Below are 270678 nucleotides of genomic sequence, written 5' to 3' on the forward strand. Positions count from 1 at the left end.
TTGCACTCTCCCTTTGGACTGAATGAACAAAACCCCATTTTGGTTTGATGGAGATCTCTTCAGTGGTGATTGCTTATAACCTGGTTCTCAGGAACACAAAGGCCTTTTCTCATCACTTTAATGATATGAAAGGACCCTAGAGTGTATGTATCTCACCGCTAACTTCCCTAGGTGTAATGCAGAAGATGATTAATCAGATATATTACTGTTTTAAACTGCTGCAGGTACTCCCTCATTGAGTTTCCCCATCTCTTTTCTCATGCTGTGTCCACAGACTTCAACTGTAACCCAAGATACCAGGTGATGTCAATTTTATGTTCCTACAAATATGTGTAACATGGAAAACTTTATCACTCCTTAAATATAAATATGCAGGTTTGGTGTTTGACAAGTCTTCATGTCTCTGTGGAAAATATCTCTGTTGAGAAACAGGAGCAGGACTCAGCTGATTTTGATATTTTCACAGCTTTTCCAGTCATTTTTGGCCATCAATGATCCCTTTTATGTATAAATTATGTATTGTTTAAATCCTGAAGCTGTCCCAAAATGTGGTTGAAGCTTATTAAGAAATACAATTTATTTCAATACAAGTTAGAACAGCTCATAAGAGCCATCCCAAGGCAAAGCTCAGGTTTCTGTCCTGTCTCCAGCCCTGGGAGCTACAGTCCACTCTGAAGCCCACTTCTTGTCCATGTCAATCTTCTAGCCCCTGGCCCTCTGCTCCTTGGCTTTTTCTACTTGTTGTCTGCCAGGCCTGTACACCACATGTACACCTGTGTTACCCACATGCACTGGGTGCCATTTACCCTGGGGGTTTGGCACAAGTGGACATACAAACTGGAACCAGTTCTTCTCCTGAGTGACAGAGCCAATGGTGTCATTTGTTTCTGTAGCAGATGTATCGATCTCACACTTAATATTTACCAGATTGTAGATATAATTGCCAGATTCTTACCATGTATTTACCAGATTGCTTTAGTAGAAGGATCACATAATTTCTTCTGGTGGAGTAATAAAAACATTTAATTTCACAAGGCGTTTATTTGTTTGAGGTGTTTGTAGTCTTGGAAACAGAGGTTTGTGCTTTGAGTATCCCTGTAAGACATCAGTTAACGCACAGAACATAGTGTCTGTTGGCATACTGTCCTGGTTTCGGCTGGGATAGAGTTAATTTTTCTTCCTAGTAGCTGACATAGTGCTATGTCTTGGATTTAGTATGAGAATAATGTTGATAACACCCTGATGTTTTAGTTGTTGCTAAGTACTGAACATGAGCCAGCAATGTGCCCAGGTGGCCAAGAAGGCCAACAGCATCCTGGCTTGTATCAGGAATAGTGTGGCCAGCAGGAGCAGGGAGGTGATTGTCCACCTGTACTCAGCGCTGGTGAGGCCGCACCTGGAATACTGTGTCCAGTTTTGGGCCCCTCAGTACAAGAAAGACATTGAGGTGCTGGAGCGTGTTCAGAGAAGGGCAACAAAGCTGGTGAAGGGTCTGGAGCACAGGTCTTATGAGGAGCAGCTGAGGGAACTGGGATTGTTTAGCCTGGAGAAGAGGAGGCTGAGGGGAGACCTTATCGCTCTCTACAACTACCTGAAAGGAGGTTGGAGTGAGGTGGGTGTTGGTCTCTTCTCCCAAGTAGATAATGATAGGGCAAGAGGAAATGGCCTCAAGCTGTGTCAGGGGAGGTTTAGGTTAGATATTAGGAAAAATTTCTTCACGGAAAGGGTAGTCAAGCATTGGAACAGGCTGCCCAGAGCGGTGGTGGAGTCACCATCCCTGGAGGTGTTCAAAAAACGGGTAGATGTGGCACTTCGGGACATGGTTTAGTAGGCATGGTGGTGTTCAGTTGATGATTGGAATGATGATCTTAGAGATCCTTTCCAATCTTAATGATTCCTAGTTTTTACTTTCATTATAAATGATCCAGCCACCAAGCCAGGAGGCGTGGGGTTGCTACTCTAAGCTTAATTGGTTTAGTGGTGGACTTGGTAATGTTAGGTTAATGGTTGGACTGGATGATCTTAAAGGTCTTTTCCAACCTAAACGATTCTATGATTCTATGATTCTACTGCTTATGCTAGTCAAGGACTTTTCAGCTTCCCATGCTCTGCCAGGTGCACAAGAACCTGGTAGGGGGCACAGCCAGAATAGTTGATCCAAACTGACCAAAGGGCTATTCCATACCATATGATGTCATGCTCAGTATATAAGCTGCGGGGAGCTGGCCATGGGCAGCGATCGCTGCTCGGGAACTGGCTGGGTATCGGTTGGCGTGTGGTAAGCAATTGCATTGTGCATCACTTGCTTTGTATATTATTATTATTGTTATTATTATATTGTTATTATTATTACTAATATTGTACTTGATTTTATTTCAATTATTAAACTGTTCTTATCTCAACCTAGGAGTTTTTCTCACTCTTACTGCTCCAATTCTCTCCCCCATCCCACCAGTGCAGGGGGAGTGAGCAAGTGGCTGTGTGGTGCTTAGTTGCTGGCTGGGGTTAAGCCACGACACATACAGAAGTTAACTGTATTTTCCACAGCATTTTAAATGATTGTTTAACAGGCAGGAGATAGTGATAATACTATAATATAAGGATAAAGTTAATTAACAGAATAAGAGTGCCTACCAATGGATGCAGCTGCAAATGCATCCCTCTCTCTCCACTGGATACAATGTATGGTTCCAACAGTTTGCTTGGAGAGAGGAGAAGACATTTTCCTGTTAACAGAAATCATTTACACCCTGGGTGCTTCTTCCAAGGTGCTGGAGAAAGCCAGGGTGTATTGATGACTGCCAGACCTCACTTGGCCAGGGGTGCTGAGAAGGACAAAGCTTATCTCCTGTTATTTTCCTGTGCAAGTGCCACGTTGTGCACCAAGAAATTACTTCACAGGGTTACTTAATAGGAGAAATGCAGTCACAGAGTGGGTATTTAACTCTCTTCTCTGACAGTCTGTATAGGACTACTAGACACAGTCTCTCTCTCTGTCCACTGCATTAGTACACTTGGTATCTTTAACTTGGCTTCTATGTTTGGACTAAATCTGGGCTTGTGCTTCCTACATGAAAAGTCACATTGATGTCCTGCTGTGCTTGGCTTAGTCTCAGCCCAGTGACCTCAAAGTTCATCCATGCAATTAGAACCTCCTTTTCTGCTCCCGTGGTGCATCCTCTGCGTGGCTTTATCCCAACAAATGCCCTTCCTTGACCCTCATTTCTCAGGCAGTTCCTGTATCCTGCCATGGTGCTGCCAAAACTGACCCTGCCCATCCTGCCTGGCATGTGGGCAGGGGCAGAACCTACTGGGCTACCCAGCTTCCTGCTCCCATCCTGCCACACCAAGCAAACAGGGATGGTGGGGAGCACCTGACTGTCCTAAATGATTCTCTGGGAGTACTGCCAGTGCCTCCATACTTTTTCTATTCCAAGTAAACATCTTCCCCTAATTTCTGCACACATATATAGACCATAAAATGAATGCTGAGGTATCTAAAGCTTTATTATGGTCACACTTATCCTTATTTACTGCTGCTACAGAATGGAGATTTAATGCTGTAAATCTAGTGGTGAGTTTAAGAACAGCTGTTGAGGATTCCCATTACTTCTGTAAAGTGCTATAGGGGTAATTTTCAAAGCACAGGCAGCTCACAGACAATGAAAAAGTATTGCATGGTGCTTCCCATAAAGCTTGGCTTCATTACATGTAATTTTGTCAGACCTTAAACTGCTTGGGCTGAAATTCCCCACAGCTCATGCCTGCCTCTCTGGGCTGCAGGGGAAGGTAGGGAGGAAAGGGAAAACTGGGGTGTAATGCAAAGAGGAGGGGGTTGGGATTTTGAGGGGTAGGTACAGACCTGGGGAGCAGTATAGTTTGGAGAGGAGGTGTTTGGCCAAAAGGCAGAGGTGAGCAAGCATGGCCCTGCTGTGGGCTCAGACACTGTGGGGCCGCACAAGGGGTCTGGCCATGGGGAGTGACAATGTGTGGGCAGGGGGGCCAGCAGGCACGATGCCAGTGCTTGGGCAGGGAGTAGCCCCAGGGGAGCCAGAGGCAGGGCAGGGGGCTGAGGGAGGCAGGGCCCATGGGGAGGGATGGGAGGGTGAGCTGTCTGTCTTCCCTGTGTCCAGCATGTGCATGATCCTCCATGGCTCCGAGGCACGGTGACCCTCTGGCATTGGTGCAGGACCATCTGGTGAAGGTCGGTTTTCCCCCATTTGTTTTTTTAGATTGAAAAAGGGTGTGCAAGAAACTGCACCAAAGGTACTGTGGGATGGTGAAGGGTGTCTGTTCAGGCTCAGCTGGCTCTCCAAGGACTTTCAATACACAATGGCCTGCTGATTTTTGCACTGGAGCCAAACCATATTACTCAGTGGTGGGAATCGTGCTCTGCTTAGTGCACAGGCTAAACACACACTGGCCACAGAGCTGTTAATTGACCCTGGAGCTCCTACTGAAGCTGCTTTTGAAGTACCCAAAGGTTGGGTTTGTCTTCATGGGCAGTACCTTCCATTGCCATCGAAGCAGCTTCTCAGCCATGTGACCTCTCAGTTATTCCGGGATGGTTTTCTGGGACTGTTGCACACTGAGTTTCCCAGCTGCCCAGGAGATGGCAGTCCTGCATTTGGACAATGTGTGCATGTGGTCCCCAGACAGCACCAGAGATTTCCTGAAGAGCTGTTTGAGGCTTGAAAGGAAACCCAGGTCACAGGCATTATGTTTGGCTCTGTTGGGAAGGAGAGGGCTATCTCTGCAGTGACTGATGGCCCATCCTATTCTGTAAGATACCAAAACTGGGATGGTGAGCCATCATCAATGAGGACAGTCTGTGCTCAGCAGACAGGTGTTCCTGGGTACGTATTAATGGTGCAAACCTCAGCAATGGGACAGTGTCGCTGTCAAGGAGGTATCACCAGAGATGACCTGGAGACGGAAGGTCTGTGTGCCTTCAGCTCCTCCAAGTTTGAAGGCTTTAATTACAGCCAGATGAAAGCTTCCTTATGAGGATCAAGCCCACTGTATTGGAGCCTGACCATCAGCTACCTCTTCCCAGTTGGAGCCATGGCTAGTGCCTTTAGCATTCAAGCGGAGAGTGCATGATGGGAACCTTCCTTTCTTGCCCTCACTGCCAACCTCTGCCCCTACCAGGAGCCCCATCTATCCCCCTGCTCCCCACTTCCAGCCCTCAACCACTGTCGTGCTTCTCCTCAGTCCCCATCCTCCCTCACTTTCACCAGTATCCCCAAGTCACCCTTGTCCTATCCAGGGCTCTCTGCCCTCTTTCCAGCCCAGTTCAGGGGCTGTGCCCTCTCTCCATCTCCCATCCTGCACTCATTCACCTTTCTTGCCCTTTGGTCTGTGAGAAGTGACATTCTCAGTGGGACAGTTTTGTGCTCAAAGGAGGAACAGCAAAGCTGAGCAATGGGCACAGTTGCTGGAAGGGTGCTAGGAGCCATCCTTGATGCACAGCCCTTCACAGAGGCTGCTGGAGATAACCACCAACAGCTTGGGATCTAATTCTGGGTTACTGCAACCTTGTCTTTGCCATTATGGACCAGGAGGCATGTAAAATTGGGATGGCAAATAGGATGATGGCAGATGATCTGTTTGCTAAGCAAAACGTTGAACCCATCAAGGAAATCCATTGTTGAACCCATCTCAGTTCTCTCTCAGAAAGCAACAAACAACAAACATCTCAGTCAATGCCACCTCCCTGAGCACAACCCAATGTACCTCACCTCCGAGGTGCCTGTCCTGGGCTGCAGCTTCAAAATTTTTCTTCCTTTTATTGTTCTCCTAGAAAAACAGTTATCAGTGTTAGAGTTAGTGATGTGGTGCTGCACAGAGCACCTGCAAGGAGGCTTTAGATTGCAAATACACTGCTGTCCTGGTTTCGGCTGGGATAGAGTTAATTTTCTTCCTAGCAGCTGGCATAGTGCTATGTTTTGGATTTAGTATGAGAAGAATGTTGATAACACCCTGATGTTTTAGTTGTTGCTGAGTACTGCTTATGCTAGTCAAGGACTTTTCAGCTTCCAATACTCTGCCAGGTGCACAAGAACCTGGTAGGGGGCACAGCCAGAATAGTTGATCCAAACTGACCAAAGGGCTATTCCATACCATATGATGTCATGCTCAGTATGTAAGATGCGGGGAGCTGGCCATGGGCAGCGATCGCTGCTCGGGAACTGGCTGGGTATCGGTTGGCGTGTGGTAAGCAGTTGCATTGTGCATCACTTGCTTTGTATATTATTATTATTGTTATTATTATATTGTTATTATTACTACTACTATTATACTTGATTTTATTTCAATTATTAAACTGTTCTTATCTCAACCCAGGAGTGTTTCTCACTCTTCTGATTCTCTCCCCCATCCCATCGGTGCAGGGGGAGTGAGCAAGTGGCTGTGTGGTACTTAGTTGCTGGCTGCGGTTAAACCACGACAACTGCAAATAGAGCTTCTAAATCTGGAGACAGCTGGGCCCAAAGAGAGTCAACCAAAAAGAGCATCTTCTTGAATTAGAAGGTCCCTGGCATGAGAAACCAGCTAGGGAAAGATCTGACTTTTAGAGCAAGAAAACAAACTTCTCTGGATTTTTTTAGGGTAGAAACAGAACTTTGTAGTAGAAAGTGCTGTCTCAATGCTCTGCTCAGCACTCCAAAGAAAGATGGTTGCAGTCATGTTGCAGAGCCATGACCTCCTTTGGGAAATGAAGCCTCTTCATCCCTTTTCTCTTTAAAATCACATAAGCATTTTAAAAATCCCCCTAAAGAAATTATGTTCTTTAGTAAATGCTTTGTAGTCTTTATTCTTTAAACTTTGCAAATGTTTATGGTTATATAATACTGTACTGAAGTTGTCAGTTATTTCTTGGTCACTTTTCTACTTAAGGATGGAAAATTTTATTGATTGTCAAACTTTTTCAAACCTAAGAGGTTCTTTCAAATGTTTATTTGTGAATGTAGAAGACCAGTGCCTTTACATCATAGCTGCCAAATGCCATCTCAGTATGTACAGATGCACACCCAAAAACCTCCTCATACTGGATGCTGTAGAAAACCCTTTCAGCATGAAATATTCACATTAGTTGGGGAATTAATTTGTTATCTCGTGATTCTTTTGCAAACTGAGGACGAGAAGGCAGCCTGCTCTCCTGGCTGGTCAGTTCTTCCTTTGATGCCTGTCTCAGGCTGAAGGGTCTTTAAGAAGCACTGGCACTTAAAAAAGCTGTTTTAAAGTTGAAAGACGTACATATAGGAAATAGAAGTGTTTGGACTCATTTGAAACAGCTTTCCACTCCTGTTAAACCTTGGTGGAACTAAGGGGATTTATCTGAGAAAATGAGTTGAATACAAGGATTCTCTGAGGATCTTCTCAGATTTTCCTTCTTCAGAGACAAAAGCAGAAGAAGATTTATAAAGCTGGTACATGCGTGTTTAGAGAGTGAGTTTGAGGAGCTGGTGACCCACAGGAGCAAGGAGCCAGCAAGCGGTGGGAGAGGTGACTTGTGGGTCTCGCCGGGCTGGCTGTGCCGTGGAGGGTAACATGGGCTCCCCATGGTGCTTTACCTTGGGAGCTGCAGGCAGCCGATGGCCTCATGTCTTTCAGATAAAAAGGAGCGAGCTGATTAATCTTGGAGCCAGAAGTGCCACAAAGTGGGGACTTCAGGGAGGATTTAGTTAGCAGTGGCCCAGATACATCAAACTGTCTCCTGCCTAAAGCAATATCCCATTATTGCTCCTATTTGCGCAACACAGCTTATGTTACTTATCCTATTAGATGGCTGATGCTGCTTTGACATATTCCTAGGAGACTGTGCTAAACTTTCTGTCACAGTTTTCCCCAACTGATTTCAGTCAATCACCTCCAATGGAGATGACCACCTGGTGGTGCGGTGATGTCCGTGTCCCTGCCAAGCAGGGAGGATCCTGGTGGAGTGGGCAGAGCAGCACCTGATGAGCTCGCAGGTGTCCAGCTACAGTAAAACCCTGACCCCATCATGTGCCACGGTTCACACAGGGCTACCAGGGGATGTCCTCAAACAGCACCAGCATCACTGACTCTCTTCCAGTGTGGCAGCAAGTGCTGCCTGGCTCTTGGCTCATAGCACGTTCAATGGGTGAAGATCCCATGGAGACACCTATAGATGCTCTTTCTCTTTGCTGCTAATGGCAAGGCATATCCCAGGTGTGCCAGTGTCACCCCTCCTTTTCTGGCTCCAGCCTGAAGTTAACCCAGCTAGAGTCTAGTTTCTTTCCAAAATCAGTGAGCTGTTGAACTGGACCAAAAGGCTCTGGCTTTGCTACGTACCTGTGAGCCTGGAGCATATTTTTGGGCTGGCAGTCTTGCTAAAACAGGAGGGGTTGTCGGCAGCTTTCCTTCTGAACAAGCGTGTGCTGGGGGCAGCACCATCCCTGGTACCAAAGTGCCAGTCCTCAGGTACTCTTTTGAGAGAGACAGCAGTAGATGGCCATCCCAGACACAAATATACATACTTATATATTTTCAGTCACCGTTTCACTATCGGAGCCCATAACACCATCCCTGTTACAAGATTTTGGTAGCTCCTCATGCGAGGAGCTGGCACTGCAGCACAGGCAGCCACACCGCAGAAGTGTGCAACAGGCAAACCCCACTCAACAGCTCAATCCCAACCCTCCCAAATTCCTGGCCAGGAAATATCTGTTCACAGCTCAGCATCGCCAGGGGAAAACCCTGCCTCGGGGTCAGTTACAGCTGTGGGTCATCCTGCAGGTGCTGGGGCCTCTTTTGTACCCATGTGGACAAGCAAGGAGCTGTGGCCACCTCTGCACCTGGAGGTGGCCTTTGCACCCAACCACAGCAGCTTTCCTTTGGGACCCAAGGGTCTCTTTGAGAAAGGGTCCTCTCCCCTCTCTTTGCTGATCCCCACTTGCTGTGGCCTAAAAGAAGCACTTTTTATAGGCTGGGAAGTGGGCAGGGAAGCTCCTCCAAATGTGTTGTGTTTTATGACTGGTGAATTGAGAGGGGCAAGGGGACACCGATCCCAGGGCCAAGTCACACAGCTCTCGCTGTAGCACAGATCTCACTATAGCACTCAGTGTTGGCCAAGATGAGATGATGTCAAGCTGTTGTTTAACCAGTTTTCCCTTTTGGGGGGAGTTTGGTGACCCCAGCTAATGGACACAGTGCCTCCTCCTGGCATGGTGTCTGTGCCCTTGCTGAGGCTTTGCTTCAGGTCCCCCAGAAGCCAGAGCTTCTCCCAGGCCACCCACCACCTCTCACCACTGCAGGACCACAGGGCTGGACCATGGTGCTGCTGAAACCATCCCAAGGGGCAAGGGCCAGTCTGGAGGGGACCTGCGGGCTCCTGAGATGCAGGAACCAGGACAGGGCAGTAATTGCTGCAGTCAGGGCTTGGCTGAGCCCTGCCAAGCCTGTAGCCATAGCCAAATTATTAGGAGAGGGTAGGAAGAAAAGTCACTTTTCTGCCTAACACCTGAGAAGGTATTTCATAAGACAAGTAGCCATGACCTTAAACAGTTTCCTATCTCTGGGCAGAGGGGAGAGGATGATGAAATCGAGTGTTGTAGTACTGTAAAGAAAATTATGTTCTGCTGAACTAATAAAACCTGGCATTCATGTCACTGTGGGGCTGCATATGCCATGAGTGCATATGAAAATTCACTGGCTTGAAAGTAAAAGGGTGTTAGAAGTGCCTCTTCAGAGGATGGCCCTGGGAAGATATGAAGATTTCTTCCATCCTTGGGTTTAGAATACGAAGGATTCATCTGGAGACCTGGATTTTATCAATAATGCTGGCAAACTCAAATGTCCTTGTGTTTCATCCCTGTGAACCTGGCTCCCTGCAGTGGCCTTGTGCGTGCTGTGCTGAGGGGCAATGCTCACGAACCTGGCTGAAGGGACAGCTTGGCCCCTTTGTGGGGAAAGCATGGCTGATGTGCAGGCATTGAGGACACCAGGAAGGTACCAAAGCTCAGCACAATTGTTATATATGGATATGAATAAGGGAGAAAAAGAAAGCAGGGACATCCCTGGGATCTTTCACAGTGCTGGTTTGCTGCATCCAGCTCCTGTCAGCCCTGGCATTGATCTGGCAGGAGGGACCCCGGACGCTGCTCAGCTGTGTGATGACCAGGGCTGGATCTCCAGGGTTGTGCCCTGCAGAGGTGACAGGAGGGAGCTCAACAAATGTCTCCAAACCCCTGTTGGTGGCATATTCAGGAAAAGTCCTGCTTGACACATGGGAAGTGCCTGGATGCCTTTGCCGCTCCTGGCCTGTATTTGTTCAGGTCCTGATAAGGGCTCTTATCAGAGCACATGAACATCCCTGCCGAGGACAGCCACACTCCTCCCCTGGCATGGCACAGCTACAAATCTTGTGACTCAAAGCATATCTACAGTAACTTTCTGGACTTCGAAGTGTCCCTGTGGAGTAGGCATGGGTGAGTATGAGTGTGGGGAGCACGACAGGGTGGGTTCCCCAGCCCATGGACCCCCAGAAGCAGTGCTGGTGGAGGGGGGGTGTTGAGACCTTCCCCCCTGGCAGAGCTGTCTGTTTGCTCCCATGGATGGAGGACTTACCACAGAGGCAGGAGATGACACAGGGCACAAAGCAGGGGCAGACTCAAGGTCTGTGCTGCTTCTCCCAGGGCAAGGGAGAAGGTTTGAAAGGGACATGAAAGACCCTGGGTCTGTCTTCAGCCCAGCCCAACAGCTCCCTGGGCAGTGTCAGGACAGAGGAGAGCTCAGGAGGGGTCAGGTGGGGGAAGAAGGAACCTGTGTGCTGCCCTATCCCAGAAAGCAGGGAGCATAGGAGGGTCAGACCAGCACTGGTTCATACTTGAGTGGTGCAGACCTGCTGGCTGTCCTGTAGACCTAGTCAATGGCCAGAGGGACAGGGCCTCTCTACACCTCACATCACTGCAAGTGCATTGGGAAGCGCTTCAGCAAGGCTCAGGGTCCAGGCAAAGCAAAGGCAGGTGTCCACAAACAGAGTCTACTCAGGGCTGTGCTCAGGAGCAGGGGCGAAAAAACCTATGGAGGGAAGGCCAGAGTGGGCTTTCCCCATGCAAGGGGGTCACTGGGGTCAGAAAAGATGTTGAATAAAGAAAAACATTGAAGCAACTCACTCATCTCCTAGAAGTACCCCTCTGTCCCAGCAGAGCAGGGACAGGTTCAGAGGAATGGACAGGTTAATGTCTAGCAGATAGTCGCTGTGCTTTATTTCTAGTCCAGCAGAGTCATAAATCTAAGTATAAATGTGTTAAAAATGTAAGATTGAATTTACCAGTATATGAAAAGCATAGGTTTCCAATTGCTACCAATTGTCCATCATTGTGGGGTGTCCAAAATAGAGGCACTGTTGGAAAAGTTATCCCTTTCCAGATATTTCACAATCCAACACTGCTGTAAGCCCAGAGGTGCACCTGTGATGCCATCTTTAAATGAATGCTTGTATTTTAGTCTTCAGATAACTATTATAATTAAGTTGAATAACATTATTATATTTATTTGATTGTAACTTTGGTTTTTTATTTGGATTTTCCAGAGTGTAGAAATACCACCTAGCTGTTTAGTGAGCTGGAGGGGCAGAAAATATTCCACAAGGTTTCTGTTAAAGTTTGTGCTTAAAGATAAACACTTTGGTCAAGTGTTTAGTCTTCTGATCTGCAAAGGAATCTCTTGTGATTGCTGGATTTTGCTCCCCAGATTTCCTGGGCACCTTGGGTTCTGCCAGGAAGCCTGGGGACAGCAGAGTCCAGCTACAAGATTTATGTCCGAAAGGCAACCTTGTGCCGACCTTGCAGGGTTGGGATGACTTGCAGCTCACTGCAGCTGGTTCCCCACTGTGTGTTTTACACCAGCAGTGGGATGCTCTGTTTGACTCCTACCTTGTCCCTTCCTCCCCCAGCTGTCCAGTGCGCTCCCCTCCTGCTCCTTGCCTATGTGTTGGCCCTGCCTGCCCCACATCTCACCAGGAACATCCAAAGCCTGTCCCTCTTCAATCAATCTGTCTTGAATAACACCATGTCTGCTCTGAACACATTAGTGAACGGTAGGTGCATGGAAGGTCTCCACCTCTGCCAGCAGGACATGGCTAGGGCCACCCCAGAGCGGGCTGTTGGGGTGGGTGTCTTCCAGCTCCATGCTCCCCCCAAGCTGTCAGCAGAGCCCCAGGATCCCTCAAGAGAGATACATGCCCCAGCATGAGTCACCTGCCCTTCCTCAAAGTCTGGTGGGACTTTGCAGTCACAGGTCTTTGCTTATGTGTAGGTGTGGAGAAGCCCAGAGAGTTTGCTCTGATCTCCTCCCAAAGCCAAGGCTGTCCCTCCCCACACAATCCCTGCCCCACAGGAGGACAGTAGGGACAGTCACTGGGAAAGATGCAGAAGAAAGGAAGGGTTCTCCTGCCACCAGCACCCCTAGCTATTTTGCTGATCCCATTGCTAAGAACTAGAAAAGTGGTCTTCTCCTGTGCAATACACTTGTCTGAGGGTACTTCACCAGACTACACCATCCCTTGTGTCACCTTGAGCCTTGCTCCCAGGGTACTCACAGTCCCACGAGGGTGAAACACAGTTCCTGCAGTGGTGGGAGAGGATGGCTGATGCCCACTTGGCTGAGGGAACACAAGGCAAACCCATGCCCAGTCTCTGGGGCCACAACACACCAAAAATAGTTGGAGACTTCAGAAGGCAAAGGCACCTTCCCCAGCTGGGACCAAGATTGGAGGTGTAAAGGCCCTACATTTTACTGCCTGGACTCCACTTCTTGAGTCAGAAAGTACCTCCTGATCTGAGTTCCAGCTTTCTTTGGTGATGTGTTGTCCTGCACCCCCATTTCCAAATCTCCTCCCTACTGTTGTTTTCCATGTTCCAGGTCAGCTCCAGCTAGTGAATGGCTCCAACCAGTGCTCCGGACGGGTAGAGGTTTGGTACTGCAATGAGTGGGGAACAGTGTGTGATGACAGCTGGGATGTGAGAGATGCCTCTGTGCTGTGTAGGCAGCTCGGCTGCGGAGATGCAGTGTCAGCCCCAACTAACGCTTATTTCGGGAGTGGATCTGGGACTATCTGGCTGGATGATGTTAACTGCAATGGGGAGGAAAAGCTCCTCACTGAGTGCTCGCTGCAGGCTTGGGGAGAGCACAACTGCAGGCACAGCGAGGACGCGGGTGTTGTGTGCTCAGGTGAGGATGGCATTTGCATGATCTGTGCTCTTCAGGCAATCCAGTTCTCATTAATATCTTGGTCTTGCGGAACCAGCCACAGGAGGACTACGGGATGTGCCTCTCTGTCTTGTTGCACAGGGTCTTATCTCACCCTCTCTCCTGCCCCAGGTTGGCCCAAGGACTGCAGCAAGATCCCCACTGGCAGCCCCAGTGACGTCTATGTCATCCAGCCCACAGGACTGCACCCCATCGTGGTGTACTGTGAAATGAATGCAACAGACAGGGGCTGGATGGTCATCCAGAGGAACCGGCAGAGCACAGAGATCACCTGGGCCGAGTCCTGGAGCACCTACAAGTACGGCTTTGGGAACGTGCACACTGAGTACTGGCTGGGCACTGAGTACATCCATCAGATGTCCAAGCAGAAGATCTACCAGGTCAGATTTGTCATCTGGGATGCTGCAAACAACACCAAGTTTGCAGACTACAACCTCTTCAGTGTGGAAGATGAGTCCCAGGGCTACCGGCTGAGGCTGGGAACGTACTCAGGGTTGGCAGGGGATGCCATGACCACGAACAGTGCTTCCACTATGCACAATAACATGAAGTTCTCTGCTAAAGATCTGGATCAGGACACTTCCAGCGGGAACTGTGCCTCCAGCTATGGGGTGGGTGGTGGTACTCAGCATGTTATTCTGTACAGCTGAACGTCGAGGGGGGCATAACATGGGGCAGCCTGTGCAATGGGAACTGCAAAGCTTCCGCCATCCTCATCAAACCAACTTCCTACTGCTAGTTGCATTTTCCTTTCTTTTCTGTCCCACCTGAGGCTAATTCTGGCTCTACAAAGAGATGGAAAAAGGCAAAACATGTCCTGGGGAGTCTTTGCTGAGGTTGGTCATATCCTAGCTACTGAAGAAAATAAGGCATCTTCCACTTCTCCCTCCTGTAGATTCCCTCTACTGCTCAACTGTGCCTTTACCCTTTTCAGAGTCAGATCTTTTTAATTATGTTAATAATCAGAACAGTCTCTTACAAAATCTGGATTTTCCATGTCTGTAGTGTGCTTCAGATAAAATGTGAAACAGCCAAACACCAGTGGATCTATATGGCTGTGTAAGTTAATTTACCTCCTTAATTTCAGGCAAACTACCTAATTTTCACTTGCTGAAGATCTTGCTCAAGATAGTAATGTGCACAGTCAAATTCCCACTCTGTGCCTTCTACATTTCAGGCTTAATAGTTGTTAAATCTTCAAATAAATATGTATTCAAAAAACTGTCTCAATTGTAAAAGTCTCTTTCAAATCTTTGAAGTGCTCACAGAGGTTAATGTGTTAGGTTTCCACCACTGAAGCTCAGCTTTCCTGTAGGACAGACATTGGGGACTGCAGGGCAAAAGCAATGCATAAATAAAAACTTAAATACTGCATGCAGGCTTCTGCCTTTGCAGACAATAGTTTTATGTAAGCATAGGAAATGTCAAAACATTTTCACTTTTCTCAGCAACAGTGAGTTTTAGGTTTTGTTGTCCATGCAACTCTCATCCCTAAGTGCTGTGGGGAGTCCGTCTCCTGAGCCAGGGCCACGATGACTTCCAAGAGGTGACAGCACAGAGCGAAGGCACCATCCTGCCTTTGTTATTTTGAAACTGAAGAGATTTTAAAGTGCTGTAAAATTTCCGTGTGGAAAGACCTCCCGTTTCCTGTAGTCCATCCCTCTGGCATCCGCAGGACTGCTCCTCACAGGCAGGGGATTTTGCCACTGTATCAGCCAGTGCGGTGGTTTGCAGGTGGGCACTGCTCCACTCCCATTGCTTACCACAGGGTGACTTCCACAGTCACCACCTGCAGAGAGGGGAAGCAGGATGAGTCCATTGGTGCTCTAATGTTTCCCTGGCAGGAAGATGTGACCTGGAAGCCCTCAAGCCCAAGGTGAGCTAGGGCAGCAGCCTGCCCTCAAAAACATTGGCATGACCCCTCGTCCTTGTGTCTGGACTTTCTAACAGCACACCCAAAACATTGCCTGGGCTTTCCAAGAGCTGAAGCACAGAAAAGGCTGCAGGCTTAACACAGCCAGGCTTAACAAAGAAAGGCTGCAGGCTTAGCACAGGTCATGTATAACTAACACTTCCCAGGAAAGATGATATATGTGAGGTATTTTATGTCTTTAGGGATTTTAAGACAGTGCATGAGAGGTATTGTTTGTGAAGGAGGGACTCAGATCTGAGCAAAGTGAGGGAGCACAGGAAGGGCTTAGAAGAGCTCTGGCACAAGATAAGCAGCAGGTAAGTGAACAGACAAACATTTACATTGATATGTGTCAGGACTCAACATTACAGCTCAGAAGCTGCAGAAGTCTTTAAGCAGGATCTCTCATCTCTGCCAGAGTCAAGCCTATGGACACACTGATTCCATCACTGACCATTAACTCACCAATGCAAAACAATGTTTCCCACAAAAATCATGGCTTTACATTTTTGCTGAAAGGATAAGTATGTTCCCTTCTTTGAGGGAAGAAGTACATCAGCTGGTGCCATCCCTTTCATCTTCCAGCCACTGTAGTATTAATGTGCTAAAAATGCCTACAACAGCATGTGAATTTTAGTGTCTTTGGCTCAGTGAGATGAGAGCTGCCTTCCTCATAAATGGAGAAAGATAGGCTAGCAAATAAAAATTGGTGAAAAGAAATCTTTTATTATCTTGTTATGCTTGTGTGGGATTTTTTTACAATATGGTTTTACTGGGTCTGTGTGTTTGCCTTTTACAGTGGTATTTCTCTCCCTGCCTCCTACCACCTCCTATTCAGGCCCCCTTTGCAGTGAGTCATGAGGTGCGTGACAGGCAAGAGGAGGTAGCTGGCAGCTCAGAACGAAGACTATACTCAGTGTAGGAGATAAAAACTTAAAATATTCTCAGCTGTCAAACTTGGGAATTTCCTTTTGCATTTACAGATACTCTTTTTGGCTAAGTCTCTTGCCTTAAGATAGATTTGGAGATGTGTGATTAAAGTGACCCTCTGCTAATGCCGTCCCCTCCAGGACCCGATGGGCGTGTACCCACCGTGCACTGCTGATATGGTGGAAGACAGCAAAGAGGCAGCAGCACCCACCTGCACTGTGTTCCCATCAGCACGTTCCCCTTCCACAACGGGAAGGAGGATACCACTGGGTATCCCATCCGCATGGTGAGTCTCCTTAGCTAGATGCAGAAAAGTCTCTTTTGTACCATGCCCTCTTGTTAGCCCTTAACAGCGTGACTTTTGCTTTTTCTACAAACTCTGGGGCTGCTGTGTGTCCTAAGGTCTCTTCTGCTCTCTCCAGAGAGGGTCAGACAGTTTGTCCCATAGTAACAGAGACATGGTGTGGCAAGCTAGCCCTCTCCAGCAGGGTCCTCTTTCTGGGCAAGCAAGCTAGCACACAACATCATCATGAAATGCACTTAAAATGCGAAGGCAATGTGAAAATAAGTGATTTCAGAAATGTAGTCTCATTGCTTACATTTGTCCTGGTCCCCAGAGGGTGCTCTCACCCCAGGGTTTGCCAGGCAGCTTCCACATGAAGGAATTGTTGCAGGCAAGGAGAGCCCAGAAATACTGCCTAAGGAGTCCAGCTGCAGACTGCAATTTTCTCTTCAATGTTTGTTGCTCTGTCCTATGGCTGCAAGGAGTGCTGAGCACAGGCTTTACACGTGGGAGAGTGTGAGCAAGGCCATCTGAGGAAGAAAGCACCAAGAATCTCACTGCATGGATATACAGCAGAAAATTTCTTTCTAGGCAGAGGGAATACAATTGGCTCTCTCTGAACTAGGGTTTCCCAACCTTTCCCAAACAGTTTAATTATTTGGGATGCCACCATCTCTTTTAGAGAAGAAACTGATATGCTACGTTCCCCCAAAAGTTTTTGCTACTTACCCTTAGCTATTACCTTGTGATCTGACCCACTTCCACTACACACTTGGCACTTCTTCTCTGTGCGAATGCACCCTTGGCCCTGGTTTATTCCAAGGCCACATCAGGTGATGTCTGTGTGAAGACTGGCTCTTGGCACCTGGCCAAGCAGAGAGAGGCACAGCACAGTGTGATGCACATGCTTCATGCTGTGCATCTGTCTGCATCTGCGATAGTCCTCTTGCACACAAGAACTCCATCCCCAGGGTCTCCTCATCATGGGCTTGCAGGAATACCCAGCCTCCTGCCATGGCTGAAGTGGCTGCTCAGTTTTCTTTGTGCCTGTCTGCCTGCTGGAGAACAGAGCTGTGTTTCCAGTTCCTAAATTTGCCTTTTGTGGGTTGTCTGTCTCCATTTCACAGCAACCTGGTCAAATCCTGCCCAGACTGATAAATCCAGCTCCATGGGCACCTACGTGCTTAGGGCAAGCAAAGGCTGGCCCCATTTATAGGCAGAGGAAGCAGAGAAGTGACACACTGTAGGAATGATATGGCAGCACCACCACAATTGGGACTGTCACAGCTGTGACAAGTGGCAGTCCTCCCCAGCTGGCCTGGCTTGCGGAGGAGAGAGCGCTTCCAGCAGCAGAGAGAGACAGAAACAGGGCCAGATCCCCATGGTGAGTGACGCATCTTCACATTCTAAGAGCAAAAGCCACCAGTGATTCTGACAAAGCTGTTCTCCTTTGCCTACTAGTTCTCACTAAGGCCATATTTCACTTTCACTACTTCTATGTTTCTAGTAGGAATGCTGTGCTTTATCTGGACCCTATAGCCATGTGTTTCCCAAGCAGTCCCTGGAGCCCTTTCTGGTGATGTGCAAAGATCATATGGGGTCACCTTCTCACATATGTCGTACTTGGCCACGCCAAAGGAGAGCTTGCCTTGGCACCTGGACCCTTCGGTGACTTTAGAGTGTATCATGAGATTAAGGCCTTAAATATGACCCCTGTAACACAGCACCGAGCCAACAGGCTGCAGGCTAGGTGACAAAACTGCACCACTACCCCCTGCTTCCACCTTCTCCAACCTCTGCTAATTGAGCTCTGGGATGATAATGGCTTCTGCAATAGTTGTTGACATTTTTTTGATTACAGAAACTCCTAAGAAACAGGCAACAACAGGCACATTGTATCTGTTCTGAGCCAGCAGTTTGGAGATCCAGCTTTCCCCAATTAATGTTTTCACAGCAAGACTGCAGATGACCATACCATTGTGACACTGGAACTTGCCATCACCTAGGGGTCCTCAGCCTCTGAGGTGGGTCTGCATCTCAGCAACATCTTTGTCAGGGTTTCTCTTCTGCCACCACCTGTGGCCTCAGTCAGGGGCACTGAGGAGGGCTTGAGCGTTCCTAGAAATTAAGGGATGGCCATGCCAGCTCCTAGTGAAGAGCCTCAGCTCCAGAGGGATGTGGGTACAGTGAGCCAATGACATGAGATTTCAGTCTCTTCCTCCATTCTTCAAATGCCTTGATGAAGAAAAGCCAGTGACACCATGGGAAATCTGGCAAGACCACCAGCATGGCACCATCTTCTTCACCCACCCCTGCAAAGTAAGAACCACTGCAGGCACTGCTAGCTGGACTGCATCCATGTTTCCTGTGCCAGCATCCTGCCGTCCAGTCCTTTAGCTTTATTCCAGTCCTCTCTGTTGGTAACAATTTGGTGTCTGGGATGGAGCCTGCCTACAGGAATTTCATCCACTTCCTGATGGAAAATGTGGGCCTCAGAATCGTCTTCTAGGAAATGTGGTGAGCTTGCACAAGCAGGAATGATGGGGTTTAGAAATAGAGATCCTAGGCTATCTTCTGCTACTACTATATTGGGAGGGGAGAGGGGGCAGCGGATTGTTGGCAGGGAGAGGCAGCACTACAGCAGTCAAAGCAGGAGATGCAGGAGTGCCTTGCTGCTTGTCCCAGTCATCCACCTCTCTTCAGTGAGGTAGCAAAGGGTGGGAAAAGCTCTGAAGGACCACAGCCTCCACATCACTGTTATTTGTTCATGTCCTGGGTGAGACAGAGGGCAAGTTGCATATCTCCTACAGGAAACAGGGAATGACAGAAAGATATAATCTGCTTTTTTGCAGATCTTTTTATGCATCTGCAGCCAAAGAAGGAAAAGTGCAGAGACTTTCTCTGCAGATTCTTACATAGGCCTGTGGAACAGATCTCCATGGTCAGCGCAGATGTTTATGACAAGCTGGAGATGCCTCTCACCCTGAGGGTTTGGAAAGTCTCATCCTGTGCTCACCGACCCACATCTGTGCAACAGGAGGCTGAGGGTGAGCTTGTACCCACGTCCTGAGTTCCCATGAGTGAGCTTTTTTTTGTACACACAGAGTACGTGGATAATGAATTTTAATAGTTCCAGTCCTCCATCCATTATCTAACTCCTTGTTGAGTCCATTTAGACTTCTGTTTTCACAACACCCAGAGATGAACTTGCCGGCCATTCCTTTGCCAGGTGCCCCTAGCTGTTGTGCTGTGAAAAGTGCTGAATAACCGTTCTCTAACTGCTCTCTGTTTCCACTGCATCAGTGTCTACATCCCTAGCACTTACAGCTCATTCATCTCTTTTCTAATATGGGCAGTCCTGATCTATTCAGCCTTTTCTTGCAGGGATGCCATTCCCACCTCTGATCACCCAGGTTGCTCATTTCTGTGATCTTTTCCAGTTCTTCTACATCTTTTCTGAGCCAGGCACCAAAACTGCACAGAGCTGTGAGCACCCTCTGGTTTATTCAGTGGCAAGTGATGTTTTCTGCTGAAATCCCATTCATTTCCTTGCCATTTCTAAAGCCTTTTTACTTTTTAATTGCTCCTGAACCTTCAGCTGATGTTTTCAGGGAATTGTCTACAATTACCCTCACATTGGCCTGTTGAGCGGTAGTAGCTAATTTAGAGTTGTCGTGGTTTCAGCTGGGATAGAGTTTATTTTCTTCGTAGTAGCTGACATAGTGCTGTGTTTTGGATTTAGTATGAGAATAATACTGATAACACACTGATGTTTTAGTTGTTGCTAAGTAGTGCTTATACTAGTCAAGAACTTTTTCAGCTTCCCATGCTCTGCTGGCTGCACAAGAACCTGGGAAGGAGTGCAGCCAGGATAGTTGATCCAAACTGGCCAAAGAGCTATTCCATACCATGTGATGTCATGCTCAGTATATAAACTGGGGGGGGGGTGTTGGCTGGGGGGCAGCGATCGCTGTTCAGGGACCGTCTGGGTATCAGTCAGCGGGTGATGAGCAATTGCATTGTGCATCACTTATTTTGTACATTATTATTATTATCCCTTCCTTTTCTGTCCTATTAGACTGTCTTTATCTCCACCCACAAATTTTACTTTTTTTTCCAATTCTCTCCCCCATCCCACTGGGGAGGGGGAGGAGTGAGCGAACAGCTGTGCAGTGTTTAGCTGCCTACCAGGTTAAACCACAAGAGTCCACCACTGTGTACAGTTAGGGATGTACTTCATTTTATCCTTATCAACACTGAATTTCATTTGCCATTTTATCATCCACTCACTCTGCAGCCTGAAATCCTTCTGCAGCTTTCTCCAGCCACCTTTAGATATGACTGTTCTGAACTATTTTCTCTACCAGCAAATGTCGTCACCGTGCTATTGACTGCCTTTTCTCCATCACTTATGAATATGCTGAAAAATCTAGCCCCAGTACAGATACTTGTAGCATCCAATTGGCAATCTCTCTGTATTGTGAAAATTTACCAATTAGTCTTATCTTTGCTTCCCAGCTCTGCAAGTTATTGATCTGCCATAGCTCAGTGTCTTTGAAAACTCTATGATAGATCTTTTTAAAAGCTTTTTTGGATTATGTTATATTGATTGGATCACTGTTGTCCACATACACTGCCTCTTCTTCCAACAACTGTAACAGATTTCTGAGCCACGACTTTCCTCTAGAAAGCTACAATGACCCTTCCTCAAGTTACTGTATTTATCCATGAGTTCCCACAAATTCCACATTTATTACAATTTCTACCACTTCACTACGTGCAGAAATGAGACCTCTAACTCTGGAGATCCTTAGATGAGTGACTGAGCCTTTCAAAAATGGACACTATCTGTGCTACCTCCATTCCCTTGGTAAGCAAGTAAAAGGTCACAGCCTGCTGTCAGCAGATCCAAAATGTCCTGGTGGAGTTTGGCGAAGGCTCCCGGGCGATGGTCTCTGGTCCTGGAGGTCTGGAGCTATTCATCTGATGGATGAGGTCTGTGACTTCTTTGCACTGACTTCTCAGTTTTAATTCCTGCCACCAACCCCACAAGGGCTTGGAGGTGGAAACTGCACCATTTCTCCTGTGGCACAGCAGCCTCGGCATGGCAGGCTCCCCACCATCAGGACCATGGTGAATTTGTGCAGTGCTCCTCCCTCTGCCCTCCGTGCCCTAAGCATCCCTGGTGCATCTTTTGGAGCCTTCAGATGCTCTGGAAGACTTTCCACTTCTGATAGCTGTGAACAAGGTTTTAATATTAGTTTTTGTCTTTCTCAGATTGCTTGGTAAAATTATTTTTGGCCTGCCTTTTGTGGTTTTACATTCCACTTACTGAAATTCATAATGCTTACTATTTTTCTTGTTCTTTGAAGGTGATTTCCACCTTCTGAATGGCATCCAATAGTCTCCTCTCCCCTGTTTGGTGTCCCTGCTGGCTCTTTTGACCCTCTCAGTATCTGGCTGTGGTTAAGTTGATTATATTTATTCCAGACTTTCACCATAGTGTCTGTAAATGTCCTCCCTACATTTTACCCTCTTGCCTGCTCCTTTTAACCTCCTTTTAACAAGTTTTCAGTGGATGTTTCCCACTGTTTCTACCCATACAGTTTCTCTGGTCTCCCTGAACATGACATATTCAGGCCATCAACTTTGCTGCTTGGTTGATAATAAAGCTTTCACAATATATTTCTCCTCTCTACCTTATTCTTGGTAGCAATGCTAGCAGTTTCAGTCCTAGTCCTTTTTTTCAAGATTTTTAATTTTTCGGACTTCAAAGGACCCCATCTTGAGGGACTAAGCTGGGAGCTGTGTGCTCCTCTGCATCTGTTGAATACCCTTCAGGTTTGAGTCCAGCCCATCCCCATCCATCACTGTTGCGACTGCATATGCCAGTGTCCTGGCTCTGTCTGGGTCAAATGGAGATTTCTGTGCTTGTGCAGATCCCATCAATTCCCAGTTTCTTCAGCTAGTAATAAATCTGACCTCTCTGTTCCAACACCATTCTCCCAGACACAGAGGCTATTTCTCTCTGCCTCTGTGCATGGTGTTGGGATCATTTTGAAGAATTGCTCTGGCGGCTCTGATCTCTAACCTCCCAAGTGACAGTGCATGTTTTGGGACACCTTTGGGACATCCATCCTGTGTTGCGCTCAGGACCACACTCCCTTGCCGCACTCTCTCTGAGACTGTGTTACTTCCATATGGCTGTGCCTGGCATCGCACATTTTAGAATCCAAACAGCCAGTTACAAAATCCCTCAGCACTGCAGCCTGTCTGTTCCTGTGTGGGACCCCTGCTCTGGCCATCTGTCTGTTGGGGAAGGTTCCTCTATGGGATTTGTCACCCCCTTCCCCAGGCTGGGTGCCCTTTGCCCATGAGATTCCCCTCCTCTGCAGCACAAGAGCTGCTGAAGTGGAGATAAGGGAGTTATGATGTCCCTAAAAGCCTCACTGATGTATTTCTCCACTTCGCTCAGACATATGTTGTCCCAGAGGACCGAAGTCCACCTGCAGCCAGTCAACAGATGGCAAATAATCCTGGGCAAAAACCTGGAAAGTCCTTTTTGCACAGCATGGCCCTGCACAGAGGAGTGCTCCCAGAAAGCATGCATATCTCTGATATCTCTGTTTCTCTTGTGACGTGCCTAATTTGTAGTTTCCCAGGACACCCACATGCCCATTATTGCTTTAAAATGTCCGCAGACAGTACTTTTAAAATAACTTCTCTCTTCAACATCTTGACAGGCAGCTTGGGACAGGCTGACACAGTTGTAATGAATCACAGAGAGCTATGGAGCAACGCAAATCTGTCTGAAAAACAAAGAAATAGTTCCTAAGTGACGTTTGCATCAATCAGTGTGACAACCATCCAAACCAGCTATTTGTGCATATTCTTCTTCCAGTTTTGAAAAATACCCTGGATGTCTGCTCACTCCTCCAGAGCACCAGCAGGACCCACCTGTGTGGTACGGAGGGTGCTCTGCTCCACCTGCAAGCTGGGCTAAAGTTCAGGTGTCTGTGGCCAGCTGTGTTAGCTTTATGTCACTGTTCATCCGATGTTTTCATAAGAGGTGCCTAAAAGTTCCATCTGGGTGCTCTTCAGGTGTGTGTGCTTGTGCCAGGTTGTGGAGCTGGGGAAGAAGTTGCCAGAAACTAGAGAGAAAATAAGTGAAATAAGCCTGAAATTATACCCACTTTGTGCCCCTGCAGCTCTGGTCAGTGAGGAGATGCTTGTGACGCAGGTCTGGCTGACGTGGCACATGCTAAGCCCTGGCAAGAGCTCTCAGTATTTATCAAAGATCAGCTGATTTTTGGCACAGAGCAGGGGAGGGGGCTGGAGCAGCGAGCCCTGCCTGCCTGCGTCTCTCAGGACACCTCAGAGGTGAAGGTAATCCATTTTAAGGACTGCATGACTACAAGGTGTATAAATCCCACTGCACCTGAGCTCATCGTTGTCTTCCCTTGCATTTAGCATTTGCATCCCCTCTCCTGCTGTGTCATACTTCAGAGCAGGCTTTTGCCTGGGCTGTTTCTCAGCTTGGCGCACGGCTCAGTGACTTGGTGTGCTTTGTGCTGAGCTGGGTGCCCGTTGCTATAATTTCACCTGTTTGTATCCCTTAATCTGTATTTGTTCCCTTGGAAGTGCAGGGAGATACATTAGGGCAGAGGCACTAGGTAAATACTGCTCGCTCCTCTCCCCACTGGTGCACGGGGAGCAGCAATTAACCTTGGGTAAACAGAGCCGACTGCCAATGAACCCATGGCCACCGGTGAGGGGGGGACAGGCAACCCACAGCCACTCCTCCCTGGGTTTGCAGGGGCAATAAAAGCCAGGCACGTTGCAAGGGCAGGATAGCAGCACAGAGCTGAAGCTCCCGTGGCCAGTGGCTGGTGGTAGGGTGCCGTGGCCTGGCTGATGGTGCGCCATGGGCGGGATCAGCCACCACCCCTATAAACAGGGCTAACAGGTGAGCTGCCCTGGCAAACTGAAAGCTGAACCTCAGAGTGTGGAGGAGACAGCGTGGTCTGGAGTAGAGCAAACAGTGCCAAGGAGGAGGTGTGGTGTGGGTGTCCTGTGCTGGGGAGCCCAACAGCATGTGCTCAATGCCAATGCAGTGCCTGTAGAGCTCCAGCACAACCAGGACGTGGACCACGGCACTGGGGTAGGCCAGTAAGGGCTCCCCAGCAGGCACCAGGTGATGGCAGGAGCTCAGGTGGGGCTCCCGGGATCCTTTCCGGAGCCCCCAGTTGGGCCATGCCCCGTGTCTGACTCCGACTCGGACTCCGAGGACACGGCTGTCGGTGGCACAGGACCCGGCGCCGGGGAGCAGAACCCCTCCCAGGTCATCCACAGTGGCCACTTCATGGTGTCGTCCCCGCACAGCGACTCGCTGCCCCGCCGGCGCCACCACCGCACCGAGCCTGAACCAGCTGATCCCCGGAGCATAGACCCGACCCTCACCCGGCTCTTCGAGTGCATGAGCCTGGAGTACAGGTGAGTACAAGATCCCTCTTGCTGGCATGCATCTCATAGACCTCCCCCCGCCTCAGCTCTTTGAAGATATGGGGCTGTCTGAGCACCACTGCCCCTCCGGAAACCTGCTGCTAATTGCCAACTGATAGCATCCTTGTATTCTTGTCCATTGGGTTGTGATGTGTAATCTGCTCAAAAAACGCCACCCTGGGAGGGTTCGGGGAGAAAGAGCTGGTGCTGAGTTGTTGGCCATGGAGCCAGATGAGAAGTTCCTTCTCTCTTCACATGCAGCTTAACCCTCCTCCACCTTCCCATGAGATCTGGAGTCACTGCACCCAGCTGTAGCACCCTCACAGCCAGGTTCTGCACACTCTGTAGAGGAGCAATAACTCTGTGGCAGCCAGTGCTCAGTCTTTGGCAATCCAGCCCAGAGCAGGAGTCCTGCCTTCCCGTCCTTGACTCTGCCCACATGTCCCAAGGTTATTCCAGGACATGCAGAAGCACTTAGGGCTGGATGGCGGCACAGGGCTTTGTCCAGGGCCTCCTGAAAGCTTCCCCGCTTCTCTCCTGCAAAATCAGATGGGTGACTGCATTGCTCCCCCAACCACACAAATCACCCAAACTCAGAATGCTACAGACCTGCTCATCCCACAGCTCCTTGGTGACAACAGGAGAGCCTGCATCATGTCTCTTAGCACCTTGGTCCACATTCTTAGAGGCAGCTCCCCTCTTTGAGTTCTCTCAAGCATAGCATCAGGGTGACTTGCTCTACTATCATCAGTGCAAAACTGCTTGCATAGCTTTCCCAAAATGTCCAGGTGAAAACCTGGAAAGATGATGTCCTACTGACACTGCACAAAAACAAAACCTCAATAAAACAGCCTTGAAGAGTTGCCCATTGCATTGTTCCACACAGGGTCTCATTCAGTTGCTGACCTCTCAGGTATGCCTTGAAGTCCCTGAGTGCTCAACACGATGGAAAATGTGGTCGCTGCCAGAGCAGTCCTGGTGACACTGGGCACTGGGACAGCACTCCAAGGGTACTAGTTGCCACACAGCTGTGTACATTTGGCCCATCACTACATCCAAGATTCCATGGTTTGCTTGCAGCCGGTGTGGAATGGCTCTCCTCCAGGGTGCTGGTGAAGCTGGCACTCTGCGGGAGCACAGTGAGTGTCAGCGTGGGGTGACTCAACAGAGGGTCATGCTTCCTGGTCAGGCAAGTCACTGCTGAGTGACACGCACAGGGGACATGGAGGCACTGGTGGCCTCACTCTCTTTTGCTGTTGCAGCCCCATACCAGTACATCAGCTGTACTCTGATCCTTGCAGCCTGGTGCTGGAGAAGCAGACACTGCTGCACCCCAGGGTGCTTAAGCACTTGACTCCTGAGACGCACTGCAGCCTCCATGTGCTCCTGAGCTCTGGTGCTCCCCACGCAGAGGGGAAAGGAGCAGGGTGTAAGTGCTTTGGCAGGTGGAGCAGACCACAGCAGCTGTATGCCATCCAGGGCTGGCCGTTACATTGCAGACATAGCTCCATCACTCCAGATCTCTCTGCCCCTTGGACTCTTTCAGGTCCTTGTTTCCCTCCTGCACTGAGCATGACAATGCACACACCAGCCCCAAGCCCAGCACTATGGCAAACTGTAACTGCAGTTGGACAGTAGTCCTCAGTGAAGAGGATCCACATCAGCTAAAAAGCATTAGTGCCACCACTGATGGCCACCCTGAAGTCCAGAGTACTAGAGATGTCTCCTGGCTGCCTTGGTGCAAGACTAGGTCTTGCTCAGCACCTGTGGGAGCAGTTCTTCATCTGCTGTGGAGCCAGGGTAGCTGCAGGCCATGGGACCCAGCCAGGGAAACATTGACATTGGATGTTCTCCAAACTTCATGCACAGTTCTTCTTTCTTGGAGTTCCTTCTATCCTTACACACTCTCCCCCTCCACCTCTCAGCTGTCATGCTCCGCAGCTTGCCAGCACCCTAAAAACAGGATGACAAGCATTGATCAGGGATGAGGTTCAGGTGTCTCCACAGGTGGGATTGGACTCTGGTTCTAGAGCTGGCCGCTCTGCTGTTCATGCATTTCTTTTCTGCCTTTGGAAACCTATGGCAGCTTTGCTAGTACATTTTTGGCAGAGTTGTAAGCAGTAGTTGGAGGAAGGTATCAGAGGGGGAAAATGGTGTTTAAAGATACTTGGCGCACCTCTACTTTTAGTCTTATCTGATTTGATACTTCTCTGCATCATCTTCCATTTCACACCTTCCCTCCCAGCCAGATTCCTCAGAAGGGGTGTTGGTGCATCACAGCTTCAGTTGGAGTGGCCAGCCAAATGTCCTCCAGCCGTCAGGAGTGCATCCACAGTTATGTTGTAGACTAACTCCCTAACAAAGCAGAAACCACAGAAAGGGATCAGTTGGGAGGCACTTCTGGAGTTCATAGTCCAAACCCTGTGCAGGTCAGGGCTATCACCAAAGCCAGATCAGGTTGCTCAGGGCCATCACTCTGATGGATGGGGACCAAGGATGGTAAGCCCATCACCTGTCCACCGTGTCCCAGGGCTGTACCACTCTCATAGGGAAGAGTGCCATCCAGGGCTCTAATTGGAGTTTCCCTTGTTTCAGCTTGTGTCTGTCGCCTCTTGTCCTTTCTTGGTGCATGTCTGAGAAGTGTCTGGCTCCATCTCTATAGCCTCCTTTGGGTAGTTGAAGACAGTAAGCCTTCTTCTAGATCCTCTCTTCACCTTCTCTTCTTCAGGCTGAACAAACCCATCACTCACCCTCCTCTTCTGTCATGTACATTAGTCCCCAACCATCTTAACATTCTCCTCCAGAATCACTCCACTTTGTGAACCTCCCTCTTTTATCAGGGGGACCAATCTGGATGCAATATCCAGACCTAGCCTTACCAGTGCAGAGTTGAGGGGAACTATCACTTCTTTTGACCTGCTGGCTGAGCTGTGACTGTTTCAGCTATCCATTCCTTGCTGTCCAAGGCCTGGCCCACACCATTTCAAAGGCAAGTACACTAAATTCTCTCTAAGCACTTGTTTTTCAAAGGCTGTTAGCTGAACAGCCATTTAGGTAGCTCTAATTCCTCCCCTCTCCAGCATTCCTCTGTGGCACTTCACAGATGTTTATGGCAGTCCTGTCTCAGCTTAAGCAATCACCCCAAGGATCTGATGTTTTATTCCCCCATGGGCTGGACTGTGCATCACCCCCTCGGTGGGAAAGAAACACTCTCTCCAGATCAAGGCTTGCTTCTGGCAGGACTTTGTTTCTTCAGATACCTCAAAGAGAGTCAACTCCCCCCACTGAGGTCTTTCTCCTGGTGCTGGAGCTAGGGATAAAGCAGTTCCCAGGCCCTTGGTACCCATTTTCCAGGTCACTACTCTCCTTCCAGCAGCATTCCTGCCAAAGACTTAATTATTCTCTTCTACTCCTTCTTCTCCTGCAATCTGCTGCATTTCTTGAATCCCTTCCTTAGACTGCTGTTTCTCCTGTGGGTGGACCTCCCTGCAGTACACATGGGCTTCCCAGGTTCCCCCAAAAAGCTGAGCATGTGGAGCCAAGCTCCTTTAGGAACTGTTCATGCTATGACCTTAGCACAATCTCCCCACCTGAGCCAGCTTTCTCCCCATCACTGCAGGGTCACTCCCTGGTGTCCTGTCTTGCAGAGCTGGTCTCCTGGGCTCACCCACCTTCCTGTCACCCATTGCAGAGAATCATTGGGTGACTGTCGGGGGGAACTGTCCTTCTGAAGGGAGAAAACCTGGGTGCAGATGGGAACTGCAAACTGCAGACACCCATGGTCTTATCTTGCAAACATCTATCTTGTGCTTCAGAAGAAGCATCCTGTAGCTGTTCCCAGAGTGTGATGTAGATTAACCTCCTCTTCTCCCCTGCAAATACTGAGAGGGGAGATTTAGCAGACAGGGACATCAGACTGGTAAGTGACATGGAGTATTGACTCTGCCGCTCTTGTGATTTAAAACAAGGTAGGCTTCAATTATACCCTTGCATGCCGATTTGGTACTAATTCATCCTTCTGGCAAGATGATAGCAGCCTCTGAGGCTTTCCTAGAAGTGGAATTGCTGCTATAGCTTTGCTGTACTTTCTAATTGATTCTCTAATTCACAGTGCCTTAAACACTCATGCACAGGGACAGCAAGCACCCAGGCAGAGACCCCAGTGATGCACATGCTGAGCTGCCCTCTCCCCATTTCCTTCTTTCAGGTTTAGCCTGCACTTTCCTTCGCTCTCCTGACAAATCGCTCACCTCAGTTCACTACAGTTCACCAGCATTTGCCCGCAGCCCTGTGCACTAGCTCAGACCCACTGGAAGTGGCTCGTGTTGATGTGGCCACATCCTGTGATTGCTGGGTCCACCTCCACCATTTGATGAGGCTTCAGACTCATCCAGACCTAAGACTGGGTGCTGCCTATGCCCTGGCTGGAAGGAAGCGGGGTCCTCCAGCCAGGGGAGCAGAGCTTCAGTGCTGATGGCAGCCCCAGCTCAGCAGATCTCTGCGGGGCTTTGTGGCAGGTTGGGCAGCTTCTGCTATGAATTATCCACATGATGGGCAATAGCAGGTCTAGTGAGGAGAAAGGCTCATGCTCAGGATAAACCCATCCATGCTGCAGTGTGGTTGTGCTGTCATTAGCAGCAGGGATCTGCACGCCTTTTCTCTGTCATTTCCCAAAGTCCCTATCTAACAGTACAGTACTGTACTAACAGTACAGTCTGTTAACACCTTTGTTACAACACTGCCATCGAATCACCCCTGCAGTGCCTGCCGGGGCAGAGCTCACTCCCTCCGGAGGCAGCACGGTGAGCAGCAGAGCTGGCGCAGCAGCCTTTTCATCAGCACACACAGTAAAGAAAAAAGCTCAGTCAGATAGTAGAGATTTGAAGTCAGATTTGAACACAGTTGGTTTTCGTTTGGCAGCACTTTGCAGGAAAATTGTGGTTAGATTTTTAACTTTCTTTCCAAGACTCTGGATTTTAAAACATAAAAATTCAAGAAAAAACATTACTTTGGCAGCAAAATTTGTGAGAAATCGAATGTGAGCTTTTAGGACTTCCAGGAAAGGCTGTCCTCTTTCAGCCAGTCCAGGGCCAGGCTGTGTTCTGGCACCCAGGGAGCAAGGGGCACTCTGACAGCCCCACGGTGGATCCCGCTCCAGCTACACGTGGGAAGGCTGGATCCCCTCCTGCTGACGCCCATTTCTCTTTGTGCAGCCCTGCATCTCGCCAGATCATTCCTCCCATCTCCTCTTGCTGTTGATGGAGAGCAAAATCATAGAATCATAGAATCATAGAATCGTTCAGGTTGGAAAAGACCTTTAAGATCATCCAGTCCAACCATTAACCTAACACTATCAAGTCCACCACTAAAGCAATTAAGGGTAGAGTAGTAATTTCATGCTTCCTGGCTTGGTGGCTGGCTTATTTTTTAATTAAAGTAAAAACTAGGAATCCTTAAGGTTGGAAAGGATCTCTAAGATCATCAGTCTAATCATCAACCCAACACCACCATGCCCACTAAACCATGCCCTGAAGTGCCACATCTACCCGTTTTTTGAACACTTCCAGGGATGGTGACTCCACCACCGCTCTGGGCAGCCTGTTCCAATGCTTGGCTACCCTTTCCGTGAAGAAAATTTTTCCTAATATCCAACCTAAACCTCCCCTGACACAGCTCGAGGCCATTTCCTCTCGTCCTATCGCTAACTACTTGGGAGAAGAGACCAACACCCACCTCACTCCAACCTCCTTTCAGGTAGTTGTAGAGAGCGATAAGGTCTCCCCTCAGCCTCCTCTTCTCCTGGCTAAACAATCCCAGTTCCCTCAGCTGCTCCTCATAAGACTTGCTCTCTAGGCCCTTCACCAGCTTTGTTGCCCTTCTCCGGACACGCTCCAGCAACTCAGTGTCCTTCTTGTACTGAGGGGCCCAAAATTGGACACAGTGTTTGAGGTGTGGCCTCACCAGCGCTGAGTACAGGGGGACAATCGCTTCCCTGCTCCTGCTGGCCACACTATTCCTGATACAAGCCAGGATGCTGTTGGCCTTCTTGGCCACCTGGGCACATTGCTGGCTCATGTTCAGCTGGCTGTTCACCAACACCCCCAGGTCCTTTTCCAACAGGCAGCTCTCCAGCCTCTCTTCCCCAGGCCTGTAGCGTTGCATGGGGTTGTTGTGACCGAAGTGCAGGACCCAGCACTTGGCCTTGTTAAACCTCATACAGTTGGCCTCAGCCCATTGATGCAGCCTGTCCAGATCCCTCTGCAGGGCCATCCTACCCTTGAGCAGTTCAACACTCCCACCCAGTTTGGTGTCATCTGCAAACTTACTGAGGGCACATTCAATCCCCTCATCCAGATCATTGATAAAGATATTAAACAACACTGGCCCCAAAACAGAGCCCTGGGGAACACCACTTGTGACCGGTTGCCAACTGGATTTAACTCCATTCACCACAACTGTCTGGGCTCGGCCACCCAGTTTTTCACCCAGCAAAGAGTACACCTACCTAAGCCACGTGCCATCAGCTTCCTTAGGAGAATGCTGTGGGAGACGGTGTCAAAGGGTTTACTGAAGTCCAGGTAAACGACGTCCACAGCCTTTCCTTCATCCACCAGGTGGGTCACCAGGTCATAGAAGGAGACCAGGTTGGTCAAGCAGGACCTGCCTTTCATGAACCCATGCTGGCTGGGCCCGATCCCCTGGCTGACCTGCACATGCCTGTTGAGCACACTCAAGATGAAACTCTCCATAATCTTCTCCGGCACCGAGGTCAGGCTGACAGGCCTGTCGTTCCCCATATCCTCTTTCCGGCCCTTCTTGTAGGTGGGCGTCACATTGGCAAGCCTCCAGTCATCTGGGACCTCCCCTGTTACCAGGGCTGCTGATAGATGATGGAAAGTGGCTTGGCAAGCTCCTCCACCAGCTCCCTTGGTACTCTCGGGTGGATCCCATCTGGCCCCATAGACTTGTGAGTGTCCAGGTGGCATAGCAGGTCATTAACTGCTTCCTTCTGGATTATGGGAGCTTCATTCTGCTCCCCATCCCTGTCTTCCAGCTCCGGGGGCTGAATACCTTGGGGATAACTGGTCTGGCTATTAAAGACAGAGGCAAAGAAGGCATGAAGTACCTCAGCCTTTTCCTCATCCTTGGTGGCAATGTTCCCCCCTGCATCCAGTAAAGGATGGAGATTCTCCTTGGCTCTCTTTTTGTTGTTAATGTATTTGTAGAAACATTTTTTATGATCTCTTACAACAGTGGCCAGATTCAGTTCTAGCTGGGCTTTTGCCTTTCTAATTCTCTCCCTGCATGACCTAACAAGATCCCTGTACTCTTCTTGAATTGCCTGCCCCTTCTTCTGAAGGTGGTAAACTCTCCTTTTTTCCCTGAGTCCCAGCAAAAGCTCCCTGTTCGGCCAGGCTGGTCATCTTCACCACTGGTTCATCTTATGGCACATAGGGACAGCCTGCTCCTGTGCCTTTAAGACTTCCTTCTTGAAGAATGCCCAACCTTCCTGGACCCCTTTGCCCATCAGGACTGCCTCCCAAGGGACTTTCCCAACCAGTGTCCTGAAGAGGCCAAAGTCTGCCCTCCGGAAGTCCGTGGTGGTAGCAGTTTTGCTGGCCCTCCTCCTTACTTTGCCAAGAATCAAAAACTCTGTCACATCATGGTTGCTAAGCCCAAGATGGCCTCTGACCACAACATTTCCCATGCATTCTTCTTTGTTTGTAAACAGCAGGTCAAGCGAGGCACCTCCCCTGGCAGGCTCACTTACCAGTTGTGTCAGAAAGTTATCTTCCACACACTCCAGGAACCTCCTAGACTGTTTCCTCTCTGCTGTGTTGTATTTCCAGCAGACGTCCAGCAAGTTGAAGTCCCCCACGAGAACAAGGGCTAGTGATCGTGACACTTCTGCCAGCCGCTTATAGAATGCTTCATCTACCTCTTCATCCCGGTTGGGTGGTCTATAACAGACTCCCAGCAGGACGTCTGCTTTGTTGGCCTTCCCCCTCATCCTTACCCATAAGCACTGGACCTTGTCATTACAATTGTTGAGCTCTATACAATTGAAACTCTCCCTAACATAAAGAGCCACCCCACCACCTCTCCTTCCTTGTCTATCCCTTCTGAAGAGCTTATAGCCATCCATTGCATCACTCCAGTCATGGGAGTCATCCCACCATGTTTCTGTGACGGCGACTAAGTTGTAGCTATCCTGCTGCACAAGGGCTTCCAGCTCCTCCTGTTTGTTGCCCATGCTGCGTGCATTGGTGTAGAGGCACTTGAGCTGGGCTATCGATTTCACCCCCAACGTTGCCATGCCACCCTTGGGCTCCTCTCTAGTGAGCCTGGTTATATCCCCTTCTCCCTTCAAACCTAGTTTAAAGCCCTCTCGATGAGCCCCGCCAACTCATGAGCGAGAATCCTTTTCCCCCTTGGAGACAGCTGAACTCCATCTGTTGCCAGATTTTGCTATGAAAGCAGGGGCTACAACACCTTAAACATCTGGAGTAGCTAAATGAATCATGAAGCAAACAAGGTGCGACTGACTGAAACAGAGCTGGTGCTGACCCACACTGGGTTTGGTCCCAGGCTGAGCCCTGCTCCCACCTTGCTCCATCCCACAGAGACCCTTTAGCCAGTAGTGGGGTCTGTGTCCCCATATCTCCAGCAGCGTGGGGCATTGGGACCTCCAGCCTGTTTGGGGTATCCCAAACCCTTCTCACGGCTCAGCGTGGGGTTTGCATCCATCTCCCTCGGGAGATAATTTCAGGAAAGGGTGGGGCCATTTTCAAGGTAAATCAGGGAGCAGAGATAAGCCTGATAAGCCCCAAAACTGAAAGGATTGTTAATGGGGAAAGGCAGCAGTTAGTGGCAAAGCCCAAAGGCCCCCCACCACAGGCTCCGGATGGTCCTTTAAGCTGTCTGTTGGGGTGAGTGACACTGGTGAGGAGCATGGCCGGGTAGCCTTGACCAGCAGGATCTGGCCATGCACCTGGGAAACCCATCCTTTCCATTGGCTCCTCTGCTTGGCACAACCATGCTGTTTGCTTTGTGCTGCTGGGGAAAGTTCAAAATCCTGGTGATAGCGGAATGGCCAGCGCATAGCCAAGTCCTTAACTCTCTGCAGGCTGGAGCTGCTGGGACATGGGTCCTTCCCCAGCCCCTGGGGCTGTGGGTCAGGCTGGGTCTCCCTGGGCAGACTGTTCCTGTCCGCTCTTGTGGGAGGGAGCACCTGCTCCCAGACAAGTCCCTGTATCAGGCTCTGGAGCCAGAGGGGTCTCCAGTCCTTGTCCCCCAAAGTGAGATGGGACAGCAACACTCTCCTCTCCCCTCTGCCCCAGCATGTTCCCTCCAGCCACAGAGCCATGCAGGACTGCACAGGGGCCTTGCTGCCTACACTGCTGCCTGTTTGGGTCACCTGGCTCTAACTTTAAGGACAGCACCCTGTTTGCAACAAGCCACCTGCCTGCTGGGCTGCACGGAGCTCTAAGCTGAGCTCTGAGCCGAGCCAGCACAGCTGCTGAGGAAGGGAGCCCCACTTGCCATGTTGTGCCATGCCGTGCAGCAGGAGGCAGATTTCAAGGCAGGTTAATGTCGAATCGGTAGAATCAGCCAGTCTTTGTTTGAGGGTGCTTGAAGGTTTCACAAGCTTGAATGAACAAGTATGTGGCTTCTTAAAGCATTAGCTGAGCATTGCTCTCATCCCCAGCCATCTCCATGGGGACACAGCTCAATGGCATCTTGGGGTGCACCCGAAGAGATGCTGGCAACAACAGGTGGATACAGCACCCTTACACGCAGCCCAGGCTCTACCTTTCTTCCTCCCTCCATATGCCAAAGATAAGTGGAACCCAAAGCAGCACTGAGATCTTTAAAGGACAAATTCTTGGCTGGGGAGGGACATGGGCCTCCTGGGGATGGATGTCATGCAGCCCCCAGCCTGCTCTCAAAGGGCCCCTCCATGCAGCTAGCATTTCCCCAAGGCCATGCCCTGGTGGGTGGGAGAGCTGGGGCAGCTGCCAGGCTCTCAGGGAGAGGTGAAAAGGACCGCAAAGTAAGGCAGAGAGACCCCAGCCTACCCTGCAGAGCTCCTAGGGCAGTAGGACTTTCAGGACACCTGCCAGTGGGTGCACACAAGGGGGTTATGTCCCTTGGCTGGAAGGAAACAAGACGATTAGTGAAATGAGGCTGCCCTCACTGCAGGCCCCACTAGGGACATCACCACCACCACAATGAGCTGCAGAACAAACATGGCTGCCTCCAGGAGCGGGGAAACAGGAAGGAGGGAGCCCAGCTTGGGCTGGGGGCTGGGGCGAGGGGCACAGGTTTGCCATATGGGTGCAGAGAGGAGCCCAGGGCAGTGCTGGGCTGTGGGCAGGGCTGGTCGCACTCTCGGCCGCTCTTGGGACACAGGCAAGCATCCCTTAATGTCCTTAACATCTTCCAGCTTGCTGTCCTGCCTTCCCCAGACCCACGCAGATGGCTGCCCCGGCCTGCCCTGCTGCCTGCACCTGCCCCCAGCTGCAAGTAGCATTTCCAAGCCTTGCCTGGCATTTGCTGCAATGCAGCAAGAGCCACAGCAACACGTGTCCCCAGGTGTGTCGCCTGGGTGGGAGACTTCCCTTCCCATACCCCAGGGCTGGGATGTAGCCGTCCTGGTCAGGGACAGCAGGGTCCCACCTCAGACCCGGGGTTCAAGCCTCAATGAATCAGTTCCTCCATGTGCTGTTCTTTAATCCCAGGAGCTCGAGAAGCGTCATGTGGGTCTGTGAAGGTCCCAGTTTAGGTCTGTGCTGCTGTCAGGGTGAACAGGAGCTCAGGGTGCTCCCTTGGGTGCTCCCACGGGTGCCAGGCAAGCAGCCTGCAGCAGAGCCACACAGATGTGCCTGCTGCAGACTTGCCACCAGGCTGGTGGCCCCAGGCATATCTTAAAGCATGGCCCCCTCAGGACATCCCAAACTGGGAGGGCTCTGGGATGGTGCCCCTCAGCTTCTCCTTTGCTTGGTGTTTTAGTGGGAAGCTGGTGTCTCCAAAATGGAAGAATTTCAAGGGCCTGCGGCTGCTTTGCCGGGATAAAATCCGTCTCAACAATGCTATCTGGAGAGCATGGTACATCCAGTGTGAGTATGGGACCAGACCTGGCTCCGTCTGCCAAGTGCTGGGTGATGTCAAGTGGGATGGGGCTGGCACCAGGGCAGTGATGTATGGGTGCATGGGCACCCTCCCTTGTCCAGGGATGGAGGCATGGGTAAAGCCAGCTGTGTTTTCCCCTGTGCAGATGTGGAGCGGAGGAAGAACCCTGTGTGTGGCTTCATCACCCCACTGGAGGGGTCAGAGGCTGATGAGCACCGAAAACCAGAGGTAGGGCATGGTCCCTCGCAGCTCTCTGGGCCAGGAGCAGGTCTGGGTGGCACAGGTGGGACCTGGGGACACGCAGGGGGGCAGACCTCATTGTATTTCATAGATCTGCTGGGAAATGTGTTTCTGACATGGCACAAGGAAACCAGCCCTGGCTGCGGGGTGCTGGGGTTGAGGGGCTCAGCTGTGACCCCATATCCTGCCCTCCCCCAGGCTGTTGTGCTGGAGGGCAACTACTGGAAACGCCGCATCGAGGTGGTGATGAGGGAGTACCACAAGTGGAGGATCTACTACAAGAAGCGGGTGAGTGGCTCTGCCTGTACTGCTGCCCATCCCATGGTGGTGCTGACGGTGGGATGGGATGTCAACGTGCCCAACATGGAGCTGTGGCTGACCAGCAGCAGGATGTGGCAGGCTCTTGCCAGCATGGGAGCAGGATGCTGGCTGGCTGTCCCCATGGTGCCAATGGAGGGGAGCTCGGTGAGGACCCTATCCCCAACTGCCTGTGGTGCTGTGGTGTGCTCTGGCAGCCTGACCTCAGCTGACTTGTGCCCTGCGTGGGCAGGGTTTGGCAGCACACCCACAGCACACGTGTTGCTGGTGGGTCAAGCAGGGCCACAGCTCACCCACAGTGCTTCAGCTGGGCTGGGATTTGCTGGCATGCTGCTGGCAGCCACATCTCACCCCAGCAGCACATGCTGCCAGGCAGGCCAGGTGGCTCCACATCACTCCAGGTGCCCGCCCTCAGGCATGCTGGCAGCACAACCTTGGCCGCCCACCACAAGGGGTGGATCATGGTCCAGCCTCCTCCCCAGCCACTTTTTCGGGACCAATAAGGGCCAGGGGTGCCATGGGCAGGCAGGGTGCTGGCAGCCTCACACTGCCATACACCACCAGTTCCACCACTGTGGCAGCTGCTCAGCCCAGACCCTGTAGAGTAAAGGCAGATGTGAACTCATGGCAGCCACACTGAGCCAGCCCCCCAGGGACCCCCTCCCGAGCACTGCGCCCCTCTGTCCTGCCCCTGGCTCTGCACCATGCCGTGCCCGCCCTGGCTGGGGGGTGACTCAGGCTGTTGTCTCCTTCCAGCTCCGAAAGTCCACCAGGGAGGGAGAGCTCTCCAGCCCAAAGCGGGTGAGTCCACTGGGGAAGGGTGGGGAGGGGGGGAAAGGGGAGTGCAATGCAGACCCCTGCACTGGGCAGCTTGGCAGAAGGGCAGATGAAAGCCCCAGGGCATGGAAAGCCCAATGGGATGGGATGCCAAGCACTTGGGATGCTGGATTCATCCTTCTGAAAGCACCAATGTGCCAGTTGTGAAGCTTTGGAGTGATAAATGCTGCAGGGAGCATGGGAGCTGCCAGGGAGAGCAGCTGGGGAGCCAGGCATGGACCCTACCCATGAGACATGCCCACCTGGCTCCTTTGCTCCATCTCATGCAGGATGAGGATGTCTGGAGGCCAACAGAGAAATGGTGCAACCAGCTCTTCTGCAATGTGGTGCCCATGCTGCTTGGGGATGAGGAAGAGGAGCCAGGGGGTAGGCAGCACTTCAACTTGGACACCTTCCTCTCAGACATCTCTGACACCCTCTTCACCATGACACAGACACCCAGCGCCCACCAGGCACTCCCCGAGGATGGTAGGTGCCCCAGACCGTGCTCTAGCAGGATGTGGAGGAGGAGGTCCAGGCAGGCAGCATGCACCATAGCACCTTGCTGCCTCTTGGCTTAGCCCCTGAGAGCTGCCGCCTGTGTCCTTTGTGCAGAGAGGATCCCCTGGCATTCCTCCTGCCGGGGCAGGAGGAAGGGATGCTCCTGCCCTGCCCAAACAGAGTGAGAGCTCCGTTTGGGCAGGGCAGGAGCATCCCCTCCTCCGGTGACTCCCTACAGACCAGCCCGGGCCGTCCCAGGTGGGATGGGTTTAGCTGCCCAGGGAACGCTATCCCCATGAAGGACCTTGCACCAGACCCCAGGGCAGGGCTGCCAGCCCTGGGTAAGCAGCAGGCAGGTCCTGCATTCCATGGCCACTCTTTGGTGTTCCTGCCTGGCCAGGGAGCTCCTGCAGCACCAGGCAGGTCCTGTGCCAAGGATCAGCCTTTTTTCTGGGGTTCTTGGGCACCGGATGAGGTCCCAGAGGTGCTGGTGGGCAGGGTGGTGGTGATGGGATGGCCCTGGGTCTCCACAGGGTGGGCACCCATCTCCCTGCCCGTGCATAGCTGCAGGGCAGGGTGCAGCAATGCAGGGTGATTTTGGGGTGCCACGGAGGGGTGGCAGCCAGACAGGTGTGAGGGCAGTGGTGGGAGGAGCCCTGAAGGGGGGGTCTTGGGAGTGCAGTGGCTGGGCCCCAATGTTGCAGCTCTGCCATCTTCCAGCATATGTTGGGAACGCTGACATGATACAGCCGGACTTGGCACCCCTGCAGCCCAGCCTGGATGATATGGAGATCTCAGGTAAGAGCCAGCCTGGATGTAGTACCACATCCTACACAACCCAGCATGCTCTGCACCCCATGGCAGCCCAAAAATGGGGGGGTCAGAGGGTTGGCCACGTAGCAGCAGGAGCCACTGGGGCAACCAGAAAGCACCAGACATCCACTGGCATGGAAAAAGCAGCATGCATGGGCCAGGGTGCTGTGGCACGCTGCAGGGCAGGGGCTTGGCATGCCTGCCTGCACCTGGGGCAGAGCCATGGCAGGTTGGGAAGGGCCTGGCCAGGAGCTGTGGGAGGGGATTTCTACAAACAGAGGGTCATTCTAGGAGTGCCAAACCACCTCATTTTGGCTGGAGACAGAGGAAGGACAATTGTCCCCCACAAGAAAGAGGAAACCTCTAGAGACCAGGTTCTGTGCTGCTGTGTCCCCCTCCTCACCCCACTCTCCAGCCAGCCACAGGCTGAGCAGCCCAGAGGGCTGGCTTGGAGCTGGGACCCCGTGCTGGGCTGTGCTACATCCCCTGGGGACAAGTCACTGTCCCTGCCAGGCTGGCCCAGAGACAATCCTGGCACTGGTGTCCAGCTGGGGCAAGGGGACTCCCAAGGGGAATATCAGGAAGTGGGCAATGGCAGCCTCCTCCCATGGGGCTGCCACCACCGCTGCCATGCAGGCCCTGAGCCACGCGTGTGAGTGCCATGGAGTCAGCTGGGACATGTCCTCATCCCAGCTGTGCAGCACAGTGTTCCCATGTGCCAGGGCAAGGTACTGCTGGTGCATGCTGCACCAGGGACCAGCTCTGCCCTCAAACGTGCCAGAGCCAGTAGCCTGGGCACACTTTGCAGGCTGGGAGCCAGTGTGGGTTGGAGGCTGCAGCCCTCCCAGCTGCCTCAGGCAGCACCAGCACCTCTAGACCCCTCTGTGCATCTGTGAGCACCCTGCAAGCTCCATGGCTGGTCTCCACTTCCTTCGGCGGGAGGAAACAAGGGTGCTTGCACCATACAGCTGCAGGGTGATGCAAGACCAGATGCTGGCACGGAGCAGGCTGGGGCACTCTGATGTGCTGGGGCAGGCAGTGGGATGCCCTGGGGATGGATGGGGTGGTGTCATGGTTTAGCCCCAGCCAGCAACTAAGCACCACGCAGCCACTCGCTCACTCCCCTTACCCCGATGGGATGGGGGAGAGGATTGGAGGAGTAAGAGTGAGAAACATTCCTGGGGTGAGATAAGAACAGTTTTATAATTGAAATAAAGTAAAATAGTAATGCTAATAGTAACAGTATAATAATGATAATAATAATAATGATATACAAAGCAAGTGATGCACAATGCAATTGCTCACCACCCGCCGACCAATACTCAGACAGTTCCCGAGCAGCGATCGCTGCTCCCTGGCCAACCCCCCCCCATTTTATATACTGAGCATGACGTCATGTGGTATGGAATAGCCCTTTGGTCAGTTTGGATCAACTCTTCTGGCTGTGCCCCCTCCCAGTTTCTTGAGCGCCTGGCAGAGCATGGGAAGCTGAAAAGTCCTTGACTAGCATAAGCAGTACTCAGCAACAACTAAAAACATCAGCGTGTTACCAACATTCTTCTCCTACTAAATCCAAAACACAGCACTATGCCTGCTACTAGGAAGAAAATTAACTCTATCCCAGCCGAAACCAGGACAGGTGGGAAGGCTCTTGTCACCCCTCCTCGGCTCATTCCCTCCAGAGGTCCCATCAGAATGAGCCGTGCTGGGAGGAGTGTCTGTCCCCACTGCGGGACCTTTGCCTCCTGTCCCCAGGTGCCCCATGTGGACATCAGTTGCTGGGAGGTGGGACAGCTCCAAATGGGTCAAATTGACACTTGACAAGTGTCACTTCCCCTGAGAGGTCCTGCATGGTGCTAGAAAGCTGCACCAACCCCTTTCAAGCAGCACCTCACCACAATGGTGTCACAGCAGCAGCCCCAGCACCTCTCTTTGTGGGCCCAGCTGCTGTTCATGCCACTGGCATGGCATGGCCTCGTGCTCAGCAGGAGATGGCAAGGGGCACAGCAGTGCCCATCTGAACCAACAGATTTCTATAAGCAGCCAAGTTGTCTTTTTTCTCTTGGGGAAAAGGCCCGCATTTTGCGCCAAGGTGCTGGCTGGGAATGGGATGGGTCTTACTGCAAGCCGCTACATCACAGGAAAGCATCCCTTCCTGTTTTGCCCATGCCCAGTGGCTCCACATAGGGGACTGCTGGGGCTGGGGAGGATCCCAAGCCTAGCTGAGTCAGGGACGGCACCCCAGGTGTGGCTGGTTGTCCGCCCAGGCACTGGCTGCTGAGTATGGCTGGAGAGAGGCTTGTGTGCCCTGGGGCAGGGCAGCACCCTGCGGGGTGCTCAGAGACTTGTGGGTGGGAGTTTTGTCCTGGATGTGGCATTTCCTGGGATGCTGTGTGGAGCAGCTCACCCCGATGATGAGAGGTTACAGTCCTGCAACAGCCGAGTGCTGTGTGAGCGATGTGCACACTGGTGGGACACAGGTGTGCGCTGAGCGGTGAGAGTGTGTGCAGTGGAGGTGTAGGAGCAGAGAGGTGTGCACACGCCATGTGATGGGCAGTGCCAGGGCTGTGTGACCGTGGGGCCGTGGGAGGTAGTGGGGAGAGGAGATGGAGAGTGCATGCTGGGTGTTGGGTGCCAGAGCTGTGGGTGCCAGCCAACCCAATTATGTCCCCAAGGCCACTTTTCTAGCAGGGTGTGTGATGGCTTTTCATGGCTTGGGAGCAGAGATACCCCCAGCAGCCTTGTGCAGAGCACCACAGTGCCAGCATGCAGGGTGGGCACCACAACGGTTGGTGCCGGGCTCCCACAGGGTCACAGGGCTGTCATGATGTCTGGTGGCTGTGGCAGAGCTCGGCGCCTGTCAGTCAGCATGTGCAAACCAATCCCCAAATGAGGAAGTACCTTGCATCCGCAGCGGGTGCCAGAGCTCAGTGTGGGGTGGATGGAGAAGTCCTGATGGCAGAGGCGAGGGAGCAGCCCAGCCCCATGTCCTGTTGGCACCATGCTCCAGGTAGGACCTGTGCCGGGCACTGGGGAGATGGGGGCTGGGCTGGCTGTCCCATGGGGTGGCATCATCCCGCTGCACTGCAGAGCTCTCCCAGAGCCTGGGGCCAATGCTGCAAGGTCCTTGGTTTGGGAATGAGCTCTGTAGCCCCGATCCCATTGGAGAGCAGCCCCAGGTTTGAATGGGATGCCAAAGGTGTGGTGTGCTGACCATACAGGCTCTTCTCCCTTGAGCAGCGACATGCCCTGGCCATGCTGCATGGCCTGGGAGCAGGTCAGGGTGATTCGACAGTGGAGAGGAGCATGGGCAAGAGCTGTGGGGTGGGGAAGGGGCAGGAGAAATGGAGGACAGGGTGCCCAGGGGCTGGCAGCCACCTTCCATCACTGCAGCACAGTGAGAGGCACAAGAGGAATCGAATCTGCAGAGCTGGGCACCAGAAATGCCTATAAATACCCGCAGAGCTTCAGTGCTGGTGGCAGGGTACAAGCCTGGCATGGGCACAGTGGACGGCTGGGGGCAGCGTGGAGCTGGGTGCTGCACCCTGGGGAGGCTGAGACCCTGCCTGGCAGCACCACCGAGTACCGTCCCATGGAGGGGCAGGGGTGACTCTGCCATGCTCCTGGGCATTTACCGTGTCCTTGGTAGGGGGAAGGGGCAGTCTGAGGGCTGAGTGGGGCAGCTCAGTGGCAGCACTGTCCCATCTTGCACTGGTGTTACCCTTGGCTGGCAGCACATGGCACTGCCGGAATCGTCACCATGCTCAGCTCCATGGTATCCCACTCTGATGACATTTGCTCCTCTGGTGCAGATTCAAAGGGTCTCAGGCCTTTGCGGGTCCCAGCCAGGGCACCCCGGATGCTGGAGCCTGTGCCACAGCCTGGAGGGAGCACAGAGTCCTTGCAGCCCTGCTGGTGCCCATGGCATGGCTGCACATGCAGGGAGGCAGAGCCAGCATGCGGGCTCAGCTGGGCTCTGCCAGCAGCAGCACGGGGCCTGGAGGCAGTGATGCTCATGCCAGCCAAGGGGTTGGGAGCATGGCCATCCAGAGGGGATGCGAGTGCCTGTGTCCTGGGGCAGTTGCTCAGGCACAGAGCCTGTGCCAGGGGCTGTTGGTCAGCTGCCTGCAAACCCAGCCAGCGCTCCTGCTCCATCTTATGGGGAAGCGTCCAGCAGCCCCATCTGTGCCCCACAGTCATCCTCTATGGGGAAAACCCTTCCAGTGGTGATGCCTGAGCCAGCACTGGCACAGGCAGTGGCAACACCAGCACCAGGCTGAGGCATGCATGGGGCTGATGTGCCTGGGGAGCTTGTTTCACAGGGGAGTCGGCTGCCCAGAGTGTCAGGCCAGCCCTTTGTACCACAGTGTCTGGGCCTGCGGAAGGAACAGTGTTGTGGGAAGGGGAGAGGAAGGGAGAGGGAGTCGCAGCAAGGTCATGGGGCTCGGCTCAGCTTTGGGCTTCGGGAAGGCCATGGGATGTGGTTAGCCGCAGGCTGCACGCACGGCAGTGCCAGGGCGGGGAGATGACCATTTGCTACAACCCCAAGGGACCATACCCTGCAGCTTGGGGACGCTGTGAGCCACTCTTCCGAGCCTCCCTGCTGTGGCTGCCCCTCAGTCTGGGTGTCATGGTCCCTGCCCCAGCCGGGAGCTGGTTCAGGAGGAGCAGTACAGCCACACACAGCCCTGGGAGCAGCCCTGGCACTGGAGCATGTGGCGCCCAGCTGGGTGTCGGGGACAGGGACAGGGTCCCCACCCATGGGTGGCACCCCTGGGCGGGTTTTCCTGTCCCCATTTGTGTGGCAAGGCTGGCCCCGGGTGTGTGAGCTGCCTCTTTCCTCCATACTCCAGCATTTCACAACCTGGATGTCAAATCTGCTGGGAGAGCTGGGAGCTGCCCTGGCCGCACAAGGTGAAGGAGGGACTGGCAAGTCCCTGGCAGTGCCGGTAATGGGCTACGGCTCCCCCCAGCGTGCCTCAGGGCTTGTCACCCCCCTCTCTGGGAAGGTGCCCTCATGCCTGTCACTCTGTCTCCACTTGGCCCTGCAGATATCTTCACCAGCCACCGGCCACCGCCATCGCAGATGCAACCGGGCTACCAGGAGCTGCCCTGCTTTGTGCCCATGGCTGAGCCCCTGTTCGGCGGTGGGGGGCCCCTGATGGGCACACGGGGGCTGCCCACCAGCTCTGAGGCCCCGCTCCTACCCAGCACCCTCCTCCAGGTGAGCGGGACCCCAGCCCACAGCCCATGGCTGCCGGTGCCCCAGCTACCCCCCTTGACCCTCCCGTGTCTCCCACAGCCTGGCGGTGCCTCCCAGCTTGGCCTCCACGGCACCTTCCTGGGCCCTGAGATCCCCTCGGCACCCCTGCCCCCCGAGCCCTGCGCCATGGCACCCAGCAGCCTCAGCCCCCAGCTCCGACACAAGCCCCTGCTGCAGTATGGCCTCCCTGGCAAGTGCCTTGGCCTGGAGCCGCTGGGACCCCCCTACGCCCCCCCCATCCCATCCCCCGGGGCACCACTGCTGGGCCCAGATCCCCCGTTCTCCCCTGCTTCGGCCCCCCAGTCCAAGTTCCCCTACATCGGCTCGCCTGGCCCCTCGCTCCTCACCCAACCCGCATCCCCTCTCTCGGCGCCCTGCTTCACCCCCCATGCCCCAGGGCTAGGCTATGCCACAGGCATGGTGCCTCCAGGATACCCCATCCCAGCCACCCCCCAGCTCCTTCCCCCTGTCCTGCTGGGCAACCCTAGGTTTGCCCCCTCCAAGGGGCTGCCCCAGGGAGGGGGTGGGCGGCCAAAGGCAAAGCCCAGTGGCACCAAGGCGAAGAGGCTGCCAGGACCCCCCACGCCACCCCACCTGGCTGTGCCCAACCCCTGCTTGAGCCAGCTGCTGACTGCAGGTAACCCCATGGGCTGGGGGGGTGGGGGTGGGGATGCAGGGGCAAGCCAGTGGCAGGGGGGGGATGCTATGGGGGAGACCAGAGGTGGGATCCCGCTTTCTCCCCAGGGTTGGGACACTGGGGATGCTGGGCAGGGCACGTGGCTATCCCCGTGGCAGAGCAGCACCAAACCCAGAAGTGAAGCTGTGCCCAGGGGAGCCCTCCCCAGCTCCAGCAGCCCCGGGAGGGAGATGGGGCCCAGGTGGCCCCAGGGCTTGGCCACGGGCACCACTGCAAAGTCCCTGTCTCCCCTGCCTGGTCTCCACAACCCTCCATGGGTGGGCTGAGGGGTCACCAGTGTGCTGTCTGACCCACTGCCCGTGCATGCGATGGGACAGGTCCCACAGAAGTTGTTGTGTCCAGCCCCATGCTGGGCTGAGGAGGGGCTGGGGGTCTCTGCCTGCACCAAGGCTCCCAAGGATGTCCCCACTGCAGGGAGAAAAGGCACCTCTCTCCAATGGCCTTTGACCCTTCCCTGGAGCAGACAGGCAAGGAAGGGGCTGCAACAATGCTGGTGCTGGGGGCTGGCTGTCCCGTGGGGCAGGAAAGGTCACCCAAGCCCTGACACCCTCACACAGCAGCACCCTTCTGCTCCCTGCCCTCTTGCAGCCAAGCAGGAGCCAGCCCTGGATGCCCCATGCCTGATGGGCACAGAACTCATGCCTGTGTCCCCTGTCTCCCTGGTAAGCACTCACCTACCCCCCAGGTTAGGAATTGTCCCCCCAGGTAAGGAAGTGCCTTCTCCTGGTTGTGGGGGCAGCAGTAGAGATGGGGCAGGTGGGGAGATGGGGTTCTGTGGGGTCACCCTTTGCACTATGTGGCTGGACAGGCACAGGACATGTGGACAAGGTGCCCGGGTGGCAGGAGTCACCTGAGTGTTTTCTCCCATAAAAGAAACAGGGCAGAGGTGGGAAACACCCCACTTCCAGGGCCCCTTTCCTAGCAATGCTGCCCTGGGGCAATGGGGCTGGGGCTGCCCCTGCAGATGGTGGGATGCCCGGTGGGGATGGGGCTGCATGTCCATCTCCCTGGTCCCCTCACGGGCATTCAGCTGTCAGTACCTGGGCACCACCTGACCAAAGGGGAAGGTCTGGTCCCCGGCATGCATTGGGCACTGGCCCCCCGACCTCCCACTTCCCTCTGCCTTCTCCCAGCAGCAGAGCGCTGTCCCCGATGTCCCTGCTGCCTTCCTCTCCAGAATGGCCCAGCTGAGCCCAGGACTGGCTCCTGGCTCCAGCCCTTCCCAAGCCGTGCCAGTGCCGGTGCCTCTGGCGGGCACCCAGCCAGGCCCACTGCTGGTCCCCAAGGCAGAGCAGCTGTCCCCCACATCGGCGTGTGGTGAGTCTGGGGCACCCCAAAGAGCTCCACAGGACACTGCGTTTCCTGCAGGGAGCTTGGACCAAACATTGTGGGAATGTTTCATTTTGGCTTAAATCCCAGCTATTTACATTTACCCAGCTGAGCACGGATGATTTCTTTCTGTGGGGGAGGGCACAGCCCCTTCACCTGCCTCCTTCTACAGGGGCAAAAGCAGAAACAGGAAAAGACAAAAAGGAGCAAAATGTCAGACTGTGGTTTTGAAAACCCAGAGCCTGGTTTTCAAGTGGGAAGCACCCTGCTTTCACCCGCAGAAACCAGAGCAGCGGCTGGAAACCAGGCTCTGGTGTCGTTCCCAGTTTCAGTTTGGTGCTGCAGACTGCAGCCTTGCTGCTCTTGGGACTCTCTCCTGGTGATTTTCACCCCAGAAACACTGGGAATTTAAAATGTCACATCCCAAATGTTCCCATTTCTGAGCAGTTGTAAAATGAGTGGGATTTGGGATAACACAAAGTGATAAGATGTGGTCGGATGCTGGACCAGAGCATCCCTGTCAGCTGAGCAGGATGGCTGCCCCAGGGCCAGGGTAGTGCTGCAGGCTGCTCCTCTCTGCCCATCCCAGCGCAGGACCCTGGTGTCAGCCCATCATGAGGGGTTGCTGCTGCTGCTGCCCCTCTCCCCAGAGCATCACCTTTCCTCTTCCAGGCAGCGACTGGCCCAAGCCTGGCCAGGCTTCCCCAGGACCCGCTGTGAGGCTGGGTGCTGGAATCTCCCTGCACCACCATGTGTCCCATCAGGGCAGGCCGGAGTCCAGCAAGGTATGGCAGAAGCAAGCACTGCCTTTGCTATGGGGGCACCATCTCCATATGCACCACCCTTTCCTGCTGCCCCCCAAACTCCCCCCCCACCTTGCTGTGAGCTTTGGGCCAGCCCGTCCCTGATGGGGCACATGGCTCAGGGCCATTCCCGCTGCCAGGAGGTGCCTGACAGTGCTTGCCTACAGATGGAGAGCCGCCGTATCACGCACATCTCTGCTGAGCAGAAGAGACGCTTCAACATCAAGCTGGGCTTCGACACGCTGCACAGCCTGGTGAGCACGCTGACTGCCCAGCCCAGCACCAAGGTGAGCACCCAGGGCTGTGTGGACCTGGCTGAAAAGGACCAGCCAGCTGCCTGTTGGAAAAGGACCTGGGGGTGTTGGTGAACAGCCAGCTGAACATGAGCCAGCAATGTGCCCAGGTGGCCAAGAAGGCCAACAGCATCCTGGCTTGTATCAGGAATAGTGTGGCCAGCAGGAGCAGGGAAGCGATTGTCCCCCTGTACTCAGCGCTGGTGAGGCCACACCTCAAACACTGTGTCCAATTTTGGGCCCCTCAGTACAAGAAGGACACTGAGTTGCTGGAGCGTATCCGGAGAAGGGCAACAAAGCTGGTGAAGGGCCTAGAGAGCAAGTCTTATGAGGAGCAGCTGAGGGAACTGGGATTGTTTAGCCAGGAGAAGAGGAGGCTGAGGGGAGACCTTATCGCTCTCTACAACTACCTGAAAGGAGGTTGGAGTGAGGTGGGTGTTGGTCTCTTCTCCCAAGTAGTTAGCGATAGGACGAGAGGATTTGGCCTCGAGCTGTGTCAGGGGAGGTTTAGGTTGGATATTAGGAAAAATTTTCTTCACGGAAAGGGTAGCCAAGCATTGGAACAGGCTGCCCAGAGCGGTGGTGGAGTCACCATCCCTGGAAGTGTTCAAAAAACGGGTAGATGTGGCACTTCAGGGCATGGTTTAGTGGGCATGGTGGTGTTGGGTTGATGATTAGACTGATGATCTTAGAGATCCTTTCCAACCTTAAGGATTCCTAGTTTTTACTTTAATTAAAAAATAAGCCAGCCACCAAGCCAGGAAGCATGAAATTACTACTCTACCCTTAATTGCTTTAGTGGTGGACTTGATAGTGTTAGGTTAATGGTTGGACTGGATGATCTTAAAGGTCTTTTCCAACCTGAACGATTCTATGATTCTATGATTCCATGACCAGTCCTGGGTATGCAGGGACATGGTGTGTCAACCCGGGGATGCTGTGTCCCTGATCTGCCCCCATGCATGGGGCTTCTGCCCTGCACCCCAGCCTGTGGCTCAGGAGGCTGCAAGCCCATACCAGGCACAGAGACTCACATGGTGCAGCTGTGCCAGGGTCGTCTGGAGTCTGGAGCCCGTGGCAGAAGCTGCCAAGTCTTGGCAGCAGGGAACATGGCACCTCATGCTGCCAGCCCTGCTGCATGAAGCACTGGGTGCGCCATGCCCTGCCTGCCCTGGGGGCTCCCTTCACCATCTCACCCTGTGGCCCCACAGGTCAGCAAGGCCACCACCTTGCAGAAGACAGCCGAGTACATCTGCAAGCTGCAGCAGGAGCGGGCAGCCCTGCAGGATGAGGCACAGCGGCTGCGGGAGCAGATCAAGGAGCTCAATGGCTCCATCAAGTAAGGGGAGCATGGCTGGAGGAGGCAGGAGGGAGCCACTGCCTGCATTGGGGTAGCCAGGCAGGGCAAGTGGCAGCACCAGGGAGGCAGCAGGACACAGCAGGTCTTCTGAGCACCTCCCAGGATCTGCATTGGACTCTATCCACCCTCAAACCCTGGTTGGGGGGGGGGGGAGGGGCGGGTAATGCTCAAGAGGGAGTGCTGTGTAGGACCAGAGCATGGGGCTTTGCTCCACAGCTGCCCTGGGAGGGGGACATTGCCTGGCCACCCCTGCTGAGAGCTGAGCTCCTGCCAGAGCATCTCCCCACGGGGCAGCCCCCGCAGCTCCCAGCCTCCTGAACATGGACCCACAGCGCTGCCTGTGCCCCACAGCCTGTGCCAGGAGCAGCTGCCGGCCACGGGGGTGCCCATCACGCGCCAGCGCTTTGACCAGATGCGCAGCATGTTTGATGAGTACGTCCGCTCCTCCACGCTGCAGAACTGGAAGTTCTGGATCGTATCCTTTGGGGCCAGTGCCTGCTGCTTGCTCTGACCCCTCCACCAAACACCAGGTCCTCTGGTTCACCTGCTACTCCCAGGTCTCTGGGGTCCCTCTGGCTTGAGAGGCTCTGGGGACCACAGGGAGATGTTTCCCAGCCAAGGGCACATGGTAGGAACATGCCAAGATGCTGTGGTGAGGAGGAAGCTTCTGTTACAAGGGAGGAAATAGAGTAGGAGTAAATGGTCAGTCCTTGGGGAGAAGGAAAGTCACTGGCAGAGCTGAGCTCATGCAGGGAAGAGCTCCTGGTGACATGGGAACTGGCTCTGAGAGGCAGCAGCCATCAACTAGAGATTAGGAAAGGTCCAGGCACAAAGCTGGGGACATGACTGCTTGGCTTTGGTGGCCGCATAGCACACCCTGGAAACCCAGGTGTGCCCATGCCTGGGACGCAAGTCTGGGCTCCACATGGTGGAGAGGATGGAGGGGACCAAGGGCCAGGGAAGAGGTAGTCAAAGGGCTGGGCCTGCTTCTCTGTGAGGAGGGAGGGATTAGACACACTGGGTCCATCAAGTCTGTAGAGACTGTGAGGTTTACAAAATCCCAAGGGGCAGAGGGATGGGCAGGCCTTGCTGCCCACAGTCCACTCCAGTGCAGGCAAAGCAGAGGTGGCTGCTGACAGAGTTTGGGAGCGCTGTGGAGCTCCTTCCACAGGATACTGGATATACTAAAGCCAACATGGGCTCCAGGACAATGCTCATGGTGGAGGCATCTGCTGTGGATTACTACATGCACGAAGTCACCAGTCCCCAGCAGTAGTCCCTGCAGACTGGGCGCACCAGAGGAGCACACTGGGCAGATTGGTGTCCTGCCCTGCTCCTGGGCACCTCAGAGGGCACTGCACTAGCTGGCTCCTTGAACTGCTCTGGAAGAGTTGTCTTTTGTCTAAACAACCATTTCTGGCAGCCCCAGTCATGACAGGGGTTATGCAGCTCTCCCACTGCCTACCCCAGGTGACACTCATGTCTCTGTCACCCCAGCAGTACAGGCTGGTGCCCAGCGTGGTGCTGCACGGGGGAAGGCACCCAGCAGGTCTGCTCCATCGCTGGGCAGGGAGATTTGTCCTGCTGCCTGTAGGAGGGCGCTGCCCATGCCCGGCAGGTGGGAGACCATGGCCTTGGCAAGGCTGGTCCTTAACTCCTCTGTTCCCATCAGTTCAGTATCATTATCCGGCCGCTTTTTGAGTCTTTCAACAACATGGTCTCCACAGCCAGCATGGAGACCCTCACCCAGACGTCTCTTGCCTGGCTGGACCAGCACTGCTCCCTCCCAGCACTTCGGCCAAGTAGGTGGCCCTGCTCCTGTCCATGGCACCTCGAAGAAGCTGGGCTGGCCTGCTGGCACGGACTGACAGAAAAGCAGAGGGGAAACGGATGGGGGCATCCCAGAGGGCTGTGGGGCTGGCGCTGCACCATGCTTCTGCCACATGGGAGGGAAGCACCTGCGGGATGTCCTGCAGCTGCATGCTTAGTGCTTTTCCATGCTCCTTTCACACCCATGCTCCAGCTGAGCTGGCTGCTGCTGCCCTAACCCGAGAGCCCATGTCCTGGCTTGGCAGGGCTCAGCCCTCCCCAGAACCGCACAGGGTGGGTGTCCCTTTGCCCCTTCTGTTGGGGGCTGTGGCAGGGAGCTGTCATGCAGTTCCAGGGTCCATGGCAGGGCTGGAGCAGGGATGGGAAGTGTCATCTCCCCCAAGATGGGTTAACCCGGGCCCCTTCCAACCCGCAAGGCATGGGGGGGCATCTGACATGTCCCATGTCTCCCCACAGCCGTCCTGAGCTCCCTCCGGCAGCTGAGCATTTCCACCTCCATCCTGAGCGACCCGGCCTGCATCCCCGAGCAGGCGACGCAGGCAGTGGCAGGGATGGGCCGTGGCGGCGGCTCCTCCTAGCTGCCCCTGGAGGGGCTTTCCCAGCCTTGCCAAGACCCTCGGTGCTGCCAGACGAGCACCCACCAACTGCCAGCAATGAGCTCCCGGCAGGGCTGCATGACCAGCACGGCCAGGCTGCTGGAGCACGGAGCAGCGCTGGCTGGCAGCAGCCTGGGGCCGTGGGGCTCCCTCTCCCACGGACACCGGCTAGGGGAGTCCCTGCTTGCGCAGGGGCAGGGGCTGCTGCCGGCATCCTGGTCCTGCACCCCAGGGCAGGCCAGACCCCAGAGCGGTGGGCGCAGCGTGGGGCCCTGTCCACCCTCAGCCAGGAGGCCTGGGCATAGGAAGCTCCTGGCGGGGCCCCGCCGTGCTGCCTGATAAAGGACTCGCTCTGCCCACAGGCCCCAGCGTGGTTCTTCCTGCCCGCGGTCTGCTCTGGGGCAGGGCCGGGGGAGGCAGGGCCGGACGGGGGTGGCCAGGGGCGGGCGGGGACGGGCAGGGTGAGGGCAGGCCCGGAGCGGGGCAGTACCACGCCCCTGCCGCCAGGGGCCGCCCTGCGCTGAGCTCGCAGGGGGAGCAGCGTGGAGCCGCGCGTGCCCTCCTGGCAGGCATGAGCGCGCGGAGCGCCCCTCCCCCCCCCGCACACACCGCACCTCGGCGCATGCACTCTGGGTCCACCCGTGCGGGGGCGGGGGGCGGCCGGTGCCGCCCCGTTGAGGTGGCGGTGGCGGGAAGATGGAGGCGACGGCGCTCGGCGGGTCGGTTCTGCTGGGCGCCTTCGCCCTCCTCCTCATCTTGCTGCTGCTGGCGGCTGCGCTGCGGCGCGCCGCCCCGCGGAGGCCTCCCGCCGCCCCGCCGGACTGTGAGTACCGCGGGTACGTCGGGGGGGCCGCGGCTGGCCAGGCCGGGCGGCGCTGAGCTGACCCGGCCCTCCGCTTCCCGCAGGCCCCAGGGCGAACGGCGACGCCGCCGCCAGGCCGGAGGAACACAGGAAGGCGAAGCTGCTGGCGCGGGCCCGGAGGGACAAACCGCAGCAGCACAGCTTCGCCCACCAGCTGCTGGTCGCCGCCCTGAAGGTACCGTGTGTGCCCCGGTGCCCCGCCGGGCCCGGCGCCTCCTGCCCCACCAGTGCTCCTCTCCCCCCCGCTGTGACCGCACTCTCTCCATAGGGCCACAGCGGCTCTGTCTCCTGCCTGGACTTCAGCAGCAGCGGCAAGTACCTGGCGTCATGCGCTGACGACCGCACGGTCCGACTGTGGAGCACCCGGGACTTCACGGCGCGCGAACACCGCTGTCTGCGTGCCAACGTGGGGCTGGACCATGCCGAGCTTGTCCGCCTCAGCCCCGATTCACGGTAGGGTGTGGGCCTCCCCACACCTCACCCACCCCCAGCCCAGGGACTGCTTGGGGTGTATTGGCACCAGGACGTCCTGTGGACTGGGCTGCACAGGGGCTACATCCCTCATAGGGTCTTGACAGCACCACTCGTTCATGAAAGCAGCAGGCACTTTAATGTAGTGCTCAGGGCAAATATCCCAGTGCCCAGCTTGCAGACCCCCATGGAAGGTGCTTGTTAAGGTCTTTGCCAGGAGGCCCTGTGGCTGGGTTGAGCTGCTGAGCCTCTCTAGGGAGAGAGCTCTTGCTGGCTGGGAAGGGTGGTTGAAAAGCATGCCTTGGCACTTTGTGAAGTGGCCTCTTAGAGAGAGGAATGGATCTTGTTTCTAGATGTAGAGTAATAAATTCTGTTCTTTTCCATTCAGTGTTGCGGTTGAGCTACCAGGGAGAGAACCTGGTGCCCTTGTAAAGCACACAGCTTCTTATCTGCCAGTGTATCCCTTTCCCCAGATGCCACTGAGTGACCTGTTAGCTTACCTGTTAGCTTACCTGTTGTAGCTAGGCTGAGCTGAGGTAGCCTGTTTCTTAACGGTTCAGAGTGTTTGTCCTTCCACTTAGGGCATTCATTGTTTGGCTGGCGAATGGTGAGACTATTCGTGTCTATAAAATGACTCAGAAGGATGATGGCAGCTTCACCTTCACTGCAACTTCTGGGGACTTCCCAAAGAAGCATAAGGCTCCTGTCATTAACATAGGAATTGCAGAGACAGGTACGGAAATGACAGAGCTGCTCACTTGTTGAGGCTCTCAGTACTGCCTTTGATGTCCTTGTAAAGCAAGAGCTGCTGGCTTGAAAGTGTTGGAGTTTTTGGCATTCTCAAGGCCTGTTTCTGCACCAGTACTTGATTCTCTGTAGTCTCTTAGATGTTACTTTTTAGCCTTTGTTTACTACTGAGTGAACTTAAAGATGTCATTTTCGGACAGACGATATTCCTGCAAGCACGGAATTAGCACCCTGATATGCAGTCTCTTAATTTACGTTTTCAGAGATGCTGTTGCAAAGAGGTGTGGTCTCAATATTGAGAGGATCGCTGTTCTCTGGCCCACTGGTCTGTCTTTAACCAGTCAAAAATCTCCTTAGTGAGTTCATATGGTCTATCTTGGACTGCTGGGATCTTCTATAACAGAGGCAGGGGTGGGTATGTGGTAGTGGTGAGAGCCTGATGGATTAGTGCTTCAGGTATGCGACAGCGGGCAGTTGGAAGTGGGTGGACATGAGTTCACCTCTGTAATCAGAGAGCAGAGAAAATGTTAACTGAGACCTTTGTTCAGTGTGAAAGTGAAAACTGAAACCTGCAACAAGCAGCTGAAAGGTAAACGGGCAACTCCTTGTCCAGGCTGAGATGAAAAAGGGAAGGCATTGCAAGAGTGGAAACAAGTAGGAGTCCAAAACAGCTGACACAAACAGTAATCATGGATAATAGTAGTGTGACTTGTAGTCAGCTACCTACCCATAGTCCATGACTTGAAAGTTACAGATACCTTGAATTGTGTTTTAACCATCTGGGGAAGATCGAGTCTGCTGCATTACTCCTGTGGTACCAGCTTAGTGCTAAGCTCTGCAAGTGGGATCGAGGGGTGCTGGGGCGAGATGCACGTGAGGTCTCTGCGTGCCCATTGCCAGCTGATGGCTGCTGAAGCCAAGGGTGCACTAATGTACAACCAGGAGCCGAGTCTTCTGATGCTGCTCTTTGCGCTGTCCCGTGAGATTGACACTCCTTGAATTTTGGTGCTGCTTTTGGTTTTCTTGACTGTCCAGGTGCAGGGAGAGGTTGCCCTGCGTAGGGACCCTACCAGGCCTTTGATAAGTCTGTAGCAGCATTAGGCCTGGGAACTCTACTGATCTTTGCCTTTTTCCCTCAGGAAAGTTTATCATGACAGCTTCCAGTGACACTACTATCCTGATATGGAGCCCAAAGGGTGAAGTCCTGGCCAGCATTAACACTAACCAGATGAACAATGCCTATGCTACGGTGTCGCCCTGCGGAAGGTGAGGGGCATGAGGTGTTCTAGGCTGCTCCTGCTGCAGAGTGGGAGTCCGCAGGAGTGAACAGGAACCTCACCTCTTCCCAGAGGACATCATCAGTTCAGACCATTGGCAGTTAGCTGTTATTTTAATGCAATTTTCTAAGGGTTCCACATCTTAAAAAGCAATTCTGGCCCCCGAGAGCAGCCCCTCCAGGAGCCCTGACTCTTGCCTGCGTAGCCTCAGACACTTGGTGGGTTACTGTTGTGCCTCAGCACTGCTGTTGCTGTTAACTGTCTCCTGAAGAGCTGAGGAGAACAGCATTGGCCTCAGATAGTGGAGGTGGGACAATGCAAAAGGTGTATGCAAAGCAAACAGCATTTCTAACTTGTTTTTAACCTTTAACCTTTAAAAGGTTAAAAACAAAATCTTTATTACCGAGAGATTGTCTATCAGGAAAATAGCATTCTCTGCTCTGTCTCTAACTTGTTGCTGCAGGAAGACTTGCCATGCTCCAAGCTCAGTGAGTTTGGGGATCAAAAGCACTTAGCTTTTTTTATTTTGGCCTGGGAGTTTCTCATGCCTAAGTTGTGGAGTTGCTGCTCTGGTCCGTGGTGGCCTTCCTTAGTGTTCTCTTTACCAGCCTGGTTTCAGAGAAAAGTGAAAACTTTTTCATCTGACCAAGGATTTGAACATGGGTGTCTGGATAGGTTTGCCTTCACACAGCCCTGTCTTAGCCACCCCTCCACACAGGAGGGCTGCCCCTGGCCCCTGCCTCCCTCAGGAGGCCAGAGGAGAGCTCTGTAGGGCTGGCCCCACAGCCCAGATGAAGTAGGTGGTCTGTAACAGATACCATGTGTCTTTCACCCAGGTTTGTGGCATCCTGTGGCTTTACCCCTGATGTAAAGGTGTGGGAGGTGTGTTTTAGCAAGAATGGAGGCTTCCGGGAGGTGGCCAGGGCTTTTGAGTTGAAAGGCCACGCTGCTGGTGTGCATTCCTTCTCCTTCTCTAACGACTCAAGGAGGTAAGTGTGTGTGATCCGCTGCCTGAAATAGTACACTCTGGCTCACCCTTGGGACACATGAGCTCACCGCTTCCAGTGTACGCCAGCAGCCTGTGCAGGGGGGGCTGCACCCCCATGACCTGTGGGGAATGCTGCCCTGCATGCTCTCCTGGGAGCCCAGGGCAGCAAAACCCTGAGTGGCTCATGCCACCTGTGTATTCTCCATGGATTTCCTCCTGGGGGTGACTGCTATCTGTGCTCTGGAAAGCGGATGAGGACCGTATGTGTGTACAAACTCACACATCCCAAAAGAGCTCTCTGGCCACAAAGGATTCCTGGTTCACAGGTGTGGCAGGGGAAGAGGTGCTGCCTGATTTCCTTGCACTCACCTGTGCTCTGTCTCCTGGCTGCAGGATGGCGACTGTTTCGAAGGACGGGACATGGAAGTTCTGGGACACAGATGTGGAATATAAGAAGCAACAGGATCCATACCTGCTTCTGACAGGGAAGTGCAAGGTGACAGAGCCTTGTCACATAGCCCTGTCCCCCGATGCTCATGTTGTTGCCATCTCTAGTGGCACAGACATTGTTGTGTACAACACGAGAAGAGGAGAGGAGGAGGAGCGCTTTCTCGGTGTGCATGGACAGTGCATAACAGACTTGGCTTTTGATACCAACAGCCGCTACCTGGTGTCGTGTGGGGACCGGGCCATCCGTGTCTTCCACAACACTGCCGGTCACAGGGCAGTGGTGGAGGAGATGGAGACCATGCTGAAAAAAACTGCGAACAAAGCCACCCGAGAGAGGCTGGAGCAGCAGATCTCCAGTGCCCGCAAAGCACTGGCCGCAATCTACGGCAAGAAGAGCTAATCCTCCCCCCACAGTGGCATGTTGTGGCTTTCTATGGTCGCAGGCAGTCGTGTTCTGCCTTTAGGGACTGAACAACTTGTAATAAAAGAGCACACAGACAGCGTGCCCAGGGCCTTCCTCGCATGCTTTCTGACTGTAGCGATGGAGGGCTGGATGGCACATCTGCCTGGGGAAGGTGGAGGGCAATGGAGGGGTCCCTGGGGTGACACTTGTTTCCTTCCAAGGGCTTGTCGCATCCCACCCACTGTCTCATCGATCCCATGGGAGCGATTGCTCAGACAGGGCTAGTGAGGTTTTCTGGGCTTAGAAACGGGGGGGGGGGGGGGGCTTTTTTTTTTTTCTTTTTTCCAGAGGAGCTACCCAAGCTCAATCTTTGATGCTAAATGGAGGGGGGGCGGGTGTCTGCTGCACGGGAACGGGCAGCGCTTTAATGCTGCTGCCTGCACACAGGCAGGGCACCTTTTACCCGGGTCGGGGAGTTGAGGTGATGCATAACCGCCGCAGGCACGACCCCGGGGCCTCCAGTCCCGGTGCGGATCGTGTCCAGCGCTGGGCGGGACCTACCCCAACGTAAGATGGCGGCGGCGGCATCGCCCCGCCTCGGCACCGCCTTGTTGCCCGCAGGAGGGCGGGGTGAGCCGCGCAGGCGCACTACCCTCTGTCGCTCTTCCCTCCCCGCCTCCCTCCCCCCTGCTCCCTTCCTCCGGGCGTGGCAAGCGCGGTGACGCATATGCGCAGGGCGGGGGCGGGGCGGGGCGCGCGCATGCGCGGAGAGAGGCGGCGGGTGCTGCGGAGCCGGGGCTGCCGGGGCTGCGGGCGCCATGTCGGGCCGCTCGGTGCGCGCCGAGACCCGCAGCCGCGCCAAGGATGACATCAAAAAAGTGATGGCGGCCATTGAGCGCGTCCGCAGATGGTGAGAGGCGGGGCCGCGGGGGGGGTGGGGCCTGCCCGGCGTGCAGCCAATCACCGCACCCCACGGGTGCCGGTGGAGGTGCTCCGGTGACGAGTATCCAATCAGCGTGTTCCGTGGAGCAGCGGGCGGGGATGGCGAGGTAGCAGCCAATTAGCTCGTCTTGTCGGCTCGGGTGTGTATGGGGGACCGGAAGCGCCGGTGATCGGCGGGCGGCATGACCAATCACAACGAGGGGTGCGGGGTGTGGCTGTGCTCTGGATTGGCGTTACCCTGGGCCAATCGGAGTGTTGCGGGCGGGCGGGGCTTGTTGCCAGGGTACCCCCGCGCCCGGTTTTCCCCGGCTACGTCCGCTGAGGCGAGGAGGGGGGGAGCCCGGCACTGTTAACGGCTGTGTCTGCGCAGGGAGAAGAAGTGGGTGACGGTGGGCGACACCTCTCTGCGGATATTCAAGTGGGTGCCGGTAGCGGACAGCAAGGAGGTGGGTACCGCGCGGGGCCGGGCCCTTCCCCTCGGGGCTGCCCCGGGCCCGGCCCGGCCTGCCTTGCTCCGTGGCGGGGGGCCGGAGCCGAGCCGGGAGCTGCCGCCCCCAGCCCCGGCTGAGCAGCTTGCCTCAGTTGCCCCGCAGGGGAGAGGCCCCGGGGCTCCCCGGTGTAGCCTTTCGGTCGGCTCTGGTAGCTGCCGCTTCCCCCGGCCTCTGCAGCGGGGTCGGGGCGTACCGAAGGTTGTGCTGTGGTGCAGGCTTGCTCACCCATGAGCCTGGACTGTAATGTCTCTCACTCATCTACATGTGCCGTCACCCTGCAGTAATGCAGCTGTGCTGATGGATCTGTACTGTTTTTCTCCCTTGCACCAGACCTCACATGCTCTTGGATGATGCCCTCTCGCTGCTTGTGATCCCTTTTGCCTTAATCCCCAGAGGATTTGTTTTTATTTGGTGGTACTCTGAGATAGGTGTAAATTTCTCCTTTTACTCCTGACTCTGAACCCTTCACAGCTGAAGTTTTGCCTCTCAGTTAGAAAAGTGCCCAAAAAGGACAGGGAAAAGGCCTGCATGAACACATCCCTTTGGGCTACTGGGAGAGAGAAAGGGGAGTAGCTTCTCTGGAGCAGTTTGTGCACCTCTGCATCCTCTTGCCAGTGGTAGGCTCCTCTGACCTTGTGTTTCTGCTTTTCTTTCTCTCCTCAAGAAAGAGAAATCCAAATCAAGTAGCAGCACTGCCCGAGAACCCAATGGCTTCCCAGCTGACACCTCTGCCAACTCCTCTCTCCTCCTGGAGTTCCAAGGTGAGTCTGTCTGAGCCCCCTTCAAGATGGGGAAAGACTCTAAGGCCTTACAGAAGCTGGGATGTTGCTGGCTTATGTATCCTATGTGTATTGGGAAGAGCAGCGCATGTCTTCAGTGCAGGGTTATACTGATCCACTTCTGGACTGTCCCTGCTGAAACCATTCATTTTTGCTGTCAGAAAGAATTGGCTGTTTCCAGGATCTTTCTGCGGGAAGCTTCATGGGGAACTGGAGGAGTGGGGGTTCCCATTCCCACTTTGCAGTCCCTGCTGGGAAGAGGCCAGTAGCTGCCTGCAGCTGAACCCACTACTTCCAGCAGTGACGTGCATGGATCTTAGGATGAAAGGGCAGAGGATCTCCAGGATCAAGAGATCCTGGAGTACTGCAGGCAGCCGCGAGCAGGCCAGGCTCTGTGGTAGAGCCAAGCAAGGCTCAGGCAATGGATGGACTCGCGTATGCCTGTCCCCAGCCTCTGCGCTTGGCTCTCGGTGCAGCCAAGGAAAATTGAGGAATGTGTTGGCACTTCCAGTAGATGTGGCAAGAAGTTTAGCGTGGCAGGTCTGCAGTTTGGGACAGCTTTACCTGGAAAAGGTGTGTACCAGGATTGCCTCCTCATCTGGAGGCAGGCGCTGAGCGTTGCTCCTGGTGTTAGATTGCTGCCCCTCAAACAGAAAGGCACAAAACCCTGGTACATAGGCAAGAGGTCTCCTGCCCTCAAATGCCTGGGGCCCTCGCAAGCTGCTGACATGAGATTTGGCAGCACAGAGCTTTGTATCACCCCTGTGTCTTCTGCTTATTCTTTCTGAATAGCCCAGGGTCACTCTCTGTCTGCTCAGACTCATTCCCTGGGCAGAAGCACCCCCTCTCCCCTGGGCCAGTTGTGTATCTGATGCATCCTGGCGGAGAGTCCTGTGTGCGGCAGCCCTTATGATGTGTGACAGTGAATCCCCTGTACTCTAACTGCACTCTGCCTTCTCCCTAAGACCCTGGCTCTCGGTGCTGTCCTCTGCTGCCTGTGCCCCTGGGTCAAGGTGCTCTTCTTCACTAGGTGCTGTTTCTGCAGATGAGAACAGCAACCAGAGCTCCCTGTCAGACGTCTACCAGCTCAAGGTGGACAGCAGCCCCAACTCCAGCCCCAGTCCCCAGCAGAGTGAGTCCATGAGTCCTGCCCACACGTCTGATTTCCGCACGGATGACTCGCAGCCACCCACACTGGGGCAGGAGACACTGGAAGGTGGGTGCTGGGCTGGGAAGGAGGTGGATGGCTGGGCCTGGGGAAGGCCCTGCTGGAGCCATTGTTTGTCCGGTGGGTGACTGAGGCACTGCTGGAAGTGGACAGGGAGAGTTTTGTCTTCTGCTGGAGGTCTCCTCTGCTCACTCAGCACTGACCTGAGTACTGCTGTGCTCCTGGGTTGGCAGTTTCATTAACCCTTCTGTTCTCCCCAGAGCCCTCCCTGCCTTCCTCGGAAGTTGCAGATGAGCCTCCCACTCTCACAAAGGAAGAGCCAGTCCCTCTTGAGACTCAGGTAAGGGAAGGGGGATTGAAACCACATCTAAATGCGCACAGACCCAGCTTCGCCCTTTCATCATCGTTGCTGCCTCTTGTAGCAGAAACATCTCAACAGGTGGACTTGCTCTGCAGTCCCAAAGTGCCCTCAAGGAGCTCCCCAAACCTCCTAGCTTCCCGAGCTGTCCCCTGGTTCAGTTAAGGTGTTAAAGTGTGAAAAAAGGATGTGGAGGTGGAATAAAACAACAATTCTAGCCGACTCTGGGGTTGAAGTGGATTCTCACTCCTGGTGCCATGGGGCTTCCTCACAGATGAAAGCCTGGGGTGTCCCCACAGTGTGACATGGCCTTGTCTATGTCCACGTGGCTTGGTAGGCATGCTGAGCTCCTGTTACTACTGCCCGTGACCTCTGCCTCTGGCTTTTGCAGGTAACTGAAGAGGAGGAGGACTCCGGTGCACCGCCTCTGAAGAGATTTTGTGCCGATCAGAACTCTGTGTGCCACACAGCCTCGGAGAGCTAGCCTGCCCGTCCCCGGGGAGAGCGCCTTCGCCAGCCCCTCGCAGAGCCGCCTGCCCTCTCCTGGGGGACGGGATGCTTCCCTCCAGCCTGTCCCCTCCCCAGGAATGGGTGCTCACACCACTCACGATCCAGCCTGCCCTGCCCTGCCCTGCCCTGCCCTGCCCTGCCCTGCCCTGCCCTGCCCTGCCCTGCTCTCGGGGGCAGGAGCCTCCCACCAGCGCCAGCGGAGGCAGCCTGCACTCCCCTGGGCGGATGGGGCTGCCACCAGTACCTGCAAATTTGCCTCTATTTATTGGCTCCCTCTCTCCCTGCTGACCTGTCCTATAGCATGGGGGTCTCTGGTGGGTGGTCTGCATGCGCAGGAGGAGTTGTCTGTGGGGCTCCCTGCTCTCTGTGGCCCCTGAGGCACTGGCAGACACTTTGCCTGCTTCTGGCTCCCCTGCCCACCCTCCCCTAGGTGCTGCAAATGGGAGAGCCGCCTTCCACCTGCACGAAGTGATTTGTCCGCTCCCACGTGAGTGTAGGCAGGAGGTGGAATGTGTGGCGGGGGAGGGCCCGAGTCCTGCCTTGCCACGGCAGGGATCCGCGCTGGGACGCTGTGCAATAAGCTGCTAGTTTAAGCCATTAGTGTTGGGAGAGATGAGAGCGCTCCCCCCGTGGAGGGCAGGTACGGGCCTGCCTCTGCTCTGCCGCTGGGTGCTGGCAAAGCCCCCGCAGGACAGACCCCCGTCCCGGTGGGTCCTGCCGCCTGCTCCCCTCGTGGCTGCCCCGGCCCCCTGAGAGCCGGGGGAGCCACTCTCCTGTGTCCGGGGGACCTGTGCCCCGGTCTGGGTACCCCCCGTCCACGGCATGGGGAAGGACGCAGCAGGGCGCCGGACCGCCCCAGGAAGCCCTCCCGCCCCGGGGCTCTGCGCCCCCGCCCCCCCCCTCTCCCCCCCCGCGCTCCCGCCGCCAGCCACTGGCCCGCAGCCGCGCCGCCGCCCCGCGCTCGGGCCGCCCCTCCCGGCCTCCCCCGCCGCCACTGCATGTCCCGCCGAGTCTGTGATCGAGCCTGGCGAAGCCGAAGGCGCGGCCGCGCGTGGAAGTGGAAAGTTATTTTAGCACTGAATAGAATATTTTTAAAATTAAACTATTTGAAATACAGCAGCCGGTGTCTGCGGGGCGGGGCCGGGCCGGGCCGCTGGCGGGAAGTTGGTACGGGGCGGGAGCGCCGGGACTCGCTGCCCGCCGCTTCGCCAGACCTACCCCGGTGCCCGCGTCCGCCCCCGGGAAGGTAGGGCTGCGCCCCTCACCTGCCCCGGCCGGCCCGCGGCCTCCATCCCCTCGGCCGGTGCCCAGCGCTGTCCGGGAGCGGGTGTGGGCAGGCGGAGCGCGGTCCCGGCGCCCAGCCGAGCCGGCGGCAGTGCACGGCGGTGCCGCTTGCGGGGCCTGTCGCCGGCGCGGGCAGAGGAGCCCGGGACAGCCCCGGCGCCATCTGCAAGGGCCCCGCCGAGCGGGGCACCCCCCCGGCCCCGCCGCGCCGTCCCTCGGCGGGGGCCCGCTCGGCTCTGCAGCCCGCTCCCAGCCAGGCCCCCGCCCGAGGAGGGCCGGGCAGATGGTCCCCGCCCGGGGGTCTCTGCCCGCCGCGCGGGGCCTCGCAGGGCCCCTCCGCCTGCAGCGCGGCTGTGCCGGCCAGGCGCGGGGGGAAGGAGGGCGGTCGCGTCACCGGGAGGGGCCGGTAGGAACCGTTCCTGTAAATGGTCAGCTGCTGCCTGGTCCAGATAGCTGGGACGAGTTTTGTACGTAGCTTCAAGATAACGATTAGAGCCCAATATGCGAAAGAGCACAATAAATTTGCTTAATTAACATGACGTCTGTGGGTGTCTTTGCAGTTGTCTGGCTTTGATTTGCTTGTGCATTGCAAATAATGATTTTCATTTTCCAGTTTATTAAATCTAGTGTGTAAGCCTAAGTGTATGGTTTCCTTTGTCACACTGCTGTGTATAATCGTTAAGTGTTTTTAATAATTATCATTTCAGGATCAGGATGGCCAGACAAGAAGGGCAGCTGCTGGTTAACTTGAAAACAAACTACCCCAGTGTGGTGGTAGATATTGAGAAAATAGGTTTAGGAGAGAGATCCAGAAAGAAGACCCCTTACGATCAGAAAAGGCAACAGAAGGAGCTTTCTATGGCAGTGTGTGCATTGCTGAATTCAGGAGGAATAGTGAGGATGGAGAGTGAAGACAAGTTATTGCTTTCAGGAGCATGGCATTGGTCTGGGCACAGAGCAGAGCCTCAGGGGGGTGCATCAGCTGCACTGAGACCAGCAAATAACTTCGCATGGATGCAGCAGCAGAGTCACTTGCTGCTTTTCACTAAAGCATGAAGCTGTGGAGGTCCAGAGCAGAAAAGTGCATCCACAAAGCCGCGTATCTGTAGCTTGAGCACTGGTTTGTCCCGTAGGTCTTTCACTTCCGTTGTCCCTATGACTTCAAGTGATGCTGCTGCATTTCTGAGGGAGAATGAAAGCTGCACCAAGTGCTGTGATGAGAATGGGCCAAGCGCTAAGAAAGCTCTGTTGAATTTTGATGGGGGAGCAAAGGAGACCACTCTGAATACCAAGGAGCACAACATCCAAGATGCCGCTGCCAGATTTTTAAAGAGAAACACACTGATGGTTGGGGAGGTCCTGGATTTCACAGAGACAACACATATTGAATTTAAGAACTTCTCTTGGAATGCATTAGAAAAACCCTTCCAAATTATGCCTCTGCCTTTGCAAACACTGAGGGTGGTTATTTATTTTTTGGAGTGAATGACAAGAAGGAAGTCAGGGGAAGCCATAGTAAAGGGTGAAAGAAGCTTTAGAAAAAACAGTAGCTGATACCATGGACTCAATGCCCATCCATCACTTCTGCAGCTCTCAGGTTGGCGTGCGGTTTAATACTTATATCCTGAGCATTTATGACAAAGCAGAATGCTTGCAGGGCTATGTATGCGCTGTGCCAGTTGAAGCATTTTGCTGCACTGTTTTCCATGATAACCCTGAATCCTGGATCGTGACAGGTGACACAATCGAAAAACTGAGCATCAGGAAATGGACAGAGCTCGTGACAGCTGCAGACCCAGGTAAAATCTGCATTTACATTAGTACCAACTTCATTTCTGCCTTGGTTTGTAAACTTTCAGGAGGAAAGACCAACTTATTTTGTTCTGTGTTCTCACCAAACCTAGAAAAGGGGCTTTGGCCCATGGCACAGTCACAGGGGGTGACAGTATGGTAACTGGCCTCCAACAGCAAACCATTCTGTGAAGCATTACTCTCCGAACTGGTTTAGCAGGACTTTCTGAAGCACTCCCAACTGGAATAAGACCTCTGAGGGATCCCATATGCTCCTAAATGAAGTGGAAAGATTCAAAATCACTCAGGATCTTCTATTACTCTTAATGAGAATTGCAGAAAATTTTTGAAGCTGACTTTGTCTGTTAAGATGCGTAGGAGGGAGTGATGTTCTGGTGGAAATCTGGCCCTTTTGGGTGGCTAAAAGGAGTTTATTTTGAAAAACAAAGAAGTCCTTACTGGTGCTGATCCCCATGGAGTGAAATCCCCAGTGCTTGATGCACTAGCAAGGATTATTCTCCATGCCCTGGTTTGATCTACGGTTTGATCTGTGTAGATCCAGCATCTTGGCACAAGTTGTGTGTCAGCACTAAAGTAAATCATTTTAGCTATAACAGTGGTGTCAAACTGACCTGCAACTTTTCTTCTCCTTCCCCTTATCAAGTACTAAGAACATATGTAATGAAGTCAGCAACACTAGGGTAGCTACTAAAACCTGGTCAGTAGACAACTGACATTTCAGAGATCAGCTTGAGGCTGAGAAAAGTCCTTTCAAGTCTGCAACTTAGCAAGCAATGCTCAGTATGCAGCAGGTTGCAAACCGCTCCCCCTTTCTGAGGCTCACACACATTTCAGATGTCTACTGAAAGGTCACTTTGCATACATGTTGTGGCTCTGTGGTTGTTACGAGGCTGTTTTGAAGGAGTAGGGGTGCAAAGCTTTGCTTGTTTTAAGGCATGTTGTCCTGCTTCACTGTGAAATCTTTCCCCTTCAAAATCTATGTCCTGCATTTTGTTCCACCACCTCACAACAAGACCTGTATGGCAGGTCCTAGAGAGTTTATTCTGACTGCAAATTTGAATAAGAGTTTTTCAGTCTTAAGATGAAACTAACCCTCCTTTCCTATGGGTTCCCTGTAACACAAATTTTCCTTGAGTGTATCCCCATGGCAGTGATTGCATGAGCAAGAAATACACTGGCCAAAGGGGACCTCCTGTCCCAGCAGAGCCCCAGCCGTGCCAGGCAGCTCTGGCCTTGTGTGAAACCTCTTCTGTGGCCCTGGTCTGCACTTAGAGCTGGGATGTTGGTCTCTTCAAAGGACACAGTCTCACAAAAGACAGAGAGGGTGATGTTGATAGGAGGGGAACAAAGCAGCAAGATCTTTTGGAGATGTGCATCTACTGAAGAGACTCGTGGTCAACATAGGTGGTTCCTATAGGGTGCTGGTGTGCTGAACTGGCACGTCAGGCATCTCTTACCTGTGCACTGGCGTCTCAACAGACTCATCCCATGTGGGGTCTAGATCTTGCCTTTGAACTGTAAAGCCATCTATGCTTTGAGCCCTCTCCTGCAATACATCAAGATCCTGTTGGTTTGATGCAATACTGTCATTCTTAGCTATGTAGGCAGCATTTTCTTGAGTGGGATTGCAAAGGGAGGTTTTAAAAGTTCATATGGAAGGATTTTGATGGATATAACATACTTTTTTCTTTCCCCAAGATCTTTCAAATCTGGCTGATGAATTTGAGAACGTGCTCAGTTTGTCAAATGGTCCTCCTCTTATCAAGCCAGTTTATTCAAAAGCTGGTCTCCAGTGTGTGTCTGAACTGCAAGAATGCCTCTACCCAGGTAAGCTGTTTATTCTGGATATTTTTTTGAATTTAAGATTGTATTTGACAGAACTTCAAGGAAGATAATGTGATGTAAATACAAGATTTTAGGCGCACAACTGTTAGGGTATTTAAAAGATGCAACTGCTCCAAAAATGTTGATTTCACTGATTTTTCAGGTGTTTTGATCTCTTCTCCCATTTTTGCTGCTAAGTATAATCCCTAATGCACACAACTGCTGAGAATATACCTAGTGTCCCAGGGGTTTGAGCGCTCTCTGCCCCTGTTATGCTCAAATCTTCTTATGGACAAAGGAGAGAGAGAGAGAGAGAATAATTTACTTCTAGCATAACTGAAATCTAAGTAGTCTAATCAAGGAATTATTATTAGTCAAGATCTAATTATTACAGATAAAGAAAGAAAAAGACAATAAAAATACCACTGTGAAAAAAGTAGTAATAATAATAATAATAATAATAATAGTTACCTGCACGTTTCCTAGTACCCACCCCTGTTTCTGGTGTTACGCTCAGCCTTGCACCACTGCTCAGGATCCTACTGTTGATGGCTCTGATCTGCCAGGGGTTGTTAGGGCAAGTTGTCAGCATCCCTGGTTCTTTTGTCGGGAGTACATCGTTGATATTGTTCCTACTCCTGGATCTGCTTGGGGTCACTTCTTGTACATTTGCTAACGCACTTTTACACCTTGTCCTTTCTTCACCGGTCTGCAAGTTCATTGCTCCATTGGGGTTTAGTAAATACAGCGTGTTTCACAGAAGTTAGATTAGTTAGTTGTTCTCTGTTACATTTATGTCATGATGCAAACTGGGCTCCCCAGAGAGGATCATGGAGGTTCTGTGATTCCCTTGGGCTAAATTAAGGTGAAACGACACCAAACAATCAATTAAACACTTTATTGATGGCAAAACAACAACCTGAACTTGGAAAGTGTAACGGGTATGCAACCTGAACCAGGAAAGGGCAACAATAGGCAACGTGGGTTCTAACTGAAATACTTGTAAGAGGAAAGGAAAAAGAAGAAAAGAAAAGGAGCAAAAGACAGAGAGAGAGATCACCACCCTTGGATCCCGCAATGTTGGTGGTAAACCTGGTAATCCCCTGGTGGTGGGCACACATGTGGCAGTCCTCCTGCAGTGGGTGCACTGCCCTCAGAGCGCAGGGCCTCCGGCTGCAGTGGCACCGGGCAGGGGAGGCCAGTCCAGAGCAGCAGCACCCTGGAGTCCTGCGGTGGTGAGGGCATGCCCGTGGCTCCTTGAAGTTGTGACTTTTATAGGCCAGTCCCTGCCTCTAGTCTCACCCCCCTTGAGGCTTGTTCCAGAATGTTCTCCATCTTCTGTGCAGGCATCACTGGGGGGGGAGTGGTCGTGAGGGGTCTTTCGGGTGGTCGCAAGCCCCTTCTTCAAATGAACTCCGCATGACCTTTGGCCATCAGAAGGCAGAACTGCGCATCCTCCGACATGCCTCCCGGCTCTGCACCAATCGATTTCTCACCTGTGGCTCAGTGGTGCTATGCAGACCCTAATTCATTGCTATGCAGGCCTTAACTTGTCCAGCCACAATGTTTGAGACATTAACTCTCAGTCTCTCACACCTTAAAACCAGTATTGTTCAGCTCCGGGGCTGCATTTCTTTACCTGACCATCTGAGAGCTATTTCTGGCCTTGGGATCTCCTGTGCTCTGTCTCTTACTGCCCCACACCTGAATTCAGCCCTGCATCCTGTATCCCACATCTCAAGACCTCTGCTGTCCTACCAGACCTGTATTTCTGCACTCTGCATCATCATGTTATAGGCAGAAAGATCTTGGCCTGTGCAGAAGACCTGCTTGTTGCTGCTATCTGTATAAATTGATGGTTGTTATCCACAGGCACCTGGTTATTTGAAAAAATGCTAGTATGGGTAAACCAAGTGAAAAAAAAAGCTCCAAACAGGTCAACAAAAATTCAAACAAAGCAACCAGACAAGCCTCTGACCTGAGGCCTTGCAAACTCAGTACACTCCCCATGGCTTGGTACTAGCAATGCTGTATTGCTGGTCTGTAGGGTTAGGCACCAAGTATTTGGGTGTGGGATGTCTGATCAGCTTAGACATTTATCTCACCCAGTAAATTCTGCCACCCTGCTCACTGCTACAGGGGAATTCAGGCTGGGACACAAAAGGGAAAGTAAAGCTCAGCCCTTACCATGCAGTGGTGAAGAACCTTGCCTTGGTTTTGTTTTTTAGGTGAAGACTTTGATTATTTCAGAAACACTTCAGCTATAAAAGCAGCAATGGTTGCTGGGCAACAGATACTCCCACATACCAAGCCCTGAAAGACAAGGGGCTAGAAGTAGCCAAGGGCAATGTAAATCCTATAATGTTCCTGCAGAGCAGGGCTGTGGCTTGAGGTCAAGTTCTGAGACACATGGGAGAGACATGAAATTCCAGGTTCTTGTCCAGTATCAGAACTGCTCCCATCAGTAGCAAACAGATACTTTCTTATTAAACGTAGTCCATGGATTTTTTTTTTTTCCAAATTCCGACCTATAGATGTATGTACTAATTGTTAACTTTTCAAATTATTTTTGTAATTTTGCTATCTTTTCACACGTATTTTCAAGATTACTCTCAGATGATTGATTTACTGATTGGTTAATTGTGTTTTGGTAGAGGATATACAATTGCTGTTTCTTGATGAGAACATGTTTTTTAAATGGAAGGCTGTGACACAGTCAGTGTAAATGTATGCTTGCATTTGAGATTTGTCTGTGTTATGAATGTGCATAGCTGTACTTTTAACCTGTAAATTTAAGAAAGGATTTGTGTTAATATTTTTTAAAATTACTGTTACTCATTATTTTGGAGGAGCACCAAGTTTAGCATTGGGATGAGAGGTGTCTTCATGTATTCCCCTATATTTAATAGGAATGTGTCTCTACATCAAGATGATGCTCCTAGGTGCCTTTTCCTATATGCATTGTGTTTTACCAGTCAGGAGCGTAGGAGATGCTGCAAGCGGGCTGCTCCATCTGATTCAACCACTGGTCTCTCACTGTGGCAACAACATATCCTTCAGAGGAATACCTAAATAATGAGAAGGCAGATAGAAAGGAGGCAGATCCTTCCAAAGAGACTTCTTCTTATTCCATTTAGAAGTCAGGCATGCCTGAAGCATGGAGTTTATACCTCTTCTGTTCATATAAAAAATGCTTACAGATTTACCACCAGCTATCATAGGCATGCTGAATTTTTTACTCACATTAAATCATTTACTTTGATGACCTCATGGTATAATATATCTAGTGTGTTGAGTAAATTATTTGCTGGGGTGGGGGGTGTTCTAATTTTTTATTTCTTTTTTCTAGTGGGTTCTGATGAAATCAAATGAAAGCCAGAAGCCATCTGCACCAACCTATTCTCAGAGTATCCTGGATTAGAGGATTTAATGAAGAAACAAATCCATCCACTAAACAAGGGGGTACTGATATTTTCAAGGGGTTGAGATGTTGACATTGGATTGCGGGAAAAACAGGATGTTGTGTGTGATGTTCTCTTAGTAGCTGAAAATGCATATTCAGTATTGTATACTGTAGTCAAGGACTCCTCTTCTGCTGGGTTTGAAAACTTGAGAGAAACTGCTTATGCATTAAAACAGAAACTCGTCAATGATGGGGGATATGCTTCAAAAGTGTGTGTGATTCCCCAAATACTGCACCTGAATGGCACAAAGAACCAGATGGAAGTTGCAGAGGATGATGTTCCCCAGCAAGAAAACCAAGAAAACCCATGTGGTTATGCCAGCTTGTACCCAGAGAATTACATCCTCACCTCCAGGGACATCCCCACATTCCTGCGTGCACTTGTGATTGTTGTGCTGCACTTTAAGTCCTACTTAAGTGACTATCTGGGCTGTGAGATTTTCAACCTCCTCACTCTCAAACAGTATGAGCTGTTCTCCAAGAACATGCACAAAGTCAAGCAGCAATTTGTCCTTGGTCTTCCTGGAACAGGGAAAACAATTGTGGCTTTGAAGATCATTGAGAGAATAAGAAATGTTTTTCACTGTTCTGCAGAAGCGATACTCTACATTTGTGAAAATCAACACTTGAAGAAGTTTGTGGGGTAAAGCAGTAATGTGCGTTTCCCCTTTTTTCTTTCATTCCATCCTCTGCATATACAGCACAAGCCCTGCTGATTTTACATCTGTTGCCAAATATATAACTTTGGCTGACACAAACAGATAATCATCTCAAGAAAGGTATTAGTATTGAAAGTATTGTTGAGCTGAGCTCTGGCCCAGATCCAGCATTCACCAACTGCAGTGAGAATCCCATGTTCAGTGATTGCTGGATTGTGTTAGACCTTCAAAAGATGATGGCCTTAGTTTAACAGTCTATTATGGCTGATGCTGACACCAAAAATACCCACCTGCCTTTCTCTGTTGCTGCCTCAACACTGCCTGTTCTGGACTTGATGCAAGCTCTTGTGCAGCTGTGCTAGGAACTGGTGCTTGGGCCTGGGCCATCTAGACAAGGAGAACAGAAATGAATGCCCATTTGGTAGAGTATTTCAGGCAGAACAGTTCCCCAGTCCTGCTCTCGCTGGTTTCCCCTTGTGTCAGCATGGAGAGGTCAGCAGGCCACCACAATGGACAAGGCAGCTTGCATCAAGGATTTGCAGCCTAGCTCAGGCACGGCAGTGCCCAAGCAGCAGGTCCTGGCCCCAGCAGGCAGATGGCCTGGCAGAAGTGCTCACCTGCCAGTCCTTGCTCACCCTGGGTAGAAAAGGGAACCCATCCTTCCCGCAGGAGTGCAGGCACCATGCTGCCTTCTGTGGGCCAGGGAGAGCAGGGCAGAGGGACACCCCTGGGGAGCCTTGCCATGGGGTCCCCATATAGGAAGGGTGGGCTTGAGTGTCCTCTTAGGGTAGAGCCAAAGCCAGTCGGTGGGGGCTGTGCAGGCTGTGCAGCAATGCCTGCACACAGCCAATCCATTGGAATAAATGTTTCCACCAGGAAAATGGTATAGCATGCTGCAGCTGAGATAGGAAGTTTTGCATTTTTAGACAGTAAGCAGCCATAGCCCTCCAAGGAAGAACCCACTGAGAAATGGAGGCAGTCAATACGCATTTGTCTGGTCACATCTTCTTTTTATTTACCATAGTTTTGGGGGGGGGTTCAGTTTGGTTTTTTGTAGAAATGAGATCTGCCGGTCTGTGACACATGTTGCCTTCTTAAATGGGAACTTCCCAGAAGTGAAACACATTGTGGTTGATGAAGCTCAGAATTTTCGCCCTGAAGAAAACTGGCACCAACGTGCCTGGGAGCTAGTCAAGAAAAAAAGTGGCATTTTCTGGGTCTTCCTGGATTTCTTCCAGTCCACTCACCCATATGGCTGTGGTCTTAAGTTTTCAGAGCTGTATCCTCAGGAATGGTTGACCAAGATGGTCCATAATACCAAGCAAATATACAATGCCATGTTTAATCTAATGGAGGAAATCCTCCAAGAACGTAATACAGATATGCCCTATGAGGTGCTGGAAGAGTTGTTTAAACAGGCCGAATGTGCCCATTCTTTGTCAGGTGACTACATAATAAAAATATGGGAACATTTGAAATGGCAGAGTACATGACCAGGCACTGCAACAGCTATATCCAGCAAGGCCACCCCGTCAAAGATATTGCAATCCTGTGCAGTATACTGCATGCAGCTCAGGTGTTCAGTCAGATATTGGAACCTGAGCTAAAAAGACAAATAAAGAAATGCAGGGTGAGGTTGGTCTTGGGGCCAGGGGAGGATTTTTTAGAAAATATCGTTGTTCTTGACAGCATCCGACACTTCTCAGGCCTAGAAAGGAGGATTGTGTTTGGCATCCACCCTGTCCCTGCACAAGCACAAGAGAAGGTATCTCTCAGTCTTTTGTTCTGCGTGGCATCCAGAGCCAACACCAAAGTCCATTTGCTGTATCAGAAAAAAAAGACATTCTTAAGAGACACATTTCTAAATGACAGTTTACTCTTACCTAGTGCTATGGGCACTAGAATGCCTTGCTAATTTTTTGTTCAGTGATATTACAGGGCAGCCTTAAGATTTTTTATGCCCTTTCTGTAGTCTATGCAAAAAAAATTATGCAGTTTGACATATATATTTCATCATGTGTAGGCCTGTAGGATGTCATAAAATTGATTTTAATTAAAGGACATTGCCACCTGGAGAGAACAAATTGCTGAAAATGGCAATTGCAGAAGGAAGTCAACAATGACAAACTACTTGGATAAATCATATAACAGTTTTGAGACTTGTACTTTCAATTCTTCTGTTCTTTAAGCTGATTGCATATTCTGACTTGTTTCAGCACTACCAGAGTGGAACCACTGGTAGGAAATGCAACAGGGGCCATCCTTGTTTATGTCCCTGTTTGCACTGGTGCAAATGATCAAAACTCTGCGTTTTCAATGGTGGGGAGTTTTTTGTGAATTTTCAGCCAAATCGTCTCTTTTCTCATCCAAAAAGAGAGCACCACAGCCTGCTTTTGTGAGTGGTGGTGACTGTCTTCACCTCTGCTGGGAATGGAGCTGTGGGTTTGTGGTCACATTGAATCATCTTAAATGCAGGTTTCTGCCCATGGAGGCAGTTCTGTCCCCAGCAGTAGAGTCCCAAACATCTCAGAAGTAGGCTCGGGTGTGCCACAGTGTAGAGAGTTGGGAACTTGGGGTTTTTGGCAAGTTATTCTTCAGCCAGGTAAGCTCCACCTTGTCATGCAGCTGCCCAAGTGCTAGTGCTGGCATGAGGGGGAGCAGGAATGTGCTTCCTGGAGAAAGAGGCAGCGCAGGATCACAGAACGGTTGAGGTGGGAAGGGACCTCTGGACATCATCTGGTCCAACCCCCTGCTCAAGCAGGGACACCTAGGCTGCCCAGGACCATGACCAGATGGCTTTTGAATATCTCCATGGATGGAGACTCCACAACCTCCCTGGGCAACTTCTGCCAGGGATCAGTCACCCAGGCACTAAAAAACGGTTTCCTGATGCTCAGAGGGAATCTCCCATGTTTCAGTTTGCGCCCATTGCTCTGGTCCTGTCACTGGGCACCACTGGAAAGAGCCTGGCTCCACCCTCTTGGCACCCTCCCTTCAGGTGTTGATACACATTGATAAGATCCCCCTGAGCCTTCTCTTCTCCAGGCTGAGCAGTCCCAGCTCTCTCAGCCTTTCCTCATATGTGAGGTGCTCCAGTCCCTTAATAATCTTCATGGCCCTCTGTTGTACTCTCTCCAGTATGTCCATGTCTCTCTTGTACTGGGAAGCCCAGAACTAGACACAGTGCTCCAGGTGTGACCTCACCAGTGCTGAGTAGAGAGGAAGGATCACCTCCCTTGACCTGCTGGCAGCACTCCTCCTAATGCAGCCCAGGATATCGGTAGTCTTTTTTGCTGCAAGGGCACATTGCTAGCTCAAGTTCAGCTTGGTGACCACCAGGACCCTCAGCAGCCTTCTCTGCAGAGCTGCTTCCTGGTTGGTCGGCCCCCAGCATATACTGGTGGCTGAGGTTGTTCCTCCCCACGGGCAGGAATTTGCAATTCTCCTTGTTGAACTTCATGACATTCCTGGCAGCCCATTTCTCCAGCCTGTTGAGGTCCCTCACTTGATGCTTCTCCCTTGTGCTCCTTTCTTTTGGTAGCTGCTCACGTTTGTACCCACTCAAGCTGTTTAGCAACTGCAGTGGGTCACCAAGACTTCCTCATTCTAACTGGGACTATTGAAGTATTGAAGTCAACAAGCTGTTGCAATGTAGTGTGTATGTTGACAGCCTGATTCTTACTGTCATGTCAAATTTGACATAAGCAGTATGGTTCTTCAAACTCTGATTGTGCAAAAACCTGTTGAGAATCTACCACATAATTACATCTTTTCTTTCTGTCTGAGATGCCAACTGTTGCCAGAGCTTTGCCAATGTTTGTCTTGCAATGTAGTTCCTATGCTACTAGATTTTAAAAAGCTGAATAAATAGTGACATGATAATGTCGTATTTGCCCAGGGAAAAAAAAAAGAAGATATTTCACTATGACTCTTGTACAATTGTATCAGCTTTCTGCTTTTCGGTAATAAATGGCTTTTTCTGATTTTGGGATCTCTAGTATTTGTGGTAGCCATTGCTCCAGATCTGAAAATGTAAGGGCCTTGCAATACCTGCAGGGACCACAGAGGAATTTCCATCACAGCTAATGGTCTGAGAAGGAGGAAGATCTAAATCCTACCATGTTTTGTACTTCAGGCTGTTAGTGTGCCAGTTTAATGTCAGCACTGCAGCACACTTAAGTGAATACACACTCCTCCAGTATTTAAACTTGCCTTGACCAAAACATTCCTGGAGTAGCAGTGGGGAAGAAATTCCCAGCCCAGCATCCCAAGAGTAGTATGGGAGGGGAGCACCCTGTGCAGGGGGACCCTGGCTGGCAGATATGGGTTGCAGAGCCATCAGGCACACTGACCCTGTGGGCCGTGATTCCAAAGAGGACCATGGGGCAACCAGGTTGCTGGGGAGGATGGAGTCCATCTCAGGGCTGGCTCCAGGGAAGGTACCAGAGAAACTAAGATGCTGGCTGAGGGGATGGTGCACAAGAAGGAAGGATATGGGTTCCCAGGGACACCCCTTTGAGCAAGGAGGTTGCATCATACGATGTATGTGGATCTCCAGAATGTTTTCACAAGACCCCTCACTGGAGGAGGCACAGCAGGGAAGGGCTGGGGAATGCAGCAGAACCGGTGGCACTAGGTGACTGGCAGCAAAACGGCCGCTGAGGTGCAGTGTTGGGGGGACGGGGACTGCCACTCTGGCCCGCCCGCGGAGGGACAGGCTCGTTGCAGCTTGGGAACAAGGCCCTGGCATGAGGGTGGTGGTGGTCTCCATGAATATGTCCTTTCCTTGGCAGCCAAACAGTCAAATATCGGGAAAGATTAAGAAAGGGGTAGGGAATAAACCAGAGAAAGAAGCAAGTTCACAGTCGGCTCCTCACAGGTTTTGGCCTGGAGCCCAGTGCGCAGGGTGTTGGGGGAAAGGACTCACAGGGGGCACCGCAGCGCGTCCCTTCCCCTCAGCATCACCACGGGGCTGTTGGGATGGGGGGGGGGGGGGTTGCTCTGGGGGCCCTCAGGCGGAGGGATGTGGGGGGACGCCCTTCACACGGAGGCTGGGGGGGCTCTGGGCTGCGGAAGCCGCCCTGGCGCAGGCGTCGGGCGCGGCTCCGCGCTGCCGCAGCGGGGACTGAAGGCAAAGGGCCACCCGCGGCCGAGCCGGGAGCCCACCGTGCGCCGAGCGCACCCGGCCGCCGGCGCGGCTCGGAGGGTGGAGCGGGCCCAGGCGCCCTCCGGCCGCATGAGGGCGCTGTGACTCCCGCGCCGCCCCGTCTCCATGGTGAGGCGGCAGCGCCGCGGGCAATGGCGGAGCCGCTGTGGAGCGCGGACGTGGGTGGCGCCGTCTACCGCTCCCGCGACCCCGTGCGCAACCTGCGTCTCCGGTGAGCGGCCGCCGCTGGCCCCCGCTCCGCCCCGGTTCCCGGCCCGCCGTGACGCTCCCTCCATCCCTCCTTCCCCGCAGGGTCCGCATCCAGCGGGTCACGTCGGCCGGGCCCCTCCTGCCGCAGGCACCGCCGCCGCTCGCCGACCCACGCGGCCCCGAGCTCCTGGCCCTGGCCGACCGCGCCACGACCGGTACCGTGGGGCGCCTGGGGCGGGCGGGCGGGGACAGCGCCGTCGAGGGTGACCGGGCCCTCTCCCGCAGGTGCCCGGCGGCCCCCGGACGAGGAGGAGGCCGAGGTGGGGTGGCAGGAGAAGCTCTTCAGCCAGGTGGGTGTGCGGCGGCGGGCCTGGGCGGGCCGCGGGGGAGCGGGGGGTAGGCCGGGAGGGGGCTTGGGGGAATTTCTCCCCGTTGTGCCTTCCGACGGCCCCTCTACCGCGCTCCCTTGTAGGGTCTCCTGCTTCCGGGTGAGCTGCTGTGCCCGAGCCCCTCCAGGTGGGCATCGGTGGGTGCTGTTGACTGCCGCATGCCTGAGCAGTGTAGGAGCCGCTCCGGAGCTTGGCTTGTTTGCTGGGATTCCCAAAGGATCTTGTCTGTCTCTGTGATGGCTTTGGAAATCTCAGCTGAAAGTTGTTTGTGGCTCTGACAATGCTGGTGAAAGACAGCTTTTGCCCTTTGCCTGTGGTGCTCTCAGTTTGAGGTGGATCTGTACCAAAATGAGTCAGCCTGCCAGACTCCCCTGGACCGGCAGTACCACGAGGAGATCCTGAAACTGGAGAAGGCTGGAGGTCGGAAGAACTATCGCATCTTCACCTACACTGATCATGACCGATTCACCAACCTAGAGGAGGTACTGGCTCTTAGTTACACATAATCTATACAGCAGTGTCTGTCAAAACCACCAGGCCTACTGCAGAGGGAACATTTGTCAGTTCTTGGCCATGCAGAAGCAAGCCTATATGCAGGAGAACATACTGCTTCTGCAAAGCAGCATTACCTGGTGCCCCAGACCTGGGATGAGATCTTCCTGTTTCAGAACGATGGTCAGGGACATCTTGGAGGTACTTGGCTCTGTAGCATTGCTTTATAGGGTGGAATTTAGCTGTACTTTGCCACAAGAACAGCAAATTAAATCTATAGTCTTTTAGCAGTTTGTCCTTGCATGTGGGTGCGTACATACCTGTTCTGTCCTCCAAGAGTGGAGCTGTGTTTGGGAAAGATGTCCGGTTATAATTTAGCTAGTTCCCATCTGTTTCTCTCTTCCAGCACTGCCAGAAGGTAACTGACTCAGATCATGAGGTGCCATCATATCTGGCAGAGAGAATGGCCAATGTGAGGAGGAGAAGACAAGACCGTAGGCCAATGTGAGTGCAAACTGGGGCTCAGAGCTTGCTAATCCAGGTTTCCTGGTGCTGGTGCCCCAGCTGCAGAGCAGTCTGGTCCATGGAAGTTGCTGCCTGGAGCTGTGTCGCACTTGGAATCTGGCAGTTTGACTCCTTGTCATGGGGGGGTTTGGTGCTGCCTGTGCCGGGCTGCTGAGGTGAGCTGTGACTTGTGCTGTTCTGTTGTTGACAGAGAAGTAAGTTCTCTGAAGTCGAAAATCATCACTTGGGAACCCTCTGAAGAATTTGTAAAGAACAATCATGTGATTAACACTCCTGTCCAGACCATGTACATCATGGGGGACTTGGGACCTTATGGGAAGTAAGTAAAATCCTGAAGTGATCTTAAGTTCCCAGAATCTTCCCTCCTTACTCAAATCTCCTGTTTCTTTCATTAGTTAAGGGGAGAGAATTCCAAGAGCTCAGTAACTCAGGCTGCAATTTCTTTCTGCCTCTTTCCTCAGTTGGGAGGTAACTGAGTGTATCCCTCCAAATTGGTTCTTAAACTAACGTAGGAAAGTATGGGTGCGTTTGTTCCCTTATGTACCCCCATCTGCCTTTACCAGCCCTGCTGTTCCAGAGCAAGAGAGTGTCCGTGTTCTCTATTTAGACTGTGTTTATTAATGTCTTCCATTAGGCTTGGTCACAGGGAGTATGAACATGTTCTTTGCACAATCAAGGTGGACAGCAATGGGGTAATCACAGTGAAGCCTGACTTTACTGGCACCAAAGGAGCCTACCGGTGAGTGGGACAGGGCTGGTACCTCTCGTGGGACTGATACAGAGGGCTGAAATGGCTGTTTCCTGGTCACGCTTCAGGCAGTGGATCAGCACTTAAGTTGAGGAATATTTTTTAGTTTTATTCTAGGGATTTCTAAGACAAGGTTATTGTATACTTGTGCTTGGTGTCACTGCATGTGTGATGTATGGGTCTTTGGTGTCAGTCCCTAGGGATACAGGTTATGCATATGCTGGACACAAGCGAGTCTCCCTTTTTGAGTCATTGATGCTGGCAGGCACTTGGGAGTGAGGAAAGGGCTGTTACTGCCCTTGTGTTACTGCACAAGCCTGGTGGAGGGGGGACTGCTGTGTCAGGATGGCACAGTTGGTGATGTTGCTGTCTGTGGCTATTCTCTGCATAATAGGGGAGTTTTTCCCATGTGTTTTGGGGCTCTGCAGGATCGAGCTGGGTGGAGAGAAGCGAGAGGTGTGGAAATACACCGTTGAGAATGCATCTGTCCAAGTGCAGCCAGAGGAGGAGGAACGTGAGCAATGTGTGTTCAGAGACGTAAGGACTGGCCTCCACTGATTGTATTGACTAGTTCTGATTTGACAGAGGGAGCTCAGACCCTCATGTAGATGTAATTGTTAGTGCTGTAGACACCTAAAGTTGACAAAATGAATGTCACTGGCAGTGAGTCTCATGCCCAGCAATTTGAGAACTCCCGTACTCCCTGAGTGCTTCATTCCTTACTCTAGGTAGAGGCCTTGTCTGGTATTAGGTGTGTTGGCCTCTGTCTGCAGTGATCTATGCAGTGAGAACTGATGCGAGAAACCACCTAAATTCATGCCTCTCTAGTGTCACCTACCAATGATTTTCCTTCCCCTTTGAGCAGTGGGCAAACCCTTTCCTTGGTCTTCCTCTTACTGCCTTTGTTTTACTTACTGAATGATTTCTTGTTACCTGTAATGTCCCAGGGTATTTTGATCTCATTTTATGTCTTGATGTTTCTGAATTGCCTTTTTGGCTGTGGCAGTTTGTAAAGGTACTTAATGTTTTAGTTTTTCATTTGTATGTTTCCTTGTTCTTTTTGTAGTCAATAAGGAAATAATGATTTCATTGATCTCCCGTCTGTTGATTTTATTGAAATAGTTTATGCCTGTGTTTTTAATATGTCATTTAAGATCTGATTCTTCAGAGCTACTTTTTCCCTTAGACTGGCCTTTGATGAGTCTTCTCTGAAGCTGAAGTTCCATGCAGTGTCAGCAGTTGTGCGTCTTTGTTCTATTAGATTGTTATATTCTCTGTGTCTGCTATAACAATTAAAAAAACCCTGCATGCTAAGCCTGTCAACGATTTAAATTGGTTTTAAGTTATATCCATTACAATTTTTGCAATAAGTAGAAACATATATAATCAAAAAGACACTTTTTCTAATCAGCTTGTTCTGTGTTTTCAGCTGTACAGTCGGCACAAGGAATACCTCAGTGGTCTTGTAGGCTCAGAATTTGAAATGGTGAGTACCAACAGCACTCGGCAGGGACCTGAAGCCCTGCTGCCTTTGGAGGCTGTTGACCTGGTTAGCATGGCTGCCGTTTCTACCACAGTCTCCAAATACTGTTTCATTTTGGGGGTGTGTTGGCAGCTTTTACCTTGTGGCTTCCAACAGAAAATTTGGTCAGAAGGGACAGATTGCAGCGGATATGAGGCCTGCAGAGATCCAACCTGCATGTGTCGGACCAGCAGCAGAGCATGCTGAACACTGCAGTCTCTGTATGCCTGCATGCATTGTCTGAAGGCCTTTGACTATAATACTTTAAGAAGAAAGGAGGGTTTATATCTTTTGGGGTAGTGACTACTGTTAAATCCTTGAATGTCAGACACATCTATGTGTCACTTTGTTCAGTGGCACCCCTCCCACCCCCAAACTCATGCACAGTTTGTCTTCTTACTAAATTACCCAAACTGCTATCTTTTTTGCTCAAATCTTGTTTGCCAAAGTGTGAAAGTTGCTGTACTTTCTTGTACTTTGATAAAGTGTCTCAGCTTGTCCTGTGCTTCCCCCCGCTCATCCCACCTTGGACAAGTGCAGGAACACTACAAGAGAAACAGGACTGATTTCTGCAAGTGACTTCTCACTACATTTTATATCCATCTTGAAGTCTGTAAGAGATGTATTTACAGAATAGTAAACTCCTGCAGTCTAGGAATTTGGTCTCTCTAGAGAGTGTCTCTCTAGAAGGACTGTTCACTTCTGGAAAGTGATATGAGAAGTCATGAGTCCTACCTGTCCAGCAGAGTGAATCATTCATGTACAAACATCTGTGAAATATCTGTGTGAGACCCTGTTGGGAGGGGATTGTGTGAGATTCCACTGGGGTCATTGAGTTCTTTATCTTGTTTACCTGCTTGTTCTTACAGACTCTTCCTGGTACATTGCGGCTTTTTGTGAATGGAGAAATAGGTGAGTCATTATTATAAACAGTAACTATAGGGGCAAATCTGGGTCTGCTGGGATGGCTGAGGCTATGAAGGGTCCAAGGATTCTTGGATCATAGGCTGGTCTAGAGTAAGTGGTTCTCTCCCTAGAATCCTTTACTTCCTCCTTCTCCTCCCCTGTTTTTGCGGACTAACTGCTTGAGCAGCATTTACAGATTGGAGGTTACAAATACTGCAGCTGTTCTAGGAAGACATACAGAACTGAAAAAAGGAGAGCAGATTGGGAAGTTAATAGAGATTATAGCAAAGAAAGCAACTAAATGTGTGACCTCCCTAATCTGGCTAGTGATATGGGGACAGGGCTAGTGTAGAGAAGGAATCTTCTCTACATATTCTGTTACTTTGGGGGTCATATTCTGTTACTTTTAAGACTCTGGCTTTTCCCAGCTTCCAGCAGTAACTGGTTGTCCCTGAAGTTATTGGTGCTGGCTTCCCAAAAGTCTACAGTGAGTACTGGAGGAGTTTGTGTGGAAGCAAACAGGTGAAGTTCATTCTCTCTTCTTCTCAGTTTCAGCTCAAGGCTATGAGTATGACAACCTCTATGTTCATTTCTTCCTGGAGCTGCCTAACCGTAAGTATTCACATTTCCAGCCATATCACAGCAGTTTAAGGAATGAAGCATGCCTTGCCTGGTCCATCAGATCAGCTTGGCTGAAAGTCAGTAAAAGTTAATGTCGGGGCTGGGATCTAGTCGGATCTTCAGAGCTAAAGTTGCAAAACTCAGTTGTTTGAACTCAACTCATGTCTGGGAGAAAGCAGCATCTTCCTCTCTCGTCTCTTCCAAATCAGGCTGGGACGTAGAGGTTCATTGGCTTCTCAGTCAGTGGTGATGGTGTCCAGCAGTCTACCCAAAGTTCATTCCTTATACTGCAGAGAGTAGCCTTCCTGTCTTCTCCATCTCAGCAGTGAATTTGTCTGATTTCAGGGCTCACCGTCATGTTCTCATGCTTTGTGCTGACACTAACATACTAAATTTTGACCGATAAACAAGGTTCCCAGCACTAACATGCACATCCTGCTGCATATTTAATTCCCCTGAAGCTATGGCTCTGGCTCCCCTCTCTGGTTATACCCCGATGTTTGTCCGAAGAGGTGCCACTTTTGATACTTTAGATAAGGTTCTACTTTTCTCTTAAGATGGAGTTGGTGCTTTTCATTGACAGTTCAGGGCATTCTGGGGAGCAGCCATTGCCTTGAGCAAGACTGGGCAGGACACACCTAGGGAAATTCAGTGTGGGTGATGTTATCTGTTATCCCAGTCATCTGGGACTGAAGTTCTCCGTTGAGCTGCTCTGGTTTGTGAGTCCTCCCTCTCAAAGCATTCACCCCTGTGCTCACATTCTTCTCTTCTCCTAGAGTGGTCTAGCCCTGCGTTCCAGCAGCTATCAGGAGTGACACAGACCTGTGCCACCAAGACAGTGGGCTGGGTAAGGACGTTTTCAGACCTGCAGAGCAGTTTGAACAGGCATTCTCTGAAGTGGAACATGTGTAACAAGCTACAGATATATTCAGCAAAGGTCCTGACTTGAGAGCTCCTTTCAAGGGCAGAGCATGTTTGGGATCTTCCTCATTCTAGTTATACTTGCCATTTTTCAGGGTGCCACTGTGTCCAAATAAAACTAGACCAAATAAAACTGCTTCAGAGCAGTTTGTGGAACCTCACTTTTTTCTTTCTTCTGGCTGATTGATTGCCTTTGGAGCTTCAATTTTTGTGTTCTCAAGTGCTCAGAGTTAACGAAGCATTGTTCTGGCTTGCCTGGGGCAGGAATGCACACAGTCTCTAAATTGATTTCTCAAAATGAACCCCTCCTCCTATCTGGGAAGTTGGTTCCATTGCTGTCTCCAGCTCCTCTCTTACAAAATTTGAATTTTATGAACTTTTTAATGTCTTTTTTGTGACCTAGTGTGCATATTACAAAAAAGATTACCATGCAACATCTCAGTAATACCACTGTTAGAGGTATTTTGCTTGGCTCCTGTAAAGACTGTGGCAGTGTAGTAGTTACACAACTGGCTGAATTGTCATTTGAGGTGTGTTACTCTTTACCCTTTTTCATTATTTTTAACAGCTTGTTCCATCAACGTGGCACTTGGGAGTGTATGCAGGTCCGTCATGCAGTCAGGTGTTGGTTAATGTGATGTGATTGATCTTTTTTGGGCATCATTACCTCTTTTCCACCATTAGTTCTTTTCTCCCTGCTCTCTGTGCCCCCTGCAATGCTAGTGATGAATTCTCTTGTCCAGGAATCTTATCTCTGTCCGGTTCCTTTTCTAGGATAACGTGGCATACTTCTGCTACCCCTTCACTTTGGAGATGTTTTTCACCCAGGGAGATGAGTCAGAAGGTGTGTTTCCTTGTTGCTTTGAAATGTGAAACTCTGATCGTCTTTTGATCACAGTGTAGGCATCATACTGTGTGGCATGTTATTGGCCCCTCACCAAGATGAAAGGACAGATTTAAACAAAGGCAAATGTTGCTCATTCAGCAAATGTTCACCCTGTCACCACACAACCTCTGGATACATACTACAGGTGCCCTGCCCAGCAATGCATTAGCATCTGTATGGACTCATTGATGTTGCCCTGCTTCCAGGCTGTAGTCAGCTTTATCCAGTTGCAAAACTACTTGGATCTTAGCTTGTCTGTCTCAACATGCCTGGCATGCTGGTCTTTGTTACCATGCCTGGTGTACTGTGTAGAGCCCTGAGACTCTTGCAGCAGAAGAAACAGGCAGCTTTTTGTATGCAACTAAAACTCCGTGCTGAGTCTTGTGTTTGTAGACACACTCAGTGACCTTGTATAGTTTATGTAATTTTGAAACTTCCAGCTCTATTTTAAGATGGACTTCTCCACTGCCTATTGCTGTTGCTTCACTATGCTACTGCTGCTTCCTCACCAAACCCATTGCTCTTTGGATTGCAATTGCTAAGGGCAGCTTTGCAGCATGCCTTGCCACTTGAATCCAATGTATGCATTGGAACTGAGTTTTCAACCAAGACTAATGAATTTTCAGCCTAGAATAAACAGGATAAGTTTGTTTCACCATGGAAAAAATAAATGCTTGGAGACCTGCAGGAGAATCCAAGTTAATAATCCCCCAGTAATGATGGGAAAGGTCAGAGGTAAAAGGTTCTCCTGTTTGGCGTCAGATCATTCACAAAAGATCGTCTTTGCTCAAAAATAATTGAGGAACCAGTTTGGACTTGCTCTGAAAACAAAGAATTTTCCCCAAATTTGAACACCTTATCAATAATTCTGTTTTCATCCTAAATCTGAGGGTTCAGCTTTTACAGGGGAAAATAATCATTCATACATCTAGGTTAGTCATTGTAGAAGAAATACAGAACAGACTTCCTAGTGGTGGAGTTGGGCATTTAGCATTTTTTTTCTCTGTGATAGTCTCCCTCACAAAGCTGTGATCTGCTCCCCTTCCTTGCAGACAGTCTCCCTCAGTGGCCTGTTCTCTACTTTGAGGTCCTGTCCCTGGATTTCTGGCAGAGGTATCGCGTTGAAGGATATGGTTCTTTGGTGCTGCCAGCATCTCCAGGTAAAACATACTTGGGGCATTATGTTAATTGTCTGGGAGAATGAGTTGAGTGGTTCTCTTGGGAATGGATGCAGCTGGTCCTGGGGAGGCTTTGCCTTTGCATAATGAAGGGGATAGTTAGCTGTGGGAAGCGAAGAAGGATTTGATGCATCCTGCACCATGCTACCTTGTTGTTGAGATGCATCATGGTGTTGCTGTCCTTGCTCCTTCGGTAGTTCTGTCACAAAATCTTGCATGATAAAGCTCTGGGGTGATGCTGCATATCCATCGTCACAACAGCAGTAGCCCTCTCTGTCCCACATGGAATCTGAGGGTCACAATTATTTTGACACCCACATGTAGTAAGGGGATGCTCCTCATGGCAGGGGGTATTTTAAATGCTAGCTGTGTGACTATGGGGCTGACTCACTGGGAAAATGTTACAGAGATACTGCGCAGTGTTTCCATTTCCACCTTGCTGTGGTTTGGGTTAGCAGATACCCATCTACTATGCTGTCCTCTCTGACTCTGAATAGATTGTTGGTCATAGCTGCTACTGTTACCTATAATTTAAAACAACTCCTGAAACACAAAAAGTATCTTTAGAGAGGAGACATTGCTTTATTCTGCGCAGGGTGCAAGGTGGAAGGTGCAATACTTCCACAAATCAAGCACACCTGCTGAAGTTCATTTTGATATTTATACATGACAGTTAACACACTACGCCTATCTAATACATAATCATTGAACTGACTGAGCATCCTCTTCTTCCATTAGTCTATACCTTTTCCACTTAATTTTAAAGCTACAGTGTGATTTTAATTCACTGCCGTCTTAGTTTAGCCCCAACCAGCAACTAAGCACCACACAGACGCTTGCTCACTCCCCCTACCCCGATGGGATGGGGGAGAGAATTGGAGGAGTTAGAGTGAGAAACACTCCTGGGTTGAGATAAGAGCAGTTTAATAATTGAAACAAAGTAAAATAGTAATGATAATAATAACAATATAATAATAATAGTAATAATAATAATAACAACAATATACAAAGCAAGTGATGCACAATGCAATGGTTCACCACCCGCTGAGCGATACCCAGACAGTTCCCGAGCAGCGTTCGCTCCCCCCAGCCAACTCCCCCCAGCTTATATACTGAGCATGACGTCATATGGTATGGAATAGCCCTTTGGTCAGTTTGGATCAACTCTTCTGGCTGTGCCCCCTCCCAGTTTTCTTGTGCACCTGGCAGAGCATGGGAAGCTGAAAAGTCCTTGACTAGCATAAGCATTACTTAGCAACAACTAAAACATCAGTGTGTTACCAACATTATTCTCATACTAAATCCAAAACAAAGCACTATGCCAGCTACTAGGAAGAAAATCAACTCTATCCCAGCCAAAACCAGGACACCTGTGCATGCTCAAAAGGAGTTGGGGGGGTAGTCCTTTCATCCCTCAATTGAGTCGGTGGTCGCAATCTCCCCCTGCCAGAATTACCTTTCCCCCAGTTACTGTGCTTCAGCAATTGTCCAGTTTTTCAGCATCTTCTGGGGCAAGGTGTTCCCTTTTATCAGTGCTGACCTCACATTTGTGGCCTTCCCTTATCTTCACAACCTTCTTTGTAGCAGGATGTTTCCATTGTCAGTCCTTGAAGTTCTACAGATTTGTATTCTTGCATTGCTAATACCCTCTTATCTGGCCTAAGCATTCCTTATTACCTTGAATATTCTAAAATTCTCATGTGTTAGTTTCCACTCCTAACTCTGATCTTTTCTTAACTACTGACAACTCCTGCACTATTTCCATTTCATCCAAGAAAAATATATACATTTGAGGTAACAATTCACTGTCCTGTTGTTCTGGGTCAGGTCTTCATGTTGTCACCATCCCTACCTGGCGCCCTGTGGAGCTGGGGACAGTCGCTGAGCTGAGGAGATTTTTCATTGGTGGATCCCCTGAGCTGGAGGATATAACCTATGTCAGGATACCATCAACCTTCAAGGTGGGCTCAGCTGCAGGGTATTGCTCTTGGTGGGAGGTAGTCGATTATGCTCTTGGCTTCAGATGTCTGTGGACAGCCTGGACCAGACTTGAACAAGGATGAGCTGGTGGTCCTGTCCCTTTGACTAAAGAAATGTTTTCTCTGTGAGACTTGTGATCATGAACAGAGGAATGGGCAAACACTGAGGCAGAGCTCTCTGCCTTCTAAGGTGTGTGCAGCTTAGAGAAGTGGGTGAACATGGACCAAAGCCTTGACCTACCCTCAGCTGTGCTGGCTCTGTCTGGAAAGTGTCTGTCAGGTCAACATCTGTTACCAGCTATACACTTCTTCCTGTGTTTTTTGTAACTAATCTGGGCTGTACTGCACCTGGAAGAGTTTCCCAAAGCAAGAAGCCGATGGGTGTAGGGCAGGCAGAAATTACACCTTCTTAAGAAGGCTGCAGAGGTGGTCACTGGTGTAATGAGCAAGTTGATCTTAGCAGCAGCTTTGTGTGGGAATGAGCCCTGATGCAGTTGTTGAAACCTTCATCCAGCACTGCACTAGCAGCTTGCTAGTGCTTAGGTCCTGCCCTCAGCACAGCCTTGGAACCGTCTGCCCTTCTTTCTGACCTCACTTTCTGGGTGCAGCAGGGAAGGGAGAGACTCGTGCCCACAGCAGTGCATGCTCCTGGTGGAGCACGCTCATTCTCAGTAGGGTCAGCCTGCTGCAGCAGGTTGCAGGCTGTGGTTACTCTAACTTGTGCTGTCTTTGCAGGGAGAGCGTCTGAGCCGCTTTGGTTTTCACACAGAGACAACAGGGAGTGTCACGTTCCGGCTTTACTGCCTGCAGCAGTCTAAGTAAGTGCAGCAAAGTGAGTATGAGCTCCATCTTGTGTGCTGTGTTTTGACAGCCCTGAACTCCCACTGTACTTCTGTGCAGAGCCTTTCTGGAAACCAGTGCCCTGAGGCAACGCATGCAGAGTGTACTGGACCGGCTTGGAGGCTTCAGCCAGCAAAGCTCTGTCTACAACGTTTTGGGTAGGGCTTTCAGTGCCATTCTACCTGGCGAGCCTTTGGTTAACTTTTGCCCCCTTTTTACAGAGTGGGCAGGATATTTCAGGAGAATCCATTACTGTGGGGATAATTGCACCTCCCATGAGCTCTCTGAGTTCATAGCAGAGGTTAAATGTTCTGATCTGAGCTGGAAACTTCAGGAGGCTTCAGCTCTCAGCAGGCAGGAGGGATAACCAATCTGTGAGGGCATAGCCTGGGCTGGGCTGCCCAGTCTTGCCTGGTACTGAGCATAGCTTGTGGCACTGATGCACAGGCTGTCTCCAATTCCATTATGCACAGAGCAAAGACAGTGCTAGAAATAAGTGAAGAGAGCAGCATGGACCAGGTGCTTTGTTGGTGGAACTTAGTAATAGGAAATGAGACTCCAGGAGAGTTGATATTTACTGGACAGACTCATCCCTCCCCTTCCCTGAGGCTGTCTGATGCATTCTGGCTTGCTGTCACCTGCTGTGTTGTAGAGGCTTTCCAGAGGGCACGGCATCGGATGCAGGAAGCACGCGAGAGCCTTCCTCAAGACCTCATCAGCACCTCTGCCTCCACTGTGCCCCAGTCGCAGGAACCATGATTGACCACCTCCACTGCCTGGGAGCACTCAGCATCTTCTCTCCGACACAAGCTCCTGTTGTTCAGCAGGAGTCACAGTGCTGGTGCCTGGAAGCTTTTGAAGCCCTTTGTCATTTTCCCTGGATGGGGGAAGGAGTCTGTAACACATCCAGACCCAGAATCTTTGTATTTCCACAGGTGCCTGTGGAAGGAGCCCCATTTTTTCAAGGCATTTTGTTACCAGGCCCTAACAATACAGCCAATTGTTCACATTTCTGCTGAGCAGACTAAAATACTGACATGAGACCTGTGAATCCTTTAACACCTTTTCAGAAATTGAACAGTAAATGATTAGAAAAATTTCAAGTCTACATGACTTGGTAAATTTAGTTTTCTTAAAGAAGAGTGTGATGTTGAAGGTCAAGGCATGAATGCTCTGTGAGATTTAATGAAATGAGTAGATAACTTCTTGAGAAGTGCTGATAATCGTTATCAGCATTTGTAGCTATAGGTCAGTCAATAATAAAATGAACCTGTCCACCTGTGCCTTAAGATTGATTCATTCCTAGAGAGAAGCTCTCTGCCACCTGTAATATATGAAATCAAAGCAAGGGAATGATGCTTGACAGATTGAGAACTGGAGAAAAGGGTTACATTCTGTATTTCCTTTTATGTGCCCATAACATTTCTGGCTCTGCAGTGATGAGCAGGAGGATTCTTTGTTCAAGAATACAACTGAAAACACGATTCCCCTTAGTTCATAGCAGAACTTTGGCTGGGGCTGGATGGTTTGCAGACAATGAGGGCAGATTATAGCATTTGCATAGCAGCTGAACTTTGATCTCTTCAAGCTGTTCATTTGAGCTATGGTTCATTGTTCCATCTCTGATTGCAGTACGCTGCATTGCTTCCTGGGGAAGCTTGTGTGTACCCAGTTTTTACCCAGTTTCTTCTGTTCTTTTCTCAGACTCTTTTTTCCTGTTTTTGTTCCTGTCTCCAAGTTCACAGGAGTGAGGCTAACTGCAGACTGACAGTGCTGCGCTGATTTGTGCACAAGTCACTTTTCCATGTGTTCTCCACCTCTACTCCCAACACAAAAGATAGGAAGAAAAATCTCAGGCTGAGATCATGCAGGTCTGAATATGTCTGTAAAGTTAGAATTCACAGGCAGAATATGAAATAGGAATTGGCCTTCCTCCTCTTGCTCTGCACATTCCTCCTTCACAGGGAACATGAGACTCATGGCTGCAGCCATGTGTGTGATTGTCAGAACATTCCCCTCTTCCCTGGTGCTCCGTTGTCTTCCTCACTCCCTTCTTGCAATTTTGATCTTGTCCCAGCCTTCACTGGGAAACCCAAAATCCCGGGTTTGTTCCTCCCTGACCTTTGTCATAATTCCTAGATCTGTCTGGCAGCTTGAATGTGTCTGGCAGTTTCAGTTATAAAAGTGGATTTTTGCTCAGCTTCCTTGCCTGATACCCCTCCTTGTTGATGGAAGAGGCTGCCAGCATGTATTAGATAGCATGGCCTGTTAAGCAGAGTATAGTGTCCTTGGCCTAGAGCTGGATGATGTGACTTGTGCATGAGTCAGGTCTCCACTTATATGCTTTTGATGTGATGGCTGTGAAGGCAAACGCCCAGTTCTGGAGTAGCAGAATTGAGGTTTGTGCGCTATTGTGGTCTTAAATGATATAGTCATGTTTCACAGAGATCGATCCACTCAGTGCCCAGGATGAAAAGTGTTCAGTGAGTATGAAACGCTCACTATCTCTTTTTTTTTTTTTATCATAATTCACGTCATGGCCCTGTATGTTTATTGCATGCTATACTTAATTTCCTTCTGGGTGTTTCTGTTGTGCTTATCACTAACAGCTGAATTGCATGTCTCTGAAGCCCTTTTCAGGATTGAGTTACAAGGTTTAGAGAATATTGTTTTTATCAATAAACTACAAAACACCTTTCTGATTGAGATTATGCCAAAGGCGGATCCTGTTAGAGAGTGGACTCTTCTGATTAGAAGATCAGGTTCCTGACTCGTGCTCATTGCTCAACACATTTATATGGCAGGATTTAGTGTATTGAGTGTTAAGGTTACACAGAGATGCGGTAAGGTTTACATAATGGTACTAGTTTTGCTAGTTAAAACTGAATAGTGTAAAATCTTACAGAAACTCAAGACAGCAAAATTTAAAAATAAAAAATTATTGTAACCAAAGAAACAATTCTTCCAAAATAAGATATTGTTAGCAGTTTTTCACCTTCCTGCTTGCAGCCTCCTTAGCCTGACAGAACAAAATGGTGCTCATAAAAGATGTTTTGGAGAAAGCCTTCAGCAAATGTTCTTTGAATATGCCCTTTTACAAATTAAACTAGCAAATTTCCATATACATGTACATGTATGAAAATGTCACTGATCTTTTAATCAAAACTGGCATTTGGTGCAGGGCTTGTGCTCTGAGCTTGCCAAGGAGCCCAGACAGCTAGAATGGGGGTCCTGCATCCACCAGGTATGCACAGATGAAATAGGAGATAGCCCATGGGGACAGGCAGAAGGGGAGGCCAGTGATTTCCCTGAAGCTGTGAGGATTTCCCCTGTACACAAGTGTCCCTACAGTTTGCACCAGAGGGGTGCCTTTGCAGTGAAACTCAACAGCAGAAGGGAGAGGAAGGGACCACCGTGGGTGCACAAGAGCTTGGGATGGGAGGGCACCAGTTAATGGGATGGGGGAGCTTGGCAGACTGGGGGATGCCGTGAACTGAAGGTGGAGGGAGGCTGTGGAGGGCAGGAGGAGCCCGCAGCAGGCACAGGCCAGGCAGTGCTGCAGACTCGGGGGGATGAGAGTGGGTCTAGCAGTGAGACTTGGAGGTCTGTGCTGTCCCTGGTGCATGTGTCCTGGTTTTGGCTGGGATAATTTTCTTCCTAGTAACGGGCATCGTGCTGTGTTTTGGATTTAGTATGAGAAGAATGCTGATGACGCCCTGATGTTTTAGTTGTTGCTAAGTACTGCTTATGCTAGTCAAGGATTTTTCAGCTTCCCATGCTCTGCCAGGTGCACAAGAAAACTGGGAGGGGGCACAGCCAGAAGAGTTGATCCAAACTGACCAAAGGGCTATTCCATACCATATGACGTCATGCTCAGTATATAAGCTGGGGGGAGTTGGCTGGGGGGAGCGAACGCTGCTCGGGAACTGTCTGGGTATCGCTCAGCGGGTGGTGAGCCATTGCATTGTGCATCACTTGCTTTGTATATTATTATTATATTATTATTATTATCATTACTATTTTACTTTATTTCAATTATTAAACTGTTCTTATCTCAACCCAGGAGTTTTCTCACTCTTACTCCGATTCTCTTCCCCATCCCATCGGGGTAGGGGGAGTGAGCAAGCGGCTGCGTGGTGCTTAGTTGCTGGCTGGGGCTAAACAACAACAGTCCTTTTTGGCGCCCAACGTGGGGCCCGAAGGGTTTGAGATAATAACAGATTAACCAGAGTGTATTAAGGAATCTCTTAACAGTTGCCGGTCACAATATTAGTTCATCTAATCTGCACCATGTTCCTTTTTTTGCTGTACATGTTAAAGATCGGTGTTGGTTTTTGCAGTTTGCTGTGCTCTGCAGTGATTAGTGATGTTTTGCCTGGGAGATTTGTTATTAAAACACTGACCTTGAGCATTATTTGGTATCTCAGGTTTGTACTGAAGCCATTACTGTACTTTGGGTATCATCTCATGGAGAGAATTAGCAGTTATACCTCTTCCTCTGAGAGGTTTGTTGTGGAGGAAATCAGAATAGTACCTTCACTACCTTCTTCTATGATGTCTTCTCCTTCATTACAACAACTTTTCAGTATCTTGAACATCCTTGGGTAGTTAAGATACATCTGTTGCTATTTCTTGGGAATACTGTTTCGGTTTTGATTAAGGTTAGTAAGCAATTTAAGAATATCATCCAGAGATCTGCCCCGAGGCTGGAGAGTTATGAGTGGCAGGGTGTGTGCGATAGTATGGGCAAGTACCTAGGGCAGTGGGCACCTCCAGTGTTTTGGAACTTCACCCCTGAACAAGTGCAGAATCCTGAAGAACTGGTAAAGTATTTGGAAAAAGTATGTTGTCACCCTGGCAGCTCCAGAGAGACACAAATCATTGCAACATGCTGGGGACTGTCCCATGCCTATCGAGCCGTGGTCAACACTATTCAGTACCCTCAAGGGAAAGAGAAGGTCTCTGGATCTGATGACGACGGGCACTGCTGCCTGCCGCCAACTCCAACCCCCGCCGCAGGCACTGCGACTACTCCAACCCTCACCACAGGTACTGCAGCTTCTCCAACCCCCACCACAGGCACTGCAGCCACTCCAACCCGGTGACAGCTAAACCAGAGAACCAACCCGCACCGGTATCAGTTGCCCCTATACAGAAGAAAAAATACACAAGAAAATCAGCTCATTTAGTAAGGGATGAAGATCAACCAGGGCCATCACGAGAACCAGAGGAGGAAAAACCCATAAATGAGATGGTAACCACCCGATCCCTGTCCCTGAGTGAGCTGTGAGATATGCGAAAAGATTTCAGTCACCATCCAGGCAAGCACATCATCACCTGGCTGCTCCGATGCTGGGATAACAGGGCCAGTAGCCTGCATTTAGAGGGTAAGGAAGCCAAGCAGCTGGGATCCCTTTCTAGGTGTCCTGGTTTCGGCTGGGATAGAGTTAATTTTCTTCCTAGTAGCAGGCATAGTGCTGTGTTTTGGATTTAGTATGAGAATAATGTTGGTAACACGCTGATGTTTTTAGTTGTTGCTGAGTACTGCTTATGCTAGTCAAGGACTTTTCAGCTTCCCATGCTCTGCCAGGCGCTCAAGAAACTGGGAGGGGGCACAGCCAGAATAGTTGATCCAAACTGACCAAAGGGCTGTTCCATGCCGTATGATGTCATACTCAGTATATAAACTGGAGGGGGTTGGCCGGGGAGCAGCGATTGCTGCTCGGGAACTGGCTGGATATCGGTTGGCGGGTGGTGAGCAATTGCATTGTGCATCACATTTGCTTTGTATATCATTATTATTATTATCATTATTATACTGTTACTATTAGCATTACTATTTTACTTTATTTCAATTATTAAACTGTTCTTATCTCACCCCAGGAGTGTTTCTCACTCTTACTCCTCCGATTCTCTCCCCGATCCCATCGGGGTAGGGGGAGTGAGCGAGCAGCTGCGTGGTGCTTAGTTGCTGGATGGGGCTAAACCACGACACTAGGGAAGGGGGCATTGACAAAGCAATTGGAAAAGGGGCAAAAGCGCTCAGCCTCTGGAGGCGACTTCTGTCAAGTGTGAAGGAAAGGTATCCCTTCAAGGAGGATGTTATACACTGCTCAGGCAAATGGACCTCCGTAGAGAAAGGTATCCAGTACCTGAGGGAATTAGGCATGCTGGAGGTGATTTATAGGGACCTGAATGATGAGCAGTTACCCAAAGATCCAGATGAAGTCAGGTGCACACGACCCATGTGGTGGAAGGTGGTACAGAGTGCACCAGCATCGTATGCCAACTCATTGACAGTACTGGCCTGGAATGATGACGAGGCACCAACGGTGGATGAAGTGGCTAGCCGACTCTGGGAATACGAAGAAAGTATCTCTTCCTCCCTACAGGCCTGTGTCTCGGCTGTGGAAAAACTGTCTGAAAAACTGTGCCGAGAGTTCCAACAACTCAGAGAGGATATGTCCTAACCCCACCTGTACGGACCAGTGTCTCAGCCATTAAGAGTCAACGTCCCTATGCTCAAGAGAGAGGATATAGAGGATACACACCACGGGGCACCCTCTGGTTTTACCTGCGTGATCACAGAGAGGACATGAGGAAGTGGGATGGAAAATCCACCTCAACCCTAGAGGCAAGGATGCGTGAGTTGCAAGGAAAAACTATTAGAAAAGGCGGTTCTCCCAGGAAAATTGCAGCTCCAGTTTCCAGTGAGCAGTTCCCCACACAGAGTAAGAGGGCTAATTTTACTTCTGATCTTAATCAAGGGACTCTTGATTCACATTTACAAGAAGTGAACAATTAATACTATGACCAGTGTTAGAGGGGCCCTGCCTCCAGCCAGGTGGAGGAAAGGGACAACCGGGTTTACTGGACTGTGTGGATTCGATGGCCTGGAACGTCAGACCCACAGGAGTATAAGGCTCTAGTGGACACTGGTGCACAGTGCACGCTAATGCCATCAAACTATAGAGGGGCAGAACCCATTTGTATTTCTGGAGTGACAGGGGGATTCCAACAGCTAACTGTATTGGAGGCTGAAGTGAGCCTAACTGGGAATGAGTGGCAGAAGCACCCCATTGTGACTGACCCAGAGGCTCCGTGCATCCTTGGCATAGATTACCTCAGGAGAGGGTATTTCAAGGACCCAAAAGGGTAGCAGTGGGCTTTTAGTATAGCTGCCTTGGAGACAGAGGAAATTAAACAGCTGTCCACCTTGCCCAGTCTCTCAGAGGACCCTTCTATTGTGGGGTTGCTGAGGGTCGAAGAACAACAGGTGCCGATGACTACCACAACAGTGCATTGGCGGCAATATTGCACCAACCAAGACTCCCTGATTCCCATCCATAAACTGATTCGTCGACTGGAGAGCCAAGGAGTGATCAGCAAGACTCACTCACCCTTTAACAGTCCCATATGGCCAGTGCGAAAGTCTAATGGAGAGTGGAGACAGTAGACTATCGTGGCCTGAATGAAGTTACACCGCCAGTGAGTGCTGCCGTGCCAGACATGCTAGAACTTCAATCTGAACTGGAGTCAAAGGCAGCTAAGTGGTATGCCGCAATTGACATTGCTCGTGCGTTTTTCTCCATCCCTTTGGCAGCAGAGTGCAGGCCCCAGTTTGCTTTCACTTGGAGGGGTGTTCAGTACACCTGGAACCGACTGCCCCAGGGGTGGAAGCACAGCCCCACCATTTGCCATGGACTGATCCAGATGACACTGGAACAGCGTGAAGCTCCAGAACATCTGCAGTATATTGATGACATCATTGTGTGGGGCAACACAGCAGAAGAAGTTTTTGAGAAGGGAAAGAAAATAGTCCAAATCCTTCTGAAGGCCGGTTTTGCCAGAAAACTAAGTAAGGTTAAGGGACCTGCACAGGAGATCCAGTTTTTAGGAATAAAATGGCAAGATCGACGTCGTCAGATCCCAATGGATGTGATCAACAAAATAACAGCTATGTCCCCACCAACTAGCAAAAAGGAAACACAAGCTTTCTTAGGCATTGTGGGTTTTTGGAGAATGCATATTCCAAATTACAGTCTGATCGTAAGCCCTCTCTATCAAGTGACCCGGAAGAAGAAGGATTTCAAATGGGGCCCTGAGCAACAACAAGCCTTTGAACAAATTAAATGGGAGATAGTTCATGCAGTAGCCCTTGGGCCAGTCCGGGCGGGGCAGGATATAAAAGCTGTGCTCTACACTGCAGCCGGGGAGAATGGCCCTACCTGGAGCCTCTGGCAGAAAGCACTAGGGGAGACTCGAGGTCGACCCCTAGGGTTTTGGAGTCGGGGATACAGAGGATCCGAAGCCCGCTATACTCCAACTGAGAAAGAGATATTGGCAGCATATGAAGGGGTTCGAGCTGCTTCGGAAGTGGTTGGTACTGAAGCACAGCTCCTGCTGGCACCCTGACTGCTGGTGCTGGGCTGGATGTTCAAAGGGAGGGTCCCCTCTACACATCATGCAACTGATGTTACGTGGAGTAAGCGGGTTGCATTGATCACACAACGGGCTCGAATAGGAAACCCCAGTCGCCCAGGAATCTTGGAAGTGATCATGGACTGGCCAGAAGGCAAAAATTTTGGAATATCACCAGAGGAGGAGGTGACACGTGCTGAGGAGGCCCCACTGTATAGTAAACTGCCAGAAAATGAGAAGCAATATGCCCTGTTCACTGATGGGTCCTGTCTGTGGGAAAGCATTGGAGGTGGAAATCTGCTGTATGGACTCCTATACGATGAGTCACAGAAACTGCTGAAGAAGGGGAGTCGAGTTAGTTTGTAGAGGTGAAAGCCATCCAGCTGGCTTTAGATATTGCTGAACGAGAAAAGTGGCCAGTACTTTATCTCTATACTGACTCATGGATGGTGGCAAATGCCCTGTGGGGGTGATTGCAGCAATGGCAACTGGCAGCACAGAGGCAAACCCATCTGGGCTGCTACATTGTGGCAAGATACTGCTGCCCGGGTAGAGAACCTGGTTGTAAAAGTACATCACGTAGATGCTCAGTTGGGCCACTGAAGAACATCAAAACAACCAGCAGGTGGATCAGGCTGCTAAGATTGAAGTGGCTCAGGTAGATCTGGACTGGCAACATAAGGGTGAATTATTTATAGCTTGGTGGGCCCATGACACCTCAGGCCATCAAGGAAGACATGCAACATATAGATGGGCTCGTGATCGAGGGGTGGACTTAACTATGGACAGTATTGCACAGGTTATTCATGAATGTGCAATATGCGCTGCAATCAAGCAAGCCAAGTGGTTCAAACCTCTCTGGTATGGAGGGCAATGGCTGAAATATAAATATGGGGAGGCCTGGCAGATTGATTACATCACGCTCCCACAAACTCACCAAGGCAAGCACTATGTGCTCACCATGGTGGAAGCAACCACTGGATGTCTGGAAATATATCCCGTGCCCCATGCCACCACCCGGAACACTATCCTGGGCCTTGAAAAGCAAGTCCTGTGGTGACATGGCACCCCAGAAAGAATCGAGTCAGACAATGGGACTCATTTCCGAAACAACCTCATAGACACCTGGGCCAAAGAGCACGGCATTGGGTGGCTATATCACATCCCTTATCATGCACCAGCCCCTGAGAAAATCAAACGATACAATGGGCTGTTAAAGACTTCCCTGAAAGCAATGGATGGTGGGACATTCAAACATTGGGATACACATTCAGCGAAAGCCACCTGGTTAGTCAACACCAGGGGATCCTGCCAGTTGAGCTGTCCCTGCCCTATCAAAACTTTTACATGCTGTAGAAGGAGATAAAGTTCCTGTAGTGCACATGAAAAATATGCTGGGGAAGACAGTCTGGGTTACTTCCCCCTCGGGCAAAGGCAAGCCCATTTGTGGGATTGCTTTTGCTCAAGGACCTGGGTGCACTTGGTGGGTGATGCGAAAGGATGGGGAAGTCCAATGTGTACCTCAAGGGGATTTGATTTTGGGTGAAAATAGCCAATGAACTGAATTGTATGATGTTAATTCATATATAATACTGTATGTCATCTCTTTTATGGTTGCTATATGCCACATCAATGGTATTACAGTAAGAATCGCCCAGCTTAATGAAGATGAACTTTGATGAAACTGAGCAAAGTGCAGTAGTGTTGGAACAAGAACTGGCTTCAGCATACAACAATCCAACACCGCACACCACCTCTCCTGCTCTGAAAGACTGTGATGACAGATGGAACCCAAAGTCATGGACTAAATGAACTCAATGGATATTTTAGAGGGATGGTTCATAAATAAAGGGAATGATATCTGTGTGTATATATCAAGACAGGGAAAGTGGTGGTGATTAATTAGAATGCATTGGAAAGGGTAGGACCTGTGCATGATGTAGATGGTATAGAATAAGGGGTGGATACTGTCCTGGTTTTGGCTGGGATAGAGTTAATGTTCTTCCTAGTAGCTGGCATAGTGCTTTGTTTTGGATTTAGTATGAGAATAATGTTGGTAACACACTGATGTTTTAGTTGTTGCTAAGTAATTCTTATGCTAGTCAAGGACTTTTCAGCTTCCCATGCTCTGCCAGGTGCACAAGAAAACTGGGAGGGGGCACAGCCAGAAGAGTTGATCCAAACTGACCAAAGGGCTATTCCATACCATATGATGTCATGCTCAGTATATAAGCTGGGAGGAGCTGGCTGGGGGGAGCAATTGCTGCTTGGGAACTGTCTGGGTATCGCTCAGCAGGTGGTGGGCAATTGCATTGTGCATCACTTGCTTTGTATATTGTTGTTATTATTATTATTACATTGTTATTATTATCATTACTATTTTACTTTGTTTCAATTATTAAACTGTTCTTATCTCAACCCAGGAGTGTTTCTCGCTCTTACTCCTCCAATTCTCTCCCCCATCCCATCGGGGTAGGGGGAGTGAGCGAGCAGCTGTGTGGTGCTTAGTTGCTGGCTGGGGCTAAACTACGACAGCATGGCCAGCAGCTCCCCAGCTCTGGCTACATCAGCTGCAGCAACGTAACTGATTCTCTTGAGCTTTTTCTATTTCTTCCTTCAGGGCAGACTGGAGCTGTGATGATTTTTTGAGTGCCAGCTGAACTTCCAGGTGAATGGGCATCTGTCTGAGGCTGAATCCTGCAGCCTTACCGGTGATGTGGTCCTTACCGGTGATGTGGTCTGGATGGGGGCAGGAGCCAGCTGGAAGTCCCTAGGGGCCTTCTGGGCATCTCATTAAATAAACTATGCAAACAAAGGTTAATTGCAGAAATGTTGGCTTGGTGGATGAAAAGGCTGTGCGTAGTTGGCAGGGCTTGCATGATGCAAATCAGCAGCCATTAGAAATTCCAGTGTAAATGTGACAGAAAAAGAAAACCTAGAAATGACTCATCTGTGTGACTGGGGGAATAGCTTTCCACCAAAGAAGTCAGACCCCAGGAATGGGTTTTGCTCTCAGTTGAGGAAGATTTGGGCTGTGATAACTTCAAACTAGAGCCTTGCCAGCAAACCTCAAACACCCCTTTGGCTTGGTCCTATCCCAGTGCTTGTGATGGACCAGGGGCATGGCACTGTGACTGCAGGGGACATTCTGGCCTGGGAGGGTGGGCTGTGCTGCCTGCCTTCCATACTGCCGTCCCAGCAGCTGGAGGATGTGTGCCCAGGAGGTGTGTTTGGGAAGGACATTGGGCTGCATGCGAAGCAGAGCTGCCAGCTCTGAGGGAGAAGGAGCTGCAGCAGGCATGTGTCCTACAGAGATTTGTCTTGTCACTGCATGGTGCGGGGGGGAGGCGTGTGTGGGGTTTAAGTGGTCATTATTAAACAACTACCGGAGGCTGCTTGTTGGTTCAATATATTTTAATTTTAGCCACTGGGTTGGAGTATCAGAGGAAAGCTCCCTGCAGACCCTTCTGCAGGCAGTGAAGTGAAGGAATGGGTTGCTTTGCCTTTCACCCCCAGCTGCCTTTGTATTATGCTTATTGTCTTCTCAAGGCGCACCCGTGTTCACTAAAGTCAATGTCAATATTTCTTAGAATCATAGAATAGAATCATAGAATTGTTTAGGTTGGAAAAGACCTTTAAGATCATCCAGTCCAACCATTAACCTAACATTACCAAGTCCACCACTAAAGCAATTAAGGGTAGAGCAGCAATTTCATGTTTCCTGGCTTGGTGGCTGGATTATTTATAATGAAAGTAAAAACTAGGAATCATTAAGATTGGAAAGGACCTCTAAGATCATCAGTCCAATCATCAACCCAACACCACCATGCCCACTAAACCATGTCCCAAAGTGCCACATCTACCCATTTTTTGAAAGCCTCCAGGGATGGTGACTCCACCACCTCTCTGGGCAGCCTGTTCCAATGCTTGGCTACCCTTTCCGTGAAGAAATTTTTCCTAATATCCAATCTAAACCTCCCCTGACACAGCTTGAGGCCATTTCCTCTCGTCCTTTCACTAGCTACTTGGGAGAAGAGACCAACACCCACCTCACTGTAACCTCCTTTCAGGTAGTTGTAGAGAGCGATAAGGTCTCCCCTCAGCCTCCTCTTCTCCAGGCTAAACAACCCCAGTTCCCTCAGCCGTTCCTCATAAGGCCTGTGCTCCAGACCCTTCACCAGCTTCATTGCCCTTCTCTGGACATGCTCCAGCACCTCAATGTCTTTCTTGTATTGAAGGGCCCAAAACTGGACACAGTGTTTGAGGTGTGGCCTCACCAGTGCAGAGTACAGGTGGACAACCACTTCCCTGCTCCTGCTGGCCACACTATTCCTGACACAAGCCAGGATGCTGTTGGCCTTCTTGGCCACCTGGGCACACTGCTGGCTCATGTTCAGCCGGCTGTCAGCCAGCACCCCCGGGTCCTTTTCCAACAGGCAGCTTTCCAGCCACTCTTCCCCCAGGCCTGTAGCATTGCATGGGGTTGTTGTGACAGAAGTGCAGGACCTGGCACTTGGCCTTGTTAAACCTCATACAGTTGGCCTCAGCCCATTGATGCAGCCTGTCCAGATCCCTCTGCAGGGCCTTTCTACCCTCAAGCAGATCGACACTCCCACCCAGTTTGGTGTCATCTGCAAACTTACTGAGGGCACATTCGATCCCCTCATCCAGATCATTGATAAAGATATTAAACAACACTGGCCCCAAAACAGAGCCCTGGGGAGCACCGCTCATGACCGGCTGCCAAATGGACTTAACTCCATTCACCACTACTCTCTGGGCTCGGCCACCCAGACAGTTTTTTTACCCAGTGAAGAGTACACCTGTCCAAGCCATGAGCTGCCAGCTTCCTAAGGAGAATGCTATGGGAGACGATGTCAAAGGCTTTGCTGAAGTCCAGGTAAATGACATCCACAGCCTTTCCTTCATCCACCAGGCGGGTCACCAGGTCATAGAAGGAGACCAGGTTGGTCAAGCAGGACATGCCTTTCATGAACCCATGCTGGCTGGGCCTGATGCCCTGGTTGACCTGCACATGCCTGTTGAGCGCACTCAATATGAACCGCTCCATAATCTTTCCCAGCACCAAGGTCATTGCATTTCAATGCAAGTCAGGGTGCAGCTGACCCATGCAAAATCACACTTCGTTGGATCAGTCAAAAAATAAGTGTCTGTCTGCCTCTTTTCCTGCACTGAAATCATTGCTTTGGTTAAAGTGAACCCTAGTGCTGCGTTGACTGGAGGTACTTCCCTTCCTTATCTGTCAAGATTCTTTTCTAGAGTAACATAAAAAATCAGAAAGGACTGATAGAATCAGCCTTCTCTATACAGCCTTCTCTTCTCCACACATACAGGCAGTGTGGAGACAGGAGTCCTGTCCTCAGAAAAGTGATGGCAAAGCATCCTCCTGTTGCTTGGGCACATGAGATGGTAAACTATATTTGCTTTTCGAAAGCAACTTTTTAATGACTGTTGACAAGGAGACAAGCTTTTGGAGTAATCACTGTTGGCATCACCTCTGCTCCCCCAGCATGGGGAGAAGGAACCTACAGCTTGTCAGCTGGATCTGCTTGTGAGTATGGTCATATGTGCCTTTCCCTGCAGCGCTCCTCCCTTCCCCAGCATCTCCCTGTTTGCATGGGCATACACAGGCAGCAGGGTGCTGGGGTGAGGCTCCCTGTGCAGGGAGGTGGTGTGGAGTGGCCCATCTTAATTATCTCATCCCTGCCTTGCCTCTGAGATCCTGTCTCTCCCTTGCCACAAGACTTGGCCTGTGTTCTTGGCACCGAGTAAGACTCCCTGGCTCCCTCAGCACTGCTGCGCTCGGTGGTTCCAGTTTTTGCCCTCCCTGAACAGCTTTCCAGTCTATTCCTCAACATTACTTCTGGTAACTGCTCCAGGATCTCTGTCCCATGCCTCCAAAGGGAATAGTGTCCCTGCAGTGGCAGCAGTGGCTGCAAAATGAATGAACGGCTTCAGGTGGTTTCTGAGCCACAGCCAAGCTGCAAGTCATGCAGGCCCCACTCCTGTGTCACATGGAGCTGAGCTCTCAATTTTGGTTATGTCCACACTGGCAGCCTCACTCAGGGCCAAGGGCTTGCTTTTCTCTACATTTCTGGTGAGGATTAATTCTGCACCTCCTTGTTGTGCATGTCTGAGCTATTCCTTCCATCAGCAGTCACAATCCAGTCTCTCCCGATGCAGGTAAGTCCTCAGAAACAGCAGGATCAATCTTATATCAGCCACAGACTTCACCAGCCATCCTCCTGCAACCTCCACTCAAAACACCTTTGTAATTTTTCATGTGTAAGTGGAGCACACGTGACTCCTCAGGTTTCTGTGCTGCATTTTCAGTTGCTGTCAGCTGCCTGATTCACCTGAAAGCTTGTGCTTTCATCAAGTTGCTTTTCATCACTTGCTTTTCATCAAGTGCTGCAGATGCAGGTGCTGTTAAAATGAAGTGTGTCTCTGACTTTTTTTTTTTTTTTTTTTTTGGCAGTCCCTGTTACTTGCAGCACAAATTAAGAGCTGTCTGGCTTCCTCCACTTAGTCCCTGCATCTCCAGGGCTCTTGGGTAGCTGGTGTCCCTGCAGCTGTATCTAATTTCTTGGGATCAGAGGCTGCTCTGTCTGTTGGCTCAGCTCTTGCCACACAACAAACCTCCTGCAGCCCTCTCTAGTGCCCTGTATAAGACAAGTGGTGGCACCCAGCACTGGAGGGAGGGTGCATGGATGGGGGCTGGCTGGAAGGGAGAGGGGACCTGCAGTCCTCACTGGAGGTGAGAAGCTGGTGAGACTGGGAATGGGAAAGGCTGTCATGTAAGCAGGCAGAGAGGTTTGCAAAGTGGGAATGCTGGCTTCCATGGTACTGTGTGGAGCTTAGCAGAGCAGGAAAATGTTTGGGAGCCTCTTGATGGGACCTAGCTAAAAACGGTACTTCAGATGGAGGCAGGGTGGTCCTGCTCAATGTCTGTCATGGAGGAAGGTGTTGACCTGTCTTGCTAGCAGTGTGGAGAGCTGGGTCTGGAAGGCTTCATCCTTCTCACCTGCCTTGGGGAAGGGTGAGCATGGAGAGCATGGGGCATGTGGAGCTGTCCAAGAAACGGCCTCTTCCCTTGACAGGAGTCAAAGAGGTGTTTGGGGGCGTGGAGGCAGAGGCAGGGAGGTGAAACCTCGTGGTTGGCAGTGGAAAGCTGAGCTGCCATGATGTGGGAGTACACCAGACATGGGCTTTTCCTTGCTGTATTATGGTGGTTCTGTTAAGTTCCTCCATGGGCAAGGCCATCCTTGGCATTAGAGCGATTTGCAGCAATGGGGTCTTCTGTGCCCCCTACATGGGTGTGTGTATGAAGTAAGCCCCTGCCCTAACAAGCTGCAGTAAATAAATGCAGCACAAACATGAGAAACGCTGCAACAGCTGGCTGGATCCAGGTGACCCGTACAGCTGTGCCCAACACTTAAGGTCCACCAGTGAGACCTTTCCATGCAGTGAGACCCTGCACTCCCAGCTGACGTGGCCACAGTCAGAACTCTTGAAAGGCACCTAGATGGTGGTGGCCCAAAGACAGACTCAGATGCCTGCTCCACTTCTTAGTGTGTGAGCTGGTTTTCAAGCTAGTATGTGTATGTGATGGGAGAAGGAGCTTCAAATCCTGTGGGAGGAAAGCTGGTCCCTTCCTCTGAAGGACCCCTTGATCCAGATGGTCCCAGCTCTCTACAGAAGCCCGCGGGCAGCAGCACACTGAAGGACACTGGTCCTGTCTCAGAGTGATGTGGGCCCATGTCTGCATGGGGCAAGTGAGCAGAGCTGCCCGGGAGGGAAAGAGGTTGCTCCTGGAGGCATCAGGCTTGGGGATTGTGAGAAACAACCAACAGTGTGCGGTAGGGGCATGGCAGTGTGTGCTGTGCAGAGAGCCGTCTGTGGGGATTCTGAGGGTGGCCAGAGAAGGTGCCAAGGCTCAAGCACTGAGGTGCTGGCACCATGCATGATTTCAGCTAGTCTGCACCCACTGCTTCATATCCTCCTGGATAGGAGGGTGGATTGTGTGTGCAAGCATGGGCTTGGGGGCTGAATTAGCAGTGCTCTTCAGGGAGAGCTGGTGGCAGGAGAGACACCTCCTTGATGTGCCTGCCCAGCCTCCCCAGCCTCCCCAGGAGGAGGAAGAGACAGAGGAGAAAACAACAGAGCAGGGAGAAGGCGGGCTCCCAGCCTGGCCCATGGGGAGGGCTCATGGGGGTGGTGGCAGAGGGGTGATGTCTCCTTTGGAAGTGCACAGTGCTCTTGTCACTTGAGTAAATTAAGCCCTGTTCCTGGTGACGGGAACTTCTGCTGCTGGTGGGATGTGCAATAAAACTGCTCTGCCCACCTGCAAAGGAGACAGGGAGACACTGGTGGGAGGGGGAGCCCAAATAACACCTGGCCGGGTCCCTCCCAGGAGCCACCAACCCATGTGACTCCCATCTGCACGAGTCTGGGGGAGCACAGAGGCACAAGGGCAGGTGAGAACCCAAGTTAGGGACTTGGAGGAAGGGACACCCTGTCTGGGCCCCTCCTGGCAGAGCTTCAGGCCCAGGGCCCTGCTGTGAAGGCACCTGCTGGAGTGATGGGGAGTTATGTCTGCCTGGGGACATGGGAGACATTTTGGGATGCAGGGGAAAAGCATTTGGGGTTTGCATAGGACTTGTTATGGGATGTTTAAGAGAGGAAGCAAAGGTGGGGAAAGGGGTGGATCTAGGTGAGTCAAGAACAAGCATGGGAAAATAGAGGTATAAGGGAACAGAAAGGGGTGGTTGCATGTGAACAGTTTGCTGGCCAGTATGCTCATCTGGCCATGCCCTGCACCTAGAGATCAGTGCAGGCTGACTTACTTTCTTATTAGACTCCATCTCTAACTCTGTCCTGGGTGAGGGCTCTGTATCCCTTGTGCATGTGTGTGTCCATGGCGGGGTGAGTGCAGCCATGAGAGTCAGACCATGGCTCGGACGGGTGCATGTCTGAGCCCAGCTGCTGGGGGGATCCACACTGTATATGTACATCCACACTGTGTCTATACATATGTACATAACTATATTTTCCCCAGGGAGGGGGACAGGATGAGGCTGTTGGTGCTCTCTGTGCATCTGTCAGTGCTGATCTGTGTGGTTGGCTGTATGTGGGTGTGTGTGTGTTGCACCCATGTGCGTACATAGTAGGAATGGACACTCAGCCTCGCTGCTGGTTGGACTGGGGTGGTTGGACCTCGCCTCGACTGGCTTCTGGATCCAGCCCAGTTGCCTGACACCCACCTTCTCCTTCTGGGCTGGTCAAGCCTTTACCCATGCCCCTGGGATGGAGGGATGGAGAGGATGGAGCTGTGCTTGGGACTGGGACCTCCTCTGGGCAGTCTGAGCTGGCTGCGCTGATGCAAAGCAACACCAGTATGATGGAGACCCATCATGTTCCCTTTCTGGTCATAAATGCCAGCTTCCTAAAGCAGTAATCACTGTTCCTCTGGCACCGAGTCCTGCCCAGCACAGCCTGGCTGTCTCCTGACCGTGCTACTCATGTCATGCCCCTGCTGAACTGCCAAACAGGCAACAAATATGAATCCGCAACTCCAGGCTGGGCAAAGCCCTCCTGCTTATACCCTAGCATAGGAGCAGGCGGAACCAGGGGCTCAGAGCACCCCTTGAAACACGGCCAAGGTCATGTGCCATGCAAAATTCCCTTTTGCCCTTGCTGCCAAGGAGCCTGGCCAGGCTCCTTCTCTGCCTGAGGGGTCCCCGTCCCTCCTGCTCTGCATCGTGTCTGCTCCCAGGAGCCACCAGCCCATGCAAATCCCATCTGCATGAGCCTGGGGGAGCACAGAGGCACAAGGGCAGGTGGAACCCAAATTAGGGACTCAGAGGAAGGGACACCCTGTCCGGGCCCCTTCTGGCAGAGCCTCAGGCCCAGGGCCCTGCTGTGAAGACACCTGGTGGAGGGTGGGGCAGGGGGGAATTTCTGCCTGGGGGCATGGGACACATGTTAGGATGTGGGGGATTGCACAGAGCTTATTATGGGATGTTTAAGAGAGGAAGCAAAGATGGGGACAGGGATGGATCTGGGTGATTCAGGGAAGAACAAGCATGGGAAAATATGGGAATATATGTGGCTTCCGGCAGCCACAGGGTGAGGGCGACCCTGGCGTTAACCCGGGGGTGCTATCCCCGGTAGGGGCTGAGCTCGGCAATGGTGGTTGCTCTCCCGGAGAAGAGGGAAAGGTGCCCCCACCCGCCCCGCCTCCGCTCCGGTGGGTGCCGGGGTGTCCCGCCCGGGGGGGGGCGGGGGCTCCGACCCCCGCAGGTCCTCGCTGCGGCCGCCAGGGCGCGCCGCGTCCCAGCGCTGCGGGCCGGGGCGGGGAGGCAGCGGCGGCGCGGGGTGAGCTGGGCTCTGCGCGGGGCCGCGTCCCGACACCAGCCCTTCCCCAACGCCTTGCTGAGGCGGGGCCTAATGACCCTGCTGCGGACATAAAACCCGAGCCGTGCTCCTCAGAAAGAAGTTGAACAAAACAGCGTTGGTGATGGGCACAGCAGAATCGACTGTCAGGCAGCACGTTGCGGGCAGAGCAGCAGGCAGCAGGAGGAACAAGCTGTGTTTCGTTCCCTGAAGCACTGCCAGCACGGGCAGGGGCGTCTGCCTGTCCCTGTCCTTGGGGCTCAGGAGGACAAGTCACCCGCTGAGGGAGGATGAGGGATGCAGCTTGAGAGCAGCACCTCCCAGCCTGGGCGTACCCCCTGCCACAGCTCTGGGCAGCTCCCATGACACAGGGAGACCTTCACACCCCCAGCAAAAAGCCCCAGTGCCAGCGTGTTGGGATGGAGCACACAGAGGGGTCAGGGCTCTCAGAGGCAGCAGGGAAGCCACATCCCCGTCCTGGGGCTGAGGTCAGCAGAGAGTGAAAGGCCAGGACAAAGGCTGCAGGGAAGAACTGCTAAAACTCACCAACACCGAAGTAATCTGTGGTGGAGATGGTGCAGCACCACGAGGCTAGCCCCGCTGTGCCCCCAAACCCCAAGCTCTTGTCCTGCAGCTGTGTCCCTGCCAGGCACATCAGAAGCCCTGGGCTAAGTCTGTGTCTGACAGGCTCACAAGAAATCTCTGAGCACCTCCTCTGACACAGGAATGCAGCATCTCCCAGTCAGCTGGTGCTCCTTCATTCAACTGCTGCTCCCACAGCAGTTTGCTTGGTGAACGGCATCTTGCCATTTTCATTCCCTAAAATTGGTCAGGGTCCCATGGATGTTTAATACAGGCATCCTAATTTTCCTATGGAAACATTTAAACCTGAGCAGGGTTTGCTCAGGCCATTTCTTACCGAGATGTAGGTCTGGTTCCAGGGATTATCTGCTCAGTGCAGAACCTGGAGGACCATGGGGAAGAGGTCTTTGTCATGTCACTGAGTTTTGATGGCTGGATGTTTCCCAGGGAACAGGAATAGGGTTTTGCTGGGACATTTCTGCTTGACTCCCAACTGGCTGGTTTAGGACACCGAAGGGCTGTTCCTGTGCAGAGCCACCCCCTGCACTGGTCATCTTGGAGCTTCTCCCTGGCACAGGAGCACTGGGAGGAGGAGACCTGAGCCTCCGCACCAGGCACATCCCAGCACTGGTCACTGCAGGGATTCTGGACCACATCCAGGGCTGCTGGAGCTGCGGCCAGTGCCCTGGGGGCTGGACCAGCTGGCCCCAGGGCAGCCCCAGAACGTGCAAGAACCAATGGGCACAGGCTGTGGGAGGTCCCATTCCTGCTCTGTCCCTGGGAAAGGGCGGGCATAGGGGTGTTTCCCCAACATTGCCAGTTCCCTCAAAAGCAGCAAACTGGCACCATGTGTTTGAACCCTACTGGTGCTTCACTGCTCCCTGTGAGCCTGGGGTTGGGGTCCGCTAGTGTGGACCCCCCCTGCCCCTGCCTCTCCTTGGGCTGGGGGTCAGTGCGAGCCCCTCTGTCTGGTGCCGCCAAACTGTGGTGTCTTGCTGGATCCCCAGACCCTGTGCTGCTGCTGTCCTGGGGACCCCCAGGTGTGACACTGCAGTCAGGGCTTCCGGAGAGCCCCCTGACGTGGTGTCCTGCAGGTGTGCCCCCCTCATGTGCTCCCCCCAGGTGTTATCCCCAGGTGAGAGACCCCAGCTGAGCCCCAAGTGTAAGTCCCAGATGTGATCTCCCCTGATGTTATTCCCAGGTGTGACCCCCCCCGCGTGTGACTCCCCCAGGTGTGATCCCCTCAGGTGTGACTCTCCCAGTGTGACTGTCTCCCATGACCCTCCATAGGTGTGCACCCCTCTGGTATAAGACCCATGTGTTCCCCCGTTTGACCCCCACCTCCGGTGACTTCCCCCAGTGTGACCTCCCCAGGTGTGCCCCCGCCCCCACAACTACCCCCAGTGTTGATCCCCCCCACGGTGTGAGACCCCATGTGCCACCCTGGGTATGACTCACCCAGTGGCCCCCCCTTTGATCCCCCCCCAGCTATGTCCTCCCCAGCTGTGCCCCCTTTTTGGTGTTGTCCCCCCCAGTGTGACCCCAAGGTGTGACCCGCCACTCCCGGTGCCCCTCCCGGCAGTGCCCTCCCCCGCCGCGCCCCCCCGGCCCCGGCCCGCTCCCGCCGCCGCTCCGCTCCGCTCCGCTCCGCCCGGCTGCGCGCATGTGCGGCGCCCGCCCCTCCTCCGCGCGGCGGCTGGACCCAGCGGCGGCGGCGGCGGCGGCCGGGCAGGATGAAGGACCGGACCGGGGAGCTGCGCGCCGTGAGTCGGGGTCGCTGGCCGCGGGGGGGTGCGGGCAACGCGGTCAGCGCGTCTGCCCCTGCTCGGGGACCGCCCGGCGCCGCCTCGCCCCCGCTTCCCGGGCCGGGGGCCGCCGTGCCCCGAGCGGCGGCGCTGGGGGGGGGCTGGGCGGGGGAGGCCGGGGCCGAGCCCCCCCGCCTCTCGCGGGGGTGTCGTGGCGGGAGCGGGGTTCCCCGAGCTGCGCCCCACTCCCCTGTCCCCGCGGGCCGCTCCGGTGCCCCCCGGCGCCGGGCGGCTGCGGCTCTCGGGCGGGCGGTGCGAGCCGCGGGCGCTGCCCCGTGGGACTCTATCTCCCTCCGCAGCGGGTGACCGGCTGCGTGGGGGGCCGAGCCGGCTGAAAGCCATCCCAGAAGGAAAAAAAAAAATAAAAATGTTTATTTTTACCCGGAGCAGGGAGGGCAGCGCCCAGCGGGGATGCTGCGAGCGGAGGATGCCCCGCAGGCAGCAGGGCCCTGCCCGTGCCGTGCTGCTGCCCACGCGGTGCTGTCACCCGCCCTGGCCGCCCCGCTCTGCACCCATTTTGCTTTTTCATTCTCCTAGCTCAGCTGATGTCATCTGACCTGGTAAGAGCCCGGGGCTGTGCAGCCCTTCGGGTGCTGCCTCGCCGCGGGCATGCCAGCCGGTGCCCACGGGCCCCTGCCCAGCGCTGCCCGGTGCCCCCCCGCTGCCCTCTGCCACCCGGGCCTGGCACCTTCACTGCCGCTGCAAACGGCCGCTTGGCGCCTGGTACTGTGATCCAGGGGTCCTGCCGAGGCCACGGGGGTGACCACGGGGGTGAACGGGGCATCAGGCACTGTCTGCGGCTGTAACCAGTGCCAGGGAAATGCCCGGCCTGGTGGCACCTGCACTCTGCTCCACCAGTGGGGCAATCGCAGCCCCTCAGAGACACCCCCCCCCGCCGTGGATCACGGGGCCTTGGGTGGTGGAGGGCAGGCAGCAGCTTCAATGCATGCCACGGCAGGCAGTCTCACTGCCCCTTTGCTGCTTGTCCCCTTGCCTGCCAGGGACTGCAGCAGTGGCACCACCCACGCAGCCACTGGGACCCTGGGACCCTCCTTGCTCACACTGGGGCAGGGGGCTGCTGCCCCATGGCATGAGGCTGAGCATGCAGCGGGCAGCAGGGATGCCCGGGGGGGTGACAGCCTGAAATCCCGGGGCTGCTCCAGCATCCAGCCTCCCACCTCATGCCATCACACCAGCACTTGCTTTGCTGCTTTTTATTGGGTTGTTTTTTTTTTTTTAATTCCTTCACAATTGGGTCTGCTGAGCCACCTGGGAGACAAGCTGGGGGGTGCATGGAGGGGGAGGCGAGCGGGGGTCCAGGCATGCCATCTGTGCTCAATCCCGGGGGGGTGACCCAGACACGGAGTGAGGGGTAACAGGGATGACTGTGGGTGCCCAGGTGGGCTGGTCCCTGCAGAGACCCCACCAGAATTGCTTCAGCCAGGAGTTTGGCTCGGTCTGGAAAGCACCAGCGGGACAGAGCTGGGGTGATGCCAGCAAGGGGACGAGGGGGTGGCTGTCAATGCCAAAGGGGTGGCTGTCGATGCTGGAGGAGGAAGGGGCTATCTCAAGAACAGCTGCACCCTCCCTGCTCAGCTGGAGTGCCTGGAAAGCACCCGAACAGGGGGCTCTTTCTCCACCAGTAGTGCAGGCTGTGAAATAGGATTGGAAAATAGGCTTTTTCATAATAGTAACAGTAAAAACCAGCCCCATGAATGTCCTCTTGGCAGCCAGTGCTGGCTGAGAAGTGATGCCATAGAGTATTTTAAAATCTCTCCATTCCTTTAAATATGTCTTAAAAAAAATAAAGTGCATTTTTTCCTCACTGTTGCTAATGTTCCTTATTTATCAGCCTTACGCTGAAGGGCTGCGCAGCCCCTGGGCTGTGCAGCATCCTCCCTGGGGCTCCTTGCTGCATCTGGGGGCTCCTGGGGATGGAGATCTGGTTTGGAGAATCCAGATGCCCCAGAGCTGAGTGGGTGCCCACACCAGGGCAGAGCCTGGCAGGGCTGTGGGGAACAGGGCAGTGCACATGGGATTTACAACCTTGGTGGTGGCAGTCACCTGGGAGGAGTGAGATGCTGCAGTGGATTGAGTATAGGGGGTGCTTGGGCTTGTGTTTTCTGTGCTGCCAGTAGCCAACCTCATTAATAGCCTGGGCCAGTTTCTTCCCATTTTAATACAGTGCTGAAATTCTGCCAAGGATGATAAAAAAGAATTAAAAAAACCCAGCTGGCTTTATTGGAGCTGAGGAGGGGATGCGGTGCTTTCACTGCTGTGCAGAACAAGAGCTTCATGTCTTAATGGGATTTTTAAAATGGTACTTGAAATTCAAGACGCTAATCCCGTGTCTTTTCTGAACCTTGACAATCTGGTTGTGTTCAAACTCACTCGAGCTTATCTAGTGCCCTGGGGGTGGTGGTGCCCCCAGGCCTGCTCTGAACCAGGAACAAGAAATTCAGCTCATGGATGAAAAATGTCCTCTTCTTGTGGAGGAAGAGCAGCTGAGGACTGGCCATGAAGGATGCCTGGAACGGGACCAGGAGAACTTTGCTCTCAGCTGCTAGTGAGTAGGTGCCACGGCTCTGGCCACGGGTGGTGTTTCCTGCCCATCTGGAGCAGAGCTGGAGCCTGTCCCCTTCCCTGAAACCCCCAAAAGCAGCCCCTGCTGCTGCAGTTGTCCCTCTGCAATGTTGGTGACAGAGCAGGGATGGGACAAAAATTATCCAAAAAATAATTTATTTTGCTTTTGGGACAGTCTCTAAGCTGCTTCTCCTTGTGCTCCAGGTACCTAAAATGTCTTGATTTAGGCTCAGCTTGTGTTGTGTCCTAAAGAGCTTGAGGAGAGCTGGTGCTGAGGGTGCTGCATTACAAAGAGCCATCAGCCACCGTGAGTGGAGGAAGAGCCTGAAGCTCTGCTCAATGTGTGAGGGCTCTGCTGTCCTGGCTCAGCAGGACACCATGGCCAGGGTGCCGCAGGGCTGGGACGAGATGCTGCATGTGTGCAGGACCATGAGGGTTACATGCTGCTCCATCCTGCCTGGGAGGTGACAGCTCAGTTTGGGTGAGACGTCAGGATTTCCAGGGTGTGAGACAGGTCCAAATGGTAAAATAATTACAAACGATGTTTTGAGAGAGAGCGGGAGGAGGCGAGGGAGATGTGCAAGTATCATAGACTCACAGAGTGGTTTGGGTTGGAAAGGATCTTCAAAGATGATCCAGTCCAACCCCCCCGCCAGGGGCAGGGACGTCTTCCACTAGATCAGGTTGCTCAAAGCCCCATCCAGCCTGACCTTGAACACTTCCAGGGATGGGGCATCCACAGCTTCTCTGGGCAACCTATGCCAGTGTCTTACCACTGTCACGGTACAACATTTCTTCCTTACGTCCAACCTAACCCCACCCTCGTTCAGTTTAAAACCATTGCCCCTTGTCCTGTCACTGCAGGCTCTGGTCAAAAGTCTCTCTCCCTCTTTCCTATAAGCCCCCTTCAAGTATTGAGCGGCTGCAGGAAGGTCTCCCTGAAGCCATCTCTTCTCCAGGCCGCACAACCCCCAACCGTCTCAGCCTTTCTCCATAGCAGAGGTGTTCCAGCCCTTGGACCTGCTCCAACAGGTCCATGTCTGTCTTGTGCTGGGGACCCCAGAGCTGGACGCAATGGTCCAGGGGGGTCTCAGGAGAGCAGAGCAGAAGGGCAACATCCCCTCCCTCGACCTGTTGGCCACGCTGCTGGTGATGCAGCTCAGCAGACGCTTGGATTTCTGGGCTGCAAGCGCACATTGCTGGCTGATATCTCATTTGTCACCCACCAATATCCCTCAGTCCTTCTCCACAGGGTGTCCTCCATCCATCCATCCATCCATCCATCCCTCCCTCCCTCCCCCCCCCAGTCTTGTGCTGGTACTGGGGATTGCCCTGAACCAGGTGCAGGATGTTGCACTTGGCCTGGTTGATCTTCATGAGGTTTGCATGGACCCACTCCTCCAGCCTGTCCAGGCCCCTCTGGATGCCACGCCTTCCCTCCAGCATATTGGCTGCACCACTGAGCTTGGTGTCATCTGCAAACTTGCTGAGGGTGCACTCGATCCCACTGTCTGTGTCATTGATGAAGATGTTGAGCAGGCCATGGAAGTGGCATTTGGCAGTTCCTGGTCCGTGGTCCTGCTGTTTCCAGCAAGACTCGATTCCCTGCACTTGCTTCTCCATTGCTGAAGCAGTGAGATGGTGCCAAGGAGCTGCAGGCTGCTGTGAGATGCCTGCCCATGCCAGGAGAGGGGGTTTCTAGGGGACACGGGGCCTGGAGGTGCACAGGAGGTTAGTGGCTGGGTGAACCTGCGTGGTTCAGGTCAGAGTTGCTGGAGGAACTCCACACACTTGGCATTAATGGCCTTTAAGAAATGTGTGGCTGGGTCATTTCGGGAGGATGGGACTCTGCTGTCAACATTTCGTACAGCCAAATAGCAGAATTTCTAATAGTTACTGATTTTTGGTGACTGCAGCGGTTGCTGGGTTCTAACTGGGCTAGGAAGGACCATTTATCAATTGACAGATCCTCTCCCCATTCTCTGCCAGGCAGTGCTCACCTGATGTTTTATCTTGCAATTATATGATGCCTTGAGATGCTAGGGTGGACATTGCCCAAATTGCACATTTGGGCGCTGTGGAGAGGGGTTTGGCAAGGCCACCATGCTTGTGGGACAGTGTCTAGGCCTGGCAGGTTTCAGTGCTGGCAGAAGCTCCCCCAGCGTGACAAGGACCTTCTCCGGAGTGGTGACAGGAGGATGGTTTGGACCTGGAGGTCCCCCTTTGGCCCCCAGCACAGACCTTGTGCAGTGGAACTGGTCATCTGTCTAAGACTGGGTAGGCGTGGAGGTGTTTGTAGGACCAAAGCCTCAAGGGTTGTTTGCAGCAAAACAAGTGTACAAAGTGATGGTCATGTTTCTGGTGACCTTCCCATTGGGTCTAAAGGCTTGCCTTGATCAAATGAGTGTTAATTGAGAATAATCCCTCCGGAGTTTGAAAAGTTGTTCTTTATTTCATGTCTAGCTTTTGTTTCTCATCATACCTTGTTGTTGAGTAAGGAGCTGTTTCCCAACCCACGCCAACAGGAGAGGCACGGGTGCAAAACCAGACCTGCTTTTGCATGTCTCCAGCTTGCAGAAATGGTTGAAATGGTTTTGTGGGGCCCTTTCCTCCTGCACCTGTCACTCCTATCTGGCAGCTCTTTTCAGGTGCCTTTTTCCAGCGATGTCCACGTGTTTGTGCCGCGCTGTTATCCTCCCCAGCTGGCTGAAACCCCCTGCTCCTGCCTGCCTGCCTGCCTGCCTGCCGCGTCCTTGTTCCCAGTGCTGCCTCCTGCCCATGGGAGTTGCGGGGAGGTGTGCATTAAAAATAAAAGGGGAGAGAAAGCGAAGTTTGCTCCAGGTCCAGCTCTGTGGATCCACCCTCTTCCCTCGTGTGGCAGCTGAAATCTGCATTGCAGCTCCCCAGGACTTGCAGCCGGACCTTGCTGCATCCCCTCTCGTTAATAATCCTGTGCTTCTCCCACTGATGATTCCTCTCTCAGGAACACAATGTGAAGTTGACCAAAGTTGCTGTTTGCAGCAGGAGTTGGGTCTCATTGATCTCCATTGGGGCAGCAGGGCTTTTCCAGAGCCACTCCCCGTTGCAAAAGTCCTTGCTGGCCCTGGAGATAGAGATATTTGCTTATTTAAATGCTGTCTTCCTTTCCTTTTTTTAACACTCTTGGGTGCATGGCATGCTTTCAAGATCTTCTACTGAACCAAAAGTGTCATGTAAATAATTCAGCTTGGCGCCTTCCCTCACCCGTTGGGGAGCCAGGGCTGTCACGTGGTGGGTGACAACCAGTGGCTCTGTATTGCATGTCTGCAGCCCGCACAGCTGCCTGCTCTGGCTGTAGTCGGCAGGGTGGGTAGTGATGCCGAAAAGCTGGTTTTCTGGGGGCTGGAAGGAGCAAAGCTGCTGGGGAAGGCTGTGCACCATGGCTGCTGTTGGACCATGCCTCGCCTGATGGTCTCCTTGCTGTGAGGGTGCGTTTCTGGGGCAGGGAAGCTACTTCACCTGCTCCCTCGTGGCCTTGGAGAGCAGCAGGGGGTGAGACACAGGTGAGTCCTTGCTCCCTGGAGTCTGCCAGGCCTGTCAGCCAGGCATAGCAGAAGATAACAGAGCTGATGTAGAGTGAGCCTGCAATGCCTGCCTTCCACGCTCTCTGTCTGAGACGTTCCCAGCAGTTGTGGGGTCCCGGGTGTCCCTGTGCTGCAGGGAAGCCGTTAGCAGCAGCAGGCATGCATCTGAGTAGGGCAAGCCAAAGAAAACTTAAAATTGGGAAGACCATTTGGTGTGCTTTAAACACAGCGGCATGCAAAGCCCAGTGTCTAGGTCAGCTCTGGATGGTGTTTCACGTCCCCACCCTGGGAGGAGGCTGAGGTCTGCAGTGGGGGTCTGCACCCTGCAGGGGAGCGGGGCAATGGATGGGGGTTTGGAGGACAGGCAGACTCAGCCCCGAACAGCACTGGCCTTGGAGGGGGATGCTGAGCCCTGGGGTCCCTTGGTGTCTGCTGGGGAGCTCAAGGTCTGGTGTGATGGGGGCTTGGTGGTCCCACCAAAGTCAGCCTGAATGCAGAAATGCTCTTTGCCTCCTGAAATCCAGTGCCATACTGTGGATGCCGAAGAGTGATGAGATGGTGCATTTGCAAGCCATGTACGTTCACTGTGTGCTGGAGGGTTTGAGCCAAAGGGGTTTAGACTAGTTCCCATTGTTTTAATTGCAAGTGTCTTTGTGTGAGCTGCTCGGAAGCTATACAAATGTTTGTTTTGCTATGTATCTCTCTGTTAAGATTTCTCAGGAAATATGCAAAATTATCACTACAGGCAGAACATGTACAGTAAGGCTCATTAAGCTAAGTACTGTGATAAATTGCTACTTCCAGAAAATTACGTATATTAGCAAAAAGGAGAAGAGTGAGCCCAAGTGGAAGACCTGGGAAGACAGAGTGTGCAGTAATGTCCTGGCTCTGGGCAGCTGGAGGGTGACCTGAGCAAACCCTCAGGCAGGGGACGGCTGAATGTCCTTGGACTGCAGCATCTGCAGGATTATCCTTAGAGGAGATGCATGGGGAGAGGAAGCCAAGCAGAGAAGGTCAGTGTGAGAAACAGAAACAGAGCAATGCTGTGTCAGGAACAGACCAGGCATAAAGCCAATGGGACCGTCTTTACTTAAAAAAAAATAAAACGAGGCAACTCTGGAAGCACAAGGAGTAGAAAGTTTTGCCGATCTGGAAGGCAGGGGGAGAGGGCAGGCCGCCTGTGTCTCTGTCTTTGGTGGCCAGTGGCAGGTCTGCTGTATGAAATGTGTGAATGCCTTGCCCCCCGAACAGGGGAGCAGACTGATGACTGCGAGCAGAGGACAGGCTGCAGCATGTGGTGTGTCATGGGCTCACAGAATGGTTTGGGCTGGAAGGGATCTTCAAAGACCATCCAGTCCAACCCCCCTGCTGTGGGCAGGGACAACTTCCACTGGATCAAGTTGCTCAAAGCCCCATCCAACCTGACCTTGAAAACTTCCAGGGATGGGGCATCCACAGCTTCTCTGGGCAACCTGTGCCAGTGTCTCACTACCCTTACTGTAATAATATTTCTTCCTTATGACCAGCCTAACCTGACCCTTGTTCAGACCCCTTGTCCTGTCACTGCAGACCCTGGTCAAAAGTCTCTCTCCCTCTTTCCTATAAGCCCCCTTCAAGTATTGAGCGGCCGCAGTAAGGTCTCCCTGGAGCCATCTCTTCTCCAGGCTGCACAACCCCAACTTTCTCAACCTTTCTCCATAGCAGAGGTGTTCCAGCCCTCAGACCATTTTGGTGGCCTCCTCTGGACCTGCTTTACCAGGTCCATGTCTGTCTTGTGCTGGGGACCGCAGAGCTGGACGCAATGGTCCAGGGGGGTCTCAGGAGAGCGGAGCAGAGGGGGAGCATTTCCTCCCTCGACCTGCTGGCTATGCTGCTGGTGATGTAGCCCATATGTCTTTTTATGTGATGCTGGCACAGGATGCGGTGATATTTGGGAGGTGATGGTGTGAACCCGGAGGCACCCCGCTACCATTCCTGCAGAAGGCCATAGTCATGGCCCTTCTCTGCTGCACTTCTCCATTACATGCCAGCTTCTTCAAGACCTCAAATCTGCAGGACTGATGCTGACCCCGTGTAAGCAGTTCCAGGTGACTGGCTTAACCAGGCATCCTTGAATGGGGGTTGCGATAAGAAATCCACCGTGAATCCACTTTAATTTTGGTGCTCACCTTTTCTTGAGTTGTGTACCCATATTGTCTAGTTCGAGTTTTGTAAATAGATGTTTTATTTGCTTTTATTTAACCTGCCTTGAATACAAATGGATTCTAAGTGCTCAGGTCCCACATGAGAGATATCCTGAAGCAACTTTCAACCTTCTTCAGTGTGATACTCTGAGTATTTCCAGTGGAGGTGCAGGAGATACCCCTGTACAGCCACTCTCCTCTGTCAGGAGGGTCTCTTCCTACATCACTTTTTGCAGGACCTTGGAAGGAGGGAGTGGAGCCCAGGACATCTTCTGACTGCTAGCTAAAAACAGTCCTTGGGGCCATCCAGAGGAGAATGGGAAGTCCTTCCCTGCAGCAGCCACGGAGAGATCAGGCTAAGGAAAAGCTTCCCCTCAGTCTCCAAGGGTGTTGGTGTTGCCTGTGGGGAGAGGTTGTCCAGGTCCCTTTGAGGTTGAGGCCAGTGCTGGGTGTGTGTGGCTGCGTTTGAGACCTTGTTGTTGCACACAACACAACCTCATTTCACAGCCTTGTCGAGACCTGTTGTAGAGAAGTTGCTTGTCCCTGCTGCCATTGGACAGCTGTTGCAGGACCACAGTCATTGAATTGTTGAATGGTTTGCATTGGAAAGGACCTTCAAAGATCATCTAGTCCAACCCCATTGCCGTGGGCAGGGACATCTTCCACTAGACCAGGTTGCTCAGATGGGGGGGATGGAGGATCTTTGAAGGTCCCTTCCAAACCAACATGTTTCATGAATGTCTGTTTCTAGGCAGTGCAGTCTGATTTGAAGGTTAACCTTATTAAACCTTCAAAATAAAAACCATTTTACGGACTGCCTTGATTTTCATGTGTTGATCCTCTCCTAGTGACACAGGCCATAGGAGCTGTGGTGCTGCCTGCATCTCCTCCTTTGCCTGAGGCTTTCTTTCTCTTTTTGCTGGCAGCTTCCCGGTACAGACCTCACAGTCACTGGTGGGCATCACCAGGGCTTGGTGTCAGTTGTAGAGCACTTGGTAGACACCAAAGCATGGTGGTGATCCTGGCAGAAACCTCTCCAAGTGCTGACCCTGGCAAACACACGACGGAGTGGAGAGGAGAGATGAGTGCTGTGGCTGCAGGTGCTTCTACTGTCCGTGTGAAGCTCTAGTCTGCACAGAAGCCGTAACAAGGATGGTGCCACCGTCAGAAGGATGTTAAGAAATTAATTTTAGATGAATTAAGTCTGCTGGTTTTCACCCAAATTATTCTTTAGCCATTATTGCAAATTTGTAAAGTATTGACTGTAAAGTATCAGTGCCTTTCCAGTAGATCATAGTGCTGTCCATGTTCTGGAGCTACAGGAGGAGGTCAGTGAGCTCAGCTCCTTGCCCTCTGCAGGACTGGTGGCACCTCTGTGACCTCTGACATTTGTACTTAATAGTTAAGTGGAATTTTACATGCCTGCTTCTAAAACTGATCTTAAGAGTTGACCATGGCTCTAACAAAAGGGTTGGGCTTCGTGCCAAAGGCCGGTAATGTAATTCTGCAGCAATAAAAGCCGGCACCTAAGAACAAAACTCTTGGAAATCTTGCTCTCCCTTGCACTGCTAGTGTTGGAAGTTGGAAATGCCTACTGACTTATGCAGATGTTGCTGAATGTTAAAGTCATTTATGCCTTGAACTTATTCATCAAAAAGTTGTTAGTGGGAAGTATGGGCTGGTTTTGGTAAATATTGGAATTTGACATAGATGAGTTGAGGCTATAAAATACCCAGTTTATTATGCTGCATCGCTGTACTATATATATATAGATTGCAAAAAATGCTAAGACTGAGGCTGTAGGTAATTTAAGCCATGGTCTCAGGTGGTTCAGCTCTCCAGGGCTCTCTCCCAGGAGCAGACCCTCCAGCTGTCCTCATCCTCAGCCTTGGCACCACCTCCCTGAAAACCCTCCGGAGCAGGACTTCTGCCTCTGGACTCCTGGGGAAAGACTTGGTTTGGCTGCTGCAAAACGCTAAAGCAAACCCTAAGGTGTGAAGTGTCAACGCTGCCTCCCAGGATGAGGGTGGTGGTAGTTTGGTGGGTAGGAGACCTGTGGGTGCTTTGGACCTTGTTCATGTGAAGCTTCAGCAGCAGAGCCACAGTGAGCTGCTCTTCTGCTACTGAGCATCGCAGAGCTGGGCTGGGATGTTTCCAGGGATCTGGGCATCCGTACGCTTTAATACATGTCCTGCAGGCTTTTTAAGATGGCCAAGAAGAGATCTTGGTGCAGCTCGATGCTGAGTTATTCTGACCTCGTCCTTCTTCTCAGCAACATGCGCAGCTGCATGCCGGAGCCGTGGGGAGCGAGCTGCTGCAGGAGCTCTTGGGTGCTGACAGCAATGCCCTAGGATCGTGGACTTGGACACAGGGAACAGGGTGACTGGTGTTGGACCCCCGTGTGCTGCTCCGTGCGGGGATGTGGTCCTGGCTATGACCCACTGCTGCTCAGAGAGCATCCACCCACTGAGCAGCCTTGTGTTGTGCATCCTGTGGGCACTTTGGTTTTGGTGCAGAAAGGGTGGTCATTTTGCAAAGAAAGTCAAGCCCAGATGGCTGAAATTTCTCAGGCTGGGCAGATCAGTGTGGAGGTGTCAAGTAAATAAAAAAAAACCCAGATTCAGCCTGGAAGCCAAGCTGGCAAGCAGCATCCCGCATCTCTTAGGGACGAGGCCTTTTTTTGCTTAACTTAATATTCCCTAAAAGGGGGGGGATAGCAGCTGTTGTGGCTTTTCCCTTTCATTGTGCTTTTGTAAAGCTTGCCTTTTCTCTGGTGGAGATGGGAGGCAGTGCGTGGTGATGGACACTGCAGCCCCACATGGCAGCTGGAGGCAGGACTAGGGCTTGCTGCCTGCTGCCTGTTCGTGTGTGCGGGTGTTTCCTAGGAAAGGTTTGGTTGGTGTAGTTGTGAGTGCCACCAGCAGGGCTTGGCGGAGGGATGAGCTGGGGGGTCAGCACGGTCCCCTGGAATGCAGAGATGCCCAGTGGCGGCCAAGCCCATTGTTCCTCTGCCCTGGCGTGGCTCTGCTCCCTGTACTGGCTCCACAGATGCACCTGGACACGGTCAAATTCATCTGCAATGCTAACAGAAAGAGGGCAGGAGCTAAAGCCTGTGTGTAGACACTGCTGAGATAATAAAGACCTCATTACACCCTGCTGCAGCTTGTCCTGCCTGCTGCCTCTCGCTTTTCAGAGGAGAGCAAGCTTCTAGTCTTTTTGGTTGGTTTGTGCTCCTCTGCCATCTTCCAGAAAGTGCCTGTGGAGGGAATGGGGCTGGTTTGAACCAGAGGGACATAATCTGCTCGATAATGAATTTAATAAATTCAGTGTGCAGTGTGCTTGTTGCAAAACCCACAGAGTTGGGATGCTCCTGGGCTCTGGTCCATCTTCTCATCCAGTGCTCTGCTTTGCTGTGGAGGGTATCACTCACAGCTTGGCTCTGCCTCCTCTTGAGATTTTGGCCCTTGTGAAGGGGCACGTTTAACCCTGCGAGGCCCTGAAAGACACTGGAGGAGCTCTGGCTGACCTGCCCTCCCCATCCCGCTCCCCGTGCTCAGCAGCAGCGGAGGCACCAGGGAGGCAGCAGCTCCCAGAGTCATCCCTGCTGCTGGCATACTGCCTGCCACGCTGCCCGCTGTTTGGCCTCCAGTGGGCTGAAGAAATAAAAAACGCTGTGAAAGAAGGGTTATCTTCACCTACCCTGTGTGGAGGGTGAAAGCCCAGAGACCCGAGGTCCCCAGTGCTGCCTGAAAGTGCCCGAGGCAGGAGTGGGTGTCAAAGGAGGTTGATCAAACCCCTCCTGCTCTTCTGCTCCGGACATGCTGGTGCCAGAGCACCTGCTCCCCGTGCCAGTGATGCAGGCAGTGGTCAGCACTGCCATGCAGTACCTATAAGCATAAAGTGGGCAACGCCAGCGACCCACCAAGGCTACAGGGCAGCAGAGCTGCTTGCTGGCTGGTTGTATTAATTAACTTGGGCTCATCACCTGCTGTAAGCTGTTTTTAGAGCCAGTCTCACCTAAGGCACTTAGACTTGCAGTGCTTTGCTGTGGCTCTGTTTCTTCTCTCCCTGTAAGGAGTCTTGGGGTAGCCTTTGCTACGTGAGGTTGCAACACATCAGGTGTAGCCAGTGGATGCAGAGACGGATGGATGGCCATTTCAGCAGCTGAGAAGCACCGGGAGGATGGCGCGCTTACATGGCATTGGAAGCGCATGCTCCTTGCCTGTCACTGGCAAGCAAGCCTGGGCTTTTGAAGGCTGTGAATTGTTTTCTGGTTGTGTTGAGCAGCACCAGCAGGTAGCTTTGACCTAGAAAGTAGCTTTCCATGTGGCTTTGAAAATGTGGGATGCTCACAGCTGGGATGTGTGAAGCCAAAACGAGTGGACACTTTAGGTTTCCTTAGGAAAGGTATTTTGGTCTTGTTTCTACTTTGGCAGCAGTGTATGGGAAGACACTTCAAGCCTGTGGTGAGAGTGCCTGTGAGGGCCAGCAGCGTGCCTGGACTGCGCCCCAGGATGGAGGGAGATGCTGGGAGCAGATGATCCTTCAGCACCCTGCATCGCAGGGAGCTGTGCCTGACCGGTGGTATCTTCTCCCCCTTGAGTCCTGGTTAACCCCTCAGCTAACGCTGCTGCTGCCTCCCTTGTGCGGGGGTGTCGGGTCGGGGGTGGTGGGGCCGGGCGTTCAGCCTGATGCCATGTGTTGGAGGCGGCGTGGCATGGAGGGTATTTCCAGTGATGTGGGTTGGACAGATGGTGCCATTCTCCAGCCTGGAGTGACGTGCCTTCCTGACCAGCAGGCTTCATCCTTGTAATTTCCTCTTTGCATGGCTCCTGGCTGGTCTTTTGTGCCGCTCTCCCTGCACGCAGCAGGGCAGTGCTGTGTTCAGTGCCTGCCCTAAATAATCATTGCCCTGCCTGTGCATCAGTGCTCTGCTGTGCCTGGGGGGCAAGCTGCCTTGAAAATAGAAGTGCCTCCAACAAGACTGCATGTGGCTTTAGCAGAAACCCTCTCCCTGGGTGGTGGGTTGCTTCCTCCAGGATTTCTGGGTCTAACAAATAGCAGGGTCCACTGGGCAGCAGGGATGGGACCAAGCAGCAATGTGGCATCCTGCATGCAGTGAGCCAGGACCGTTTCAGATGTGGAAGGGACAGGCAAAAGGTGACAAGGAGATGGGCATCTTTGTAGGTGGCATGCTGGACCTGCTGCTTCCTCTGCTGTCACTACTCTGGCCTGCGTGTTCATGGTACAGGCCTGCATTTCAAATTAATGACGGGGAATGCTTTCCTTGCAGGCTTCAGAAAGGGCTCAAGATGCCTGCAAATTAAGATCCTGCCAGAGTAAAGGCAAGAAAAGCTGGATAGGCTTGGGGGGACTTGTAACGGAGGTGTGTTTTCCTGTGCAGGGCTGCAGAGACTTGCTTGTGCTTCCCATCCTGCTCGCTCGAGGAGGGGCCTTTCATAGGATCACAGAGTGGTTTGGGTTGGAAGGGATCTTCAAAGATGATCCAGTCCAATCCCCCTGCCAGGGGCAGGGACATCTTCCACTACATCAGGTTGCTCAAAGCCTGTCCAACCTGACCTTGAACACTTTGAGGGATGGGGCATCCACAACTTCTCTGGGCAACCTGTGTCAGTGTCTCACCACCCTCATCGTAAAATATTTCTTCCTTATACCCAGCCTAACCCTACCATTGTTCAGTTTAAAATAATTGTCTTGTGCTGGGGACCCCAGAGCTGGATGCAGTGCTCCAGGGTGGTCTGAGGACAGCGGAGCAGAGGGGGAGCATCCCCATCCTTGAGCTGCTGGCCACACTGCTGGTGATGTAGCCCAGGAAATGCTTGGACTTATGGACTGCAAGCCCACATTGCCAGCTGATGTCCCATTTGTCACCCACCAGTATCCCCCAGTCCTCTGCAGGGCTGTTCTCAGCCCCCTTTCCTTTGACCCTTTCCTGTGGATGGCCATCCTGTTGGGCATGTGGCGAGGTGGCATGGGACACGTGTCCCCTGGCAGAGCTGCTCTGCACGCAGAGCCGCACAGGCTGTCTGCTCCCAGCCTGGGCTGCAGTGCCAGCCCTCAACCCCTGCACAGCCCATGTGTTGTGGAGTAAACCTCTGGGCAGGGCATTGTGGTGGGCTGTGTGCTGTGAGATGCAGGGATGAGCCAGTCTGTTTGTGGCAGGTGCTGGGACTGGGTTGGTTGGTGGGCTGCAGCCTGAGGAGAGGCTTGGTGGCATGGAGCCGGAGTCAGCAGAGGTGAAAGGAGCACAGAAAAGTAGTGGTACAGAGGGTGTAGGAGGTAGCAAGAGGTGCTTGTCTTCAGGTTGACCTTGCTGAGCTCCGTCAAAATCTAAATGCACTGACCCGTTCCCAGGCTGGCGGCTCCTGCCATGCCCCAGCCTCACTGTGCAGGCAGCTCCTGCCTGCTGAGCCCTGGCTTGGGGCCCTAGTTGTGGCCAAAATGGACAACTCCTGAACTCCTGGCTTCAGGGAACATTTCTTCTTTGTGTCCACAGAGTGGTGGGTCAGGGAAGCAGTGTGCCTGTTTTTCCTTGTCAGGGTGAGACTTTCACTTGAATTGTGGTAGCTCTCGAATCTTGAGGTCTTTGGATAAGCCATTCATGAAGCGGTTACCAAAGCAAATGGTGCCATGAGTGGTGGCAATGCTGAAAGCTGAGGTCTCCTCTGTGTGACTCCACCCAAATCAGTCACCCTAGGTTGGAAAGACAATTTTAGGAGGAAGGATAAGTATTTCATCGGACTTATTTCCAGGTTAGAGGCATCTCTCTGGAGCCTATATTGGCTAGCTCTGCAAAGTGCGAAGGGGCCATGGGGTGATGTGTAACCATCTGCAAAATGTGGGACAATTATGAGATGAGCAGAGACAGTCCTTTCTCTTAAATCTTCTCTGTTCCACTGGGCTTTTCTCTCTAGTGAAGATGGACTAAGAAGAAACTTTTCCACCCCATTAATTTTCCATTTCCCTCTGTCATCTGCTTTGGATAATAATCTTTTAAATGTCTCCTTATACAGAGGACTGTAATTTTCCTTTCCCCTGTGAGCTCACATTCCCTGCCTTGCTGGGACGGGAGGTGTTTTCATCTCTGGTGATAATGACACACATGCTGCTGCAGACAAGGACAACCCCTCATTTGCCTGCTGTGGCTTTACTAGTTCTGTTGTATTTTCTGTTCTCTCCCACCTCTCCTGTGCTCTGCAGCACCCCTTGTATTTTCCTGTTGCAGCATCCCTCGTGTTTTCCATCACTACTGTTTGCAGAGCCATTGTGCTCACCCACAGCTGAGGATAGCTCATAAAGTTCCCCCCCTCCAGCTCTCTGTAAATGCATAGGTATCCTTAGTCTTGTTCTGTGCTTGCCATGGGAGGCCACACGGTGCAGCAGCTGGCTGTGGTGGTGTTTTGCGTCATGCTTTTATTGCTGGAGCTGGTTGTCCTCTGCTCTCTTGGTGTCCATAGTCTGGTGTGGCAGTGCCCAAGGCCTCCCACACTCTGGCTGGCATTTGCCCCAGCTCCTGGGAGGAAATGAGCAAAGGAGAAGGAGATGCCCCTGAGGATCTCCTGCAATGGAGCCACAAACTTTGCAGGAAGCACTTGTTGATGCCTTTCTCTGTGTTGTTGCAGGCGAAGGACAGTGACGATGATGATGAAGTCACCGTCAGTGTGGACCGGGACCGCTTCATGGATGAGTTCTTTGAGCAGGTGAGGGGTTTGTTTCTCCACTGCAGCTTTAAAGTGAATTCAGATCTTTCTATTGGCACTGGAGCAGGCTGCAGGGCTGTGGTACGGGCTCCCACCCCAGGCGAGTAGCAGCGGTTGAGATGGGGATGGGGGTCCTGCCCTGGCTGATGCTGCTCAGCTGATGCTCGGGGTCCTCGGGGGGTAACCGAGGGTAACTTATTACCGGGGGTAACTGTGGCTCAAAGTGTCAGTTAGCAGGAACCAGGCTTCCATGCAGACCTGAGGCTGTTGTGGGCTTACTTGGCCCTATGGATACTTTGCTGTGCCACCTCCTCCTCCAGAAACCAGTGGGGCAGCTGGGCCAGGTGACCAGCTCGGGGGAGTGGGTGAGCCTTGCAGCCTGCCTGCCTCCAGCCTGCTGCTAAAGTGGGCTGGCTCTCAAACCTCTCCTGAAAGCACCTCTGCGGAGTAGCAGTGTCTGCATGGGATTGATCTAATTTTGTGCCTCTCATTACCAAACAGGGTTGTCTTCTGGCATGTGGGTGGCTGTAAGATCTGCATGTGGATTTTTAGCACACCCTTAGCATGGCATGTGTTAAGGGGGTGTTAAAATGTATGTGTACAGGCAATGGAGTGGGGAATGAAAAAAGTCTGACATGCAGACGGACGAAGATGAGCAGAGTGGTGGTGTGAGTTGAAGGAGAAGACAGAGCTAGAGGGTGGGGCAGTCCAGCAGGCAGAGGGCACAAGTAGAGGTTCCCCTTCTCAGCAATGTCGGCATGTCTCCTTGTAGTACAGGAGTACGGGGAAGATGCCAGCATGGATTTGCTGGCAAATTTGGCCTCCCTGGTCTGTGGGGTGAGGGTCAAACTGGGCTTCTCAGTCCCTGGAGCAAAGAGCCATGGGGGACTGAGCCGGGACCAAGCCTGGCTTGTGCAACCTCAGCAATGTTCTCCATGCCAGAGGTGCAGAGTCTGGGAGTCTGTAGATCTGATGCTAATTTAAGTAAAACCCAAATGTTTCTCAGTGCATTGCAAAGGATACAGGACCTAGAGCCTGTATTACATTACTGTGACTGCAAAGCTGGCTGCTGTGTGTGGAAGGTCTGATTTCACAATGGTCCTACAGTTTGAGGATCCAGCTGTAAAATATTCATCCAGGAGGATGTTTGCTGTGGTTCAGTTGTGTCATGGTTGTTTTGGGATAGGGTTGAATAATCCCTCCCCTTTCCAAAACTTCAGGCCTCTCACAGGAGACCTGTCTCGTCCATCTCCACAGGTAGAAGAAATTCGAGGGTTCATTGACAAAATTTCTGAGAACGTGGAGGAAGTGAAGAGGAAGCACAGCGCCATTCTTGCTTCGCCCAATCCTGATGAGAGTGAGTGAGCCATGATCCGCTTGCATCCCTGTGGGCACCTGGCTGCACTGGGCTAGGCTGCTTGTGGGGTGGACGGAGTCAGACAGAAGTCCTCTTGTCTTCAGGTGGCCATGGATGGAAAGCCACAAGCTGCCGAGGTGGCTGATGGCCAGGGTGAGGGAGGGCTGGGACCTGCATGGGAAGGAGATGCAGGGACGGCTGATGGCTTTCTGACCTTGAGAGGTGGTGAGAGTCCAGCGAGGCTGCTAGAGGCGAATTCCTGAAGGGTGGGGCAACATCGAGGCTGAAAGAGTAAATGGCTGTTTTTATGCTGGCTGGCTGTTGTCTTGCCCCAGGCTGCCTAGGGAGGGTATGTGGATGAGGCAGCACTTGCAGAACAGGCTCAGCGTTGCCTGCTTGGCCCAGAAATGGTGTAGCCATCTTTGAGCCCATGGTGCGCACTTGTGATGCTGTCCTCTCTGTCCTGAAGGACATTTTGTTGCTGGCTGGCCAAAGAGTCTGTCCCTTCTGGACCTTACTGATGTATCACTGTTTTCTTCTCCAGTCTTGTGTTCCTGAGAAGAGGTTTGTTGCCAGGAATAGAAGTTAAGACTAACAGCACCAAAGAGGTGGCAACATTTGGGAGTCTGCAGGATCTGGCAGAGTTAGAGCTGTGGGTGATGAGTTCCCATGTCCCCAGGTGCAAGCAGTGCATCTCCTGGAGGAGCCAGAGGAGCTGGCACTGGCAGAGCACCTGGGGCAGGTGGGGTCAGCTGGGCTTCCTTAGGACAGAGGCCTTCCAGCTTTGGTGTCTGCAAACCCCTCATTGGGGAGCAGGTGGGACTGAGGTACTGAGCTGTGCAAGGGAGAGCAGAAGTGAGCACAGCTGAGCAGAGCTGCTTATTGGTGGGGCTGGACCCTGGATGGGCTCACCTGCTGAGGGACATCATTTGAATGTCTCTGCTGCCCCAAGCCTGTCCTTCACTCTTGCTGTGAGCCCATGTGGGCTTTCCTTTGTCCACCTCCCTCATGGTGCTGGTGGTTGCAGGGCTGATGGTAGCTGCAGGGGCGACCACGCAGAATGCCTCCGAGCTGCCAGCAGCCCTTGTCATTGGCAAAGGTGTTGCTTTCATGGGCCAGTGGGTGACTGCTGAGGAGCTGAACGCTGCTTGTGTCCTCCAGGCTGCAGTGGCCCTGGCACAAAGGTGTGATTAGCAGGATGGAAAGCTGAGACCAGGTCTTTGTCTTGCCATCCACCCTCCTCCCATCCACTTCATTTGCCCAGTGCAATTCCACGTCTGCTCATATACAACTGTGAATTGTTTCCTTTAGTCCCAGGAGGTTGCCTGTAAACACATTTTCTTGTGTCCAGCCCTATGCCAAATCAATAGATACTGCTAATTGCTTGGAAGAACCTGGTCCTTCCTAAATTGTCTCAGGCTCCCCGCTCCTGGCAGCTGCTCCTCAGCTAAAATTCATTTGGCCAAGCCTGGAAGTGAGGGATTTTCTCAAGGGAATTCATGTGTCTCAGACTGTTGCTCAGTCATCCTCCAGACTCTTTTGGTCTGTGCTTTGCACTGTAAGATTTTGCAGTGTTTCTGTTTGGGTGTTTTCAGGGAAGTGCTGTCATTGCTTTGCTTCTGGCTGCTGGGCTCATACAGCATGCATTGGCACGCTGTCCACTCAGGGCGGAGGCAGAACTCAGGCTGCAAAGGGCACTCGTGGTCTAAAAGCATAATAATCTCTTTAAAAGTCTGAGATCTGCAGCGAACAAGATACTGTGACATCGACATGAATTTCAGAAGCATCCAGGATGTTGGCAGTGCTTCTGCTTTTCTTTTACAGTGTTACCTTGCCTTGATATTATAGAAGATTCAGTTTATAATGCCAAAAACTGTTTGGGCAGTGAAAGAAGAGCCCACACCTTGTTTAGAAATTAGTGTTTTATAATATCGTGGTGTGTCCAGGAGGTGCGGTGGGGCTGATCAGGTGCTTAATGGTAGATAGACTCACAGAATCACAGAGCAGTTTGGGTTGGAAGGGATCTTCAAAGATGATCCAGTCCAACCCCCTGCCATGGGCAGGGACACCTTCCACTACATCAGGTTGCTCAAAGCCCTGTCCAACCTGACCTTGAACACTTCCAGGGGTGGGGCATCCACAGCTTCTCTGGGCAACCTGTGCCAGTGTCTCACCACCCTCATCATAAAACATTTCTTCCTTATGCCCAACCTAACCCCACCCTCGTTCAGTTTAAACCCTTGTCCTGTCACTGCAGACCCTGGTCAAAAGTCTCTCTCCCTCTTTCCTGTAAGCCCCCTTCAAGTATTGAGCGGTCACAGTAAGGTCTCCCTGGAGCTGTCTCTTCCTCAGGCTGCACAACCCCAACTCTCCATAGCAGAGGTGTTCCAGCCCTCGGACCATTTTGGTGGCCTCCTCTGGACCTGCTTTACCAGGTCCATGTCTGTCTTGTGCTGGGGACCCCAGAGCTGGACACGGTGCTCCAACAGGGGTCTCAGGAGAGCGGAGCAGAGGGGGAGCATCCCCTCTCTTGACCTGCTGGCCACTCTGCTTGTGATGCAGCCCAGCAGATGCTTGGCTTTCTGGGCTGCAAGTGCACATTGCTGGCTGATGTCCCATTTGTGACCCACCAGTATCTCCCAGTCCTTCTCTGCAGGGTTGCTCTCCATCCATCCATCCATCCATCCATCCATCCATCCATCCATCCATCCATCCCCCAGTCTGTGCTGGTACCGGGGATTGCCCTGATCCAGGTGCAGGACCTTGCACTTGGCCTGGTTGAACTTCATGGGATTCATGTGGGCCGACTCCTCACAGGTGCATCACCACAAATCAGCAGGAGCTGCTTCACCATGACTGACCCCTCCCAGCTGCGTGGACACCGGGTGTTGTCTCAGACCAGCCTCCAGCTCTGCAGGCTACTGTGTGCCAGGGCTGCCAGTGGTGTGGTGTCAGCTGAGCTATGTTCCTAGGGCAGCACCTGTGTGCCAGCACCGCTGGAGCAGGACATGCATCCTGTCTGAGCGCTGCTCCCTTCTGTCCCACTCTACCTGGGGGTGGGGTGTTGGAAATGGTACTCGGTGTCCTCAGGACAGGAGACAACCTTGGACATAGCTGCAGGCATCTGCTTAGGTGGTCTAGAGAGGCATTAAACTCATGTGGCCTTGTAAGTGCAGGCCATGTGCTGTCTCATGGGACCATGGGTCAGCTCTTGGGATAATTCAGGGTTGGACTGAATGATCTTAAAGGTCCATGCCACCCCAAACCATTCTGTGATAACTGAACATGGGAACAGAGCAGAGCTGGCAAATCTTTAAGGACACCCCATAGAGTGCAAGAGCTCCCAGTCCCCAGGTGTAAGAAATCAGGCAAGGAAGGGAAGAGACCAGCATGGCTGAGTCAACACATGCTGGTCAAACTAAAGGGCAAGAAGGAAATGCGCAGGCAGTGGAAGCAGGGAAAGGTATCCTGGGAAGAGTACAGGGAAGCTGCCTGGTTGTGCAGGGATGGGGTCAGAAAGGCGAAGGCACAGCTGGAGCTGAATTTGGCAAGGAATATAAAGAATAACAAGAAGGGCTTCTACAGGCATGTCAACCAGAAAAGGAAGGTCAAAGAAAGCGTACCCCCCGATGAACAAGAATGCCGACCTAGTATCAACAGACAAGGAGAAGGCTGAGGTGCTCAACAACTTTTTTGCCTCAGTCTTCACCGGCAGCTTCTCTCCTCACTCCTCCCAAGTCAGTGGACCACAAGATGGTGCGTACTGGGTGGGTAAAACCCCCACCACTGTAAGGGAAGATCAGGTTCAAGAGCACCTGGGGAACCTGAATGTACATAAGTCTGTGGGACCTGATGAGATGCATCCCAAAGTCCTGAGGGAATTGGCTGATGTAGTTGCCAAGCCACTCTCCATGATATTTGAAAAGTCACGGCAGTCAGGTGAAGTCCCTGGTGACTGGAAGAAGGGGAACGTTGTGCCCATTTTTAAAAAGGGAAGAAAGGAGGACCCTGGGAACTAGTGACCTGTCAGCCTCACCTCTGTGCCTGGGAAGATCATGGAACAGAACCTCCTAGAAGCTATGCTAAATCACAGGGAGGTGATTCAAGACAGCCAGCATGGCTTCACCAAGGGCAAGTCCTACCTGACCAACCTAGTGTCTTTCTATGATGGAGTGATTGCATCAGTGGACAAGGGAAAAGCAGTGGATATCATCTCTCTGGACTTCTGTAAAGCCTTTGACACAGTCCCCCACAGCATCCTTCTCTCTCAATTGGGGAGATATGGATTTGATGGGTGGACCGTTCGGTGGATAAGGAATTGGTTGGATGGTCACATCCAGAGGGTAGTGGTCAACGGCTCGATGTCCGCATGGAGACCTGTAACAAGTGGAGTCCCTCAGGGGTCCATACCGGGACCAGTGCTGTTTAATATCTTCATCAGTGACATAGACAGTGGGACTGAGTGCACCCTCAGCAAGTTTGCAGACACCACCAAGCTGAGTGGTGCAGTTGACTTGCCAGAAGGACGAGATGTCATCCAAAGGGACCTGGACAAGCTGGAGAGGTGGGCCTGTGTGACCCTCATGAGGTTCAGGTCCTGCACCTGGGACGGGGCAACCCCTGATACCAGTACAGTCTGGGGAATGAAGGGATTGAAAGCAGCCCTGTGGAGAAGGACTTGGGGGTACTGGTGGATGAAAAGCTGGACATGAGCCAACAATGTGTGCTTGCAGCCCAGAAAGCCAACCGTATCCTGGGCTGCATCAAAAGCAGCGTGGCCAGCAGCAGGTCGAGGGAGGTGATTGTGCCCCTCTACTCTGCTCTGGTGAGACCTCACCTGGAGTACTGCGTCCAGCTCTGGAGCCCTCAGCACAAGAAGGACATGGACCTGTTGGAGCAGGTCCAGAAGAGGGCCACAAAAACTATCTGGGGGCTGGAGCACCTGTCCTACAAGGACAGGCTGAGGGAGTTGGGGTTGTTCACCCTGGAGAGGAGAAGGCTGTGGGGACACCTTATTGCAGCCTTTCAGTACTTAAAGGGGGCCTATAGGAAGGATGGGGACAATGTTTTTAGTAAGGCCTGTTGTGACAGGACAAGGAGTAATGGTTTTAAACTGAAGGAGGATATATTTACACTGGATATAATGAAGAAATTTTTTACAATAAGGATGGTCAAGCACTGGCACAGGTTGCCCAGAGACATAGTGGAGGCCCCATCCCTGGAAACATTCAAGGTCAGTTTGGACGGGGCTCTGAGCAACCTGATCTGGTTAAAGCTGTCCCTGCTCATGGCAGGGGGGTTGGGCTAGATGACCTCTAAAGGTCCCTTCCAACCCAAACCATTCTATGATTCTGTGATTCTATGGTGTACTGTTTGTAGCTTTTCCATTTCCCAGCAACTCAGCCAGACCAGGAGCACCATTGCTCTGTGTCTGTCTGCTCCTTCAACCCCTAGTGAGACACACAAAACATGGCAGAAGTTCAACCAAAGACAGGATTAACCTCCGTGTTAACCTTGGCTGGAGTTCAGTCCTGCACTTTGGTGGGGTGGAGGCAGTGCAGGGCCCCATGGCGGTGAAGGCAGTGCAGCAGGGAACGGTAGGTGCCAGCGCGGCGCCTAGCAGCACCTCCACCGCCTCCCCATGCTGCCTGCAGAGAATCTGGTAATTAATGCAAAGGCTTGTTGTAATCCAGGGAAGTGAATGTATTGAGATTAATTTGGAAATTAAGAAGCAAGGTTTGCATGAGGCATGAGAGGGGGATGGAGCCAAGGGGCACTAAAACATAGGTGGTGAAAGGCTGGTCTTGGTGTGTGCTCACTGGTGTTTGCTTTTTAACATGGCAAGTGAATGACACCTGTGACGACAATCAAGGCAAGATGTTGCTCTTTGCAGGGGCCAAACCTGAGGGGATTTGAGGTGCTGCTTGTCCCCTCTCGAACAGCACCTCAGTTATTTCTCAGTGATCTCTAAGTACTTTAGCATCATGTGAAACCTACACTACAAACGTGATGGGAAGTCATCCTCCAGGGTATCAGAAGAAAGACATAGACTTCTCATTCTTGTCTGGAGGCAAATGTGCTGTGCGTGGCGCAGCTTGGTTTGGTGTGTGGTGCAGCTCTTCTGTCAAGAGATACAAACGCCTTAAACAGCACTGGCAAGCCGCTCCTACAGCTGGAGGACCTTGGAGTGGGGCTTCAGAAGATCAGGACAGAGCTGGGCTGGTAATTTGGAAAACGGATGAACAGTGGTTGGAGCACTGAGTGGAGGGAGGGAGGGATGGATGGATGGATGGATGTACAGTCTCTGCTGGCTGAATTGCTTGCTGCTTTTTCAGGGTCTCTTGGTAGATGAGAGAGACTCCACAGGTGCAATCCTACTGGAATCTGTGTCTTAAATGACTGTGTGCTTAGGTGGATGCAAGCCCTTGTTGCTCTCCTGCATGTGCTCTGCTGTTGCAGAAGAAGGTGAGGTCCAGGTCTCTGTGTGACACCTGGATTTACCCACCTGCCTGGTGCAGGGTGGAAGTGCTGGGCTGGATCCGTGTTGCACAGAAGGGCTCATCCTTGTCCTCCCCTCCCTTTCCACTGATCCCTCATCTGGCTGCACAGACTGTTCTCAGATCTGCATTGCCTCCGCTGCCTGGGCTTATTTTGGCGCCTGGTGGGTGGGCAGCTGGCTGGCTTTGCCGTTGTGCTGGCAAGGTGGCAGTCCCCCTGCCTGCTTGCTTGCCTGCCTGCCTGTGCCTTGCAGCTCTGGCAGGCTCACGCCCATTTGGGTGGGATGGGAAGGGTCTCCCCGCTGAGAAGCTCCACGCCGCGGGGTGGGCAGCATCATTTCAGGGCTTGGGTGGGCTTGGAGTGGTTGAGGGGCTGTATTCCTCCTCGGGTCAGAGCCATTGCTGCTGCTACTCCTGATTTGACTCACAGCTCCTGGTAAACCTGTTCCTAAAATCATTCCCAGTGGGCTGCTGCATCTGTTGTCACTCCTGGTGCTTGAAGCAGGCTGTTTGTCCTCGGTCCTTGGTCCAGGCCACTTCCCAGAGGAGGTGTCTTTGAGTGGCAAGTTGCCAACCAGAGAGGAATGAAATGCTTTTTTTTTTTTCCTGGAGTGGTTGGGAAGGACTTCTCTGCCATTTGTCTTCTCCATGCGTCACATCCCTCCCCATGGCCACGCTCCACAACTCATTGCTGAGTTATATAACGGATGCTGTTCACCAAATGAATTCCTCTGGGAATGTAAATCTTCAAATCTGAAGCCGTGTCTTTCAGCCTTGTCTTTCAGTCTGTCTCCGCAGGCTTCAGAAGACCCGATAAATATTTCAGACCTGGAAGTAGGTCCATTATGGCTCTGCACCAGGATGGAAGGGGAGGTTCAGTTGCATGTACACTTGACCTCCTGTTTCATAATTTAAGCTGTGCAGACTCAAGGTGGTGGCTTTGGACACCAGGGCACAGGTCCCGGGTGACTTTGTTCAGGTTCTTGGTCTGCTAGAGGAGATTTGAGTTATTTGGAGAGTGGCCTCTTTAATTCCTAGCAGATGTCTCCTGGCAGAGAGATGTGCCAGGTGCTCAAGGAGACAAATCGTAGCTGCTCATCTCTGTCTAATGCGTTGAGGCAACACTGGCCAGTGCCAAAAAGGCAATTTGGAGTTGTCTTGGTGCCTAGGCTCCAGCCAGACTCCTCTGAGCAGGCTTAGTGCTCTCATGTAAGCATAAAACCTTGCTGCTCACCAGGTCCTTTCGGTAGATGTCACAGCTGGAAACCCACTTTGCTCAGAGGAGATGCTGCTCGGGTGCTGCAAGGAGGAAGAGAGGCTGCAGCTAGTTCTTGCTGGAGCTGCCCTCCTTGGGCACTGCTTTCCATGCCCTCTTATCTCTGTTTCCTACCTTGCAGTGTTTTTTCTGGGGTTACATTCCCCCCGGTGCCTGGTCCGACCAGAGCAGAGAGGAGGTGTCCTTGAAGACCAGGACTTGCAGTGATGCTGCCTTGGAGACTTCAGGCTCAGGCTCATGTGCTGCTCCTTCGGGAGGAGCAATGTGAGAGGACAAATGAGTGTTTCGGTGAAAAGCCTGACTTCTGGCCTCTCTTTGCTCCTCCACCCTCTGTGCTGCTTGCTTCTTCTGGCTTCTCTGGGATGGGAAATCGGAGCCAGCCCAGACTTTATCAGACCTTGGAGATGGATGTGAGAGGAGCTGGAGCTGTGGTGAAGCAAGTGTGGCCCCAGCGGAGCAAGGGACCTGGCGAAGGGTGTCCAGGCATGTCCTGGAAACAGAAAGTGAAGCAGCATGTCCCCCCATTCACCATGCTGCTCTCACCCCTGAGCTGCAACCTCATTGGTCCTGCCCCCTTCCCCAGTCGTGCCCCACTTAGGTCTGGCCAGGTGAGGTTTTTAGTGCAGGCAAGGGCTGCAGGGTTCATCCTTGTTGCAGTATAGGGGCATGGCAAAGGTGGCTCCAGCTCCTCAGACTGAAGCAGGGGTAGACTCACAGAGTGGTTTCGGTTGGAAGAGACCTTCAGAGATCACCCAGTCCAACCCCCTGCCATGGGCAGGGACACCTTCCACTACATCAGGTTGCTCAAAGCCCTGTCCAACCTGACCTTGAACACTTCCAGGGGTGGGGCATCCACAGCTTCTCTTGGGCAACCTGTGCCAGTGTCTCACCACCCTCATCATAAAACATTTCTTCCTTATGCCCAACCTAACCCCACCCTCGTTCAGTTTAAACCCTTGTCCTGTCACTGCAGACCCTGGTCAAAAGTCTCTCTCCCTCTTTCCTGTAAGCCCCCTTCAAGTATTGAGCGGTCACAGTAAGGTCTCCCTGGAGCTGTCTCTTCCTCAGGCTGCACAACCCCAACTCTCCATAGCAGAGGTGTTCCAGCCCTCGGACCATTTTGGTGGCCTCCTCTGGACCTGCTTTACCAGGTCCATGTCTGTCTTGTGCTGGGGACCCCAGAGCTGGACACGGTGCTCCAACAGGGGTCTCAGGAGAGCGGAGCAGAGGGGGAGCATCCCCTCTCTTGACCTGCTGGCCACTCTGCTTGTGATGCAGCCCAGCAGATGCTTGGCTTTCTGGGCTGCAAGTGCACATTGCTGGCTGATGTCCCATTTGTGACCCACCAGTATCTCCCAGTCCTTCTCTGCAGGGTTGCTCTCTATCCATCCATCCATCCATCCATCCATCCATCCATCCATCCATCCATCCATCCATCCATCCCCCAGTCTGTGCTGGTACCGGGGATTGCCCTGATCCAGGTGCAGGACCTTGCACTTGGCCTGGTTGGATGGCAAAGTGTGGAATGGATTTGATGGATGTAAAATTGTCAGTGGCCCAGGGAGGTTGGACAGGATCTGGCTGATCACCACACCTCCCAGAGCGGGGATGGGGATGGGGAGGACACCAGTGCAGCTGGTGGATGGCAGGGTCCCCACTAACAGAGGTGGTTCTTCAGCCTCATTGGGGTTGGCAGGGCATGGCATGGCAGCAGAGCTGGTTGCTCGCTTCAGGACCCAGGGAACACATGCTTTGCTGGGCCCTGCTTGTTTGGGGAGGAGGAGTGGGGAGCCCCATCTTCCGCCCCTGTTACTGCCCCTGCTGCTTCCAGTGCTGGGAGCAGTATTCCTGCTGCCTGTCTTTCTCCTCCTGCCATGTCTTTGAGGCAGGTGACCTGGTGCTGAAACAAGAAGCTGTGTTGTGGCAAAGGTGCAGTTTGGTGTGCCAGCAGCGTTGTGCATGGGAGGGCACGGGCACCCATAGGGATGGTGGGGAGGAGGTGCCATCTGCCACCCTGACTCTCAGCATCCTGCCTCCCTGCATCCTGCTCCTCTTCCTCCTCCAGGCAGGTCCCTAAGGAGAAGGTGTTCCCAGGCTGTCTTTGCACCCTGTGCTTGGTGCAGCAGTGGCGGGGGATGGCCCCATGGCTCTGCCAGCACTGCCTGGCATAGCAAACCTGTTGTGAGATGGAGAAACTGGAGGGGTGCTTGGTGCAGAGACGGGGAGTTCCTCTGCCCACTGGGGATGTCCAGGAGCTCCTGCAGAGCGGCTCCAACACTTCACTTGGCTTGGGCATCCCGAGCAGAGCAGCATTAACAATGCCCATGGTCGTTATGGCAATGTCATGCTGTGCTCCGGAACTGCCTTGGGTGGCTGCATCCTATCTCTGTGTGACACAGAGATGCTTTTTGTCACTGTTTCACGCATTTCTCCAGCTCCATCTTGAGTGAGTTTTGTTTCTTCTCTCAGTAATTCTTGTTGAAGGGCCACTCTAGGACTTAACCTCCAGTGGTCAGGAGCCATCTTCTCATTTCCATCCTGAGTCCATTTATGATCAATTTACATACCAATGTCATCCCAGAAAAAAATACATGTAGCTTAAATAGCTGCTTGCCCTTCTGGCTTCATCCTGTTGGGTCCATGCAGCAGCTTGGTCGTTTTGCAAGGGCTTTGCACAGTCCCTCCCTTCCCTGTCCCCATCGCCTGCCCCAGCTCTGGTTTTGAAGGCCTGGGGTACCCTGGGGTGTGAGGTCTCCAGGACTTTTGGGGGGCCCTGGCTGCTGGTCAGCATTTCTTGAGCTTTTCAGACTAGGTTACCCTTCTATTACTTTGTCATGTTGCTACTAGGTTTGTCATGTTGCTAGGTTTGAGACTTCATCTGGAGTACTGCGTCCAGCTCTGGGGCCCTCAGCACAAGAAGGACATGGACCTGTTGGAGCGGGTCCAGAAGAGGGCCACCAAAATGATCCGAGGGCTGGAGCACCTCTCCTATGAGGCCAGGCTGAGAGAGTTGGGGTTGTTCAGCCTGGAAAAGAGAAGGCTGCGAGGAGACCTTATTGCGACCTTCCAGTACCTAAAGGGGGCCTACAGGAAGGGTGAGGAGATGTTATCCAAAGGGACCTGGACAAGCTGGAGAGGTGGGCCTGTGTGACCCTCATGAGGTTCAGGTCCTGCACCTGGGACGGGGCAACCCCTGATACCAGTACAGTCTGGGGAATGAAGGGATTGAAAGCAGCCCTGTGGAGAAGGACTTGGGGGTACTGGTGGATGAAAAGCTGGACATGAGCCAACAATGTGTGCTTGCAGCCCAGAAAGCCAACCGTATCCTGGGCTGCATCAAAAGCAGCGTGGCCAGCAGCAGGTCGAGGGAGGTGATTGTGCCCCTCTACTCTGCTCTGGTGAGACCTCACCTGGAGTACTGCGTCCAGCTCTGGAGCCCTCAGCACAAGAAGGACATGGACCTGTTGGAGCAGGTCCAGAAGAGGGCCACAAAAACTATCTGGGGGCTGGAGCACCTGTCCTACAAGGACAGGCTGAGGGAGTTGGGGTTGTTCACCCTGGAGAGGAGAAGGCTGTGGGGACACCTTATTGCAGCCTTTCAGTACTTAAAGGGGGCCTATAGGAAGGATGGGGACAATGTTTTTAGTAAGGCCTGTTGTGACAGGACAAGGAGTAATGGTTTTAAACTGAAGGAGGATATATTTACACTGGATATAATGAAGAAATTTTTTACAATAAGGATGGTCAAGCACTGGCACAGGTTGCCCAGAGACATAGTGGAGGCCCCATCCCTGGAAACATTCAAGGTCAGTTTGGACGGGGCTCTGAGCAACCTGATCTGGTTAAAGCTGTCCCTGCTCATGGCAGGGGGGTTGGGCTAGATGACCTCTAAAGGTCCCTTCCAACCCAAACCATTCTATGATTCTATGATTCTACTCCTGTGGAAGCTGGGGTCTGTCTTTGTGGGATGGGCCAGGGCTTCTTGTGCCCCAGTGGTGGGTGCTGGGCCTGGGCACCCACAGACTCTGAGTGTTTGAAGGAGATTGACAGAGTGTGGGTTGGTGGGTTGTGGTGGCACCTCTGCAAGTGAGCAAGAGGTTTGGGTGTATGTCGTGTTGTGGAGACAGCTGTCCAGGGAGTGGATAGTCCAGCCCTCCCTGGTGTCTCCAGGGGATCCCTAGTGGAGCTGGGGAAAAAGCTGTCAAAACTCCCTTCAGTGCTAAACCAGCCCAGCACCTCCTGGTACTGATTCAGCACGTGTCTCAGGGTGCAGGCGGAGCAAGGGCGAGGGTGGGTGCAGGGATGCTCACACTGGTCCTCACCTTCCCTGGCCACTGCCACCGCTCAGCATGGACCTGTGTGAGGCTACCGTAGCTGCATCTCACCCAGCATGGTGGCACCCGCTGCCGGCCGTCGGGTACTACCCATGTGAATAGGATGCATAGACTTTCTGTGCATCATCCCAACACTGCAGCGATGATGCCTGGGACATGTCTGTCCTCTCTCCCTTGTGCCCATGTGGCTTTTTGTTTCGTGTCCCCTTGACATGCCACATGTTAGTCCAGGTGAGATTCCCTTTTACCATGCAGTGGCTGTGGAGCCCCCTTGCACGCCTGAGCTTCATGATCACCAGCACCTATTGTCTGCTCTGTCGTCCTGAACAACGCTGGGTGATCCGCAACACTGAGCGAATGCAGAGTAAGTATCAATTAACTGTAGTCTGATTCATGGCAACATAAAAAAAAGAATAAAAATCAGGTGTTCTGTAATTATTTTGGGCTCAATTTAGACCAAACAAGTGGCACTCCTGGAAGATGTGTTATCACTGCCACAAGGTGCAGCTTTTGCTGAAAAACTTTATCTCCTTTGGGCTGTGCACCCTGTTGCACCCCAGAGCCCATTGCATGATGGGCAAACAAGGAGGTGAATTTGGAGCAGAAGCCTGTCCTTGCTGCTGGAGGTATTGCTGCTCCTGTCGTAGTGCAGGAGAGCTCCTGTGGCTCCTTGGCTTTTTGCATCTTGCAGCAGCATAGCCCTGGGACAGTACCATAGCCCCTGTTCTTGCTGTGTCCTGGGTGTTTTGGGACAGAGTGACTGACAGGAGGTGAGCAGCCCTGGGGGTGAGGGGACATAGGGCCATCACTGCCCCGAGCCCCGCTGCCCATTTCACCCCCATGTCTTTCTTCACTGGCTTCTCTTGTCTGTGTGTGAATTTGGCCCCACTCCCCACGCTGTGTCTCCTCCCCTTGCACTCACCAGCCTTGGCTGGTCCTTGAGCTGTGGCAGGGGTCCAGGCGGGTGGGTGAGCTGAGCCAGGCCAGGGCCGTGGAGTGCCATGCTGGTGGTCCCAGCTGCACGGTGAGGCTGCCTGCCCTCTCCTGCAGTCTGGGGAGGTTGGAAAGAGGGAGGAAGAAGGGAAAGGAGCAAAAATAAGAGGCGATATGGCAGCTGTGCCCCTTACAGCACTGGCTGGAAGAGTTTAGCCCTTCTTGCCCAGCAGGTTGGCCAGGTTGGGGCTCTTCCAGCAAGTGATGGGTTCAGCAGGCTGGGTTGCTGCCTGAGGCATGTGGCCGCATGGCTGTCCTTAGGCTCTCTGAGCCTGTCCTTGATGGAGTTGTAGCAGTTGGTGCCGTCTGGGCCCTGGATGCCGGGGGAAGAAGAGGAGCTGGAGGCTCCTCTGCAGCAGCCAGGAGCCCTGCTCCAGTGGGCAGCAAGCCAGGGTGCGGCGCTGGCCCCAGCAGGTGGGATGCTGGGTGGCATGGGGACATGTGTTGCAGTGGAACCGCTTGTGGGTGTTGCTTGCTTTTGACTGTGGCCTGTGGTTGAGTTTCTCTCATCTGCTTACAGCAGCCGGGATCCCCTCCCCATACCCTTCTACACTCCACATAGCATGAAAATTGCTGTGATTTCTAACACTTTTGGCTCTCAGGCTTGGTGTTGGCAAGGGAGGCATGCAAGGGGGGCTTGAAGGCCAAAGGGTGAAAGAGCAGAAACATGGGACTGCTTCGGGAAGTGCTGGGAAAAGGAAATGGCAACATCAGGGGGTTGCAGCCTGGCATCTGTGTGGCAGGCAGTCAAGCTCTGCCCTGCATGCCTGTGTGCACGTGGCTTTTGCAGCACTGATGCTCTTTGGAGCCATGTCCCTGGTGTATGAGCAGCTGTGTCGCCCAGCAGTGCGGTTCGGTGCACAACAGTGTGCCCTTGCCTCAGGGCTGGTGCACCATGGGGCGCTAGGGGTGCTGCCTGCACAGGCAGAGAGGGGCAGAGACCCCAGGGTGGGGTAGGATGCTCTCCAGCAGACCTCACCCAAACCCATGAGTGCACGCTTTGCAGCTAGATCTCAGCTTTCTCTTGCTAAATCTCTATTGTCTCGGTGTTGACACTGGGGGATAATCCGTTATTTGCAGAAATGAATTTAGGAGGGCTGAGATGAGCAAGCCATAAATCCTGTTACTGTGCTTTCCCAGGATTACTCTGGCACTGCTGCGCAGGGAATGCTTTGTGCTTTCTAGGCATGCCAAGAGCAGGGGGCCAGCCTGGATCTGGCTGGCAGAGCTGGGCAGGGGCACAGGCAGGAGGAGGAGGTGGGTGGCCAGCGGTCCTGGGTCCCCAGCTGCATCCACACCTGAGGACCATGCTGCAGGCACTGCTGTGGCAAGGGGCTCCTGCTGTGGGTGGCATCCCAAGAACTGGCTTTACAGAGCTATAGGTAATTTATGAAGAGATGAAAAAGTTGGGGATGGTGAATTGGAAACTGCTGGAAATAGCTTGGGAAGGAATTACTGGTAAAAACCCATTAAGTTTGGGGCAGCTGGGAAAATAGCAGCTGTGCATGTGTCTTTGGGTAACTTTTACCTGCATGCAGCAGGGCAGTGTGCATGGTTGTATTTCAGGTGGAAGGAGGGAGAGGAGAAGGAGTTGATTAAAGGGGAGATTTTAGGCAGGTGGTGGGAGGAAGCGGGTGGACAGAGCAGGAAATCCGAGTGGTGAAGGACCCTGAGAGCTTTTACAGTGTGGAGAAACAGGAGCACAGCAAGGAGTACACATGGGCTGGCTCTAGAGGAGGTGGTGGGACAGGTCCCTGGCATGGGTGCGTGGGTGCCGTTTGGCTGGGCTAGTTAGGTAGGTGATCACGCGCTGAGGAGCGGAGACTGTGGCTGCAACGTGGGAGACTTTATGCTAGACAAGGCTGGTGTTTGCCAGAAGTGGCTCCTCTTACCCGTTAGGCTGTGTCGTGTCCAGGTTGGAAACGGGGAGTCCCTGGGACTGCTGTGTTGCCCTCTGGAGTGAATGGACATGAGTCCTGCAGCCAGTTTGGCTGTCCACGGTTTGAGAGCAATGTGCATCAACTGATAAAGACGGTGAGGAGAAACTGGGAGGGTGACCAAAGGGCTGACAGCCAAGGTACCCATTGGGAGACTGGGTGGCCTGCTGGGAGAGCAGGTTGGACAGTGATGGGACCAGCTCTGAGACATTCCTGCAGGGACCAAAGCCCTGAAGGTCACTCTCGGTGCCAGGGAGCACCCAGCTAGACAAGCCCAGCCAGGAGTGCATTTGATATCAGGGTGGGTGGCTTGCCGCTGGGAAGGGGTGCCTGTCCCATCCCTGACAGTTATCAGTGGAGAGCAGAGGTCCTCGTAAAACCAGTTCAGGAAAGAGCAACCAGTGTGTGAGTGGGTCAGGCTAGGAAATGGCAGGAACTGATGAAATGAGCTACTCTGCCTCAGCCCGCGGCAAACACGGCTGCTGGGCACATCTGCCCCTCATGGGCGGGACCTGCCGAGCTGCCCACCACCCTTCCCTGCCGGTCTGTGGTGGGTGCTTACTGCTGAGCTTACTTCACTGCTTCAGGAATGAGACAGGAGTTGTTCAGAGTTCAGGCAACACCAGTAGTGCTGCTGAAAGTGTTCATGAGATACCTATGACCTTGTTACTTCTGAATAATGACAACGTAAAGACACCTAGAATAGGATCATAGGATAGTCCAGTCCGCTTGTGCTGGCCTGTTGCACAGCAGCAGGGCTGTGTGGCACATGGATCCACACCCAGAGGGGCAGAAACAGCTGTGCTTAAAAAACGGGAGAGGAAGGAGAATACTGAAAATAGAGAGAATTTCCACTCTTGGCTTGGAGACCCAAACCAGTATTCTACCCAGTACTCAAAAATAGCATACAGAAGTGTGGCCTAATATTATGATGCAGTAAGGCCAAAAAATTTATTCTTAGGGGAAGGTTTGGAATATAATCCTGTTCCTTTTTTAAAAGGTAGTTATCACAGTGCTGATGTATGTTTGATTGAATTGCTGCAGTAATCAAGTGTTTGAATGTTGTTCCAAAACTTTTCAGCTCTTTTTTTAGCAGAAAATGTTCACACAGAAAATATCTCCTATTTCCTCCTAAATTCCCCCCCCAAATCCCTATATTTTATTGCCTCACGACACCGCCCACTTTCAGCTTGTAGCTCCTGCCTACTCTCCTGACACATCCCACCAGCCCTCTCTCTCTGGTCTCTGCCTGCCACACTCCTACTGCACCCGTGTTTTCGATCCTGGGGGCTGCTGCCTGCTTGCTCCTCCTTGCTCCTCAGTGCTGCTGCCTACATGTGCACTCCTCGGTGCTGCCAGGCTGTGCATCCCACGTTGGCGTGTGGGTGCATCAGCAGGTGCACAGGGATAGTTGGAAATAATGGTTTCCCTGCAACCCAGAAAGATGCTTACTCGCCGCAGGGGGTGTTGCTGCCCATTTGCTGTTAATAGGGAGTCCTGCAGAGAGCCAGGTGGTGGGGGCCTGTCTCAGGGCAAGTGCCTGGCAGCTGCCCATTCGGAGCGGTCGCTGCTCTGGCAGCTGCCAGCTCCAGCCCGTGCAGGCAGACCCCCACTGACTGCACAGAGCTGGCTGCCTGCCCAGCACAGGGTCATCTTTTCCATTGACAGAGGTGGCCTGGTGTTTATTGAGGGCATCAGAGGTGCTGGCAGTAGCACCTGCAAGTAGATGCAGGCTGTTCCTCGTGGCTTTGGGAGCTGCTGCTCTCTGGCCCTGCTCCCGCCTGTGCAGACATCTGCATGGGTGTTCATCAGCCCTCCCATGGGGCATGCATGGACATCCACATGGGTGTTCACCAGCCCTGCCACCTGTGCACTAGGTATGCAGCCTGGGCATCCATGGGACATTACTAGTGTCGTGGTTTAGCTCCAGCCAGCAACTAAGCACCACGCAGCTGCTCGCTCACTCCCCCTACCCCGATGGGATGGGGGAGAGAATCGGAGGAGTAAGAGTGAAAAAAACCGCTCCTGGGTTGAGATAAGAACAGTTTAATAATTGAAATAAGGTAAATAATAATAATAGTATAATAATGATAATAATAATAATAGCAATATACAAAACAAGTGATACACAATGCAATTGCTCACCACCCACTGACCAATACCCAGACAGTTCCCGAGCAGCGATCGCAGCTCCCTGGCCAACCCCCCACAGTTTATATACTGAGCATGACGTCATATGGTATGGAATAGCCCTTTAGTCAGTTTGGATCAACTATTCTGGCTGTACCCCCTCCCAGTGAGTGCCGCAGTTACAGTTTCAGTCTGCAGACAGGAGAAAACCTGCTCCAGCGTGGGCTCTCCACGGGGTCACAGCTTCCTTCAGGGCATATCCACCTGCTCCAGGGTGGAGTCCTCCATGGGCTGCAGGGGGACAATCTGCATCACCATGGTCTTCTCCAGGGGCTGCAGGGGAATCTCTGCTCCAGTTCCTGGAGCACTTCCTCCCGCTCCTTCTTCACTGACCTTGGTGTCTGCAGAGTTGTTTCTCTCACATTTTCTTACTCCTCTCTCACAGTTGCTGTTGCGCAATGTTTTTTACCCTTTCTTAAATACGTTATTACAGAGGCACCATCAGCATCACTGATGGGCTCAGCTTTGGCCAGCAGCAGGTCTGTCTTGGAGCTGGCTGGCACTGGCTGTGCCCAGCAAGGGGACAGCTCCTGGTGTCTTCTCACAAAGGCCACACCTGCAGTCCCTCCACTGCCAACACCATGTAAACCCAATGCACCTTTGTAAAAGCTCAGTCTCCTTAGGCTTAAACATCAGTGGCTCGCTCATTAAGCCAGCCAAGCTGTGGGACTTGGTCATCAAACCTCACATCCTTCACTCTGGTGTGCCTTTAACTCCCTTCCCACATAGCAGATTTGTCGTGGTGGTGCCTGTGTACATTCCCATTCCAGCAGCCCCCATACTGCTAGGTGTGAAAGTCCATAAAATCTCACTCACAGAGTGGTTTGGGTTAGAAGGGGCCTTCAAAGATCATCCAGTCCAAACCCCCTGCCAGGGGCAGGGACATCTTCCGCTACATCAGGTCACTCAAAGCCCTGTCCAGCCTGACCTTGAACACTTCCAGGGGTGGGGCATCCACAGCTTCTCTGGGCAACCTGTGCCAGTGCCTCACTACACTTGCAGTAATAACATTTCTTTCTTATGCCCAACCTAACCCCACCCTCGTTCAGACCCCTTGTCCTGTCACTGCAGGCCCTGGTCAAAAGTCTCTCTCCCTCTTTCCTATAAGCCCCCTTCAAGTATTGAGCGGCTGCAGGAAGGTCTCCCTGGAGCCATCTCTTCTCCAGGCCGCACAACCCCCAACCGTCTCAGCCTTTCTCCATAGCAGAGGTGTTCCAGCCCTCAGACCATTTTGGTGGCCTCCTCTGGACCCGCGCTACCAGGTCCATGTCCGTCTTGTGCTGGGGACCGCAGAGCTGGATGCAGTGGTCCAGGGGGTGTCTAAGGAGAGCAGAGCAGGTCCCTCGACCTGTTGGCCACGCTGCTGGTGATGCAGCTCAGCAGACGCTTGGCTTTCTGGGCTGCAAGTGCACATTGCTGGCTGATGTCCCATTTGTCACCCACCAATATCCCTCAGTCCTTCTCCACAGGGTGTCCTCCATCCATCCCATCCATCCATCCATCCATCCATCCCTCTGCACACTCCCCTGTTCTGTCGTTCCTGCTGCAACTGGTTGTATTGGTCAGAGTGGAAAAAATTTCTAGAAAATTAGGAAAGGGTTGAGTCAGCATCTTGCAAACTGACCGTCTAATTTATTTCTTCTTATTTTACTTAGCTTGAATAAGTAAGTTGCAATGTCAGAGTCTGAGCTCTGTTTCCAAGACGGAACATCAACCTTTGGGAACAGAAGGACAAATGGGACTGCAATTGGAAAGTCCTTCTCTGCAGGGCTGCTCTCCATCCATCCATCCATCCATCCATCCATCCATCCATCCATCCATCCATCCATCCCCCCGCCAGTCTGTGCTGGTTCTGGGGATTGCCCCGTCCCAGGTGCAGGACCTTGCCCTTGGCCTCGTTGATCTTCATGAGGTTTGCATGGACCCACTCCTCCAGCCTGTCCAGGCCCCTCTGGATGCCACCCCTTCCCTCCAGCATATTGGCTGCACCACTGAGCTTGGTGTCATCTGCAAACTTGCTGAGGGTGTACTCGATCCCACTGTCTGTGTCATTGGTGAAGATATGAAATAGTATTGGTCCCAGTACAGACACTATTCATTACAGGTTTCCACTTGCACATTGAGCCATTGGCTGCAACTCTTTGGACATGGCCATCCAGCCAATTTCTTATCCATTTCTAGTCCATCCATCAGACCCATATCTTTCCAATTCCAGGTTCTCCAAGTTCCCCTAGCTTTCCCTCTGGTGAGAGCTCTGCTTCAGTGTCAGCTCACTTCAGCTGTGATTCAGCAGTTGTTCTGGAAGCTGTCTTGCCTACACCAGTGTCCCTCTCATTTCTGTACTGGTTTGAACATCCAAGGTCATGGCCAAGCCTGTGTTTGCTAGCAGTCATGGCTGCAAGGAGGTGTGCTGCAGCCACTGGGGCTCATGTGGTTTTCCGGAGCATTGTGGCCAAGTGCCGGCTCACCTTCCATGCTGGGAGGAGAGGGACGGCAACAGCAGTCTGGCAGGGTGCATACAGCCAGCTTTCAGGAAGCAGTGAGGTGAAAAACCTGCAGTGAAGCAGCACAGGAGAGGACTCATTCCCACCGCCCACTGCGAGGACAGCAGAGTGCCTCCCAGTTGTCCGGCTGAAGATTTAACCAAAAATCAGCCTCTGCAGATAAGGTCTCTGCACAAATCCACAGGCTGCACGACTGGGTTGTGGGTCCTGCATCCCTGCGCACTCTGGGGCCTGCAGGGGCTGTGCACACATCAGGTCTTCTGCATTGCCCCTCGCCCCAAAACACCAACACCCAGTGGTGTTTCTGCAGATGCAGCTTTGCTTGGACCCAACTCACCGGGTACTGGCCAGAGAGGAAGGGGACCTGCAGCTGTATGTGTGCCCACTGTTGATGGGCTTCCCGGCCACAGTGCCAGGCCAGCAACACTCCCTCCTCGGGCAGCTGAACTTGTAGGTGCCAACCCTGGATTTTGTTTCTTCAGCTAGAGCACAGCTGCAGGAAAGGGGCCCTGAGGTATTTTCAAGTTAGTTAATCAGGCAGGTATAAATCATAGATATTAGGGCAGGACTGATGAAGTGAGCAACTAGGAAGTGAAATATCAAGGGAAGGTGCTGCCATAACCTGGGACAGTTGCTGCTTGTGAGCTAGAGATTATTCAGAAGGAGAAAAAAATCCTGTTGACCTGTCACTTGGCTTCTTCCCCTGCAATTTGCTGCTTAATTATCAGGGCTTGGATCCCCTGCCTGTAATAAGTGGGTGCTTACTGGTGCATGTTGCAGATGCTCCGCTGCTTTGTGTGCACAAGGTGGAATGGAGACATGAGCGTGCACCCCAGTTGTGTCTACACCCTGGTGATGTCCTGGCCTGTGGCTGGGGATGGTTTCATGGGACATGGCACTGCTGAGTAATTTTTCTCACACCTGAGACTTTCTGCATAACATGGCTGGCTCATAGATGCAATTAATGCAGTCAGCTTGCTGGGCTACCCTTTCAGGGACTTGTCATGTTGTTAGCACTCTCTAGTTCCTTTCATGTTGGCAATGGTGTGCCGTGTTTGGACCAGTCTCCTCTGGAGATGGTGACATGAGGACATGTGGGCTGGGGAGATGTTACCATAAATTGTGGCTTGTGACTGAGAGATTAGAAATGGAGTTTGGGTTGATATTCCAGACTCAGCAGCCTGAATATGTGGTGTTTGCAGGTGCTGGCTGATAGGGACAAGGAAATTAGTTGTTAATCTGTCACCCCAACAGCAACGCCCACACCATGTTAATGACAGCAATGGTCAGTGGCTGTCTGGTCATTCCTGGCAAGCCAGAGGTAAGAGAAACCTTGCATGGCCCTTTCCTCTGCCCAGTCTGTCAGCCTGGGAGGGTTTTCTTTTTTTAGGGGCTTTCATTCAGTTTTATCTATCTTTTTCTTGCTGGTGAGGGCTTTGGTCCAGGTCTCAGCTGGCAGAGTCTTCCATCTTGGCTCTTCTCTGCCAATGGGCACTAGAGCTTAGCATCCCACATTGCTTCTGGTGGCCACGGGGATGAGAAGAGAAAAAAAAAGAAACCTGGAACTGGTTTCTTTTTCCAGTGAGTTGTTCTTAATGATTTCTTGAAGGCCAGGCTTTCCCCACTCCTCCCCGTGCTTCCTCCACCTCTGGGAGCAGCCCTTGACGAGGTGCATCAAGGGTTATTACCAAAGCCATAAGGAGAGTCTGGAGCTGCGTGAGCTGAGGTTGATCTCCATGAGTTCACTGCTGCCCTTGTGCTGCCTCCACGTATTCCGCTGCTGGCGTCTGGTCTTAAAAGTGGTTTTCAGGCAAAGGCTGCGTTTGAGTTCTTGATGTCTTGGACTGTGGGCTGCTGCATCCTGTGATGACGTGGGAAGTGTTGATGTCCTGCGTGGGTGGGTGTTAGGACAGTGCCAGCCTGTTGGGAGAAGAGCAGTTCGGTAGGGTGGACACTGTCTGGACCTTGGGTGGTTTGTGAGCCATATTTTGGAAAGTTGCTTTTCTTCCTCCCTACTTTTTTAATTTTTTGGGCAAAAACCTTACAGTAATCAAGTGGTCCTCAAAATATGCATTCTTGTCCCCTGAGGGGGCATGCTCTGATGGAGCTGGGGGTGAGTATCTGCTGGTGGTCACTTACTCAGGGGACTTGTCTTTATTGTTTTCCAGGTGGAAATATTTCTGAAAACAAGTTGTTTATGCTGGGTAGGTGCCTGCACCAGGGCAGGGACGAGCGGCAAGGAAGTGTCCTTTCCCAGCAGCTGGATGGTGCCGATTCTCTCTGGCTCTGGCGATGGAGAGAGCAGTGGAAGAGGTGTTGGGTACAGTAAAGGCATTAGCTCATGTTTAAAAAAAGATTTTGATAAGAAGTATTTGCTCACCTGGGGAGGTTGGCACTGCAGAAACTCAGTCCCATTGGAGGGCCTTAAACAAAACTGTGGGAGGTCAGGAAGAGCCCCTGAGATCTCTTTGAAAGTCTGGATTAGTGAAGACTCAGTAGTCCTCAGTAGAAGAGGATCAGGTTTGGGAATATTTTGGACCAGCATACACAGATCTGGGGGCCCTGATGGGATGTACCCATAGCGCTGGGGGACCCAGCTGGTCTCATTGCGAGGCCACTCGTAATTATCAATGAAAGCTGATGGTGATCAGGGAGGTGCTTGAGGACTGGAGCAAAGCAAATGTCCCTCCTGTCTTCAGGAAGGTCCAGGAGGAGGATCACGGGAGCTCCAGGCCAGTCAGCCTCCCCGCAGTGCCTGGGAAGGAGCAACTAATCCTGGAAACTATTTCCAGGCACATGAAGGACAAAAAGGTGATCTGGAGCACAGGCTTAGGAAGGGAAAATTGTGCCTGACCAACCTGATAGTTTCTACAAAGGCTGGCTTGGTGTGTGTAGGGAGAGCAGCGGGTGTTGTTTGTCTTGGCTTTAGCAAGACTTTTGACACTGTCTCCCATAATATCCCCATTGACAAAGTATGGGTTAGATAAGTGGACAGTGTGGTGGATTGCAAACTGGCTGAGCTGCCAGGCTCATGGCGGTGATCAGCATGAACACCTGGCATGAGTTTGTGAAGAAGACAGCGCCAGACTCAACCACATGGTTGAAAAAGCAGCTGTTTTGTGCATGCAAGCCCATTTGATACCTGATATGGGAACAGCCAGCTTTGACACGAAATGCAAGTGCTAGAAGATTGGAAGAGAGCAGTTGTCCCTGAACTGCATTGGGTACAGCTCAGCTGAGCCATGCATGGGGAAGAGGTTGCTGGTGCCTGTGGAGCAGGGGGTAGGTGCAGCATGGTGGAATGGGCTGTGTCCTCCCTGCAGAAAGGGAGAAGAGCAGTTCATGGCTGTGGGATGCAGGGGAGGGAGCGGGGAGGAGAGGTGATACCATGCTGTGAGCTCAGTGTCATGGCCAGGATGTTATCCCGATACTTGAGGGAGAGATGGGAGTGGTCTGGTTGCTTTGGGAGAAGTGTCCTCTGCCCCTCGTGCCAGCAACTGGGTGCTTTTGCCCTTTGCTGGGCTCTGCCTGGGCTGTGGTGGAGCTGAATGGTCACCTCCATGGTGCACATGGGTGCAGATCCTCCCTCAGCTTGCACAACTGCCACCTGGTGCAGGCTGTAGCAGCTTGTCTTTCCCCACAGAATCATGGAGTCACACAGCTGTTTGGGCTGGAAAGTACCTTCAAAGATCATCCAGTCCTGTCCCTGCTATGGGGGCAGGTTGCTCAAAGCCCCGTCCGACCTGACCTTGAACACTTCCAATGATAGGGATCCAGTGAGTGGCAACCAGATGTGTGTGACCAATGGAGGCTTCACTTTGGTGTTGAAATCATCCCCTATGTGGTCCTGGGTGTTGAAATCATGATTCTCACAGGGGTCCCCATCAGAGTCTTGGCTTGACGCCCCGCTTCCTGAGTAGGCTCATGGTGGTTGTTGTTCAATGAGGACTTTGGGTACATTGTGAGATCTCATTGTTGATGCTGGTTTTGCCCCCAGGAGAGGGGTACTGGTGGAAGTGCTCCATGAGAGCAGGGGGTGACAGCACCTGCATTTGGGATGGAAACTGTTGAGTCGATCCACAGCTGTACCCATGTAAGAAAAGCTGTTGTGTGTGTCCCAGGTGTCACCCTGCACAGGGCTCATCTGGGAGCTTGTATGGAGGCTTCTCTTCAAGCAGCTGCAGAACTGGTGGGCATGTGATGGGACTGCTGTGGTGGAAGGGTGATAGCCAGGTGACATCCCCATATCTTTTGGCTCTATTTCTTATGATCCCAGTATTAGGAAATCGGACCACAGGTTCCTCCGGCACTGAGCCTGCAGAGCTGGAGATGAACAGATGGCCAGCTCCTGCCTCCCGCTGCTTAGAGGACCCTGAAACGAGTGTTTTGGGCTCCAGACAGGCAGGTGACATTACTAGGGGTACTGGGACTGAGCCCCACATGGCAGCTGTATCACACTACAGTGCAGGCAGGCAAGGACCTCAAATCACGGACTTGTCAGCCACATGTAGGACACCAAATCCCCTTACAAATTCCCAGTCTGAGGTCCCAGTTTAATGAGCAGATTGAGGTGAATGGTGTGTGGGAAAGACCCTGAGCGTGGGAGCGGGGTGCAAGAGTGTCTGGGTTTACGTGCAGAAGAGGTGGAAGAACACGAGCATCAAAGGGGCTGGAGGATGGAGAATCTCGCTGCAGGGTTACTGAGGGACTTTTCTTCTCACAGCATTTCTACCATCCAGGCAATCTGCTGAGTTATAGCCTCAAATTAAGCAAAAAACCAAACTCCTCAGACAAAAGAAACCACGAGTATCAATGGAGTCAAATAGCGGTGGGGAGCCTGTGCATTGCTGGCGAATGCTGACACGGATACTTCACATGGGAAGCAAAGTGCTGATGAGCTATGGTGTCACAGCAGAAACACCCTAAACCTGAGATCTTTGGGGTTTTGGAAGCCTTTAGTTTGCATTTGGTTGGTGAAATGGGAAAAAATCATCAGGCAGGATGGCTGTGGAGGCTCTGGCTGGGCAGCACTAGGTTTGAAGGCTCTTGGAGGAGAGCACGGCTTGCACATGTCCCTGACACTTCCCTTGCGGTGGCATTTCTCCTCCTGTGGCCCTGGAGACCTGCCCACCGATCCTGCCTCAGTTTCTCTGGGTCCACTGGAGAGAAATGTTTTCTGAGGACAGGCAGCATAAATCTTGAGCTTGCTTTTAATGCCAGCAGAGTCTGCTTAATAGGTTTAAGCTTCTTCCAATCTTCTAGCACTGTTAATGAGTTTCCAGGCCCCACAGAGGTGGAGCAGAACTATTTTCCTAGTCGAGTTATCAGATTATTAGCAAAAATGCAAATAAAAGAGCTGCTTTGGTTGCAAGTAAAAAAAAGTGCTGTCTGGCAAAACACTCTGTTGTGAGCACCACGTGATGGATAATGGAGGATCAGGCAAGGCCAAATAATTGTCAGGGAAAGAAGATAAAATGCAGCTGGGATGTGGCCTCCTCTGATTTCTGGCCTGGGGCTCTCCCCATGAAAGATTTTTCTTTTTAACCGTATGAAGCTGTAAATGTTAGAAGTATTTATTGAGTCACTTCATGAGTGTACCCTACTGGTAGAAGAGCTTACAAAGAGTTAATGGATGATTAATTAGCTTTGAGGTAAATAATTAATCAACTGGTGTAGAATCCAACAGGTCAGAACTTGGCTTTTGCTCTGTAAATACTGATGTGCACACAGCTGAAGACCATCTTGTGCAGGTATTACTTATTACTAGCCTCCAGCCCTTTGTGAACCACTTTTTTGTGCACTTTTAGTAAGAAGAGTAATCCATTATTCGTTGCTCAGATAATTGCCAGAGGTTGTCACGGCTGGTACTGGTGCTTAGGTAGTAGCATTTTGGCCTGTAAATTAAAATAACTCTGCATGGGAAGGGAGGTACAGCTCCTGTCCTGTTTACAAGTGTGGCACTGAGGAACAGAGGAGATGAAGACCTCCCTGGTGTCCCCATGCTGGTGGCAATGCCCAGAGGCAGGCTATGGAAATGGGAGCAAGATGTCTGTGGTGCTGGTGGTTGTACAACTTGGTCATCAGCAAGAGAAGTTGTGCATCACAGAGGTGAAATGGCGCTGAGACATTGCACCTTGTGTTGGAAAGGGCTTCACCTGGGGGAAGCGTCTCTGCTCTTGTGTTTTGAGCTCTCTCATGCTCACGATCGTGTTGGCTGAGGGGGATTGCTCGGTACCCTGGTTACCAAGTCCAACTATGTTATGTCAATAAGGATGAGAAGAGTCTTATTCAGGATGAGATGAAACCTCTTATCCTGGTCAAGGTGAAAGCTGCAAGGAGGAACGCAGGATGACCGAGAATTCCGGTTATTTGTTAACTAGCATCATTCCACTTTTAATTTGTAGCGAGGGATCTCTGTACCAGATTCATGCTCTGCCTTACAGAAAAGCACTGGTATTCTGTCCCTGTGGTAAAACATGGGTGTTCCCTATTTTGGGCAGGTGCACATGTAGCCTGCTTGTGGAAGGCTTTGTATGTGCCCAGTTGCCCTTAGAGCCTTTCTGTTTTCTCCGTCTGCCCCCCAGAGCTGGAGGCCATCAGGAGATGCATTGACCTGATAATTTCCTATAGCAGTTGCTGCCCGGACCTAGCTGTTGTATTGTCTCTCCTCCCCGCCACCCAGTGCGCTGGTAAGTCAGAGAGCTAGAGGGTTGTCCCATGGTGGATCCCACGCATCAGAGTTTTGGGGATTGTTGGCATGCTTGGCAAAATGTGCCAACATCCCCACGCGGAGGACCCACCCTGTGGGCATTTACTGACCCCATCTGAGATGGGTCAGATCAGAGATGTTCATTTAAATGCCCTTGATGTTGTTTTAGTCTGTTTTGATGGAAACTACCTCCAAAGCAGCTGTTGAGTGTGCATGCAAGGGCGTGTGTGCCATTTCCTACAACCCAAAGGCTTCTTTGTTGGCATTCTCATAGCTGTCACCTCTTGGCCCCAGTCTGAGCCTGCTGGAAGCCTTTCCCTCTCGGGTCTGGTCAAAAGGGGTGGGTTGCAAGTATTGAGATCTCTTCCTCTGTCCCTCTAACTGCAGCCACGAAGAGAACAGCTGCTGGGGAAAGTTTTGGTGAAAAATAATCACATCCTGACGTGCCCATGTGCAGACTTGAGCCTGTGTCAGTTACAGCCTTTCTCTAGTGCCGCAACTTGAAACCATCACTTGTTCCATGCCTGTGGTTGATGCTTTGAATATTGCTTGGCTTTTTACTGCAACATGAAAAGGTTTAGAGTTGCATTAATATTTCAAAAATTGTAATAAACAGTTGGGCTGTTACAGCTGGACAGGTTGTGTTGAAGGGTTTCAAGTTCACTGTTTTTATCTTCGGGTCTTAATTTTCACTTCAAACAATTATTGGTCTTTAATCTCTTAAGTGCTGCCTTTAAAAGATGTAATCATAAAAAGGCTCAGCAGAAAGAGGACCTCAACCTCAGATAAAGAACACCTGGGTTCAAGAAGGAGCTGACCCCCTGGGGAGTCTCTGGAGCCCTGAGAGCAGTTGGGACAGCTCAGCGTGCATTAGCGTTTATCTAGAGCAAAGAAGCAAAGATGAGAAGACAGCACAGTTTGTTTCTGTGGTTACTTCAATTAATCCGTGGATGGAAACCCACAAGTTTCTCCTAAAAGTTTCTGGGTCAAAAGCAGAGCAGGGGCAGACTTGCTGGAAGGTTTTTTCTATGCTCCCTTTGCCTTTGACTTGTTGGAACAACCTGTGATGCTACCTTGCTCTTCCCAGCTGCAGGGTGCCACTGTTCCCAGATAGCCAGCTCTTCTCTTTGAAGCTTTTCTGTTGAAGAAATGACTCTGAAGTTACAAAGTTCTCTTAGTCAGCCAAAGCCACTGGTGAGAAACTGTGGCCACTGTGACCTCCACTGGTACTTTCCTTTCTTGTTCTTTTTTAGCATAGTGAGAAAGTTTTGAGAAGAGAGTTTTAAGAAGAGGTGGCTCAGTTGGTTAGAACATGGTGCTAATAATGCCAAGTTCACAGGTTCAATCCCTGCTTACTGCAGGGGGGTTGGGCTCGATGATCTCTCAAGGTCCCTTCCAACCCAAAGCATTCTATGATTCTATGAATGTTGAGACTTGAAAGGCAGCCTCTTTCTATAGGAGGAACAGCAGAGAGAGCCAGATGACAACAAATCTGTTGTCTGAATGCAGGCAGTAAAGCCATGTCATTGTGTGGTGGAGAACGTCTTCCCTGTTGTACCTCAGCTTGGAAGGAGTACTGGAGTCTCTGTGTCACTTCTTGTCACCCCACCTACTGTTTTTTGATGAAAGATAATTCAAACCTCGTGCCGATTCCCAGGTTTTTGTGGCCAAGGCCCTCCTGAGCAAGGGTCGCCTGTAAAAGCATCAGTCTGTGGTGGTGGTAGAAGATGATATTATGTGTGCAGCGTCCTAAGCTGAGGAGTGCTCTTTGGGAAGTGTTTGGAAATGATGTGTGTAGTAACATTTTTTCCATTGAGAGCTTAAAGGTTTTGAATGATGAAGAAAAAACTAGCATGTCCACGCCTTTATAATGCCCTTTTTGCTAAGCAGGTTGGGTATGGGAGAGAGAAGTTGGGATTTCTCTGTACAGGTGTAGACTTTTAGAAGAAAGCAGCTGAGTGATTCATGTGTGTTCAACTCAAGTCAGAAATTAGGACACTTTTATGCAAGGCATGTTAACGTCTCCTAATGCTACCGCTGTAAGTGTCTTATTCTTGGCATCCATCTGGGTTCTTTCAGAGATGGTGCTTAGAGTGGGTAATGGCATCATGTATAGATTGTGTATATCACAATGACCAAAAGGAATCTGGAGCTCCCAATCTGGAAGATAATTCTGTGCCTTGAGAGTACTGCTAGGACTTTTTATAGCTTATGGTGCTAGAGAAAAGATGCCTGGTGGGAAAGCGATTTGAAGAACGTAAGCTGAAAATCAGGCACCTTGTTTTCCTCTGAGTTTTAAGAAGATCCTGCTTAGGAGTTCCACTTCTGCAGTGGTGGAGCCATGTCAACTGGAGCTGCTCTCAAGATTTAGCTGTGGAAGTATGCATAATTTTTGCCCTTAATTGCAAATAAAATGAAGCGATATCTAAACCCTCAATTGTATTCTTTTTTGTTTGTCCTGTTGTTCAGTTTTACATGAAAAAATGCTATCTAAAAGGAGTCATCAATGTATGCCATTGTAGCTCCATTTCCACGGTAGACCCATCTCTGTACCAGCTCTGAGCAGGGTGTTGCTCACAGCATCTGAACCCTGGGGAGCTCCTACTTTCTCACTAGAGAAGCTCTGACCTGCTTTTTCCAGCAGCCTGAAGTGAAGAAACTAGTAGTTAACTTTGCTGCTGAAAGGCTTCCCACTGGGACCAGACTCTGCCCTTGTCTGAACACACTGCTGGTGGGAAGGTGGTGACTGATACGGATGGAGCAGCTGGGAATGGTGTCCCATCAGCTCACTGGTTGTGAGCAACAGAAGGAATGGAAAGAAATCCATATTTTTGTGACTGAAGTAATTTGTTTTGTGAAAAATCCAGATTCTTGTGATGGAAACAGGCTTTTGTGAGCCGCTGGTGGTGTCTTCTTGCAGATGGCTGCTTTGGCGCCCCTGGCAGTGGGGAGTGCTGGTGCTGAGGCACAAGCCCGCCTTGTTCCATTTCTAGCAAGAGGACCATGATGCTTGGCTGTTGGGGTTGGTATTCAGGCAGTAACCTCTTTCTGAACTTTGAATTCAGTGAGAGACCAAAATAAGTTACATGAAGGCACTAACTTCTGAACTGCCCAAGTTTGTCTAAAGCGTGACCTGGAGTTTTAGGCAGCAATTCTGGCTTGGTGGGACCTGGGACTTGGAAACCTTTCCTTCATTACATGTGCCTGGGGGTCATAATTAACATGACTGAATGAATGCAAATGCAAAATCCATTCTTCTTTGCATAGAGGCAAAAATGTGCCCAGAAGGGGTGGAGCACACCAGCCCAGTCCTGGCTGCCAATGCTGAGCTGTTGCCCCCAGGCTTGGTTCCTGGTAGTGATACATGTGCTCTAACCTGATCCTCCAAAGGTAAATGCTGTGCAGCTGCTCCTGCTCTGGCACAGGCTCACCCTGTGCCTGCCTGTCCTGGGATGCGCAGGGTGCTGCTGCTGCCAGGGGTGGTAGGAATGGGGTTGGTGGGGTTGGTTTCCACACATGGAGTGGTTCCATGTCCTCCTTCAGGACAGCTCTGGGGGGGTTCCCAAACACCTGGCCTGAGGCAGGCTGGAAGCAAATCTGCCCTTATCTCAAGCAGCCTGTGCAGCCAGGGACACAGTGCAGGTGGACCATGGGACGAGCCTGCTGGTAGCAATGCTCATCTGCGCCATCCACTGCTGCCATGAGCATCCATCCGGGGGCTTTGGCTCCTGCATCCCCCTTCGCCTCCACCTTCCTCTCACTGCCCGTGTAGGAGCCCTGCCCTCGGCAGAGACCACACGGCGGGTGGACAAAAATAGCTCCTGCAGAAGCTATTGAAATGTCAAGAGCAAGCAGGCAAAGCCTGTTGCCACGCAGTCACAGTGTTGACAAACCACTGCTGCATGTGCAGTTGGGGTGCGTGCCCTCTGCTGTCGTGTGAGGATGCAGCACCTGCTGAGGGCTCGTTAAAACATCGTTAGAGCATGGCTTGGAGCAAGCACCAGGAAAGCAGTAGATAAAAGCTGCTGCAAAGCTGTCCACCTTTGCTGGCAGAGGAAGGGCCACTGCCGTGAGCCATGTCCTCCCTCCTGTGCTGCCTAGCCTCGCACTTGTGTCTGTTTGGGGAAAGCACTGGCGGTGGGGAAAGGTCCCCCGTCTTTCCATGCTGTTGGGGTGCAGGAGCACCCATCCAGGGGGCTGGGGGCTTCCTCTGTCGCATGGTGTCTTCTGCATTGTTGGGGGCAGAAGGTCCCACCATGCCTTGGCAGGAGGGAGATGCTGAAACAACTAGGAAGAGCTTTGGAATTAACTATTAAAACTTTGCAGGCTCTTAATATGTAATAATTAATGATAAGAAGAAATGGGCTTGTCCCAGATGAGATACTGCATGTGCCAGAAGGGGAGCTGCTTTCGTTGCCAGTGTTTGCATGTGTAATCGATACTGAAAGGCAGTGCCAACCTTAACTGTTACTGCTCTGGATGATGTTTTCAGTGTGAAACTGCTGGAATTTTTTGCCAAAAAACATTATAGAGATTCACCCCTTTGGAGCTGGCTGGCCACAGAGCGCTGCAGGATCAGCAGCACTGCTCCACCCATTGGATGTTGCACCCTTGTTGAGTGTGTTGCTGCTGCACATTCACAGTTATTCCTTATTCCTGTGGTGTGCAGGCTGTCTGGGGAAGTAGAAGAGCATCATGTGTTGCAGGACACGGCCAGATACAACATGCAGAGAAAAAGGCAGCTGGCTGATTTAGCCAGCCTTGGATGGGGGCTTTGGCTGGGCTTTCTAACCAAATAGCACAAGGTTGGGCAGACTGCGGTGCTGCCTAGGCACCTGTATGCCTTGAGCCATGGTGTTTGTCCTGGTTCTCCCTCCACTGAACTTGCTAACTTGTTTGGCAAGGGAGGTGGTCCAGAATATCAAGTTCTTCATATGAGGATATAGTGAAGACTAACCAGCTCTTCGGTTTTCAGCATTTTCTCCTTGTAAGCTGATAGCAGAGTGTAATGAAAACAGTCTTCTCTTGGGCTCTGGAATCTCCTTCTCTCATTCTTGAACAATTTCTACAGTTAATGCCACCTCCTTGCTTTATTGGGTCTCCTCCCACCTGCTTCAGCTAGTCTCCAGATGAGGAAGCTCCCCTTGCCTGTGTCCAGCAAGGTGCAGGCTGTTCCCCTTATCCCCCCTCACCCCCTGAGCCCAGGGTCCAGCATCAGTGGTGCTGCATGGGGGCAGGTGATGCTCTGCAGCCATGTAACCTCCTGTGACATGGCTGCTTTTCACAGATTTAATGAAACACACAGCACAACAGCTTCTCTTGTGTGGTCTGATACATCACAGGGCACTGCAGCTCCTTATTTTCACAGAATCACAGACTGGTTGAGGTGGGAAGGGATCTCTGGAGGTCACCTGGTCCAACACCCCTGCTCAAGCTGGGTCACCTAGAGCAGGTTGCCCAGGACCATGTCCAGATGGTATTTGAATATCTTCAAAGATGGAGACTCCAGAGTATCTCTGAGTGACCTGTGATCAGTCACCATCACAGTAAAAAAACCTCTTCTTACAGAATCACAGGCTGGTTGAGGCTGTCCTGGACCTCTGCTCCACCCCTGGAGACTGTGGTAGGTCAAAAGCAGGAAAGACTGAAATCCTCCCATGCCAAAGGAGTTGGTCTGGTGATGTGTTCTCCATGAAGAACATGGGGCCCCAGTCAGTGGAGGTTCCTGACAACCCAAGTGCAGATTTGGTGCTTAGTTTGGTCCTAAGCATGTGAGCTTTGGATCAGAGAAGACTTGATGATGCAGATCTTCATTATCAAGTGGACCATGTCCGGTGATGGCTAGTGTCTGGTCTTCAGAAGAAGTTCAGAGACCATTATTAGTTACTGAAATGGAAACAAGGAGAGTATATCCCTCCCTAACCATTGCACACAGGTGTTGTATCTTCTGCAACGCAGCATTTGAATGCAGTCCTTGTCCCAGGACCAGGCTGGCAGTCCTGTGGCCGAGCTGAGGCTGGTGTGGGAAATCCTGATCATCCCTTGACCACAGAAGGAGGGGACTGAACAGAGGATTAACTATCCACAGACTGCAAGAAGCAGGCAAGCCAAGCATTAGTGGACACAAACTACTTCCAGAAAATGGATTAACTAGATCTTTTGCTGAGATTAGGTAGTGTTCAGACTGCTGCGTGTGGACAGCTTTTCCATGGGTCAGCACCTGCATGCAGCGATCAGATGGCATCTCCAGACCTCCCTTGGATGAAATCCTGCTTTCTATTCTCTGTTGCACTTGATTTTCTCCCGGTACATTCTCATCTGGGAAATGTGGAAGTGCTGTTGGGACACAGGGTCAAAGTTGTGTTCACAGGTGGGTTCACAGCCCCCTTCTGTCTGCACTGCCCATCCTCAGCACTGTGCTGTGTTGAGCTTGGGGAGGCAGTTGTCTACCTGAGTCCTGCTCAGATTTGCTGTTTCCCAAGAAAAAAAATGCCTTCAATCCCCACATGTATCATCCTGCCATCAGCTGCTGCCTTCCTTGCTGGCTGTCATGTAACCTCCTCCCAGTATATGAGTGGATACAAGGTCCTGGAGTTGTATTTGTCCATTAGATTATTGCTTTCCATGGGAACCAGCTGAGATTTGTTCTTTTTCAGTATCTGTGTAATTGATTTTTAGCCTGGTTTTGTCATTAATCACGTGTGTCTTTAAATCAGATAGGTGAAGCAAGCACAGGTCTTCTGTGTTGCCTCTGCCAGCTGGTGAGTGGATTTTCCTCCAGCATGCAAGCTCTTAATGAAAACGCTGAATTGAACTTGACCCAGGAGAGGCCCCTGCATGGGACTTATTAATTGTTCTTTCCCAATCCATCTCTGAATCTTTAATCATCTGGTTCCTGTGTCCAGCCTGGCGGCACGGGTGTGATATACCCATATGTCCCTGGATGTTACATACTTCAAGAAAACCAAAGATATGCTCTCCTTGCTGCTTTTCCTTCCTTGCACATTTTGCTTTGATTAAAACCTTCACCTATCCTGAACCTAATTTTGCTTCTGAGCTGTGTTAGATCCACCCCACTGAAGTGCACTCAGCAGCAGTGCCTTTTTCACGTCTGCAACAGCTGGAGCTTTCTGCTGTCTTTCCTGAGCTGATGCTGTCATAATACCTGTGTGTATTAAAACTGTCGTTCACTGAGAGTTAGAGTTAGGCTTTGCAGTCTTGGACGAAAACATTGCTATCCCTGTGAGAGCTGCTGCAGAACTGCATGCATGCCTTGATGTGAAGTGTGGGCAATGGCCATATGTTTTCTGCATGGAGCAACCCCACACTTGCAGTGTGAATGCTTTGGGTTTGGACCGAGGGGCCAGAAATGTGGGGCAGGATAACTTGGAAAAAGGCAGTTGATGGGAAAAAGGCTCTATTGGGGTTTGGTGAGGAGGACCAGGATGCACCATGACTGTAGTGTACAGGGTGGGGGCCACAGCCACATCTTGAGACCCAGGATGCCCACAGACATTTAGAAGACATGCCAGTGTGAGATTTCCCCAAGGATTCCCCCCAGGGAATACAAAACCTGCTGTCTACAAAACCTGCTGTCTAAAAGTTAGAAATACCACCGTGCAGGGAGAGGAACATTCCTTCCTGGATAAGCTGGGGAGGAGAAGGGCTGCCATGGCCATGTTGGGGTTGCTGCGGAATGCTCTTGCATGAGGACCTTCTTCTGTCAGACACGTGGGGTTGCCCAGACATGTGTCAGCAGGGAGGTGCGGCAGGGGCCACAGGGGCCTGCAGATGACTTCGCTTGCAGAGTAGTTAAATTTTAAAGAGATTTTTTTAAGTATGCAAACGATTAGACAGGTAGCAGTGGTTCGCCAGTCTGCTGCCAACAGGAGATGCCTGGGGCAAAGCGTGAAGGCTGGCAGGGCAGAGCCCGCTGTCATGCTACGTAATTAGCTAAGAGTGAGCAGTGCAGCGAATGGGGAAGGCAAATCCTGGAGAAGACATCTGGAGAGTGAAGTGGCAGGGGAGGGTGAATTCCAGTGTGTGGAGGGAGACAGATGGTGGGAGCAAGACGAGTCCAAGGTAGTGGGCAGGTGGGGGGCTTTGGAGGAGGCTACAGAGATGTGGGGCCAGGAGGGAATGGGTCAGCTGGTGCCAAGGAGGAAGCATGGGGGCCACCATGAGACAATACACAAAAATATTTCCTATGCAAGAGCTGTGGAAGGCAAATGAGTACTTGGCAGTTGGTCTATGCAATCCCAGACCTGCATCCCTTCTGTTTTCCCCTTCCTTTCTGTACAGCCTGAATACTTCCTTGCAATGTTTTGCAGTAATTTTATAGGGTGTCTGTTATTTTCTGTTCATTCAAGCTGTGTTGTTTCATCTTTCTTGTCGTGGTTTAACCCCAGTCGGTAACTAAGCACCACACAGCTGCTTGCTCAACGTCCCCCCAGCAGTGGGATAGGGGAGAGAATCGGGAAAAAAAAGTAAAACCCAAGGGCTGAGATAAAGGCAGTTTAATAGGACAGCAGAGGAAGAGAAAGTAATAATAATAATGATAAAAGAATATACAAAACAAGTGAGGCACAATGCAATTGCTTACCGCCTGCTGACCGATGCCCAGCCTGTCCCCGAGCAGTGATTGCTGCCCCCCGGCTAACTCCCTGCAGCTTATATACTGAGCATGACATCATACAGTATGGAATATCCCTTTGGTCAATTTGGGTCAGCTGTCCTGGCTATGCTCCTTCACAGCTTCTTGTGCACGTGGCAGAGCATGGGAGGCTGAAAAGTCCTTGGCTAGTGTAAGCAGTACTTAGCAACAACTAAAACATCAGGGTGTTATCAACATTATTCTCTTGCTAAATCCAAAACACAGCACTATGCCAGCTACTAGGAAGAAAATTACCTCTATCCCAGCTGAAACTAGGACACTTGTTAAAGATAAGTTGGTTTTCCTCCCTTCCTACCACCATTCCCAGTTTCTCCATTTTTATTTTGAGCAGTCAGTGATAACCTGCCCTTCTCTGAGGGGCACTGAGCAAAGATGGTACTGGAAATTTGGAGTGATGAAGCAGGGAGCATACAAGGTTTGCTGGTCACAGTCGTCCCCTTGCTTTTGGGATTCCCTGTTCCCTCTGATGAATTAATGAGTGCTGTAGAAAAGGCAGCTGGTGACATGCTGGTGATGCCAGTGGCTGCCGCCATGCTGGGGAATAGTGGGAGGCTGGAGCGAGAGTGCCAGGGAGCACGTCAGCGCTACCTGCCACAGCATGCAGCTCCTGGCACTGCCTGTGGCTACCGGCTGCCGGGCCCCTGCCAGCTCAGGCAGCGAGGGCAGGGGGAGGCTGGGAAGAGCTCACAAGCAGCAGAACCTCGAGAGGCACGGGGGCTGGTCAATGGGGAAATGCTGGGGAGAGCTGGGTGATGGCGGCAGAGGACCGGTCAGAGGCTGCTGATGTGCTCGCCCTGCATGGGGAGGGAGGGGGTTGGACTGGATGATCTTTGAAGGTCCCCTTTCAATGCAAACCAAACTATTCTGTGAGTCCATGACTCTATGAAAAAGATACTTGAGCAAGTGCCCAGTCCTGTGAGGTGGATTTTCTCCCTTTTTGACATTTCGCATCCCTTTCCTGCTGCCTCTTTAGCAACACTCTGTGACCTGGCTGCTCCTAAAGCCTCCCGATGACCAAAACCCATTTCCCTTTGTTGAGTAAATTCATTACAGTTATTGTTTGTGGGTTGCTATTTACTGAGACGCAGTGGGCTGCCATGCAGCTGGTGCCTCTTAGGGAAGTTCCTGGCCTCCCTGTGCCCAAAGCCATCTGCTCTGACGCCTGACAGAGCTGCAGGTTGCAATGACTGGTTGACCCAGACAGGGTGTTGCCCTAGCAAACCTTCTTGTGGAACTCCAGCCAAGGTTGGGAACTATCAGATGGCCACTGCCCTGCTCAGGGCCCAGGGTGGGGAGAATGGGGAGAGTCAGGGGTGAGGGGGACTGGGACCCACAGCAGCAGAACAACCAGCCAGGCTGCCTGGGAATGGGCCACAAGCAACGCAGTTTGTCATGGTCCGTTCATATCTCTCAAATTTACAGGACAACATACTCTGTAAATTAAACTTTATTTTATGAGCTCATTAGGAAAGAAAACAAACAAGAGAAACAAGGGCTCAATACCCTTTGCACAGACTAGTCTAACATGTGAATTTACTAATCCATCACTTAATTCATGAGGTTTCTAACTCAAAAGTTTTCAAGTTCATAACTTGCAACTTGCAACTTATGCATCTATGAGCAAAACAGTTACCTAGCAGAGGGTGAGAGTGCTCATCCTTCCTCCTCCGTCATTGTGCAGGTGTCCCCTGTATCAGACAGGGAAGCACAAAAGCCTCAGCAGTCCAGCTGCTGTTGGAGCCACTTAAAAAACTTTTTTGGGTGAGCTGACATGGTTATACCTTCCAGCTTAGAAGTTTGGTCTATACCATTTCCATGAGTTAGTGGATTCTGAAGAAACCACCAGACACCAATATGCAAAGATGATGGCTGCAGGAGACAGGCAGCTGCAGGTGACCTTTAGCCCTTTCTGGCCACCGTGTCCTGCCTATGTGTTGTCCTTGCTTGGACCAAATGGTGCTACTCCCAGTGTGGGAATACTCCAGCAGGAGTTGAGTAAACAGTCACACAGTTCCCTGCACTTCAGTCTATGTTTAAAAATCTATATTGGGCCTTTTTTTTAAGAAAAAAATGCTGGATTGTGCAGCAGAGGTGTCTGAACTCTTCAGTGGGTGTTTTCTGGGGCTTTATTTCACACATGCTGCTTTGGGTATCAAATACAGTGTCTTGAAGAGCACTCTTTTGCAGCTGAAGCTCTGGGTGGTAGGACTTCTTCGGGTCATTTTTTTCCACTAGTGCTAGAAAAAGTTTTCTTTCCAGCTAGAGGTAATACTTGCTCTTTATTATGGAAATGTGCAACTCTCAAAATAACTGTCGTGGTTCTCTGGCTGCCTTTCTGCATGAAGCCCTGATTCTCTTTGTCCAAATGGGGTCACTGTATGTGACCTGCATCACTTTGAGCATGGGTGAAGGGCTTCCCTCCTCCTGTGGACCCAGTCCCTCAATCAGGCCCTGCTTCTCCACTGCCCTTCGGTCTGCTCAGTGGCCAGGGCCCCTTGTTGGTGCAGACTCTCTAGCTTGGACTCACTCTCTCATTCTGAACAATTTAAATATGGCATTTGGGGTACAGGCTGGTCGCCTTCCAGAGCTCTGCTTCCTGCTCTAGGCTCTGGGGTTTGGAGAGGTCCAAAACTAATTTTTTTCAATTCTTATTTTTTTTTAACACAGTCTGATACAGCTGGCATTGCATTCAGCCTTCTAGAAAAGGGTAAGGTAAACAAGTGCTATTCCTGGCCTGGGGAGAAAGCAGCGTGGGCTGGGGTGCTGGTGGTGGAGAGCACAACCGGGTACCACTCATTGCAGGAGGCAGCTTGCCTGAGGGCAGACCTGACCTCCCAAAGGAGGTGAGGGTAAAAAGGGGAGGATGGGTGAAAGTGCTTTAATATACAGTTAGACTGCTAGGAATAAAGTTAACAAGACATGTGAACTTCAGGAAGATCAATGAGGCCAAGTGCAAGGTCCTGCACACTTGGGTCGGGGCAATCCCCAGTACCAGCACAGACTGGGGGATGGATGGATGGAGAGCAACCCTGCAAAGAAGGACTGGGGGATATTGGTGGGTGACAAATGGGACAGCCACCGGCAACGTGGGCTTGCGGCCCAGAAAGCCAAGCGTCTGCTGAGCTGCATCACCAGCAGTGTGGCCAGCAGGTCGAGGGAGGGGATGCTCCCCTCCTGCTCTGCTCTCCTGAGACCCCCACTGGAGCACTGTGTCCAGCTCTGAGGTCCCCAGCACAAGACAGACATGGACCTGGTAGAGCGGGTCCAGAGGATGCCACCAAAATGGTCTGAGGGCTGGAACACCTCTGCTATGGAGAAAGGCTGAGAAAGTTGGGGTTGTGCAGCCTGGAGAAGAGATGGCTCCAGGGAGACCTTGCTGCGGCCACTCATTACTTAAAGACGGCTTATAGAAAAGAGGGAGGAAGACTTTTGACCAGAGCCTGCAGTGACAGGACAAGGGGCAATGGTTTTAAACTGAATGAGAGTGGGGTTAGGTTGGGCATAAGGAAGAAATGTTTTATGATGAGGGTAGAGAGACACTGGCACAGGTTGCCCAGAGAAGCTGTGGATGCCCCACCCCTGGAAGTGTTCAAGGTCAGGCTGGATCGGGCTTTGAGCAACCTGATGTAGTGGAAGATCAGGCAGGGGGTTTGGACTGGGTGATCTTTGAAGGTCTCTTCTAACCCAAACCACTCTGTTGAGTCCCTGGTCCTATGATTAAAGCATGGAACAAAAGGGAATTATTTAATTGCCCCAGACATCTCTGTTACCAGACCAACAAATAAACCAGAGAATTGCAATTGCTCGTTTGTGATCCAAAATTCAGCCTAGTTTGTGTTACTCAGACCTAGAAGAAAGATTTGCATTGCTGGAGTGTGAAATATCCTCATCACAGCCTGGGAGGAAGGACCCCCTGTGCAGCAGCACTGCTCATGTTCAGGTCTCAGCGCCGGGGCTGGCTGGATGTCAACACAATGGCCTTGAGATTGGTAGAAATGAGAAGCAAATCTTCCCATCATGCAAACGTGCCATACTCGTCCCAACGAGCCTCGATCCCCTTTTTGTCTCAGCAGATAAAGGGGACCTGAGGACAAGATGAAGAGCGAGAAGCTTTGGTGCAGATGATCATGACTTGCTTCTTTATATCATGTGCACACAGAGTAAATTTAAAGCACTATATTCTCACTGCATCCTTTTGCAGTTTTTTACTACTTTTCTGTAACTCCTACTTTTGGAGTTTTACTTGCCATTGATTTACATTCGTCTCTGTTTTCCCATACGTAGTGGGGAGGAGGAGAATATTTTCCCTCCCTCTCCCTGTGGCACAGAAACTGGAGCTGGGAGTTGCAGGGAGCCAGAAAACCCAGCAAGCAGCAGCTTGAAGGACAGTCTGAATTTTTTGTGACATGCTAAAGAAGAGCAGAAACCTCTCAGCCATTTTGGTGCATTAATAAAGGAAAATGGGAGAATAATGTAGAAAGGACAGAAACATATGGGAAATGCTTTTTTTGAGTGTTTGAGAAAACATGTGTTGTATCTTATGATGATAAAATGCTTACGTTCCAATAGTAATTCAGGTTGTTGCTAAACAGTCAGTACCAAAAGTAGACACTGCTGGATCCAGTCTACCTGAAGTTATCGATTGGGAAGTTTTCCAAGAGCTGAGTAAGATGGTGCCTCTGCCATTAGTGTTGATTTCCAATAATTCTTTGCATACCTGACAGGCATCAGGAGTTCAGGAGGTAGCACAGCATCGATTTGGTAAAGAAAGAGAGAGAGAATGAGCTGGGTAATTATTGACTGATTAATTCGACCTTGCTTCTGGGCAAAATAATGGAGTATTTGAAGTGGAGTTTGAGAGAATTAAAGAAGGGTAAGACAATTAATGCATTTCGGTGTTGTAAAAATAGATCTGAGCAGCTTTACTTGGTACCTCTGCCCACTGAGTGCCTGCGAGAGGGCTGAGTTAGCTTTGCTCCCTGTGAGCTCTGGCACTGCCATCCCACTGCACCCTGCACCCATCCTGGGGCTCCCCGGCGGTTTGTGTGTGGCCCCAAGTGGGATGGGAGCAGGTGGCAGAGGGACAGGGCGCTTGCACAGTGCAGCTCATGATGGCGTTTAGCACCACCCTGGAGCAGATGGGGGGTGGATGGAGAGGCTCAGAGGAGAGCCACAGGGAGGATGGGGTGCTGGGAAGAAAACAGGAGTAGGACATGGAAAGGGAAGGAGCAGTTTGCTCGTCAGCCAGCTAGTTGCTTCTGGGTGCCCTGAGACCTTGCAGGCAATGCTGTAAAACAGCCAGGGCTGGAGAACTCTGACAGACTTGGGCTTGCTCGATGGGCACATTTGCAGCCAGTGGGAGCAGCCATCCAAAGCTGTATGTTCACATACATTTTGCTGTCTTAATTGGGTGCCCCTCATGGAGGCAGCTCTGTTGTGGGCCAGGATGAGTCCCCAGGGCCACTGGCTGCAGCTGCCTGCCCTTGCCCGCACAGTGCCCACCAGATTGGTCCTGTGCAAAGCTACTGTGCTTTCATTGGGCCCATTACCTGCTTTGAGCCACATTTTAGCAGGACCTCATTGCTGTGCAAACAGAACTATGCTCTTCAGCTTGTGTTGTGACTCAAGGTATGTAATTATTGCTTAAAAATTAATTAAAAGATCCCCTAAACTCCCCCTGCTTTGAGCTACTGATACTTGCTGTTTCCTGTCAGCTCAGTGACCTCTTGCTTTCCAAACAGCAGCTCTGGTGGAGCTGTAAGCTGGAGTACTGGCATGGGATGTGATGGGGATGCCGGAGGCAAGCTGCGGGTCCCACTAAGTTTGCTGCTGAATGCAAACTGTTCCTCCCATGGCTGTGATGGCAGGCAGCTCCATGAGCCCACTGCAGGCAGGATGGGTAGCGGATCTTGGGAGCTGTGTTGTTGCACAAGTTGGATTTGAGCTCACGTGAATGTCCAGGCAGGATTATGGTATTTGCATGGCTCCCCTTCACCCCTAGCTCTTCATCCGGCTGCAAACGGTTGTTCTAGTGTGAGTAATTGAAAAAAAAAAGAAATCCCAACACCTTCTCCCAAAAAAGGGGAACTGGAACGAAGCACTGCACTGTGCCATCTCTTGTCTCCTCTGTCTTCTGCACAGGTTCATCACCAAACCAAAATGCTTTGTTGTGAGCAAACTTTGATCCCATCATTTGTGCTGCTGGATTATAAGCAACCAATAAGTGTGGCTGCAGGAGAAGCAGTTAATGCATAGTACGGCTCTCCCTTCATCCTCAGATTTGCCTCCCCGGGTGGGTTTCCAGCTCCAAGGCCAGCCCAGAGCAGCAAGAGCAGTCAGAGGATGGCCGTGGGATGAGAACACCCTAGGGGATAGCTCAGCTGTCGGCCAGTGACAGGTTGTTAAAGGGCTTTGCATGCTGGGCTCCTGGGTGTGAGGCTGCCTGTGGCCACTCCACTGTTGCAAGCCCAGTTGTTGGTGCAAAACTCCCAACATCCTTGTACGGCCAGTGAACTTGGATGGATGTTTCCACGCTTCTCGGTGACTGCAGCTCAATACCTTTGCCTGGCTGGACTGGCAGCCTGTGAGGAGCACACTGGGTTTCCAGGATGTGTGAAACAGGATCCATCACTGCTAATATAAAAGGGTATTTTATAAGCACAGTCCCACTGATGTTACCAATAACAAGCTTTTAATTACCTAAAAATATGTAATAGAAACATCAGTTAAACATCTCACCTGCTTCCTTTTTTAGTGATTTAAAAAGTCAAAAGCTACAATTTTAGTCTGTTGTGGATCACCTCCAAACACAGCTGGATGGTACAGATGAGGCATTTCAGGGAGCGCCTTTAGTCCCAGGGGATCCATAAAAGCTTGTTAGACCTTTCCATACATCATCTCTGTTCTGCTCCTGTGTAAAAGCCTTGTGACATTTTGCACTGACATTGAATCCCAGCAGCGTCTCTCCTTGCTGCATCATGAACAGGATTTGTCCCTCCTGGCATGCTGGAAGTTAAAAATACAAGACTACTGGCCCCTCACAATGGTACTGGACGTCTCCTGTGCCCTCACTTCTGGTGAAGGCAGATGGAAGGCACTGCCATGTCCTATTTCTGCAGCTCAGCAAGCAGCTGGAGCTCCTTATGTTGCTTCTGTGTGGAAGGGACAATCCCAGCTCAGGGTATTGGTCTCTTTCCTGCCCACCCCTCTGCATGCTCCCTCGTTCTGTCATACCTGCTGCAAATGGTTGTATTCGTCAGAGTGGAAGAAACTTTAGAAAATTAGGAAAGCGTTGGGTCAGCGTCTTGCAAACTGAGCATCTACTTTTTTTTTCTTGTTGTTTTACTTAGCTTGAATAAATAAATTGCAATGTCAGACTATGAGCTCCATTTCCAAGACGGAACATCAGCCTTAGGGAACTGAAGGACTGCACAGAGGTCATTGATGTCCCAAATCTCTCTTGGCAAATGGAACTTCAGCTGGAAAATCCTTCTTCACAGGGCTGTTCTCCATCCATCCCCTAGTCTGTGCTGGTACTGCCTGACCTTCGGCCATCAGAGGGCGGAACTGTGAATCCTCCAACAGCTTCTCAGCTCCTGCCAGTCGGCTTCTCACCTGTGGTGCTATGCAGACCCCAATTTATTGCTATGGAGACCATAACTTATCTCTTTGCAGACCTTAACTTGCCTCACCACAATGTTTGAGACATTAACTGTTTCAGTCCCTGACACCAGGTCCCCCTGGATGCCACCCCTTCCCCTCCAGCATATCAACTGCACCACTGAGCTTGGTGTCATCTGCAAAGTTGCTGAGGGTGTACTCGATCCTACTGTCTGTGTCGTTGATGAAGATATGAAATAGTATTGGTCCCAGTACAGACCCTTGAGTGACACCACTAGTTACAGGTTTCCACTTGCACATTGAGCCATTGACTGCAACAATTTGGATGTGGCCATCCAGCTAATTCCTTATCCATCTATAGTCCATCCATCTAATCTATCTCTCTCCAAATAAGAGGTGAGAAAGTTGTGGGGGTATGAAAGGCCTTACAGAAGTCCAGGTAGATGACACCTGTAGCTCTTCCCTTGTCCACTGATGCAGTCACTCCATCACAGAAGACCACCAGCTTAGTCAGGCACAATAAAGCCATGTTGGCTGTCTCTCATCACCTCCCTGTCATCCATATGTTTCGACATGTCTTCCAGGAGGATCTGCTCTATGATCTTACCGGGCATGGAGGTGAGTCTGACTGGTCAGTAGTTCCCAGCTTGGGGCTGGAAAAGCTTTTCTAGCCAATCTCCTCCCTGGTGGTTTTCAAAACAGGTTTCATTTTTGTTATGAAACACTATGGAAAATGTTTCAACCAACTCCATAGATCCCTAGGAAGGATTGCTTCTAGTTTTCTCCCAGAGACCAGATAGCTCATGGGGCTGCCAGGTCTGTGCTTCCTCTTTGTGTTTGCCTTTAAAAAATACCCTACATTTTGTAAATGTAAGTGCCAAGATAAACAGGGAGATCAGTGGTAACCTGCAAGAGACAGAAGAAACGTTTAAGGCAAGAAAGGTTTATTTTTTAAAATTTCCTTGGAGGAATTGTGGTCAGGATATTCTTTAATTTTTTATTGAAAGACCTAACTCTTTCCCAAAAAGATCTTTCTTCCCAGCTTTGTCAGGTAACTCAGTTATGAATTAGTTTGTACTTTTCTTGATTACATTGGTTGGTTGTTGTCAGTGAAGAATTGCAGGTTGCAAAGAGGCAAAGGTTTATTAATCCAAACAGTGAGTGAGGAAGCTTCCACGGCTGAGAACTATATCGTGTGCGCAAAGTCACCATCACAGTGATGCTCAGACGTGCTGCAGCAGGTGGGTGTCAGTTGCCTGCAGTTAACTGTGAAAGGTGGAGGTGTGGTGCCTGCCAGCCTGCTTGCCTGCTCCTGCCCTCCTGCTCACTGCTGGGCAGTTTGGAGGCTTTTTCCCTCCTCCTTTATTTATAATGGTGAGCAGCAATGCTGAGTGTTGGGCTGCAGGCAGGAGCACCCCCCTGCCCTCAGGAGCATCCTATGTGGCAGTTCTGAGTGCCAGTTCCTTGTGTTTGTCCCCTTCCCTGTTGCGTGGGGGATGCTTTTGGGAGCTCAGAGGGCTGCAGGGAAGAGGAGCACGAGGGAATTAGTTTTTCTTCTTTCCCAAGCAGCTGAGGCTCTGCTGGAGCTGAGTGGTATTACCAGCCTGGCTTGGGCCTTTGCCCTCTGCCCACTGGTGCCCCGTTTGCTGTTGACAGAGGGAGGAGAAAGAGCTCCCACTGCTGCCTGCACCCCTGCCTCCCCTGTGCTGCCTGGGCTCCCCTCCAGGGCAGGTCACAGTGAGCCCTGGCACTTCTTGGAGTCGTAAGGCTCGACCCTGGACCAAAGCCTTCTCCCTGCTCCCAGCAGGGACTGGGGACATAGCCCCGTGGTGCTGGTGGCCACGGAGGCATCCCTGCACCCTTGTTGTGCTCAGTGCCAGCAGGAACAGAGCAGACAGCCTGAGTCAGCTGTGGGATACAGGGAGCCTGGCCTGTCCTCTTAAACATCACATCTTGCCCCTTAGCGCTGCTCTGCTCACTGGGGTGACTCTGGCCTTAGCGGCGGTGATGTTGTGGTATTTCAGCTTCCTGTTGCCTGAACCGTGAATGGTTAAATAGATTTGAGTGAGTCACTTAAACAGATGCCATGGATGTGAAAATAATTGTCTGGGAAGCCTGTGCCTGCCAGGTCACCAAGTAATCCTCATATGTCCTGTGACTTAAAACCAGCCAGAAGGAGTGTTTTCTCCCTGCTGCTCAGCTGGAAATATTTTGAAGGAAGGCAGGCTAGCTCCCCATCCCATGTCCCCTCTATCCGGCCGCATGGTCCTGTCCCCTTCCTGAGCAGCCAGCATGGGGGGATGCTCACGCACACTCACCACTTGCCCTGTGCGTCCTCAGTGATAGCATCACTGCAGCGTATCCCTCAGCCCGAATTGACAGGGAGAAGGGAAAGTACATAGCAGTTAGTTACATGAAACTGTTTCATGGGATTGAAGGTGGATATGGGTGGGAAAGGACCTTGGGGGGTCCCTGGTTCAGTACCTTCCAGCAGATCAGGTTGCTCAGGCCTTCACCCAGCCACATGCTGAATATCCTTAAGGATGCACATCCCACAGCCTCTCTGGGTCCAGTGTTCAACTGCCTTCATGATGACAATTTTTTTTTCTAATACCTAATTTGAATTTTGCTTGTCCCAGCTTGGTCCATCACTGCTTGTCCTGTCTCTGTGCACCTCCAAGCTTCAGCAACAAGCTGAAGGTCACCTCCAAGGACCAGCAGGAAGTCTGGCTCCAGCTTCTCTCCATCCTCCTGCTGGGTAGTCATAGGCAGCAGTAGGAACGCCCTTCGCTTTCCCCTTTCCAGGTGAACAAGCCCAGCTCTTGGCCTGTCCGTGTGTTTGTGGCAGCCTGTTGTCTGCCAGCGCTCCTTGGGTCTTTGCCTGCTTCCGTATCAGCTGGCCGCAGCCTGTCCGGGTGCAGAGAGCTACTCGGCCCAGGCTGGTTTGTTTAATAAATTAAATACAAGTTATTTCAAGAATGGGGAAAAAATAAATAATTAGTCACTTAAATGAGAACCCAAACTGAAAATGTCCTCATCCTTTCCCTGCATTTGTGCTTATTCTCTAGCAAACACATAACTGTACCACTTTCTCCCGTGAGACCACTGTGTTGGCTTGCTCAGAAATAACTGAAGCCTGGGGTGAAGGTATTCGCAGACACGTTTGTTCTCTCCTTTTTGCAATAGTGCTGAAGCTCTTAACTCTGAGTCAGAAATGTGTACAACTGTCAATAGGATGTGACCTTCCCCCAGCATATTCCCATCATCATGATTTTCTAAATATGCCTGTGACCGCCAGCTGGAAGCATACAGCATCAGAGCTACCACAGCCATTGAAATGACTCAGTTAATGTGCCTATAGTCTATTAAACAAAGTTTTATTTAATTAAGTAAGTCTTGATCTCATCAAAATCAAGAGAGAGCATTAGTGTGGCAGCATTTCTGAGAAATCATATTTGAATGGCAGGTGGTTTGTACTGTCTTCAGTATAGGATGTTTCGTACCACCCAGCCTTTTTGCAGCTGCACAGCATGAAGGTCTGTGCAAGCAGAGCACGGTTGGATACCTGCGTGCTGGGCACAGCTGCTGTGCCCCCTGCTCCAGCTCCGCTGCTGTGCTCAGGGTATCAGAAGTTTCTGAAGCACAGGGTGGTGAGGGGCAGAGCTGCATGTCTCAGCTCCTTTGAGGACACTCCGGTTTCTGGGAGAGGAACCTGGCTCAGATCACAAACTCACAGAGTGGTTTGGGTTGGAACGGATCTTCAAAGACCATCCAGTCCAAACCCCCTGCCAGGGACAGGGACATCTTCCACTACATCAGGTTGCTCAAAGCCCGATCCAGCCTGACCTTGAACACTTCCAGGGGTGGGGCATCCACAGCTTCTCTGGGCAACCTGTGCCAGTGTCTCTCTACCCTCATCATAAAACATTTCTTCCTTATGCCCAACCTAACCCCACTCTCATTCAGTTTAAAACCATTGCCCCTTGTCCTGTCACTGCAGGCTCTGGTCAAAAGTCTTCCTCCCTCTTTTCTATAAGCCGTCTTTAAGTAATGAGTGGCCGCAGCAAGGTCTCCCTGGAGCCATCTCTTCTCCAGGCTGCACAACCCCAACTTTCTCAGCCTTTCTCCATAGCAGAGGTGTTCCAGCCCTCAGACCATTTTGGTGGCATCCTCTGGACCCGCTCTACCAGGTCCATGTCTGTCTTGTGCTGGGGACCTCAGAGCTGGACACAGTGCTCCAGTGGGGGTCTCAGGAGAGCAGAGCAGGAGGGGAGCATCCCCTCCCTCGACCTGCTGGCCACACTGCTGGTGATGCAGCTCAGCAGACGCTTGGCTTTCTGGGCCGCAAGCCCACGTTGCCGGTGGCTGTCCCATTTGTCACCCACCAATATCCCCCAGTCCTTCTCTGCAGGGCTGATCAAGGAGCTTCACTCTGACCTGGGTCTGCCGAGCATGGATTGTGGCTTGGAGATGCTGCTGCAATGCAGAGAAAAGTCCTACAAGACATGAGTGCCTGGAGATGTTGCAATGGTTGTGCTGTTAGTGGTGGTGAGCTCAGAGCTGATTCCTGGCATTTGTGCATGGGAGTGAGGGCAGATAGCCCTGTGGCAGATCCCATTGGTCAGGGACTTTCCCCAGCTGATTTACTTCTCTCAGGTGTGGCATCTGCTGTAGTTTCCTCCTCTCTCTAGCTGAGTCAATAGTCCTGGCAGCCCGGGAGACTCTTGTAAAAGCCCTCGCAGTCTTGGAGAGGTGGCCCTGGGGAGATGCTGAGACTCACTGATGGGCTCCATGCTTGGCAGGGCTCTTCTCCCAGTGGGAGCCACGCGGAGGTCGTGCAGGCACATGTGGGATGCCTGTGGGGACAAGGAGGAAGGGGCTTGTTTGTACTTGTTTTTATTTGCAACTCCTGTGCCCTTGTCCTTTGAAACACAGGAATTGCTTTACACCCTCATGCCACTGCTGGGCTGCTCAGAGTCATTCCTGAGACATGGGCTGTGGGACTGGAGAGGGTTTCTGGCTGCTTCAGCCCCTACTTTTCTGCAAAAAGCAGAAATTCAGGCTGGGGAGTTGTCGTGCTTTAGCCCCAGCCAGCAACTAAGCACCACGCAGCCGCTCGCTCACTCCCCCTACCCCGATGGGATGGGGGAGAGAATCGGAGGAGTAAGAGTGAGAAACACTCCTGGGTTGAGATAAGAACAGTTTAATAATTGAAATAAAGTAAAATAGTAATGCTAATAGTAACAGTATAATAATGATAATAATAATAATGATACACGAAGCAAGTGATGCACAATGCAATTGCTCACCACCCGCCGACCGATACCCAGACAGTTCCCGAGCAGCGATCGCTGCTCCCTGGCCACCCCCCCCCCAGTTTATATACTGAGCATGACGTCATATGGTATGGAATAGCCCTTTGGTCATTTGGGATCAACTCTTCTGGCTGTGCCCCCTCCCAGTTTCTTGTGCGCCTGGCAGAGCATGGGAAGCTGAAAAAGTCCTTGACTAGCATAAGCAGTACTCAGCAACAACTAAAAACATCAGCATGTTATCAACATTCTTCTCCTACTAAATCCAAAACACAGCACTATGCCTGCTGCTAGGAAGAAAATTAACTCTATCCCAGCCAAAACCAGGACAGTATCCACCCCTTATTCTACACCATCTACGTCATGCACAGGCCCTCCCCTTTCCAATGTGTTCTAATTAATCACCACCGCTTTCCCTATCTTGAAATACACACAGATATCATTCCCTTCGTCTATGGCCCATCCCTCTAAAATGTCCATTGAGTTTATTTAGCCCATGACTTTGGGTTCCATCTGTCATCACAGTCTTTCAGAGCAGGAGAGGTGGTGTGCAGTGTTGGACTGTTGCATGCTGAAGTCAGTTCTCATTCCAACATGGTTTCATCAAAGTTCATTTTCATTAAGCTGGGCAATTCTTACTGCAATACCATTGATGCGGCATATAGCAATCATAATATATAGTATTATATACTTAATATTAACCTACTATATTATTATATTAACATGCAGTTAAGAGATAACATATAGTTAAGAGATAACATACAGTATTGTAAAGCAATTAATATTATACAATTCAGTTCATTGGCTATTTTCACCCAAAATCAAATTCCCTTGAGGTACACATTGGGCTTCCCCATCCTTTCGCATCACCCACCAAGTGCACCCAGGTCCTTGAGCAAAAGCAATCCCACGAATGGGTTTGCCTTTGCCAGAGGGGGAAGTAACCCAGACTGTCTTCCCCAGCATATATTTCATGTGCACTACAGGAACTTTATCTCCTTCTACAGTACGTAAAAGTTTTGATTGGGCAGGGCCAGCTCGATTGGCAGATCCCCTGGTGTTGACTAACCAGGTGGCTTTTGCTAAATGCATATCCCAATGTTTAAACGTCCCACCACCCATTGCTCTCAGGGTAGTCTTTAACAATCCATTGTATCGCTCAATTTTCCCGGAGGCTGGTGCATGGTAAGGGATGTGATACACCCACTCAATGCCGTGCTCTTTGGCCCAGGTGTCTATGAGGTTGTTTCGGAAATGAGTCCCGTTGTCTGACTCAATTTTTCTGGGGTGCCATGTCGCCACAGGACTTGCTTTTCAAGGCCCAGGATGGTGTTCTGGGCGGTGGCATGGGGCACGGGATATGTTTCCAACCATCCAGTGGTTGCTTCCACCATGGTGAGCACATAGTGCTTGCCTTGGTGGGTCTGTGGGAGCGTGATGTAATCAATCTGCCAGGCCTCCCCATATTTATATTTCAGCCATCGTTCACTATACCCAAGGGGCTTGAACTGCTTGGCTTGCTTGATTGCAGCGACTGTTTCACACTCATGAATAACCTGTGCAATACTGTCCATAGTTAAGTCCACCCCTCGATCACGAGCCCATCTATACATTGCATCCCTTCCTTGATGGCCTGAGGCGTCATGGGCCCACCGAGCTATAAATAATTCACCCTTATGTTGCCAGTCCAAATCCACCTGAGCCACTTCAATCTTAGCAGCCTGATCTACTTGCTGGTTGTTTTGATGTTCTTCAGTGGCCCGACTCTTAGGTACATGAGCATCTACATGACGAACTTTTACAACCAGGTTCTCTACCCAGGCAGCAATATCTTGCCACAATGCGGCAGCCCAGATGGGTTTGCCTCTGCGCTGCCAGTTGCTCTGCTTCCATTGCTGCAGCCACCCCCACAGGGCATTTGCCACCATCCATGAGTCAGTATAGAGATAAAGGACTGGCCACTTTTCTCTTTCAGCAATATCTAAAGCCAGCTGGATGGCTTTCACCTCTGCAAACTGACTCGACTCCCCTTCTCCTTCAGCAGTTTCTGCGACTTGTCGTATAGGACTCCATACAGCAGCTTTCCACCTCCGATGCTTTCCCACGAGACGACAGGACCCATCAGTGAACAGGGCATATTGCTTCTCATTTTCTGGCAATTTATTATACAGTGGGGCCTCTTCAGCACGTGTCACCTCCTCCTCTGGTGATATTCTAAGGTTTTTTCCTTCTGGCCAGTCCATGATCACTTCCAAGATTCCTGGGCGACTGGGGTTTCCTATTCGAGCCCGTTGTGTGATCAATGCAACCCACTTACTCCATGTAGCATCAGTTGCATGATGTGTAGAGGGGACCCTCCCTTTGAACATCCAGCCCAACACCGGCAGTCGGGGTGCCAGCAGGAGCTGTGCTTCAGTACCAACCACTTCTGAAGCAGCTCGAACCCCTTCATACGCTGCCAGTATCTCCTTCTCAGTTGGAGTATAGCAGGCTTCGGATCCTCTGTATCCCCGACTCCAAAACCCTAGGGGTCGACCTCGAGTCTCCCCTGGTGCTTTCTGCCAGAGGCTCCAGGTAGGGCCATTCTCCCCGGCTGCAGTGTAGAGCACATTTTTAATATCCTGCCCTGCCCGGACTGGCCCAAGGGCTACTGCATGAACTATCTCACGTTTAATTTGTTCAAAGGCTTGTTGTTGCTCAGGGCCCCATTTGAAATCCTTCTTCTTCCGAGTCATTTGATAGAGAGGGCTTACGATCTGGCTGTAATTTGGAATATGCATTCTCCAAAAACCCACAACGCCTAAAAAAGCTTGTGTTTCCTTTTTGCTAGTTGGTGGGGACATAGCTGTTATTTTGTTGATCACATCCATTGGTATCTGATGATGTTGATCTTGCCATTTTATTCCTAAAAACTGGATCTCCTGTGCAGGTCCCTTGACCTTACTCTGTTTTATGGCAAAACCAGGCTTCAGAAGGATTTGGACTATTTTCTTTCCCTTCTCAAAAACTTCTTCTGCTGTGTTGCCCCACACAATGATGTCATCAATGTACTGCAGATGTTCTGGAGCTTCACCCTGTTCCAGTGCTGTCTGGATCAGTCCATGGCAAATGGTGGGGCTGTGCTTCCACCCCTGGGGCAGTCGGTTCCAGGTGTACTGAACACCCCTCCAAGTGAAAGCAAACTGGGGCCTGCACTCTGCTGCCAAAGGGATGGAGAAAAATGCATTAGCAATATCAATTGTGGCATACCACTTAGCTGCCTTTGACTCCAGTTCATATTGAAGTTCTAGCATGTCTGGCACGGCAGCACTCAGCGGCGGTGTAACTTCGTTCAGGCCACGATAGTCCACTGTTAGTCTCCACTCCCCATTAGACTTTCGCACTGGCCATATGGGACTGTTAAAGGGTGAGTGAGTCTTGCTGATCACTCCCTGGCTCTCCAGTCGACGAATCAGGTTATGGATGGGAATCAGGGAGTCTCGGTTGGTGCGATATTGCCGCCTGTGCACAGTTGTGGTAGCAATCGGCACCAGTTGTTCCTCAACCTTCAGCAACCCTACAATCGAAGGGTCCTCTGAGAGACCGGGCAAGGTGGACAACTCTTTAATTTCCTCTGTCTCCAAAGCAGCTATACCAAAAGCCCACCGGTACCCTTTTGGGTCCTTGAAATACCCTCTCCTGAGGTAGTCTATGCCAAGGATGCACGGAGCGTCTGGGCCAGTCACAATGGGGTGCTTTTGCCACTCATTCCCAGTTAGGCTCACTTCAGCTTCCAGTACAGTTAGCTGTTGGGATCCCCCTGTCACTCCAGAAATACAAATGGGTTCTGCCCCTCTATAGTTTGATGGCATTAGCGTGCACTGTGCACCAGTGTCCACTAGAGCCTTATACTCCTGTGGGTCTGACGTTCCAGGCCATCGAATCCACACAGTCCAGTAAACCCGGTTGTCCCTTCCCTCCACCTGGCTGGAGGCAGGGCCCCTCTAACACTGGTCACAGTATTCGCTGTTCACTTCCTGTAAATGTGAATCAAAAGTCCCCTGATCAAAGTCGGAAGTAAAATTAGCCCTCTTACTCTGTGTGGGGAACTGCTCACTGGAAACTGGAGCTGCAATTTTCCTGGGAGAACCGCCTTTTCTAATAGTTTTTCCTTGCAACTCACGCACCCGTGCCTCTAAGGTTGAGGTGGGTTTTCCATCCCACTTTCTCATGTCCTCTCCATAATCACGCAGGTAAAACCACAGGGTGCCCCGTGGTGTGTATCCTCTATATCCTCTCTCTTGAGCATAGGGACGTTGACTCCTAATGGCTGAGACACTGGTCCGTGCAGGTGGGGAGTAGGACAGATACTCTCTGAGTTGTTGGAACTCTTGGCACAGTTTTTCCACAGCCGAGACACAGGCCCGTAGGGAGGAAGAGAGCTTTTCTTCGTAGTCCCGGAGTTGTCTAGCCGCTTCATCCACCGTTGGTGCCTCGTCGTCTTTCCAGGCTAGTATTGCCAACGAGTTGGAATACGATGCTGGTGCGCTCCGTACCACCTTCCGCCACATGGATTGTGTGCACCTGACTTCATCTGGGTCTTTGGTTAACTGCTCATCATTCAGGTCACTGTAAATCACCTCCAGCACGCCTAATTCCCTCAGGTACTGGATACCTTTCTCTACGGTGGTCCATTTGCTTGGGCGGTATAAAACATCCTCCTTGAAGGGATACCTTTCCTTCACGCTTGACAGAAGTTGCCTCCAGAGGCTGAGCGGTTTTGCCCCTTTTCCAATTGCTTTGTCAATGCCCCCTTCCCTGGAAAGGGATCCCAGCTGCTTGGCTTCCCTACCCTCTAAATCCAGGCTACTGGCCCCGTTATCCCAGCATCGGAGCAGCCAGGTGATGATGTGCTTGCCTGGATGACGACCGAAATCTTTTCGCATATCTCGCAGCTCACTCAGGGATAGGGATCGGGTGGTCACCATCTCATTTATGGGTTCTTCCTCCTCTGGTTCTCATGATGGCCCTGGTTCATCTTCATCCCTTACTAAACGAACTGATTTCCTCGTGTATTTTTTCTTCTGTATAGGGGCAACTGATACCGGCGCAGGTTGGTTCTCTGGTTTAGCCGCAGTGTCTGTCACTGGGGTTTGAGTAGCCGCAGCGCCCATGGCTGTGGTTTGAGTAGCCGCAGTGCTCATGGCTGTAGCTGGAGTAGCCACAGTGCCTGGGGCAGGGGTTTGAGTAGCTGCAAGGTCTGTAGTGGGGGTTGGAGTAGCCGCAGGGCCTGTAGTGGGGGTTTGAGTAGCCACAGTGCTTGTTGTTTTGTCATCAGATCCAGAGACCTTCTCTTTCTTTTGAGGGTACTGATTAGTGTTGACCACGGCTCGATAGGCATGGGCCAGTCCCCAGCATGTTGCAATGATTTGTGTCTCTCTGGAGCTACCAGGGTGACAACATACTTCTTCCAAATACTTTATTAATTCTTCAGGATTCTGCACTTGTTCAGGGGTGAAGTTCCAAAACACTGGAGGTCCCCACTGCCCTAGGTACTTGCGCATACGATCCCACACACCCTGCCACTCATAACTATCCAGCCTTGGGGTAGATCTCTGGATGGTATTTTTAAACTGCTTACTGACCTTTATCAAAACGGAAACAACATTCCCAAGAAGTATCAATAGAAGTATCTTAACTGCCCAGGGGTGTTCAAGATACTGGAAAGTTGTTGTAATGAAGGAGGAAACATCATAGAAGAAAGCAGCAAAGGTGCCATTCTGTATTTCCTCCACAACAAGCCTCTCAGAGTAAGAAGTATAATTGCTAACTCTCTCTATGAGGTAGTACCCGAAGTACAGTAGTGACTTCTGTATGAAACCCAAATACCAAAGAATGCTCAAGGTCAGGGTTTTGATAAGGAGCCTCCCAAGCAAAAGATCATGAATCACTGCAGAGCATAGCACACTACACAAACTGACAGCAAGCTTTAACGCATCCTGCAAAAAAAAAGAACATGGTGCAGATCAGAAGAACTAATATCATGACCGGCAACTGTTAACAGACTCCTTAATACACTCTGGTTAATCTGTTGTTATCTCAAACCCTTCGTGCCCCACGTTGGGCACCAAAAAGGACTTTCATGGTTTAGCCCCAGCCAGCAACTAAGCACCACGCAGCCGCTCGCTCACTCCCCCTACCCCGATGGGATGGGGGAGAGAATCGGAGGAGTAAGAGCGAGAAACACTCCTGGGTTGAGATAAGAACAGTTTAATAATTGAAATAAAGTAAAATAGTAATGCTAATAGTAACAGTATAATAATGATAATAATAATAATGATACACGAAGCAAGTGATGCACAATGCAATTGCTCACCACCCGCCGACCGATACCCAGACAGTTCCCGAGCAGCGATCGCTGCTCCCTGGCCACCCCCCCCCCAGTTTATATACTGAGCATGACGTCATATGGTATGGAATAGCCCTTTGGTCATTTGGGATCAACTCTTCTGGCTGTGCCCCCTCCCAGTTTCTTGTGCGCCTGGCAGAGCATGGGAAGCTGAAAAAGTCCTTGACTAGCATAAGCAGTACTCAGCAACAACTAAAAACATCAGCATGTTATCAACATTCTTCTCCTACTAAATCCAAAACACAGCACTATGCCTGCTGCTAGGAAGAAAATTAACTCTACCCCAGCCGAAACCAGGACAGGAGTGAACACACACACACACTGGCTGTTAGTCAGGGGGTGCCAGTGGAAGACATGACCTTTCATAATGCCCTGGGGAGGTCTGGCCAGCATAGCAGGGGCTTGGAGAGATCAGCCCTGGGTGAGCAGAAGGTTTTTGGTGTCCAGCAGTGGTTTTTCTCTCCACTACAGGAACCAGTACTCTGGACTGTGTATCCCTTCCCTTCCACTTTCTGCAGAGTGCTGGGCATGAGGCAGGTTAGGGCTGTGGGGCAGGTGTCCTACAGAAGGGCTTCCCGGCTCCCTGCTTGCCTGACCAGCAGGTTTATTTCCAGGCTCAGGACTTTAAGGAGAGTCCAATGGGGTGTGTGGGGTGGAAGTGATTCCAGTCTGGAGGTGGGAGTGCTCACAGCTCTGATCTCCACATGCTATGGGTCCGGGAAGCAGATTTTAGTGGTGTCTTCAACACATTTGTGTTTGTTCTTTTCTTCCTCCCCAGAAACGAAGGAGGAGCTGGAAGAGCTAATGTCTGACATAAAGAAGACAGCAAACAAAGTGCGCTCCAAGCTAAAGAGTGAGTATTTGCCTGTGATGCTGCTGGGGCTCTGCCTGCTGCACTCCTGCCCTGCAACTCCAGGCAGTGGGTACTGCAGCTCGTATCCTGGGCTGGGGATGCAGCAGACAGGGATCATTGCTGCTCTACGTTCTGCTCCATGCCCCCACTGCTCAGCACTTCCCACTAGTCCCCCATGACCAGAAATGCCATGGGGCCCTGCCTGTCATCTCAACCCTGTGCTGAGAGCAGTTGGTGTTTGACTCAGGTCAAAAGAGTTTTGGGGTGGTTTGCTCTAGGTAGGTGTCGTGGTTTAGCCCCATCCAGCAACTAAGCACCACACAGCTGTTCGCTCACTCCCCCTACCCCGGTGGGATGGGGGAGAGAATCGGAGGAGTAAGAGTGAAAAAAAACACTCCTGGGTTGAGATAAGAATAGTTTAATAATTGAAATAAAGTAAAATAGTAATGATAATAATAACAATATAATAATAATATACAAAGCAAGTGATGCACAGTGCAATTGCTCACCACCCGCTGACCGATATCCAGCCAGTTCCCGAGCAGCGATCGCTGCTCCCCGGCCAACTCCTCCCAGCTTATATACTGAGCATGACATCATACGGTATGGAATAGCCCTTTGGTCAGTTTGGATCAACTATCCTGGCTGTACCCCCTCCCAGTTTTCTTGTACACCTGGCAGAGCATGGGAAGCTGAAAAGTCCTTGACTAGCGTAAGCAGTACTTAGCAACAACTAAAACATCAGGGTGTCATCAACATTATTCTCCTACTAAATCCAAAACACAGCACTATGCCAGCTACTAGGAAGAAAATTGACTCTATCCCAGCCGAAACCAGGACAGTAGGAAAGGGCAGGTTACAGATGCACAGCCCAGCCCGTTTGTGCATCCTCTGTCAACCTGAGCTGGCACTGGGAGGGGTCACAGAGCTGGGGGAAGGGACAGCCAGAAATAGTATCTGCCGTTGCTTTGCAGGGAACACCGGGGGATGGGTGTCACCTTCCCTCCTCCTAGCATCCTCTAGCTGCTTTTATTTGCCCTTTGTGAATTTGCCCCTTGTGAATTTGCCCCCTTGTGCCCCATTCCCAGGATGGAGGTGAAGGAACGGGGCCATGAGCAGCTGGTGGGCTGCAAGCAAGTCCCATGCCGCCAGCACTGGCAGGTGTTGGGCTCTCCTGGTGAGCCCTGGCTCTGAGCAAACCCACGGCGTGGGCAAAGGTTGGTTTGCCAGAGCTGAGTGTTTGAAGAGGTGCTGCTCTGGGACTTGCAAGCCTCCAAGAAGAGCTGGCTCTTCCCTGGTGAGCCAGGTTGGCAGGGGCAGCCTAGACAGGTGCAGCACCAAGGGGTCCCTCTTCCCTGTGCAGCTCCAACTGGGCTGGGTGGTGCTGCCACCTCTCCGGCAGTGTGCTGGCATGTGGTGTTCTGCCCTGGGGCTTGTGCTTCTTGCCGTCCCCATCCTGCTTCCGCCAGGCTGGTCTTGCTTTTCCATCCCCAGTGCAGGCTGCATTGCTGGTGGCTGTGCTAGCAGCGTAGCCGGGATGGGAAGGAGGCACCACTGCCCCCAGACATGGGCTCTGTGGTTCAGGCGGTGGGGAAAAAGGGGGCATTGGGCACGAGGAATGTTATCCTGTCTCCTCAGCATGCCCCATTGTCTTTGGCATGCCTCCACCTTGGGAGTGCAGGGACAGAGCACAACCAGCATGACTGTTAGTTTCCACCATTGGAAGAGTCAATCAATCTCTTCGACAAGCAGGGAGTTGAGAACAACCCTGGCTAGGTTTGTGCTGGAGCAATCAGATGGTCTCAAAAGCCCAAGATTGGACCCCAGAGGATTCAGGGAGTCAGTGAGGACGGCGGCATCTTGAGGCAGGAGGCAGATCACGCTGGCATGGCTTGGATTTGCCTGCAGTGGTCTTGGACATCAGCGTGGGATTTGGTTGAGATTGTTGCAGGAGACCCGGCTACGTCCAAAGGGTGGGAGAGGATCTGGTGCTTCCCCCATGGCAGCAGTGTTCTCCCTAATCCCAGGGTTTCATGGGAGCCCTGCCAGTCATGGAGGACTTAGATACAGCTGGAGCCGTTAGGTTCGTCACCACTGGCATGGCCATGTCCCATGTGTATGCCAAAAGGAGACTTGTACCTCCATTGTCACCTTGCTGCCCTCTGTCCTCCTGACACATGATATCAGCTAGACTGAGGAAGGAGAGCTAGGGGCCAGCTTACCCATTTCATAGACCAGGGGATCCCTTCCTATGGACCAGAGCCCCACCGGCCATACTGAGATCCCTGGTGTCCAGGTGGGGACAGGGTTTAGCCTATGCAAAACAAAACTCCTTTTCCATAGGTGTTTTGTTCTGTGGTTTTTAAGGAGCTTTGAGAGCTGAAGGATTGCAGGACAGGCTCTGATTCCTGTTTTCTTCTTCCAGAAAAGACTCACTGGTGTCGTATTTACCTGGAACAACAGATGATTAGTCCTTGTGCTTTGTCCCAAATCGCCTCATGGCCAGCATGATCAATGAAAGAAAACAGTCAGGACTGATCAAAAACACCATCTGCTGACAATGAATTGACTTCTTTATGACAGACATTGCTCATGCAGTGGCTAATTCTAATTACCAGCTTCTTGGAAAAATGTGGTTTTATTAGTTATCATAAATGCACAATGTTTGCCAATACTGTTCCTTGGGAACAGGGAACAGTTTATGACAAGTGTGGAGGAAGACTGCTGATGAAATATGCTGGGCAGGCAGCACCCAGTGTGCTCACAGGCAAAGGGGTGCACAGGAGAAGTGCCATGGCCGCTTGGCTGTGTGGGATGGGACCTTTCAGATAAGCTCTAGATACAGACACTTGTTCCATGAGACAATAGGAGGGAGTACAGAATTTGTGCTGATGTTCTCCAGCACTTCCTTGGAGCATGCTGTGCTGTTGGACAGACTCTGCCAGCACTGCGAAGGGTTTCCCAGGCCCACAGTCTTCCTTACAGCGCTGCTGCTCTCTGGAAGGTGGTGCTGTGGGGCCATTCATGCTAACCAGCATGCAGCAGGAACACAGATGCCCACCGTGGCGGTGGCCTGCCCTCTGCCCTGCTGTGCTGGATGGTGATAGGGAGCCACTGGGCAGCTTCAGGGAATGGGGAGCCCCTGCTGCAGGAGGAACCTGCGCCATGCTAGGCTCGTGGGACCTGCTCCAGTGTGGAAGGTGCTGGGGACAGCCAGGCTCAGAGAGCTGTGTAACATCTGCATTGGGAATGGGGTCTTCAGCCAAACTCAAGGGATGCTGCCAGCTCACACCTGGTGGTCTACATGGAGACATGTATCTCTGCACACTGGGCCAGCCTGCTGATGGGAGCTTTCTTCCAGGCTTTTTAAGTCCTTGAATTTAAGTTTTTGAATTAGCATGTCCTGAGTGGCCTTGAGGAGCAGATTTGCACTGCCTTGCTCTGTGCCAGACCTCCTGCCCTGCAACCCCGTGCCCTCTCCCTGCCCAAACCATGGTGGGACACTGAGCAGGGCAGCCCTCCTCCCTGCTGTGATTTATGGTCTTTAGGCAAATGTGGAATTAATGTCACTTAGTTGCACTACTGGGCATAATTAAAAGGGAAGATCTCTGCTTTGCTGTAGAGGACTGTTCAGCAAGATGAAGCACGCTCTTGCCAGCCTGGTGGGTCCACCCTGTGCAAGGCCGGGCAGCTGGCAGATCTGCTATTTTTAGGGTCCCTGAAGAAATCTGGAGCTTTGGTATTTTGCAGAGACATTTTAGCTCTGGGTTTCCTCCTCCTGCCTAGCAGAGGGACAACAGCCCTCCATTTTGTTCGAATACTGGAAAGTGCAGAGATCAGACCCGAGCATTACATCAATTTTGTATTGAAATCCTTGCTTACCAGCCTAGGGGTGACGGGTGCTGCCCTTAACAGCACCAAGTCTTGGCCGGTGGCCAGGCACTGAGTGCTTTGCAGTAATGAAATGGAGCTTTGCTGCCAGCTCAGGCTAAATTGTGGGCTAGAGTCAGGAGCTAGGGACTGCTTAATGCCAGATGCTCCTCGATTCGCAGTCCCTTTGCCAAACAATCCCTTTTCCTTCTCTAAACAGTGTGAAATTATCTGTGTCCTTCTACCCTGACCAGGTATTGAGCAGAGTATTGAACAAGAGGAAGGACTGAACAGGTCATCTGCTGACCTGCGGATAAGGAAAACTCAGGTGAGTATCTGCCCTGTGGCACCGGGAAGCGGCTGGAGGCAGTTGAGGATCCCAGGAGGTGATGGGAGAGGAGGGCTGTGCTTGGCTTTAGAGCAATCAAGTTCTGTTGTGCAAATATTGGGCAAAGTAATGCAGCACATTTCTGAACAGATCAGTGAAAAAGCCAGCCTGAAAGACCTATGACATAAGTATGTGCAGAGGGAGCTGTGGAGGGGAGGGCAGTGTGCATCAGTTTCATCCTTACGTGCAAGTCTGAGCATCTGCGTGGATGAACAGGCGGGTTGGTTGCTACACATCCATGTTAAGCATCTCACTAAAGGTGATTTTGACTGGAGCAAAAATACCCTCTGAAGTGCCAGCTTTGGGGGTAGAACATTTGCCTGCAATGTGTTCAGAAACCTGAAGTCTCTGTGTGTTTCTGCAGTGCCTGGAAGGATACTTGAGGCACTCGTAAATGAGACCAAGGCTTACTGATGCAGCTGGGTAACTCACCTAAAATTTCACTTTATCTAAGAAGACAGGTGGTCTTTCAGAGAGTACTGTGCAGGCCTGCAGCCTTCTGGAAATGTTCTTCCCTGTTGGGGCTGTGGTTGCCCCTCCACTGGGCATCGATGTGGCCTCGCAGTCCAGGAAAAGTTAGACTTTTGAAGGGCTGACAGAACTCTTCCTCTTGTTCCCATGAAACCACCAATAACTAGCACCTTCTTTTGATGGTCTTCTTAGCAGGGTTATCCGAGGGGTAGAGGTAGAGATGGGGTGCACCTCTCTCCACCCTAGTGGTCCTGAGGCTGCATTATGCTCAGTTGTGATGAATGGTTGTGCTGCTCGCGCTTCTGTCTGCAGCCATGGTGGGGTGGAGTGTGTTGGCTCTACAAGAGATGGGGGTTGAGGGACATGGGGCTTGTCCGTGGGTCCAACAGCATGCACTAGAAACTGGAAGTCACCAGCTCTGCTTTGAGCTGGAGGTTGGGCTGCATGACCTCCTGAAGTGCCTTCCAGCCTGGATTACCCTACAATTCTGAGTACCCGCCCTCCCACTCCCTCAAAGTCAAGAAATAGCTTAGAAATATTTGATGAAAGAAGTGTTGGAGTATCTTGCAGAGAGGCTTTTCTCTCTCAGGAGCAGCTGGTTGCAGTGAGAAAGTCTGAATCCTCCAGATGTCCCTGCTGGGCACTGCTTGAGTCCTGGCCTGAGGCAGCTGGAAAGTGAAGCAGGTCACAAACACATCTCTGATGTCTGTGGTGGGTGCTAGTGCAAAGACTTTGAGAACACCAACAGAGAGAGCGCAGTCAATGGGGTCATGGCAAGGCCAACGACTTGGCAGAAGGTGCCAAAAGAAAATTTCCTTGGGGAAGCAGCAGGCAGGCGTGACCCAGGAAGGCAGTGCAAAGCACTCAGGTGGTGCTGAGGGAAAGGACGTTGAAGGGGAGCTGGGGACAGGGGAGATGACTGAGCTTCATACACCCCTCATACAGCCTAGGGAATATTCACAGGTCTCAGGTTAACTCAGAAGCATTTGACTGCTGATGACCTGAGGTCTTATAAAACAAGGTTACCCATGGTCTCCAGCTGCTTTTGAAACCAGGGCTTGAATTCCTAAATAATGTGTACTTTGTGAAAATAGGACATGCTTTTACTGATTTTCTGAAGTCAGAGCTATGCAATTGTCTTGGACATCCCAGGATTACAGAGCATGTCAGGATGGAGGCAGGAGAGACCAAGACTGTGGCTCTAGTGGCCTCTGTTGGATTAGCCAGCAGTGCAAATTTATCTGGATCAGACATAGGCACACGGTGGCACCTTGGCCCCAGCATATATGCAAGACTTCATGCTGACCAGAGTTGCCATACTCTGCTTGCACCATGCGCAGGAGGGCAGGTGGCACCTGACACTGCACCCACAAACACATCGTTAACTCCAGGTTTTAGAGGAAAGTGGATCCAAAAGAGTGAATTTGTGCTGGGTTGGCATCTTGTGTTGTGTGACTGTGGTATTTTTTTATTGAGTCCATTCATTGTCAACTATGGCCTGAGCAGTAAAAGATGAACTAGTTTAGCTTAATGAAATGGCACTAGACAGAGGAGATTACTTGTCTCCAGAGAAAGTGCACAAAGCAAACAAGTGTTTCATTTAGAGATGGTGTAACTCGGCCATACTACTTAGTAATGGGCTGAAAATGGGCGTTAATTCTCGTGGGGAAGTGATTGTGAAAGAACGTGATGTTTTACAGCTTCGGACCCTCCATCTGCCAGAAGGAAAGTCAGAGGCTTGATTGCATGAACTGTTTGACGAGAGTTTCCCCCATCATCTGTGTATCACCCTCAATGGAGCAGCTCACTCCAAGGCCTTTTCAGAGAGGTGTTGTGTCTGCTTGGTGTTGGCTTTGTGGTGTTGCCCCAGGCCATGGGCGCAGTGGGGAAGGGTGTCCATGGGGCCTTCTCAAGTGTGGGGTGTCACCCGGTTTCTCCCTTCTGCTTGTGCTGGGGTACTGCTGCCTTTGGGGGCACCAGGGTGATGCTCCAACAGACCCATGTTGAGGATGGGTGAACCTGTCCCTGCTGTACAAGGATGATCAGGTCCTGATGGCAGGATCAGGCCATTCACTGACAGTTGTGTGCCTAAGCTATGGCCAACTTCTAGGTGCTACTGCACCCTGCCATGGAATCTGACTTTAGCACTGCCCCCTCTACAGCTACCTGGACTCTAAAGCTACCAGCTCAGGTATAGGCTGAAAGAATCACTTCTCTCCTGCAAATCACCATGCGTCAGGATGTTGTGGGGGTCTTGCTGCGGGGATCACACTTGGGTTACCCCAGGTGCCTGCTCAACCTGCAGGTCCCGTCGTCTCCAACTTCCCACGTGTGGTTCGTGGTTCTCTGTGCTCTGCAGTGTTCATTTGCTTGGTCCTTGCTACAGAGGTCTTGCTGAAATGTTTATGCCTTGGGAAATGGCACAAACACTTCTTTGTCCTCTCACTTTGTCCTGCAGAAGCGGTGAGTCTGGGGACTGCTGCTCATGAGCAGGCAGTGTCCCATGTGTCTCCTGTAGAGAGAGGTAAGAAAGAGTTTAGATAAATGGAATGGTACGGTACACATGGAAGCAGCAGAGGGAATGGCAGAAGAAGGGATACAAGACTGGCGTGGGTTGATGGCACCTAACCCAGAAGGTCATTGAGATGCCAGCTTCTGAGAAGGCTTAGGGTGGAAAACCATTGGGCAGCTTACTTCAGGACAGGAGGTGAGACTCTCAAGGTCCCATGTAATTTAAATCATTCCATAGCTGTAAATCAGCTGTGCTGCCTAATGATCTTGAGGCAGGACAGGTCAATGAGGTGGAAGATCAGTGTTGCTGGCAGCTCCTGGAGAGCACAGAAGGTGCATCCCAAATGCCTCTGTGGCGACCAGTAACAAAGCCCAGGAGATGAGGGGTCCTGTAGGATGTGTCACACACAAACACTGCTGGCTGTACATCTTGTGGTGCATGTGAGTTTGGGGCACGAGAAAATAAGTGAATCCAGGAGGCAGTGAAACCAGATTCATTTTAAATTTATTTTTATTGAATAAATTGCCTTCCTGTTCAGTTGCAGTCTCATGCTGAGCTTTGCTAACTCAGTTGCAGCACACTGGTGCTGAGCTTCTTTGGTTCATGTCTATATTTTAAGCAGTTTTGCCTGTCCCAGCTTGGCCACGGGCTTGTGTGGTGACAGCTAAGCCAGGCTGGAGACATTTCCCTGGGGGGAGTCACACTGTGGTGGCCAGACAAACCATGTGCATTGCGAGGGGCTGTGTTGGGGCATACACATTGGGTCCAGGGCACCCATGGGATGTCTGCATTGTTGGTGCAGGGCTACGAGCCTGTCATGGGTGTCTTGTCATCGCAGCTTCTTAAAATCAGCCTTCTCTGGGATGAAATTTTGTCTTCTGCCCCACCATGCGGGGTTGCTGTGTAGTTTTTACTGCAGGTTGGCCAACCTTCTGGTGATCCTTTGGTGAAAGAACACCTGGCAAGATGTAGTCATTTATTCAGCAGTGGAATCTACCTCTGTATCACTGCAGGGCGAGCTACAGTGCCTTGTCCTCACTGGTTGTACTGGAGGATGTGGATGAAAACGAGGCATCTCAGAGCAGAGAAGCAATGCCTTGTTCTGCAGTGAAAATTGTGTTTTAGCAAACCATTAAACTGATAAAGGCAATGAGAGCTGCCAGCATTGCTCTTCAGCGCCAAGGGGTGGGGATCCAGGCATGGATCTGCTGCTCTCACAGGGGGTTTACACACAAATACAGCTCAGTAAAAATCCTACTTTCTCTAAGTGCTCTGCAGTGAAGCCAGAGCAGTTTTGGTGTTTATAGTTTATCTCCTTTTCAGTCTGGGAAGCCACTCGTGTAATCTGCTCTCCCATGCTGTAGTCCATGCCAAATCAATACAGCAGTGACATTAACTGATCACCTCTGCAGAGGCAGCTCCCAGCTCGGAGCACAGCATCCTCCCGGCCCTGCACAAGTGGCAAGAGGCTGTCATGGCTGAGCCTGAGGCAGTGAGGAAACAGGCCTCTGCAAAACTGGGGCAAGAGAAAGGCTTGTCTCTAGAGCAAGTGGGAAGGAGAATTTCTAGGGCAGAGCAAAGCCAAAGCAAAGAATGGTGCAACAGCACACAGCAAAGCAGGACAGCAGTAAGTCCCTCTGCATGCCAGCTCTCCTGTCCCTCCCTGGAGGGATCCTGGCCCAGGCAGAGCTCTGCTCTAGCTGGACAGTGTTGGGGGGAGTTAGCAGATCTCTTCCAAGAAGAAAAACCTCTGCCTTTGCCACTCCAGAGACACTGCTGTGTGCTGACCGCAGTGCTGCAAACCCCCCCTCCCCAGGCTTTCCGCTCTGCTGTGCTCTGCGCTGTGCCCTTCAGGAGCTGTTTGCCATGTCAAATGCAGGTGCCAGGTGGCAGTGGCAGGGAGGGGGAGAGGGGAGGTGGCAGTCAAAGGTGGCTGTCCCTGGTGTCAGCTGTGGTGTGCCCATGTTTCCCAGGCAAATGCATTACTTCTGTAGTGTCCAAGGAAACTAGAGGTGGCCACAAACTGCTGCTGTGTAGCCCAGGACTGTGAATTTGAGCAGGGTTTAGATTTGCTCCGTGTTGAAGCTCTGTGGTTCGGTCATCATCCTAACACGTGGGAGAGCAGGATTTAGGGCTCTGCTCCACCATAGAGTCATGGAATGGTTTGGGTTGGAAGGGACCTTCAAAGATCACCCAGTCCAAACCCCCTGCCTGATCTTCCACTACATCAGGTTGCTCAAAGCCCCATCCAACCTGACCTTGAACACTTCCAGGGATGGGGCATCGACAGCTTCTCTGTACAACCTGTGCCAGTGTCTCACCACCCTCATCATAAACCATTTCTTCCCTATGTCCAACCTAAACCTACTCTCTTTCAGTTTAAAACTGCTGCCTCTTGTCCTGTCACTGCAGTCCCTGGTCAAAACTCTTTCTCCATCTTTCTTATAAGCCACCTTTATATATTGAACAGCAGCAGTAAGATCTCCCCGGAGCCTTCTCTTCTCCAGGCTGCGCAACCCCAACTCTCTCAGCCATGGACCAATCAAGGAAGTGGGAGATTTTCTTGCAATTTTGGCATTTCTTATAATTTCTTTAGGCTCTGCAGGTAATCAGGGGAGAGGAGGTTCTCCGGGCTGCAGCTTGGAGCCCCTGTGTTGGGAGGCTGAGGCGGGCAATGTAGCACACTCCCCCACTTCGGGACTTTGGCTTCTGACCTGGGTGGTCTCTGACTCTGGGCTTTTGCAGCTGTTCATCTTCCCAGGGATGCCGACCCCATGCTGGGACCCCGTGCCCAGCAGTGCGCATGCCCAGTGTGCATGCTCACGTGTGCAGGACAGGAGGTAAGCTGTGCACGTAGCGGTGTTGTTCCAGGGTTACGTTGCTGGCTTTGCTTGTCACTGCACACTGCGGGTAAGAGGAGCTGACAGCTCTGGCAGGGCTGGGAAGCAGTGCTGCCGGGCTGTGTATGCCTGATGGGTGAGCTGTGCTGATGCGGCTGTTGTAGCTGTCACCCAGGGAACAGTGTGGGGTGAGCTTGAGTTAAGGCATTTTTCTGGATGGAACATACCATTAGTGTGAAAAAGTCCCTGGCCCTTGCTTGTGTTGGTTTTGCCCCAGTGCACTGCTGGTGCAGTTTTGAATTTTTGATGCCATGGGACAGATCCTCAGTGGGGGCACCACACTGCAATGGAGCTATTGCAGCTGGTGCTGGCTGTGTTTGTAGCATGGGTGTCCCCCTTGGACTCCTGGTCATCCAGGGACAAGCAACGGCCCAACTACAAATCTGGCAACCACGTTTGTTCCTCGTTGTGGGATCACAGCACATTGGAGAGAAGGGAGCTCAGGAGATCCCAGCCCCCACCACAGAACAGTTCCAGCCACATCAGATTGCTCATGGCCTTGTCCAGCTGCATTCTCAGTATCTAGAAGGATGCAGACATCAGGGCATCGATCCATGGGTCCTCTGGGCCCCAGTCCAGTGTTTCACCACTTATGATGATTTTTTCCCCCTTAATATTTAACTGGAATTCCCTGTGTCCCAGCTTGGTCTGTGCAGGAGCTCAAGTCCATCAGTCGGTGGCTGTCCCAAACTCCATGACCTGCAAGCTGGTCCCAGGGACAGCCTGGCTCCTGGACTGCTTCTGCACCGAGGAAAAATTGGTTTCATGTTCTAAATTCATTACGTTAAAACCATTCTGTTTCCCACCATTTCACAGCAGCAGTTTGAATAAAGCACCCTGCCTTGGTCAGCTCACTAGCAGCAGAAACATATGGGGCCTTGGTCAGCTCACTAGCAGCAGAAACATATGGGGGGCTTTGGGGTCGCAGCTCCCAAGGGCATTCCCAGCCTAGAAATGTTGCCAGTGATGCAGGTTCCCAGATGTCTCAACAGTATTTTCTGTGTTTCTATATGTGTCAAATTTTGAGTTCATAACAGAGCAAAAGCTGCTATTAACATTCTTCCAAATGTCAGTACTTTTGGCCCTTGTTATTCAGAATAGCTTTTGCTCTAGTTGCTTTTGGGCTTGGTTTATCTAGCTGATGCGGTGGAAATACGCACTGCACTCAGACTAGTTCAAACACTGAAACAAACCCAGCTGGTGGGAACTCAGGAGTGGGATCTCTGCTCCCCCTGTAGCCCCGACAGGCTCAGGAAGAAGGCTGGCATCCCCCTGGGCACCCCCATGGGATGAGCACTTCAGAAGTGTCTTTCTCTTAATTAAAAACATTGAAGGCCAAGGTCCCAGATTTCAGTGTATGCTTTGTGGGGGTTTCAAAGTCCCCTGTGGGTACCCAGAGCTGTGTGAGCTCTTTGGAAATCCAGCTTGGTGGTTCAGCAAATTGGGCTGCTTTCCCCACATTTAAGGAGTGAAGAGTTGCTGGCCCTGGCTAAAACATCCCCATTTCCAAACTTTAGTTAATATTTGCTTTTTAATGAGTTTCTTTCAAATGCAAGGTACATTTTGATAAGCTTTTTATTTACTCTGAATATTCAGGTAGTTTTTTAATGACTGAAAGCCATTTAAAATGCTTTTCCAGCCCATTTTGCGTGAAACTCTGTGTTCCTTCAAAAATCAAATGCGTTTTGTAGACATGTGGGATGCCCGTGGGAACATAAAATAACAATCTAACATTATTTAGTTAATAACTAAATTAAATAACTTCTGAAATAAAAGAGGTATGGTGTGGTATACTGATTAGCAGAAAGGGGCGTCATTCAACACCCAGGCTATATTTGGCTGCAGAACAACATATGTTGATACTTTTCAGCTGAATGAGAATGAAGTGGATTTTAGGAAAACAATTTTTAAAAGGCAGAAGAAGAGTTGCTTGAATGGCATATCACATCTTTGCCGGATTTCAAGCCTTGATGCTCAGGAGCTGTTTTGACCTTGCTTTGGGCTGGGCCAGGCTGCCTGCTGAAGCTGCCAGGGGGCTTTCATGTGAGGATTGCCAACAGAGGAGCAATAAGATGAGCTGAGTCTGAGACGCTGCCATAAATACTGATTTGCTGCTTGCTTAGAATAGCTGCAAAGCAAATGCAAGTATAACTTCAAGATGTTTCCAAGTGCCGCCTCCTGGAGGTAGGGGTGTGTTGGCTGGGGCTGCTCTGGGTGTACCAACACCCGGTAGAAGTGTCTGAGCACCAGTGTGCACCAGCCACATCTGACCCTGCAGAGATGCTGTGTTGCACCGGTTCCCCCCCAGCACAGAGGCTTTGAGAGCTGCTCCAGCTCAGCAGGGCTGGGTACAGCCCTTCAGTTCAGCTTTCTGTGAGCTGTAACTCTCTAAGGGTGAGCTCAGGCCATGCTGATGGCCCTGAAAGTCCCAGGGGGAACACTCATCGGGAGTTTCTTCATTGCGTCAGTCCCTCTGTATCTTCTTTCCGATCCTTCCTGAGTGTCCTCTTTTCCTATCCTTTTTCCATCGCCTCCTCTCCTTTCACCTTCCACCATTTCCCCATATCTCCTGTTGCTCCCCTCTCCCTGGGTTGGGTTGCACAAGCAATCCATGGGGTGAGGTTGGGTAACACACCTGTCTTCCCCCTGCAGCAGTACCGTCGTCTGGTCCTGCCTTGCAGGTGCCTGTTGCATGTGAGAGTGATGCTGAGTGCCCAGGATGGGTGTGTGAGATGTGGCCCATCAGTCACATGCTGTTGCTTCTGCTGCACAGTTGAAGAAGCGCAGAAGCATTTCTTGCTTGACACAATATCGGATTTGGCTTTTCTTGAGAAATCATGCACCAGATTTGTCTTCTCTGGAAAGGGAAGCTTTCAGCCCTGCAAAGAAGGGCTTGGTGGATACTGGTGGGTGACAAATGGAACATGAGCCAGCAATGTGGGCTTGCAGCCCAGAAAGCCAAGCGTCTGCTGGGCTGCACCACCAGCAGTGTGGCCAACAGGTCGAGGGAGGAAATGCTTCCCCTCTGCTCTGCTCTCCTGAGACCCCCCCGGAGCACTGTGTCCAGCTCTGAGGTCCCCAGCACAAGACAGACATGGACCTGCAAGCAGGTCCAGATGAGGCCACCGAGGGCTGGAACACCTCTGCTATGGAGAAAGGCTGTGACAGTTTGGGGTTTTGCAGCCTGGAGAAGACACGGCTCCAGGGAGACCTTACTGCAGCAGCTCAAAATTTAAAGGCAGCTTATAGAAAAGAGGGAGAAAGACTTTTGACCAGAGCCTGCAGTGACAGGACAAGGGGCAATGGTTTTAAACTGAATGAGAGTGGGGTTAGGTTGGGCATAAGGAAGAAATGTTTTATGATGAGGGTGGTGAGACGCTGGCACAGGTTGCCCAGAGAAGCTGTGGATGCCCCATCTCTGGAAGTGTTCAAGGTCAGGTTGGACAGGCTTTGAGCAATCTTATCTAGTGGAAGATGTCCCTGTCCCTGGCAGGGGGTTTGGACTGGGTGATCTTTGAAGATCCTTTTCAACCCAAACCACTCTGTGAGTCCATAATTCTGTGATAAGAGTACCCCTAAAGCCCTGAGAAGCTGCTGGTTTGCAGCAAAAGAACAACCTGACCCCTGTCTGTACCCCTTGTGAGCTCATAGCTGCAGGTGAGGGCTGAGCTCTGCCATCTGTGCACTCATGGGTCTAAGGAGCTGCATAATGCCAATGTTCCCTTGGGCTGATCAGCCTCCTCACCTTCCCCAGCTCTGGGAAGGGCCCATAGCCTGTTTCCAGCCACTGTTACATGTTTTAGGGTGACAGAGCTTCACTTCCACCAAGGGCAACCCATGACACCCCCTTGCCAGCATTTTCCACCTGGTTCAGTGGACATGACAGGAGCACACTGCTGTCCACCATGGAGGGTGAGGAGCTCAGAGTGGTGTGAGGGCAGCTGGCACTAGCAGAGCTGCTGCTCTGGCCCCCCTTGGTGGTCACAGCTGAGTCCCATGTTCTGCTGCTGGCAGTTCCTCACGTTGTACAAGTGCCATCAGTCAGAGTGAAGCTCCCAGCTGCAGGGTGGATTTTTCTGTGCCTTTATAAAAAACTCAACCATCCCCAAGAACAAGACAAGGGAAATGCACCCCTTTTTTAATTGCAAGGAAAACTACCTCCAAACAAAGCCTTCCACAAGCCCGAAGAGCAGTCTAAAGGCTTTTACATTCTGGCAACCTGATCTAGTGGAAGATGTCCCTACCCGCGGCAGTGGGGGGTTGGACTGGATGATCTTTGAAGATCCCTTCCAGCCCAAACCATTCTGTGAGTCTGTGATCCTATGAAACTCAATTTCTGGCATATTGGGGAAAGAGCGCATTCAAGACATATAAGCATTTGGATGGAGGATGCATGTGATGCTCTGTCCTGAGCTTCTGGAACATCTTCAGGGCTGTTTGCTGTGCTCAGCCTGGCAACTAGATCAGACAGCAAGTCAGGTCCCAGTGTGGGTGCTCACGTAGGGGTGAGCTTCCCCCTCGGGGGCAGCAGCCAGCACTGGGGGGGGGGGGTGTGTTTGCTGGACCCTGGTCAGGTGTAATTCCAAGGTTTTCTGGTGCATGTCTTGGAGAATAAGCCTAATAAGATGAGGGTGCTCTGTATGTGGGGGATGACAGTTCTGCCACACCATCTGCCCTGGACTGGCAGCTCTGAAGACAGCCACTCAGTTTGGGGCAAGCAGCCATCCCCTGCGTCCCTGTAGGGCTGGTGCTTGGGGGAGCCCTCCAATGTGGGAAGGAAAAGTGAGAGCGTGCTTCTGGAGCAGGGACAATTACGCTGGACATCCCCTGTCCCCTTGGCTCAGCCTGTGTGCCCTGGCCCCGCCCCTACCAGCCATGCCCATGCTCCCATGCCAGGTCTGGCACATCCTGGCAGCATGGCAGAGGCAGGCAGGGTTCGATGCAGGGCACAGTCATGGCCTCAGCTCTGGGCTGCTTGGGCACAAGCTGTGGTGTGGTGCAGGAGGGTGCTGCCAGCCATTACCCACGGGTCTGCCACCACCCCAGGGTGTCCTCTGGGGGCTGAAGGCTGTGCTTGGGCTGGGCTTGGGTGAGGGGCACATCTGGTCCACCCCAGCAGGGCCATGTCCCCGGCTGCCCCCATTGCACTTCGTCACACTCCTCGGAGCAGCTTTTGGGCTAGAAATGCTTTTTGGGCTGCTAGAGGTATGTGGGGGTGCTCATGGCTGAGCCTTCCCCCAGCTCAGGGGTGGCAAGTCTCTCCCTCACGTGGGACCCTCACCTCTGCTCTCTCTTCCTCTCCCCTCTGCAGCACTCAACACTGTCGCGCAAGTTCGTGGAGGTTATGTCTGAGTACAACGCCACGCAGACCGACTACCGGGAGCGCTGCAAGGGCAGGATTCAGAGGCAGCTGGAGATCAGTGAGTAAACCTGGAGGGGGAATGCAGCCAGGCTGTGTGCGCTGTGGGGCCGCATCCTGCACCGGCTCTTGCCAGATCAGAGCTGCTCCCACAGCTGTGCAGAGCTCCCCCATGAAAACCTGGGGGTGCACAAGGGCTGTGCATGTACCTGTGGGAGCACCCAGGACATGGGCCCTGCTGGGGGACAGACAGGTGCTGGTACCTTGCATTTCGGTGTCAAGCTGCATCCAACAAAGCACAAAAACTCCCCTCAGATTTTCTTAAACGCTGTGTAGAGAGTGCAGACAGCATAGGGAGAGAAATTTCTTCCTTGTTTGTAGCTAATTTTGAGTTCAAAGAAGCTAGTGGGAATTCCTGACTCCCATGTGTTGTCTTGCCTTTCCTCTGGGTGCTTTTCATCATGGGTGAACTGAACCAAATATAAGACCAGAGAAGTGAGCTCTTGAGATGGGGGCACTTGCTGCTCCTAGTGGTTTCCCTTGCCGCAGGAGGATCATGAGCCTTGGTGCCTGCCCCAGGCATCTCCCTGGATCCAGGACTGTGATGGCTCTTGGCAGAGTAGCGGTGTCTTCTGGCCAAAGGTGGGCCCCAGGTGACACTTCTGAGGCTGTCACCACTGTAGCACTAAAATTTCCCTACATCACCCAGAGCCCGTCACTTAGGAGAAGTCTGGTCCTGCCTGTTCACAAAACCTGCTCTCCTGGTGGTTCTTCTGGGCAATTTGTGATACCTGGTTAGTTTTAGAGAAACATGGTCTTCTCCTAGCAAAGAACCATACCACCACTGTAATTAGGGGAATAAGCAAGCAAGGGAGAAAGAAGTCAGGGCAAGCGGAGATTAAAAGAGATTTTTGCAAATAATCTCATTGTCAGAGAGACATCATGTGCTTTTGTGCATGAAAGGAAAGAGTCTGAAGCCTAGTTCAGGTTTGGGGTTTTTTTTCAGTTTCTTTCTCACAAACAAATGGGTGCTTTTCTTCCCTGTCACAACTCAGCATGAATAATAAGGAGATCTTTGAGTCAGACTGGTGTCCTTGATGGTCACCTGTGGGAATGTCCTTCATGAGCTGCAGATGCCTGGGAATATGGGTACTAGTGGGGTATGGTAGTTTCTGTGGAGGGCTAGAAGGAGACCTGGCTGTGCAAGCCTCTCCTGTGTTAAGATTAGTGTTTATGATATATAATAATAATAGAAATGTTTCGCATCCATGGCAGAATGGAAAGGTTGACTGACATGAGGCTCAACAAGAGCTTAGCATTTAATGTAAAGCAGGATGATGAGTGTGTCAGTGCTCCAGCTGACTGACTCATTTCTCAGCTAACGTCATTCTGTAGGTGATACCCAGCCCTGTGATACCCACAGGGGTGGCTTGTGAGGTAAACAGGAATTTAAGGTATCCCTATGCCTCACTTCTAAGAGAGGAGAAGATTCAAAAGGACTTAGCCAGGTACTTAATTGTCTGCAGACCTTCCTGGTTTTTTTCTACTCCCAGATTTTGGAAGGATTCTGATGCCTTGCTTAAATTATGCAGATATATTAAATTATACTTGTCTTCACTCTGTCTGTCCTGCCAGGCTGTCAGTGCCCAACAGAGCATTGATGGGGTGCAAGGAAAAGGCTGCTCAGGACTCACCGTGGTGCAGTGGTTGGGTGCAGAGGAGGTGTTCTAGTTAGTTACAGTGGGGGACCTGTTTTCCCTTTGGGGTGGAGGTGTGGAGCAGATGTAGATGCAGGATGGGTTCTGTGCTGGGAAGGTACACAGTGCACAGTCCTTTGCAAAAGCTGGGTTCCTCTGTTGGGACAGTGGAAAATCTCTTCTGGCAAAAGGGCTCATCAAAAGCAGCAAGCTTATTGAGGTTTTATCAGGATTGCTTCCTGGGCAGAGGGCTCTGTTTATCCTGGGGTGTCCCAGCCAGGACATTCAGTCCCTGCTGCTCTGGGGGCTCTTGAACAGGTTCTTTTGAACAGAGCTCAGCTGGGATGTGGTGACTGCACAAAGCTCTACAAAATCCTCAGCTCTCATTTTCAGCTGATGAATCCAAAGATGGAAAGTGCCAGGAGCTCTGATAGCAAAGCCAGTAAATCACTTGAGTTTTGAAACTATGAGATGAGGGACTTCTCAGCTGCTTTGGGGAGGCTCCCCAGCACCTGGCGAGCTTTTCTGTCCTAACTGCATCTGCTTCTTGCTCTGGAAGTGGGCCAGTCGCAGAAGAAATGGTGATGTAGAATCACTGCCCCAGGCCATAGCCTCCCCCTGGGGCTCCCCACAGCCCTCTCAGGATCTGCTCGTTCTCTTTGTGTAGGCACCACCGTGTCTGTGTGCGCCAGAGGCTGTGCCTCAGTGATCCTCGCTGTCACCCCTGCCTGTCCGGCACATGCTGAGCCCGGAAGCCTGTCTGATGTGATGAAGTGGATGTCCTCTTCTCTCACACTGCTTCTGCCCCAGCCTTGATCGTTGCCCTCACCCCCACTACAACTCACTCTGCTCACAAACACACTGAGACCACAGATGCCATGGAGGGATCACAGGATGTGTCTTGGGGTTGGTGATGGCAGAACAGATGGCTGTCTTCTGGCTGGACCATGCCTCCCCCCAGCACTGTCCCCACATTTGCTGCTGGGAGCTGTGCTCACCAGACACAAACTTCCATGCTGCCTGTGGTGGGAGGTGTTGCTCCTTCATTTTCTTCCTCTCCATTTTGTTCATTATGAGAAATGACATCTTAAATCTAATTATGTTTTGCTCCCAGAGAAATTAGATTTGAGGCTTGGAGGAGCTCTCTGTGGTGGGTGTGCAGCTTTGAAGCCATGGAGGTGCTGCACAGACGCTACTTGTTTTTATGAACAGTTTCGTTACGTGTGAGACCGAGGAGCCAAAAATAAAGCATCTGCGGTCTCCAAAGGCACTGCGAGAATTAATCAGCCCCGGCCCCACTGTGTGAGACCAGGTTAATTGATGTGCAGAAAGGCAAGCTGTGGATGCATCCCAAGCTGCCCTTGAGCCAGGAGAGTCTGGGGGCTGCTCCAGCCCTGGTGGCTCCTCTGGGCAGCCCTGGGTCATCCCAGAGCTCCTGGTGCTGAGACAGGCTTATTTAAATAGAATGACCACGGGATTTATCAGAGCTAAAAGCATCTCGTTGGGTGAAAATGCCTGCACAGTGCTGGAAGTTGGCCCCTGCGGCCCCTGCAGGCTGAGCAGAAGGGGTCCTGAGGGACATGGAGGCAGGTGGCAGTTTGTGATGTGCTGGGCAGGCTTTTATAGCTGAAGTCTGCTCTTCCTGACACCACTGCAGGCAGTTGCTAGACCTGTCTGAGCTGCAGGACAGCCAAGTGGGTCAGGTCTCTCATACCAGTTACTAATACATGCAAGGGTGGACAGGGCAGTGTTATCCATCTCTCCATGAGCTGTATGGATTTGTATCTAATGAGAGCTTGAAAGCTAGGTCCAGAAAGAGAATCCCAGCCTTGGAAAGGTGCCTTGTCCTTGGTGTTTCCAACCTGAGCCCTAGCTGTTGCTCTGTGGGTGCTCATGCAGCCCTGCTGCCAGGAGGAGGGATGCTGCAAGCCAAAGGAGCACAGCTGAGCCATTACAGTTAATTCATCCATGGCATGTTTGACTTCTCCAGCCCTGAGGTGCCTGAACTCTTCCCTATGTATAGAGCATCTGGCATACAGAATTGGGCAAACTGGTGTTTGGCATCAGCTGGGTGATGGGTGTGAGCTGTGGCACCAGAGGCTTCCCTGGGAACTTCTCCAGGGTCCTGCACTCCCCAATGGAGCTGCTTCTGCCCCATACACTGGGAGCTGGTTGATGGGGATGGTCACTCCATCCAGCTGGGCATCGCAGGGCCAAGGACTGTGCAGTGGCCTTGAGGTGGAATGTCTCCTCGGTGGCTTCATGTCTCTGCCTGTCCCAGAGCTTCTGATGACCCTGCTGCACCATGACCTGTGCATTATCTCTCACTGTTCTCTTCTTGCCAGCTCAGGGCTGAGTTTGCTTCTCTCTCTGTGCTGCAGCTCCCAGCGATACTCTGTGCTGCTTTGCTCATTGGTAGAGCTTCTCCCCAGGAAACTTTAATTTCTAGAGATGCCAAGTAAGAGGCAGATGTACTCTGGAGCTCTCTGGGGAGGCAGAGGTCCAGTTCTCATGATTTTCCAGTGTTTCACCAAGTTTCAGGGCAGGGGCTTCTCCCCAGGCTTTTCTCCCTTTGTGGGCACCTTGCATTGACTCAGTCCTTTCATTCCCATTTGTGGCTGTGCAGCAGCTCTGTGGTGATGTGGGCAGCAGATCAACCAAGTATCTAGCACACTTTCATCTGATTTTATTGCTGTTGAGGAGCTAATGACAGCCTTTCCAAACCAGGAAGCCTAGCCAGCAGGTGGTGGACTCCCTGGGAAGTCCTCTGGGGTCCTGCAGGTTGGTTATACAGCTTTGGCAAGTGTTGTGCTGGACAAGCATGGGTGAGATGCAGCCTCTGGGCCTCATGCTTTGGCTCAGCATTAAAGTAAACTCTTCCTGACTAGCAATGGCCTTTGCCAATCCTGCACTGGCTGTCCGGTTGTTAATTCATGTGATGTCTTTGCTCTCATCCTTAGCCTCGTCATAGCTTTTACTGGCCCCATGCTCTGCAATAGGGGAACAGGGCAGTGAGGAGGTGGTGAGAGCTGGGACGAGAATGTATATCCTGCATCCCATCCCACCTCTGCCTGTGGGAGACATGGCATCTCCTGGAGCTGATCCCACTGCTTGCTCTCGGGGCTGTCTCTAGTGCTTGAATTGGGCAGAGCAAGTAACCCTTGATGCACTGCGCCTGGCATGCTCCTCCTTGTCACTGTGCCAATGACTGCTTGGAGTTGAGCACAGTCAACAGGAGGGTTTGTAAATTTGTGCTGTTCAAGCCCGTGTTCTCTCTCCCTGGGACCAGGGCACTTTCAGCTGAGAGTGAGGAGCCAACAGTCAGGAAGAGCTGGCACGTAGGTGTCGCTGGTCACCCTTGGTGGGAGTGATGTTCTGTCATCCTAAAACATGTAACAGTGGCTGGAAACAGGCTATGGGCCTTTCCTGGAGCTGGGGAAGGTGGGGAGGGTGATCAACCCAAGTGGACATTGGCATTACGCAGCTCCTTAGACCCATGAGTGCACAGATGGCAGAGCTCAGCCCTCATCTGCAGCTATGAGCAGGCTGCACTCAGCTCACACAGGGTACAGACAGGGGTCAGGTTGTTCTTTTGCTGCAAACCAGCAGCTTCTCAGGGCTTTGGGGGCACTAACAAGTCTTAGTTATCTAGACCAGCCTCACATGGGACTTCTACCTCTGCTTGTGGGTTCAGGAGCTGTGTAAGATCAGGCCTCAGCCACCCAGCCCATATCTGAGCTGTGCTGTAGAGGTACCTCTCTTCAGCCCTGACTCTGGCCTGGTTCCTGGGGTGGGCTCAGATCTACGTTCAAGATAGCTTGTCTCCAGCCCTGTCCCTTGGACTTTGGATCTTTGTTGTAGTCATGTCATAGGATCATGGACTCTCAGAGTGATTTGGATTAGAAGTGACCTTCAAAGATCATCTAGTCCACCCCCCTGCTGTGGGCAGGGACATCTTCCACTAGATCAGGTTGCTCAAAGCCTGTCCAACCTGACCTTGAACACTTCCAGGGATGCGATATCCACAGCTTCTCTGGGCAACCTGTGCCAGTGTCCCCAGTCTTTTTCTAGCCATGTGTCCTGGAAGGACCCCAGCCCTACGTTGTAGCTTTGTCTCCAGTCCTGTCTCCAGCCCCATCTCCTGTTGCTCTTGTTTGGACTCTTTGGAGCTACTCCAGACCTGATTTTACAGCTTGTGTTGTCTGGCCCTGCTGCTGCACGCCATTCTCAGCACCCTGCTCACGTGCTGCGGGATGGGTGCCGGCTTGGTGAGGGCCCTGCATGTGCTAGGGACACACTGGCTCAGCGCTCCCCCCCCAACCCCAGAGGATCCCCACTCCTGCTCTGCAAAGTGATGGCTTCTGCTGTGGGGCAGGAGTCCCTCTCATCTGGCTCCAGCTGCTTCTCTTTGGGGCTGCAGACCAAGCACGGAGGAGCAGGTTGTGGTTCCTCTCCCTCTCTAGTTCTTGGTGCTAATGTCTCACACATGGATCATCTCTCTGCTGTGTTGGGCAAGTCCCTTTTGTTCCTTTTTATAAGCTTTATTGTACTTTTTAAAGACATTCTTAAGGTCTGCTCTGTTCATTATTTGGTCTTCCTGCAGTATGCAGCTGGATTTGAAGATGTACTCCATTTGCAGAAGAGAGGCGATGAGCTGTGGGTTGGGCTCCCTGCTGAGCCACTCAGCTGAGTCCCTCCCTCCAGCCCCTGGTACCAGAGGAGGAGCAGGGCTCATTTGAGGCTCCTCATGTCTGTTGAAGGCAACTTGCTTGTCCCCCAAGAGCTACAGCAGTAGAAACTGCTGCTGGGAGAGCCTGAGGCCAGGACATTTGGCAGTGCTGCCCTAGTGCTCTCCCCACACTGTCTGGGACACCATTCTGTGCATCTCTTTGCTTTCCCTGTTGAGTGTGTGGTCTCAGGGAGGTCTGGGTGCTCCAGTTCCCACACAGCACCACAGCTTGCCATGACCTGGACCACTGGCCCAGGAGCTGTCCTGTTACCTTGAAAGCTCAGTGTCCAGACACAGCAGGACCGAGCTCATCCCATGTTGCTCTCTTCCCATGCATCCCAGGCTGTCTGTCCCAAGCTCCCGTCAGACAGCCCTGGGTGTGCTAGGAACAATGCCAGCTCCTGTAGGGTCTGTGCCCTGGATCCCTGCTGCGAGAGCCAGCTGGGCCATGGTCGCAGTGTCACTGAGCCGTTACTATCAGTTATTTTAATAAAAATCCCATTAGCTTTTTAGATTATGATATATTAGTCACATAAATAATAGAGGAATTCCTTCCTGGTCGTAGGCAGTTAACTTGCAGAGGAAGTGTTTCATTTCAAGAAAACCAATAAAAGAAAAATCTTGTTTTAAGGAATTTCCATTTTTCTTTCCTGGCCACTATTTTTTCTCTTGTTCTTTTTTTATTTTCTATTTCTCTTCCAACTGTAACTGTTTTTCGGAGACCCCAGCAAATATCTCCTTCTCTTGTGCCACCTATTGGTCACAGGTCCATGTTGCTTTCAGAAGTCCCATGAACTCCTGTCTGCAGGTCTCAGCTCCTGCTCTCTCCTGCGATGTCCTGTCTGTGCTGGTTACTGTGGATGAGCTGTTGCAGGTGCTGGTGGAACTGCTGCACTGGATCCAGCCCTGCCCAATGCAGCTGGGATGACACAGGCTTCAGACATCACCTCTCGGGTGCCAGGCCCCTTCACAACTCTGTATGTAGGCTGTGTCCCCTGTGCTCAGGGCACTGTCACAGACCTCTAGCGAGTCCTGCTCCTTGGAGACCTTTGGGAGAGCTTCTCCCTTTAGTTGCTGTCCCTTCAGCCCACTCCTTGCTTCCTTGCCTGTGTTCCCAGAAGAAGAAACAAATCTGGTGCAGGCAGAAAGGAGCCATGCAACACTTTCACTTCTGGGTGAAGACATGCAGGCATGAGGCAGATCAGGGGAACGATCCTAGGTGCCCGCTACACATATCAGAGTGTGCCTTCCAGCCTCCCAGAGCTCCAGGTCCCAGACAGTGTTTGCAAGGGACCCCAGCATGTTTCTGCACCCTGCCACCCTTCCTGGTCTTGGTGCGCTGTTTATCATGTGGCCCAGAAAGCATACAGAAAGCTTTCTTACCTGCTTTTGATAAGGAGGCGACACATTCCTGGCCCAGCCATGGATGTAAAACCTGTTGGTCTGGTGGGAAATCAGAGCTGATTTGCGTTAGCAGATAACAAAGCCTTTGTACTGGAGTGTCCTGCTCATTGAGTGTGTGTGGTTGGATTTATTCCCTTTCCCTTCATGCAGCCTTCTGGTGCTGGGAGACAGCAAACAATCTCCACGTGGTGCTGGTAACACTGCCCAGAGCCTGCAAGCTCCCGCATGTTCCTGGCTGCCATCACCACCAATATCTGCTGATATGGCATTGTTTTCCCGAGGCGAAGCCAGAAACACGGTTTCCCATCATGGACAGTCAGGGTGCCCATGCATGGGGGGCCCCAGCAAGGAGCAGAGCACAGGAGTTCTGGGTGGTCTTCTCATTTCTGCATCTCACGGCAAGAGAATCATAGGAACTCAGAGTAGTTTGGGTTGGATGGGACTTTCAAAGACCATCCAGTCCAAACCCCCTGCCAGGGGCAGGGACATCTTCCACTAGATCAGGTTGCTCAAGCCCCCATCCATCCTGACCTTGAACACTTCCAGCTGTGGATGGAACATCCACAGCTTCTCTGGGCAACCTGTGCCAGTGTCTCACTACCCTCAGTGTGCAACATTTCTTCCTTATGTCCAATCTAACCCCAGCCTTGTTCAGTTTAAAACTGTCATCTTGTGCTGGGGACCTCAGAGCTGGACACAGTGCTCCAGGGGGGTCTAAGGAGAGTGGACCACACAGGGAGCATCTCCTCCCTCGACCTGCTGGCCACACTGCTGGTGATGCAGCCCAGGAGACACTTGGCTTTCTGGGCTGCAAGCCCACATTGCTGGTTGATGTCCCATTTGTCACCCACCAGTATCCCCCAGTCCTTCTCTGCAGGGCTGCTTTCCATCCATCCATCCCCCAGTCTGTGCTGGTACTCCAACCCAGGTGCAGGACCTTCAAAGAAAGAGCCATGTAATGAAGTGTGGAGGTGTCCTTCTTGGAGGAACTCCCCAGGCAGGGTGGCAGCACACACCATGCTTGTGGGGTGGTGGCCAGGCATGGCTGGGTGGGCAGGGCTCCCCACAGTGATCCCTGGGACACTGACACACTTGTTGTGAAGGTCTGGACTGGATTCAAGGTTTCGGGCACTTGCCTTTTCTAACCACCTGGTGCGGCACTGCTGGAAGCAGGGAGCACTGTCCTGTGGGCTTGACCCTGCGTTCTGCCACATCTCCTCCATTCCCCCATTCAGAGGTGCCCAGGACATCCTGGAGGATGTTACTGTGCTTTTCAATACCACTGACAGAGCCTGTGGGTGGCATGTTGCGGGGGAGCACCATACCAGACCCCAGTCCTTCCCTGCCTGCTGGTTTTGGGGTCGTCAGACTTGGTAAAGTTGCTTTGTTAGCTGCTCCTGCCTATCTACCCCCGTTCACTCCTGATCACACTGGTAGAATGTCTCCTGCCCTCTCCACAGTTGTGACCTGCTCCCACTCCCCCTCCCTGCTCCCACTGGGCATCCCCAGCGAAAGCCTGCCCAGTGCCATCATCTCTGTTTAGCACTGTAATTTCATGGGTCCTACCTAGCTGTTAGGTGAAGAACACACTGCAATTAATGGTGGAGGATCAGTGTAACCCACAGAGTGATTAATCTCTCCTCTGTAGCAGGAATATGGGGAGGGGAAGGCAGCCATGCACAATGGGTGAATTGCTCCCGAAGGAGCTGCGGGGCTGAAGGTACCACCCTGAGGCCAAGGAGGGCTGTGTCACAGGGGGAAGGATGGAGCCTGGTTTCTGTTACGCAGCTGCAGGGCTAAAACTCAGGCAGCCCAGCGACTGCAGCAATGCCTACCAGGCCAGCGAGCCCTGCTGAGCCCAGTGTCCTCATGGCCTTGAACTGGCCCAGGATGGGGTCCTGCCCCACAGGAATGAGCAGCTTGACCAGGAGGGACAGATGGGGGGCAGGGGAGCTGGTCCAAGCTGGCAGCTTGACCCCCTTAAAAAGAGTGGTCACAGGGCTGGCACAGAGCCCAACTGTGGGATGGCATCCCCTCAAACTGCCCAGTGTGCTGTCGGGGCTGGAGGCTTTGCTGCGCTCCACTCTTGGGAGATGCCATGGAGCCAGCAGAGCCCTGCGGGAGGGCTGCAGGACCCGTGGCTGGGACAGAGGGCTCACAGCTGACCTGTCTTGTGTCACTTGCAGCTGGCAGGACGACCACCAGCGAGGAGCTGGAGGACATGCTGGAGAGCGGAAACCCAGCTATTTTCTCCTCCGGGGTGAGCACTGCAAATCAACCCTGGTCCAAGCCCTGCAAGAGCAAAAGCCAAGCCAGCCCCCTCATCCCAGGGGCGCTGGCTGGTGGATGTGCTGCCACAGCAGCCCCAGTACAGGAGTGATGAGCACAGCCCATGCAGGAGGTGGGATCTAGGTGCTCAGGTCTGGCCTGAGGATGCTGCCTGAGCAGGGGCTGTGCCCTGGCTGGAGGGTGGCGTGGGGTTTTGCTGTAAACTGCCTGTCTGGTGTGGCTGGAGGGGCTCCTGCTCTTCCCTCTCTTGGTGCTCTTAATCCTGCCATATGGGGAGCTGAGCATGGTGCTCAGTTGCCCTGTTTTCTTGCAGATCATTATGGATTCAAACATCACCAAGCAGGCACTGAATGAGATTGAGACACGGCACAGCGAGATCATCAAACTGGAGAACAGCATCCGAGAGCTGCATGATATGTTCATGGACATGGCCATGCTGGTGGAGAGCCAGGTAGGGAGACACCACGGTCCAGTGGCCTGCTCACCTCAGGAGGCTGGAGGGGGATGGAGCTGCTGGCGGTCCCCTGCCTGGGGGGTTGCTGAGGGGAGAAACTGCATCTGGGGCCAACATGGCTCCCATTGGGGCTGAGCTGGGCTCCCCAGGGCCAGAGCTACCCACCCTGCACCCCAGAGCCAGGGCCTGCTGCATGCCCAGGGCAGGAGGTGCAGTGATGGCCTCTGGAGGAGGGCAGCAGGTGGCTGCCATGCAGGTGGTCCATCTTCCCTTGAAGCACCGGGCCCTGCTGGGTGAGCTCGGGGTGCCGCCAGTCTTGATGGTCCTGCCAGGCCGCCCCATGTGTGCTGCCAGTCCGCAGCACTGGCCCTTCAGCTGGGCATGTGCTCCAGTGTCTCTGCTCAACCCCCTTCTTGCCCACCATGCTGCCTCGGCCTGAGGAGACATCAGTGGCAGGTAAAGCTCCGCCGAGCCCTCACCGGTGCTGCATGCTCCGCTCTGCATGGCTGTGCCCCGCATGGCTGTGGCTCTCATGTGGCACCAGGCCCTGCCCATGGCAGGCAGGCGAGGGTGGCCATGGCACGGTGGCATTGATGACCCATCCTGTCTGCCTTGGCAGACAGATGTGGGGGATTCACAGAGCCTTGCCCCACTCTAAGGGCTAGACTGCGCCAGCACCCTGCATTGCTCTGTGGGGTGGGAGGCTCCGAGCTGGTCACTCCAGGAGCAGAGGGGTGCGAGGCTGGCAGCAATGCTGGCAGCTGCCTGGTCTGTTCCAGGCATGGCACAGGTGGGAAGGAGAAGCAGCAGCTTTAGGCAATGTGGCCAGGCTGGCATGTCACGGGCATGGGACAGGGGCAGAAGGGAGCCTGGTGGGGGCCAGTGCTTGGAGAGGGGTAACACCATAGCAGAACACCTCTGGGCTTGCAAGGCTCATCCTCCCCATGCTCTCCAGTGTTAGGCTGAGAAATGAGCATTGCAGAGCTGCTGGCCATGAGCCCCCAGCTTTGTAGCACCAATTCCCTGATTCCATCCATGCCATGCAGGAGGGCACTGGGCTTTGAGCCCCCCGGACCCCTGCCAACCCTGTTGGTCACATGAACTGTCAGACTCTGTCTCCAGCTGCTGCAGGACCTGGCTGCTTCCCTGTGCAGTCAGCAGGGGGCCAAAGGAGGTGGGCAGGCTCAGGGGGAGCTTGCCCCAGTCTGTATCCCCACATCTGCAGGAGTCCACATCCCCAGCCCATCCCTGCAACCCTGGGGGCAGAGTGGGGCAGGAGTCCCTGCAGGACCCAGCAGTCCAGCCTTGCCAACCTCACTCCGGGGCCCTCCGCTTTTTGCAGGGCACTTGTGTGGATCAGAGCTGTCATCCCTGCATGTGCATGGTTTCTTGAGTATCCATGTGGCACTGCTGGTGCTGTCCTTGCTCCCCTGCCATGCCTCCAGTTTCAGCAGTGTGCAGCACAGTGTCAGTGTAGATCCTGTTGTGGCTTTGATGTTACCTGAGGCGTCAGACAAGGTGGCTACCAGGCCAGGACTGGGCTGGAGAACCCCCTTGACCATCACCCTTGCTTGCCTCCCTGCTGGGATGTGCACAGAGATCCCAGCCCTCTGGGACAGAGTCCATGGTCTGGAGACCCCACCCCAGGGCACCTCAGGGCACCTACTGCCTGCAGGTAACTGACGGTCCCTCTGTCTCCCGTGCAGGGCTGCTGGGCAGGGTGACGTCTGCACGGTGCTGAGGAGCAGGAAGGAGCTCATGTCTGTGCACACATGGGTGCATGGGCTCTGTCCCCACTTATGCAGGGCGAGATGATTGACCGCATCGAGTACAACGTGGAGCACTCGGTGGACTATGTGGAGCGGGCTGTGTCTGACACCAAAAAAGCGGTGAAGTACCAGAGCAAAGCCAGACGGGTGAGTCATGGCACTGGCTGGGGCCTGTCTTCCCCTGCTTACACTGCTGACACCTCCATCCCAGGGGCAGGCCCCTGCCTGGCACCACTGCCTGCCCCACTGCCTGCATGGAGGAGCAGGCAGCATGGCACACCCTCAGGAGTGCCTGGGCACTGCTTTACCCCACACCACTGGGTGCAGCATGGGTCCTGCCGGTGCCACCAGCTGAGTCGGAGCTCCCCAGCACAGGCTGCATGAGCACCGATGATGAGCGATAGGGCAGGGGTGCTACTTGGAGGGGAGGAAAATAGAGAGGGTGGACCCTGTGGGCCAGGCCTGCTGTGAGCGCCACATCCCTTGCCAAAAAAAAATAGAGAAAAGGCATGGTCCAGCTCTGACCCTGAGCGCAGTGCCAGCTGCCTGTCCCAGTCCCCACACCTTGTCCTGTAGCAGCTTGGCAGCTTGTGGACCCGGTGGCCACCAGCTTGGCTCTGCCAGCCCAGGGCTGAAGGGGGAGCTGGGGTGCCCATCCCTGCCCCAGGGCTGCTGGAGCCCCTCTGGCTCCCACAGTGCTGCTCAGAGCCCACCATGGACAAACAGGAACAGGGCAGATCGCAGCCCCCAGCTCTCAGGGCCAGCCTGCCCCCAACACTCACAGTCTCCTCTTCCCTCTCTCCCTCCTGGTGCTGGGACACCTGAGCAGAAGAAGATCATGATCATAATCTGCTGCGTGATCCTGGGTATCGTCATTGCCTCCACCTTTGGCGGCATTTTCGGCTAGACTCACCCCACGGGACTCTTTGTGTGCGACGGATGGAGCCGTGCGTGCCATGGGGCTGCAGCCGCACAGGAGCGAACCACGCAGCCCTGAAGCCTCCCAGCAGCATTTCAGTTTCTAATGCATGGTTGTTTGTGATGCTGTATGTGTGGTGCGTCTGTGTGGAGGGAGCACCGGCCCCGGGGCGCAGGCAGGGTGCAGGGGATGGTGATGGGCGCAAGGGGGACCCTGGGGAGGAACCCAAGCCCTCATCACTGCTCCAGCCTGTGTGGCTGGCTGGGATCAGGTGGAGACAGAGGTGGCCTTGGGCACTGCTGCTCCTCTTGTGTTGGGCAGTCTGTTAGTGACAGCCAAGGATGAGGGACTGATGAAGAATGTTAGGGGTCTGTGGGAGCACAGTGCCCAGTCAACCTCCCCCCAGCTTCCCCACCACCTCCAGCCAGAGCTCTTGTGTCCATCAGCTGCATCTGTGCTTGCAAACACATTTCTTTGGGCTGCTTCTCTCATGGGGCCCTTCCCCAGGGGTGTACTCTGCCAGGCCCTGCATCCCTGCCTGTCCTGTGGCTGTGCCCAGCTGCAGGGCTCCATCCCTGCTGCTCTGCTGATGGCAGGGCTGCCCCCTCCCTAAGGAAGCCCATGCCCTCGTGTGGGTGCCTGATGGAGCAGTGTAGGATGAGAAGCTGCTGCTTGGAGCCATCACAGTTGCTTGGGGACAGGGGCAGGCCATGTGAGGACCTGCCACGTGGCCTGGCAGGGCAGGAGGGCACAAGTACTTTAAGGCCAGCATGTTTCACTGGCCGTTCACCCTGCACCAAAGCCTCATCATTCTGTTCTCAGCCCCAGTACACAGTGGCCCTGGCTCCCACTGCCCCCAGGCCTGGACTCTGGCTGTCAGCATTTGGGGGTGGCTCTGATGCCTGCAGCCCCCAGCAGTGTTTGCCTGGGAGCAGGGCTGCTTCCAGCCTCACTTCTCCACGTAGGCACCCATGGCTGGAGGCTGGAGGCAGTTGGGCTTTCTCCTGTCATGGTCCCAGGAGCAGCCCTTGTTGCATGCGCCCCTCTGCAAGCTAGAAGCAGCAGCCTTCCTCTATTCTACCAGCTCCTGAGCAGGGCAGCGCCTGACTGCCCCTTCCATCTCTTTGCCACCTCTTGGCATCAGCCTGCCCTGCCACCTCCTCCTGGCAAAGTGTCCTTCTGTCTGCTCATCCCCTGGGCCATCCAGTGAGGCACCAACATTCAGTGGGGTGCTGTGGGAGTGCCTGGGTGCCTTGTGCCCTCCGCTGCACCCACTACATGGATGCAGCCACTGCGGGGTGGCTGGAGCCTGCTGGCAGCTCGGAGGGGCCCTGTGTTACTACCATCCGTTTTCCTCAGGTGGGGGGCAGGGCTCTGCCCTCACATTCGTTGGGAGACTCCAGGGCTCCAGCTGGCCCATGCACATGCCAAAGCACTATGGAGGGGCCCAGAGCAGGGTAGGCACCTGGGGCCAAGCTCACAGCCACACACTGGGATAGAGGCTGGACACAAGCTCAGATGCTGGTAGCAGAAAAAGGGCACTTGATGGTAGCGAGTACTCCAGCTGCAGGTAGCATGTCACCTCCCTGCTCCAACCAAGGTGAGGGCAGGGCTGCTCCAACCCTGCACTCCTCTACCCTGGCTGGGTGCTGTAGCACAGGCACTGGCCCTGTGTGTGGTGCCCACGGATGCAGGGTGAAAGGCAGCAGGCGGTAGCCAAGACACAGTGCTGCCTTCGGCAGGTGCAGCCCGGCCCAGCAGCAACCCAGAGACGGCTCGTTCCCTGTCACTGTTAAGAGAGGTCCCACAATACAAGCCTCTGGTTGCATTCAGCTGCCCTTGGGAAGTGTGTCCAGCCCAGGTCCCCTGCCCAAACCCCCAGTAGGTGTGACCATGGGAACATCCAAGACCGAAGCCCCCTTATTTCAGAGTCCCACAACAACTGATGTGAGCTACAGCACTGCAGCCTGTGTGTGCAAAGGGGCTTGGGGCACTGGGACCCCTGCAAGCAGGGGCACGCCGGCTCTGGAGCCCCCCTCTACGGCAGGAGGCAGGCATGGGCAAGGTCCTTGCTCTGTGGGGATGCATCTGGCTACAGGAAAGGGAGCTGGAGGTGACACTCGCATGCCTGCTGCCCCTGCCCCTGTGCAGCTCCCTGCCACCACAGTCTGCACTCTACTCTGCTGAGCTAGCAAGAGCGTTGTGCCCCCTCCTCCAGGAAGCAATAACACTGCTGGCAGGGCTGCTCCTGGGCAGGCAGGCAAAAAAGCTCCTCTCAGGCTCTCACCCTGCAGCAATGCCCACTGCTAGCACAAGGTGACTTTTTTTCTTCCAAGCAGCGGCTTTTGTGGCACAAGCTCACAGGACATCAGGCCTGTGGCCCAACCCCATCAAGGCACAAAGCCAAGAGCAGCACTGGGTGAAGAGCAGCACTGAGGAAATTCTGGCACTTCCTCCTTCCTTGTTGGTACTGCCACCGCCAGCAGCCCCCCAGCAGCAAGAGCCAGACGGCCACAGTTGGCAATTCTGCCACTGGCACTTTGCTGGGATCCCGCAGGCAGCGCAGGCAGCGGTGGCCCCAGGCTCCAACCGAGGGAGGCAGAAGAACAGGCTGCCAGGCTCATACTGTCAGAGCTGTGAGGGGAGGGTGTTTTGGTGCAATAATTAACCCCTGCACTACAGGAAGCCCTGTTCAGTTCCTTTTTACCTACCCGTCGTTGCATGTACAGACCAAATCACCAACAGTGTGGTTGTGCTTTGGGGAGACATTTCACTTTTTCTTTCCAGCCCCCAACCTCAGACTGCTTGTCCTTTGGGTTACACCACCTCTGTTCCAAGTGCCACCTGCCCTCCCAGCACCGGGAGCGTGTCAATGCAGTATTCCACGAGCAGTGTGGGGCACGCACAGCTTGCACTCGAACTGGGGATTGTTTTTCTTGCAATTTATGTACTTGAAGGCTTTCCGAGCCCCCCGTGGAGTTGTACTGTTGCTGTACTGTGAGCTAAGTGTCCTTGTTTTCTATGTGGATCTTGACCCTGGCTTGCTCTGTCTCACTGGGCTGGATGACACTGTGTGTTGCCTCTTTTCTCCTTCACCCTTTCCCTCCCTGCTAGCCTCTGTTTCTTCTCCCAAAGCTTTGGGTGCAAAACAGCTTCCCATTTTGTGAAATTTTTATGTAGAATAAACATTTGTAACTGTAAAGCTCTGGATGGTACCTCTCTGTTTCAGGGGAAGGGAGGAGGTGATGGGGAGCAAGGGCTGGGGTATGGAGAACCCCAGCACCCTGGGAGCACTAAAGGAGCACTAAAGCATAGAGGGTAGGCCTGATGCAAAGCGCCCACAGAAGCAATCACCACAGGAATAACACTTCTGCCAGGAGGAAGACTTGCCCACATGGGACGCACACCTGTATACTGCCGGACTCCGGGCCAGAGGGGAAGCTGCCAGGGAACTGGGTGCTATATTCCCACCTCAGTACTCCCCTGCACTGAGGGCGTGACACAGGAGACCAGCAACACTTCTGACTCATTGACTGTTTAGTGAGGAGGCTGGATATAATGTTCTGGCTCACCTGGAGCTCCAGATAGCTTGCTGCACTCTCAGGAAGATAAGCAATGACATTGCAGACACCAAGTGGCCAGAGCACTGTCTGTCATTCTACCTTCACCAGAAAAACAGGGCTGGAAGCTTTGCAGTTGGCTGTTGGGCAGCACCTGAGCCAGTTTACACCTGCAAGAGCCACAATGACCTGTCCCAGCAAGTCCCAGGCCTGGGATGCCCATCTGTGCCACCCACAGGAGGCTCACTGGAGGGACCAACACACCATCTTCCACGCCAACGGTGTCCAGAGCAATTCAGAAGCGAGGGCGGCGCTTTCGACCCGTGTATTTCGTGTCTGCTCGCACTTCCCTATGGAGAAGAGAGCAACTAAGTACAATCCACAGGTCATTCTGGGAGGGGAAGGGAAGTGGGTTCATGGCAGGAGTGAACAGCTGACAGCAGGCCAGAAGAGCAGTCAGCCTCAGCTGAGGCAGGACCCAGCTGAACTTACTTGCCCTGTCGTCGTCTACGCTCCTTCTTCTCAAGGATCCAGTCGCGGCTTTTCTTCACAGACTTGCCCTTGGCGTTTCTGAACCGTGTCCTACAGAGAAAGCAGACAGCAGCTGCAGAGGAATTGAGGTGAGAGAAACAGTCTTCTGCCCTAAAGGATTGCCACCCAGAACTGGGCATGCTCTCTGCCTCATAAAACTACCCCTCCCACCACCCCTGGGATGAAAGAAGCTCAGCCAGCACTGGAGTAGGTGGTCAAACAGTCCAACTCCAGACGTGTTGGGGGAGGAGGCTGCTTCCAGCCCCAGCTCTGAGCTGAGGGATACCTAGCCTCCATGGGCTGTAGCAGGCCAGCACTCCCCTGTGCCATGTCTGACACACCAGCAGCATGCTGGGTGCTGGGATCTTGGGGGAATATGGGCTCAAACACAACCACCCTCCCCTTGTCTACTCTACTCCAACCAAAGCACACAAAGCCTCTGGCTTCCCAACAAGTTGTCAGTTCTGCTATTGCCCTCCAAGACCAGGTACCCTCTGGACTAAGTGAGCAGAGAACAGCAGTGTACGAGGCAGGAAAACATGGCAGCCACAAGCTCCTGGCAGCCACGACGACTTTCCTCTGTTTTTTGTTCTCTGTCTCTCCCACTGGCTGCAAGAGGGGCTTCTCCCCGCACCACTAGCATGGGAGGAGACCTGGCCAGCAGGAGAAACCCCCAGGCCACAGCTAAGCAGAGCTAAGCAAAGAATTTGACAGAACAAGAAAGAGAATACCAGGCTTCAAGCACAGCAGCCTGCCTCCCCAACAAAAAAAGCCATGCTTGGCATCACCAGCACTGTAAACATTCTGCCTCCCATCACCACTTGCCTATGCTACAGTGCTGAGCTGGAGAGCTAAGTGCTGGACAGAAAGCGCACCTCAAAGTGAATGGTCAGTTGCAGCCCTAGGGTAAGCATCCACAACAGCTCCACAACACCACAGCAATGCCCTCCAAACTAACCCATTCTGTTCCTCGTGTCTGGTGCCCTTCAATAAGATGAAGCAGTGCCCATCTGGACTGCCAAGTGTCCTCCCAGTGCCCCCATTCCCTTCCCTTCAGTCACTTCTCACATGGCAGTGCTGTGGTCCTCAGTCAGCAAAACCCAGCCCTTACACCCCTGACACTCCTTGCTTGGGGAGGACTTGCAGCTTCACCCCCCACACGGTACCTCTCATTGGTGAACTTTGCCTGATGTACCTCTTCTCCATCAGCACACTCAGTACCAAGACCCTGAAAAGCAAAATCAGGAAGTTTCACCCTCCTCTGGAGCAGACAGAGCTAAGAGTCATGCCATCTAAATTAAGGGGAACCCAGGGCTCTGTAAGGGGAAGGACTGGAGCAGGAACAAACTAGTCTTCCAGAAATTGTGGCAAAGAAACCAGATCTCAGGGGGAGCAGGGGTTGGTGAGACTGACAGCAAATGTGTAAATGAAGTCACATCCATGCGCAGAGCTGCCTGGCTCCCACTCTGTGACTCTCCCTTGCCCATAGCTCTTCCACATCACCCAGCAGCCAGGAAGGCAACTCTGCTGCCTCGCGGAGCTCCTCACCTTTGGTAACGTGCCAGATGCCCCAACAAAGAGACAAAGGAAGAACCTGAAAGAACAAGAATAAGGAGCATGAAGCTGGGATTCAGCATGTGATTCCCAGTCCCCAAGCAAGACTGAGATTGTTTCTAAGAGTCAGATCTAAGCTGTAATCTCCGTCCAGGACAGAAAGAACAGCTTGGGGAAAAAAAAAAAAATCACTGCCAAATCCAGGCCTCACCCCAAACACACACATACACAGAGACACAGGACTCACTTCTTGGCTTTGGCACTGTTGGGGTAATCTACTACCATTCCTCCAGTAAAGCCAGCTCTCATGGCTTGGGCCGTGATGAGCTCCAGCTGGAAAAAGAAGCACGTGCAAAAGTTATTTAGCGGTCATCCACCAGCAATACCCAAAAGACCTCTGGGCTCAACCACAGCTAACTGCGCATGCCAAAGATGGGTTGTTCCTGCTCCTGTTAAACTCTGCACCAAGCTCTCAGTTCTGCAGTACCATTCAGACACCAGTCCACTGCCTTTATTTGGTTCTCCGTGCTCCTCAGTCTAGCCTGGGCTAATTGGTGCAGCAGACTCTCTAGGAGAGGGATACTGGGCTGGATTTTCCAGCCTTGGGAAGTTACAGTACAGTGCTGATGACTACAGGCCAGCCTTCAAACCGAGACACACGGGAAAATCCAGGACAGCAGATTCAGATCATGTCCCTCCAATTTCTTTGATTTTAAGGCTCAGCCCAAGACAATCTGTGAAGCAACAGAAATTGCATAGGGCATTATCCTTACACATTTTTTTGGGCTCTTGAAGAGCTTTACAGATGGCAGGAAGGACAGAGACACAGACCCAATGTGGAAAAACATGATGTATTCAGAGCCTCAAACAGCACACAACTTCTCTACCTGGCTCTGCCTGTACCTCTTCCCCACTGACTGATGTCCTGTACCTGTTCTGTGTTCTCAGGGTACAACTGCAGGACAGCTCGGGATCCTCGGGCCTACAGGAAATAACGTCGGTCACAAACCTGTCTCAGTGCAGGCAACCCCTCTAGCAACCCAACTCCTAACCCAGACACTAGCACCCACCTCCCCAAAGCCTCCTGAAGAACTCTCCCAGGAGAGCCGCTCAGACTGCAAAGCCAGCTCCTCCACAGCACAGCAAGGCATGGGGGTAACAGCAGGGATCAGAGAAGCACGAGACACCATGCAGGCAGGCAAGGAGACAGGAAATGGGTGCTCCTGCCAGTCCTCCATTTCAGAGCAGCATTTACTTAAAACACCTGACTTAAAATACCCTGCTAAAATGCACCAGCAAGGATGTAAAAGTAAGCAGAAGCCTGACTAGGAGAGCGTGGCACTTACCAAGGCAGTATAAAGAGTTGAGAAGAATCGATAAAGGCGTTTTGGAGGGCTGTGTGACTTCTTATCTGCATTACAAAGCCACTGCACTGCAGAAATACTGAGAAAGAAAACAAGACCTCTGGGACACCGAGCCATTGATTCTTTCACAGAGCCTGTCACCTCCTTTAGAGCTTACTACCAGTACTACACATGTGCTAGGTTTCAAGGAAACAACTTAATTTTCTCCATGTAGCTTTGCCTTCTGTTTTGCAATTACACAAACCCCTCTGGAGACCCACTATGCCAAAACCCAACAAGGCACAGTAGTTATTCAAGCACAAAAGAATCACCAAGCATCCCCCTTAGGCAAGGTGCTCAAATAATTCAAGTGCTTAGCTGTGGCCCTTGCATGGCCATGCAGGTTTTGCCAATAATCAATCCCAAATGGAGCGTTCAGATCAGCAATGGACAGTCCCCGCTCCATCCCAGCACCTTTCTGAGGTATTCTCTAAGCAGAAAAGTGTTTCTGTCCCCTTCACCTAGCCCTTCATCCCAAAACCAATCATCAAATCTTTGATCCAGGGACTGACCTGGCAGCTGAGCAATGGTACAGACATACTTTCTATTTTCCTTCTCAGAGCAGGTCTCAACCCTCAGTGCTGGACACCCTCAGTGCTGTCCGAAACACTTCTGTGTTCAGAACAGCCTGTCCTGTCTAGGGCTTGCCAGGAACTTCACACAAGACTATCCTGCACAGGCCTTCATGGCTGGGAGTGGTACACTTCTGAGCATTGAGTGGCATTACTTCTGTTTATCTAAGCATCATTTGCACGTAAGACTATTTGCCTATTTAAGTACTGAAGTGTTTTAAGAACTAAAGATTGTATCTCTCAGAGCTTCTGTCTTTCCTTGGGTGAAGGTTTCACCTGTGCTATTGGGGCAATATCCCCAATTTTATTTACTTCAATAAACTTCCTAGCTCACCAGCACAAAAAAAGACAAGCATCACTTGGGAAACAGCTGTCAGAAGCCACTTCTACCATCCAGAATCTCAGCAGCTTGTCCCAGAGAGGTGGAGTCAAGTTGCATGGAGCAAAGAGAACGATCGATAAGGACAGCTGTGCTTGTCTGCTATGCACCATGCGTGGACCATGTGTACTGTACAGAGGATGCAGTTATATGGAGTATCAAGAGAGTTCACTTATGTACACAAACTCACCTGATACAGCCGTCAAACATACCGGGCCTGAAGGGAATGCCGTGACCCACATCTGCAAGAAGAAGGTCTCCTTCCACTTCCCTCTCCACAGCCACATCTGCACAGAACAGAGCACAGCTCAGGCAACCAACTCATACCTTTGAGGACCACCTCTGAGGTGAGGCGAGGGTGGCAGGGGAGGAGGACCTGCTCACCCAGCATGGCAGGGCTGATGTCCATGCCAATCCAGTAGTGACCCTCATCGGAGATGTAATCCCCGCTCAGCCCAGAGCCACAGCTGAAGGGAGGAAGGGGGGAAAGTGCAGGTATCATGGGCCTGGTCTGAGGGTGACCCTGGCCAGCTACAATGCCACAGCAGCCCATCCTTCTTCTTCAGCCCCCAACAGAGAGAGGCCGGTGCTGTGGGGCCTGAATACCCCTCGCCCCCCGGCGCCCATCCGGCCCCAGCGCTGCGGCCATCTGAAGCCCCACATGCCCCATGTGCCACGACACAGGGCAGGGCCCCCGCTCACCCCACATCCAGGAGGAGGCATGGCCGGTCCTCAGGCAGTCCCAGCAGCTCCACAGCCCGCTCCGACATCTGCGACTGGATCTCCACCACCCGGGAGCTGCACGACACGGCCAGGGCATGGGCAGCAGGCGGCAACGCCGCGGCGCGACTCCCCCTGCCACCGCCTCACGGTAGGATTTCACGCCCCCCACCGTCGCCGCCACATGGCGGGGTTACCCGCCTCACGATAGGACTCCTCCGCCGATACCACACGGTGCGGTCATCTCCCCCAGGTCTCAGGGACGGACCCCTCACCAGCAGCGGGTTCCCCCGCTGTCCGCCCCATGACGAGACACTGTCTCACGACAGGGGCCCTCCCCGCCCGATCCCCCAGCGATCGCGTCACCGTACTTCTGCGTGTACTTCCGCGCCTCGGCCTCATCGTAGAACTGCAACGAGAGAGAGGCGGAGGCGGTGAGGCTCAGGACCCCCGGGAGTGACCCGGCTCTCCCTCCTGCCCGCCCCGCCGCTCACCAGCTCGGGCGGCCCGCGGTGCTCAGGCCGGCGCCCTCTGCCCGCCATGCCGCCGCGTGACGTCACTGCCGTGCGCCGCGCGCGGAGGGTCCCGTTGCACTCAAGATGGCGGCGGGCCGGCGGTGAGGCGGCGCGATCCGATGGAGCCGGCAGCGCTCGGCCGCCTGCGGCGCCTCCTGCCCGCCACCCCGTGGCCCGGCCGCGCCCAGGCGCCGTCCCGCGGCGGGCAGACGGGTGGTGGCGGCGGAGCTCCGCGGCCGTGCCGCGACCTGTACGAAGTGCTGGGGGTCCCAGCCACGGCGACGGCGGCGCAGATCAAGACAGCGTACTACGAGCAGTCGTTCCGCTACCACCCCGACCGCAACGCCGGCAGTGCCGCCGCTGCTGCCCGCTTTGCTGCCGTTAGCGAGGCCTACCGGGTGCTGGGCAGCGCCGCCCTGCGCCGCAAGTATGACCGCGGCCTCCTCAGCCCCGAAGATCTGCGCTGCGCCCCCCAGCCCTCGGGCCGCCCGCCCTCCCCTGCCCAGCCGCCGCCCCGGGCCCCCGCCGCCGCCCGCCGCGGGCCCATCCCGCCGCCCTTCGACTTCGACGCGTTCTACCGGGCGCACTACGGGGAGCAGCTGGAGCGGGAGCAGGTGCTGCGGGCGCGGCGGAAACAGCTGCGCCTCCGCCGGGAGGAGGCCGCGGCCCAGGGGCACTTTCGGCTCCTCTCTGACCTCTCGGTTGGGCTTATCTTTTTCCTGGGTTTCGCTGTCCTCTATGGCCTCAAGTGACAGGGGGGCCACAGCAGGGCTGGGCAGCCGCTGGGGCACCCACCCACCTCCACTGCTGCGGCAAGATGGAGTGTCACCAGTGGGCATGACAGCTGGCTGGGGGGTGTCCCCTGCACTCACACAGTTGTCGGGCACCATGTGCGGGGTCTGCTCCTCAGGCTGTGACATTTCCCTTCTGCTGGTGTGACCTTCGGAGATGGTGCACAACTGGCAGGCTCCGTGTGCAGGCTCTGCTCTGTGGGCTGTGACCTGACCCTCTACCGGCATGACCTTCGAACATGGAGCGCAGCTGGCTGGCACAGTACGTGGCTGTGATGTGACCTCCGCAAGTGTGACCTGCAGACAGCATGTGACCACTGGATACCACATGTGGGCTCTGTGATACCACATGTGGGCTCTGCTCTGCAGGCTGCGATGTGCCCCTGCCACCAGCATGACCTGGCAGATGTGGTGTAGGGGCTTGACAGGCTGCAACGTGCCCCTCTGCCAATATGATCTGCAGACACAGTGCCTGACAGGTAAATGCAGTTCATGGACTCTGCTTTCTGGACTGTGAAGTGTCCCCTCCATCGGCACTGCTGTTTGACCTTGGTGAGAACCACATACCTGTTCAAAGCTGCAGCAGAGATTAAATGGCTGTCAGTGGTGTTTGTGTGCTGTGTGTGTTTGTGGGGAGTGCTCTCACTGGTGCTGAGTTATGCCTTTCTGTGTTTTTTGTTAATCCGAGACCTGCCATCTCTGTGCTGTCACACGTGTTGTTACTACATGTCTGGTGAATTTTAAGAGTGTTGGTCTCCAGACTGCATCATTGCCCTTGTCTGTCCCTGTTCAGGGCTTGCATTGCTGTGTGGTGAGTACAGAAGTCTTGGCTGCAGCAGCCTGGAATACTGAAATGTGGGCCCATGGCAGCTCATGTCCTGGTCAGTGTGCAACATTGCCTGGAGGTGATGTCCGAAACACTTCTGTGTTCAGAACAGCCTGTCCTGTCTAGGGCTTGCCAGGAACTTCACACAAGACTATCCTGCACAGGCCTTCGTGGCTGGGAGTGGTACACTTCTGAGCATTGAGTGGCATTACTTCTGTTTTACATGTGTCTAAGCATCATTTGCACGTAAGACCGTTTGCCTATTTAAGTACTGAAGTGTTTTAAGAACTAAAGATTGTATCTCTCAGAGCTTCTGTCTTTTCCTTGGGTGAAGGTTTCACCTGTACTATGCTGGTACTGCATGGAGTGAGTGAAGCTTCATGGTATTGAACTCTGAGTGTGCCAATGACTTCATCTGCATTACTTTGCACTGGATTTGCTGGGCCTGGCTGGCAGCAGTCTGTGCAGGAGCCAAGCCCTTGCCTCTCACTGCAGTGACCCTGGGTTATGTTTTCTTCCAACAGAAAAATGTTAAAAGCAAATGTCTTGTGTTTTCCAGCTGCAGAGTTCTGTGATACTGAACTGAGCCTGAGGCAGTAGCATGGCAGGGAGTGTAATATCTACTGCTACAGGGTAAACGCTGTACACAAGAGCTTTCTGTCTTTTCTGGAAAGCATTGTACCACTTCCAGATGCAGACTCTGGAGACTGCTGCATGTTTGGAGGAAATTCAGCCCAGGGGCAGAGCGAGAGCTTTTGAGGATCTTCTCTGCTTGTCAGTCCATCCCTCTGTGTGGGATTATAGTGCTGAAATGTTAGCATATGAAGAGCAGGAGCCTGGCATTCAAGGGCATTGGGGTACAGAGTGAAAGTCTCCAGAGTTGTGGCTCTGTGTCATATGCTGGTGCATTTTCATGCTATAAACCAAGTCAATTGAAAGACCAGAGGTGGCTTCTCTGGCAGAGTTTGGCAGGAAACGTTCTCTTCCAGACTGGAAAAGCTAGGGATGTCCATGGGAACAGGTGGGTACTAGGGAGCACCTCTCTAGTTCCTGGTGTTGTGGTTTGCAGGTTTTTAAAGCAGCCCAGCCAAACATGAGGTGTCCTCTGGATTGATCTCTTTTAAATCTGTGTAGTGCTGAGGCCTGGGGTTATGGGCTGTTCCCGCAGGCAGGCTCTGTGAGCCAGCTTCCTGGCAGAGCGAGGGTCTGGTGCAGTGCAGCATGGAGCAGGAGGAACAGGCTAGTTGGTGTGCTGCCTGCATTACTCTGCCCCATAACACCGGGATAGGGAACAGGTGTTCCAGTAAGCTGGCTGGGCTGACTCTCCTGCTCTGTGTCTGGTGCTTGTGTCTGAAATTGGGGGGTGAAGTACCCAGGCACCAAAACTGAGCTAATCCATGTGCCTTTCAAAGGGTGGTTTGGGCATTTGGTATTACTGGTTCTTCCTCTTCTTCCTCAGGTCTCCATGATGCATCTTGAACATTAAAGATATCCAGCCATAAACTGGTGATGAAATGACACATCTTTCTTTTGGTGGGCTTGGGTGGTAAATATTCCTTGTACTTGCTGGAGAATGGAGGGTAGGGGACAGGCTGGTGTTTCACATAGTGACTGCAGCAGGTTGAGGAAGAGAGAGGAGGGGGTGTCTTGTTTCCCTGAGGCCATGCTGGGAGGGGTGGGCATGCTGCCTGCAGTCAGTGGGGACTGGGTAGCATGGCGTCCCTGGGCCACTGTGGACTTCTCTCCTGCCTGCTGGTCACCCTTTCTTTACTGCCTGTGACACACAGTGGGTTGCTGTGCACTTGTGACATACCCTCTGTGCTCTCTGCACTCACATGCTGGCAGGCAGCATTTAGTTTTGCTGCTGAGTTTGGTCAGAGGAGGGGAAGCATAGCATGCAGGGTATGGAGGGATGCTTTGGGGCATCCAGTTTGTCACTTTTGGGGTGGTACATTGTATACTTCTCCCCAGCGTCACCTTCGCTCTGGTCAGGCCTGAATGCTCCTCTGCTCCAGGAAGGATTTCAGGAGCTCGGACACAAAGTGGCTGGAGCTAGTCCAAATGCACAGACTGACTGCCAGCTCCCAGCACACCAGGTTTCTACCCCTTTGTCTTGTGTCAATACTGGTGTCATGTTCTTGTCTTGCCCTAGTTGTTTCACTGGTGGAGAGGTGCTAGGAGCAACTGGGTTTCTTGCAGCTTTCCTTTGGCCAGGTGAACACAGTCCTTGTGGGGTGCCTGTGGCACAACTGTTACGGGAAATACTGTAGGGCCTAACCGTGACAGTAGTGGTGTGACAGCAGGGGCTTGTGTGAGCTGTACAAGCCCACCAGCATCAGAAGGTCAAAGTGGAAAAGGGGAGGAAACAGGGCACAAATGGGGCTGATAGGATGTGTGAGGCTTGCTGCCCAGGTACCTACTTTGTATTTAAACCCCATGTTCTACCTCTCCTGTGGCAGTTCCTGAGCGGTACTGTTGTCGAGAGGTGACTATTCAGTGCTCCCATCAGTGGGATGCTGAGCAATCAGAGAAGGTCACAGAGTTATCTTCAGAGAGGGAGAAGCGCTGGGCAGATCAGTGAGAGCCATGCGGAGTTTGCTTTCCCTCATACTTACTGTGAAGGGGCATAGGCTTGTACACTGCTCCAGCACCTTCCTCTGGCAGCTGGATCTGAGCCATGCAGCAGAGGGTGAAGCTCTGCAACTGCCTGTGGCCTTGGCTGTCTTCACACCTTAGGGAAGACAAGGATGGATGCTTGGGGGTACTGAGCCACAGAGGGTCATTTCTGTGAGAGACAGAGCACATCTTCCTGCAGCTGGGGGCAAGGCAGCCGTGGGTAGGGGTCACAGCAGGGAACAGTTTCCACTCCCAGGTCTACTGTGGGCTTTGCCTCCTTTTGAGGATGTATCTAGTTACTACAAAACAAATCTCAGTAATATACTGCAGCCGCAGCTGTTATGCAGCCCCCTCCTGGCCAGTGCCCTCAGGGTGGTGAGGATGGCAGTTTCAGCTGGGGAGGAGGTCACTGTGAGTTGTCGGTATCCTGAGGCCTTTGCTAGGAGGAGTGTGATGTTCACAGTGGGGATTTTTTCCTCCTCACTCTCAAGTCCACTGGGACTGCTTTTTTGCATTTTCTAGCACATCCTATCCCCCTCTTCATTGCTCTGCAGCTCCACATTACATCTGCCTTTATAGTAAGTGATGTGTTCTGTGCATGCTGGATGCTGGTTCTTTGCTCTCTTACCCCGACACTGATTTTTGCCAGCTCATAGATTGGTGTCACTGAAAGGAACTGCCTAAGGATGAGTTGCTGCTGGGCCTCAGCTATCACCGTATGCCCACCCCTCCAGGCCTGTACTGCTCTACCCTGCACTTTCACTCCAGGGTTTATTCTGTGTAACTTCTTGTTACTCATTCTCACTCTTGAATTACTAACAACAGACATCACACCATGCCACTGTAAAAGGGAAACAAAACTAGAAGTAGTTAATGGCCACTTGGTAATTAGATGCTGTTACAAACTAAATCAAAAAAAAGCTCCAGGCAAGCTGAGACAAGCCCAGCTGAAGCCTGTCAGCCCAGTCTTGAGGCCTTGCAAGCTCAGTGCAGACCCCATTCCCCAGTCCTATCCCAGCTTGTTCACATGGGCTGATGTCCCCATAATGACAGGCTTGGGGTGCTGAGCTGCTCACCTCAGCTGCTGGGTGGTGCAGCCTGTGGGCATGGGGTCTCAGTGCCTCATTAAGGCCTCTTCCCTCCATCTGGAGAAGCTGGGCTGCTCTTTGGGAAGGAAGGGGTTAAACCTGGCTCCTGGAAGGTCTTTGGGGGTGGCAGCTGGGCTGAGGGTGTAAGGGGCAGAGGCAAAGAGCTGCAGGCCGGGTGAACAGGGTCCTGAGCAGCACCAGAGGCGTGGTTATTGCATCTCCCCTGCCCCTGGAGGGGCTGGCCTGGCAGGGAGTGGGGTAAGGGGACAGTGCCTGGGACAGCCCCAGCCCTTGCCTTCCCTGGGATCTGTGGGCAGAGCTCTGCACCCAGGTCCTGCTGCTGCTGGGCCCCATGGTGGCTCTACCTCCCCACCCTGGGAAGGGCCACAAGGTTGGCAGCACCCGTGGATGGGGGGAGGCAGCTCCCTCTCCCTTCAACAGCATCCCCTGCAGGACTCCTCTGTTAATAGAGTTAACTGTTAATAGAGTTTCCTCTGTTAACAGCCTTGCTGTTTGCCAGTGCCTGCTGCACAGGGGGGCCTAGCTGGGGTACCCTGGCACCATCCCTCGCTGGCTGGCCCCAGCCTGGGGTTTTACATCCCCCACCGATCTGGGGTTGCAGCTCAAAGGGTCTCCAGGAGGCTGCCCATGCTGAGGGCACCCCTTCATTCCCAGGTGTCCTGTCCCTCCTGGGCCGGGGGCTGCTGCTTGCCCACCTTGGCTTCTGAAAAGCCAGGCCTGGGGGCTCTGGGGAGGCCACAGAGCTGGCAGGGCCAGCTCCCTGCCTGCGCCTGCTGGGTTTGGCTGCACACCAGCTGGCAGAGGGGCTGAGCTGGCCCCAGGATGCTGCCTGACCCAGTATAGAAATGAATGCAGGTGCACACCTGGTGGCAACGCTTCCTCTTCCTCCCCAGGGTGAGCAGGGGCATGTTGACCCCCCTCGACCTGAGTGGCCCTGTGGGGCAGGCAGTGCTTGGTGCAGGCAGGGAGAACCACTGTACAGGCAAGGAGGAACACGGAGGGATCATCCTGTGCTGCTGCCAGCTCCTGCCTGTTACCAATGTCCCCACCTTGTGCCCTGTGCAGGACTTTGTCCTCAGCCCAGGCCTGCCTGCGGAAGGGGCGGGAACTGCCAGTACAGTGAGGCACTGACCATGCATTCTGGGAACAAAGAAGCAGATACCCACTGCTGACACATTCCCCAGAGGTGCAGGGTGCACTAACACTGCATGTACACTGCCCACTGGGGCCACTGCAACTCAAGAGGTCTGGCCACCCACCTGGGGCAGTACATGCTCCAGACTGGACAGGACCAACTCCAGGGTTGGAGGAACATCCCCACGGCAGGGGCTTGCCTTGCTTAGCAGCTTCCCAGTGGTTAAAGGACCTTGGCTGAAGTGGGGTGGTGGCCAGCCCAGCTGCCAGAGCCTGCCCACAGCTACCTGAGCTGGGCAGGCGCTTGGGGGTGCTGCAGGGCTTCTATAGACAGAAAGCCAGTCAGGGCCACAGCAGCCCAGCTCACTTTGTTCTTTGGACCATTACTTTTAGTGCTGTCAGCTCCAGTGGGACACACTCACCCTCCCTAGGCTGGAGAGAGCCAGCTGCTCACCTTGAGGGTTCACACTCCTGGGGCCACATTTGCTCTTGCCATAAGGTGACTCAGTACCTGCTCAGGGCCAGGTAAGTTTGTCTGGGACTGCCCAGCCCTGGGGAGCCAAGGCAGGCACTGGCTGGGGAGACCCACTGATTGTGCCTGGCTGGTTTTCAGGTGGCTTGGCTCCTTGTGCACAGTCGCATGTGCAAGCCCCAGTGCTGCACCTGGTCCCATCTTGCAGGACAGTGATGCAGCTCATCAGCATTGCTTTTGGCTGGCATTCAGCCCATACAGGTGCCTGGATCTGGGCTCCAGCATGCACCATATCCTCATGCCATCACCTTGGGGTCCTTTCCTCCTGAGCCAAGTGGCCTTCCTCTCCCAGGTGGGCATCGAGATCCCCAGCGAGAAGCCTTGTGCTTAACCACCACCATCCCTTGTGTGTGCGTGCTCAGAGCCCTCATAGCTTGACACACACACATCACTTGGGCCCACATCCCCATGCTGCACCCACAACTCTGGTCATCTCGCACAGCATCCAGTACAGCCCTTGGAGTAGCCTTGACAACTGTCTGGGGACCCCAGGACACTGCGTAGGACAGGGCTGCCACAACCCCCTCCAGACAGCACAGATGGTCCCACATGGACCAGCTGGCCTCCTAAGTGCTCCTGCTTGGTCCCCTTATTTCCCGGGTTAGGTTAGCCCTGTGGGGCTGGTATTAGGAACCCAACCAAGCTCTCATGCCATGGTCACCAGCCTGCTACGGTCCTTCCTTCTGCCATGTGACAGGTCACAGAGCCTGACTGTGGCAATCAATCAGGTGTGTCCTGCCACCTTTTGTTGACAGGCTGAGCCCAAACTGAGCCTAGTGGGACCCAGGAAAGCAGAAGGTACTCTGTGAAACCCCAGATATTCCAGTGACTGCCATCTCCTTGCCTGCCAATAAAGCCACAGGTGTCTGGCTCCCAATTTATCCTAGTCTTAAACCTGTTTTAATTCAATATACTGGATGAGTGGCCCCAGTTCCACAAGTGAGGGCTGGAGTTTAGAGTAAGGGTGGGGCACCCTCAGTGGTGGAGGGGGTGATCAGAGACTGCAAGCCAATGGTCCATATTTTGGGGTGCTTTGTAGCCAGAGCCAGGGGCCCTTGCTGCTTTGGATGATTTCTAAGCAGTCTATATAACAGTGCCAAGCTGCAGGATGGGAATGCAACTGGGAAAGAAAAAAATGCCACAACCAGACAGGGGCTGAAAGCATGAGAAGAACCTGAAACCAAATCTAAAAGCTAGAAACAGCACAAGAGACACCGCAGAGCAGGGAACAAGTACCCCAGGGTCTGCAGCTGGAAGAACCAGGGCTATCCCCCCCACCTTGTCTCACCATCCATTGTGTGGAATTAAGAAAAGCAATAGAGGAGCCTGGGATGGAAGAAGGTGAGCTCAGGCCTCCTGTTGCCTTTTCAAGTGGTGACTGAAGTCAGGGCTAGTGCAAGAGGGTGGATGGGGAATGGGTACTAAAAACACTGCAGGGCTGCACACAAGCTGAAGAGACCAGCTGCTGTGGAGCCATGAGCAAGCCTGGCTGGCTGCGGGGTGTAACTCTTCATGGGAGCAAGGACTCGGCTGCTGGCATGAGGTATCTCTGGTTACCAGAAGTCTTCACCATGCATGGGGCCAAACCACTGGGAGATGGTCCATGACACCTGCCTGGGGGAAACTGACACTCACTGGGCTCTCTGCCCACCTTGTAGGGGCTCTCCCATTCCCCAGGGTGTTGATGGGCTGGGCCAAGTGCAGGTGCGCTGAGCCTGGGGGCTCCCCCTGCTGGAGGGCTCTCCTTGACTGCTAGTTATCTCCAAGCCCGGCAAGTGTCCCCCCACAACCACTTCCTCCCTGCCTGTCCCATCCATCTATTAAAAGCCAGGGCCAAGGGGTAACACAGAGTGTGGAAAAAAGCCTTTATTTATAAAGCACATGGCACCCAGTGCTCCTGGACCCTCTTCCCTGCTATGTCCCACCCAACTGAGCCCACTGACATCCCTACAAAACACCTGCCCCCACCTCCTGTCGCTGTTCCTCTTGCTGTGGATGCAGAGACCTACAAAACACCTGCCCCCACCTCCTGTCCCTGTTCCTCTTGCTGTGGATGCAGAGACCTCACCCCCGGCAGCTCCCCAAGTGCAGGCCCCACTGCCTGGCCACAGCACCCGCCCCATCCCACCCTCAGTCAAGCACCTCCATCCCCCTGTGAGTACCCACCCCTGTGCCTGCCCGACAGACACTGCAGCCCCTCAGAGCTGTGCCTACACCGCATACCCACCCCCACGTGTTCCCCAGCCAGGGTGTTCCTCTGCAGTCCCCGTAGAGGCACAGGGCCAGGACTGGGGATGTCCCCTGTCCCTGCCCTGCTACTGGTGCGGAGGATCCTGCTTCTGGTGTTGCAGCCACTGCTGCCTGCGGAGGGGCTGGGGGCTGAGCAGGGGAATGTGTCCAATGAGGCACAGGGGTTGAGTCTGGGCTGGGGATTTCAGAGCACAGAGAAGCTGACTGGTGTCCCAGGGCTGGAAGATGGTGTCTGGGAGGTGCAGCCAATATGGCAAAGGGCACAACGGCCTCCGAGGGGATGAGAAAGGCGGGCACAAAGCCATAGGAGAGATCAAAGGCTTTGGGGGCTACTCCACTCCACAACGGGGCAAGGCAGGCTGATGCTGGGCTAGCCAGGGCACCTGGGTACCCCGCGGAGCCTGCAGGGTCCCTGCCCACCTGGTCCTTCTGCAGCAACTCCTGCAGTTTCTCCAGCTGCATCTGGCAGATGTGGGAGCGGGTGCGGCTCTGGCAGAAGGAGTCCAGAAAGGAATTGAGGGGCAGGTCCTGGGCCAGGAACTCCTCTGTCTGTGCCTGTGGGATGGGCAGTGGGACAGCATCAAGCCAAGAGAGCCATGGGACCACAGAGGGAGCCCAGATGGCTGAGCCCTGCCCCAGCCACTTCTCCAGAGCCTGGCACACGGGAGGGCATGGAGAGGAGTCTGGGGCCCAGGCGAGGAAGGGGCAGCAGCACAGGGGTCTTGCCTGACTCACCTCTGACTCTGCCTCAGAGGCATAGAGCTTGGCTTGGAGCTGGCCCAGAGCGCTCTGCAGGCTCCAGTTCTCCAGGTACACCTCTGTGTTGGGAGGGGATGGGGCTGCCAACAAACCTCTCCCTGGATGTCCCCCATTGCTGGGGCTGTGGTCTTTCCCATCCCCAAGCATCAGGTCCCCCACCCTTGAACTGAAACACCCCCAAACACATCCCTGGAGCCACCTGCATACTGAGGCCTGCATCCCACTGCAGCATTGGTCCCAGCTGAGGGCTGGCTATGTCGCAGGCAGCATCAGCCCCGACTGCTCCTGATCATGGCTGAGCCATTTTCCCGGGGCATGTTTGAGGGTGCTGAGCCCACCCGGGCCCTCATATTAACGCAGGTTGCTCTGGCTGTGCCGGGCTCTGCCTCATCCCATTGGCTGTGCCCCACTCACCCAGGCACTGCTGCTTGTCCCAACATGCCTCTCGTGTCCCTTGCAGCTCCTGGTACTTGACGGCTAGGGAAGCCTTCCTGTCCTCCAGCCGCGGGCGCAGGGACAGGTTCACCCTGGCCAAGGTGCAGTTTGAAGCCAAATACATCTCCCGCTCCAGCTGCAGACTCTGAGACTGTGGGAACAGGAATGGGGGGGAAGGGGGGGGGGGGGGGTCAGCACTGGGAGAAATGGGCAGAACCAGTCAGAACTGGCAGCCTGCTGGGAGGGGATCCATCCCCATCCAGGGGCAAACCCTCTCCTCCTGCACTGTCCCCATCCCTCTGCTCTGCCTGGAAAGGGAGTGTGTCCTAGGAGGGATGCAACAGCTGGACCAGGGCTACGCACGGCACAGGGCAGCTTACCCTGAATGTGGCAAACCTCACAGCTGGCTGCCCAGCCCCCTTTGCAGAGGAAAGGACTCGTTAGCTAACAAGGATGTCAGGAGAGAGACACACACCCTCTTTCACTGCACACACATCTTCTGCCCACACAGAGAGGAGTAGAGCGTGGTGCTGGGCTGCACTTTGAGAGGCCCAGGGGAAAGATGCTGAAATCAGGCTGAGAATTATTTCAAAATAATCTGACCCTGTTCTCACAGAGGAGCGCCAGGAACCACTGGAGCTGGGGAGCACACGGGGCTCATCCCAGCTGTGGGGAACAAAGCCAGATGTGGAGGGCATGGCCAGGGGCTAGGGCCTCACAGCCTCCCCCAAATCTCGGGGCAGTGAGAGAAGCAGGGGCAGCGCCTGTGGCCCTGCACAGGGTTTTGGTGGCCCGAGGCTGCCTGGCAGGTGATGGCTGCGGAAACCCCGAGCAACGACAGGAGCTCCGGGGCAGCCGCTGGTCGGCACGCCCAAACTCAGGTTTCTCCGCGGCCACCCCAACACGGCCGGTGGGTTTTGCTGCTCCTCCAGACCCCCCGGGCTCGGCGGGTGGGATTTCAGGTATCCAGGGAAGACGAACGAGCAGCGGTGCCAGGGACCGGCGGGTGACGCCCGGCCACACAGCGCCCGGTGCCCAGGCTGCGGGCGGCTCCATCCCGCGCACCGGGAAAGCCCCGCTGGGGGCGAGCGCTGCACGGCTCCGCTCCGCTGGCTGCGGGACACGGACCCCCACCCTCCCCCGGGCTTCCCCCGCGGCCGTACCTTCCTGCTGAGGCGGGTGGCGCGCTGCAGCCGGGGCTCGTCCTGCAGCAGGGCGCGGCGCTGCGCGGTCCTGAGCGCCCCGAAGCGGCGCGGGGAGCCAGGCGGCGCCGGAGGCCGCGACATGGCCGGGACACAGACGGACACGGGCCGGGACCCCCCCACCGCCTCCGGGAGCCGCGCGCGCCCCGCCGGTCTTAAAGGAGCAGCAGCTGAGCGCAAGGAGCTCCGGTTCTGCACCGCGCCACCCCCGGCTAGGGGGGGGACGGGCGCTGCATCCCGCTGTGTGCATCCTGCTCCCCGCTCTGTGCATCCTGCACTCCACCTCGCTGTGCGTACCCTGCACCCCACTGAGTTCATCCTGCTCCCTGCTGTGTATAGCACTTTACCCCTCCGTGTGCATCCTGCACTGCAACCCGCACTGTGCATCCTGCATTGCATCCTGCTGTGTGCATCTTGCACCCTGCTGTGTGCATCCAGCACTCTGCTCTGTGCGTCCTGCATCCTGCTACATGCATCCTGCACTGCACCCCACTGTGTGCATGCTGCACCTCCAAGCATCTGTATCCTGCACTGCACCACACTATGTGCATCCTGCACTGCACTGTGTGTGCCCTGTACTACATCACACTGTGTGCATCCCTCTTGTCACTGCCTTGGCCTCATCCTATACTTCAAGGCACTGCACTTGTGCATCCTGTGGACATCTGGCACCACTGTACCCATCAGCTCAGGAGAGAGAAGAGAGAGAGAAACAAGACACCCTGTCACTGTCGGCTCTGTGCAGGTCCCCTTCATCCCTTTGGGAAGGGAGAGGTGGGAGTGCTGCCCAACTTGTGATGGGGAACTGCTCGCTGCAGGGTGTTGTGGTCACTAAATGTTTGCAGGGATTCAGAGACCTAAAAGAAAATTTCAGGGAGCAGAAACCTGTCTGAGGACTATCAGCTCCACTTCAGGACATCTCTGTGCTGGACACTCTCCTTGTATCTTTGCCCTGATCTTACTCTTTAAGTAAAAGATGTGGTGGAGAAGCTGGGGAAAAGTAGCAAACCAGGAGCTCATGGGAGGTGGAGATTTCTTCACAGCAAAGTTTTACCTTAGTGAAAAACCACAGCTGCAGGGAGAGCCATGCATTGCCACTGGGGTGGGGACTGCCCTGTCCTGGTCAGGACATTTCCATGGAGCAAATATCTGGTGGTAGACAGCATTTAATGTCCACTCCTTGACTTCAGGTGTCACCTCAAACTAACACTGGCTGCTGGAGCTGAGTGAAGGAAAGCTGCCAGGGAGCTGCTGGGGGATAGAGGTCACTGCTGTTGGGTGGCCAAAAGCCCAGCAGGATTTAGGAAGCATTTGGATAGGTAGATTAGAATAAGGAGCTGTGTGGAGCTGGGGATGTTGTAGGAGAGATGAGAACCTGCCTGTACACTGGGACATGCTGTAGTGGAGGGACAAGATGGCAATGCAGAGACACCCACTCGCTGGGCCCATTCTCCTGGGCTGGTGAGTACCAGCCCTGTCGAACTGTGAGGATATTTTAGGATGCTCTCCTGCATCTCCTGACCTGTGTCTCTCCACTGCCTTTGGAGAGCCCTAGCAGAAGACAGCATTGCTGGGATGAGAATCATTTGCTCTTTAGTCTGGCAGTGCAAATGAAACTCCAGTTTTGCCTGTCACTTGGAAACGCCAGAGACCCAGGAGCAGCAGTGGTGTCATTTCACAGTCTGCCCAGTGCTACCTGATGTCATCGAGCCTGCTGGTTTTGGAAGCCAAATCCACTCTGGGGGCACCAGGGGTGGGGTGGGGACACCTTCCTGACAGCCATCCTCCACCTGCTGCTACCATCTCATACCCCTGCTGCAGGAAAACCTCTCTTCCAGCCAATGCCAAGTCCATCATGGAGCTGTCCTGTGCCCCCCGCTTCTCTGTACTGTGGTGCCTTGCAAGGCAGGTATGGCCTTTGCTCAGGGTGAATGTCCCTCTCTGTCTTCGAGGATAACTAGTATTGGGAGGGGCAATTCTGGGATTTCTAGACCAATCTCTGCATGGCAGAGTTGATCCCAAAACCAAACCAGGCTGCAGAGGGCTGTCTCTCATTGAATTTGGGGTGCCAAATTCACCACCAAGGCTAGAGATGCTCCCATCTCTGGAGAGGGCCATCTGACACTGCAGAGTCCTTGAAGGGACACCTTCCAAGGCAAGTGGGGACTCCAGCCAGAGCAGGAGACTCTGAGATCCCACCAGCCCCCTGTGCTCTGGTTTGGGGGGAGGATCAGTGCTTGGTGCTGGAGGCTCTCAGGAGAGTGAATGCAGCTTGCGTCACCTGAGAGCTGCTTTCAGTAGAAGTTGCTCTGAGCTCTGTTTTTCCTCAGACATCCCTAGGTGCAGGTGCTCCCCATGCTCTGCAGTGCTGAGGACAGTTCTCTAGAACAGTGTAAGGTACTTTCTGGCTTGGAGATCCTCCACTGCTCACTTTTTTCAGTACTTTCTGATTTCTCAAACCTTTCTGGATGGCTGCCAGTAGGTACTGGGCTCTGCAGCTGGCAGATGAGGGCTGGGTTTTCCCTTAGCCATTGGTCCTGGAATGGAACTCACTGCTGTTGCTACACTGCCCCAAGACAAAGCCAGAAATGGTTTGTGAAGGTGAAAGTGCTTTTCAAACAGTCTGTCCTGGCAGTGCCACAGTATTGTGGGATAGAAGAGTTGTAGGGGCCCTGTCCTGCAGCCTCACAGCATCAGCTCTGTCTGCACCTTTCCTGGCAAAGTTTCATCTAATTTGTTCTCAGAAACCTGGGTATGGTGAGCCCATTCCTGTAATGAGCTCTTCCCTCATTAGAGTGTCTCCTGATTCAAGTGATTCCTAACATCTAACCTACTTCTTTTTTGCTTCCATTTAAGTTCACTCCTTCTTAGTTACAGCAGATGGATCCACTGACAACTTTGAAATCATGTTTCTGCAGGATCAAAGTATGACTATGAAGACAGACAGGTAGCGACAAATACTGACAGACACAGCCTCCCAGCAGGAGTGGGACCTTGGCACCAGGACATTGCCACAGCTTTTGACCCTGGTCTGTGAACGTGGTGATGAGGTAGGAAGAGTTCTCCCATGTGACAAGTCCCTTCTGAACCCTTCTGTGCAGACCATGGTTCTTTATCTCAGTGTAACTAGATTTAAGTTTCTTACATACATTCCTGTGAGAAACACTCGAGGCTTTTTCCCTCCAGTAAGCCCCAAGACTCCAGTCCTAGCACCTGACATGGGATTTCTTGGATCTCAGTGGGAGCACATCAGAGATACAGAACAAATATTCATTAATGGAGAATGAGCTTAAGGAAGCAAATTTATTGGGATGCTTTACCAGACACTGCAGAGAGGCACAGAGTATATGGAAATCTGTGGCATGTAGCTTTTTTGCTTGCTGTGATTTCTGGAGACAGCTAAGAAACTCTGATAAAAAGTCACTCCAGGCCTGGGTGTCTTCCTCCCGCAGGGAAGGTACATGGGGAATTCACAAATTTCACAAGTGATTTTTTTATTCTTCATTATGAATATAATAACAAGGAATCATTGGCAAGCACAGGGGAAAAGAGCTGAGCAGAGGGGGAGGCTGTACTCAGAGAGGGGAAATGGAAAGTGGTATTTCAGTAAAAACCCTACTACCATTGGGCTCCCCTCTCTGATCCAGAAAGGCTCAAGCTGTTTGGCCATGCAGAGCCTTTGCAGAGTGTCCAGTGTGGACAGGAGGGGGAAGAAGCACTAACAATACTGAGCTGGTTTGATGAGGATAAGGGAGGATTTGCAGTTTCCTTTGCACATGCTGCCCCATGTCATGCCACCCTTGAAATTCAGCCGTACAGAATAACATGCTGAGTACCACCACCCGCCCTCATAGCTGTAGGCACAGTTCTTACTGTAAGTGTCCTGATCTCGATCCTTTGTGGAGAACTTCATGTTGTCATGCATGGTGTTGGGATTGTCTGAGGTCATGGCATCCCCCGCCGTCCCTGTGTAGGAGCCCAGCCTCAGCCGGTAGCCATGGGACTCATCTTCCAGGCTGAAGAGGTTATAGTCTGCGAAATTGGTGTTGTCTGTGGAGTCCTGGATGATAAACCTGACCTGGTAGACCTTTTGCTTGGAGATCTGGTGGATGTACTCGGTGCCCAGCCAGTATTCCCTGCGCACATTTCCAAAGCCGTACTTGTAGGTGCTCCAGGACTCAGCCCAGGTGACTGGTGTGTCTTTCTGGTTCCTCTGGATGACTGTCCAACCCCCGTTTGTTATATTCATTTCACAGTACACCACGAGGTGGTGGAGTCCTTTTGGCTGGATGATGTAGACACCGCTGCGGCTGCCAGCAGGGATCTCACTGCAGTCCTTGGGCCAACCTGGGGCAGGAAACAGAAATGGTTATTAAATCCCACACACTGAAACCCCGAAAGCACCTGATATTTCTTTTGTGCCTATATGCTATTGCACACACATTCTTGGGCTGTATTCCTGCCATGTGCTCACAGGAGTAAATCAAAGTCTTGAAATGATCAATGTTAGAGTTGGGCTTCATATCTTCACAAGACAGGATTCAAACTGATGAGCCTACACTGCCAAATTGTCTTGGTCTGGTGAGACCAAGCCAGCCATTGCCTTCACCCAGCACACAATGCGCCCTAGCCCAGGTTGGGTTCAGTTTTGCAGTGCTGTGGTGATTTGCCTGTAGCATACAGGTGACGTATCACCACACAGACAAATGCAAATCTGGGTTATAACGCCATTTGCTTTCACAGCATGGAGGCTTTAGAGCTTTATAGTAATCTCAGAAACCCTGGAGACAGTGTGATCAAGACATTCATATTGCTACTAATTAAATCAGCCCTTGGGATATCAATGGGGCAAATCCATCAGTTTTCTCTGGGCTTACCTGAGAGCTCTTTAGAGACTTCCTGACTTGTTTGATTTGATTATGATCTTTCCATGCTCCAGAGTGTCAGCCCCTTATACAACAAACAGCTGAATGCACCTACACACTTCTGGGAAGGGATCTGCCCACTCCCAGTACCTCTGCTACTGGTTATTCCTACCCGGATAGAAACTATCTTGTGGTCCTATGGGCTATTGTTGACTCAGTCAGTTCAGTAACACAGTCAGTCCCTGTCTTACCCAGTCTTCTCATCAACTGTAGAGTGAAAAGAGGAAAATAAACAATCACCACTTCCCAAAGGCCAATAATGAATCATCACTTTCCAATTTGGAACTTCAGGTGGAAAATTGCCCATGCTAAAGATCCTCATCAACTACTGAGTCCAGCACATGGCTGGTAATAGAGTCCCCCCGAGGTTATGAGCTGTGGCACCTCTGCAGCCTATCACAAAATCAACATTTTTCCTGGGAGGAGACAGTGTACATTGAGGACATAAGCTAAGGTGGCTGAGAGCTCTTCATGAGCCCAGCAATGGTGAAACCTTATGAGCAGATGTGCTCCTTGAGAAGAGACTTACCATGGCCCATCGGTGTGTGGGGGGCAATGTCTCTGACCTGTCGAACATGTTTGCCACTGTTATCTGAATTAACAAGAACAGAGGAGACAGGAGTGAGTGTTGAAAGTAGACATGTCAAATGCCTGCTGGGAGAGCATGATCTTCTCCAGATGATATTCCTGTTTTTCTGCTGTTGCTCCTAATTCCAGAGAGACTTTACCATTTCAGCTATCAGCCAGTTAGTTGGTAGTTTGGGGGAATTTACATGGTGTTAGAATGGGGCAGATGCTTCCTTGGTGAGAAGGATTTGGGCACACTGTGTCAGGGAAAGACCCCAAATGGTGGTGGATGGTTGTTAAAGTGCAGTAGAAGCAGTTAGGAAGGGACTCAGGAAGAAGAGGGATTAGAGGGAGAAGAAATGTGAGAGCAGACACAGGAAAACTGATGCAGATATCAGGAGTTGGGAGAGGGGTTCTGCTCAGCTGGGTCAGAAGGGAATTTGAAGGATATTACTGGAAGAGAAGATGGTTTAGAGTGAATTAATGCAATTCTTCTGCAAGGACATCTTCTGTGTATCCACTGGTAGCTATAAAACAGAGGAATGAATCACAGGCTTATGGAATCACAAAAGCCATTCCCGTCCCCTCTCTGAAACAGATGCCTAACCCTGCAGGCAACTGCTCTCTGGCATCCTCAAGTTTCTGCTCCCTGCTTTCACTCTCAGCTGGTGCTTTCCTATCTCCTCCCTTATGATGTGTTTAACTTAAGCCTCTTGCACTGTGTATTAGCCCGTTCTTTCTCTTACTACACCCAGAGTACATTTTTTCCTGCAGACAGACTGTAATATTGCTATCACTTCCTCCTCCATGGTCTTCTGATTTTGGGGCTAAACCATTCAGCTCTTCAGCCTTCCCTGACACAGTCTGTCTGCCAGATTTTTGGCCCCTTTCTTTCTGACTCTCTCCAAATGTGTCTTGAAGCTCACCAGTGAACGTGGTGGTTGGCCTGAGCCTATGTGGAGTGGGAAACACTCATGTAACGTGGTCTAGAGGACTTTGCTACCATGGTATTTACTTTTACTACAGCCATATGAAACTGTTCACCATGTTAATTTTGTAAGCCCCTGCTCCTTTCTGCCTTCACTTCCCATCCATTTGGAAGCACTTCTCTACAAGTCAAGACTTTCGAATATTAGCCTATCTCCTCTGGCATGCCTCCCTGCTTACCCATCTTACATTCATGCTGCTCATGTTTTCAGAGCACCCTAGCAGTGGTCCAGGTGAGAGATGAGTGTGAAGCTCAGAGCACACCCCCTTTCTCTACTCAGACCTGCAGTTCTTTGTGAAGCCCAAGTTCTTGTCTCAGTCAAGGGTGCTTCCTGTGTTGGCAGTTTCCTGACAGCTGACCTTTGCAGTGAAGGCTGATGTGAAACCAGCATCAAACACTTGGACCTTGAGCTCTTCTGCCAGGAACTCCTCCTCCTCCTCCCTTGGAAGGGAACCAGCTCTTGCTGTTGTGTCGTGTCCCACCCACAGTCCCCAGTTTTATTCCAAGAGCATTTTTTGGAGGCTTCTGCATTGCTCCAGTATACCCTGGTATTTGTAGGTTACTCTGCCATTGTCTGGCTGATTGCTCTGTGTCAGTGCCACTGCTTAGACTCTTTGTATTAACTTCATTTAATTCCTCTTTGTATTCACTTCTCTCCTGAATTCTGTTCTCCACTGACCTTGTGATTTCCAGAAGTGGCTACTGTTCCCCATGTCCTCAAAACACACTGTCATTGTTTGCCTTAACATCTTTAACACTGTGTCTCCAAGGAAAAGCCCATGGCCAACAACACCCTTGGCTTGGTCTTGCTGCCAATGAGACTGACCATGTCCCTTCTCTTGGGATCCTGTGAACTCTGAGCTTCAGACTATTGGACTCACTTATGGGCAGAAGAACTTCATGCCAGACAGGAGAGGAGACAAGCAGCAAGCAGAGGAGGACTCTGAGATTATTCTTGTTCAAGGAAGACAGCCTACTGCATTGGCATTGCCCACACACAGAGCAGTATGTAGTCCTTTCTCTGTGCTACAGGGGTGTGGTTAGGCTGGTGAGGACGTCTGTGTAGGATCTGACTGAACATGACCTTGTTTGCCTCTCCCTATTTTACTGATGTACTTACCAAGCTGGGAGGACTCTGGGAGAACATTCATAATTTCATCCAGTGTGCCATTGAGGAGATGCAAGTTTTTTATGTCAAAGGCAGGAAGAGGTGCTGCCAGGGCCAGCAGGCAGGTGAAAAGCAGGAGACAAAGGCACTGGGTAGCTGAAATGGGAAGAGATTAGAAAAAGAAGAAAGAGATCATAACTCTTCCATTAGAGAGCCATGAATCCCATTTGACTCCTTTACTTGCAGAGTAAAATAGGAAAATAAAATTCTTTATGCGTAGACCTCCCTCTTGGAGCCATAAGCCCCAATTCACTCATTTAGATGAGCTGTCATATACTCATTGGCAGGAGTCATTAGCAGTGGCACCTGCTGTTGGTGGTTTTTGAGACAGAAGAAGTGCAAAAACATTGTCCAAACCCAAAGTGACTGTAATCAGAAATCCCTGTAAAAAACAAGTCTCAGGGCTGGAGATAACAAGCAGGGTGAGCATGGAGGGAGGAATCCCCTTTCCTCCCTGCTCCCATCACGTTCCTGTTACACACTCACATGGTGTAAGCTGGGACTAAACCTGCCTCCATTTCAGATCTGTGGGCAGTAAGAACCCAGATATCTGGGTGGGAGCAAGCCCCAGGCAGGGCTGTGTGTATTTCTCCGCTCTGCATGAAAGCAGCATGACTGAGAGGGGCAGCACAAACTTTCAGGAATTACTGCCTGGCTGGTGCACATTATGTCCTTTATATGGTTATATAGCTACTTCAAAATTTTCATAGGTAGCCCACTGTGCTGATTTGTTCTTGTCAGAGCAGCTAGGAAAACCAGCACACTTTCTGCAATATTAAATCTAAATAAGATAATAGAAAGTTTATCATGATTCCTGGAGAGTGGGGCTTTGTGGAGACATCTGGCCATGTGGAAATCTTTTCACGATATGATAGATGTAGCTCACCCTGGCAGATTACCAGTGTGATCCCTCCACTGTTCAAAAAGGAGCAGAGCCAAACCTATCACACTGCCCTGGGATACCTGGGTTTGGCACTGGTCCCTGAGATGACTGAGAAGGAAAATGATCAATGACACCATCCTGGAACCACTGTGTGCAATTGCAGCCACCCTAGAGACAAGCATGCCTTTCTGAGAATGCTCAGAGATGTCCCAATCATTTGTGCTGGTTACAGTTTTACAGCAAAGGTCTTTTAAACACACTTCAGTCCAACTCATTTGCTTCTCAATTCCTACATAACATTTGGTGTCTTGATGCACTTGCGTTTAGAGGCATGTTTAAAGACATCTCTTCTTTAGGCCACCGGAGAAGCAATGCTCCCTCCACTGCTGGCCCATTCCCCCATGAATGGTCTGGGTAGGAAGGAGATGCAGGGGAGAGGATCAGCCTCTCCTGGGTGTTCTGGGGACAGCAGTGTGCTTTTAAGCATCGAACCTCCAGATCTTGATACCTGTTCAGTATCACTCCTTAAGCAAGAATATCTAAAAAACCTGTTTTCTATTCTGAGGTATTTAATAGTTTCCTTGGAGAACTGAAAATTACAAAGAATTTTTTCGTAAGTATGAAACTTGTAAAATGGGCTATCTGACACTCCAGGGCTACACTGATACAGCCTGAAAATAGCAGAACATGCAGACTCCTGCTCCTGTTCCTAGCCCACGGCACAGCAAGCCCAGACAATGTAATGGATTTAGCGCTGGGATGGCTGGGGTGTGGGGAGAAGGGAGCCCTGCAGAAGAAAAAGTACCAGGATGCCCTGTGACCCATAGCCACATGCAGCGGTGCCATCCTCTCCCCTCCCCTCCCCTCCCCTCCCCTCCCCTCCCCTCCCCTCCCCTCCCCTCCCATCCCATCCCATCCCATCCCATCCCATCCCATCCCATCCCATCCCACACTCACCCATGCTGTCTCTGCAGGGACCCTGTGGAGCGGGAAGCTGAACAGGTTTGGCCTGGCTGGAAGGGTGTCCAGCCCAAAAGTTATAGGGCTCAGCAGGTGAGTGGGTGGAGGCACGAGACCCAGACCACAGCACTTGTCTTCTCGTTGGCAACAGGACTAATAGTTTACAGCTTATTTGCTCTTCATCATTAAGTGATATGTCCTCAGACAATGAAGGCTGTGTCTCACAAAGGTGAAGAGCTTTCTTCAGAGGCAAAGCAAATAATTTGGTGCCAATAAGTGAATGCCTTAAAACAACTGCAATTTACAGTGCCTGGCTGCCCCCCTGCCCTGGCAGGGTTTTCCCAGGGAATGGCATCCTCTGGGCACCTCTGCACATTTCAACTTGTAAGTAAATGCCCAGATGACATTCCCCCTCCTGGATGGAAATCAAACAATAGGCATAAATCACTCTTTCCAGAATAGGCATTGAGTCCAGCAACCACTGAGGACCCCATTAAACCCTTCAGGGAAGAGGTACTCTAGTGTTCCTGGCAATTGTGCACTGAACTTCAGAAAGTGCCACTCCAGGTGCCTCCTGACGAGCCTGGCTACCACCACCACACTGCCTCTTGCGCAATGTGCACTGTGGTCTCCCCTGGCACCGCAGCCCTTGCAGCAGTCACAAGGGAGTTTTGGGAATCATGATGTGACACTGATGTAAAATGGTCTGACTTCAAGCCCCTCTCTGCTACTATGAGTGCTTGCACCATGGATTTCTTACAGAAAATGCCAGACCATCCTTTTCCTAGTGATTGATACTTGCAGTATTCTGAGTTATGAGGACTCCTGTACCCCAGCATCCACCTTGTGCTAGACAGCACAAGATGGCCGGAGTCTGAGGAGCAGCAGGCTGGGCTTTTGTCACAGGCTGTTTGCTTGCAGCATGGCTGCCTGGTCATGGAGGCTCCTGTGCATGCCCTGCTGTGCTGTTGCTTCTGCTCAACAGCAGATGAAAGCAAAGTCAGGCAGCAACCCACAGCAGAGCTTCACCAGCAGCTTCCAGTCCCTGGCCATCTTTTCTGGGAGGCTGTGAGCAGTGTTTGGGTTAGGATGTGCAAAGCAGGCAGGAAGAAAGCCATAGAGGGGATTTCTCTGAAACCCCAGGTGTGTCCTGGGGCCCAGCTCCTGCTCAGTATATGTGATATTGAAAGAGCCACAGCTGTGGCACAGATCTGTTTATTGCTGCATCCTGGGACGCATCTGGAAAAATGCAGCCAGGAGGGTGAGGGAAGGGATTATTCACTTCCACATGTGAGACAACAGCTGGAGTACTGTGTCCTTGTGCAGGGCTGCCCCATACACAACAGCAACTAAAACTCCAGAAGAAGTCCAGCTAAGACCACCAAGACAGTCAAGGCAGGAACACATGACATATGTGGACAGGCTGAGAAAGTTGGGCTTGTTCAACCTGGAGAAGGGAAGGCTGAGATGGGATCTTGTTGCTGCCTACAGCTATCTGGTGGGAGGGTGGAGAGCAGAGTCAGGCACCTCAGAGCACTGTGTCTCATTTTGGACCCCTTATTACAAGAAACATATTGACAGACTGGCGCAAGTCCAGCAGAGGCCATCAGACTGGTCAGGGGCCTGGAGCTCAGGATGTGTCAGGGGAATCTGAGAGAACTGGGCTCGCCTCACCTTGAGAAGAGCAGGCAATGGGGAGGTCTTATTGCTGACTAGAGCTACCTCATGGCAGGATACAGAGAACATGGAGCCAGACTGTTCAAGGAGGTGCATGGTGGTGGGATGAGAAGCAATGTATCTAAGTTTGAGCATGGAAATTCCAGTTAGAAATAGAGACTTTTTTAGCTTGAGGTTGGTAAAATACTGGAACAGGTAGCCAGAGAGAGGCTGTGGGATTTCTATCCTTAGAGGTGTTCAAGACTTGACTGGACAAGGACCTGATTTTTTAGATCTGCTTTGAGCAGGGATTGGTCTAGATGGCCTCCAGAGGTCCCTCCTAACCTAAATTATTCTATCACCCTGTGATTCGATGACAATCCTTGGAGGTGCACAGGGATAGGATGAGAGGCAATGGACATAAGGGAAGGGAGGGAAACTAGAATTGGATGAAAAAAATTTCAGCCTGAGGGTGTTCAAAGACTGAAAAAAAAAAAAAAAAACCCACAAGTTGTGGGACCTCCATTCCTTGACATATTCACAACTGACCCAGACATGACCCTAAGCAACCCATTCTAAGTTGTCCCTGCTTCGGCCTTGAGATCAGGCCAGAGACATTTGGGTGTCCCGCTGGTCTTGGTTACCCTATGTTTATCCAGTTCTCTGAAGAGCTCTCTCTCCAACCCTTATGCATCTGTATTTCTGCAGGAGCACAGCCATGGTACCAGGCCTTGTGGAATATGCAAATCTGGCTGCAGCAGAAGGTGCCTTGAGAAGCCACTTTGTAAGCCCAAAGAGCTATAGCAAAAGCCTGAGGGCCTATGGAGCTGAGACCCATACAGCCAGCCAGGCCAGTGTGATTTGCTCTTCCAGGATCAGCTGCTACTGTTGTGGCCCTGAGTGCACCAGTTGGTCTTAATGGCTGGTGACCAGTCCCACCTCGGACTTCCACCTGGGCCCATGAGGCCTGTTTCAGCTCAGCCTTGGACCTTCAGTCCTAACCTGAGCCACATTGTATGTGTACTGGTCTCCAGTCCCCTCTCTGGCCCTGTTTTCTGGATGTATCTTAGACCTACACTGTAGATAGCTTATTTCCTGGATGGACCACTCAGATCCATGTTGCAGCTTATCTCCAGCCCTTTTGTCCTTTTGTCCAGGATCTTGGGCCCAGCTGACTGCTTGCCTTGCTTGGAGCTGTTGCCAACACTCAGCTCTGCCTCTGTGCTCAGACCCAGCAAGACAGAGCCCCACCAGCAAGGGCGTTGCCTCCTCGGGGTTCACCCTTAGCTTCTGACTTGCCTGCCCATGGGGAGCCGCCAGCCTTTGCTGTTCCCAAAGAGGTGGCTCATGCCTTTGTTCTCCTCCCTTGAGTTCTGCACAGAGCCCCCTGCTCTGACTCTCTGGAGTGCAACCACTGGTTGTTGTCCTCAGCTCTGCTTCCAACCTGTATTTGCTCAGAGGTCCTCTTGCAGCTGTCTTCTTAGAAAGAGACCCCACATCAGTGTGATTTAGAAAACCTTTGTTTGATAGCTTTGAAGACACCATGCACTGGAATATTTGAGCTAAAGTCAAAACCAGGGTCTCTGCTGGACTGTAGATAAGCTGTCCTGTTGACACACTGTTTCTTTGAAGGAAACACTATTTGCATCTATTCTGAGCAGCCCAGTGGAGCCTGCTGTACACAGGGGAAGGGAAGGACTTCCTCTCCATGACCTGTGGGGCCTATGTTCCCACTCCATCTGGCAGCTCTGTTGCCAGCAGTGATCGCAGTGGTGGCTCACCAGCAGCAGCCTGCCTGCCAGCCCTGGCATGGGCACCCCACCACGTCCTAAGTCATTGCATTGCTCAGTGCTGATGTTAGCTCCAGCAGCAGCCCACGGGAGCCCCTAGGTCACCCACTTCCCCTGCCCCCAAAGAAAGGGGACATGGCCCCTCTGCCTGGGGTCCTTCTTCCCAGGGCAGCTTGGGCCCTCCTCCCTCCATAGACTTGGGAGTGCTCCTTTTATGGTTCTCCCAGACTAAATGAGGCTGCAGACAAGGGATCCCAACCTCTAACCAAGCAAGCAGGGGTGAGATCTATGCATGCAGATGGAAGTTGATCCAGGGATCCCTTACCTCAGAGAGGTCTGGATGCCACTGTCCATCCAGACCTGCAAGTTGCACTGCTTGATGTGGGCTCCTGCAGTATGGAAAGTTTGGTAGGAGCCTCAGCTTGGCACTGGCTTGCTGTGAACATCAGGTTTAAAGCTCTGCCATGAAGAAGGCACCTGGTCAGTAGGCCATTGAAACCAACACAGGAGAAGAAAGTAGAAAGGCCACATCTTTATCCTTAAAATTTTCTTGACAAAGTGATGAAACTGTCTGCACCTTCTGACACCAAGAACAGCCCTCCCAAACAATCTTTCCAGAGAGCATTTTGCTCCTATAGAGGGAGCAACCCCTGGTTGACATTGCTGGGGCTGCGGGTGGATCTGCAGGGTCTCACCAGGCCAAAGGCAGGGACTGAGAAGGAGAATGGCAAAGGGACCCACAGGCACCTGCTTGTTACCTGGAGCCCTTGCCCTCTACTCAGAGCATGCAGATTGGGGTGCCAGGGGATACTGTGTATACAGTGATTTCTGGCTGCTGGACACTAGTTCCAGCCCAATGACTTAACTCATTGATCCTGAAACGAGCCAGTGGAGAGTTAGCAAGCAGGCACGTCTCTTGAGGACCTGCCCCTCATCTTTCCAAGGTCACCTAGTCTCTCCTTTTCTAGTTTCTGTGTATATGTCCTTAAAAAGCTGGGTCTCTCCACTTCAGTTTGATCATGGCGCTCCAGAATTTGCTCCAAGTGGGCAATTCACATGTAGTGTTTGTGTAGCTGAGAGAGTCAATAATTGAAAAGGGGATTATTTTGTACTTGCCTGGCTGGAAGGGCATGCCTCCCTCCCCTCAGGGTGTTTAGTTGTGTTGTCATGGGATCTGAAAACTGCTCTAGTCACAATCTGCAAGTGCCTCCTTGTGCCTCTACAGATAACAAGTGTGAACACAAGTGGGTGTGTGCAGTGCCTATAAAGTCACCATGGAAAGCTCAGCATGGGAGGGTGCACCACTGGGTTCCTGCTCTCTGCTCAGCCGTGCTGTTGTGATGGGTGAGTTATCTTCCCAGCGGCACACTGCATTCATGTGTGGTGCTGGGCTCAAACAAGACCTGACCAGGGTGAGTATACAAAGGCACAAGATGATTAGCAGGACAGCAGCCATGATCTTGCCTGGGTGATGCATGCTGTCAGGCACCCTGGTAGCAGAAGGGATGCAAGACCAAAGCACCAACCATCACACATGCTTGGTGCCAGCCTATGCTTTCCCCAGGCTACCTATGTCCTGTATTCCCATGTCATGTCAAGGGAGGTTAATGTGGAGACCTGGATTTCAACTTGGTCCTTTCGCTTCCTGACCAATGCATGTGGTACATGTGGTTGCACAGGGGTCCTTCCCAGGCATGATGGCATCTCCCCCAGTAACTGAGCTAGTGTAGGGTGTAGGGATGTGCTGGTGGCCAGAACAGAGGGTTTGGGTTTATGTCACTGTGTGGGCCCATGACTTCCTCCTGTCTGCTTGGGAGCTAGAATCTATGCAATAGGATCCATCCTTTGGATCTGGTTTTCCACTAGCTCTCATTGGGCTGGAGTGGCTTATATAAAAGGCTTAAGCATGATTACTCCAAAAAGAATTGTTTCTTGTGATCCCTGCCCCCCAGCAAACTACTCTCCCCAGATCTAGCTGTGTCATTGTCCTCTCAGCTACTTGGGCTGTAGGTTCCAAGAACAGATCTGCAGGTTGCTATCTGGTGCAGGGAATGGGCTGATCAGGAGGGTGACAAAGCCATTTCTCACCTTACTTCAGCCCTGCAGGGGCAGAGCCTGCACCGAAGCTGCAGCTTCCACAACTCTGGGACAGTCCTGCTCCTGCCTGTGCCCTGTGGGTCTGCCTTCCCTGGTCAGAGCTCCCTGGGGACTGTCAGCAGGGGCAGAGGGGGCTGCCCAGGGATCCTAATGCTGCTGGGCCTTTTCCTTCTCAGGGCTCCAGGCTGGGAGAAGTTGGATCTGTGGGGACCTTGCGCTCCTACCCACAGTGGTGGCGATGCTCCTATTCTGTGCAAGTGCTGGCCCATCAGTACCCACTGCCAGCTCCCGGAGTGGTGAGTATGGAATGGGTGTGGGCCACTGGCTGGGCACCAAGGCGCAGAGCAGGAAAGTGTGTCCCTAGCTCAGCACTGACTCTCAGGTCTGCGAAGTGCTAGGAAGGCCAGCATGCACCCAGGCTGATGCACAACACAAGAACTCCTCACAAACAAACCCGTGGGCGATGGCTTGTAAGGTAAGCAGCCTGACACCTGTCAAACCATTCTCACCCCCTTGGTGGCTCCATGCTGAAACCAAGGGGTTTCTACCCAAACACCATAACTTGTCAGGATTGCTCTGTGGTGCTTGTCTTTTTACACTTCAGTTCTAGGAGAGACACTCCCAGCCATATTTTTTTTTTTTTTTTTTTTAGCTCTTGTTGGATTAGGAGTATTCCCTTCCTCCTTGCAAGGGAGGGTTACACTCCCTGCAAGACCTGTGTGCCTGAGAGAAACAGAATTTCATGGGCTGAATTGGAATTACACGCAGCAAATTGTCCCTCATCAGATACAAAACAAGAAAAACAAATTGGGCAGTAAATTAGTTTGGCAAGTAAGTCACGACAGATCAGTCCTGCTAACAGATTAACTGCAACAAGCTGGGGGAAGAGATCCCTATGAGATCAAGGTAGAACTTAGCCTTCTTTTGCAATGCCATGATCCCCAGGGAAAATATAAATTTTCATTACATATCCTCATCCAGTGGAGCCTTTTGGATGCTTCTGATCCTTGCAAGAGCTGCAGCTCAATATATCAAGGGCCTTCTGTGAGGGAAAGATATACTTGGAGGACATCACCGGCATCTGGAAGATTTTTTTCCCCTCTTTTCTTGGCCAGATACATTAGAAGGCTCCAAATGAAATAGCAAGTCATGAGAAATAGATCCTATGGCTCTTACCAGGGCCACTGTCTTAGAGATCTTTGGTTGCCCTGTGGATGAGCTGGTGGAAAAGTCAGTCTACACTGTGGAGGAGACCACAGATAAAACCAGCCCTTTTTGTCCTCACTCCCCTACTTGTTGCCCTGACAGACTCATATGATCCTTCTCTCTCCCACCCCACCCTGTGTTTGCCACTGCTGCTGTCACAGGGTTCCCTGCAGACTGCAGCCATCTCCGCAAGACCAGCCCCAGTGGGGTGTACGTCATCCAGCCAGCAGGGTCTCCCCCAAGGGTGGTGTGGTGCGACATGGACACCGAAGGCAAAGGCTGGACTGTTGTCCAGAGAAACTCTCATGACACTGAGATCACATGGAAGCAATCCTGGACCACCTACAAATACGGCTTTGGGAACGTGCAGGGTGATCACTGGTTGGGCACCGAGTATCTGCACCTGCTGACACAGCAGGGGACCTACAAGGTCCGCTTCATCGTGCGGAATAAAGCCAATGTCACCCATTATGCTGAATATGACATCTTCAGGGTGGAGAGTGAGGCTAGAGGGTACCCGCTGAGGCTGGGCCGGTTTTCTGGTGATGGAGATGACTATCTGACCAGCTATCACCCCAAGAAGGGGGGCATACATGACAACATGAAGTTCAGCACAACTGACAAGGACCAGGACCAGTACAGTGGGAACTGCGCCAACAGCTACGGGGGCTGGTGGTATGACAGGTGCCAGAACATCCTGCTCAATACCAAAAAACACATCCTTTGGCCAGGATTCTGCGATAATGGTGATTGCGCATCATCCCTCATACTGGTCAAACCCACAGATGTGTGCTGACCGTGCCGCAGCACCCAACCTCCCAGGAGTTTGTGGGAGTGCCACCATCCCCAGCTCAGTGCTCCATTCCTGTGCCTGTCAACAGCCCTGTGCCAGCCCTGGTGCATGTCCTGCACTGCCTGCAGCTCCCACACTGTCACCTGTGGCTCTGGGGCTCAGGAGCAATCGCCTGGAGCCCTGGGCATGCGGGCAGCTTCACCTAGTGCCGTGGTGCTGGCCAGCACTGGGACATAGGCACTGGTTTGCGGTGGGTGCACCCACTCCTGTCCTGGGGAGGGGGAAATAGTGCAAGTTCCCTTCCCTGTGCAATTGATGTATCCCTGCTTTGCTCAGGCCCTGCTCCCTCCCCCGGCCCCATACACCCCACAGCTCTGCTACCCATGGTGAGAGAAATCAGTTGCAATAAACCCTGGAGCCAGACTTTGCTGCCTTGTGTCTACCTGCTGCCGCAACACTGCACCTAAGTGTGGGGAAATCACTCTGTCCAGCCGCTGGGGTGGTGGACCTGGGGGGAAGTAGGTGTGTTATGCAGATCCTCTCCTGGGGAAGGAGACACACCTGCCCAAAGGATGCCAGATCTCCCTCGGACATGCAGAGCTCACCTTCCCCAGGAACGGCGTGGTGGCTACTGGGTTCAAGATAATTTGCTCAGGCAGTGCTGGGCCAGGTCAGCTGTGGAGCTGCTTCTGCTTCCAGGCTGAGCTGGTACAGAGCTGGTGTGGCTTGCAGGGGTTTTGTGCTGATTTTTTTTTTTTTTTCTGAAATATTTCAATGTTCCATAGTGAAAGGTCTGACACCAATTCTCCCTGCTACTGACTGTCCCCAGCATCAGCCTGTAACATGAGCTTTTCTCCCTTTGGTACAGTTGCTGTACACAGCTGAGTACAACTGTTGTACCTAATTCTGTCTGTGGTTTGGTTCTCAGGTCTCTGGATGCAATATTGCTTCCAATGGCTTCTTCCAGCCACTGTGCACTGAATGGTGGCTGTAAGGCTTTGATTAGCTAACAGGCCCAAAAAAGCCCAGTATCTTGCAAACCCCTCAGCCATAGTTTGACCCTGTCCATGGTTGGGTTGTTGATTTATGCTGGGAAAGGGAAGAAACCACCACGGATTGGAGTGTGGAGAGGGTGGTGGGCTCCCTGAGGGTGTGAAAGTGCAATTAAGTCAGTCCTATCATACTCTGTTGCAGAGGGGGACTGTGGTTATGGATCTCCTTTGTGACAGAGGGAAGTTTGAACTTAGTGCTTGAAAGAAGCCACGGTTCCTCTCCTCTGTCTTTGGAAGAAAAGCTGAGCTCAAGGAAGGCTTGTGGCTGTGAATCCTGAACAACTTGTGACTCTCAGGCCAAGATCTGTGACTGAGGTCCCAGGGCAACCTGCAGAGCTATGTCAGCACTGTGTTCCTGAAGAGGCTGCACAGGCAGCCTTGGCTACCCTGGAGGCATCTGTGGGCCTGCAGCCCTGATGCATGGGGAGATGAATGTATGAGGGTGCTGCTTGTTGAAAAAGGCTTCCCTATTTGAGCTGACTTGAGAGTAGCGTTTCTAGATGGAGAGACACATCTGCTGGTTTAAAAAGTCATTTGCACTCCAGCCTGGATGTACAACCTAACTGGAGGACAGAGGCTTGGCAGAAAAGGTCTTGGGGTTCCTAGTAAACAACAATTTGCCCAGGAGTCAGCAATGCACCCTTTCAGTGTTGAAGGTGAACTGCATCCTGGGCTGTATTACCAAGAGTGCAGCCAGCAAGACATCGTTCCCCTCTGCTCATCACTGGGAGACCACATCACAGGTACCATGTCCACTGTTGAGCTATCCAGTGCACAGAGATATCACTACAGTGGAGCAAGCCCATATGGACTCAATCTGATCCAGGCTTCTTGAACACCTGGGATTCCTGCCATGTCAGGCTGCCTCAGCTCTTAACCCTGCCCCAGATATCGCAACCATGCAGTACTGTGTGCATCTGCAGTGCTGTTGTCCCTTTCTTCCCTGTCCACTCTTCCAGTTACCTCCCAAGGCCTGGGACAGCATTCACAAGGTTAACAAGGCAGGATGATGCTGGCCTGGCTTGCTGTCTCTGGTTAGCTCCAGGTCATGGCTGGTAGGGCTGAACTGAGCTGATGCTTCCCTCTGACCCTCAGTGCTTGCTCTTGGCCATGTGGTACTGCACTTTTTGAAAGATCCCCAGCTTGAAACCCAACTAACTTCTTTAAGTGTAAGTGTTGTCTTTAATTCCTCATTTGAGTCTTATGAAAGATTTTCCCTTTGAAAGTCTTGTCTTAGTACACGAGTTGCTCCTGGCAAGAAACTGGCAGCAGCTGCAAGAAGTTCCCAAACAAATGAAAGACATTTGTGCATGTCTGTGCAGGTTCTGAAAGCAATTTTATTCTGCAGGATGAACACAGACTACAGCAGGGATATGGTACATGCATGGCCTGCCTGGGCTTAGAGAAGCTTGGATCAGGTTAGCTAGTGATGACTGGTATTTTTCTGCTGAAGTCATCTATACCTGCAAAGCAAAAAGAGAATAAGACCTTGCTGGATTAGGAGGGGTTTAGGTTTCTGAGCAGAGTTTTCTCCCCAGAAGGAACATGCTTGGAAACTGTAGTGTTTATTATAGACTTGTTCTAATAATGATCCCTAAAAAAACACTACAAGTGAAAGGCCAGAGACAAAGCAGGGAGCTTTGCTACTTTTCAATAGAAGAGGAAAAGAAAACAGCTCTTGATATACAGGAACAACCCTATTCACCCCCAGTTCCCCAGCCAGCAAAACAGGCCCCAGCCAGGCACTGGTCTGGCCATGTGCCCAGTGCAGACAGGAAGGGGAAAGAGCACTAATGGTACGGAGCTGGTTTGATGAGGATGGCGGAAGCTTTGCAGTTCCTGTTGCACAGGCTGCCCCATGTTATGCCCCCCTTGACGTTCAGCTGTACAGAATAACATGCTGAGTACCACCACCCACCCCCAGAGCGGGAGGCACAGTTCCCTCTGTAAGTGTCATGATCCCGATCTTTTGTGGAGAACTTCATGTTGTTGTGCACGTTCCTGGGATTGTCTGAGTCCATGGCATCCTCCGCTGTCCCTGTGTACATTCCCAGCCTCAGCTGGTAGCCATGGGACTCATCTTCCACACTGAAGAGGTTGTAGTCTGCGAACTTGATGTTGTTTGTGGCATCCCAGATGACAAATCTGACCTGGTAGATCTTCTGCTTGGACATCTGATGGATGTACTCAGTGCCCAGCCAGTACTCAGTGTGCACGTTCCCAAAGCCGTACTTGTAGGTGCTCCAGGACTCGTCCCAGGTGATCTCTGTGCTCTGCCGGTTCCTCTGGATGACCATCCAGCCCCCGTCTGTTGCATTCATTTCACAGTACACCACGATGGGGTGCAGTCCTGTGGGCTGGATGACATAGACACCACTGGGGCTGCCAGTGGGGATCTTGCTGCAGTCCTTGGGCCAACCTGGTGCAGGAGAGAGGGCAATTTAACAAAAGCCTGTGCAACAGGACAAGACCATGTTTCACCCTGTGGCAGGACAGGGACACCTGGCCAGAGTACCTGGGGGATACTCAGCTGTCCCAGCCCAGAGAGGCCAGTATGCTTGGCTGGAGGTGTGTGTGGATTGGCCTCATCCCTCTGTTCCTCTTCCATACGGGACACCTAACAGGAGGCAGCCCCCATGAAAGGCCCCACACCCACTGGGCTATCCTGGTTTCGGGCCAGAAGACTGATACGGACACTAGTGGGCTCCTTTAGATCTCCTCAAAAAGGGGTTGTGTCACTAAAACAGGGTCCCACTGGGGAGGAAGGTGAACAGACCTTGCCCCTGCCTGTTGCTGAGGGAACAGGATAAAAATGACCCTTCAAGCACACAGCTACCCTTACCAGTCTGTATGGTGCAAACACACACGTGCACATGCAGGGCGCTGCAGCCTGTATTTGGTACACCCCCTCACATCCACCATCCTCCATCCTGGAGCAGGGCCAGGGCTAGGGACAGTGGAGCTGGTCATACATGAGCACACAACACTGTGCTGGCAGGTGTGGTCTCCCCACACCTTCATCTCACTTGCTGCAGGACCTCCCACTGCAGTTAAGGTCATCCCGCCAGATGGGCAGCGCTCCTCTCCCCAGCTGAGCAAAGCCTGTGGTTGATGCTGCCTCTCCCCAGCCTGCCTTCCTGTATATACTATGGAGGTGTTTTCTGGATCTGAGACATCATAGCACACCCTCTCCCAAGAGTCATTTTACCAAGCCAACACTAGCCCAGAGCATGGGCTGGGGCTGTTCACCAGACAGGGCTGACCCAGACCAAAGAACTGAAAGGGGCTGGTGAGAGCACTGTGATGCCCACAGGATGCTACATACTGGTTTTCTTCAGATCACTTGCTGAAGCATTGGAGGGAGATTTCTTGAAGGTGTTTAGGCTTTGTATATGCATGGAGTGGCCTGGGGCAGCCAAGACCAGCACACAAGCAAGGAGTAGAAGGCACTGGGCTGCTAGAAAGGGAAAAGATGGAGAAAAGATTAAATGTGACCCTCCCTCCAGACAGGTGGGAAATCCCATGGCTCCAGCACCGCACAGTGTAACATGACCATGTGAGATGCAGGAGTGCACCAAGCATGCTGAGCAGCATCAGACTGGTCTGTGCAAGCTGGAAAGCTTGCCAAAAGGCCTGAACTCTTTTGCCCAAGGGGTAGACAATCCTGCCTTTTCCCCTTGACCAGCTTCCAAAAAATCATGCATTAGATAGTTTTGGGTGGAGCAAAGCACCTAACAACGAACCGAGCCAAGTTTCATTCCTGGCCCCTGAAGCAGGGGACTGGCTGTCATGAGCCAGAAGGCAGGGCACAAGCTGCTGGTTTTCGAAGTGGTGGCAGGTGAGCATGCCCTCAGAGGGCACCGATGCCACTGCTCCCCATCGGTGTTTAAGGACCAGTGCATGGAGCCTCTCCGTATTGCTGGGCTGCCCTACCTGTGCTTCTCCCGTTGCTAGCAAGGAGCACCCCGCTTCCCAGCCCAGTACTCACCCATGGCGTCCGCACAGGAATGGCCTCTGGTGCGCAAAGCTGTGGAGTGGCAGGTCTCACAGAGGCATTTGTAGTGCCCTCTGCAGTGGGTGGGGTGAGTGGGTCGATCTGCTCCTCCCATCTTCCTTTCTCCTGGAGGAGGAAATCAGGCTGGGTTTCCTTTGTGCCCTTAAGAAAACACAAGCTGAGATGAAGGTGCCTGTGGTTCTAGGTGCATAGCTTCCTAGGCTGCAAAGAAAATAACACCCGTGCCAGCAAGAGTCCTTGAAATGGTCTCTTCTGTCGAGTGCTTACCTCCTTCGATGGAATTTCCCCTGGGAATAGCATATTTGGGAGCTTTGAAGAAGGCAGCTCAGTAAATAAACACTAGAATGCCAGTCCCCAGCCAGTGTGGAGAGTAAACACTGGGGATGTCCCCGCCTCCCACCATTACAGCAGGGTTCTGTCAGGTCAACTGGTTCTTGTTTAATGTGCTTTTGACAAGCCCAGCCTAGCTCTTCGTGGGGAAGTCAGGGCAGCCCTGAGAATCCCAGAGAGACTAACCATTCTGGGATAGTATTTGGAGCAGCTGGTGTTTTCTGGACTGCATGACAGCAGGCAGAGGGTTGTGGAGGCGGTGATCTCCATCTGGGGAAGCAGGAGAGGTCTCTATTCCCCAGTGGGCCACAGTCCTGATCTGCAAGGACACAGCTGAATGGGCCTGCTGAAAGATGCTGGCTAAAAGGTTTCTGCAGGCCAGCTGAGACAGCTGTGGTCTCTGGGGCACTGGGTTTGGGAGGCTAGTCATGCAGGATGGATGGCTACAGAGGAAAGCAAGTGTCTGCCCAGGAACGGAGCAAAACTGGGCAGATGGAGGGCAGCAATGGGGATCTGAGCGTGCACAGAGGGGAAAGCATGACTGTATGTGCATAGAGAGGGAATGGAGGGGATCTGAGTGTCCATGGAGGGGAACTGAGGGTGCACAGCGGGACTGGAAGGGATCTGATGGTGGAACCCATAGGAACTGAGCACCCACAGAAGGGACAGGTGGGATCTGAGTGTCAATGGAGGGCAAGAGTGGGAATCTGAGGGCATTTGTTGTGGAAAAGAAGGATGTGAGTGTGCACAGTGGGGAGAAGTCAGCACTAAGCAGACACTGAAAGGAACAGAGGAGGTCTGAGTATGTGAGGAGGGGAACAGAGGAGATCTGCGTGCATAGAGAGGGAAAAGGAGGACACTTGAGCATACGAGGCAGGGAAAAGAGGGCATCTGTTTGTGCAAGGAGGACAACAGAGGGATTCCAAGAGAGCACAATGAGGGGAACGGAGAGGATGTGAAAGCAGCTGGGTAGGAATGGAGTGCATCTGAGAGTACTTGGAAATGAACAGAATGAGTCTGAGGAGATCTAGAAGCACAAAGAAGGCAACAAAGGGAATTTTAAAGCATGTAGAGGGGACATGGTTTGAATGTAAGGCACTCGGAAAGGATGGCAGGGACTGGAGTGTGCACAAAGGGGAGTGGAGATCTGAGCACACATGGATGGGAACTGTGGGGTTCCAAGGCACAGGTAGGGAGCAGAGAGGATTGACAAGCACTCAAAAGGGAATGGGGGGTAACTGAGGGTCCACAGAGGGGAACAGAGGGAGCCTGAGCATGCATAGAAAAGAATGGAAGGGACCACAGTGGCATGTGGGGGAATAGAGAGCACATGGAGGGGAATGGAGGGGATCTGAATGCACATAGAATTGACGAAATGGTTTTGAAGTGCCCTCTGATGCTCCCCAGGGTCTTTTATTTGCTCTCTGGTGCAATGCAGAGGCTTCCATTTGGTTCTCTCATCCCCTAAGAATCACTCAATTTACCTTTTGGTGCACCCAAAAGAAGGGGGCCTTGGATTTCCTTCAGACTCTGTTTGCCTTCTGGTGCTGCCTAGAGCCCCCCATTTTCTTTGCAGTGCATCCCAGTGTCCTACATTTGCTTTCCTTTTCATGCCAGAGTCCTCTGTATGCCCTCAGATGCTCGCCAAGCCCTCCACTGCCTTCTCATGCACCCTGTTTCCCTTTGCAAATCCTGTCACCCCAGAGGCCCCAGCAGGGTCCTGGGCAGCAGGGACTTCTTTGTGTAGAATGCTCAGTAGAAAGTCAGGATAAGACTCTGGTCTGGACATAGTGACAGTCCACTGCTTGCTGGGGCCACAGACCCAGCACATCTGCAGAGAGGGAACGCCTGAGGTCAAGTCTGGAGACCAAGTCAGTGGGTCCTATGAGGGGCAGAACTGGAGGAACAAGGCTGGGTGCAGACATAGCTGCTGCACAGCTGCCATGTAGCCAGTGGTAAAGGCGCAGTTTAAAAGCAGCTCTCCAGGGGAAGGAGGAGCATCCCTCACTTCTAGCTTTTTTCATAACAGCCCTTTTCAGTGAAGGAGCTGACTTTGGACATAGCCAGCTAAACTCCTTAACTCAGTGAACTACACTCAGAGAAGGGGAAAAGGATTCAAGGGTGCTGACATTGGCCTACCCTCACAAGCAATAACATAGAAATCTCTGGAACAACATGCAGAGCCCTGTGGTAAGGGAAGCAACCCCTGATTGCTCCTGGGGCCAGCTCCTGCCTCGGGATCTGGGTCTTCCCATCCCACAGGGAAGCACAAGAATCCCAAGTACCAGTTAAAGACAGGTTTGTACTTCCTTAACTAGGGCTGAAGGACAGAGTCTCTGGGTGCCCATGTGCCACAGTTACTCTAAGGTCACTTGGGTTACAGTCCCACCATGTGTTCTTCTCCCATCTGCAACAGTGACACTGTTTTGCGTGGGTTGGGTAAGGGTATGGGTGCTCTGGGCAAATTCAGAGGCCACAAACCTATGGGGGGCCCTTGATTCAACTAGAGGATTGTTTTGGAGGGTGTGCCCATCCAGGAGGGTTAGGATAGGGGGTACTGTGATGTGGGACCTTAATAAGAGTGGTCTGACCAGGCCCTCTTTGCTGCCATTGAGGTAAGATGTTTTCTGGCACTGGAGAAACAGGGGTTTTCTAAGGCAGGTGGCAGTGTGATGGCCTCTCTTGCCATCTCATTGGGATGTGATGGCAAGATGTGACAGGACCTCTTGAGATCACCTGGTCCAACCCCCTCCTCAAGAAAGGTCAACTACAGCAGGCCACCCAGGAAAGTGTCCGGTTGGGTTTTGAATATCCCCAAGGATGGAGACTCCCTCCCTGGGAAACCTGTGCCGGTGTTTGGTCACCCTCACAGTGACAAAGTGTTTTCTTGTGTTCAGATGGAAGTGCTTGTATGTCAATTTGTGCCCATTGACTCTTGTCCTGACACTGGGTATCACTGGAAAGAGCCTGGCTCTTTCTTCCGTCCCTTCAGGTATTTATATACATTGATAATATCCCCCTCTGAGCCTTCTCTTCTCCAGGCTGAATAGTCCCAGCTCTCTCAGCCTTTCCTCAAAGGAAAGATGCTCCAGTCCCTTAATCATCTTCGTGGCCCTTCCATGGACTCTGTCTAGCATGTCCATGTCTCTCTCACACTGGGGAACCCAGAACTGGATGCCAGGTATGGCCTCACCAGTGCTGAATAAAGGGAAAGGATCAGCTCCCTCAACCTGCTGGCAGCACTCTCCTAATGCAGCCCAGGATGCTGTTGGCATTTTTTACCATGACTGTACATTGCTGGCTGATGGTCAGTTTCTTGCCTGCCAGGATCTTCATGTCCTTTTTCGCAGATCTACCTTGCAGCTGGGTGATGCCAGGATTGACTCTTGGAGTACAACACTGGTGACTGGTGTCCAGCTGGACTTTGTGCCACTGATCAGCACTCTCTGGGCCTGTCCGTGTCAAAAGCTTACTAAAATTGAGGTAAATGATATCCACTGTTCTCCACTCATCCATCATGCTAGTCCCTCATTGTAGAAGGCCATCAGGTTACTTAAATATGATTTTCCCTTTGTAAATCCATGCTGACTCCTCCAGATCTCCTTCTTGTCTTTCATGTGCCTGAAAATGGTTTCCAGGATTAGCTGCTTCATCATCGTCCCAGGGATCAAGGTGAGGCTGACCAGCCTGTGGTTCCCTGGGTCCTCCTTCTTGCTCTTGAAGATGAGTGACATTTACTTTCCTCTAGTCTCCAGGCACTTCTCCCAGTTGCCAGGAAAGATCAAAGATTATTGAGAGTGGCCTTGCAATGTCATTGGCCAGCTCCCTCAGCACTTGCGGGTACATCCCATCAGGGCCCATGGACTTCTGTATGTCCAGTTTGCTTAAGTATTAGAATTCTTGTATTAGTATTCCCTATCCTGACCCTCTTCCACCAACAGTATGTCTTACTTGCTTCAGACTTTCCCCCTGATCCCTTGGGCTTGGGATTCCTGAAGGTTGGTCTTCCCAGTAAAGATAGAATTGAAGAAGTCATTGAGTACCTTGGCCTTTTCCATGTCCTGTGTCACCAGGCCCCCTGAATGGGGATTCAGCAGCAGACCCACATTTTGCCTAGTATTCCTTTTGTTTATGTACTTGTAGAAATCTTTCTTGCTGCCCTTCACACCCCTTGCCAGATTCAACTCCAGGCCAGCCTTGGCTTTCCCAACCCCATCCCTGAATGATTGGACAGCATCTCTTTATTCCACCAGCCATCATACATTTCTTCCATCTCTTGAACATTTCCTTTATACGTCTGAGTTTACTCAGGAACTCCTTGCTCATCCACACAAGTCTTCTGCTACTTTTGCTTGATTTCTTGCTTGTTTGCAAATATATAAGAAAAACATAATGTAAACATATATAATAAAAACATGTCCCCTGTCTCCATCTACTTTTTTGCTTTTGGGGTGAGGAATGTGGGCCGGTGGCCCCCACTTCCATGGATTCCTCTGTTTGAAGTGGCAAGGTAGGCGGTGCAGAGCATGGCACATAACCTCTGAGGATGCTGGTACACTCTCTGATGCACTGCCAGCCTCCTCTCCAAAGTGATAGCCAAGCCTGAGAGCTGCCTCAATCTCTGAGGCGGGTCCACTCTGGCCGTCTCATCACCGAGACCCTCAGTCAGCCCCAAACTGCAGTGGGCCATAAGGGCTCATTCCCCAGGGTCAGTCCCTTTGGACAGTCTCAGGAACTAGATTTGTGCTTGGCAGCTGATGGCTTCTGTGCTAGAGCTCCAGCAAGGCTGGCTGAGCTGCTGCTGTACAGCTGAGCCCCCCCTGCAACAGCTCCAGAGAATGCAGTAAGGGGTCAGGGTCCTGGAGGACAGGGTCACTGCACTCCATGTAGCAAATGACCATGTAGCAAGACCTCCACTGTGGGGTTGCAGCAGACCAGCTCCCTTTCTGCCCTTGGCTGCTCCATGCCACGCTGAGCCCCTCCAGCACTTGCCATGGCCTGTGGCAGAGACAAGAAAAGAGCCTGAGAGGTGTGAAAGGAAGGGAGAGCCCATGCCCGGTGGCTGCATCTTTCTGTCACCCTCCTTTGCCAGTTGTGTATGCTCCTGTCATCAGCCTTGAGGCTGGGAAGAGTGTCATCCCGTTCCCTTTGCTTCACACAGCCATCTGTCTGAGGGAAACCTGTGACTGAAAAGTGTGATTTACACACACACACACATGGTCCACTTGTTAGCAGCAGAAGAAATAGGCAGGGATCACAAGACCACAGTGTGTTCCTAATGGGAAATGTTAGTATTACTTGGATGAGAAATGTGAGCTGCAGCCTCCAGGATGAGGACAGGGTGGCTCTGTTGTGTTACCAGATGACTGCAAGAGGACAAGGTCCTTGCTCCTGTCAGGACCAGCCTCTGTGGGATGAGGGAGCACAGTCTGGGGCTACAGCCCAGAGATTGCAGCTCAGGCTCCTCAACCATAATCAGCACTGGCAGCACCACATATTTAAATACAGCTGGAATGTCAATCCAGGTGATGGAAGCATTTTACCGATTGCTTGGGACCAAATGCACCAATGGGATATAGGCATACTCTGCATGTGTTGCGTTTGCAGCCTGTTTTTTCATATTCTTCTAGTAGTTGTTTTTCTAACATAAATCTGCATACATTTAAAGGCAACATAGGACACTGGAGATACCGTGATCACAGTCTTAAGTGGTTTTTTTTTTTTTAATTTCTTCTTCAAGGAATCACATAGCATGCTTCCTCTACTGTTTGGCCATTTTGTTACAGACATAATGTCTAAAAAATCTGTAGCAGCAATTTATCCAAATTACAAAACTGAAGTCAACAGGGTTATACAGTGGTGTAAAAGTATGTGATAAAATGCTTTTAGGCAAAAAATTAGAGGAGAAAGTTAACGGCGTTTGTAGTGGCTATGACATATAAAGGTATTATTATACATTATTATCTTTGATACATCAGTATCAAGAGAAAACTTTCCCACAGGTGGCAATCTGACCTTCCCTTCATGCTAGCTGTTGACATGCAGGATCAGGAGTGTCAGAACTATATTTTGGACTGCTTATGTGCTGCCCAGTACCCAGTTTTTCAGTATGCAAGCCCAAGACCCTCAGATCTCGATCTCCAGCATAACCCAGAGTTTTAGAACTCTGTGGTTCTGTTTTTAGACTGCTCCCATTTGCACATGCCACCCCCAATGCAAGAAAGGCAATTGCAGAAGTGTTGGTCCTCAGGGATGGATCCACATGTCAAGCTCCCCTAGGGTGAATCCAGGCATGTGGAATCCCATGGGGGACCCTGTTGTCCAGGTCTGTGGGATGTCTGGAGGTCACTGAAGTCTGGGAGGCACCAGCATTGCCATGTGGACCTGGAAGGCAGAAGGAGGAATGGAGAAAGAAGAGGTGGGTGGAGGAGACTAAGGAGGAGGGGGGAGGAGGCCCTATATCCCCATCTGGGGTTGGGGGGGGGGGTGGAACATGGGGCATCTGGGGAACCCAAGGGGCAACTGGGGGTCCTGGGAGCAACTGATGGGTCTAAGGATAAAAGTATGGGACCTTGGGGGCAACTGGGGGCAACTGGGTCAACTGACTGTAACTGGGGCCCCGAAAGTGACAGTGGGGGTTCTGGGGAAAATGGGGGAAAGTGGCAGGCTCTAAGGAGCAATTAGGGAATCTGCGGGAAGCAAGGCAGCCTGAAGTGGTCCTGGATGCAAGGGAGGGGTCCTGGAATAGGCCAGAGGACAATGGGAGTCCCAGGGGGAAATAGGGTGTCCTGTGAGTTTAGGAGTCCTGGCAGTCTATGGCCCACCTTGGACACATGGGTACCCTTGCATTTGTAGGGAATCCTGAGGGACTGAGGGTCCAGGGGAGGTTGGGAGGCCCATGCTGCTCTGCAGGGAGCCCCAGAAGCATGGGGATTTTGAGGGTAAGGTTTACCAGGTCAGGAGAACTCACACCAACAGCAGCACGAGCACCATGGAGCCAAGTGCCAGCCCCAGCCCCAGCAATACTGTGTGGTGCAGGGGGCTCCTGCCATGGGGCCAGTGCAGCACAGCTCTGAACTGAGCCTGAAGTCCCTCCTCTGCCTCCACGCTTCCACCTGATACTGTGGGGACCCGGACAACTTGGGTCATGGGGCACTGCTGCCCAGGGACCAGGTGTCCCCACAGCACCTGGTCCAGGCACAGACCTCACTGCCCCCAGGGACCCAGGCATCTGGGGGTCCCTGCTCCACCCCACATGCCCCACTGCCCCAAGAGGAGCCAGACATCTGGGAACACCTGCTCCACTCCACCTGTCCACCATGGACCCAGGCACCCTGCTCACACTCCCATGCACACCCTTCCCACAGAGACAGGTGTCTGGGGTCCCACTCCACCCCACACTGCTCGCTTTCCCCAGGGCAATCAGGTGTCTGTGCGCACCATTGAGGTAGAAGTACTTGCGGATCAAGGGTTCAGAAAGGACCCCCAGGCAACAGGCAATGGTTCCTGGAGTGAGGTCCTGAAGGGTCAGACTGAGAGGTCCCTCCACACTCCCCTGTAGCTCCTCAAACAGTGCCAGATCCTGTGTGCGCAGCTGGGATATGGGAGAACACATCAGCGCAGCCTAGTCCACCAGGTACACTAAACAGCATACGTGTGCATGCAAAGGCACCCTTGTCCTGCACATGCTCATCATGTCCCCTTCATGCTTCTTGTGCCTTTTGCTTGTTCATGTGCATGCACCTCATGTCCCACATGTGCTCCTCATGCCCAGTGTGTGTGCACGCAGGGTTGCACAAGTAGAGCATACGCAAGTCACTTCCTTCACACAAATGTGCACAGAAGTGCATATGAATCTGCAAACACGAGTGACCTGCCTCCTGCTTGTGTGCACCCTTTACATGGGTGAGCGCTTGCTTGCATCCTGTGTGTCCTTACACACATGCTACTTATAGCACACATATCTACTGTATAAGCAATACCTGTATCTATGATAGTCCTCACACCAAGTGCACAACTGTGTGTATGCAGGTCTTGCTACCCATGCCCAGTTCTCTCATGAATGTCTACGTACACCCTTGCATATGCATGTGCAACTCACGTCCTTGGCAAACATCCAGGTAATGGGCAGGTCAGGGGGGGTGGCAAAGGGCACATCGCAGTGCAGTGTGATGGCTTCATCTGCGCGGGCCCACATGTCCTGCACTGGGAGCATTGATAGGCATGTGAGTTCACATCTGCTCATGCACTTGCAGAAATGATTGTGCTCCTGTGCAACTGCATGTGCTCGCAGTGAGGATGGGTAGGCACGCACCTTGGCACGCTCTTGTGTGCTCATGGTGGGCCCAGCAGACATGCCCACATGTGTAGAAATGAGGGTTGCCTCCAGAGCCCTAGAGGCACCCAGATCCAGGGTGGGGCTTAGCCCAGCCTGGATCCCTGGATCTACCATGGCCCCATACCTGGGCAGTCCAGGGGAAACTGGCAGTCCACGAGGCGGCAGGTAGCACACTGGAAGATGCGGGCAGCTGGCTGGTATCCTGGGAGGGAGAGACTTGGTGGTCCCAGGGGAATGGGAGATCTACTAGGGAACGGGGGCAGTAAGACAGAGGGATGGGCACTCACCACATGGGGGGACGCAGGCTGGAGCTGGAGGGGAGAAAGCAGCATTAGATGGGGGATCACTGGGAATGCACGTCCCTGTGATGAGCTGTCAGGGCTCAGCACTTGTGCAGCCTAGATGGGGTCCCTGGGTGTTTCTCCAGGATGGGGGTGCCCAGGGTGGGTGTCCCTGGGGTGTAGATGCCCAGAGTGGGGGTCTCTGTGACAGTCCCTTGAATGGGGGTCCCAGGGGTTCCCCAGGGTGGGAGTCCTGTGTAGATGTCCCCACTGGTCCCATACCTTCCTCCAGCTGGCTCAGCTTCACCCAGATTATGTTGACGGCTTCCTGCAGAGACACCTCAAAGGGCTCTGGGGCATCCCAGATGTCTAGGTGAGACAATGTGCCCTCCCCTTGATCCCTATAAACCCTCCCCAGACCTCACAGATCCCCTATACAACTCACTTCAACCCCATATATCCATTCTGGAATCCCATATATCCCCAAATACCCCCTCAAAAACCCCCAAAAGCTGTATAACTTGAAGCCCATATACCCTCAGGATTCCCCAAATATCCCCTTACAGCTCCCAGACCTCCTCCATATATCCTATATTTCACCACACCCCCCATTCAAGGCCTCCACATCCCATCCCCCATGCCCCATGTCCTGGCCCTACTCCCGCACATGTCCCATGTCCCGTGCTCACTCATGTCCCTCTGCTTCTCCAGAAAATGCATGGCATCCATGATGATCTCCCGCAGTGCCTCACGCTGCCCTGACCCTGGGACCAGTACAGGGGCACTGGGACCAGTACAGGGTTGGGGTTGGAAGTTCAGGGATGGGAGGGTGCAGTAAGGGCTGGGGCTTTCTAGGGGTTCCTGGAGTCCTGATCAGGGTTTAGGGATACTGGGAAGGGTCAGGTATCCCTGGGGATTCCTGAGGTCCTAGGTAGGGCCACGGGATCCCAGGGAGTCCCCAGTATGTCCCTGGTCAGAGTTGGGTGATTCTCAGGGTCCCAGATGGAATTGGGTTCCCAGAGGTCCCTGGGGTCCAGGTCAGGACTGGGGAGACCCTGGCATGGTTGGGAGTCCCTAGGGGTGGTTGCATGCCTGGGGTGGGTTCCTGGGGTCCCTGTTTAGGAAAGGGGTCCCCAACTGCCCGGGAACCTGGCCAGTGTCAGTGTGAGGGCATTGGTTGAAGTGGGGAACCCCAGAGAGCTCTGGGGTCCTGTTCAGGGTCGGGATCACCCTTGGGATGGAGGTCCCTGGTGGGATGGAGGTGCCAGTCAGGATGGGGGTCCTTGGGCAGGGTCCCTGTTAGGTTGGGTGTCCTTGGGGTCTCATGACGCACCCACAGTGACCGAGGCGAGTGGCACAGCAGCCTGGACAAGGGTCTCAAGGCAGTGTCGATGTCGGGGGTCGTTGAGGGGGGCCCCAGTAATGTCATGGCAGAGCCGTGCCCGCTGAATGGGGGGCCCAAAGCAGAGCAGGCAGAGGTGCACCCCAGGAAGCCAGGATGCCAGGGCCACCCACTGCCACAAGCCAGGTACCCCTGCTTGGATGCCTGGGTTTCCAAGGAGCCAGGGGGCCAGCAGTAGCATCAGGGGCACCCACCACCACCCCATGTCCCCAAAGCATAGCACCCAGATACCTGGGTCCCCAGGGAACAGCAGGGTTCCTAGGCGGAGCCCGGGTGTCCAGGTCCCCAGGGAACAGTAGGGTTCCTAGGTGGAGCACGGGAGCCCAGGTCCCCAGGGAACAGTAGGGTTCCTAGGCAGAGCACAGGTGCCTGGGTCCCCATGGGACAGTAGGGTTCCTAGGCAGGTCCCAGATGCCTGGGTCCCCTCTTGAGAGGAGTGGGGATACCCAGACACATGGGTTCCCTGGCTTGTGTGGGCTGGAGAAGGTGTTCCCAGTCCCTCATTTTGGTCTCCCCAAATCCTCTACCTCCAGTCCCTGCCAGTCACATTACTTGGTGTCCCCAAATCCCCTCTATTTAGATGTCAATTCCTCATCTTTTCCCCCTATAATCCTGTCCCATAAGCATCCCCAGTCCAGTCTCTTGCAGTTCCCAAATCCCCTTCCTTGAAACCTATGCAAGGCTTCTCCTTTTCACTCCTTCATATCCCATCCCATGAATACGTGTATACTCACCCGCCGAGGTGAGCTGCCCTGGAGCCAGCCTGATCCGCAGTGGAGTGGCAGATCTTGGTGCACAGGGGGGTTTCCTGAGGCAGGGAAACACCAGGGCAGTGGAGAGACCCACCAGGAGCTGGCAGCTCTAGTGAGAGATGCTGAAGAGGTCTGGAAGTTGCCAGAGAAACCACAGCCACCCCCACACCTATAAGAAGCAGCCAAGGGAGCACTAGCAGCCAGAAGCGCTGCCAACAGAGCAGGCTAACAGAGCATGGCACAGCAGCCAGGGCATGGTGCGGCAGTTTGCACAGCAGTTTGCATGGCAGGGTGCGCAGGAAGGGTGCTGTCACCCTACCAGCTCAAGAAGTGAGTTCAATTGGTTGTCATCACCCTCTCAGAAGGAACTTAGCTATGGCATCCACCTGGCAGAAAGCCATGTCCTCTGCACTCGCAAGAATGGATGTGCCAACCCAGACAGAGCTCCCATAAAACCATGCAGCCATCCAGGCCTCAGGCTACAGGGAGTGCCAGAGCCTTTCACTGGTAATGGATGGCAGCAGCAAGAACAGCTGTGTGAGGTGTGACCAGGTGGACGATCTGCTCAGGCCGGTGGCAGAGCTACCAGATGAAGTAGAAAGGTTAAGGAGCATTAGGGAATCTGAGAAAGAGATAGACTGGTGGAACCATGCTCTGCCCTCCCTGAGACAGAAACAGGAACAGCCACCAGAAAAAAAAACAAGATCAAGGGGATCCTGTACCCTCGCCCCACCAGGTCGAAGGCAGTAGCTTAAAGGAAAGGAGTGAATGGAGGCAAGTGCGCGAGGTGGCAGGCGAACCCCCTCCTTGCCCACCTTCCCTTTCCAGGTGCCTCTGTACAACAGGTATGAGGCTCTGGATGTGGAAGGCCAGTCAATGGATGATGTGGATGGCGGTCCAACTACACCAGAAGTGTTGACAAGGTCTGAAAGGCCTACCCCCTGTACCACAACCACCTCCACGAGGAAGAAAAGATGGGTTATAGTTGTAGATTACTCTCTAAGGGTAGCAGAGGGTCCAATATGCCTGACAGACCCTCCTCTTCGGGAAGTCTGCTGCCTCCCTGAGGCTCAGGTTAAGGACATCACTAGGAAACTTCACAGCCTGGTACAGCACTCAGACTGTTACCCATTACTGCTTTTCTATGTGGGTGGCGATGAAGCTGCAATGTGTAGTCCAAGGGCAATCAAAAGAGACTTCAGGGTCTTGGGATGGTTGGTAAGGGAATCTGAAGCGCAGGTTATTTTTCCCGCTGTCCTTCCAGTTGTGGGCAACGACATTAGAAGAAAGAGACAGACCCAGTCTATTGAATAGTCTATCATATCCATGTATAGACCCAGTCTATACGTGGCTACACGGCTGGTGTCATAGAATCATAGAATGCTTTGCGTTGCAAGGGACCTTGACAGATCATCTAGCCCAACCCCCCCTGCAGTGAGCAGGGATTGAACCCATGACCTTGGAGTTATTAGCACCACACTCTAACCAACTGAGCTAACCCGGCATCACCACCATAATCTTGGGTTTTTTGATAATGGGATGGCCTACATGGCACCAGGCCTGCTGCTGTCAGATGGGATTCACCTTTCTCAAAGGGGGAAGAGGGTTTTTGCTCATGAGCTAGTGGGGCTCATTGACAGAGCGTTAAACTAGACTTGAAGGGGGAGGGGGATAATATCAGGCTTGCTTGTAACAAGCTGTGGGGTGACACGCCAAGGTTAGAGGGACAGGGTACTAGCAAGGGCACTCATCTTGTTGCTCTGAGACATGCTGGGTACACTGCAGCACACAAAGTCCTATGGAGATGAGCCGCGCCTCCTGAGGTAGTAGAAGCCAACAGCGAAACACCAGTGAAATACCTCAGAGGAATTAAGGGGTGTTCCTCTAAGAAGGTGACATGGCTGACAGCCCAGCCAAAGTGCCTCTACACCAATGCATGCAGCATGGGCAACAAACAGGAGGACTTGGAAGCCACCGTGGTGGTAGAAAGCTGTGACCTCGTTGCCATTACTGAAACTTGGTGGGATGGATCCCATGACTGGAGTGCAGCTATCGATGGCTACAGGCTGTTCAGAAGGGACAGGTGAGGAAGGAGAGGTGGAAGAGTTGCCCTCTACATCACAAAATGGTTAGATTGTGAAGAGCTGTCTCTGAAGAATAGCCATGAGCAGGTTGAAAGCTTATGGGTAAGATTTAGTGACTGAGGCAACAAAGGGAACCTTGTGGTTGGTGTCTACTACAGGCCACCTGATCAAGTGGAGCCTACTGACGAAGCCTTCTTACTGCAGCTACAGAAGGCATCATGCTCGCAAGCTCTCATCCTGCTGGGAGATTTCAACCACCCTGACATCTGCTGGAAAAGTAGCACAGTGAGCAGTAGCCAATCCAGGAGACTCCTGGAGTGCATTGAGGGTTACTTCTTCAGCCAGGTAATAGACAGCCCTACCAGAGGCAATATGATACCGGACCTGTTGGTCACCAACACAAGTGTGTTAATCTGTGACATCAAGATTGGAGGCAGCCTGGGCTGCAGTGATCATGCATTGGTGGAGTGCACACTCCTGAGGGGCATGGGAAAAGCGAGGAGTACCGTCAGGACCCTAAATTTTAGAAAAGCAAACTTCCAGCTCTTCAAGGAACTAGTCAGAAGGACCCCCTGGGAAACTGCCCTCAGGGACAAGGGAGCAGAACAGGCCTGGCAGATCTTTAGGGACACTTTCCACAGAGCACAAGAGCACTCAATCTCCAGGAGCAAGAAATCAGGAAAGGAAGGCAAGAGACTGGCATGGATGAGTCGAGACTTGCTGGTCAAACTAAAGGGCAAGAAGGAAATGCACAGGCAGTGGAAGCAGGGACAGGTATCCTGGGAAGAGTACAGGGATGCTGCCCAGTTGTGTAGGGATGGGGTCAGAAAGGCCAAGGCACATGTGGAGCTTAACTTGGCAAGGGATGCAAAGAATAATATGAAGGGCTTCTACAGGTATGTCATCCAGAAAAGGAAGGTCAAAGAAAGCGTACCCCCTGATGAACAAGACTCGCAAACTGGTAACAATGGGCAAGGAGAAGGCTGAGGTACTCAACAGCTTTTTTGCCTCAGTCTTCCCTGGCAACCTCTCTTCCCACACCTCTCAAGTGAATGGACTGCAAGACAGGGACTGGGGGAGCAAAGTCTCTCCAACTGTAAGAGAAGATCAGGTTCGAGACCACCTGAGGAACATGAATGTGTGTAAGTCTATGAGACCTGATGAGATGCATCCCAGAGTCCTGACGGAATTGGCTGATGTAGTTGCCAAGCCACTCTCCATGATATTTGAAAAGTCATGGCAGTCAGGTGAAGTCCCTGGTGACTGGAAGAAGGGGAACGTTGCATCCATTTTTAAAAAGGGTAGAAAGGAGGACCCTGGGAACTAGTGACCTGTCAGCCTCACCTCTGTGCCTGGGAAGATCATGGAACAGATCCTCCTAGAAGCTATGCTCAGGCACATGGAGGACAGGGAGGTGATTCAAGAAAGCCAACATGGCCTAACCAAAGGCAAGTCTTGCCTGACCAACCTAGTGGCCTTCTATGATGGAGTGACAACATCAGTGGACAAGGGAAGAGCTACAGATGCCATCTATCTGGACTTCTGTAAGGCCTTTGACATGGTCCCTCACAACATCCTTCTCTCTAAATTGGGGAGATACGGATTTGATGGATGGACTGTTCGGTGGATAAGGAATTGGTTGGATGGTCACATCCAGAGGGTAGTAGTCAGCAGCTCAATGTCCAGATGGAGATCGGTGACAAGTGGTGTCCCTCAGGAGTCCGTATTGGGACCAGTACTGTTTAATATCTTCGTCAATGACATCGACAGTAGGATCGAGTGCACCCTCAGTGAGTTTGCACATAACACCAAGCTGAGTGGTGTGTTGACATGCCTGAGGGACTGGATGCCATCCAGAGGGACCTGGACAAGCTCGAGAAGTGGGCCCATGTGAACCTCATGAAGTTCAACAAGGCCAAGTACAGGGTCCTGCACCTGGGTCGGGGCAACCCCCAATATCAATACAGGCTGGGGGATGAAGGGATTGAGAGCAGCCCTGTGGAGAAGGACTTGGGGGCACTAGTGGCTGAAAAGCTGGACATGAGCCGGCAATGTGCACTCGCAGCCCAGAAAGCCAACTTGTTGGTTGATCACAAGCTTGGTCTAGCATCAATGTGCTCCATAAAAATGTTTTGCACTTCTGCTGGGCTTTCTTCTAAGGATTTTATTAACTTTATTAATTTTATCTTTACAGCCAACCCTTCAGTTTTGAAACTGTTGTCTACATTATACAGAAAAGTGTGACAGAGATTAAATTTGATTTGCCTGGTTTCAACAATTTTCTTGAGGAATGGAATCAGCATTCATGTCCCAAGACAATAGATCTTATTAATTTATCTGGAACTTACCTTCTACTAAGGCTGTTATTTCCCTGTTTTGTTTTTTTCCTCCCCTGCATTGTTACTGAAGTAATTATTCATTTCATCCACAAGAGGGCAGCAGGAAGTTTAAAATCCCATATGATATATTCTAATGGATTATTAGATCATTAAATGTTGCAGAGAGCTATTCAAACTTCCAATTTACACTGCAAGGATAATTCCATTTAAAATCTTCTTTTCATCCCAAATCAGCATGAGGAGTCAAAACATCATTCTTTTTCCTGAAATGAAAATTTCTGAGAAAATTTAAAAATGTTGAAATGTTTCATTCCATCTTGGTCTGACAGGTTCTCCTCTTGGGCACATCAGTTTGAGTGCCTGGAGTCATAGTCTTCCATATGGAATAGATATTCTGAATTTTTCTTCCATGTTGTTTTAGCAAGAAAAGAGATGCAACCAGCTCAGTTAAGACCACACCACACCTAGACCATAAAGGTCAACAGAAGCACAGGAACCCAGGCCTGCCTTTCACGAGGCATTTCATCAGGTCACACCAAATGGATCATTAGAAACTGCCTAATAATCCAAAATGCCTTAGTTCAGTCTGTTCCAATCCAGCATTAAATATTTTTTGGAAAGACAATTTAAAAATGGAAGAAAAATCAAAATATTCCTTAAAGTCTCAATCGGTGAAATGTGTCCTGCTCATTGAAAAAAACAATGACATGAAATTCCTAAACATGTCCATTATAGAAGATGATTTTCACTAATATTCAGTTAACTATACTTTGTAAAGGCTGTGAGATCCTGTGACCACCAATGTTTAGCTTTATTTTAACAAATGTGCATTAATAATTCCTATTCATACTGTTGTACTAACATAAAGGAAGAAATTGAGACATTATGGCATGCTGAGATAAAAGGTTTAATCCACTCGGGATTATAAAATTACCTCAGTTATACATATATATGCTTTTTAAGGAAAATTAGACTGGCAGGGGATTGCCAAAATGGCTTAAACTACAGTTTTTATTTGCATCTAATTATGTGGGGTTTATGTGGTATGTTTAATGAAAGAATATTTGCTTTCCTGATTCTGGTAAGTCAGAAATGATATATCACGCAATAGCTCAGTCAAGCCATAGCTCAGTCTAGCTCTGCTTCTTATCATTGATGTCTCTCATTTTTGTTGGTAAGTTGAGGCAAAGTAACTTAAGATATACTAAAAGGAATGCTGATAGCTTTTCAGAACCAAAATCCACGTTATAAATGTGTCAGAGTGCTATCAAATCACTTATTCAATCAATAAGTACACAAGTTAGAAAGGGCTATGGCTTATAAATTCTTCCATATTATCCAAACAAATATTATGTGAATTGCAATGGAAGTAAGACCACTTCACAAAGAAGAGCTATAGAAACTGAGCTGCAATTGTTATACCCCTGTTAAAAATCTGAGCTTCTGTTTAGTTGCTGAGCTCCAGAAAAGTCACAAGCTGTATGATCGTCTGCTTGAACAGGAGGGACTTTTTTGTTTCTTAGAGGTCTTTCTTTCATATACCATGTTTTAAAGCCCACGCCAGCTCTATTCTGAAGTCTGGTCAGCACAGTAGAGACCTCAGCATGTATTCAAAAATATTATCTATCCAAGTGTGTTCATAAGTCTAGTCCCTTAATATTTCAGCTACACTTTGAACCACCTCCTCATCACCTGCACTCTGACATATGGAAAACTTTTCCATCTATTCATGAGCTTCTCTGTTCACAGTAGAAAATTATGATTCGGCCTTTAGCTTGGGCTGACAGCACAGACTTGGTAGAAGGGTTCAGAAACAAAACAACAGTTTTTAGTAGTTAATTTCTCACCGTGAATTGCTTAACATGTGGTGCCTGGTGCCATCTGACAGGACAATACGGTGGCTGTACAGTTTGTTTTCATGTAAGTAATATGGCAGTCCCTCACTCTGGCTCATTGCACATCTCCCTTTGATGGCAAGACATCTTCTTGTCCTGCTAGAATTTGGGATCAATTTTGTTAAATAATCCAATGATAGGATTTGGCTTTAGGAACCTGTCAGAAAAAAAGCCGGGTATGCAGTGTCATCATCTCAGTTTCCCATCTCAGTTATTTATACTAAATTCACACAGAAGCACTGAAATGACACAATTTATTTCTTAGGAACATGAAAATTGCTCATAATTAATTTTGTGGATGCTGACAGAGAAATTTCACTCTGGCAAATGTTATTGGACGTTTTATATCCAAACATCTACCTCATTCACCTATGGGTTCAGTCACCTTAGTAATAGATTTCTTTTTCCCAAGCAAATATGTAACATGATCTTGTGCACTGGAAGAAAGCAGCAATAGACATGTTAAACTGTTTTTTTCTGACTGGTTATAATTGGCCTGGATCCCCAAATCACTGCCAAGCAATGAGAGAGCACATATTTGCTATGCTTGGGTTGATATTTCTCAGTTTAGACAGCAGCATTTGAAGCTGCATTGTCAGTGGAAAATACAAAAAGCTTAACTCAAAAAATACTGAGCCCTTAGGGATGTCAAACTGTCGTGGTTTAGCCCCAGCCAGCAACGAAGCACCACGCAGCCGCTCGCTCACTCCCCCTACCCCGATGGGATGGGGGAGAGAATCGGAGGAGTAAGAGTGAGAAACACTCCTGGGTTGAGATAAGAACAGTTTAATAATTGAAATAAAGTAAAATAGTAATGCTAATAGTAACAGTATAATAATGATAATAATAATAATGATACACGAAGCAAGTGATGCACAATGCAATTGCTCACCACCCGCCGACCGATACCCAGACAGTTCCCGAGCAGCGATCGCTGCTCCCTGGCCACCCCCCCCCCCCAGTTTATATACTGAGCATGACGTCATATGGTATGGAATAGCCCTTTGGTCAGTTTGGATCAACTCTTCTGGCTGTGCCCCCTCCCAGTTTTCTTGTGCACCTGGCAGAGCATGGGAAGCTGAAAAAGTCCTTGACTAGCATAAGCAGTACTCAGCAACAACTAAAAACATCAGCATGTTATCAACATTCTTCTCCTACTAAATCCAAAACACAGCACTATGCCTGCTGCTAGGAAGAAAATTAACTCTATCCCAGCCAAAACCAGGACAGTATCCACCCCTTATTCTACACCATCTACGTCATGCACAGGCCCTCCCCTTTCCAATGTGTTCTAATTAATCACCACCGCTTTCCCTATCTTGAAATACACACAGATATCATTCCCTTCGTCTATGGCCCATCCCTCTAAAATGTCCATTGAGTTTATTTAGCCCATGACTTTGGGTTCCATCTGTCATCACAGTCTTTCAGAGCAGGAGAGGTGGTGTGCAGTGTTGGACTGTTGCATGCTGAAGTCAGTTCTCATTCCAACATGGTTTCATCAAAGTTCATTTTCATTAAGCTGGGCAATTCTTACTGCAATACCATTGATGCGGCATATAGCAATCATAATATATAGTATTATATACTTAATATTAACCTACTATATTATTATATTAACATGCAGTTAAGAGATAACATATAGTTAAGAGATAACATACAGTATTGTAAAGCAATTAATATTATACAATTCAGTTCATTGGCTATTTTCACCCAAAATCAAATTCCCTTGAGGTACACATTGGGCTTCCCCATCCTTTCGCATCACCCACCAAGTGCACCCAGGTCCTTGAGCAAAAGCAATCCCACGAATGGGTTTGCCTTTGCCAGAGGGGGAAGTAACCCAGACTGTCTTCCCCAGCATATATTTCATGTGCACTACAG

At 52.1% G+C, this 270678-nt stretch overlaps 14 protein-coding genes across 20 annotated transcripts; 9 read left to right on the top strand and 5 right to left on the bottom strand.

Moving 5' to 3' along the window:
* The first annotated feature begins 10447 nt into the window (after positions 1 to 10447).
* LOC104031850 (fibrinogen-like protein 1-like protein) lies at positions 10448 to 13975 on the top strand. Its single transcript, XM_075720134.1, is given in 5 exon segments — positions 10448 to 10451; positions 11921 to 12064; positions 12889 to 13197; positions 13348 to 13844; positions 13847 to 13975. Coding segments are annotated over 5 exon segments (1083 nt in total).
* A 10583-nt stretch (positions 13976 to 24558) lies between these two features.
* On the top strand, positions 24559 to 50837 carry MLXIPL (MLX interacting protein like). Its single transcript, XM_075719969.1, has 17 exons — positions 24559 to 24854; positions 35877 to 35983; positions 36142 to 36224; positions 36435 to 36524; positions 37311 to 37355; positions 37661 to 37859; positions 38592 to 38669; positions 43694 to 43908; positions 43987 to 44584; positions 45233 to 45306; positions 45778 to 45961; positions 46646 to 46758; positions 46944 to 47063; positions 48281 to 48408; positions 48781 to 48904; positions 50102 to 50231; positions 50716 to 50837. Exons 1-17 carry the CDS (start codon positions 24559 to 24561, stop codon positions 50835 to 50837), a joined length of 2706 nt encoding a protein of 901 aa, XP_075576084.1.
* A 714-nt stretch (positions 50838 to 51551) lies between these two features.
* TBL2 (transducin beta like 2) lies at positions 51552 to 56050 on the top strand. Of its 2 annotated transcripts, none has more exons than XM_075719973.1 (7): positions 51552 to 51691; positions 51769 to 51892; positions 51986 to 52170; positions 52770 to 52921; positions 54075 to 54201; positions 55049 to 55201; positions 55594 to 56050. In XM_075719973.1, exons 1-7 carry the CDS (start codon positions 51552 to 51554, stop codon positions 56048 to 56050), a joined length of 1338 nt encoding a protein of 445 aa, XP_075576088.1. The 2 variants fall into 2 exon arrangements, with proteins under 2 accessions (XP_075576088.1, XP_075576090.1); XM_075719975.1 differs by having other exon boundaries at positions 51552 to 51678; positions 51762 to 51892.
* Positions 56051 to 56871: 821 nt separating this feature from the next.
* On the top strand, positions 56872 to 60309 carry BCL7B (BAF chromatin remodeling complex subunit BCL7B). Of its 3 annotated transcripts, none has more exons than XM_075719901.1 (6): positions 56872 to 56963; positions 57366 to 57441; positions 58151 to 58247; positions 59296 to 59481; positions 59694 to 59773; positions 60183 to 60309. In XM_075719901.1, the coding sequence occupies exons 1-6, from the start codon at positions 56872 to 56874 to the stop codon at positions 60273 to 60275; spliced, it is 624 nt and encodes a 207-aa protein (XP_075576016.1). In that variant the 3' UTR covers positions 60276 to 60309. The 3 variants fall into 3 exon arrangements, with proteins under 3 accessions (XP_075576016.1, XP_075576017.1, XP_075576018.1); XM_075719902.1 differs by having other exon boundaries at positions 59311 to 59481; XM_075719903.1 differs by lacking the exon at positions 59296 to 59481.
* A 1846-nt stretch (positions 60310 to 62155) lies between these two features.
* On the top strand, positions 62156 to 71301 carry LOC104038637 (schlafen family member 11-like). Its single transcript, XM_075720135.1, is given in 9 exon segments — positions 62156 to 62502; positions 62504 to 62529; positions 62658 to 62987; positions 62990 to 63106; positions 63109 to 63384; positions 65096 to 65224; positions 68571 to 69327; positions 70386 to 70824; positions 70827 to 71301. Coding segments are annotated over 9 exon segments (2709 nt in total). The 5' UTR covers positions 62156 to 62299; the 3' UTR covers positions 71259 to 71301.
* A 3340-nt stretch (positions 71302 to 74641) lies between these two features.
* MKS1 (MKS transition zone complex subunit 1) lies at positions 74642 to 86465 on the top strand. The gene is made up of 18 exons (XM_075719852.1): positions 74642 to 74721; positions 74802 to 74914; positions 74985 to 75049; positions 75415 to 75570; positions 75987 to 76084; positions 76296 to 76424; positions 76740 to 76844; positions 77282 to 77390; positions 78283 to 78339; positions 79245 to 79287; positions 79831 to 79893; positions 80679 to 80749; positions 81598 to 81667; positions 82762 to 82869; positions 84715 to 84848; positions 85602 to 85684; positions 85767 to 85864; positions 86359 to 86465. The coding sequence occupies exons 1-18, from the start codon at positions 74642 to 74644 to the stop codon at positions 86463 to 86465; spliced, it is 1689 nt and encodes a 562-aa protein (XP_075575967.1).
* Positions 86466 to 122959: 36494 nt separating this feature from the next.
* STX1A (syntaxin 1A) lies at positions 122960 to 207590 on the top strand. The gene is made up of 8 exons (XM_075719671.1): positions 122960 to 122980; positions 124238 to 124337; positions 179550 to 179624; positions 183749 to 183822; positions 195077 to 195185; positions 205141 to 205214; positions 205557 to 205693; positions 207548 to 207590. The coding sequence occupies exons 1-8, from the start codon at positions 122960 to 122962 to the stop codon at positions 207588 to 207590; spliced, it is 633 nt and encodes a 210-aa protein (XP_075575786.1).
* Positions 207591 to 211958: 4368 nt separating this feature from the next.
* Positions 211959 to 217646, bottom strand: BUD23 (BUD23 rRNA methyltransferase and ribosome maturation factor). 4 transcript variants are annotated; one of them, XM_075719805.1, is made up of 13 exons: positions 217599 to 217646; positions 217476 to 217513; positions 217087 to 217182; positions 216769 to 216851; positions 216575 to 216671; positions 215377 to 215473; positions 214962 to 215012; positions 214278 to 214363; positions 214025 to 214070; positions 213643 to 213704; positions 212438 to 212527; positions 212210 to 212295; positions 211959 to 212115 (listed from the first exon to the last, which is right to left on the bottom strand). In XM_075719805.1, exons 1-12 carry the CDS (start codon positions 217644 to 217646, stop codon positions 212241 to 212243), a joined length of 849 nt encoding a protein of 282 aa, XP_075575920.1. In that variant the 3' UTR covers positions 211959 to 212115; positions 212210 to 212240. The 4 variants fall into 4 exon arrangements, with proteins under 4 accessions (XP_075575920.1, XP_075575921.1, XP_075575919.1 ...); XM_075719806.1 differs by adding an exon at positions 213311 to 213327 and having other exon boundaries at positions 211959 to 212295; positions 212438 to 212505; positions 213638 to 213704; XM_075719804.1 differs by having other exon boundaries at positions 211959 to 212295.
* A 92-nt stretch (positions 217647 to 217738) lies between these two features.
* Positions 217739 to 219231, top strand: DNAJC30 (DnaJ heat shock protein family (Hsp40) member C30). Its single transcript, XM_075720015.1, has 2 exons — positions 217739 to 218889; positions 219204 to 219231. The coding sequence occupies exon 1, from the start codon at positions 217739 to 217741 to the stop codon at positions 218369 to 218371; it is 633 nt and encodes a 210-aa protein (XP_075576130.1). The 3' UTR covers positions 218372 to 218889; positions 219204 to 219231.
* Positions 219232 to 226942: 7711 nt separating this feature from the next.
* VPS37D (VPS37D subunit of ESCRT-I) lies at positions 226943 to 229357 on the bottom strand. Its single transcript, XM_075720313.1, is given in 5 exon segments — positions 226943 to 227041; positions 227043 to 227432; positions 227613 to 227695; positions 228051 to 228222; positions 229235 to 229357. Coding segments are annotated over 5 exon segments (867 nt in total).
* Positions 229358 to 232991: 3634 nt separating this feature from the next.
* Positions 232992 to 238765, bottom strand: LOC104037797 (fibrinogen-like protein 1-like protein). The gene is made up of 4 exons (XM_075720136.1): positions 238762 to 238765; positions 236874 to 237017; positions 234728 to 234790; positions 232992 to 233620 (listed from the first exon to the last, which is right to left on the bottom strand). The coding sequence occupies exons 1-4, from the start codon at positions 238763 to 238765 to the stop codon at positions 232992 to 232994; spliced, it is 840 nt and encodes a 279-aa protein (XP_075576251.1).
* Positions 238766 to 244545: 5780 nt separating this feature from the next.
* On the top strand, positions 244546 to 246309 carry LOC104027369 (fibrinogen-like protein 1-like protein). The gene is made up of 2 exons (XM_075719970.1): positions 244546 to 244603; positions 245675 to 246309. The coding sequence occupies exons 1-2, from the start codon at positions 244546 to 244548 to the stop codon at positions 246307 to 246309; spliced, it is 693 nt and encodes a 230-aa protein (XP_075576085.1).
* A 2839-nt stretch (positions 246310 to 249148) lies between these two features.
* Positions 249149 to 255222, bottom strand: LOC104027368 (uncharacterized). Its single transcript, XM_075720137.1, is given in 6 exon segments — positions 249149 to 249777; positions 250684 to 250815; positions 251347 to 251368; positions 251370 to 251569; positions 251890 to 252022; positions 254986 to 255222. Coding segments are annotated over 6 exon segments (1353 nt in total).
* Positions 255223 to 255659: 437 nt separating this feature from the next.
* On the bottom strand, positions 255660 to 261929 carry SPACA6 (sperm acrosome associated 6). Its single transcript, XM_075720138.1, is given in 10 exon segments — positions 255660 to 255781; positions 256183 to 256379; positions 258656 to 258824; positions 259144 to 259297; positions 259805 to 259908; positions 260166 to 260243; positions 260329 to 260352; positions 260605 to 260673; positions 261012 to 261086; positions 261656 to 261929. Coding segments are annotated over 10 exon segments (1266 nt in total).
* Positions 261930 to 270678: the final 8749 nt, after the last annotated feature.

This window comes from Pelecanus crispus, chromosome 12 (genome assembly GCF_030463565.1).
Source record: "Pelecanus crispus isolate bPelCri1 chromosome 12, bPelCri1.pri, whole genome shotgun sequence".
Taxonomy (NCBI): domain Eukaryota; kingdom Metazoa; phylum Chordata; class Aves; order Pelecaniformes; family Pelecanidae; genus Pelecanus; species Pelecanus crispus.

Bases quoted from the DNA above. Each gene is read 5' to 3' on its own strand.
- MLXIPL (XM_075719969.1), top strand. From the start codon at position 24,559: ATGGCAGGAGCTCAGGTGGGGCTCCCGGGATCCTTTCCGGAGCCCCCA. The intron at 24,855-35,876 runs GTGAGTACAAGA...TTGGTGTTTTAG, and splicing joins TGCATGAGCCTGGAGTACAG to TGGGAAGCTGGTGTCTCCAA. The intron at 50,232-50,715 runs GTAGGTGGCCCT...GTCTCCCCACAG, and splicing joins CCTCCCAGCACTTCGGCCAA to CCGTCCTGAGCTCCCTCCGG.
- TBL2 (XM_075719973.1), top strand. From the start codon at position 51,552: ATGGAGGCGACGGCGCTCGGCGGGTCGGTTCTGCTGGGCGCCTTCGCC. The intron at 51,893-51,985 runs GTACCGTGTGTG...CTCTCTCCATAG, and splicing joins TGCTGGTCGCCGCCCTGAAG to GGCCACAGCGGCTCTGTCTC. The intron at 54,202-55,048 runs GTGAGGGGCATG...TCTTTCACCCAG, and splicing joins ACGGTGTCGCCCTGCGGAAG to GTTTGTGGCATCCTGTGGCT.
- BCL7B (XM_075719901.1), top strand. From the start codon at position 56,872: ATGTCGGGCCGCTCGGTGCGCGCCGAGACCCGCAGCCGCGCCAAGGAT. The intron at 56,964-57,365 runs GTGAGAGGCGGG...GTGTCTGCGCAG, and splicing joins ATTGAGCGCGTCCGCAGATG to GGAGAAGAAGTGGGTGACGG. The intron at 59,482-59,693 runs GTGGGTGCTGGG...TGTTCTCCCCAG, and splicing joins GGGGCAGGAGACACTGGAAG to AGCCCTCCCTGCCTTCCTCG.
- MKS1 (XM_075719852.1), top strand. From the start codon at position 74,642: ATGGCGGAGCCGCTGTGGAGCGCGGACGTGGGTGGCGCCGTCTACCGC. The intron at 78,340-79,244 runs GTGAGTACCAAC...TTGTTCTTACAG, and splicing joins TAGGCTCAGAATTTGAAATG to ACTCTTCCTGGTACATTGCG. The intron at 81,668-82,761 runs GTGTGTTTCCTT...CCTTCCTTGCAG, and splicing joins CCAGGGAGATGAGTCAGAAG to ACAGTCTCCCTCAGTGGCCT.
- STX1A (XM_075719671.1), top strand. From the start codon at position 122,960: ATGGATGAGTTCTTTGAGCAG. The intron at 179,625-183,748 runs GTGAGTATTTGC...TACCCTGACCAG, and splicing joins AGTGCGCTCCAAGCTAAAGA to GTATTGAGCAGAGTATTGAA. The intron at 195,186-205,140 runs GTGAGTAAACCT...TGTCACTTGCAG, and splicing joins TCAGAGGCAGCTGGAGATCA to CTGGCAGGACGACCACCAGC.
- BUD23 (XM_075719805.1), bottom strand. From the start codon at position 217,646: ATGGCGGGCAGAGGGCGCCGGCCTGAGCACCGCGGGCCGCCCGAGCTG. The intron at 215,474-216,574 runs GTGAGTTTGTGT...TTTCTTTCTCAG, and splicing joins ATGTTTGACGGCTGTATCAG to TATTTCTGCAGTGCAGTGGC. The intron at 212,528-213,642 runs GTACCGTGTGGG...CTTTCTCTGTAG, and splicing joins GCAAAGTTCACCAATGAGAG to GACACGGTTCAGAAACGCCA.
- DNAJC30 (XM_075720015.1), top strand. From the start codon at position 217,739: ATGGAGCCGGCAGCGCTCGGCCGCCTGCGGCGCCTCCTGCCCGCCACC.
- LOC104037797 (XM_075720136.1), bottom strand. The intron at 234,791-236,873 runs GTAAGTACATCA...TTGTTAATTCAG, and splicing joins CCCAGAGTCCTCCCAGCTTG to ATAACAGTGGCAAACATGTT. The intron at 233,621-234,727 runs GTAAGTCTCTTC...TTCCTGCCCCAG, and splicing joins CCACACACCGATGGGCCATG to GTTGGCCCAAGGACTGCAGT.
- LOC104027369 (XM_075719970.1), top strand. From the start codon at position 244,546: ATGCTCCTATTCTGTGCAAGTGCTGGCCCATCAGTACCCACTGCCAGC. The intron at 244,604-245,674 runs GTGAGTATGGAA...CTGCTGTCACAG, and splicing joins CACTGCCAGCTCCCGGAGTG to GGTTCCCTGCAGACTGCAGC.